This window comes from Ornithorhynchus anatinus, chromosome 5 (genome assembly GCF_004115215.2).
Source record: "Ornithorhynchus anatinus isolate Pmale09 chromosome 5, mOrnAna1.pri.v4, whole genome shotgun sequence".
Lineage (NCBI taxonomy): Eukaryota > Metazoa > Chordata > Mammalia > Monotremata > Ornithorhynchidae > Ornithorhynchus > Ornithorhynchus anatinus.
This window is the reverse complement of record NC_041732.1, coordinates 103,610,724-103,863,641: the sequence shown is the minus strand read 5'-3', so window position 1 is coordinate 103,863,641 and position 252,918 is coordinate 103,610,724. Positions and strand designations below refer to the sequence as shown.

General features: G+C 53.5%; 6 protein-coding genes and 1 non-coding gene across 18 annotated transcripts in view; 5 read left to right on the top strand and 2 right to left on the bottom strand.

Annotated features, from left to right (window-relative positions):
- Positions 1-79,161: 79,161 nt before the first annotated feature.
- Positions 79,162-86,599, top strand: FAM136A (family with sequence similarity 136 member A). 2 transcript variants are annotated; one of them, XM_029064354.2, is made up of 3 exons: positions 79,162-79,312; positions 83,271-83,411; positions 85,547-86,599. In XM_029064354.2, the coding sequence occupies exons 1-3, from the start codon at positions 79,220-79,222 to the stop codon at positions 85,733-85,735; spliced, it is 423 nt and encodes a 140-aa protein (XP_028920187.1). In that variant the 5' UTR covers positions 79,162-79,219; the 3' UTR covers positions 85,736-86,599. The 2 variants fall into 2 exon arrangements, with proteins under 2 accessions (XP_028920187.1, XP_028920188.1); XM_029064355.1 differs by having other exon boundaries at positions 79,231-79,312; positions 83,243-83,411.
- A 7,696-nt stretch (positions 86,600-94,295) lies between these two features.
- SNRPG (small nuclear ribonucleoprotein polypeptide G) lies at positions 94,296-106,044 on the top strand. 2 transcript variants are annotated; one of them, XM_029064576.2, is made up of 4 exons: positions 94,296-94,397; positions 98,124-98,146; positions 102,950-103,074; positions 105,907-106,044. In XM_029064576.2, exons 1-4 carry the CDS (start codon positions 94,366-94,368, stop codon positions 105,955-105,957), a joined length of 231 nt encoding a protein of 76 aa, XP_028920409.1. In that variant the 5' UTR covers positions 94,296-94,365; the 3' UTR covers positions 105,958-106,044. The 2 variants fall into 2 exon arrangements, with proteins under 2 accessions (XP_028920409.1, XP_028920410.1); XM_029064577.2 differs by lacking the exon at positions 94,296-94,397 and adding an exon at positions 94,641-94,716.
- A 4,181-nt stretch (positions 106,045-110,225) lies between these two features.
- PCYOX1 (prenylcysteine oxidase 1) lies at positions 110,226-122,052 on the bottom strand. The gene is made up of 6 exons (XM_029066046.1): positions 121,884-122,052; positions 117,548-117,754; positions 114,854-115,028; positions 113,291-113,502; positions 112,080-112,232; positions 110,226-110,958 (listed from the first exon to the last, which is right to left on the bottom strand). Exons 1-6 carry the CDS (start codon positions 121,993-121,995, stop codon positions 110,294-110,296), a joined length of 1,524 nt encoding a protein of 507 aa, XP_028921879.1. The 5' UTR covers positions 121,996-122,052; the 3' UTR covers positions 110,226-110,293.
- A 10,085-nt stretch (positions 122,053-132,137) lies between these two features.
- TRNAG-CCC lies at positions 132,138-132,208 on the top strand. The gene has a single exon. It is a non-coding gene; the product is annotated as a tRNA-Gly (tRNA).
- A 438-nt stretch (positions 132,209-132,646) lies between these two features.
- TIA1 (TIA1 cytotoxic granule associated RNA binding protein) lies at positions 132,647-183,925 on the top strand. 10 transcript variants are annotated; one of them, XM_039912161.1, is made up of 13 exons: positions 132,647-132,787; positions 159,914-160,016; positions 163,781-163,879; positions 164,599-164,653; positions 164,844-164,876; positions 166,198-166,285; positions 174,900-174,975; positions 176,495-176,603; positions 177,339-177,434; positions 177,858-177,942; positions 180,336-180,459; positions 181,358-181,503; positions 182,813-183,925. In XM_039912161.1, the coding sequence occupies exons 1-13, from the start codon at positions 132,762-132,764 to the stop codon at positions 182,886-182,888; spliced, it is 1,116 nt and encodes a 371-aa protein (XP_039768095.1). In that variant the 5' UTR covers positions 132,647-132,761; the 3' UTR covers positions 182,889-183,925. The 10 variants fall into 10 exon arrangements, 8 of the variants coding, with proteins under 8 accessions (XP_039768095.1, XP_028920989.1, XP_028920985.1 ...); XR_003759760.2 differs by lacking the exon at positions 182,813-183,925 and adding an exon at positions 180,566-180,675 and having other exon boundaries at positions 132,650-132,787; positions 181,361-181,440; XR_003759759.2 differs by lacking the exon at positions 182,813-183,925 and adding an exon at positions 180,566-180,675 and having other exon boundaries at positions 132,650-132,787; positions 181,358-181,408.
- Positions 183,926-202,760: 18,835 nt separating this feature from the next.
- On the top strand, positions 202,761-239,122 carry C5H2orf42 (chromosome 5 C2orf42 homolog). The gene is made up of 11 exons (XM_039912160.1): positions 202,761-202,865; positions 206,009-206,095; positions 211,517-212,197; positions 212,276-212,390; positions 216,349-216,459; positions 219,190-219,324; positions 228,267-228,371; positions 231,986-232,093; positions 235,116-235,216; positions 237,246-237,408; positions 238,679-239,122. The coding sequence occupies exons 3-11, from the start codon at positions 211,529-211,531 to the stop codon at positions 238,879-238,881; spliced, it is 1,710 nt and encodes a 569-aa protein (XP_039768094.1). The 5' UTR covers positions 202,761-202,865; positions 206,009-206,095; positions 211,517-211,528; the 3' UTR covers positions 238,882-239,122.
- Positions 239,123-252,060: 12,938 nt separating this feature from the next.
- Positions 252,061-252,918, bottom strand: part of LOC114812260 (aldo-keto reductase family 1 member A1-B-like) — a 6,109-nt gene continuing 5,251 nt past the window's right edge. The window contains exon 5 of the mRNA XM_029066579.2: positions 252,061-252,263. Coding sequence (XP_028922412.1) covers positions 252,066-252,263 — 198 coding nt within the window. The 3' untranslated portion in view covers positions 252,061-252,065. The remainder of the gene's footprint in view (positions 252,264-252,918) is intronic.

Here is a 252,918-nt window from a genome sequence, read left to right as displayed (position 1 = left end):
CTCCATTTTACAGAGGTAACTGAGGCCCAGAGAAGTAAAGCGACTTGCCCAAAGTCACACATCTGACAAGTGGCGGAGCTGGGATTAGAACCCATGACCTCTGGCTCCCAAGCCCAGGCTCTTTCCACTGAGCCACGCTGCTTCTCAAATAAAGCTTTGAAGAAGGGGAGAGTCACTGTCTGTGGGATGTGTGGAGGGAGGACGTTCCGGGCCAGAGGCGGGACGTGGGCCGGGGGTCGGCGGCGGGCCGGGCGAGGCGGAGGCCCGGGGAGGAGGCGAGCGGCGGCGGAGGAGCGGAGTGTGCGGCCCAGGGTGGAGGAGGAGGAGAGAAGGGAGGGGAGGGAGGAGGGGACCGGGGGATGGACGTCTCTAAAGCCGACGGAGACCAGTTTCTGTTTGACGAGGAGGTGGATGGGCTCTGCTGGGGGAGAGGGTGCGGTTGGGCCTGCAGAAGGCCCCAGCTGGGCCCGGGCCTTGGAGCTGAGGAAGATGTCAGAAAGGACGGACCCCCTCCCCTGACTCACTCAGGAGGCCATCGTCTCCCCTCAACCCTCCGCCAACCCTAGCCACCATTCACCATTCCAGCGTAGTGGCTAGAGCAAAGACCTGGGAGTCAGAAGGTCATGGGTTCTAATCCCGGATCCTCCACGTGTCTTCTGTGCGACCTTGGGCAACTCACTTCACTTCTCTGCGCCTCGGTTCCCTCATCTGTAAAATGGGGATCGAGCCTGTGAACCCCATGGGGGACAGGGACTGGGCCCGACCCGATTTGCTTGGATCCACCCCAGTGCTTAGTGCCTGGCACATAGGAAGCGCTTAACAAATACCAGCATTATTATTTCTGTTATTTAAGGTCTCCCCTTCTCTCCCCTCGGGCTTTCTGCAGTCCATTTTGTTTTTTTCACGGTATTAGTTAAGTGCTAGTTTGTCGTGGGCGGGACTGTGTCTGTTGTTACACTGTATTCTCCCAAATGCTTAGTACTGTGCTTTGCACACAGTAAGTGCTCAATAAATATGATTATTAGTAATTACTATTACTAATAATGATATGTGCCAGCCACTGAACTGAGTGCTAGGGTAGATACAAGATAAATAAGTTGGACATAGTCTCTGTTACACACGGGGCTCACAGTCTTAATCCCCATTTTACAGATGAGGGAACTGAGGCACAGAGAAGTGAAGTGACTTGACCGAGGTCACACAGCAGACGAGTGCCTCAGCCAGGTTGAGAACCCATGACCCTCTGATTCCCGGCCCGGGCTCTAGACACTGCGCCACACTGCTTCTCCGCCGGTGGGGCTTTCCTCCAACAGCGTGGTCAGACCTATCTATCGATGTACGTGTACACAAGTGTGTACGGGGACTGTGTCCATCGTGATTACCTTGAATGATGATGATGGTATTTGTTAAGCGCTTACTATGTGCCAAGCACTGTTCTAAGCCTTGGAGTAGATACAAGGTCATCAGGTTGTCCCCTGTGGGGCTCCCAGTCTTCATCCCCATTTGACAGATGAGGGAACTGAGGCCCAGGGAAGTGAAGTGACTTGTCCAAGGTCACCCAGCAGACAAGTGGCAGAGCCGGGATGAGAACCCTGGTCCTCCTGACTCCCGGGCCCGGGCTCTACCCACTGAGCCATCATAGCCGGGAAGAAGAAGAGCCAGGACGAATGATAGCCGGGAAGAAGAAGAGCCGGGACGGATGATAGCCGGGAAGAAGAGGAGTCGGGCGGGATGATAGCCGGGTTGCATCACGCCCGGCGCCTGGGAAAGGCATTAAGAAGGCACCAGCCGTCCAAACACACACATTACACAAGACCATCGCCTGCAGGGAGGAGGGTTCGCTCACAAAGCGCACAGTGTCTCCCCGGCCCTACCCAGCCCCCTTCCCTCTCCCTCCTCCCCTCCGCCGCCGGCCCGACGGAGGCCAGCAGAGAGACGGACGCCAAGAGCCGGCACAGGCTACCGCTGCCGCGGCGTGGCGGCCCTCAGTACGGAGGGACGGCATCCCTCCCACCCATCAACCCCCTGCCCTTCCAACCTGCCCCACACCCCCTGCCCTCCTGCTCCCCGTCACCCCTTGCCCCCCTCCGACCCCCCATCCCTCTGCCCCTCCGGCCTCAGATCTCCGCCTTCCCAGCGGAAGATAGGGGATGGTCCCGGGGGTTGCCAGGAAAGCAGGCCTGACTTCTGGGGGATGCCGGGAAAGCAGGCCTGACTTCTGGAACCACACGGCCTCTGCTCTCTCCAGTTGGGGCTTTCCAGCCCAGGCGGCTCCCGTCTTGCCTCCATCCCTCTCCCGCTCTTTTCCCCGTCCTTTCCCCTTCGTTGTCCCCATCCTTTCCCCCTCCCGCCCTTATTTCCTCGACCCCAGCGGCTCTCGTCCTTTCCCGCTTGGGGCAGCTCCGATCCTTCCCCCCAGCCCTCCTCGGCCCCTGGGCCCGGAGCGAGGCCTCAGGACTGCGGACCCATCTCAGGCTCTGGCCACCGGCTTCTCCCCGGGGGGCCAACAGGCAGCTACTGGGACCAGACCCCCAGAATAGCTTCCCCGGGCTGGGATGCTTCATTTCAGAAGTCACGGAAAGCACACGGTGAGCGCTCAGTAAATACGTCTGACCGACTGAAGAGTCTCCCAGAAACCTCCGGCCTTGTCCTTCTTCTCGTTCTTCCCCGAAGAGACCCTCGTTTCCTTTTCTCCCACTCATTTCTGTGTCACCTTGATTTGCTCCCTTTATTCAGTTCCCTCATCTGTAAAATGGGGATTGAGACTGTGAGCCCCACGCGGGACAGGGACTGTGTCCAACCCGATTTGCTCGCATCCATCTCAGCGCTTAGTACAGTGCCTGACACACGGTAAGCACTTTAACAAATACCACAATCATTATTATTGTTATTCACCACACTGTCAGCCCCATGGCACTTTCCAATCTGTCGAACATTCGTTATTTATTGAGCACCTACTCTGTGCAGAGCACTGTACTAAGCCCTTGGGAAAGGCCGCTATAACAATATAACAGACACATGCCCTACCCCCAAGGAGCTTACAGTCTTAGGTCTGTAGCCATAGTTCATTTATTTATATTAATGTCTGTCACCCCCTGGAATAATAATAACAATTGTGGTTTTAGTTAAGCACTTACTAGTTCCAGGCGCTTCTAAGCTTCTAAATGCTTCGTCCTCTTTCCCCTCCTTCTCCACTTTCTCTTCTTCCCCTCCTTCCCCTCCTCCTCCCTCTCCCCCATCTCCTCTATGTCCTCCTCTTCTTCATCCTCCTCATCCTTGTCCCCCTCCTCCTCCCCCTCTTCATCCTCCTCCTCCTTCTCCCCTCCTCCTCTATGTCCTCCTCTTCTTCATCCTCCTCATCCTTGTCCTCCTCCTCCCCTCTCTTCCTCCTCCTCTTCATCCTCCTCCTCCCTCTCCCCTCCTCCTCTGTCCTCCTCTTCTTCATCCTTCTCATCCTTGTCCTCTTCCTCCCCCCTCCTCCTCCTTCCCCCCTCCTCCTCCATCTCCCCCTCCTCCTCCTTCCCCCCTCCTCCTCCATCTCCCCCTCCTCCTCCTTCCCCCCCTCCTCCTCCTTCCCCCCCTCCTCCTCCCTCTCCCCATCCTCGTCCTTCCCCCCCTCCTCCTCCTTCCCCCCATCCTCCTCCTTCCCCTCCTCCTCTTCCTCATCCCTCTCCTTGTCTTTGTCCATCCTCCCCCTCCTCCTCATCCCTCCCCTACTCTTCCCCCTTTCCTCCTCTTCCTCCTCCTCCTCCTCCTCCTCCTCCTCCTCCTCCTCCTCCTCCTCGGCTCCGAAACCTCAGGCCGGGGCCCTAGGGCCGACAGGCCTCCTGGCAGCCTCTGAGGTCCAGGCCCCGGGCCCTGCCTCACCCTGGCGGCCGCCTCCGGCCCGGGCCGGCCCAGACAGACCCTGCTTCAACTCTCCCATTTTACAGATGAGGAAACCGAGCCTATTAACAGGAGGTGTGAAGTAACTTCGCCTGGAGCCCAAGGGCGAGGCCATGGCACCATGGGAGCAGGGGGTGGATTAGAGCTGGCAACATGGTGGTCATTCATTCAAGTGTATTTATTGAGCACTTACTGTGTGCAGAGCACTGGACTAAGCGCTCGGGGAATCACAACACAACAATAAGCAATAAAATTCCCCTCCCACAATGGGCTTCAGTCTAGACCGGGATTAGAATCCAGGTCCTTCTGACTCCCAGGCCCGGGCTCTGTCCACTAAGTCATGCTGCTTCTCAAAATAATAATGATGATGGTATTTGTTAAGCGCTTACTATGTGCCAAGCACTGTTCTAAGCACTGGCGTAGATAGAAGGTAATGAGGTTGTCCCACGTGGGACTCACAGTCTTAATCCCCATTTTACAGATGAGGGAACTGAGGCACAGAGAAGTGAAGTGACTTGCCCAAGGGCACACAGCAGACAAGCGGCGGAGCCGGGATTCGGACCCGTGACCTCTGACTCCCAAGTCCGGGCTCTTTCCAATGAGCCACGCTGCTTCTCATGTGCTAGAAGAAGTGCTCACGGTAATAAACTTGTCCCTGACATAGCCGCTCGACCACAAAGCAGAGTCCGTGAAGTGAGAAGCAGCGTGGCTCAGTGGAAAGAGCCCGGGTTTAGGAGTCAGAGGTCATGAGTTCTAATCCCGGTTCCACCTCCTGTCAGCTGTGTGACTCTGGGCAAGTCACTTCACTTCTCCGTGCCCCAGTGACCTCATCTGGAAAATGGAGATTAAGACTGTGAGCCCCACGTGGGACAACCCTATTTCCCTGTATCTCCCCCAGCGCTTAGAACAGTGCTCGGCACATAGTAAGCGCTTAACAAATACCAACATTATTATTATTATTATTTTTCTTCCACAAGACCATTTCTAAAACTTAACTTTAGTCATTATAACATTACACAGAGCCACTCTTCTCCAATTATTTAAAAAGCTTCACACATTCTCTGCTAAAGATTCTATTTTCTCCCCAAGAACAATTTGCAAGGCCAGAAGGGAGCAAATTCAATGATTTAAAGATGCGAAAAATTAGCTTACTCCACAGTCATTCATTCATCCAAACATATTTATTTATTTATTGAGCGCATACTGTGTGCTGAGCACTTGGGAGAGTACAACAGCACAATAAATAGACACACTCCCTGTCCACAAGGAACTCGCAGTAAAGAAGCAGCATGACTTAGTGGCTAGAACCCATCCTGGGAGTCAGAAGTTCATAGGTTCTAATCCCGGCTCCACCACCTATCAGCTGTGTGACTTTGGGCAAGTCACTTCACTTCTCTGGGCCTCAGTTCCCTCATCTATCAAATGGGGATGAAGACTGTGAGCCTCGCACAGGACAGGGACTGGGTCCAACTTGACTTTCTAGTATCCACCCCAGTGCTTAGTACAGTGCATGGCACAGAGTAAGCACTGAACAAATACTATTATTATTATTATTATTGTTATTTTAGCATTGCTTACCCTTCTTGGTTGCAGGATTGGGATCTGGGATTGGGATCCCTGCTCTGCCACTTGTCAGCTGTGTGACTATGGGCAAGTCACTTAACTTCTCTGGGCCTCAATGACCTCATCTGTAAAATGGGGATTAACCGTGAGCCTCACGTGGGACAACCTGATTATCCTGTATCTACCCCAGTGCTTAGAACAGTGCTCTGCACATAGTAAGCGCTTAATTAATACCAACATTACTATTATTCTTATCTGGGGTCTGCTCAGCCTAGAAGGGACGGGTGAGAGTAGCCTCTTTCCCCTTAGAGAAGAGCAGCATGGCCTAATGGAAAGAGCCTGAAGCTGGGAGCCAGAGGACCTGGGTTCTAATCCCGGCTCTGCACTTGCCTGCTCTGTGACCTGGGGCCAGCCACTTCACTTCCCCGGACCCCAGTTCCCTCAACTGCAAAATGGGAATTCAATACCTGTTTCCCCTCCTAGTTAGACGGTGATCCCCATGTAGCCAGCCTCATTATTCCGTGTCTCACCCCATGGCTTAGTACAGTGCTTGGCGCATAGTAAGTGCTTAACGAAGACCACGGTTCTTATCGTTATTGTTTATTGTATCTTATTTAAGAGCAGAAAAAAGCTGCCTTCCTACAAGGCTGATCAGCCCACATCCCTCCTCTCTCCAAAAATCCATCACACATTAAAGCAAACACCAATCAGTGGCTTAAAATGAAAGCTGTAATACTTATGGTATTAAGCGCCTACTGTGCGTCAAACACTGGGGAAGATGATATTTGTTAATAATGATGGTATTTAACAGGCACTTACTATGTGCCAGGCACTGTACTAAGCGCTGGGGTAGATACAAGGTAATTGCTTTGGACACAGTCCCTGTCCCATATGGGGCTCACGGTTTTCATCCCCATTTCCATCCCTTCCCATCCGCTCAGCACTGTACTCGTCTGCTCAACTGTATATATTTTCATTACCCTATTTGTTTTGTTAATGAAATGTACATCGCCTTGATTCTATTTAGTTGCCATCGCTTTTACTAGATGTTCTTCCCCTCGACTCTATTTATCACCATTGTTCTCGTCTGTCCGTCTCCCCCGATTAGACCGTAAGCCCGTCAAACGGCAGGGACCGTCTCTATCTGTTGCCGACTTGTTCATTCCAAGCGCTTAGTACAGAGCTCTGCACATAGTAAGCGCTCAGTAAATACTATTGAATTAATTTGACAGATGAGGGAATTGAGGCCCAGAGAAGTGAAGTGACTTGCCCAAGGTCACACAGCAGACAAGTGGTGGAGCCGGAATTAGAACCCACGACCTTCCCAGTCCTGGGTTCTACCCACTTGGCCACGCTGCTTCCAGATACAGGGTATGTTGAACACGGTCCCTGGCCCACATAGGGCTCAAAGTCTAGAGGAGAATAATAACAACGATAACAATTTGTTAAGCGCTTACCATGTACCAGGCACTCTATTCATTCAATAGTATTTATTGAGCGCTTACTATGTGCAGAGCACTGTACTAAGCGCTTGGGATGAACAAGTCGGCAACAGATAGAGACGGTCCCTGCCAAGCGCTGGGATGGATACAAGCCAATCGGGTTGAACACAGTCCCTGTCCCACGTGGGGCTCACAATCTCCATCCCCATTTTACAGATGAGGGAACTGAGGCACAGAGAAGTGAAGTGACTTGCCTAAGGTCACACAGCAGAGCTGGGGTTGGAACCCAGGTCCTCCGACTCCCTGGCCCCGGCTCTTTCCAATGGGCCATGCTACTTCTCTGTTATTTATTCATCTTAATGTCTGTCTCTCCATCTACACTGTAAGTTCTTCATAGGTAGAGAATATGCCTACCTACCTACCTTGATTCTATTTATCGTGATTAAGTTGTCTTTTGTCCATCTGTCTCCCCCGATTAGACTGTAAGCCCGTCAATGGACAGGGATTGTTTCTATCTGTTGCTGAATTGTACATTCCAAGTGCTTAGTACAGTGCTCTGCACATAGTAAGCGCTCAATAAATACTATCGAATGAATATATCTCTGGGCCTCAGTTCCTTCATCTGCAAAATGGAGATTAAGACTGAGCCCCACAGGGGACAGGGACTGTGTCCAACCTGATTAGCTTGGATCTACCCCAGCGCTTAGTACAGTGCCCGGCACATAGTAAGAGCTTAACAAGTACAATAATGATAATAATAATAATTATCAACTTGTTCACTTTTTGCAATAATTAATCAACGAATGGTATCTATTGAGCGCTTACTCTGGGCAGAGCACCGTATTAAGTTCTGGCGAGAGTTAAATCCAACAGATCTGGCAGATACATACCCTGCCCACAGTCAACTTAAAGTCTAGAAGGGGAGGCAGACATTAATAGAAATCAGTCATTTATAACATACAATTTAAAGGTGTGTGCATAAGTGCGGCGGGGTGGCTCAGTGGAAAGAGCCCGGGCTTGGGAGTCAGAGGTCATGGGTTCCAATCCCAGCTCCACCGCTTGTCTGCTGTGTGACCTTGGGCAAGTCACTTCACTTCTCTGGGCCTCAGTTGCCTCATCTGCAAAATGGGGATGAAGACTGTGAGCCTCACATGGGACAACCTGGTGACCTTGTATCTCCCCCAGCACTTAAAACAGTGCTTTGCACATAATAAGCACTTAACAAATCCCATAATTATTATTATTAAGGTCACAGGATCAAGTGCACAGATGACGCAGAAGGGAGAGCGAGCTGGGGGAAAGAGGGCTTCATCAGGGAAGCCCTCTTGGAGGAGGTGTCAACTTAATAAGGCTTTGAAGGTTGGGAGAGGGGTGGTCTGGCGGATATGGAGGGGGAGGGCGTTCCAGCCCAGAGGCAGGACGTGGGACGACCTGATCACCTTGTATCCCCCCAGCGCTTAGAACAGTGCTTGGCACGTAGTAAGCGCTTAAGAAATGCCATCATTATTATTATTAGATAGATGAGCTGGAGGCCCAGGGACAAGGTTGGCGTAAGAGGAGCGGAGTGTGTGGGCTGGGATGGAGGAGGAGAGAAGGGGGGGGAGGTCGGAGGGGGCCGGGGGACGGACGGGCTTTAAAGCCGATGGCGACGAGTTTCTATTTGAGGTGGAGGTGGATGGGCGACCACCTGAGGGTGTTGAAGAGGGGGGAGACGTACACTGAACGTTTTTGTAGAAAAATGAACCGGGCAGCAGAGGGAAGTATGGACTGGAGTGGGGAGAGACAGGAGGCCGGGAGGTCAGCAAAGAGGCTGACGCAGTCATCCGGGCGGGGGAGGATGAGGGCTTGGATTAACGGGATAGCCGTTTGGGTGGAAGGGAAAGGGCAGATTTTAGCGACGCTGTGAAGATTGAAGCAACGGGATCTGGTGTCGGATTGATTATGTGAGTGGAATAAGAGAGGCGAGTGTTGGAGAACACCAGTGTTTCAAGCTTGTGAGATAGGGAGGATAGTGGTATTGTCTACCACAATAGTGGTATTGTGATGGGAAAGACAAGGGGAGGAAGGGTTTGGGGGGGAAGAGAAGGAGTTGGGTTTTGGACATATGTTGTATTCTCTGTTGTAATGTACTCCCCTAAGAGCTTAGAACAGTGCTTTCCACGCAGTAAATGCTCAATAAATACCATAGATTGATTGAATCAGGTACTAAGCAAATCCTCCTTTCATCAGTTTAGTTACATGCCCGTAGTACTCTACAGACAGTAAATGTTCAATCTTTTATTTATTGGTACTTGGTAGGGGCTTATTATGTGTCAAGCACTGTACTGAGCGCTGGGGCAGTGCTCAGTAAGTGTTCGGTTGGTTTTTTTTGGTACTTGTTAAGTGCTTATTATGTGTCAAAAACTGTACTCAGCGCCGGGGTCGGTACGAGAGAGTCAGGTTGGACGTAGTCTCCGTCTCATATGGGGCTCACAGTCTAAGGAGGAGGGAGTAGGATTTAATCCCCATTTTACAGATGAGGAAACTGAGGCCCAGAGAAACCAGATGACTTGCCCAAGATCACACAGCGGACAAGTGACGCAGCCAGGATTAGAACCCAGGTCCTCTGACTCCCAGGCTAAGGTTCTTTCCACTGGCCCACCCTGCTTCAATCAATACCAATAATTGATTGATTGATAGATTGAGAACAGAGCACTGGGAGGTCCAACCTCCATCAGTCAGTCAATCAGTCAATCTTATTTGTTGAGCGCTTATCGTGTGCAGAGCACTGGACATAGAGTTTGGGAGAGGACAATCCAGCAATAAACACACGTTCCCTGCTTACGACAAGCTCAAAGTCTAGCAGTGGAGATGGACAAAGCAGCATGGCTCAGTGGAAAGAGCCCGGGCTTGGGAGTCAGAGGTCATAGGTTCTAATCTCGGCTCTGCCGCTTGTCAGCTGTGTGACTTTGGGCAAGTCACTTCACTTCTCTGGGCCTTAGTTACTCCGTCTGTAAAATGGAGATGAAGACTGTGAGCCCCATGTGGGACATCCTGATTACGATGTATCTACCCAGTGCTTAGAAAAGTGCTTGACCCTTAGTAAGCACTTAAAAAATACCATTATTATTATTATTATTATTCCCTTCTCTGGGCCTCAGTTCCCTTATCTGTCAAATGGAGATTCATTCATTAATTCACTCATTCATTCAATAGTATTTATTCATTCATTCAATCGTATTTATTGAGCACTTAATGGGTGCAGAGCACTGTACTAAATGCTTGGGAAGTACAATTCGGCAACAGAGAAAGACAATCCCTACCCAACAATGGGGTCAGTCTAGAAAGGGGGAAACAGACATCAAAACAAGTCAACAGACATCAATAGCATCAATATAAATATATTGAATTAGAGATATATGCACAACATTAATAAAAAATAGAATTATAAATACGTACATATATACACACAAGTGCTGTGGAGCGGGAGTGGGGTGAGCACTATGTGGGACAGGGACTGTGTCCAACCTGATTAACTTGTATCTCCCCCAGTGCTTAGAACAGTGCTTGGCACATAATAATAATAATGTTGGTATTTGTTAAGCGCTTACTATGTGCAGAGTACTGTTCTAAGCACTGGGGGAGATACAGGAGAATCAGGTTGTCCCACGTGAGGCTCACAGTTAATCCCCATTTTACAGATGAGGGAACTGAGGCACAGAGAAGTGAAGTGACTTGCCCACAGTCACACAGCTGACAAGTGGCAGAGCGGGGATTCAAACTCATGACCTCTGACTCCCAAGCCCGGGCATTTTCCACTGAACCACGCTGCTTCTCTAATAGTAAACCCTTAACAAACACCACAATTGTTATCATTATTTTTATTATGAATCATAATAAATAAGGGACAGATCCCTCAGGACCATGTCTGTGACTCCTCCCTCAAGAGCTGGTGGTCATTTGAAGGATACGTCGACCTCCTTCAGCCCCCCACCCAATCCCCCAAAATCCCCAATCCCCGGCACGAGGCCACGGATGGTGCGGTGAGGAAATTGTCCCCTTCTCCTGTCTTTCGCAACCCAATAGCTCGTTTGGAAACAAGATGCCGAAAAGCCCGACGACTGTGCAAAATGACCAGGCCCAGGACCACCACCCTCTCCCCCATCCCCTTCCCTGACTATTTTCCACTGGTGGTAATAACAATAATAAAAATAATGGTAATTGCGGTATTTTTTAAGCGCTTACTATGTGCCAGGCACTCTACTAAGTGCAGGGGTGGATCCAAGGAAATTGGGTTGAACACAGTCCCTGTCCCCCGTGGGGCTCACAGTCTTCACTTCCATTTTCCAGAGGAGGTCACTGAGGCCCAGAGAAGTGAAGTGATTTGCCCAAGGTCAAGCAGCAGATAAGTGGCGGAGCTGGGATTAGACCCCAGGTCCTTCTGACTCAGAGTAGAGGAAGAAGCAGCGCGGCTTAGTCGGTAGAGCACAGTCTGGGGAGCGAGAAGGACCTGGGTTCTGATGCCGGCTCTGCCGCGTGTCTGTTTCGTGACCTTGAGCAAGTGACTTCGCGTCACCGGGCCTCGGTTCCCTCATCTATAAAATGGGGATTAAGAGTGTGAGCGACTGTGTCCCACCCGATCAGCACGGCATAGTGGATGGAGCCCGGGCCTGGGAGCCAGAAGGTCGTGGGTTCTAATTCCGGCTCTGCCACTTGTCTGCTGGGTGACCTTGGGAGAGTCGCTTAACCCCTCTGGGCTTCTATATCCTCTTCAGGAAACAGGCTAAGATATCGTTTAGACTGTGAGCCTGTTGTTGGGCGGGGATTGTCTCTATCTGTTGCCAAATTGTCCATTCCAAACTCTTAGTCCATTGCTCTGCACATAGTAAGCACTCAGTAAATATGACTGAATGAAAATCTGTTTCCATCTCCTTTTGCAGAACGAGGGCTAAGACATCTCTTCTTCCCTCCCTCTTAGACGGAGGGGAGCTGCTAAGCAGTGTCTCAGCTGCTGAGCTTGATTCTGTCATCATCAATCATCATCTTTGGTGACATCACTCAATGACTCCAGGCCCCGGCCCCCTCCTGCCTCCCCTCCCTTCTCTCCTCCTCCAGCGCAGCCCGCACACTCCGCTCCTCTAATGCCAACCTCCTCTCACCGTCCCTCCATCTCGTCTATCTCGCCTCTGACCTCTCGCCCACATCCTGCCTCTGGCCTGGAAGGCCCTGCCTCCTCAAAACCCAGACAATTTATCTCCCCCTCTTCAAAGCCTTATTGAAAGCCCACCTCCTCCAAGAGGCCTTCCCTGACTACGCCCTCCTTTCCTCTTCTCCCTCTCCCTTCTGCATCGCCCTGACTGGCTCCTTTTCTTCATCCCCTCTCCCAGCCCCGCACCCCTAAGGTCCAGATCGCTCACTGATTTATTTCTAATGTCCGTCCCTCCCTCTAGACTGTCAGCTCGTTGTGGGCAGGGAATGTGTCTGTTTATTGCTCTACCGTCCCCTCCCGAGTGCTTAGTACAGGGCTCTGCACACAGTAAGCGCTCAATAAATACCATTCATTCATTCGTTCAATGGTATTTATTGAGCGCTTACTGCGTGCAGAGCACTGGACCAAGCACTTGGAAAGTACAATTGGGCAACAGATAGAGACCATCCCTACCCAACAATGGGCTCACAGGCTCGGAGGGGGAGACAGACAACAAAACAAGTAGTAATAATAATAATGTTGGTATTTGTTAAGCGCTCACTATGTGCAGAGCACTGTTCTAAGCGCAGGGGTAGACACAGGGGAATCAGGATGTCCCACGTGAGGCCCACAGTCTTCATCCCCATTTGACAGATGAGGGAATTGAGGCACAGAGAAGTAGTCAGGCATTGAAATAGATAAATAGAATTATAGATATATACGCATCATTAATACCATTGATCGAATAACTGATTGATCTCCCGCAAGAGGGGATGTACTCTGGTGGTCAGGCTGCTTTCCTTGACCTGATGCTTTCCATCATTCAGTGGTATTTATTGAGCATTTACTACTTGGGAGAGTAGAGAAACAGCATGGCCTAATGGAAGGAGCACAGACCTGGGAGTCAGAAGGTCATGGGTTCTAATCCCGGCTCTGCCACCTGTCTGCTGTGTGACCTTGGGCAACTCCACTTCACTTCTCTGTGTCTCAGTCACCTCATCTGTAAAATGAGGATGGAGACTGCGAGGCTCACGTGGAACAGGGACCGTGTCCAACCTGATGATCTTGTATCTCCCCTAGTGCTTAGTACAGTGCCTGGCACATAGTAAGCGCTTAACAAATGCCATAATAATAATATTTATTATTGTTATAACTATTATTATTAATATTACAATAGAGGAGCATTGGTAGACAAGATTACTGCCCACAGGGAGCTTGCAATCTAGAGGAGGAGCTTAAAAGATTTCCCAGCTCTGTCCCTCCCTCCCCACCGTAAAAACCATCTCTTTGGTTCAAGTTCAGAGCTCCTCAGTCATTCAGTCAATCGTATTTATTGAGCACTTACTCTGCGCAGAGCACTGTGATAAGCGCTCGGGAGATTATAATGTAACAAGACTGTGGCCGGGACTGGATGGGAGAGAGGCTGAAGGCAAGGAGGTCAACAGGGAGGCTGATGCAGTAGCAGAGGTGGGATGTGACAGTACTAATAATGACGGTATTTGTTAAGCTCTTACTATGTGCCAAGCACTATTCTAAGCACTGGGGGAGATACAAGGTCATCAGGTTGTCCCACGTGGGGCTCACAGTCTCCATCCCCATTTGACAAATGAGGGAACTGAGGCCCAGAGAAGGGAAGTGACTTGCCCAAAGTCACCCAGCTAAGTGGCAGAGTCGGGATTAGAACCCATGACTTCTGTCCCTCAAGCCTGTGCTCTTGCCACTAAGCCACACCGCTTCTCCAAGTGGGAGGCCCATCGTGATGGCTGTTTGGATAGAGGCCGTGAACTGGACGTGAGCGGGAAATGTGTCTAAACCAACTCAGTTGTACTGGACTCTCCCAAGCTCTCAGTATCCTGCATTCAGTAAGTACTCAGCGTGGCTCAGTGGAAAGAGCCCGGGCTTGGGAGTCAGAGTTCATGAGTTCGAATTCCGGCTCTGCCACTTGTCAGCTGTGTGACTGTGGGCAAGTCACCTCGCTCCTCTGTGCCTCAGTTCCCTCATCTGTAAAATGGGGATTAACTGGGAGCCTCACGTGGGACAACCTGATTACCCTGTATCTCCCCCAGTGCTTAGAACAGTGCTCGGCACGTAGTAAGCGCTTAACAAATACCAACGTTATTATTATTATTACTAGATCAATAGGAAAGCAGAATGGCTTAATGGATAAAGCATGAATCTGGGAGCCAGAGGACCTGAGTTCTTACCTGGCAATTTTGCTACTTCCCTGCTGTGTGACCTTAGGCAAGTCACTTCAGTTCTCTATACCTCAGTTTCATCAACTGTAAAATGGGGATTCAATACCTGTTCTCCTTCCCACTAAGAGTGTAAGCCCCTTGAGAGACAGAAACTATGTGCAGCCTGATTAACTTGTATCTACCCCACTGCTTAGAACAGTGCTTGGCACATATCATCATTATTATTATTATATATGTTAATAATAATAATTGTGGTCTTTGTTGAGCGCTTTCTATGTGCTAGGCACCCTACTAAGCCCTGAGGAGGGTACAAGTGAACGTGGGGCTCACGGTCTCAATCTCCATTTTACAGAGGCGAGAATTAAGGCTCAGAGAAGTGAAGTGACTTGTCCAAGGTCACCCAGCAGACAAGTGGCAGAGCCGGGGTGAGAACCCATACCCTTCTGCCTCCCAGGCCAGGGCTCTATCCACTATGCTTTGCTGCTTCTCTAAGCGCTGTTTACTAAGCGCTGGAGTAGGTACAAGGTAATCAGGTCGGACATGGGGCTTACAGTCTTAAGTAGGAGGGAGAACAGACATTGAATCCCCATTTTGCAGATGAGGAAACTGAGGCACAGGGAAGTGAAGGGCCTTGCCCAAGGTCACACAGCAGACAAGCCGGAAAGCCAGGAGGATTAGAACCCACACGTCCTCCATCTCCCAATTCACCTTCTTTCTACGAGGCCACGCTGCTTCTCCTAACTAGAGAAGCGGCAGCGTGGCTCAGTGGAAAGAGCCCGGGCTTGGGAGTCAGAGGTCATGAGTTCTAATCCCGGCTCTGCCACTAATCAGCTGTGTGATTCCGGGCAAGTTGCTCCACTTCTCTGTGCCTCAGTTACCTCATCTGTAAAATGAGGATGAGGACTGTGAGCCCCACGTGGGTCAACCTGATTACCTTCTATCTACCCTAGTGCTTGGCACATAGGAAGTGCTTAACAAATACCATCATCATTATTGCTATTATTATCCAGTTGAACTGTGATTTTTTTTCCCGTCGATTCACAATCTAAGCCCCCCGTCTCCCCCATTGGATTGCAAATTTCTCAAGGTTGGGACTGGGTCTGTGGCCTTTCTCTGTGGATCCAGAACAAGGCAGAGGCCCCGTAGATATAACCGGTGCCGGGAAAAGTATAGATAACAAAAATCAATGAGGATGAAGGGCAGAGAAATGACCGCCTTGCCAAAGAGGAAGAGAAAGAAAATCTGAAGAAATTGGGGCAGGAAATGTTTACAGGCAATCTGGGTTCAGAGTTTTGGGGGTTTTTTGTTTGTAATAGTAAGCAACTGAATAAAAAAGGGTTCAGAAGGTAATCTCTGAAATTTAGATTGAAATTTTATCAATAAATGATATTTATTGAGCGGTTACTGGGGGCAGAGCATTGTACTAAGGGTGAGGGAGAGCACCGTTGAGTTAGTAGGGACTCTCCCTGCCCTCAAGGAGCTCCTGTCTACTGTGTGCAGAGCACTGTACTGAGCGTTTGGTAGTGTACAACAGAGTACGGTAGACACATTCCCTGCCCTCAAAGAAATTCCAGTCTACTCTGTGCAGAGCACCGTACCGAGGACTCCGGGAGTACCGGAGAGTTAGTAGACATGACCCCTGTCCTCCAGGAGTGTTTTTTGACAGTTCTAAAGAATTTTGCTGCCTGGGAAAAATCCAATCTGAAAATAAGTAAGATAATATCTACCGCCTACTTCTGTGGTCCACAGAAATACCTGAACAGTCACTTTAACAGATTAAATTTAACCAAAAGCGAGCAGAGGACCGAGCAGTCTTGCTTCTGTCTCCTCTTCCCCTGCAGGCACCTCTCACGGGCTTGTGTGGAGTCTGTTTTTCTAGGGTCGGTGACCGTGGCCCTTATTCTTCTTGCAACTTCACCTACGGATCCTCAGACAACAAAGCGAGCCTGTTGATTTCCCCAAAATACTTGCTGCTGTGTTGGCCCATGAGAAAAAGTTAGTAGGGACATAATGTGTTGCTTCTTTCTGCTCCAATAAAAAAAAAAAGTTATGAAATACAAGCCTGGGGCCAAAGCAGGTTCCCTGTCATCTGTTTTTACAAAAGAAAGAGTTTATGGAAGAGCAATTTCAATGTGCTCCAGTGTGTTGATCGCTGTAAGGGAGACTACTGGAGTTTAGAGCGGAGGGAAAGACGAAGCGAGGTTCAAAAGCGGCTGTGCGGGGAGATTCATTCATTCAGTCGTATTTATTGAGCGCTTACTGTGTGCAGAGCACTGGACGAAGCGCTTGGAACGGACAATTGGGCAACAATTGGGGGAAGCAGCGTGGCTCAGTGGAAAGAGCCTGGGCTTCGGAGTCAGAGGTCACGAGTTCGACTCCCGGCTCTGCCCCTTGTCAGCTGTGTGACTGTGGGCAAGTCACTTCACTTCTCTGGGCCTCAGTTACCTCTTCTATAAAATGGGGATTAACTGTGAGCCTCACGTGGGACAACCTGATGACCCTGTATCTATACCAGCGCTTACAACAGTGCTCTGCACATAGTAAGTGCTTAACAAATACCAAAAAAACCCCAAAAACAGATAGAGGCCATCCCTGCCCAGTGACGGGCTCCCAGTCTAAACTGGGGAGACAGACAGCAAAGCAAAGCAAGTAGTCGGGCGTCAACACCATCAAGATAAATAGAATCAGAGATATATACACAGCTTTGATAAAATAGAGTAATAAGAAATATATACAAATATGCACAAGTGCTGTGGGGAGGGGGTGGGGGGGAGAGCAGAGGGAGGGAGTCGGGGGAATGAGGAGGGGACGGGGAGATGAAACGGGAGAACCAGAAGCCGGGAAGTCAAAGGAGGGGGTTGATTCATATTTTTGAGAAGCAGTGCTGCTTAGTGGATAGGGCCCCGGCCCGGGAGTCTGAAGGACGTGAGTTCTAATCCCGCCTCTGCTACTTCTCTGGAGTGTGACTTTAGGTAGTCAGTCAGTGGTATTTCCTGAACACTTTCTATGTGCAGAGCATTCATTCATTTAATTGTATTTATTGAGCGCTTACTGTGGGCAGAGCACTGTACAAAGCGCTCCGGAGAGGACGAAAGAACAATAAACAGACGCATTCCCTGCCCACAATGAGCTGACAGTCTAGAGAAGTAGCATGGCTTAGTGAAAGGGGCACGAGCTTGGAAGTCAGAGGACATGGGTTCTAATTCCAGGTCCGCCATTTGTCTGCTGGGTGACCTTGGGCAAGTCGCTTCACTTCTCTGTGCCTCAGTTCCCTCATCTGTAAAATGGAGATTAAGACTGTGAGCCCCACATGGGATAATCTAATTACCTTGTATCTTCCCCAGTGCTTAGAACAGTGTTTGGCATATAGTAAGCGCTGAACAAATACCATAATTATTATTATTATTAGACGGGGAGACAGACATTAATGACTTCATTTCTCTGTGTCTCAGTTACCTCATCTGGAAAATGGGGAATAAAAGTGTGAGCCCCTCGTGGGACAAGGGACTGGTATCCAACCTGATTAATTTGTATCTACCCCATTGCTTAGAACAGTGCTTGGCACAAAGGAAGTGCTTAAGACATACCATAATTATCATTCTTAGTAGTATTTTAGCATCTGTCTCCCCCTCTAGATTGTAAATTCCTACGAACAGAGAACGTGTCCACTAATTCTGTTGGATCGTACTCTCCCAAGTGCTTAGTAAAGTGGTCTGCACATAGTAAGTGCTCAATAAATAATAATAATAATAATTATTATTATTATTACGGTACTTTTAAGCCCTTACTTGAGCTAACCACTATTTTAAGCACTGGTGTGGATACAAGATAATTGTGTTGACACAGTCCCTGTCCCACCTGGGCCTCACGCTCTTAATCCCCACTTGACAGAAGAGGTAACCGAGGCGCAGAGAAGTGAAGTGGCCTGCCCAAGGTCACCCAGCAGACAAGTGGTGGAGCCAGGACTAGAACCCAGGTCCTTCTGAGTCCCAGGCCTGGGCTCTACCCCCTAGGCCACGGGTAAGACCAAGCCTTGGTTCAGGCCGCGTTTCAGCTGAGAATCAACCGGCAGTGGGTTCATTCATTCATTCAATCGCATTTATTGAGCGCTTACTGTGTGCGGAGCACTGTACTAAGTACTGTACTAAGTTGGTGGCGGCGGCCGGCCCGTCATGGCACCCCGTCAGTGAGAACGGAGACGCTCTTTTGGACCTCAAGCTTCACGAGGAACTAGAGACGAGGAGTCAAAAACAAAGACAGCACCAGGCACTGCAAACATTCAGCAAGACAACCTAAGGGCAACTTTTCTGCGTGTAATAACTGCAGTATTTGTTAATGATGATGTTAATGATGATGATGATGATAGTATTCGTTAAGCTCGTTAAGCGCTTACTCTGTGCCGGGCACTGTACTAAGCTCTGGGGTGGATATGAGCAAATCGAGTTGGACACGGTCCCTGGCCCACGTGGTGCTCACAGCCTCAATCGGCATTTTTCAGATGAGGTAACTGAGACACGGAGAAGTGAACTAAAAATAGTAATAATCGTGGAATTTGTTAAGCGACTTGTCCAAGATCAAACAGCAGACAAGTGGCAGAGCTGGGATTAGAACCCATGACCTTCTGACTCCCCGGCCCGGGCTCCAGCCACTACGCCAGGCTGAGTGTCCATCAAGGGTGGGATGGAGATCTGAGGTGGCCTTTCCCAGCCATGCATGCACTTCACTATGGTGGAAAAAGGGTGATTCTATACGTGGTCTTGCTCTCCATTCTCTTGTCTCTGACCCACTGCAATGATGATGATGATGATGGCATTTGTTAAGCGCTTACTATGTGCCAGGCACTGTTCTAAGCGCTGAGGTAGATCGGGTTAGACACAGTCCCTGTCCCACATTGCACTCGCGGTCTTAATCCCCGTGTCACAGATGAGGTAACCTGGGCCCGGAGAAGTGAAGTGACTTGTCCGAGGTCACCCAGAAGACAAGTGGCAGATCCGGGATTAGAACCCAGGTCCTTCTGATTCCCAGACCCGGGCTCTACCCACTAGACCACCCATGCTTCTCTTTCTCCCCCCTTCAAAGCCTCATAGAACTCATCCCTCTAGGCCATCTTATTTAACTAACCACTGCCTTGTTGGTGGCAGAGAAGCAGCCTGGCCTAGTGGTGAGAGCCCAGGCCTGGGAGTCAGAGGCCCTGGGTTCTAATTTCAGCTCTACCCCTCTCCTGCTCTATGACTTGGGCGAGTCACTTCACTTCTCTGAGCCTCCATTTCCTCATCTGTAAAGTGCGGATTGAATATCTGTTTTTCCTCGCCTTAGCCTGTGAGCTGGTGTGGGATGGGGACTGTGTCTGAGGTACTAATCTTGTGCCTATCCCAGTGCTTAGCGTGCAATAATAATAATAATAATAATGGTATTTGTTAAGCCCTTACTATGTGTCAAGTACTTTTCTAAGCACTGGGGTAGATATAAGGTCATCAGGTTGTCCCATGTGGGGCTCACAGTCTTCATCCCCATTTTACAGATGAGGTCATTGAGGCCCAGAGAAGTGAAGCGACTGAAGTCACACAGCTGACAAGCGGCGGAGCCGGGATTAGAACTCACGACCTCTGACTCCCAAGCCCGGGTTCTTTTAGAGAAGCAGCATGGCTCAGAGGAAAGAGCCCGGGCTTGGGAGTCAGAGGTCATGGGTTCTAATGCCGGTTCTGCCACTTGCCAGCTGGGTGACTTTGTGCAAGTCACTTTACTTCTCTGAGCCTCAGTGACCTCACTGTAAAATGGGGATTAAAACTGTGAGCCCCATGTGGGACAAACTGATCACCTTGTATCCCCCAGCGCTTAGAATAGTGCTTTGCACATAATTGGAGCTTAAAAAAATACCATCATTTATTTATTTTTCCGCTAAGCCTTAGCAAGTACGACAGTGATTAAATTAGCGGTGTCATCCCCTCAGCCATCCCTTTCACGCGTGTGAATTGGTTTATCCATTCCACTGACTGCTTCATTTTTGATTTGTTTGCTATCCCTTCGATCCACTGATCCTTTCATTCACTCATTCATGAATCAATCTTATTTATCGAGTGCTTACTGTGCGCAGAGCACTCTACTAAGCTCTTGGGAGAGTACGATACAACAATAAACGGACACATTCCCTGCGTACAGGGAGCTTAAGGTCTAGAGGGGGAACCAGATGTGAATAGAAATAGATAAATGACAGATATGGATATTAGTGCTGTGGGACTGGGAGAGGGGAATGAATCAAGGCAGCAAGTCCAAAAGAGATGCAGAAATGGCACTTATGCTTATATCTGTAATTTATTTATATGAATATCTGTCATTAATTTATTTATATTAATATCTGTCTTCACCACTAGACTGTAAGTTCATTGTGGGCAGGGAATGTGTCCATTATATTGTCCTATTCCTCTCCACATAGTAAGCGCTTAATAAATACCACAGATAGATTGATCAATCTTGAGGGGGAGACAGACATTAAAATAAACTACCCATAAATATATAGAGAAGCAGCGTGGCTCAGTGGAAAGAGCACGGGCTTGGGAGTCAGAGGTCATGGGTTCGAATCCCGGCTCTGCCACTTGGCAGCTGTGTGACAGTGGGCAAGTCACTCAACTTCTCTGTGCCTCAGTTACCTCCTCTCTAAAATGGGGATTAACTGTGAGCCTCACGTGGGACAACCTGATGACCCTGTATCTCCCCCAGCACTTAGAACGGTGCTCTGCAACCATTCCAAATGCCAACATTATTATTACTGTAGGCAACATAGAAAGGAGAGGGAGAAGAGGAAATGAGGGTTTAGTCGGGGTAAGCCTCGTAGGAGATGGGATTTTAATAAGGTTTTAAAGATGGGAAGAGTAGTGGTCTGACATACATCGAGAAGGAGGGCGTTCCAGGCCAGGGACAGGACGTGGGCCAAGGGTCGGTGGCGAGACGGACAAGATGGAGGCCCAGGGAGGAGGTGAGTGACGGCGGAGGAGCGGAGTGCGCGGCCCAGGATGGAGGAGGAGAGAAGGGAGGGGAGGGAGGAGAGGGCCGGGGGATGGACAGGCTTTAAATCCCACGATGAGGAGTTTCTGTTCGATGAGGAGGTAGATGGACAACCACTGGAGGTTCCCCCCATGCTTCAGAAATTCATTTTAAGCAGTTGCCTTGGGCCAAGCCCTGATGCTGTGACAGAAGATAAGGAGCTTTGGCTCTTAGCTTGTTCCCAGTTACAGCTTCTTCCTCCCCAGTCTTCATTCAATCATGTTTATTCATTCATTCAATAGTATTTATTGAGCGCTTACTATGTGCAGAGGACTGTACTAGGTGCTTGGAATAGACAAGTCGGCAACAGATAGAGACGGTCCCTGCCGTTTGACGGGCTTACGGTCTAATCGGGGGAGACGGACGGACGAGAACAATGGCAATAAATAGTCAAGGGGAAGAACATCTCATAAAAACAATGGCAAATAAATAGAATCAGGGTGATGTACATCTCATTAAACAAAATAAATAGGGTGATGAAGATATATATTGAGAGCTTATTACGTGCAGAGCACTGTACTAAGCGCTTGGAATGGACAATTCGGCAACAGATAGAGACAATCCCTGCCCAGTGATGGGCTCACAGTCTAAATGGGGGAGACAGGTGGCAAAGCAAAAGAGAACAAAACAAAAACAACATCATCAAGATAAATAGCATCAAGGGGATGTACACCTCATTAACAAAATAAATAGGGTAATAAATAATATATACAAATAATATATACAAATGAGCAAAGTGCTGAGGAGAGGGGAAGAGGGAAGAGCTGAGGGTGGGGGGCTGAGGGGGACAGCGTGGCCTGGGAGTCAGAAGGACCTGGATTTTAATTCCGGCTCTGCCACTTCTCTGCTGTGTGACCTTGGGTAAGTCACATCATTCTCTTCCCCCTCTAGTCTGTGAGCTCACTGTGGACAGGAATGTGTCTGTTTGTTGTTATACTGTACTCTCCCATGCGGTTAGTACAGTGCTTTGCCCAGAGTAAGTGAGAAGCACTTATGAGCACGGTATGAGAAGTAGCATGACATAGTGGCTAGGGCCTGGGAGTCAGAAGGTCATGGGTTCTAATCCCAGCCCTGCTACTTGTCTGCTGTGTGATCTTGGGCTAGTCATTTCAATTCTCTGTGCCTCAGTAACCTCATCTGGAAAATGGGGATTAAGACTGTGAGCCCCACGTGGGACAACTTGATGACCCTTTATCTCCCCCAGCGCTTAGAACAGTGCTGTGCACATAGTAAGCACTTAACCAATACCAACATTATTATTATTATTACTATTCTCTGGGCTTCAGTTCCCTCATCTGAAAAATGGGGATTGTGACTGCGAGCCCCACGTGGTTCAGGGACTGTGTCTAACCCGATTTGCTTGTATCTAGCGCAGCACTTAGAACAGTGCCTGGCACACAGTAAGCACTTACCAAATTCCTCCTTTTCCTCTCTCTAATCCCTCAGTGAATAATCATGATAAGGAGAGTTTCGGTTAAGCACTTATATTTGCTAAGCATGCGTTTAGATCTGAGGACATTACAAGCAGTGAAGTCAGACACAGTAATAATAATAATCATCATGGTATTGTTGAGCGCTCACTGTGTGCCAGGAACTGAACTGAGCGCTGGGTCCCCATCCCACAGGGGACTTCACGGGGGGAAGGAGACCCGGTACTTCAGCCCTATTTATAGATGAGGTCACTGAGGCACAGAGAAGTTAAGTGACTGCCCTTGGTCACACAGCAGACAAACGGCAGGGCCGGAATTAGAACCCAGGTCTCGTGATTCCCAGACCCAGGCTCTTTTCATTGAGGGCAAGCCCTCCCTAAAGTATAAATGGAATTGATTTATTGATTGACTAACTGATCTTCCTTTCCTTGTCTAGACTGTAAGCTCATTGTGGGCAGGGAGTGTGTCTGTTATATTGGACCCCACCCAGGCGCTTAGTACAGTGCTCTGCACACAGCAAGCGCTCACTGAATGCGATTGACTGCCTGACTGTCCGACTCTATTACACTCTCTCTCTAAACCGTATGTTCGTGGTGGGCAGGGTATGTGTCTACTGTTGTATTGTACCCTTCTAAGCACTTAGTACAGTGCTCTGCACAGAGAAATCGCTCAATAAATCTGATTGATTGATTATCGGGGGGCCATATGGCCTATTGGAAAGAGCATGGTGCTGGAGATCCAGGTCCTTGGGTTCTATCCTCCACTCTGCAACCCGCCCGCTGGGTGAACTGGGACACATCACTCACCCTCTCCGGGCCTCAGTTTCCCACCTATAAAATGGGGTAACAATGCTTTGGCCTCTCCCTTCCCTACAGCGGTGTTGGAAAGGAACAATGAGATCAGAAATGGGAAAGTTCTTTGGATAAATCAAAGCTCTGGATAAATTAACTCCCTCCTCCCTGCACTTCTCGTTTAGAGCTACCTAGGCATGCTTCATCCACTGAACTCCGGGAGAGTCTGTTCGCTCAGGAAGAAGTCTGGCCCATTTATTCATTCAGTCGTATTTACTGAGCACTTACTACATGCAGAGCACTGTACTAAGTGCTTGGGAGAGTCCAATAGAACAATAATGGGGGACATTCCCCGCCCACAAGGAGCTGACGGTCTAGAGGGGGAGAGAGACATGAATAGAAATAAATAAATGACGGACATGGACAGAATTGGAGTGGGACTGGGAGGGGGGTGATGAAGAAAGGGAGCCAGACAAGGGGATGGAGAAGGGAATGGGAGAAGAGGAAAGGTGAGGCTGAGTCAGGGAAGGCCTCCTGGAGGAGATGGACCTTCAACATGGCCTAGTGGATAGAACATGGCTTTGGGAGTCAGAAGGACCTGGGTTCTAGTTCTGGCTCTGCCACTTATCTGCTGTGTGACCTTGGGCAGGTCGCTTAACTTCTCTGTGACTCAGTTGCCTGGACTGTAAAATGGGAGTTAAGACTGTGAGCCCCATGTGGGACAGAGACTGGGGCCAATCCAATTACCTTCTATCTACCCTAGCGCTTAGTACAGTGCCTGGCACAGAGTAAGTGCTTTACAGATACCATCATCATCAAGGAGGAGAGTCATTGCCTGTCATGTCTCTCCCAAATCCTATTCCAGAATGATTTGGAAGAGGAGGAGGAGGAGGAAGGGGGAGAGGGGGAGAGAGGGGAAGAGGAGGAGGGAAAGAACAAGGTTGGGGGGAGGAAGAAGTGGTGAAATGAAGCTAGAGGACGGAGCGGGGATTGGGACAGAGAGTCCCTTTCCCGAATTACATATCACTAAATTTATTTATTTCTACTAACGCCTGCCTCCCTCACTAGACTGTAAACTCATTGTGGGCAGGGAATATGTCTACCAACTCTGTTCTAATGAAGTCTCCCAAACACTTAGTACAGTGCTCTGCAGGAAGCACTCGATAGATATCATTGAGCGACTGAAAGTTTTCCAGCCCCGCTTCCGTTCGGCATATATCAGAAACGGGGGAGGGAAAAAAATAGGTATAATTTGATCAATCAATCCACTGCTGTTTTTTACTGAGCTTCTATTCTGTGCAAAGCACTGTACTATCAAGAAGTCAATCAATCCTATTTATTGAGTGCTTACTGAGAGCAAGCCACTGTACTAAACTCTTGGGAGAGTCAATCAGTCACTAATCGAATTTATTGAGCCTTTACTGTGTGCAGAGCACTGTACTCAGGGCTTGGGAGAGGACAACAGAATAATAGAACTGACACATTCCCTGTCCACAAGGAGCTTACAGACTAGAGGGGGAGACAGATAATAAATATCTGTACATCGCCTTGATTCTATTTATTTGCTACTGTTTTAATGAGATGTTCTTCCCCTTGTTTCTATTTATTGCTATTGTTCTCGTCTGTCCGTCTCCCCCGATTAGACCGTAAGCCCGTCATAGGGCAGGGACCGTCTCGATCTGTTACCGATTTGTACATTCCAAGCGCTTAGTACAGTGCTCTGCACATAGTAAGCGCTCAATAAATACTATTGAATGAATGAATGAAATAAATAAATTACCACACAACAATGTAACAGACAGTACTCTGCACACAGTAAGCACTCACTAATTACGACTGAATTGAATTCGTTTAACAGCGTTGGTAGATTCGTTCCCACACCTCAAGGAGCTTACAGTCTAGAGAGGGAGGCAGGCATTAATAGAAATAAACTACTGCACAATATAACACACACATTAGGAGTGTCTAGTATGACAGAATTGGTAGACACGTCCCCTGCTCACAACAAGTTTACAGTCTGAGGCGGGGAGACAGACATTAATATAAATAATTTCTAACGTATAGATATGTAGCGCTTAGAGTAGTGCTTCACACAAACGTGGCTCAGTGGAAAGAGCGCGGGCTTGGGAGTCAGAGGTCACGGGTTCTAATCTCGGCTCCGCCGCATGTCAGCTGTGTGACCTTGGGCAAATCACTTCACTTCTCTGTGCCTCGGTGACCTCATCTGTCAAATGGGGATTAAAACTGTGAGCCTCACGTGGGACAACATGATCACCTTGTATCCCCCCGCGCTTGCAACAGTGCTTTGCACGTAGTAATACCACAATTTTATAGTAAGGGCCTACCAAATACCGTCATTATTATTATAAGCGCCGTGGGGCCGAGGGTGGGATGAATACCAAGCGCCCAAAGCCAGCTGGAGAGTGCCAGAATTTGAAAAATCGTTTAAAAAGAAAGCTTTAAGCCCAAGATGGTCCTCTCTGTTGGGAAGTACGTCAATTGCTGCTCCGAACGGGGTCAGGGGAGAGGGAAAGCTGACTGAAGTTTCTTAATGGACACAGGGGTTTCTCTTTGAGGAGAAGAGGCTGCTTGACTCTGAATTCAAACTCCCTCATTCAGGTGGTTGGTGTTTGTTGACTCTTAGCTAATAGCTTCTTTGACTTATTCGGTGGGAAAAGGTCTTCAGAAGTCTCTCAGGCAACAAACCGTCTCCGATGTTTGTTTTTGGAAGCAATTTAGGGAGTTAAGCGGAAAGGAAATCAGAAAAAGAGGTGGAAATAAATATCACCGAAGTGGAAAATTTGAAGGGGGGCACGGAGGAGCAGTGAAGGGGAGTATTTGCCGATCTCTCCTTTTTTGCACCTGGATCTGTGACCTTTAGGCATCTGATATTTGTCCCACCCCCCAACTGTGCAGCACTTTTGTACATCTCTTTAAATTATATGTTGTAAATGACTTATTCATTTAAACGTCTGTCTGTCCCTCTAGACTATAGGTTTGCCGTGGGCAGGGTACTCCTCTGCTAATTCGGCTGTATTGTACTCTCCCAAGTGCTTAGTACAGTGCTCTGCACGGCCTAGCTGAAAAAAGCATGGCCTAGCAGAAAGAGCACAGGTCGGGGAGTCAGAGGACCTGGGTTCTAATCTTGGGCTCTGCCAATTGCCTGCTGTGCGACCTTGGTCAAATCGCTTCACTTCTCAGTGTTTTGGTTCTCTAGAGAAGCAGCGTGGCTCAGTGGAAAGGGCCCGGGCTTGGGAGTCAGAGGTCATGGGTTCGAATCCTGACTCCGCCACTTGTCAGCTGGGTGACTGTGGGCAAGTCACTTCGCTTCTCTGGGCCTCAGTGACCTCATCTGTAAAATGGGGATTAAGACCGTGAGCCTCACGTGGGACAACCTGATTACCCTGTATCTACCCCAGCGCTTAGAACAGTGCTCTGCACATAGTAAGTGCTTAACAAATACCAACATTACTATTATTAGTTGTCCCTCCTATTTAGACTGTAACCCTCAGGAGGGACAGGGACTGTGTCTAACCTAATAAGCGTGTATCGACCCCAGGGCTTAGAACAATATTTGACACATAGTAAGCGTATAACAAATACAAGTAAAAATCATAAAGGTAGCAATATAATAAAAATAAAATAAATGCCATGGATTGATTGATTTTTACTTATGCTGTGGAGTCGTGTCCAACCCATAGCGACACCGCGGACACATCTCTCCCAGAAGGCCCCGCTCTCCATCTGCCATCATTCCGGCCGTGGATCCGCAGAGTTTTCCGGGGAAAAATTGGGCAGCGGGTGACCTTCGCCACCTTCCGCGAGGTCAACTTGAGTCTCCGCCCTCGACTCTGTCCCGGGCCGCCCGGCACGGGGGAGTTTGAGCTCGTAGTCGCCGGGCTGCCCCTCGCTAGCCACTGGCCCAGCTGGGAATGGACCGGCCGGGCCTCCGCTTCACTCTCCCACCCATAGTGGAGAACGGTAGAGACCTGGAAACTCTCCAGGTGCCACCCTGAGAGGGGGATTGATTTTTAAAAAATATTAAAGTGAAGGCTTTTTTCTTTAAAATATTGCACTTCTGCCCTGGATGAACTAATTATTGTCATCATCATCATCCTTATTATTATTGCATTCAACTCTATCCACCTGGCACTGGGTTGAGCACTGAGGTAGATACAGGATAGAGGGTGGAGATCCAGCCCCTTTTAATCAATCATATGGCATTGATTAGGCATTTAGTATGTATGCAGAGCACTGTACTAGGCGCTTAAAAGAGTTCAACTCAACAGAGTTGGTAGACGCATTCTGTCCCCGTAATGATCTCACAGTCTAGAGGGGGAGACAGATCTTAATATGAATAAATAATTTATAATCTATAATTTGTAGGTATCTACTTCTACAATTTTATTGGACTATATTTTGTTCCTCTAATGTCAACCTACTCAGCGTACCTCGATCTCGTCTGTCTCGCTGCCGACCTCTCGCCCACATCCTGCCTCTAGCCGGGAACACCCTCCCTCTTCATATCCAACAGACAATTACTCCCCCCACCTTCGAAGCCTTATCGAATTCAATTCAATCGTATTTACTGAGCGCCTACTGTGTGCAAAGCACTGTACTAAGCGCCTGGGAGAGTACAATGTAACAATTAGCAAATGCATTTCCTACCACAGTGAGCTTGCAGGCCCGTCTCCTCCAAGAGGTCTTCCCTAAATCCTCATTTCCTCTTCTCCCCCACTCTCTTATTTATGCAGTGCTTACTGTGTGCAAAGCACTGTACTAAGCGTTGGGAGATTCCACAGCGAGCTCAGTCTAGAGGACAACATAAAAGAGCAGCTGGGGATTAGAAAAGAAGCGAGGCCTATTGGATAGAGTCCAGGCCTGGGAGTCAGAAGGACCTGAGTTCTAATCCCAGATCCATCTGCTGTGTGACCTTGTAAGTCAGTTCACTTCGCTGTGCTTCAGTTCCCTCATCTGTAAAATGGGGATTAAGACCGTGAGCCTTATGTGGGACAGGGACTGTGTCCAACACAGCGTGGCTCAGTGGAAAGAGCCCGAGCTTGGGAGTCAGAGGTCATGGATTCGAATCCCAGCTCCGCCACTTGTCAGCTATGTGACTGTGGGCAAGTCACTTAACTTCTCTGGGCCTAAATTCCCTCATCTGTAAAATGGGGATTAACTGTGAGCCTCCAGTGGGACAACTTCATTACCCTGTATCTACCTCAATGCTTAAAACAGTGCTCTGCACATAGTAAATGCTTAACAAATACCAGTATTATTATTATTGACCCCAGCACTTATTATTATTGTTCATTTATTCATTCAGTCAATCCCATTTATCAAACGCTTACCATGTGCAGAGCACTGAACTAAGCGCTTGGAAAAGTACAATACAACAATAAGCATTCACATTCCCTGCCCACAGTGAGTGTAAAGCCTAGAGGGGGTAGACAGACATCAATACAAATAAAGGAAATGACAGATCTGGTCATTTTGGGAAGGGGGAAGAACAAAGAGAGCAAGTCAGGGTGACGCAAAAGGGAATGGGAGATGAGGAAAATTGGGGCTTAGTCTGAGAAGGCCTCTTGGAGGAGATGGGCTTTCAGTAAGGCTTTGAAGCCGGGGTGAGTAATTATCTGACGGATGTGAGGAGACAGGGCGTTCCAGGCCAGAGGCAGGACATGGGAAAAATATGGAACGCTTCACGAATTATTATTTTTATTATTATTATTATCACTGGAGAGTGAAGATCCAGGGACTGCTGTTGGAGGGGTTGGGGGGGATGGGGAGGAATGTGTGTAGAAGCTGGGGAGATGGGAAGGACCAAAGAACGGAGCGGGAAAACAGAGAAAAAGTCTGACAGCTGAGGTTGTGCTTGGAGAAGCTTCAGGGTTTATTTTCATTTCTTTTGTTCTGTAGAAACCTTGGGCATTTCTCCAATAAAACTAAGCACTTGGATTGGCACCCTGAATCACCCCACCCTCAGCCCCGCAAGCACTTATCACTCAGTGGTATTTATTGAGCGCTTAGTGAGTGCCGAGCTCCGTATTATGCTTGGGAGAGTACAGTATATCAGAGCTGGCAGACACGTTCTCTGCTCACACTGAGCTCACAGGCTAGGGGGGAGACAGTCATGAATGTAAACAATAACTTAGGATATATCATTTAAAAGATATGTACATCAGTTCGTTCATTCATTCAGTTGTATTTATTGAGCGCTTACCGTGTGCAGAGCACTATACTAAGTGGGAGAGGACAATAGAACAATAAACAGACACAGTCCCTGCCCACAACAAGCTGACAGTCTGGAATAAATGACAGATATGGACATAAGTGTTGTGGGAGCCGGGAATTCCATAGGATGAATAAAGGGAGCGAGTCAGGATGTTGCAGAAGGAAGTGGGAGAGGAGGAAAGGGGAGGCTTAGTCAGGGAAGGCCTCTTGGAGGAGATGGGCCTTCAGTAAGGCTTTGAAATGGGGGAGAGTGCTGTGGGGCTGAGGCGGTGGCATCTATCAAATTTCCAAAGGTCACAGATCCAAGACCATACAGGACTCAAAAAGGAGAGGGAGCGAGGGGAAAGAGAGGCTTAATCCGAGAAGGCCTCTTGGAAGAGGTGTGACCTTACTTACTCTTGTCCCTATCCACAATTTATTCATTTATATTAATGCCCATCACCCCCTCTAGACTGTAAGCTCTTTGTGGACAAGAAACATGCCTACCAACTCTGTGATTTTGTACTCTCCCCAGTGCTTAGTCCAGTGTTGAGCATACAGTAAGTGCTCACTGATTGGTTTTCCTCCTTCCTCCTTAAAATGCGAACCTATTATACCACACTCTCGCAGTGCTTAGTCCAGTGTTCCGCACACAGTAACGACTCACTGATGATTGGTTGCCCTCCCTCCTACTTAGAATGTGAGCGCTATGTGGGACCGGATTATCTCTATCTACCCTGGCATTTAATACAATGCTCGGTACAAAGTAAGTGCTTAACAAATACCATAATTATTATTCTTACTGAGTGATTAAAACCCGTCTGTGACTAAAATCACAGCCCTAATAATAAAAATAACTGTGGTATTTATATGCACTTACTATGTGCCAAGCTCCGTTCTAACCGCCGGGGCAGCTACAAAGCTAATCTGGTTGGATTTAGTCCCTGTCCCACGTGGGACTCCCAGTCTTAATCCCCATTTTACCGAAGAAGGAACTGAGGGGCAAAAAAGTGAAGTGATTTGCCCAAGGTCACACAGCAGATAAGCGGCAGAGCCGGGACTAGAACCCACGACCTTCTGATGCCGGGCCTGTGCTCTAACCATTCGGCTATGCTGCTTCTCCAGGTTTCCCTCAGAATGCTTGTCTCCCACCCCCACTTCGGCTAAAATGCAGGTAATGAACTTCAGCCCATGGGTTCATCTTTTTCTACCATCTGCTGTGGGTATATCAATCAATCAATTGTATTTGTTGAGCGCTTGCTGCGTAAGCAGCACTGGACTAAGCACTTGTACAGTATAAAAGAGCGGGTAGACCCATTCCCTGCCCACGCCAAGCTGAGAGTCTAGAGAGGGTGACGGATATGGATAGAAATAGATAAATGACGGCTACGGACATAAGTGCTGTGGGTCTGAGGGAGGGGGGAATTAAGGGAGCAAATCCAAGGGGGAGACGGGAGGGAGCGGGAGAAGAGGAAATGGGGGGTTTAGTCAGGGAAGGCAAGCAATAAGGCTTTGAAGAGGGGGAGAGTCATTGTCTGTGGGATTTGAGGAGGGAAGGTGTTCCGGGCCAGAGGCGGGACCTGGGCCAGAGGTGAGTGGCGAGATAGGCGAGACCGAGGTACATTGAGTAGGTTGGCATTAGAGGAACAAAGTATAATCCAGTAGGATTGTAATAATAATAATGTTGGTATTTGTTAAGCGCTTACTATGTGCCAATCTATGTTCTAAATGCTGGGGGAGATATGAGGTCATCAGGTGGTCCCACGCAGGGCTCACAGTCTTCATCCCCATTTGACAGATGAGGTGACTGAGGCCCAGAGAATAATAATAATAATGGTGGTATTTGTTAAACGCTTACTATGTGCCAAGCACTGTTCTAAGCACTGGGGGAGATACAAGGTGATCAGGTTGTCCCACGTGGGGCTCAGTTTTTATCCCCATTTTACAGATGAGGTCACTGAGGCCAAGAGAAGTGAAGTGACTTGCCCAAAGTCACCCAGCTGGCCAGCGACAGAGCCGGGATTAGAACCCACGACCTCTGTCTCCCAAGCCCAGGCTCTTTCCACTGAGCCACGTGAAGTGACTTGCCCAAGGTCACCAAGGCTGACAAGGGGCGGGGGCCAGCATTAGAATCCATGAACTCTGACTCCCAAACCCGGGCTCTTTCCACAGAGCAGCTTCTCATATATTTAATCACATATATTATAAATCATCCATCCATATTAAGGTCTGTTTTCTCCTCTAGACTGTAAACTCACTGCGGGCAGGGATCGTGGATCCCGCCTCTGTTGTCCTGGGCTTTCCGAAGCGCTTAGTACAGTGCTCTGCGCACGCAGTTAGTGAACTTCTGTGTGGCTCAGTTTCCTCACCTGTAAAATGGGGGTGAAGAGGGTGAGCCTTATGGGGGACAAGGACCATGTCCAACTTGATGACCTTGAATCTACCTCAGAGCTTAGAAGAGTGCATGGCACGTAGTAAGCACTTAACAAATACCATAATAATAATGAGTATTGTTATTTTATTATTATTATTATTATTAATCAGTGCCACTGAAACAGAAACAGAAGCGAGGGGAAACACGGGGCTTGGGTTTTCAGAACGGCAAGCCTCTCCACACACACCACACAGTCTTAAACCCCATGACCCCCTGATCTCTGCCCTTTAAAGCAGCCCACCACAAAGCCACGTTCAAGGTAAGGCGCGAAGGTCGCGTTTCCACTTGACCGAACCGGGACGATTTTCTCAGAAAAAACCCCCGGGTGTCAGGCCTCGCTAACTCGGGTGGTCGGCGAAGGAACGGCGACCCCGAGAAAGAAATGACACGCACCACGTCACACAGCAGGCAAGTGGCGGAGCTGGGATTAGAACTCACGTCCTCTGAGTCCCCGGCCCGAGCTCTTTCCCCCAAACCACACTACCCCTCGATCGCTCCCCCCGTCCGTTTTTTGTCGTTAGGAATTCACTCCTGCCTTTTTCTTTCTGGTAGTGCCATCTATGTGCCAGAGCGTTGTGCTGAGGGTCAGACGGGATTCAATTCAATTTCAATTCAATAGTATTTATTGAGCGCTTACTATGTGCAGAGCACTGTACTAAGCGCTTGGGATGAACAAGTCGGCAACAGATAGAGACGGTCCCTGCCGTTTGACGGGCTTTCGGTCCGATCGGGGGAGACGGACAGGCAAGAACGATGGCGATAGATAGAGTCGAGGGGAAGAGCGTCTCGTAAAAACCGATGGCGACTAAATAGAATCGAGGCGATGTACAATTCATTAACAAAATAAATAGGGTAACGAAAATATATACAGTCGAGCGGACGAGTACGGTGCCGTGGGGATGAGAAGGGAGAGGTGGAGGAGCGGAGGGAAAAGGGGAAAATGAGGCTTTAGCTGCGGAGAGGTAAAGGGGGGATGGCAGAGGGAGTAGAGGGGGAAGAGGAGCTCAGTCTGGGAAGGCCTCTCGGAGGAGGTGAGTTTGAAGTAGGGTTTCGAAGAGGGAAAGAGAATCAGTTTGGTGGAGGTGAGGAGGGAGGGCGTTCCGGGACCGCGGGAGGACGTGACCCGGGGGTCGACGGCGGGATAGGCGAGACCGAGGGACGGCGAGGAGGTGGGCGGCGGAGGAGCGGAGCGGGCGGGGTGGGCGGTAGAAAGAGAGAAGGGAGGAGAGGTAGGAAGGGGCGAGGTGATGGAGAGCCTCGAAGCCTAGAGTGAGGAGTTTTTGTTTGGAGCGGAGGTCGATGGGCAACCACTGGAGTTGTTTAAGAAGGGGAGTGACATGCCCAGATCGTTTCTGCGGGAAGATGAGCCGGGCGGCGGAGTGAAGGATAGACCGGAGCGGGGCGAGAGAGGAGGGAGGGAGGTCGGAGAGAAGGCCGACACGGTAGTCTAGCCGGGATATGACGAGAGCCAGTAATAGTAAGGTAGCCGTTTGGGTGGAGAGGAAAGGGCGGATCTTGGCGATATTGTAGAGGTGAAACCGGCAGGTCTCGGTAACGGATAGGATGCGTGGGGTGAACGAGAGGGACGAGTCAAGGATGACACCGAGATCGCGGGCCTGAGAGACGGGAAGGATGGTCGTGCCATCGACGGTGATAGAGAAGTCTGGGAGAAGACCGGGTTTGGGAGGGGATGGGACATAAACTCTCTCCAACACAGGGCTACCGGACTCAGGGGGAGGGAGAGAAGGAAATAATAATAATGTTGGTATTTATTTAGCGCTTACTATGTGTCAAACACTGTACTAAGCTCTGGGGTAGATACAAATAGGTTAGACACAGTCCCTGTCCCACGTGGGGCTCACAGTCTTAATCCCCATTTCACAGTTGAGGTAACTGAGGCCCAGAGAAGCAAAGTGACTTGCCCAGGGTCACACAGCAGGCAAGCGGTGGAGTTGGGATTCATAATAATAACGGCCCTTGTTAAGCACTTACTTTGTTCTAAGCTCTGGGGAGGATACAAGCAAATCGGGTTGGACAGAGTCCCTGTCCCATATGGGGCTCACAGTCTCAATCCCCATTTTCCAGATGAGGCCACTGAGGCCCAGAGAAGTGAAGTGACTTGGCCAAGGTCACCCAGAAGGTCAGTGGCAGAGCAGGGTTTGGAGCCTTGGTCTTCTGATCTCATTCCTTTTAATAACAATAATAATGTTGGTATTTGTTAAGTGCTTACTACGTGCAGAGCACTGGTCTAAGCGCTGGGGAAGATAGAGTGTAATCAGATTGTCCCACATGAGGTTCACAGTTTCAATCACCATTTTACAGATGAGGGAACTGAGGCACAGAGAAGTGAAGTGACTCGCCCACAGTCACGCAGCTGCCAAGTGGCAGAGCCAGAATTCGAACCCATGACTTCTGACTCCCAAGCCCGGGCTCTTTCCACTGAGCCACGCTGTTTCTCTCTTTCATGTGTCCCTTCCCCCACCTAAATGGTGAGCTTCTTTTGGGGACATCAGTGATATTTACTGAAAGCTTATTATGTGCAGAGCATCGTATAAAGTGCTTGGGAGAGCACAATCCAGCAGAACTAACAGACACATTCCCTGACTATAAGGAGCTTAGAGTCCAGAAGAGTTTCTAGAGTGTCGGAACTGTTTAGCTTGCAGTGACCTCATCGTTCAGCATAGTGCTTGGCACATAATAATAATAATAATTTCGGTATTCGTTAAGACCTTACTGCGTGTCAGGCATCTTACTAAGCTCTGGGTCGGATACAAGCAAATCGGGTTGGGGCAAGGTTCCTGTCCCACATAGGGCTCATAATCTTCATCCCCATTTTACAGATGAGGTTAATGAGGCCCAGAGAAATGAAATGACTTGCCCAAGGTTGTTGGGCTTAGAGTTGAGATTAGAACCCAGGTCCTTCTGACTCCCAGGCCCGATCTCTAGCCACTAGGCCACACAGCTTCTCAAGGAAGTATTTACGAAAGTGATGATTATAATAAAACATCTGAGCATAGCAGTGACCGTAGGCCCTAGACTCGGGATAGTGTACGGACCTGACAGTCAAAAGGACCTGGGTTCTAATCCCGACCCTACCACTTGCCTGCTGTGGGACCTTGGGCAAATCATTTCACTTCTCTGGACCTCAGTTCCCTCGACTGTAAAATGGGGATTAAGACTGTGAGCCCCATTTGGGACAGGGACTGTGGCCAACCTGATTTGCTTGTATCCTCCCCAGCGCTTAGTACAGTGCCTGCATAGTAAGCGCTAACAGATACCGTTATTATTATTATTACTATTATTATTCCCACCCTCAGCCCCCCCAGCCCAGAGATCCAAAGTTGAGGAGGCGGGGGTGAGAGGAGGCCTCTCTTTTGGCAGCAGTTAGTCCCCCCAAGGTGAAAGTGGACTGAGGAGGGGGAGGAGAATTCATTCATTCATTCATTCAATAGTATTTATTGAGCGCTTACTATGTGCAGAGCACTGGACTAAGCGCTTGGAATGAACAAGTCGGCAACAGATAGAGACAGTCCCTGCCCTTTGACGGGCTTACGGTCTAATCGGGGGAGACGGACAGACAAGAACAATGGCAATAAATAGAGTCAAAAAACGGGGGCCACGGGAGGTGGCCTAGTCAGTAGGTCGATCAGTCCTTCGTATTTATTGAGCGCTTACTGTGTGCAGAGCATTGTTCTAAGCTCTGGGGAGACTACAATACAACAAGACCAAGAAGATGGGGCGTGGGAGTTGCCCGGAAATTCAGAGCACTGTACTAGTCGGTTGGGAGAGTAAAATACTCCGCAGAAGACTTGGCAGAGTACCACGGCATTAGTAGATAAAATCCCTGCCCTCGAGCCTCTTACGGTCTACTGTGCGCAGAGCGCTGTGCCCAGAGAGAGCTCGGGAGAGAACGATAGAGTTAGGACATACGATCCCTGCTGTTTAAGAGGACGCAGTGCCGTAGTGAGAAGCAGTGTAGCCTAGTGAAAAGATCCCGGGCTGAGAGTCAGAGGAGCTGGGTTCTCATCCCGCCTCCTCCCCTTGTGTCCTTGGCCCGATCGCTTCACTTCTCTGTGCCTCAGTTTCCTCATCTGCAAAATGGGACTTAAGACCGGGAGCTCCGGGGACCAGATTAGTTTATACTTACCCCAGCGCTTACTACAGTGCCTGGCACATGGTAAACACTTAACAAACACCATTTAAAAAAAATAAAAAACTAAGTGTGGGTGGGGGAAGCACTGGCATGTGGGTGGAAGGGAATTTCTCATGCCTGAAGACTCCGGAAAAGAAATACTTCAAGGCTGACTTCCGTGCTGCCAAACTCTCCCTCCCTCTCCCGCTCCCACCAGGAGGACCGGTGATGTTCACATCTCTAAACTGGTGCTTCCCCCTCCCTGGCTCATTCATTCATTCGATCATATTTATGGAGCCCTTACTGTGTGCAGAGCACTGGACTAAGCGCTTGGGAGAGCACAGTAGAACAATAAACAGACCCTTTTCCTTGCCCATAGTGACCTTACGGTATAGAGAATAGGACAACTTGGGCTAATTATAATAATAATGATGATGGTGGTATTTGTTAAGCGCTTATTATGTGCCAAGCACTGATCTAAGCTCTGGGGTAGATACAGGGTAATCAGATTGTCCCCCTCGGGGCTCATAGTCTTAATCCCCATTTTACAGATGAAGGAACTGAGGCACAGAGAAGTGAAGAGGTTTGCCCCAAGTCACACAGCTGACAAATGACAGACCGGGGATTAGAACCCACAACCTCTGACTCCCAAGACCGTGCTCTTGCCACTGAGCCACGCTGCTTCTAATCCTAACTCCGCCCCTTGTCTGCTATGTGACCTTGGGTACCGTTTCACTTCTGTGGGCCTCAGTTTCCCCTTCTGTAAAATGGGGAACCAAGACCCTTTATTAATAATAATGGTATTTATTAAGTGCTTACTATGTGCCAAGCACTGTTCTAAATGCTGAGGGGATACAAGGTCATCAGATTGTCCCTCGTGGGGTTCACAGTCTTAATCCCCATTTTACAGATGAGGGAACTGAGGCACAGAGAGGTGAAGTGACTTGCTCCTTAGACTGAGAGCTCCATGCGGGACGGGGTCTGTGGTCTGATCTGATTGTATGGCATCAACCCCAGCGCCTAGCAAAGTGCTTGGCACATAGTAAGTACTTAACTGCCCCCAAACTAATAATAATTATTATTATATTAATAGTAATAATGACCAGCATAGTGTTCTACATACTGTAGCTGCTCAAATCATGCTGATGATATAGATGGTGGATCAGTGATGAGAACTGACTGCCAGTGGCTTGAAGGCAAGGATTGGATCTGCTCACTCTATTGGACTCTCCCAAGCGTTCAGTACAGTGCTCTGCACGTGGTAGGTGCTCAGTCAATATTACTGATCGATTGCGCCGGTGTTGGGGGAGGCGGAGCCCAGGGATTTCAGCCACTGACTGGGGAGAGGACATGGGCTTGGGATTCATTCATTCGATCGTATTTATTGAGCGCTTCCTGTCTGCAGAGCACTGTACTAAATGCTTGGGAAGTACAATTAGAGACGATCCCTGCCCACAACGGGCTCACGGTCTAGAAGGTTCGAGGCCGGGCCGGAGCTGACCTTGTCCGCCTGGTTGGGCCGGGGAAACCCACGGAGCAGGTGGCCATGTGTCGGCCCGACGTCAGGGGGACATCACCTCAATGGTGAGGAGAATATAGATCAAAGGCCCATCTGGTTGGGCTGGGGGAACCCACAAAGGACCCCCGTCTAGACTGTTAGCCCATCACTGGGCAGGGATTGTCTCCATCTGTTGCCGAATTGGACATTCCGAGCGCTTAGTACAGTGCTCTGCACTTAGTAACCGCTCAATAAATACTACTGAATGAATGAAAGGAGGCGGCGTTGTTTCCATCTGAGGTTAGAGGGACGTTCTGGCGGTGAGGAGAATGCAGAGTGGGGGCTGTCTGATTAATCTGGGGGAACCCACGGAGCAGACGGACATGTTTCCGCCTAAACTGGACATCACCTTGACGGGGCGGAGAACGCAGAGCGAGGATTGTACGATTGGTCTGGAAAAACCCACGGAGCGGACGGCCACGTTTCCTCTAAAAGTCAGCGGGTTGCTCCCTCGACCGTGAGGAGAATGTAGAGCCGCTTTTTCCCCCCAAAGATCAGAGGGACGTTGCCTCGAGGGTGAGTAGATCGCAGAGAGGCGACCCGCCCGGTTGGACTGGGGGAGCCCACGAAGCAGTCGTCCATGTTTCCCCCGGAGACGTGAGCTCACCGTAATTCTTTGAGGTGCTTCCCACCTTCCCTCCTCCCTTTCTCCTCCTTCCTTCCGTCTCCCCCAGCTCCCCTGACTCCCCCGACTCCCAGACCCACCCCAGGCCCAGCAGCCACTGGACTCTCGATTAATTAATCAGTCAATTAGTGAGATTTATTGAGCACTCTCCGTGGGTGGAGCACTGTATTAGGTGCTTCAGAGAGTTCAGTATAAGAATTGGTGTCCAGGAAGCGGTATGGTTCGGTGCGTAGAGCACAGGTCTGAGTGTCAGAAGGACCCGGTTTCTAATCCCAGCACCGATACATGTCCACTGTGTGACCTTGGGCAAGTCACTTCACTTTTCTGTGCCTCAGTGACCTCATCTGTAAAATGGGAATTAAGACTGTGAGCCCCTTGTGTGACAGGGCCCGCGTCCAGCCTGATTAATTTGTATCTCCCGCAGCATTTAGTACAGTGTTTGGCACATAATAAGCTTTAACAAGTACCATAATAATTATTATTATTACTATCATTATTATTATTATTATTACTTGTTCCCTGCCCACAACAGGTTTACAAACATTAATAGAAATAATCATCTGGGTTCTAATCCCAGCTCCGCCACACTTCCGCTGTGTGACCTGGGGCGAGTCACTTCACTTCTCTGTGCCTCAGGTTCCCTCATCTGTCAAATGGGGACTAAGACTGTGAGCCTCACGTGGGACATGGACTGTGTCCAACTTAATTAGCTTGTAATAATAATGATAATAATGTTGGTATTTGTTAAGTGCTTGCTATGTGCCGAGCACTGTTCTAAGCGCTGGGGTAGACACAGGGGTATCAGGTTGTCCCATGTGGGGCTCACAGTATTAATCCCCATTTTACAGATGAGGTAACTGAGGCCCCGAGAAGTTAAGTGACTTGCCCAGAGTCACACAGCTGACGAGTGGCCGAGCCAGGATTCGAACCCATGACCTCTGACTCCAAAGCCCGTGCTCTTTCCACCACTGAACCACGCTGCTACGCTGCTTCTCGTATCTACCCCAGTGCTTAGAACAGTGCCTGGCACATAGTAAGTGCTTAACAAATACCATTTTTTAAAAAAGAGGACTGTACTAAGCACTTGCAATCAATCCATGATATTTATGGAGCACTAACTGTGCGCAGAGCATGGCCCAAACTGCTTGGGAAAGTCCAATAAAGTTAGTCCACACAATCCCGACCCTCAAGGACTTTCCATCTATTGTATGCAAAGCACTGTGCTGAGCGCTTGGGTGAGTTCAATAGAGATAGGATCCCTGCCCTCAAGGAGCGGACAGTCTGCTACGTGCAGAGCACTGTGCTGAGTGTTTGGGAGAGTTCAATAGAATTAGTAGACAGGATCCCTACTCTCAAGGAGCTGCCAGGCTACTGTGTGCAGAACACTGGACTGAGCACTGAGCACGATAGAGCTGGTAGACAGAGTCCCTGACCTCAAACAGCTTATACTATAACAGGGGAAACAGACATAAACCTATTTACAAGTAGAGCGGTCAGAATAAACTGTTACAAATACAGCTGAAAAAAATGGGACTATGTAATCAATCAATCAGTGTTACTTGTTGAGCGCTTCCTGGGTGCAGAGCACTGTACTAAGTGCTTGGGAGAGTACAAAGTAACGGTAGAAATGACCATGCCCCAAATGACCTCACAGTATAAAGGGGGGAGATGGACATTAATAGAAATATGTAAATATATAAATACATAAATTACAGCTATGGCGGCCTTCCTCGATGAATCAATCAGTTGTATTTGTTGAGCGCTTACTATGTGCAGAGTACTGTACTAAATGCTTGGGAGAGTACAGTGAACAGAGTTGGTAGACATGTTCCCTGACCACAACGAGTTTAAAGTCTGGGAGCGGGAGACAGACATGAATATGAATAAATAAGTGATTAAGTCCTCTTTTCCCCACCTTGCTTGCCCTTCTTTCCCTTCATGATGATGTTGATGATGGTATTTGTTAAGTGTTTACTATGTGCCGAGCACTGTTCTAAGCGCTGGAGTAGATACAAGTAATCAGGTTGTCCCACGAGGGGTTCACAGTCTTCATCCCCATTTTACAGATGAGGTTATAGAGGCACAGCGAAGTGAAATGACTTGCCCAAAGTCACACAGCTGACGAGTGGCGGAGCCGGGATTAGAACCCACGACCTCTGACTCCCAAATCCGGTCTCTTTCCTCTAAGCCACACGACTTCTCTTCTTCATCTATGCACAGAGATCCATGAACCCACCCTCAACCCACAGCACTTAATAATAATAATAATGTTGGTATTTGTTAAGTGCTTACTATATGCAGAGCACTGTTCTAAGCGCTGGGGTAGGTACAGGGGAATCAGGTTGTCCCACATGGGGCTCACAGTCTTAATCCCCATTTTACAGATGAGGTAACTGAAGCCCAGAGAAGTTAAGTGACTTGCCCACAGTCACACAGCTGACGAGTGGCAGATCTGGGATTCGAACTCGTGACCTCTGACTCCAAAGCCCATGCTCTTTCCACTGAGCCACGCTGCTTCTCTGTACTTACGTACATATCTTTAAATTCTATATTATAAATTACTTACTATTGTTATGTTATGGAGGAGATGTGCTTTCGGTACAGCTTTGAAGATGGGGAGAGTCATCGGATGCGAAGAGGGAGGGAGTTCCAGGTCAGGGACAGGACGTGGACGAGAGGTCGGTGGCGAGATAGAGGAGATGGAGGCCCGGGGAGAAGGTCGGCATTAGAGGAGCGGAGTGTGCAAGCTGGGGTGGAGGAGAAGAGCAGCCAGGCGAGGTAGGAAGAGGCGAGGGGATTGAGGTCTCTAAAGCCGACGGTGAGGAGTTTTTGTTTGATGCGGAGGTGGACGGGGGACCACTAGAGGTTCTTGAGGAATGGGGAGATGTGGACTAAATGGTTTGTAGAAAAATGATCTGGGCACCAGAGTGAAGTTTGGACCGGAGTGGGGAGAGACAGGAGGCCGGGAGGTCAGCGAGGAGGCTGATAGAGTAATCAAGGAGGGATAGGCGAAGTGCTTGGTTTAAGCTAGTAGCAGTATGGATGGAGGGGAAAGCAATAGTGTGAAGGTGGGACCGACAGGATTTGGTGACGGATTGAATACGTCGGCTGAATGACAGAGGAGTGAAGGATAACACCAAGTTTACGGACTTGTGAGACAGGAAGGATGGTGGTGCTGTCTAGAGTGATGGGAAAGTCAGGGGAAGGTCAGGGTTTGGTTGGGAAGATAAGGAGCTCTGTTTTGGACACGTTAAGTTTGAGGGGAAGGAGGACGTCCAAGTAGGGATGTCTTGAAGGCAAGAGGAGATGGGAGACTGCAGAGAGGGAGAGAGATCAGGGAGGAGATGGAGTCTGGGGAATCATCCGCATAGAGATAGTAGTTGAAGCCGAGGGAGCGAATGGGTTCTCCGAGGGAGTGGGTGGAGATGGAGAAGAGAAGGGGACCCAGAACTGCATCTTGAGGCACCCCCACAGTTAGGGGGTGGGAGGCAGGGAGGAGCCCTTGAAAGAGACTGAGAATGAGCGGCCCGAGACAGAAGAAGAGAACCAGGAGAGGACAGTGTAAGTGAAGTCGAGATTGGATAGTGTTACCAGGAGAAGGGGGCGGTCCTCAGTGTCAAAGGCAGTTGAGAGGTGGAGGAGGATGAGATGGAGTAGAGGCCGTTGGATTTGGCAAGAAGGAGATCATCGGTGACCTTCGACAGGGCAGTTTTTGTGAAGTGAAGGAGACACTGGGGTAGATAAAAGCTAATCAGGTTGTGTCCCCCATGGAGCTCACACTCTTAATCCCCATTTTACAGATCAGGTAACTGAGACCCAGAGAAGTGAAGTGACCTGCCCAGATTTGCACATCAGACAGGGGGCGGAGGCAGGATTAGAACCCAGGTCCTCCTGACTCCCAAGCCTGGGCTCTATCCACCAGGCCGCGCTGCTTCCCGGTGGCTAACGTGCCCAGGAAGGACTGGAAGCTTATACGTATTTAACAAAAATGATTAATCCAAGGCTTCTGAGGAAGAGCAGAGCCTATTTTTCCCAGAATCAAGTATTCATCAGCGTCTGATCAATCCTGTTTCCCCCATACATCCGGCCGAAGGTCTGATTCACTAAAGCTGGGCCACCCCACCCAAAACTCGCGTGCTCCATTAGTGTGAGAAGAACAGGCGTGTTTCTGAGGAAAGCGACAGCTGGCCATGAGGATTCTGCAAGAAGCAGGGTGACCTAGTGAATGGAGCCCGAGTTTGGGACTCAGAAGGCCTGGGTTCTAATCCCACCTCCTCTCCTTGTCTGCTGGGTGGCCTTGGGCATATCACCTCGCTTCTCTGTGCCTCAGTTCCCTCGTCTGTAAAATGGGGATTAAGGCTGTGAGTCCCGAGTGGGACAGGGACGGTGTCCATGCTGATTAGCTTGCATCTACCTCAGCGTTTAGTACAGTGGCTGGTGTATGGTAAGTTCTTAACAAATACCATTAAAAAAATCCCTCCAGCCTGTCCCAAGAAGGGTTGGATTGAGTCAAACTCTTCTTTGAAGCTTCTGCTGTGTGATCTTGGCCAAATCATTTCACCTCTCTGAGCCAGATGGGTTCTGACTCGGACAGACGTCTATCTGCTCCACCCCACTCCCTGGCTGTGAGTTGCCTCAGTTTCCCAGGGAGTAGTTTCTTTGGCACAGGGTGTATCTCTCTAACCAGTGTCTCACTGCTCTATCACTTCCTATTTCGCCATAGACCGGATGTCTAAGGGCTGCATCTAAAACAGAACTCCTTCTCTTCCCACCCAAACCCTGTCCTCACCCTGACTTTCCCATCACTGTAGCCGGCACCACCCTCCTTCCTGTCTCACAAGCCCGTAACCGTGGCGTTATCCTTGACTCCTCTCGTCACTCAACCCACATATTCAATCTGTCACCAAATCCTGTGGCTACAAACTTCAAAACATTACTAAAATCCGCTTTTTCCTCTCCATCCAGCCTGCTACTACATTAATACAAGCCCTTATGCTCTCCCACCTTGACTACAGTTTCAGCCTCCTTGCTGACCTCCCTCGGCCTCCTGGGACTCCCCACTCCAGTCATTCATTCGTTCAATCGTATTTACTGAGCGCTTACTGTGTGCAAAGCACTGTACTAAGCACTTCGGAGGGTGACAGACACATTCCCCGCCCACAACGAGCTGACAGTCTAGATTGGGAGTCCATACTTCACTCTGCTGCCCGAATCATTTTTCTATAAAAACGTTCAGGTCACTTCTCCCCAACAAGAGCCTCCAGTGGTCGCCCAGTCACCTCCGCATCAAACGGAAACGCGTCACCGTCGACTTTAAAGCCGTCCATCCCCTGGCCCCCTCCTACCTCCCCTCCCTTCTCTCCTCCTCCGGCCCAGCCCGCACAATTCCCTCTTCTAGTGCCAACCTTCTCACTGTACCTCCATCTCGTCCACCTGGACGCCAACCTCTCGCCAATGCCCTCCCTCCTCGAATCTTTCGGACCATGATTCTTCCTCTCTTCGAAGACCTACTGAAGGCCCATCTCCTCCAAGAGGCCTTCCCTGACTAGGCCCTTCTTTCCTCATCTCCCACTCCCTTCTGCACCACCCTCATTTACTTCATTTATTCATTCCCCCTCCCAGAGCCACACCACTTATGCCCATATCTGTCATTTAGTTATTTCTATTCATGTCTGTCTCCCCCGCTAGGCTGTAAGCTCCCTGTGGGCAGGTAATGTGTCCATTTATTGTTATATTATACCCTCTCAAGCGCTTAGTCCAGTGCTCTGCACACAGTAAGTGCTCAGTAAATAAGATTGACTGGTTACTGGGTGTAGAGCATGATGGTCCTGCGCGCCTGGTAGGCCCCAGTAGAGTTTGTAGATACAATTCCTGCCCTCAAGGAGCTGACAATCTACTGTGTGCAGTGCACTGTGCTGAGCACTTGGGAGAGGGCAAAAGAGTTAGGAAATTCAATTTCTACCCTCAAAGAGCTTACAATCTACCATGTGCAGAGCACTGTCCTGAGCATAGTAAACTTAGTAGGGCATGAACTCTGCCTTCAAGAAGCTTACACTATTAATATTAATTGCTCCAGAACTGAGAGGGAGAAAGAGGGAGAAAGAGGGGAGAGTTGGGGGAGGGGGATGGAAAAAGAGAGGGACAGAGACAGAGAGACAGGGAGTGAGGAGGGGAGATAGAGAGAGACACAGAGAGAGAGGAATGGGGCGGGACAGAGGGATAAAGAGGGTTAGAAAGAGGAGGACAGAGAGGGATATGAGATAGAGAGAGGGATGGCGAAAAGAGAGAAAGGGACAGAAACAGAGAGATGGAGAGAGGGAGAGGAATGGAGACAGAGGAGGGCAAATAGAGAGAGAGAAGGACAGCGAGAGAGGGATGCAGAGATAAAGAGAGGGACAGAGAGAGAGGGATGCAAAGAAGAGAAACAGAGACGGAGAGGGATACCGAGAGAAGGATACCGCGGGGTTGGGGAGGGGAGAGAGAGAGAGATAGAAGGACACAATTAGGGATTCAGAGATAGCGAGAGGGATGTAGAGAGAGATGAAAAGAAGACAGAGATGGAGAGGGACAGAGAGAGGAGGGGATAGAGAGAGAGGGATAAAGAGGGATAGAGAGAGAAAGACAGAGGGGGATACAGAAATAGAGGGATGCAGAGAAGAGAGAACGGGACACAGAGGGACAGAGACAGAGAGGGATACAGAGGGAGAGAGAAGGATAGAATTAGGGATCGAGACATAGGGAGAGGGGCAAAGAGGGTTAGAAAGAGGAGGACAGAGAGGGATACAGAGATAGAGAGAGGGATGCAGAAGAGAGAAAGAGGGACAGAGAGTGGGGGGAGAAGATGGAGGAAGACAGAGGCCAGAGTTCCCCTCATCGCAGAGGTTTCGTAGCTCTCCCTGGCTCTTCCTCCTTTAGGTTTTGGCAAGCGTCGCTAAAGCCACTCTCCCCCCAGGCCCTTTCCCCGTGTGCATTTCAAGGGTTCAAGGGAATCTTAATCCTTATTTCCTGCTTGCCCAGCTTGTAATTCCTCAGACCCCCGGGGGACAGGGGCAGGGAGGAAAGAGGTGGGGGCTTCTAGCCAAGAGGCCTTGGAATCTTTCTCCAAGAAGCTTCTTTTCTTGGAAACAAGCAGTGGCTCCGGGGCCCGGCCCCAAAGGGACTGAAGTTGCAGCAAGAGATCCAAGAGACACAAACCTTGGAGCCCAAAGCCTCCCACCAAATGCGCACACGTTTTCGTTGGTTCATTCGTTCAGTGGTATTTACTGAGCGCTTACTGCGTGCGGAGCACTGTACCCGGAGCTTGGGAGAGGGCAATGGAACAATAAACACACAGTGGCTAGAGCCCGGGCCTGGGAGTCGGGAGGTCCTGGTTTCTAATTAATTCATTCATTCGATCGTATTTATTGAGCGCTTAGTGTGTGCTAAGCTCTTCGAAAGTACAATGCCAATACGAGAAGCAGCATGGCTTAGTGAAAGGAGCGCAGGCTTGGGAGTCAGAGGTCGTGGGTTCTAATCCTGGCTCTGCCACTTGTCTGCTGTGTGACCTTGGGCAAGTCACTCCACTTCTCTATGCCTCAGTTCCCCATCTGTAAATGGGGATTAAAAAACGTGAGCCCCACGTGGGACAATCTGAGTGCCCTGTATCTACCCCAGCACTTAGGAAGTAACAGGAGGAACGGAGATCCATCAGTGGTATTTACTGAGCGCTTACTCTGTACAGAGCACTGTACTAAGCACTAGGGAGAAGCCGATACAACAGAGTCATTAGACACGTGGTCCCTGTCCACCATGAGTTCAGCCTACAGTTTTACACCTCTCCATCCCTTGTGTGTGTGTGAGTGATCATCCGTGGATGTGTGTGGGTGTGAGCAGAGAATGTAATAATTATAATAATAATGTTGGTATTTGTTAAGCGCTTACTATGTGCCAAGCACTGTTCTAAGCCCTGGGGGAGATACAAGGTAATCAGGTTGTCCCACGTGGGGCTCACAGTCTTCATCCCCATTTTACAGATGAGGAAACTGAGGCACAGAGAATAATAATAATGTTGGTATTTGTTAAGCGCTTACTATATGGGAAGCAGCGTGGCTCTGTGGAAAGAGCCTGGGCTTGGGAGTCAGAGGTCATGGCTTCGAATCCCGGCCCTGCCCCTTGTCAGCTGTGTGACTGTGGGCAAGTCACTTCACTTCTCTGGGCCTCAGTCGCCTCATCTGTAAAATGGAGATGAAGACTGGGAGCCTCACGTGGGGCAACCTGATGACCCTGTATCTCCCCCAGCGCTTAGAACAGTGCTCTGCACAGAGTAAGCGCTTAACAAATACCAACATTATTATTATTATATGCTGAACACTGGACTAAGCGCTTGGAATGTACAATTTGGCAACAGATAGAGACAGTCTGTCCAATGATGGGCTCCCATTATTATTATCAGCATGCACAGAGTTCTACACACTGCCAGCACCGGGTACCGTGCTCTGCATTCTGCCGGCACCCAGTACAGTGCTCTGCATACTTCCGACACCAGTACAGTGCTCCACACACTGCCAGTACAGTGCTCTGTATACTGCCAGTACCCAGGACAACACTCTGCACACTGCTGAAATGCAGTACAGTGCTCTGCCCACTGCCTACCCCCGGTACAGTGCTCTGCACACAGCCTGAACCCGATACAGTGCTCTGCACACTGCCAGCAGTCAGCAGACATACTCGGCCCCTAGGTAAGCCACCCCGTGCTAAAGCGAGGCCTCCGATTTTACGCGGGGTCTGGGGGGGTCTGGGGATCGGGGGGAGCTGGAGCAGGGTCGGGGGGCGTCCCCTTCCAGGCCGGGGCCTTGTGTCCCGCCCGACGGACAAGTCAGGATGGCCCGTGGCGGGTTTGACTCATCAATCCGAGCCAACGCTTTTGATCTTCCCAGTTTCTGGATGGGGCCTGGGGTATTTCCCGGGATGAGAAAAGCGAGGAAAGCGTCAAAGGCCGGACTCTGTTCCAGAAAGGGACGGACCAAGGAGCAGACAGGGGCAGAGAGGAGGCTGTGGGGGTGGGCCCCTTCTTGGGGAGCCAGCCGGGGCGTGGAGGGGAGGGAACCCGAGCCCCCCGGGGGGAGATCGTGACTTGAAAGCGGCTAATTGATTCCTGGAGGAAACCCAGGCCGGCCCAGAGCCCGGGAGGCAGTCGAAAGGAAGCGTCGCCAAGGCCCCGGTGCCAGGGCAGCTCGGGCAGGTCGGCCCGTCTCCCCGGGGCTTCTTCCCGGGCGCCGAGAGCAGGAAATCTGGCCCCGGCCCACTTAGGACTCAAAGGCTAGGCCGGAGGGAGGACGGTAAAAAAAAGCAGCGCGGTCTAGAGGGTAGAGCCCGGGCCTGGGAGTCAGAGGACCTGGGTTCTCGTCCCGGCTCTGCCACTTGTCTGCCGCGTGACCTTGGGCAGGTCGCTTCACGTCTCTGGGCCCCAGTTCCCTCATCTGTAAAATGGGGACGTGGATGTCTGTCTCCCCCGCTCTAGACTCTAAGCCCATTGTGGGCAGAGATTATCTCTCTTTATTTGCTATATTGCACCTTCTAAGCACTTAGTACAGTGCTCTGCACACAGTAAGCGCTCAATAAATACGATTGAACTGAAAGGCTGTGAGTTTCATGAGGGCCAGGGACTGGGTCAAAGCTGGCTAACGTATTTAGGGGAGTAGCGTGACCTAGTGACTAGAGCCCGGGCCTGGGAGTCAGGAGGACCTGGGTTCTAATCCTGACTCCACCACATGTCTGCTGTATGACCATGGCATGTCACTTCACTTCTCTGTGCCTCAATCACCTCATCCAAAAAATGGGGGTTAAGATTGTGAGCCCCATGTGGGACAGTGACTGTGTCCGACCCGATTTGCTTGCATCCGCCCCAGCTCTTAGAGCAATGCTCTAGAGTAAGCACTTAATGAATACTAGTTATTCTTCTTGTTACTATTATTATCTATCCCAGCACTTAGTACAGTGCATGGCACATAGTAATCACTTAACAAATACCTCAATTTTTATTATTATTATTATAATACAGTGCCTGGCACAAAATAGACACTTAATAAATACTATAAAATAAATATATGTACATATATATACATGAAATCTGCTACTTCCAGAATTGCTGCTTAAAGATCTCTATAGCAGCTGGATGAAACTTAAATCAGTGGTACACTTTGGGGAGGAGAATCGATCATACTGACAGATTCCTTTCTTCTTCCCCAAGCCCCCAGATTCTGTGAAACGACCCAGCACCTCAGTCAGATGGTCATTCGCTCGATTTATTTTATTAATGATGTGCATTCATCTATGGTTCTATTTATTTTGATGGTAGTGATGCCTGTCTACTTGTATCCGTCTACTTGTGTCGTTTTCCTCTCTGTCTCCCTCCTTTTAGACTGTGAGCCTATTGTGGGGTAGGGATTGTCTCTATCTGTTGTCGAATTGTAATAATAAATAATAATAATGTTGGTATTTGTTAAGCACTTACTATGTGCAGAGCACCATTTTAAGTGCTGGGGGAGATACAGGGTGATCAGGTCGTCCCACGTGGGGCTCACAGTTTTAATCCCCATTTTCCAGATGAGGTAACCGAGGCACAGAGAAGTGAAGTGACTCGCCCACAGTCACACAGCTGACGGGTGGCAGAGCCGGGATTCGAACCCATGTCCTTTGACTCCCACGCCCGTGCTCTTTCCACTGAGCCACGCTGTTTCAATTGTACTCTCCAAGTGCTTAGTACAGTGCTCTGCACACAGTAAGTGCTCAATAAATTCTATTGAATGAATGAATTCGTATTTATTGAGCTGTTGCCGAGTGCAGGGCACTGTAGTAAGCGCTTGGGAGAGAACCCTAGAACAATATAATAGACAAATTCCCTGCCCTCAACGAGCTGACAGTCTAGAGGGGGAGACATGTAGCACACTAAGTGGGAGTGGTGTGTGTAGCTCATTGTGGGCAGGGAACATGTCTGTTTATTGTTGTATTGTAGTCCCCCAAGTGCTTAGCACAGTGCTCTGCACACACTAAGCACTTGGTAAATATGATTTGACTGACTGAGTCTGGGCTGTAAGCTCGCCTCTAGACCGGACGTTTGTAGTGGGCAGGGAATGTGTCTGTTTATTGTTGTGTCAGACTCTCCCAAGCACTTAGCACAGTGCTCTGCACACAGTAAGCACTTGGTAAATATGATTTGACTGACTGAGTCTGGACTCTAAGCTCGGCTCTAGCCCGGAAGCTCGCAGAGGGCAGGGAATGTGCCTGTTTATTGTTGTGTCGGACTCTCCCAAGTGCTCAGTAATAATGGTGGTATTTGTTAAGCGCTTAGTATGTGCCAAGCACTGTTCTAAGCGCTGGGGTAGATACAAAGTAATCAGGTTGTCCCACGTGGGGTTCACAGTCTTAATCCCCATTTTACAGATGAGGTAACTGAGGCCCAGAGAAGTGAAGTGACTTGCTCAAAGTCAAACAGCTGATAAGTGGCAGAGCCGGGATTAGAACCCACGACCTCTGACTTCCAAGCCCGGACTCTTTCCACTAAGCCACTTAGTACAGTGCTCTGTGCATAGTAAGCGCTCGATAAATACGATGGAATGAATGAATGACCCACAAACACCCTCCATGCACCCAATTCTTGATTCTCCAGTTCAACCTCCCGTTCAGCCAATCGAGACGATCAAAAAAACCCCTGAGAAGCAAAAAAAAAACATGGATAATTGAAAATCACGGGGACAGGGACCGGACTGGGCCCCTCCCCGGGGACTACGGGTCTTGACTCCTGGCTGGAGTTTCTGGCTCATTTTCTGTCACAAAACGACCCGCAGGACCGAGCCGCGCTGACGGGGAAATCACTCTTCTCTCCCTCAGCACGGCTCCCGGGATTCTTCCCGTCGGTGGAAAACACGGCTTCTCCACGGAACTGTGAGGCCGGAGGGATGGGTTGTCCGGCTCTTGGAGGAGGAGGAGAGACTGGGTCAGCCTCGGCCCACCGTCAGCTCTTTGTAGGCAGGGAACGTGTCCGTTTATTCTTACACTGGACTCTCCCGAGCGCTTAGGACAGGGCTCTGCACGCACCAAGCGCTCAATAAATACCAGTGAAAGACCAAAACACGCCGATTCAGTCTCCGGGGGCCTTGGAGAATTGCCGGCTGTGACGACAGGCCTTGAATAGAGGATCAGCGTGGCTTAGTGGGTAGAGCCCGGGCCTGGGAGTCAGAAGGGACCTGGGTTCTAATCCAAGCTCTGCCACAAGTCTGCTGGGTGACCTTGGGCAATTCGCTTCGCTTACTGGGCCTCAGTTGCCTCAACTATAAAATGGGGATTAAGAGGGTGGGCCCCGTGGGGGACAGGGACTGTTTCCAACCTGATTAACTTGCATCGACCCCAGTGCTTAGAAAAGTGTTTGGCACATAGTAAGGGCTTAACAAGTACCATCGTTATTACTGCAGCGTGGTTCAGCGGAAAGAGCCCGGGCTTAGGAGTCAGAGGTCGTGGGTTCTAATCCCGGCTCCGCCGCTTGCCAGCTGTGTGACCTTGGGCTAGTCACGTCACTTCTCTGGGCCTCAGCTACCTCATCTGTAAAATGGGGATGAAGACTGTGAGCCCCACAGTGGGACAACCTGATCACCTTGTATCTACCCCAGTGCTTGGCACATAGTAAGCGCTTAACAAATACCAACATTATTATCATTATTATTATCAAGGGCTTAGTCCAGTGCTCTGCACAAAATAAACCCTCAATAAATTCGATCGAATGAAATTATGGGGAGCAGGATGGGGAAACCGGACGTTGAAGGAGGAGGGTCCCCCGCTTCCATCTCCATTCTGAGCAGCGCCAGGGCCTCAGAAAGTGGGGGCGGGGGTCCCCAAAACTGGGCACTCACTGCTGGACGGGGATGAGGGAGACACACCGTCGACTCCACCAACTGTCCGGTGGTATTGATTCAATCAACCGTATTGATTGAGCGCTTACTGTGTGCAGAGCACTCTACTACGCCCTTGGGAGAGTACACCATAGCAATAGACGGACACATTCCCTGCCCACAACGAGCTGACGGTCTAGAAGGGGAGTCGGATATGAATAGAAATAAATCAGTGACGGAGGTGGACATAAGTGGTGCGGGGCTGGAGGGGGGCGATGAATAAAGGGAGCAATTCAGGGGACGCAGAGGGGAGTGGGAGAAGAGGAAATAATAGTAATTTTGATATTTGCTAAGCACCTATTCTGTGCCAAGCACCGTTCCCAGGAAAGGAAGGCTTAGTCAGGGAAGGCCTCTCGGAGGAAATGGGCCTTCCGAAAGCCTTCGAAACAGGGACAGTCGTTGTCTGTCGGATTGAGGCTGTGACCCCCCCACGAGGGACAGGGACTGCGTCCAACTCAATTTGCTCGTATCCTCCCCGGCGTTTAGTACAGTCCCTAACACAAAGCAAACTCTTAACAGATATTATTATTATTGTCATTATCATTAATCCCAGCTCCACCACTTGCTTGCTGTGTGGACTTGGGCAAGTCGCTTCACTTCTCTGGGCCTCAGTTTCCTCATCTGTAAAATGGGGATTGAGACTGTGAGCCCCACATGGGACAGGGACTGCGTCCAACTCACTTTGCTCGTATCCTCCCCGGTGTTTAGTGCAGTCCCCGGCACAAACTCTTAACAAATATTATTATTATTGTCATTATCATTAATCCCAGCTCCACCACTTGCTTGCTGTGTGGGCTTAGGCAAGTCGCTTCACTTCTCTGGGCCTCAGTTTCCTCATCTGTAAAATGGGGAATCGATCAATCTCCCTCCTACTTGGACTGTGACCCCCCAAACAGGACAGGTACTACGTCCCAACCTGATTACCTCCTATCTACCCCAGCGCTTAGTACAGAGCTGGGCTCGTAGCACGCATTTAACCAGTGCCGTCATTATTATTGTTTTTGTTGATGTTGTTGAGAGGGAAGGCGGGGACACTGTGGCTTCCCCGGCCTCCTTTCTCGGCCTCCGGACAAGACGTTGCTTCACGGTCCCCGATTTCAAAACTCGCCCCGCGGCCGGCGGCTGGGTCTGGGGTCTGGGGGTGGGGGATCCTCTGGCTTCTGGCTCTGGGGTGGGACTCTGTAGAGGAAGACGCTGGCAAACTGGGCTGACTCAGGCCTCCGTCTAGAAATAACCCCGGCTGCCTCCGTCTGAGGCGGGGAGAGATAAGTCAGAAAGCGTGGGCCACGGGGAAGGAGCGGGGGAAGCCGTCTGAGCTCCTGTCTTTGTTCCCAGCCATAGACGCCCCCCCCACTCCACCCCGGGGGTGGCGGGGGAAGGGGAGCACCCCATGCCACAATCCTTTTAATAATAATTATGGTAATTGTTCAGCGCTTACTATGTGCCAGTCACTGTACTAAGCCCTGGGGTGGCTACGAGCAAATCGGGTTGGACGCCGTCCCTGCCCCGCGTGGGGGCTCCCGGTCTCCGTTCCCATTTTCCAGATGAGGGAACCGAGGCCCAGAGAGGTGAAGTGACTTGCCTAAAGTCACACAGCAGATGAGTGGAGCCGGGATTAGAACTCAGGTCCTTCTGTCTCCCGGGACCGGGCTCTAGCCACTACCCCATGCCGACGACCCAGCTAGCCAGGGAGAGTGGAGGCCTCCGGATGGCAGGGGATAGGATGATAATAATAATAATAATAATAATAACAATAATGTTAGCATTTGTTAAGCGCTTATTATGTGCAGAGCACTGTTCTAAGCCCTGGGGTAGATACAGGGTCATCAGATTGTCTCACGTGAGGCTCCCAGTCTTCCTCCCCATTTTCCAGATGAGGTCACTGAGGCCCAGGGAAGTGAAGTGACTTGCCCACAGTCACACAGCTGACAAGGGGCAGGGCCGGGATTCGAACCCATGACCTGTGGCTCCCAAGCCCAGGCTCTTTCCCAAAAGCAACGTTTATTGGGTGGAGCAGGCAATCCCTTGGGGCTGGGCAGGGTGGGCACCTCAGGGAGGATGATCCCGGGACTTGTTGCAGGTTGTTTTTCTCGCTGTTGTTGTTGTCGTAACCACTGAGAGGCCCCAGACGGTTTCACCCAACGAAAAGCGAATCCGAACTCGTCGCGGGGCCCTGAAGCAGTGGGAAACCAACTCATCTCTGTGGTCTCCGCTCGGGCCCACAGTCTCTGGGGCCTCTTCTCTTCTGTCTCTGCTTCAGAGAACCAGAGCTTCAAGCGTTCACTCGTTGGATCCTATTTATTGAGCGCTTACTGGGAAGCGGCGTGGCGCAGTGGAAAGAGCCCGGGTTTGGGAGTCAGAGGTTGTGGGTTCTAATCCCGGCTCCGCCGCTTGTGTGCTGTGTGACTTTGGACCAGACATTTCACTTCTCTGGGCCTCAGTGACCTCATCTGGAAAATGGGGATGAAGACTGTGAGCCCCACGGGGGACAACCTCATTACTCTGTATCTCCCCCAGTGCTTAGAACAGTGCTTACAAATACCATCATTATTATTACTACTGAGAAGCAGCATGGCTCAGTGGAAAGAGCCCGGGCTTGGGAGTCAAAGGTCATGGATTCGAATCTCAGCTCTGCCACTTGTCAGCTGTATGACTGTGGGCAAGTCGCTTCACTTCTCTGTGCCTCGGTTACCTCATCTGTAAAATAGGGATTAACTGTGAGCCTCACGTGGGACAACCTGATTTCCCCAGCGCTTAGAACAGTGCTCTGCACATAGTAAGCGCTTAACAAATACCTCCATTATTATTATTACTGTGTCAGAGCACTGCACTACGCACTTGGGCGAGGACAACAGAACAAGAAACAGACACAGTCCCTGCCCACCACGAGTTTACAGTCTTGAGGAAAAATGACTTTACCTCTCCCCTCATTCCAATCCCTCCTGGAATTCTGCCTCCTCCTCCTACAAGCTTTTTCCGTTTAATTTCCCTGCCCGCTGAGCCACGTTATTCCTTTAGTCAATTCTAGCACGAACGAACCTCTTCGCCCCCGCCTTTTTAGCACTTATATATTTTATATGGTGTTTGTGAGGTGTTTACTACGTGCCAGGCACTGTCCTAAGCGCCGGGGAAGATACAAGCAAATCAGGTTGGACCCGGTCGTCGCTGCCCCACACAGGGCTCCTTGTCTGAATCCCCATTTTACAGATGAGGGAGCCGAGGCCCAGAGAAGTGAAGTGACTTGCGCAAGGTCACACAGTACACAAGTGTTGATGATGATGATGATTACAAAAACTGCCCTGCAGCTCCCTAGATCTTCCACTTGTGCTCTCCCCATTAGGCCACACCGTTCTCCAGGTGGAGTCATTGCAAGCAATAAACTCCGTGGCTTTGTTGCTGAATTGTACTTTCCAAGCGCTTAGTACAGTGCTCTGCAAACAGTAAGCGCTCCATAAATACGATTGAATAAATAAATATCATTGAATTGATTTGAACTGAATTCAAGAGGCCTTTCCTGATACAAGCCCTCATTCCCCCCACCTCCCCAACCCCACTCCCTTTCCCTTCTGCGTCGTCTACTCGAATCTATGACCTCTGGACATTTGCTATCCTCCCCTCTGCCAACCCCACAGCCCCTAATCATGTACACATCTTTAAATTATATATTATAAATGACGTGTTCATTCACGTTAACGACTCTATTCCCTTCTAGACACTCTCCCAAAGCGCTTAGTAGAGCGCTCTACACAATGTAAGCTCGTGGTGGGCAGCGAATCTGTCTGCTTATTGTTCTATTGTCCTCTCCCAATAATAATAATAATAATAATTGAGTTTTTTGTTAAGCGCTTACTATGCGCCAGAGTACTTGTTTTGTTCGGTTTTGTTTTGTTGTCTGGCTCCCCCGTTTAGACCGTGAGGCCGTCGTTGGGCAGGGATTGTCTCTGTTGCCCAATTGTACGTTCCAAGCGCTTAGTACAGTGCTCTGCACTTAGTAAGCGCTCAATAAATACCATTGAATGAATGAATAAGCGCATTATGGCCAGAGAATATGTATGGTAATTCTGTTCCATCGTACTCTCCCAAACCCACATAGTAAGCACTCAGTAAATCCCATTAGTTGACTGATTGATTGACCCCCGAAGGAGTTTGTTCGGGCCGGGGAAAAGAGGGCAAGGACATATTTTCTTCACATCCGTATCTGTCATTTATTTATTTATATTAATGTCTCTCTCCCTCCCTAGACCTTGAGCTCATTGTGGGCAGGGAATATGTCTGTTATATTGTTAAACACTCTCCCAAGCGCTTAGTACAGTGCTCTGCACAATGTAAGCTCATGGTAGGCAGGGAATATGTCTGCTTATTGTTCTATTTTCCTCTCCCAATAATAATAACAATAATTAAGGTGTTTTTTAAGCACTTACTGTGTTTCAGTCGCTGTACTAAGCGCTGGGGTGGATACAAGCAAATCGGGTTAGTCCCAGTCCCACGTGGGATCACGGTCTTAATCCCCATTTTACAGATGAGGGAACTGAGGCTCAGAGAAATGAAATGACTTGCCCAAGGTCACCCAGCAGACACGTGGTGGAGCCAGGATTAGAACCCAAGTCCTTCTTGCCTCCATGGACCATGCTCTACCCACTAAGCCTTGCTGCTTCTCCCAAGCTCTGCGCACAGTAGGCGCTCAATAAATACGATTAAATGAATAAATGAAAGTCCAGTGCCCTGCACACAGAAAGCTCTCAATAAATAGGATTGAATGACCGCACGAATGAATGAACAAGCGCTCAGTCGATGCGACTGACTGACTGAAAGCAGGCTGGGGGTGGGGTAGCCATTCTGGCAAGGTTAAAGCTCCCAAGGGCTAAGCCCAGTGCTCTGCACACAGTAAGCGCTCAATAAATAGGATTGAGCGAATGCACGAATGAACCCGGGACCGGGTACAGGGGCAACACAAAAATGCAGGGGCCCCGGGGAACAACTCGACAGACTGGAGGAGCCAGTGTACAAGACGCCCAACCCTGGGCGCTCAGTTGGGGCCTTGTCATCCCCGGACAACCGGACACGTTGTGATGGTGCCCTCTAGGGTTCGTTCATTCATTCAATGATAATATTGATTGATATACTATAATTCTTTTTATTTATATTGATGCCATTGATGATAACAATAATAATGAGAACGTTGGCATTTGTTAAGCGCTTATTATGTGTCAAGCGTGGCTCTAAACGCTGGGGGAGGTACAAGGTCATCAGGTTGTCCCATGTGTTTGTTAACTGACCGCTGAGCCACGTTATTCCTTTAGTCAATTCTAGCCCGAACTAACAGTCTTCATCCCCATGTTATTCATTCAATTGGATTTATTGAGCGCTTACTGTGTGCAGAGCACTGGACTAAGCGCTTGGAATGGACAATGAGCCAACAGAGACCGACAATCCCTGCCCAACGACGGGTTCACGGTCTAAACAGGGGAGACAGACAGCAAAACAAAACAACTAGTCTGGCGTCAGTATCATCAAGATAAATAGAATCGCAAATATAAACACATCATAAACAAAATAAATTGAGTAATACCTCATTTTAATGATGATAATGGTGATATTTGTTAAGTGCTTACTCAGTGCGAAGCAGTGTTGTAAGCACTGGGGGGTGTACAGGGTGATCAGGTTATCCCATTTGGGGGGGGTCACAATTTTAATCCCCATTTTCCAGATGAGGTAACTGAGGCACAGAGAAGTCAAGTGACTTGCCCGAGGTCACACAGCTGACAAGTGGCGGAGCCAGGATTAGAACCCATGACCTCTGACTCCCAAGCCCGAGCTCTTTCCACTAAGCCACGCTGCCACTGATGCCTATTGACTTGTTTTGCTGTCTGCCTCCCCCCTTCTAGATTGTGAGCCCATTGTGGGCAGGGATTGTTTCTCTTTTTTGCTGAGTTGTACTTTCCAAGAGCTTAGCACAGTGCTCTCCACACAGTAAGCACTCAATAAATACGACTGAATGAATGAATTGATTATGGTATTTGTTAAGTGCTTACTATGTGCCAGGCACTGTAATAATAATAATAATAATGTTGGTATTTGTTAAGCGCTTACTATGAGCAGAGCACTGTTCTAAGCGCTGGGGGAGATACAGGGTCATCAGGTTGTCCCACATGAGACTCACAGTCTTCATCCCCATTTTACAGATGAGGTCAGTGAGGCCCAGAGAAGTGAAGTGACTTGCCCACAGTCACAGAGCTGACAAGTGGCAGAGCTGGGATTCGAACCCACGACCTCTGGCTCCCAAACCCAAACTCTTGCCACTGAGTCACGTTTCTTCTCAAGGTAAGTGACTTGCTTAAGGTCCCACAGCAGATAAGTGGCGGAGCGGGGATTAGAATCCATGACCTTCTGACTCCCAAGCCAGGGTTCTTATCCTCTGTGCTCCTACCTCTAAATTCATTCCTCTAAATTCAATTCATTCATTCCTGCAATCCTATTTATTGAGCACTTACGGTGTGCAGAGCAACGGATTAATAATGATAATAATAATAACGGCATTTGTTAAGTGCCTACTATGCGCCAAGCACTGCAACTAAGCACAGAAGGCGTTTGGAAGAGGACAACAGAACAATAAACAGGCACGTTCCCTGCTCACAATGAGCTCGCATATATCCATAATAATAATAATTAATAGTAATAAATATGGTATTTGTTGAGGACTTATGTGCCAGGCAGTGTACTGAGCGCCGGGGTGGATTCAAGCAAGTCCGGTCGGCCACGGTCCCTGTCCCCCGTGGGCTCACAGTCTCAATCCCCATTTTACAGATGAGGAAACTGGAGGCACCGAGAAGCGAAGTGACTTGCCCAAGGTCACGCGGCAGGCAAGGGGCAGAGCAGGGATTAGAAGTCTGAGCTCTGGTCCCCCGCACCTGCTCTACCTCTCCATCATTCAGTAGTATTTATTGAGCGCTTACTATGTGCAGAGCATCACCCTCCCTGAGTTAGCGTGGCTCATTTAAAAGAAGCGATCCAGATGCACACAACGCTCTGCTAAGCCCCCTGCAAATCACAACCAGACCTGATCCCTGCCCCACAAGGTCTCACAGTCCAAGGCTTGGAACAGTACACAGCCCTTAGAGCAGTGTCTGGCACATAGTAAGTGCTTAACAAATACGATTATCCTTATTATTATTATTGTTATCATCATCATTACCGGGGAGGACAGATAAGTGCACAGTAGAGGATGATCCGACCCCAAGAAAAACCAATAAAATTCAGCAATCGAAAACATCAACAATAAAAATAATAATAATTGTGTTCATTTTTGAAGCACTTACTATGGGCTAAACACCATAATAATAATTATGGTATTTGTTAAGCGCTTACTATGTGCAAAGCACTGTGCTAAGCGCTGGATACTAAGTGTCTTACTAAGTTTGGCCTAGTGGAAAGAGACTGGAAGTCAGGGAAACTATGTTCTAATCCTTGCCACATCACTTGTCCGCTGTGTGAAGTCTGGACCGGAGTGGGGGGAGACGGGAGGCTGGGAACTCGGCGAGGAGGTCGATGCAGGAGTCAAGGAGAAATAGGTTAAGTTCATTCATTCAAAAGTATTTACTGAGCGTTTACTATGCGCAGAGCACTGTACTAAGCGCTTGGAATGTACAAATGGGTAACAGATAGAGACAGTCGCTGCCCTTCGACGGGCTTACGGTCTAATCGGAGGAGAAGTGCTTGGATCAGCGCGGTAGCAATTTGGATGGAGAGGAAAGGGTGGATTTTAGCAAGGGTGTGAAGGTCGAACCTCTCCGTTTCAGTGATGGATCGAATACGTGGATTGAAGGAGAGCCGCGAGTCAAAGTTAACGCCAAGGTTATGGGCTCGTGAGACGGGAAAGGCGGTGGTGCCGTCTACGGTGATGGGAAAGTCACGGGGAGGACGGGGTTTGGGAAGGAAGACGAGGAGCTCTCTTTCGGGCAGGTTGAGCCTGAGGTGAAGGGAGGACATCCAAGGAGAGATGTCTTGAAGGCCGGAGGAGATGCGAGACTGCAGAGGGGGAGAGAGATCGGGGCTGGAGATGGAGATTTGGGAATCGTATGCTTAGAAGGGGTTAGTTGAGGCCGTGGGAGCGGATGATTTCTCCGAGAGAGCGGGTGGAGGTGGAGAAGAGAAGGGGACCCAGAACTGAAGCTTGAGGGACCCCCAGGGTTAAAGGTAAAATGTCTTAAAAGTAAAATTCCTTTCCGAGGACCGTTACCGGTAGATAGATTAGAGCTAGGCGGTAGACCTTGGAGAAGCAGCGTTGCGTAGTGGCTACAGCCCGGCCTGGGAGTGAGAAGGTCATGAGTTCTAATTCCACCTCCTTCACTTGTCTGCTATGTGACCTTGGATCAGTCACTTCACTTCTCTGGGCCTCAGTGACCTCATCTGTAAAACGGGGATGGAGACCGTGAGCCCCATCCGGGAGAGGGACGGTGTCCATCCTGATTTGCTTGTAACCACTGTAGAGCCTGGCACATAGTAAGTGCTTAATAAATATCATTTTTATTATTAGACTGTAAACTCTTGAGCGGAGAATGTGTCCGTTCTATTGTACTCTCCCAAGCGCTTAGTATAGTGCTCTGCACACAGTAAATACTCAATAAATAGGATTGACTGAATAGTTCCAAAGGAGTGGAAGGATCAGCACTTAGAAGAGTAACAACGCTTAGCACAGAGTGAGAGCTTAACAAATGCCATCATTATCATTATTTAGCATGTGAACCCGGAAAAAGCAGCTGTGGTCACCCATAAAACAAGTGGAGGGGTGGGATTAGAACCCATGACCTTCTGACTCTCGGGCCCCGGCTCTAGCCACTACACTATCTTGCTTTTCCAAACCAGTGGCCAGATGATATCCTCTATTTAATGATATTTGTTAAGTGCTTACTACGTACGAGACACTGTACTAAGTCTTGCCTAATGCCGTCGAGTCATTCGTTCATTCATTCAATAGTATTTATTGAGGGCTTACAATGTGCAGAGCACTGGACTAAGCGCTTGGAATGGACAAATCGGCAACAGATGGAGACAGTCCCTGCCCAGTGACGGGCTTACAGTCTAATCGGGGGAGTCATCTTCGACCCATAGCGATGTTATGGACGCACGTCTCCCAGAAGGCCCCGCTCTCCATCCGCAATCGCTCCAGTAATGGATCCGTAGAGTTTTCTTTGGAAAAATCCAAGCAGTGGTTGACGATTGCCTCCTTCCGCGCGGTCAACTTGAGTCTTCGCCCTTGAGTCCTTCCCAGGTGGCCGCTGCCCAGCACAGGGCAGTTTCGTCTTGTAGCCGCCGGCCTGCCCCCGCTAGCCAAGCTGGGAACGGACCGGCCGGGCCTCCGCTTCACTCTCCCTCCCGTAGCCGGGACCGCTGGAGGCCTGGAAACTCTCCAGGTGCCACCCCGAGAGGGGACTGTACTAAGTGCTGAGATAGATCCAAGATAATCAGCTTGGACACCTTCCAAATCCAACTTGGGGCTCACAGTCGTCACCCTGGTTTTACAGTTGGGGAAACTGAGGCCCAGAGAAGTGAAGCAACTTGACCGAGGTCACAGAGCAAGCACGTGGCAGAGCCAGGATGAGAACCCAGGTCCTCTGACTCCCGGGCACAGGCTCTTTCCACTAGGCCACGCTGCTTCACATAACAGCTGCTTCTCCTTTGGAAGGAAACCCCAAACCAGCTCCCACCATTTGGCTCAGCGTCACTTCAATTTAGGATTAAAAAAAAATGGTTCAGACCATTCATTCATTCAGTCATGTTTATTGAGCCCTTACTGTGTGCAAAGCACTGTATTAAGCACTTGGGAGAGCACAACGTACACCACCCAGACACATTCTCCCCACAACGAGTTCCCGATCTTAGTTGCAGCAAGACCACGAGCTTTGGAGTCAGAGGATGTGGATTCTAATCCCGGCTTCGCCACCTGTCTGCTGTGTGACTTTGGGCAAGCCACTTCACTTCTTTTTGCCTCAGTTCCTTCATCTCTAAAATCAAGACTGTGAGCCCACCGTGGGACAACCTGATCACCTTGTATCTACCCCACCGCTTAGAACAGTGCTTGGCACGTAGGAAGCACTTAACAAATGTGACTGTGGGCAAGTCACTTCGCTTCTCTGTGCCTCAGTGACCTCATCTGTAAAATGGGGATTAACTGTGAGCCTCACGTGGGATAACCTGACTACCCCCTATCTAACCCAGCGCTTAGAACAGTGCTCTGCACATAGTAAGCGCTTAACAAATACAAAACAAACATCATCATTATTGTTAACATCAATTGTTCTTGCCGTCTTGCTATTCTTGTCTTCTCTGGCCACGACCTCCTCCTCCACCCAGGCAGGAGGAATCCGTGGAAGTGGGAAGACGAGAAGATGCTCTTGGCGTCTCCCTCCTCCATGACGGAAATCAAAACCCCCAAGCCCAGGAGGCCCGGGGGACCCAGGAGGCCCGGGAGACGGTCATTGATCGATTGACTGATTGAGAGTCAACTTGTTGTGGGCAGGAAATGTGTCTCTACCAACTCTGTCTTAAAGTACTCTTCCAGGCGCTTAGTACAGAGATGCAGCGTGGCTCAATAGAAAGAGCCCGAGCTGGGGAGTCAGAGGTCATGGGTTCTAATCCCGGCTCCGCCGCTTGTCAGCTGTGTGTCTTTGGGCAAGTCACTTAACTTCTCTGTGCCTCAGTGACCTCAACTGTAAATTAGGGATTAAGACTGTGAGCCCCACATGGGACAACCTCATTACCCCGTATATACCCCAGTGCTTAAAACAGTGCTCTGCACATAGTAAGCACTTAACAAATACCAATATTATTATTATTATTATTATAGTCCTCTTCCTGCCACTCTTTGGTGCTCACAACCCCACTGGGGTCTATCTCATCCTGGTACTTTGTAAACAAATAATAATAATAATAATGGTATTCGTTAAGTGCTTACTATGTGCCAAGCACTGTTCTAAGCACTGGGGGGGAATACAAGCAAATCGGGCCGGACACAGTCCCTGTCCCATATGGGACTCACAGTCTTAATATATTATGTGCCAAGCACTGTTCTAAGCACGGAGGAAGCAGCGTGGTTTAGCGGAAAGAACCCCAGCTTGGGAATCAGAGGTCGTGGGTTCTAATCCCGGCTTTGCCACCTGTCAGCTGTGTGACCTTGGACAAGTCACTTCACTTCTAGCATGGCTCAGTGGAAAAAGCACAGGCTTTGGAGTCAGAGGTCGTGGGTTCAAACCCGGCTCGGCCATTTGTCAGCTGTGTGACTTTGGGCAAGTCACTTAACTTCTCGGTGCCTCAGTTACCTCATCTGTAAAATGGGGATTAAGACTGTGAGCCCCACGTGGGACAACCTGATTCCCTTGTGTCTATCCCAGCGCTTAGAACAGTTCTCGGCACATAGTAAGCGCTTAACAAATACCAACATTATTATTATTCTCTGGGCCTCAGTTACCTCATCTGTAAAATGGGGATGGAGACGGTGAGCCCCATGTGGGACAACTTGATTACCTTGTATCAACCCCAGTGCTTAGAGCAGTGCTTCACACATAGTATGCGTTTAACAAATACCATCATCATCATCACTGGGGTGGATACAAGCAAATCGGGCCGGACACAGTCCCCGTCCCACATGGGGCTCACAATCTTAATATATTTTGTGCCAAGCACCGTTCTAGGCACTGGGGTAGGTACAAGATCATCAGGTCTCACGCGGGGCTCACAGTCGGAGGAGGAGGGAGAAAAGGAATTGAATCCCCATTTGGCAGATGAGGGAACTGAGGCCCAGAGAAGTGAAGCGACTTGCCCAGGGTCACCCAGCAGACAAGGGCAAAGCCGGGATTAGAACCCGGGCCCTCCGACCCTTTCAACTAGGCTACGCCGCTCCTCCAAGGGGTCTCCTTCTCCGACCCAAACTGCTGATGGGAGAGCGGGGAAAGAGGGCACTGGGGAAAATGGAAACGGATCCTCCGATTCTCCTCCCACAGGTAATGAGTGACTAGTGGAATTCCCCTTTCGCTAATCTTTCTTTTGTGGCTAGAGCGGGATGAATACGTGCATTGATTTCACCCAGTGCACAATCAACCCTTGTACCGAGAGAGAGACGGGAACAGAGACGGACACAGAGACAGAGAGAGCTTCTCTCCTTGAGTAGATTCCTACCTCTTCCTTCCTTTCATCTCTACCATCTATCAAGACAGAAAGGAAGCCGGAGGCCCTTTGATCGTTAATTGAGGAGCCGAGGCTCCCTCATCCCAAAAAGGCAACGGTGGGGTTTGGGATAGGATCCAGGCCCTCCGGTTCTCTTCCCTTCATCTGAGCTTCCCGGGGTGACTCTATTTTTATGGATTTGCAGTATTGGGGAAGGATTTGCTCTGGGCCAAGCAGAGTGTTAAATGCTGGGATAGAGAAGCAGCGAGGCCTAGTGGATAGAGTCAGAAGGACCTGGGTTCTCACCCTGGCTCCGTCACCTTTCATTCATTGATTCATTCAGTCGTGTTTATCGAGCGCTTCCTGTGTACAGAGCACTGTACTAAGCGCTTGGAAAGTACAATTCAGCAAAAAAAAAAGACCATTCATTCATTCAATAGTATTTACTGAGCGCTCACTATGTGCAGAGCACTGTACTAAGCGCTTGGAACGAACAAGTCGGCAACAGATAGAGACGGTCCCTGCCGTTTGACGGGCTTACGGTCTGATCGGGGGAGACGGACAGACGAGAACAATGGCGATAAATAGAGTCAAGGGGAAGAACATCTCGTAAAAACAATGGCAACTAAATAGAATCAAGACAATTCCTGCCTACAATGGGCTCAGAAGAGAGGGGGAGACAGACAGCAAAACAATAATAATAATAATAACAACAATGTTGGTGTTTGTTAAGCGCTTACTATGTGCAGAGCACTGTTCTAAGCGCTGGGGGAGATACAGGGTCATCAGATTGTCCCACATGGGCTCAGAGTCTTAATCCCCATTTTACAGATGAGGTAACAGAGTCACAGAGAAGTTAACAACAACAATGTTGGCATTTGTTAACCGCTTACTATGTGCAAAGCACTGTTATAAGCCCTGGGGAGGATACAAGGTGATCAGGTTGTCCACGTGGGGCTCACAGTCTTTAAGCCGCATTTTACAGATGAGGGAACTGAGGCACAGAGAAGTGACTTGCCCACAGTCACACAGCTGACAAGCAGCGGAGCAGGGATTTGAACCCATGTCCTCTGACTCCCCAGTCCGTGCTCTTTCCACTGAGCCACGCTGCTTCTCTAAATGACTTGCCCACAGTCACCCAGCTGACAAGTGTCAGAGCCGACATTCGAACCCATGACCTCTGACTCCCGAGCCCGGGCTCTTTCCACTGAGCCACGCTGCTTGTCTGTAAGTAAACAGGCATCAGTAGCATCAATATACCTGCCTGCTGTGTGACCCTGGGCAAGTCACTTTGCTTCTCTGGGCCTCAGTAACCTCATCTGGGAAATGGAGGTTGAGAGAGTGAGCTCCGTGTGGAAAAGACTGTGTCCAACCTGATTAATTTGTCTCTACCCCAGCACTTAGAACAGTGCTTGGCACATAAAAGCGCTTAACAAGTATCATAATTATAACATGGGGGGAAGGGAACGTGTCTGTTTATATAGTAGATTCTCCCACGCACTTAGTAGAGTGCTCTGCACTCAAGTAGCGCTCAATAAATATGACTGACTGAATGAATATGACTATTAACTTCTCTTTGCCTCAGTTCCCTCATCTGTAAAATGGGGATTAAGACTTTGAGCCTCATGTGGGACAAATTGTGTGCAGCCCAATTTGCTTGTAACCATCCCAGCGCTTATAACAGTGCCTGGTACATAATAAGTGCTTAACAAAAATACTACAATTGTTGTTTTTATTATTATTATTCCACAGTCTCTGGAATAATAATAATCAGAGCATTTTGTTAAGGACTTACTATGGGTCGAACACTGAACTAAGCCCTGGGATAGATACAGAGAAGCAGCGCGGTCTAGGGGAAAACCCTGAACCTGGGCCTCAGAGGACCTGGGTTCGAATCCCAGCTTGGCCTCCTGCCCGCTTTGGGAGCTTGGGCAAATCACTTAACTTCTCTGTCCCTCCATTCAATTCCTGTTTTCTTCCTCCTTTTGACTAAGAACCCCATGCAGGCCCTGATTATTTTGTAATCATTCAATAGTATTTATTGAGCGCTTACTATGTGCAGAGCACCCAGGGCTTAGTACAATAAAAAACAAAAACAGAGCTCGTTTTTGCAGCTGGGGACTGAGGGGTTTCACTCCAAGATTACTAATAATAATAATGACAGTAATAATAATTGTGGTATTTGTTAAACGCTTACTACGTGCCAGGAGCTGTACTAAATGCCAGGGTGGCTACAAGCAAGTCAGGTTGGACACAGTTCCTGTCCCACCTGGGGCTCCCAGTCTTCATCCCCATTTTCCAAAGGAGGGAACCGAGGCCCAGAGAAGTGAAGCGACTCGCCCAAGGTTTCCCGGTGACAAGTGGCAGAGCCGGGATTAGAACTCAAATCCTTCAGGCCCTAGCCACTAGGCCACGCGGCTTCGGCCGGCCCCTGATGCCAATGTTAGGGCTCTGGGGTAAGCAACTCCTCTTAAATCTCCGCTGCTCGAGATGCCGCCGATCTGCTTCGCTTCCCACAGCCCACCACGGCCCGGATTGCTCGCCGCCCCTGCTGCCACGAAAATAATAATAATGATGGTATTTGTTAAGCGTTTACTATGTACCAGGTGCTGAACTAAGCGCTGGGAGAGACACAAATAAATCAGTTTGGACAAAGTCTCTGTCCCACATGGGGCTCACAGTCTTCATCCCCACTTTGCAGATGAAGGAACTGAGTCAGAGAGAAGGGAAGTGACTGGTATTTGTTAAGCGTTTATTATGTGCCAAGCACTGTTCTAAGCATGGAGGGGGATACAAGGTGATCAGATTGTCCCCCGTGGAGCTCCCAGTCTTCATCCCCATTTTCCAGATGAGGGAACTGCGGCCCAGAGAAGTGAAGTGGCGTGCACAAGGTCACCCAGGAGACAAGTGGCGGAGCTAGGATTAGAACCCAGGTCCTTCTGACACGGAGGCCTGGGCTCTACCCATTAGACCACCCTGCTTCTCTACGTCTCCCAGATTCCCACTGTTTCCCAGAATGTTCGCCGCAATAACCACTGCCCAAAACGTCCAGCTTCCTGCCACCCCGGCCCAGAATGCTGACCCCGAGACTGAGCCCCCCCTCTTTCCCTCTGCTCTTCCTCCTCTCCCCATCCCCCCTTCTCTCTCCCTCTGTTCTTCCCCCTACCCCTCAGCACGGTGCATATTTCTATATATTATTTATTACCCTATTTATTTTGTTAATGAAGTGTACATCTCCTTGATTCTATTTATTTCCACGATGTTGCCTTGTCTTGTTTTGTTCTGTTTTGTTTTCCTGTCTGTCTCCCCTGTTTAGACCGTGAGCCCGTCGTTGGGCAGGGATGGTCTCTATCTGTTGCCCAATTGTACATTCCAAGCGCTTAGTCCAGTGTTTTGCACATAGTAAGCGCTCAATAAATACCACTGAATGAAGCAGCCCTCTTTCTTCTACAGCCGCCCCCCCAGCACCTGCATTTTGACTGGTGCATGGGTTCAGAAGGTGACGGGTACTATTAATTGTCTGCCGGGTGACCTTGGATGAGTCACTTCATTTCTCAAGAAGCAGCGGGGCTCAGTGGAAAGAGCTCAGGCTTGGGAGTCAGAGGTCGTGGGTTCTAATTCCGGCTCTGCCCCTTGTCGGCCGTCCTTGTCCGCTGGGTGACTCTGAGCAAGTCACTTCACTCCTCTGGGCCACAGTGACCTCCTCTGCAAAATGGGGATTAAGGCTGTGAGCCCCACATGGGACAACCTAGGTCTGAGCACTTAGAGTGAGCGCTTAACAAATACCATCGTTATTATTATTGTTGTTATTATTATTATTGTTATTATTACTCCCTGGGCCTTAGTTTTCTTATCTTTAAAAGGGGAATTGAGAACGGGAGCCCCACATACTAATAATGATGGTGTTTCTTAAGCACTTAGTATGTACCAAGCACTGTACTAAGCACTGGGATAAAAACAAGGTAATCAGGTTGTCCCACATGGGGCTCACAGTCTTTATCCCCATTTTTTACAGCTGATGATGATAGAGAAGCAGCATGGCTCAGTGGAAAGAGCCCGGGCTTGGGAGTCAGAGGTCATGAGTTTGAATCCCAGCTCTGCCACTTGTCACCTGTGTGACTGTGGGTGAGTCACTTTACTTCTCTGGGCCTCAGTTCCCTCCTCTGTAAAATGGGGATTAAGACTGTGAGCCCCACGTGGGACAACCTGATTCCCCTGTGTCTCCCCCAGCGCTTAGAACAGTGCTCTGCACATAGTACGCACTTAACAAATACCAACATTATTATTATTATTATCTGTAAAAGGGGGATTGAGAACGGGACCCCCACATACTAATAATGATGGTGTTTGTTAAGTGCTTACTATGTACCAAGCACTGTACTAAGCACTGGGATAGATACAAGGTAATCAGGTTGTCCCACATGGGGCTCACAGTCTTTATCCCCATTTTTTACAGCTGATGATGGTATTTGTTCAGCGCTTACTATGTGCAAAGCACTGTTCTTAGCGCTGGAGAGGATATAAGGTGATCAGGTTGTCCCACGTGGGGCTCCCAGTCTTCATCCCCATTATCCAGATGAGGGAACTGAGGCCCAGAGAAGTGAAATGGCTTGCCCAAGATCACACAGGCAGACAGGTGATGGAGCCGGGACTGTGTCCAACCCGTTTGGCTGGGATCCAGTACAGTGCCTGCTACATAGTAAACGCTTAACAAATACAACACTTGTCATTATAGACTCCTAGCTACCAGCCCGCCTTGGACAGTGCTTTCCTTGGCTTTTCCCCAGAGGTACCTGGAATCCAGGAATTTTATCCACGAATTATCGAATCGTACATTGCAAGCGCTTAGTACGCTGCCCTGCATAGAGTAAGTGCTCAATAAATACTGTTGAGTGAATGAATGAATCCAGGAGGGTTTTGAGTCTGGATAGAGCTGTGACCTGGAGGGTTGAAAGGGAGACTGTATTACCATCCTCCTGGAGAGGTCATAATAATAATGCTAATAATAATAATGATGATGGTATTTGGTAAGTGCCTACTATGTCTCAAGCGAGGTTCTAAGTGCTGAAGTAGATACAAATTAATCCCTGTCTCATATAATAATAATAATAATAATAATAATGCCATTTGTTAAGCGCTTACTATGTGCCAAGCGCTGTTCTAAGCACTAGGGAGAAAATAGGTTGGTATTTGTTAAGCACTTACTATGCGCTGAGCACTGTTCTAAGCGCTGGGATAGCTACGAGGTTATTAGGTCGTCCCACGTGGGGCTCACAGTCTTCATCCCCATTTTACAGAGGAGGTCACTGAGGCACAGAGAAGTGAAGTGACTTGCCCAAAGTCACACAGCTGATAAGTGGGAGAGCCAGGATTAGAACCCACGACCACTAACTTCCAAGCCCGGGCTCTTTCGGCTAAGCCACGCTGCTTCTCAAGTTACAAGATACAAGGTAATGAGGTTGTCCCACGTGGGGCTCACAGTCTTCATCCTCATTTTACAGATGAGGGAACTGAGGCCCAGGGAACTGAAGTGGCTTGCCCCAGGTCACACAGCACACAAGTGGCAGAACGGGTATTACAACTCACAACCTCGTACTCCAAGCCCGGGCTCTTGCCACTAAGTCATGTTGCTTCTAATCCCCATTTTGCAGATGGGGTAACTGAGGCAGAGAGAAGCAAAGTCATTTGCCTAAGGTGACCTAGCAGGTAAGTGGCACAGCCAGGATTAGAACCCAGGACCTTCTGACTCCCGGGGCCTGAACTCTTCCACTAGGCCATGCTGCTTTATTCATTCATTCAATAGTATTTATTGAGCGCTTACTATGGGCAGAGCACTGAACTAAGCACTTGGAATGGACAAATCGGTGACAGAGACGGTCCCTGCCCTCTGACGGGCTCACGGTCTAATCGGGGGAGACGGAAGGACGAGAAAAATGGCAATAAATAGGCAATATTGACTGTATCCCAAGCATTAGCACCGTTCTAAGTGCTGCATAGTAATAACTGTGGTGTTTGTTAAGCACTTACTATGTGCCAGGTACTGTACTAACCACTGAGGTGCTTAGTACTGTACTAAGCAAAGCAGGTTGGACACAGTCCCTGTCCCACATAATAACAGAGAAACTTAGTGGAAAGAGCTCAGGCTTGGGAGTCGGAGGTTGTGGGTTCTAATCCCAGCTCTGCCACTTATCAACTGTGTGACTTTGGGCAGGTCAATTTAACCTCTCCGTGCCTCAGTGACCTCATCTGTCAAATGGGGATGAAGCCTGTGAGCCCCACGTGGGACGACCTCATTACCTGGTATCTATCCTTGTATCTAGAGAAGCAGCGTGGCTCAGTGGCAAGAGCCCGCGGTTGGGAGTCAGAGGTCACGGATTCTAATCCCGGCTTTGCCACTTGTCAGCTGTGTGACTGTGGACAAGTCACTTCACTTCTCTGGGCCTCAGTTCCCTCATCTGTAAAATGGGGATTAAGACTGTGCGCCTCACGTGGGACAACCTGATGACCCTGTATTTACCCCAGCGCTTAGAACAGTGCTCAGTATATAGTAAGTGCTTAACAAATACCAACATTATTTTTACCCCAAGGCTTAGAACAGTGCTTGGCACATAGTAAGCACTTAACAAATTCATTCATTCATTCAATGATATTTATTGGGCACTTACTGTGTGTAGAGCACTGTACTAAGCACTTGGAATGTACAACAGCAGCAGATCGAGACAATCCCTGCCCAACAACGGGCTCACAGTTAACATTATAATGATAAATAATAAGGATGATGGCATTTGTTAAGCACTTACTATTTATTCATTCATTCATTCAATCAATCGTATTTATTGAGTGCTTACTGTGTGCAAAGCACTGTACCAAGCACAGGGGCACTGCATTAATATCTGATTCCCCCTCTAGACAGCAACTCGTTGTGGGCACAGGAATGTGTCTGTTTCTTGTTCGATTGTCCTCTCCCCAGTGCTTAGCACAGGGCTTTGCAGTGCTTTAATATACTGTGGTCAATAAATATGAATGAATGAATGAATGAATGAATGAATAAAAAGCAGCTTGGCCTAGTGGAAAGAGCCCATGCCTGGGAGTGGCAGGATCTGGGTTCTAATCCCTCTCTGCCCCATTTCTGCTAGGTGACCTTGGGCTCTTCACTTCACTTCTCTGGGCCTTTGTTTCATCATCTGTAAAACAGGACTTACCCTAGGAAGCTGTGTGGTTCAGTGGAAAGAGGCCGGGCTTGGGAGTCAGAGGTCATGGGTTCTAATCCCAGCTCTGCCGCTTGTCATCTTGTGTGACTGGGGGTAAGTCACTTCACTTCTCTGTGCCTCAGTTCCCTCATCTGTAAAATGGGGATGAAGACTGTGAGCCCCATGTGGGACAACCTGCTCACATATATCTCTCCCAGCGCTTAGAACAGTGCTTTGCACATAGTAAGGGCTTAACAAATGCCATCATTATTATTAGTAGTAGTAGTAGTAGTATTATTCTCTCTGCTCAGTTCCCTCATCTGTGAATTGGGGATGGAGACTGTGAGCCCCTCGTGAGACAAGGACTGTGTCCAACCCAATTTGCTTGTATCCGCCTCAGCGCTCAGTACAGGGCCTGACACCTAGTAAGCGCTTAACAAATACCGTAATTATTCTAATCGGGAGCCCAGAGCTGGGGAACCCCAGCCCCCTGAGCTGCTTCCCCCCCCTCCACACTGTGAGCCCGTGGTGGGCAGGGATTGTCTCTCTTTATTGCTGTGTTGTACTTTCCAAGCGCTTAGTACACAGGAAGCGTTCAATCAATTGGAAGTTGAGAGCTCCCCTCCTCCAGGAGGCCTTCCCAGACTGAGCCCCCCTTTCCCTCTGCTCCCCCTCCCCCCCAGCCTCTGCTCTTCCCCCTTCCCCTCCCCTCAGCACTGTGCTCCTTTGTATAGATTATTTATTACCCTATTTATTTTGTTAATGAGGTGTATATCTCCATGATTCTATTTATCTGGATGATGTGGTCTGGTTTTTATTGTGTTCTGTTTTGTTTTGCCGTCTGTCTCCCACTATTAGACTGTGAGCCCGTCGTTGGGCAGGAATTGTCTTTCTCTGTGGCCCAACTGTCCATTCCAAGCGGTTAGTCCAGTGCTCTGCACATAGTCAGCGCTCAATAAATACCATTGAATGAATGAATTTGTTAAGTGCTTACATTGTGCCAAGCACTGTTCTAAGCCCTGGAGAAGATACAAGGTCATCAGGTTGTCCCACGTGGGGCTCAGAGGCTTCATCCCCATTTGACAGATGAGGTCACTGAGGCACGGAGAGGTTAAGTTGACCTGCCCAAAGTCACACAGTTGCTAAGGGGCAGAGTAATAAATATAAAATTTATATATTTATAATATATAAATACATAGTAATAAATACTACTGAATGAATGAATCAGTCAGTAGTCACACAGTTGATAAGGGGCAGAGTAATAAATATAAAATTTATATATTTATAATTTATAAATAAATAGTAATAAATACTACTGAATGAATGAATGAATCAATCAATAGGATGGAATGAGTGAATGACTGAAGGGGGCGGGGCCCGGACCGGCCGGGTCCCTGCAGTGCCTCTCTTGGCCAGGCGGGGGCAGCACCCACCCAAGGAGGGGGGAGGGGGAGGTCCGCCGCTCCTGCGGTTCCTCTCTTGGCCACAAGGGGGCAGCACTATCCCGCCGGAGAGGAGCGCGGGGGCGAGAGTGAGGTCTGCGGCTCCTGCAACGCCTCCTTTTGGCCGCCAGGGGCCAGCACCGTCCCCCGGAGGGGAGCAGGGAGCGGCGGGTGGGGGAGGTCCGCGGCTCCTGCAGAGCCTCCTATTGGCCGCCAGGGGGCAGCACCGCCTCCCGGAGGAGAGCGGGGAGGGGTGAGAGAGGTCCGCCTCTCCTGCAGTGCCTTGCTTAGCCGCCAAGGGGCAGCACCATCCCCCAGAGGGGCACGAGGGAGGGGTGAGGTCCGCTGCTCCTGCAGTGCCTCCGTTTGGCCGCCAGGAGGCAGCACTTTCCCCCCGGAGGGGGAGCGGAGGGTGGGTGAATGAGGTCAGCGGCTCCTGCAGTGCCCCTCTTGGCCATCAAGGGGCAGCACCGCCGTCGGAAAAGAAGCCGGGAGCGCGGGGTGAGTGTGGTCCGCGGCTCCTGCACCTCCTGGTCTGGACCGCCAGGGGGCAGCACCGAACCCCGGAGGGGAGCGGGGAGCGGCGGGTGAGGGAGGTCCGCCGCTCCTGCAGCGCCTCCGATTGGCCGCCAGGCGGCAGCAACCGCCCTCGGAAATCATCATTTGTGGTATTTGTTAAGCGCCTACTATGTGCCCAGCACTGTTCTAATCGCTGGGGGAGATTCAAACTAATGATTTTATTGCCATTGTTCTTGTCTGTCCGTCTCCCCCGATTAGACTGTAAGCCCGTCAAACGGCAGGGACTGTCTCTATCTGTTGCCGACTTGTTCATCCCAAGCGCTTAGTACAGTGCTCTGCACATAGTAAGCGCTCAATAAATACTATTGAATGATGGTGATGATGGTGTTTGTTAAGCGCTCACTATGTGCAAAGCACTGTTCTAAGCGCTGGGGAGATCCAAAGTGATCGGGTCGTCCCACGTGGGGCTCCCAGTCTTCACCCCCATTTTCCAGATGAGGTCACTGAGGCCCAGAGAAAAAAAATGTTGGTATTTGTTAAGCGCTTACTATGTGCAGAGCACTGTTCTAAGCTATGGGGGGATCCAAGGTGATCGGGTCGTCCCACGTGGGGCTCCCAGTCTTCACTCCCATTTGGCAGATGAGGTCACTGAGGCCCAGAGAAGTGAAGGGACTTGCCCAAAGTCACACAGCTGACAAATGGAGGAGCCGGGATTAGAACCCACGACCTCTGACTCCCAAGGGGAGGCGAGCTCGTGAGTGAGGCCCGCAGCTCCTGCAGCCCTTCCACTTTCTTTCATTCGTGCATTCATTGTCATATTTATTGAGCACTTCGTGCAGAGCCCTGTACTGGGCGCTTGGAAGAATTGACATTATTTATCATATAATCGTTTCCGATTCCTAGCGACTCCATGGATGTACTTTCTCCAGAACGTCCTGTCCTCTGCCATCACAATGTTGGTATTTGTTAAGCATTTACTATGTGCAGAGCACTGTTCTGAGCACTGGGGGAGATACAGGGTCATCAGGTCATACCACGTGAGGCTCACAGTTAATCCCCATTTTACAGATGAGGTCACTGAGGCACAGAGAAATGAAGTGACTTGCCCACAGTCACACAGCTGACAAGTGGCAGAGCTGGGATTTGAACCCATGACCTCTGACTCCCAAGCCCGGGCTCTTTCCACGGAGCCACGCTGCATCATCCGTCACCTGGCTAACGGTTCTTCTGTTATGGTTGTTATGGTCGCTTTCCATTTAGCTGCCGGGCTGCCTCTTCCTCGTGTTCCCTGGACTTTTCCTAGCATTAGCATCTTCTCTAGAGAATTCATTCATTCATTCAATAGTATTTATTGAGCGCTTACTATGTGCAAAGCACTGTACTAAGCCCTTGGAATGTATAATTGGGCAACAGATAGAGACCATCCCTGCCCAGTAACGGGTTCACAGTCTAAACGGGGGAGACAGGCAGCAAAGCAAAACAGAACAAAACAAAACAAGACATCATCCAGATGAATAGAATCATTGAGATATACACCTCATTAACAAAATTAATGGGGTAATAAATAATATACACAAATATACATAGTCCGGAGGGGAAGGGGAAAGAGCAGAGGGTGGAGAGGAGGGGAGGGGAAGCAGAGGGAAGGGGGGGCTCAGTGTGGGAAGGCCTCCTGGAGGAGGTGAGCCTTCAGTAGGGCTTTGAAGAGGGGAAGAGAGCGAGTTTGGCGGAGGTGAGGAGGGAAGGCGTTCCGGGACCGCGGGAGGACGTGGCTCGGGGGTCGACGGCGGGACGGGCGAGAACGGGGGACGGTGAGGAGGTGGGCGGCGGAGGAGCAGAGCGTGCGGGGTGGGCGGTGGAAAGAGAGAAGGGAGGAGAGGTGGGAAGGGGTGAGGTGATGGAGAGCCTCGAAGCCTAGAGTGAGGAGTTTCTGTTTGGAGCGGAGGTCGACAGGCAGCCACCGGAGTTGTTTAAGAAGGGGAGTGACAGGCCCAGATCATTTCTGCAGGAAGATGAGCCGGGCAGCGGAATGAAGAATAGACTGGAGTGGGGAGAGAGAGGAGGAAGGGAGATCCGAGAGGAGGCTGACACAATAATCCAGCCGGGATATTATGAGAGCTTGTACCAGCACGGTAGCCATTTGGACGGAGAGGAAAGGGCGGATCTTGGCGATAATATAAAGGTGAGACCGGCAGGCGTTGGTGACGGTGGGATGTGTGGGATGATTGAGAGAGACGAGTCAAGGACATCACCGAGGTTGTGGTCCTGCGAGACGGGAAGGATGTTCGTGCCGTCCACATGGCAGGGAAGTCAGGACAGGGCAGGGTTTGGGAGGGAAGATGAGGAGCTCAGTTTTAGACATGTTGAGTTTGAGGTGGTGGGCAGGCATCCAGATGGTGATGTCCTGGAGGCAGGAGGAGATGCCAGCCTGGAGGGAGGGAGAGAGAACAGGAGCGGAGATGTAGATTTGGGTGTCCTCTGCGTAGAGATGAGAGTTGAAGCCGTGGGAGCGAATGAGTTCACCAAGGGAGTAGGTATAGATGGAGAACAGAAGAGGACCAAGAACTGACCCTTGAGAAACCCCCACAGTTAGGAGATGGGAGGGAGAGGAAGATTAGGATGGAGGAGGAGCCGTTGGATTTGGCAAGAAGGAGGTCACGGGTGACCTTTGAGAGAGCAGTTTCAGTGGAGTGGAGGGGACGGAAGCCAGATCGGAGGGGGTCCAGGAGAGAGTTGGAGTTGAGAAATTCGAGGCAGCGAGTGTAGGTGACTCGTTCTAGGAGTTTGGAAAGGAAGGGTAGGAGGAAGAGAGGACAATAACTGGAAAGGACAGTGAGGTCATGAGAGGGTTTTTTTAGGATGGGGGAGACGTGGGCATGTTTGAAGGGAGAGGGGAAGAAGCCGTTAGAGAGTGAGTGCTTAAAGATGGAAGTTAAGGAGAGGAAGAGGGAAGGGCCAAGAGTTTTTAGAAGGTGAGCGGGAATGGGGTCCGAAGGACAGGTGGAGGGGGTGGCACTTGCGAGGAGGGGGGAGATCTCCTCTGTGGATACTGCAGGGAAGGATGGCAAAGTAGGGGAGAGCGTCAAGAGTGGGGTGATGGAGAAGGGGGAAGGGTGACTTTGGGGAGCTCAGACCTGATGGTGTTGATTTTCCTAATGAAGTAAGTGGTCAGATCGTTGGGGTTGAGGGATGGGGAAGGGATTTGTTTGGTTTGGGGGCAGGCCATGGTATTCCCGAAAGCCTTCTCCAGCACCACATCTCATTTGGGAGAGTATAGTGCAGCAATAAATGGACATATCCCCTGCCCACAGTGAGTTTACATTCTAGGTGGTGGGGGAGACAGACATGAATAGAAATAAATATTTGACAGATCTGTACATAAGCCGGTGTGGGGCTGGGAGGGGGGATGAAGAAAGAGAGCAAGTCAGGACGATGCAGGAAAGGAGTGGGAGAAGCAAAAAGGTGGGGTACTTAATCAGGGAAGGCCTCTTGGAGGAGATGGGCCTTCAATAAGGCGCATCTTATTGAAGTGCACTATAATAATGTTAATAATAATGTTGTTATTTGTTAAGCGCTTACTATGTGCCGAGCATTGTTCTAAGCGCTGGGGTAGACACAGGGGAATCAGGTCGTCCCACGTGGGGCTCACAGTCTTAATCCCCATTTTACAGATGAGGTAACTGAGGCACCGAGAAGTTAAGTGACTTGCCCAAAGTCACACAGCTGACAAGTGGTAGAACCGGGGTTCGAACCCATGACCTCTGACTCCAAAGCCCGTGCTCTTTCCAGACTAGATGCACTTAGATACACAAGTGCACTTATGTGTATATGTACATATCTATAATTCCATTTATTTACATTAATGCCCTTGTTTTGTTGTTCTGAATTGGATATATATATATCTCTATTTCTATTTACTTATATTGATGCCTGTTTGTTTTGGATGTCTGCTTCCCCCCCTTCTAGACTGTGAACCTGTCGTTGGGTAGAGATTGTCACTATCTGTTGTTGAATTGTGTTTTCCAAGCGCTTAGTACAATGCTCTACGCACAGTAAGCGGTCAGTAAATGTGATTGAATGAATTTGCCTACTTTATTTCTCCCTTCCTCAGCCCCACAGCCCTATATCCGTAGACATCACGTACTTATTTACGTTAATATCGGTCTCCCCCTCTAGATTGTAACCTCATTGGAGGCGAGAAACGTGTCTACCAATTCTGTTCTAGTGTTCTCTCACAAGCACTTAGCAGAGTACCCCGAATGGGCCTGGGAGTCAGAAGGATCTGGGTTCTAATCCCCTTCTGCCACAGGTAATAATAATAATGATAATGATGGTGTTTGTTAAGCTCTTGCTATGTGCCAAGCACTGTTCTAAGCTCTGGTGTAGATACAAGGTAATCAGGTTGTCCCACATGGGACTTCATCCCCATTTTCCCAGATGAGGGAACTGAGGCCCAGAGAAGTGAAGTGACTTGCCCAGAGTCACACAGCTGGGGTGGATACAAGTTAAACAGGTTGGACACAGTCCCTGTCCCACACGGGGCTCAAACTCTTTAATCCCCATTTTCCAGATGAGGTCACTGAGGCCCAGAGAAGTGAAGTGGTTTGTCCAAGGTCACACAGCAGACAAGCGGCGAAGCCGGGATTAGAACCCATGACCACTGATTCCTAACCCCGGGCTCTTGCCATTAAACTACCCTGCTGTGTGACCTTGGGCAAGTCACTTCACTTCTCTGTGCCTCAGTTTCCTCCTCTGTAAAATGGGGATTAACTGTGAGCCTCACGTGGGACAACCTGATGACCTTGTAGCGTGGCTCAGTGGAAAGAGCCCAGGCTTTGGAGTCAGAGGTCATGGGTTCGAATCCCAGGTCCACCACTTGTCAACTGTATGACTGTGGGCAAGTCACTTAATAACAATAATAATAATAATCATGTTGGTATTTGTTAAGTGCTTACTATGTGCAGAGCACTGTTCTAAGCGCTGGGGTAGACACAGGGGAATCAGGTTGTCCCACTTAACTTCTCTGTGCCTGTTACCTCATCTGTAAAATGGGGATGAAGACTGTGAGCCCCACGTGGGACAACCTGACTCCCGTGTCTACCCCAGCGCTTAGAACAGTGCTCTGCACATAGTAAGCGCTTAACAAATACCAACATGATTATTATTATTGTATCCCTCGCAGCGTTTAGAACAGTGCTTGGCACATAGTAAGCATTTAACAAGTACCAAGTAAGCTCTCAATAAAGATCACTGATTGATTGATTGATTGATTGATTGATTGATTGATTGATTGATTGATTGATTGATTAGAAGGGGGAGCGGTGGGCGAGGTCGGCGGCACTTGCAGCGTCCTCTCTGGCCGCACGGGGGCAGCACCGGCCCCTGGCGAAGGGCGGGAAGGGGGAGGGGGCGGGGCCACGGGCCGCGTGCGCCGAGAAGCGCGGCTGCGCAGTGGCCCGAACGGCTCGGGGAGGGAGCGGGACGGGAGAAACGCGGCTGCGCAGAGGCACGTGCGGGTGGAGGGCGGGGAAAGGGGGCGGGGCCAGGGGGTTCGCGCGGGAAAAAACGCGGCTGCGCAGTGATACCCGCGTTGCGAGAGGGGACGGGGCCGAACGTGGCTGCGCAGTGAAGCGAGGGACGCGAAGTGGCGGGGTTCAGTGGGAAGAACCCGGGCTTGGGAGTCAGAGGTCATGGGTTCGAATCCCAGCTCTGCCCCTTATCAGCTGCGTGACTGTGGGCAAGTCACTTCACTTCCCTGTGCCACAGTTCCCTCATGTGGAAAATGGGGATGAAGACTGGGAGCCTGATGACCCTGTGTCTACCCCAGCCCTTAGAACAGTGTTCTGCACATAGTAAGCGCTTAACAAATACCAACATTAATTAATAGTGCTGTGCACATAGTAAGCGCTTAGCAAATGCCATTACTATGAGGGGGCGGGAGGTCGGGCCAGGGGGCGGGGCTAAGGCTCCGCGCGGGAAGAACTGCGCCTGCGCAGTGACATCGTGAGCAGGGAGAGAAAGGGGCGGGGTGCGGCTGCGCAGTGGAGCCGATGACGTAAGAAGGGGGTGGGGCTAAAGGTCCGCGCAGTGACATCGTGAGCAGGGCGAGAAAGGGGCGGGGCCAAGGGGAGGAGTGCGGCTGCGCAGTGGCGCCGATGACGTAAGAAGGGGGCGGAGGGAGAAGGGGTGGGGCTAAAGGTCCGCGCAGTGACATCGTGAGCAGGGCGAGAAAGGGGCGGGGCCAAGGGGAGGAGTGCGGCTGCGCAGTGGCGCCGATGACGTTAAGGGGCGGGGAGAGAAGGGGGTGGGGCTAAGGGTCCGCGCGGGAAGGCACGCGGCTGCGCAGTGGCGCCGGCGAGGCGGGCGAACGGCGCCTGCGCAGTGCCAAGGGGGCGGGAAAGGGGCGGGACCGGGTGGGGGTGTGCGCGCATGCGCGGGCGGCGGGCGGCGGCTGCGCAGAGCGGCGGGGCGCACGTGTCGCGCAGTGAGGGAGCCTCCCCCGAGGCCGGCATGGCGGAGGCGGAGGCGCAGCAGGTCCGGGTGCAGGAGGCGGTGGACGCCATGGTCAAGGGGCTGGAGCGGGACAACATCCGGAAGATGCAGGTAGCACCTCCCCCTTCATCATCCTCCTCCCCGAGCGCCTGCTCTGTGCCAAGCCCTGCGCTAAGCGTTGGGAGTGACGCAAGGTCACGTGGGGTTCACAGTTGATAAGGATGATCATTCTTAAGCGCTTACTATGTGCCAAGCACTGCTCTAAGCGCTGGGGGAGATGCAAGGTCAGCAAGGGGGGGTCCCACGTGGGGCTCCATCTGTCCATTTGACAGATGGGGGAACGGAGGCCCGGAGGTGATCATGACGGCATGTGTTAAGCGCTTATAATGACGATGCTATTTGTTAAGCGCCTACTATGTGCCAAGCGCTGCTCTAAGCGCTGGGGGAGAGACAAGGTCATCAAGGGGTCCTACCGGGGGGCTCCCTGTCTTCATCCCCATTGTACGGATGAGGTCACTGAGGCCCAGAGATGATAATGATGGTATGCGTTAAGCGCTTATAATGATGAGGATGATATTTGTTAAGCGCTTACTATGTGCCAAGCACTGCTCTAAGCGCTGGGGGACATGCAAGGTCAGCAAGGGGGGTCCCACGTGGGGTTCACCGGCCTCATCCCCATTTGACAGATGGGGGAACTGAGGCCCGGAGATGATCATGACAGTATGGGTTAAGCGCTTATAATGGTGAGAATGATATCTGTTAAGCGCTTACTATGTGCCAAGCACTGTTCTGAGCGCCCGGGGGAGATACAAGGTCACCAGGGGTTACCACGTGGGGCTCCCTGTCTTCATCCCCATTTGACAGATGAGTGAACGGAGGGCCAGAGAAGTGACTTGGCTTGCCCAAGGGCACCCAGCTGACAATTGTACTTTCCAAGCGCTTAGTCCAGTGCTCTGCACGGAGGAAGCGCTCAATAAATACGATTGAATGAATGAAAGTAGAAGCGTGGCTCGGGGGAAAGAGCCCGGGCTTGGGAGACAGAGGTCATGGGTTCTAATCCCGGCCCTGCCACTTGTCTGCTGTGTGACCTTGGGCAAGTCACTTCACTTCTCTGGGCCTCAGTGACCTCATCTGGAAAATGGGGATGAAGACTGGGAGCCCCTCCTGGGACAACCTGATCACCTTGTCTCTCCCCAGCGCTTAGTGCAGTGATTGGCACATAGTAAGCACTTAACAAATACCATCATTATTATTAAGTGGCGGAGTCAGGATTAGAACCCGCGACCTCTGACTCCCAAGTTAGAGAAGCAGCGTGGCTCAGTGGAAAGAGCACGGGCATGGGAGCCACAGATCATGGGTTCGAATTCCGGCTCCGCCACTTGTCAGCTGTGTGACCGTGGGCAAGTCACTTCACTTCTCTGTGCCTCAGTGACCTCATCTGTAAAATGGGAATTAACTGTGAGCCTCACGTGGGACCACCTGATGACCCTGTACCTACCCCAGCACTTAGAACAGTGCTCTGCACATAGTAAGCGCTTAACAAATACACATTATTATTAAGTCCGGGCTCTTTCCCCCTAAGCCATGCTGCCTCCACACAGCCCTGGGGTGGAGACAAGCAAATGGGGTTGGACCCAGTCCCTGCGCGCGCCCCCCCCCCCTCCCCCCCCCGGGCTCACAGTCTCCATCCCCATTTTGCAGATGAGGTCACTGAGGCCCAGAGAGGTGAAATGACTTGCCCAAGGTCACGCAGCAAACAAGTGGCAGAGCTGGGTTTAGAACCCATAACCTTCTAACTTGCAGGCCCGGGTCCTTTCTCAAACAGTCCAGTGCTCTGCACCCAGTAAGCGCTCAGTAAATACGATTGAATGAATGAATGAACGGTGTCTTGCTTCCCTTGCCCCCCGGGCGCGCTGAGCATTTCTCAGAACACACACTGTCGGGTAGAGCCCGGGGGCCTGGGAGTCACAAGGTTGTGGGTTCTAATCCCGGCTCCACCCCTTGTCTGCTGTGTGACCTTGGGGAAGTCACTTCACTTCTGTTGGCCTCCGTTCCCTCATCTGTCAAAAGAGGAATGGAGACTGTGAGCCCCACGGGGGACAAGAACTGGGTCCAACCCAATTTGCTTCTATCCACCCCAGTGCTTAGTACAGTGCCTGGCACATAGTAAGACCTTAACAATTGCCATAATTATTATTTTGCCCCAATGGCTCCCCTACCTCCAGAGCCTCCCGCTGGGACCCTAACTTACTAGGTGACCTTGGCGTGTCCTCTAGTAATATTATTATAGTACTTGTTAAATGCTTACAACGTGCAAAGCACTGGGGTAGTTACAAGTTCTTCATCCCCCGTGACCTTTGCCTCTGAGAAGCAGCAGCGTCGACTGGGTAGAATCTGGCCCTGGAAGTCAGAAGGACCCGGGTTCTAATCCCAGCTTCGCTACATATCTGTCGTGTGGTCTTGGCCAAGTCACTTCACTTCTCTGGGCCTCAGAGACCTCACCTGTTAAATGGGGATGAAGACTGTGATCCCCATGTGGGATAACCTGATGACCTTGTATCTACCCCAGCGCTTAGAACAGTCCCTGGCACATAGCGCGTAATAAATGCCATTATTATTATTCTCTTTGTCTATTGTTGTAGTATACTCTCAAAGGCGTTTAGTACGGTGCTTTTGCACCCATTAAGTCCTCGATAAATACCACTGAATGAATGAATGTATTCTCAAACTTGGCCCCTGACTGACCGAGGGACCTGGGCCGTAACAGCAGTCATGTTCTTTATTGAGCTCCCACTGAGTATAGCACACTGTACTAAGCACTTGGAAGCATCCAAAACAACAGTCAGGTGTCCAATTAGATAAAGGTAGGCCGGAGTGCTGAGAACAGTGCTTGGCACATAGTAAGCGCTTAACAAATACCATCATTATTAAATCAAGCCGGTGCTGCAACCTCTGGAAAGGCCAATCACTAACGTTTCCGCTGGAAGCAGTGGAAAGAGCCCGGACCTGGGTTCTAATCCCGCAGTTGACAGTCCATTCATTCAGTTGTATTTATTGAGCGCTTTCTGTGAATGGAATAGACTGAATGAATGGAGTGTAAACTCACTTATTCACACAATGGCATTTATTTTGTGCTTAACGTGTGCAGAGCGCTGCACTAAGTGCTTGGGAGAGGACAGTAGAACAATAAACAGGCCCATTCCCTGCCCACAACGAGCTTACGGTCTACTGCGTATAGAGCTTTGCATTGTGCATCTGGGAGAGGGCAGTAGAGTTAGTAATAATAACAATAATGTTGGTATTTGTTGAGCGCTTCCTATGTGCAGAGCGCTGTTCTAAGCGCTGTGGGTAGATACAGGGTCATCAGGTTGTCCCACGTGAGGCTCACAGTCTTCATCCCCATTTTACAGATGAGGTCACTGAAGCACAGAGAAGTGAAGTGACATGTCCACAGTCACCCAGCTGACGAGGGGCAGAGCCGGGATTCGAACCCATGACCTCCGACTCCCAAGCCTCTTTCCACTGAGCTACGCTGCTTCTCTATATGCTAGCCCCGTCCCCAAGGATCTTACAGTATAGTACAGTGCCTGGAACATAGCACTTAATAGCCTAATTATTATGACTCCCTGTGTGCAGAGCACCGTACTGAACGCTCAGGAGAGGAAGCTAAACAGAAAGCAGCCCAGAAGCTAGGAGTTCAGAGTATGTCCGTTGTTTGTAGTTTGACCAGCACAGAGCCCACGTACAGTGCTCTTTGGACACGTGGCGACACGCTATCGTTCGTTCATTGACGTGTATTTATAGAGCGCCCGCGGCGTGCAGAGCGCTGTGCTGAGTGCTTGGGAGGGTCCACTCCGAAAGCAGCGGGACACGTCCCCTCCCCACGACGAGCTCGCGATCCCGCCGGGCGCCGGAAGGATGCCAGCTTTCAAGCCGAGCGATTCTCCCGCGGGAAGGAGGGGGTCCGTGAGGGTGGCGGGCTGCGTCGAGGGGCCCGGGGGTTGGGGGACGGAGCCGGTGACGTCCCCTTCCCCGCCTCAGTTTCCCCGGCGCGGGTCCCTCCGGGCAGGGCTCCATGTTCCGCTGCAGCGCCGGCTGCTGTGACGACTCGCAGGCTTCCATGCAGCAGGTGCACCGCTGCATCGAACGCTGCCACGCTCCGCTGGCCCAGGCGCAGGCCCTCGTGACCGGAGAGCTGGAAAAGTTCCAGGTGAGTCGCACCCCGGCCCCGGGGGACGGGAGACCCCCGACCCCTTCTCGTCCTTGCCGTGGCCGGGCTGGGAAGGGGGGACGCTCGGGTTCTGGTCTCAGGTCCGCCCCCCCCAACAGTACTTTGTATTTCAGTCATATTTATTTAGCCCTTTATAACGTGCAAAGCACTGCACTAAGCCCTTGGAGTCCAACAGGACAATAGACACATTCCCTGCCCCACAACGAGCTGACAGTCTAGAAGGGAATAGAAATGAATAAATGACGGAGCTGGGCATAAGCTGTGGGGCTGGGAGGGGGCGTTGAATAAAGGAGGCGAGTCAGGGGGCCGCAGAAGGGAGTGGGAGATGAGGAAAGGGGGGGCTTAATCAGGGAGGGCCTCTTGGAGGAGATGGAACATCAATAAGGCTTTGAAGCGGGGTAGAGTCATTGGGGGGTTTGAGGAGGGAGGGTGTTCCAGGCCAGAGGCGGGAATTGGGCAAGAGGTCAGAGGGAAGATAGACGAGATCGAGGTCCAGGGAGCAGGTTGGCATTAGAGGAGCGGAGTGTGCGGGCCGGGTTGCGGTAGGAAAGGAGCCAGGCGAGGGAGGAGGGGGCGAGGGGACGGACGGGCTTTAAAGCCGACGGCGACGAGTTTCTGTTTGATGCGGAGGTGGGTGGGCGACCACCGGAGCTTCTTGAGGAGTGGGGAGACGTGGCCTGAACGTTACTGTAGAAAGATGATGCGGGCAGCGGAGTGAGGTATGGACCGGAGTGGGGAGAGACAGGAGGCAGGGAGGTCGGCGAGGAGGCCGATGAGGTAATCACCCCGGGATATTCATTCGGTCGCCTTTACTGAGAGCTTACTGTGTGCTGAGCGGTTGGGAGAGCCCAATATGACAACACACAGACACATTCCTGCCCGCGATGAGCTCACGGTCTAGAGGGGGAGATAGACATTCATATAAACAAATAAATAAATGAGAGTTATGTACGTAGGTGCTGCAGATAGGAATAGGAAAAGTGAGCGCATTAATGTGGTACCGATTTGGATGCAGAGAAAAGGGCACACATTTGAGTGACGTCGGGAAGGTTGAACGGACAGGATTTAGTGACGGATTGAATAAGTGGGTTGACGGAGAGATGGGAGTCGAGGGCAGTGCCGAAGTTCCGGCCTTAGGAGATTGGGTAGATGTTGGTGCTCTCTAACGGGGCCAGGAAAATCGGCGGGAAAATGGGATTTGGGTGGGAAGACGAGAAGTTGAGTTTGTAGTGGCAGCGGACTGTGAGCTCGTGGTGGGCGGCGAATGTGTCTTCCAACTCTGTTGTCCTCTCCCAAGCACTTAGTACAGTGCTCTGCTCATGTTAAGTGCTCAATAAACACAAATGATCGATTAGTAGTAACAGTATTATTATTATGGTATTTGTTCAGCGCTTCCTATGTGCCAAGCACTGTTCTAAGCACCGGGGGAGATACAGGGTCATCAGGTGGTCCCACGAGGGGTTCACAGTCTTAAATCCCAGCTTTCCAGATGAGGGAACTGAGGCCCAGAGAAGTGAAGTGACTTGCCCATAGTCACACAGCAGACAAGTGGCAGAGCCGAGATTAGAACCCACGGCCTCTGACTCCCAAGCCCAGGATCTTGCCACTGAGCCACGTCGCTTCTCCGTAGGAGCAGCAGCAGAAATAGTAGTAGTAGGAAAGCACCATAGCCCAGTGGGCAGAGCCCGGGCCTGGGAAACAGAAGGACCTGGGTCCTCACCCCGGCTCTGCCAATGACTTGCCTGCTGTGTGACCTCAGGCCAGTCACTTTGCTCCTCTGGGCCTCAGTTTCCTCATCTGGAAAACGGAGATGGAGACCGTGAGGCCCACACGGGACAGAGACTGCGTCCAACCCCATCTGCTTGGATCCACCCTGGCGCTTAGTCCAGGGCCTGGCACATAGTAAGCACCCAGTAGGCTCACTGTGGGCGGGGAATGCTTAATACAACATCCTGCACACCAGAAGCGCTCGATAAAGATGACTGAATGAACAAATACCCCAACTATTATTATCAGGATTAGCGGCGGTCCCCCGGGCAGTCGGCCGGATCCGTAGGGCCGGGGGTGTGCGTGCCGTAACCCGCGTGTGCCGCGTGCCCTCCGCCCCTGTCTAGGACCGGCTGGCCCGCTGCACCATGCACTGCAACGACAAAGCCAAAGACTCGCTGGACTCCGGAAGCAAGGAGCCGCAGGTGAAACAGCAGCTCAACTCGTGCATCACCAAGTGTGTGGACGACCACATGCACCTCATCCCCACCATGACCAAGAAGATGAAGGAGTCCCTGGCCTCCCTGGCCAAGTGAAACCCCCCACCGGGGTACAGCCGGGGGGAGGGGGGGGCCCCGTCCGAAGAGACACGGGGCGGGCGGGATTCTTTGAATTGGGAGATTTACGAATGAAGAAATCCAGAGCCGTACCCGGCGGGCCTTGCACTTCTGGGCACGGCCGGGACTGACGGCGTCCGTTTTTGTGAGTCCGCCGGAGGAGCGGAGGGGTCAGAGCAGAAGGAGGTCAGAGGAGGGGTCTCTGAGCATCCCCTTCCCGAAGTTCTGTCGCCTCCGTCCCCCTCAGAGGGAGGCCGCCGTTATCCGCTTGGGTCCACGGGGAGGTGGCACGGCCGTCCCTCCCCCCCCCCAGCTCTTCCTCCGCCCCCCGAGGGGGTTGGGGTACTTCCACCTGGGGGACCCCCTTGGCATCTCCCGCTCTCCGGCAGCGGCCCAAAGAGGAGGGGACGGAGGGCGCTGGGGCGGTTTCGAACCTCAGGAACCAGCAAGGCAGCGGGTTGGTTTGCCAGAAGGGCCTGGGGCCGCCCGCTTGACTTTTCCGCGCGGAAGGCCTCGGTCCGGAAGAAACTCGGAAACCTAAGAGGGGAGGAAGAGGCCCGGGAAGGCGCATCGTTCCCTGGATAGGGGGGCCCGCCTGCGCTCATTCCTCTCAGCGTCGGGGCCGAATCCTCCCCCGGGGGCTCCCGGACGGCCAGCCGGGCACACGGACGGCCCCGGACGCTCTCGGGTCGACCGGACGCCGTTCCCTCTGGACCGTGTCTTGCTTGGGGTCGTGGAAACCGTCTGGTCGGTGTTCCTAAAAGACTAATTTCCTAGTGACTTGATTCCAAAATAAATTTTTAGTGCTCTGCGGTTTCCCCTCTCTCCGCAAGCATTGTTACATTTCTCCTCGCGTCTGTTCTGCGGACTAACGAAGTAAAGCATTTGCCTGGATAGAGAGGAGCCACGTGGCCTAGTGGATAATAATAATCAGTGTGGGATTTGTTCGGCGCTTAACTTTGTGCCGGGCACTGTTCTGAGCACTGGGGTGCGTACAAGCAAATCGGGTTGGACAGAGTCCCTGTCCCACGTGGGGCTCACGGACTTAATCTCCATTTTACAGAAGAGGGAACCGAGGCCCAGAGAAGTGACTTGCCCAAGGTCACCCAGCAGACAGCAGAGACGGGATTAGAACCCAGGTCCTTCTGACTCCCAGGCCCGGGCTCTTCCCACTAAGTCACACTGCTTGTCCATCATCATCATCAGTGGTACTTATTGAGTGCAGAGCACTGTGCAAGTGCTGAGGAGTGTACAAGGTGCACATCTGTAATTATATTTGCTTGTATTGATGTCTGTCTTCCCGCTCTAGACTGTCAGCTCATTACGGGCAGGGAATGTGTCTGTTTATTGTTGTATCTCATTCTCCCAAGCGCTTAGTAGAGTGTTCTGCATACAGAAAGCGCTCAATAAATACAGTTGAGTGAGTGAATGAAGGCAGGGGATTTGGGTTCTAATTCCAGCTCCACCGCTTGTCTGCTGTGGAACTTGGGGCAAGTCGTTTTGCTTCTGGGCCTCATTTCCCTCATCGGCAAAATGAGGATTCAGTGTCTTCCCTCTTGCTTGGACTTGAGCCCCGTGTGGGATCTGATGGTCTTATATCTACCTCAGTGCTTGGCACATTCATTCATTCAATCGTATTTATTGAGCGCTTACTGTGTTCAGAGCACTGGACTAAGCGCTTGGAATGTACAATTCGGCAACAGATACAGACCATCCCTACCCAACAACAGGCTCACAGTCTAAAACGAGGAGACAGACAACAAAACAAGTAGACAGGCATCACTACCATCAAAATAGATAAATGCATATCATTAATAAAATAAAGAGAGCAATAAATATGTACAAATATACACAAGTGCTGTGGGGAGGGGAGTAGAGCAGAGGGAGGGAGTCAGGGCGATGGGAAGGGGAGGAGGAGCAGAGGAAAGGGGGGGCTCAGTCTGGGAAGGCCGCCTGGAGGAGGTGTGAGCTCTAGGTAGGGCTTTCCAGGACAGCGGTAGGATGTGGGCCGGGGGTCAACGGCTTTCAACGGGTCAGTGGGTGCGAATGAGGCCCAGGGAAAAGGTTAGCGGAGTGTGTGGGCTGGGAGGGAGGAGGAGAGAAGGGACAGTAGGGAGGAGGAGGCCGGGGGATGGATAGCTTTAAAGCCAAGGGTGAGCAGTTTTTGTTTTGTACGGAGGTTGATAGTCAACCACTGGAAGGTTTCAAGGAGGGGAGTGACAGGCCCAGAGCGTTTCTGCAGAAAGGTGATCTGGGCAGTGGAGTGAAGTATAGACTGAAGTGGGGAGAGACAGGAGGAAGGGAGGTAAGAGAGGAGGCTGACGCAGTAATCTAGTTGGGATATTATGAGAGATTGTACCAGCAAGGTGGCTGTTTGGATGGAGAGGAAAGGGTGGATCTTGGTGATATTGTGAAGGTGAGACTGGCGGGTTTTGGTGATGGATTGGATGTGTGGGGTGAACGAGAGCGGAGTCAAGGACGACACCGAGGTTGCGGGCCTGTGAGACGGGAAGGATGGCGGTGCCATCCACAGTGATGGGAAAGTGAGGGAGAGGACGGGGTTTGGGAAGGAAGATAAGGAGCACAGTCTTGGGCATGTTGCGTTTGAGGTGGCAGGCGGACATCCAGGTGGAGACGTCCTGAAGGAAGGAGGAGATCCAAGGGGGGGGGGAGGGAGAACAGGGAAGGAGATGCAGATTTGTGTGTCATCTGCGTAGAGATGATAGTTGAAGCCGTGGGAGCGAATGAGTTCACCGAGGGAGTGAGTGTAGACGGAGAACAGAAGAGGGCCGAGAACTGACCCTCGAGGAACGAGGAACTCCAACAGTTGAAGGGTGGGAGGGGGAGACGGCGCCCACGAAGGAGACCGAGAATGACCGGCCAGAGAGATGAGAGGAGAACCGGGAGAGGACGGAGTCCGTGAAGCCGAGGTGAGAGAAAGGGTGGGGGAGAAGAGGATGGTCGACAGTGTCAAAGGCAGCTGAGAGGTGGAGGAGGATTAGGAGAGAGTAGGAACTGTTGGATTTGGCAAGAAGGAGGTCGGGGTGACCTTTGAGAGGAAGGTTTCGGTAGAGTGGAGGGGACGGAAACCAGATCGGAGGGGGTCCAGGAGAGTGTTGGTGTTGAGGAATTCGAGGCAGGGAGTGTGGGCGACTCGTTCTAGGAGTTTGGAAAGGAAGGGTAGGAGGGAGAGAGGATGATAACTGAAAGGGGAAGTGGGATTAAGACTGTTTTTTTAGGATGGGGAGACGTGGGCATGTTTGAAGGCAGAAGGGAAGAAGCCGTTGGAGAGTGAGCGGTTGAAGAGGGAAGTTACGGAGGGGAGGAGGGAAGGGGTGAGAGGTTTTATAAAGCGGGAGGGAATGGGGTCCGAAACCCAGGTGGAGGAGGTGGCACTTGAGTGGAGGGAGGAGAACTCCCTCCATAGTAAGCACCTAACAAATACCACAACTCTTACTGTGTAATTACAGCCTTCTCAGTGTTTTAGAAAAAAGGTCTGTTAGCCCACTAATTAATCAATGCTGTTTATTGACGGAGAAGCATTTATTATTGGAGAAACAGAGTGGCTTATTAGCAGAGCCCACGCTTGGGAGTCAGAGGGTCATGGGTTCTAATCCCAGCTCTGCCACGTGTCTGCTGAGTGATCTTGGGCGAGTCACTTCACTTCTCAGTTAACTCATCTGTAAAATGGGGATGGAGACTATGAGCCCTATGTGGGACAGGGACTGTGTCCCACCTGACTTCTCTGTATCTACCCCCAGCGCTTAGAACAGTACTTGGCACATAGTAAGCGCTTAACAACTACTGTAATTATTATATATTGAGTGCTTGCTGCGTTCAGAACACTGTACTAAGCACTTGGAAGAGGATAATAGAACAGGGTCGGCGGAAACTTTCTCTTCCCACAAGGAGCTGACAGTCTAGAAGGGAGACGGTAAATAGAAAATACCCAGACCGGCCTCCTGACTTAAAGACAGTATAAGGTCTGGATTTGGAAAGGTGGTGGGGCACAGGAAAAATATAAATCTATTTTGGCATCAAGCAGAATTATCTGCAGATCTCATCTCTTGCTGCCGACTCCTCGCCCACCTCCTGCTTCTGGCCCACAACACCCTCCCTCTTCATATGCAACGACTCTCCCCCCGTAAAGCCTTATTAAAATCCCATCTCCTCCAAGAGGACTGCCCTGACTTTCCTTTCCTCTTCTCCTTTCCTTTCCTCCTTTCCTCTTCTCCCACTCCCTTCTGCGTCCCCCTGCACTTGGATTTGCTCCCTTCAGAGAGCAGCGTGGCTCAGTGGAAAGAACCTGGGCTTCGGAGTCAGAGGTCATGGGTTCGACTCCCGGCTCTGCCACTTGTCAGCTGTGTGGGAAAGTCACTTAACTTCTCTGTGCCTCAGTTACCTCATCTGTAAAATGGGGATTAACTGTGAGCCTCACGTGGGACAACCTGATGACCCTGTATCTACCCCAGCGCTTAGAACAGTGCTCGGCACATAGTAAGCACTTAACAAATACCAGCATTATTATTATTATTATTTATTCCCCCCTCCCTCAACCCCACGGCATTCACGTCCGTCTCCGTCATTAATTTCTTTTAAGGTCTGTCTCTCCTAGACTGTGAGCTCCTTGTGGGCAGGGAACGTGTCTGCCAACTCTGTTATATTGTACCCTCCCAAGCGCTTACGGTCCTTGGCCTTAGTGCTCAATAAATACGACCGATTGAAAAGTGCTTAGAACAGTGCCTCGACCCAGCACTTAACAAATACCGTATTTTTTAAAAAAAGGTTTTTCCCTGATTCATTCATTCAATAATATTTATTGAGCGCTGACTTTGTGCAGAGCACTGGATGAAGCGCTTGGAATGGACAATTCGGCAACAGATAGAGACCATCCCTGTCCATCGACGGGCTTCTGGTCTAGTCGGGGGACGAAGGGACAGTTTGGGTGGAGCGGAAAGGGTGAATCTAGGAGAAAGTGCAGGAAAAGGCAGGATTTAACTGTAGACGTGAATATAGAGTTGAACAGTGGTGAACAATCGAGGTTCAAGCAGTGGTATATACTGAGTGATTAATGTGGAGAGCAGTGTATTAAACATTTGGGAGAATGCAATAGAGTTGGTAGACATGATTCCTGCTTTGGAAGAGCTTACAAAAGCAACGTGGTCTAGTGGATAACGTACAGGTCTGGGAATCAAAAGACCTGGGTTCATTCATTTATTCAATCGTATTTATTGAGCGCTTACCGTGTACAGAGCACTGTCCTAAGCGCTTGGAATGGACAATTCAGCCCAGATAGAGACAATCCCTGCCCGACAACGGCCTCACAGTTTTAATCCTGGCTCTGCCATTTAGCTCCAGGGTGACCTCGAACAAGTCGCTTCACTTCTCTGGGCTTCAGTTTCCTCATCTGTTAAAGGGAGATTAAATCACTTCTCCGGGCCTCAGTTTCCTCATCTGTTACAGGGAGATTAAATCACTTCTCCGGGCCTCAGTTTCCTCATCTGTTAAAGGGAGATTGAATCCTAGTCCCTGCTACTTAGACTGTAAAGCCCAGGTGAAACAGGGACTGTCCAAATTGATTTTTGCTTGCGTCTAAACTCCCCCGTGCTGGGCATTGGCGCAGGAGAGAGTCGAGGGTGGACACTCAAGTTGACCGCGTGGAAGGTCAACCACTGCCCGATTTTCCCCCAGAAAACTATGGATCCACTACCAGAACAATGGCAGACAGAGGTAGGACCTTCTGAGAGAGACGTGTCCATGGTGTCGCTATGGGTTGGACACGGCAGCATAAAACAAAAAAAGATGGGAAGAAGTGTGTGGCCAATGGCCCAGCTGGGATTAGAACCCAGCCCAAGCTCTTAGTAATAATAATAATGTTGGTATTTGTTAAATGCTTACTATGTGCTGAGCACCGTTCTAAGCGCTGAGGTAGATGCAGGATCATCAGGTTGTCCCACGTGGGGCTCCCAGTCTTCATCCCCATTTTACGGATGAGGTCACTGAGGCACCGAGAAGTTAAGTGACTTGCTCAAAGTCACACAGCTGGCAGGTGGCAGAGCCGGGATTAGAACCCATGACCCTTGACTCCTAAGCCCATGCTCTTTCCACTGAGCCATGCTTAACAATAATAATAATAATAATAATGAGAAGCAGCGAAGGAGCATGGCTTAGTGGAAAGAGCCTGATTATCTTTTATCTCCCCCAGCGCTTAGAACAGTGCTTGGCACATGGTAAGTGCTTAACAAATACCATTATTATTATAATTAATAATCATATTTATTGGGTACTTACTGTGTGCCAAGCACTGTACTAAGCACTTGGGAGAGTACACTAGAACATCAAACACATTCCCTGCCCACAATGAGGTCACAGTCTACCCATTCATTCATTCATTCATGCATTCATTCATTCAATCTTATTTAGTGAGTACTTACGGGTGCAGAGCACTGTACTTAGCACTTGGAAAATACAATTCAAAAACAGACACAATCATTCAGTCGTATTCATTGAGCTCTTAACTGTGTGCAGAGCACTGTACTAAGCGTTTGGAAAGTACAATCGGGCAACAGAAACATTTATTAGTTCATTCAGTGGTATTTACTGAGTGCTTACTGTGAGCAGAGCACTGTTCTGAGCGCTGGAAAAGTATAATTTAGCAACAGAGACATTCATTCATTCATTCAATCATATTTATTGAGCACTAACTGTGTGCAGAGCACTATACTAAGCACTTGAAAAGTACAATTCAGTAACAGACACAATCATTCAATCGTATTTATTGAGCTCTTAACTGTGTGCAGAGCACTGTACTAAGCGCTTGGAAAGTATAATCGGGCAACAGAGAGAAACATTCATTAGTTCATTCAGTGGTATTTACTGAGTGCTTACTGTGTGCAGAGCACTGTTCTGAGCACTTCAAAGTATAATTTAGCAACAGAGACAATCATTCATTCGTTCATTCAATTGTATTTATTGAGACCTTACTGTGTGCAGAGAGTGTACTAAGCGCTTGGAAAATACAATTCAGCAACAGATAGAGACAACCATTCAATCGTATTTATTGAGCTCTTTCTGTGCAGAGTCCTGTACTAAGCGCTTGGAAAGTAAGATCGGGCAACAACTTGGGACATTCATTCGTTCATTCGATTGTATTTATTGAGCGCATACGGTGTGCGGAGCACTGGACTGAGCGCTTGGGAGAGTCTAATTTTTCAACAAAGAGAGACAATCCCTGCCCAACAACGGGCTTGCTCTGCTGCTTCTATGGAAGTGTCCGGCCAGTGGCCATTCTGGGATTAGAACCCCTGTCCGGCGCTTAAGCGCGGCTCAGTGGCAAGAGCCCGGGTTTGGGAGTCAGAGGTCATGGGTTCGAATTCCGGCTCTGCCACTTGTCAGCTGGGTGACTGTGGGCAAGTCACTTCATTTCTCTGGGCCTCAGTGACCTCATCTCTAAAATGGGGATGAAGACTGGGAGGCCCATGTGGGACAACCTGATCACCTTGGATCCTCCCTAGTGCTTAGAACAGGGCTTTGCACATGGTAAGCGCTTAACAAATACCATCATTCCTTTTGCAGAAAAGCAACGTGGCTCGGTGGAAAGAACCCGGGCTTGGGAGTCCGAGGTCATGGGTTCGAATCCCCACTCTGCCGCTTGTCAGCTGGGTGACTGTGGGCGTCACCTCACTTCTCTGGGCCTCAGTTACCTCCTCTGTAAAATGGGAATGAAGACTGGGAGCTTCATGTGGGACAATTTGATGACCCTGTATAATGTTGGTATTTGTTAAGCGCTTACTATGTGCCGAGCACTGTTCTAAGCGCTGGGGTAGATACAGGGTCATCAGGTTGTCCCATGTGAGGCTCACATTCTTCATCCCCCTTTTACAGATGAGGTAACTGAGGCACAGAGAATAATAATAGTAATAATGTCGGTATTTGTTAAGCGCTTACTATGTGCAGAGCACTGTTCTAAGCGCTGGGGGAGAGATACAGGGTCATCAGGTTGTCCCAGGTGAGGCTCACAGTTAATCCCCATTTTACAGATGAGGGAACTGCATCTACCCGAGCGCTTAGAAGGGTGCTCTGCACATAGCGCTTAAGAAATAGCAACATTATTATTATTATTATTAAAATAGGGATGAAGACTGGGAGCCTCACGTGGGACAACCTGATGACCCTGAACCTCCCCCAGCGCTTAGAACAGCGCTCTGCACAGAGTAAGCGCTTAACAAATACCAACATCATTATTATTATTACTAAGACAGTGCTGCGCACACAGTAAGCGCTGACCATTGAAGAACGGAGCGAATGAAAGGTATCCGGGGACAACTACCGCGGGGGAGTGCCCCTTTTGGAGGTTGATTACGGTAACACCCCCACCCCCCCTCCCACGCGCGCGCAGGCGCCGCCCGTCCGGCCTCCGCGCAGGCGCCGCCCGTCCCGCCTCCGCGCAGGCGCCCAAAGCCTCCGGGCCCGGCTCCTGAGGGCGGGCGGCGTCACGTGGGGGCGTCCCCGGCAGGCCATTGGTCGGTTGGGCGGGGCGTTGCCGGGGTGACGCGGGGCGGCCAAGAGGCGCGCGCAGGCTCCAGTCGCGGCGCGTGTCGGGCGGCAGGATGAGCAAGGCGCACCCCCCCGAGCTCAAGAAGTAAGGCGGCGGGGGCGGCGGCGGCCCGGCGCCCGAGGTCGGGCTGGGAGGGGGGGGTGGGTCGGGATCCTTTTATTTATTTTCGCGGGGGTTTTCCCCCCGGGGATGAGGAGGCCGCGGCCTTTCCTTCCCTTTGTCCCCCCGAAGGAGCAGGGCGGCGCAGTGGCTAGACCGGAAGTGGCCAGGACCTGACGGCCCACCCTGCCCCCATCCTTCATTCATTCATTCATTCATTCATTCACCCGCCCACTCATTCATTCATTCATTCCTTCGTGCCGCTGGAGCGCGCCCCTTGGGCACAGCGCTTGGGAGGCGCCTGGTAGGTGTCAGGCCCTGTGCTGAGCGCTAAGGGGGGGAGGCGGACACAGGCCACGTGGGGCGCCCAGTGGCCGTCCCCGTTTTGCGGGGGAAAGGGAGGGACTGGGCCAAGGCCTCGCAGCAGGCGCGTGGAGCGGGATTAATGATGTTGGTGTTTGTTAAGCGCTCACTCTGTGCAGAGCACTGTTCTAATTAACGTTGGTATTCGTTAAGCGCTTACTATGTGCCGAGCCCTGTTCGAAGCGCCGGGGTAGACACAGGGTCATCAGGTGGTCCCACGTGGGGCTCCCAGGCTTCATCCCCATTTTGCAGAGGAGGTCACTGAGGCCCAGTGAAGTGACTCGCCCATAGCCCCACAGCTGCCAAGCTGGGATTCGAACTCATGACCTCTGACTCCCAAGCCCGGGCTCTTGCCACTGAGCCGCGCCGCTTCCCCTAAGCGCTGGGGGAGATCCAGGGTCATCGGGTGGTCCCACGGGAGGCTCCCCGTCTTCATCCCCGTTTGACAGATGAGTTAACTGAGGCACAGAGGATAATAATAATAATAATGTTGGTATTTGTTAAGCGCTCACTCTGTGCAGAGCACTGTGCTAAGCGCTGGGGGAGATCCAGGGTCATCAGGTGGTCCCACGGGAGGCTCCCAGTCTTCATCTCCATTTTACAGATGAGGCGACTGAGGCCCAGAGAAGTGAAGTGACTTGCCCACGGTCACCCAGCTGACAAGGGGCAGGGCCGGGATTCGAACTCGTGACCTCCGACTCCCAAACCCGGGCTCTTTCCACGGAGACAGGGCCCGGTGACTCTCAGGCCCGGGCTCTGATTGTGGGATCGGTTAAGCGCTTCCTACGGGGTCGGCACTGTACTAAGCGCTGGGGTGGAGACAAGCTAATAATGATAAGGGTGGATTTGTTAAGCGCTTATTATGTGCCGAGCACTGTTCTGAGCGCAGGGGGAGATCCAGGGTCATCAGGTGGTCCCACGTGGGGCTCGGTCTTCATCCCCATTTGACAGATGAGGTCACTGAGGCCCGGAGAAGTGAAGTAGTAATACTAATGTTGGTATTTGTCAAGCGCTCACTAGGTGCAGAGCACCGTTTTAAGCGCTGGGAGAGATACGGGGGAATGAGGTGGTCCCACGTGAGGCTCACAGGCTTCATCCCCATTTTACAGAGGAGGTCACTGAGGAGAAGTGAAGTGACTTGCCCAAAGTCACAGCTGGCAAGTGGCCGAGCAGGGATTCGAACCCATGACCTCTGACTCGCAAGCCCGGCCTCTTTCCACTGAGCCACGCTGCTTTTCAGAACCCACCGCCTGCTGACTCTCAGTCCCGGGCTCTGACTGTGGTGTTGGTTAAGAGCTTACTAAGGGGCTGGCACTGTACTAAGCGCTGGGGTGGAGACAAGCTAATAATAATCACTTTGGTATTTGTTAAGCGCTTACTATACGCAGAGCACTGTTCTAAGCGCTGGGGGAGATACAGGGGAATGAGGTTGTCCCACATGGGGTTCACAGTCTTCATCCCCATTTTCCAGATGAGGTCACTGAGGCCCAGAGAAGTGAAGGGACTAGCCCAGAGTCACACAGCTGACGAGTGGCGGAGCCGGGATTAGAACCCACGATCCCAGGCCCGGGTTTTTCCTACTGAGCCATGCTGCTCTGCCAGGCACTGTACTAAGCGCTGGGGCGGATCCAAGCATTCATTTCGAATCAGGTTGGACCCAGTCCCTGTCCCCCGTGGGGCTCACAGACTTTATCCCCATTTTGCAGGTGAGGCAACTGAGGCCCAGAGAAGGGAAGTGACTTGTCCAAAGCCACTTGGATCCCCGGGGGGGGGGGTCCAGTAGATGACTCGGCAAGGACGGGAGATCTCCAGCTGCTCTTTTGGGGTATTTAAATGCTTACGATGTGTTAAGCACTTGGCTCAGTGGAAAGAGAACGGGCTTTGGAGCCGTAGGTCATGGGTTCGAATCCCGGCTCTGCCACTTGTCAGCTGTGTGACTGTGGGCGAGTCGCTTCACTTTTCCGGGCCTCAGTGACCTCATCTGGAAAATGGGGATGAAGACTGGGAGCCCCACGTGGGACAACCTGATTCCCCCGTGTCTCCCCCAGCGCTTAGAACGGTGCTCGGCACATAGTAAGCGCTTAACAAATACCAACATTAAGCACTGGGATAGATGCCAGGTAATGAGAAAGGACTCAGTTCCGTGTAGATCGTGCGGGGAATATGCGAGGTTGACCCCAGCAGACCTTTGACTGTGGCCAGCTGGCGCGGCTTGCATGTGCCCGTCCTCAACTTGCTCCCTTCTAAATAGCGGGACCGAGTGGGTAGCGCCCGGGCCTGGGAGTCAGAAGGACCCGGGTTCGAATCCCGGCTCTGCCGCTTCACTCGATCGTATTTATTGAGCGCTTACTGTGTGCAGAGCACTGTCCTAAGCGCTTGGAATGTTCAGTTGGGCAACAGATCGAGACCATCCCTGCCCAACGACGGGCTCTAGGTCTAAATGGGGGAGACAGCAAAACAAAACAAGTAGTCAGGCATCAATACCCTCAAAATAGATATATACACATCATTAATAAAATAAATGAATGAATATAGTGCTGTGGGGAGGGGAAGGGGATGGAGCAGAGGGAAGGAGTGGGGGGAATGGGGAGAGGAGGAGGGGCAGAGGGAAAGGGAGGGGTCACTTGTCGGCCGGGTGACTTTGGACAAGTCATTTCACTTCTCTGAGCCTCAGTTCCCTCATCTGTAAAATGGGGGTGAAGGCTGTGAGCCCTAAGGGGGACAGGGACTGGGTTCAACTTGAATAGCTCGGATCTACCCCAGTGCTTCGTATAGACCCCGGCACATAGTAAGGGCTTCACAAATGCCATTAAAAAGGAGAATTCCAAGTCTTCCAATGTACCTTCTAGAGGCCTTAGTGCAGGCCTCTGCACACAGTAAATGCTCAATAAATATATATATGATGGACAGCAACTCTTGTACTTCAGTGTTTATTACGAGACAAACACTCTGCTAAGCGGTAGGGCCGACACAATGCCGTCAGATACGGCCCCTGCCCCCCCAGTCTAAAGAGGAGGGAGAACAGGCATTGAATCCCCATTGGGCAGACGGGGAAACTGAGGCCCAGAGCCGCGAAATGACTTGCCCCCGGTCAAACCGCAGGAAAGTGGTGGAGCCGGGATTAGAACCCAGGTCCTCTGACTCCCAGGCCTGGGCTCTTTCCACTAGGTCACACTGCCTGATTAGGTCCTCCGACTCGTAATCCTGAGGTCTTTCCATCAAGCCATGGTGCAGAGGACAGTGTTTGGCACGCCCTAAGTGCTCAGTAAATACGATCGAATGAATAAAGGCATCGACCCGCTTTTGAGCTCGGTTTTAAAAGTGTGTTTTTTGGGTTTATATTTTTAGGTTTATGGACAAGAAGCTGTCACGTGAGTTAACAAATGATTTTCTGGTGCAGGTATTTCGGGGGCGGTATTTCTTCAGGCGGTCACCTGATGAAAATTGAAATAACCCTAATCCCGTTTGAGGGAGCATAAACTGGTCTGTTCCCCCCCCCCCCCCCCGGGTTATAAGGATTTCCGTCGGCCTAAATAAAAGACGTAGTTAATAATAATAATAATGTTGGTATTTGTTAAGCGCTTACTATGTGCCGAGCACTGTTCTAAGCGCTGGGGGGAGACACGGGGGAATCAGGTTGTCCCACATGGGGCTCACAGTCTTAGTCCCCATTTTACAGATGAGGTCACTGAGGCACAGAGAAGTGAAGTGACTCGCCCACAGTCAGCCAGTCGACAAGTGGCAGAGCTGGGATTCGAACTCATGACCTCTGACTCCAAAGCCCGGGCTCTTTCCACTGAGCCACACCGCTTCTCTAAGCTAGAGATAGAGCCCAGGCTTTGGAATTTAGAGCAAAGTTCCTATTGGTTTTTAAAGCACTCGATCAGCCCGAGGTATTTATTGAACGCTTGCCGCGTGTGGAGCACTGAATCCAGCGCGATGGAGTCAGTGTGGACCTGTTCCCTGCCCATAAGGCGTTTTATTTTTTCCGTTGTATTTTCTGAGCGCTTACGGTATGCTAAGCGCTCGGGAGAGTACAATGCAACACTAAGCAGACATATCCCTTGCCCACAACGAGCTTACATTCTAGAAGGCGAGCTTACAGGAGGGGGTGGCGTTTATTAATCCAAATTAATTAGGGCCGTGGACGTACGGGCCGGGGGAGGGATGAAGGTCGGCCAGTCGGTCGTATTTTATCGAGCGCTCACTGCGGGCAGAGCACTGGACTGATGGCTCAGGAGAGCGTAGCACAGCAGAATTAGCAGACGCGTTCCCTTCCCCTTGGGAGCTTTGAGCCTAGATGCGGAGACAGACATCGATAGCAATAAAGAAGTCGTTTCTATAATTGACAATTTTAATAGCATTTGAAGAAGTGCTCTGGGGAGGGAGAACGTCAGGTAGCCTAAGATCACGGCCCGAAGTGGAGGAGGGAGAGGGAGCCGGGGAAAAGAGGGCCTCATCCGGGAAGGCCTCTCGGAGGAGGTGTCACCTTAGTAAGGTTTTGAGGATTGTCTCCCTTTATGGCCGACTTAATGTCGGTATTTGTTAAGCGCTGACTATGTGCCGAGCACTGTTCTAAGCGCGGGGGGAGACACGGGGGAATCAGGTTGTCCCACGTGGGGCTCCCAGTCTTCATCCCCATTTGACAGATGAGGGAACTGAGGCCCAGAGAAGTTAAAGTGACTTGCCCACAGTCACCCAGCTGACAAGTGGCAGAGCTGGGACTTGTACTTTCCAGGCGCTTAGCCCAGTGCTCTGCACACAGTAAGCGCTCAATAAATACGGTTGAACGAATGAAAGGTTGGGAGAGTGGTGGGATGGGGATGGGGAGCGAGTTGCGGGTTAGGGGGAAGGACTACCAAAGTTAGTAATAATAATAATTACAGTATTTAAGTGCTTACTAGGTGCCGAGCACTGTTCTAAGCGCTGGGGAGATACAAGTTAAGGAACGTATAATGATGATGATGTTAGTATTTAAGTGCTTACTAGGTGCCGAGCACTGTTCTAAGCACTGGGGAGATACAAGTTATAGAATAATAATAATGTTAGTATTTGCTAAGCGCTTACTATGTGCCGAGCACTGTTCTAAGTGCTGGGGCGATGATAATGATGGCATTTGTTCCACGCTTACTTTGTGCAAAGCACTGTTCTAAGACCTAGGGAGGACACAAGGTGGGTGTCCCACGTGGGGCTCCCAGTCTTCATCCCCATTTGACAGATGAGGTCACCGAGGCACAGAGAAGTTAAAGTGAGTTGCCCAAAGTCACAGGTAGATACAAGTTACGGAGTGTATAATAATAATAATAATGTTTGCATTTGCGAAGGGCTTATTATATGCCGAGCACTGTTCTAAGCACTGGGGTGGATACAAGTTAGGGAATGTGAAATAAATAATAATAATGGTACTTGTTAAGCACTTACCATGTGCCAAGCACTGTTCTAAGCGCTGGGGGAGATACAGGGTCATCAGGTTGTCCCACGTGAGGCTCACCGTCTTCATCCCCATTTTACAGATGAGGTCACTGAGGCGCCAAGAATAATAATAATGATAATAATGATGGCATTTGTTAAGCGCGTAGTATGTGCAAAGCACTGTTCTAAGCACTGGGGAGGGATACAGGGCGATCAAGTCGTCCCACCTGGGGCTCACCGTCTTCATCCCCGTTTTCCAGATGGGGTCACTGAGGCCCAGAGAAGTGAAGCGACTTGCCCAAGGTCACCCCAGCTGACAGGTGGCGGAGCTGGGATTAGAACTCATGATCCCTGACTCCTAACCCCGGGCTCTTTCCACTGAGCCACGCTGCTTCTCAGAGGCTGAATGTCTCTGTTTGTTGTCCTCTCCCCAGCGCTTAATACAGTGCTCCGCACACAGTAAGCGCTCAGTCGGTGTGACCGATTGCCTTAACCCCATTTCAGAGATGGGGGAACAGCGGCCCAGAGAAGTGAAGTGACGCGCCCGAGGCCACCGAGCAGACAGGCGGCTGAGGCGGGATTAGAACCCAGGTCCTTCTGACTCCCAGGCCCGGGCTCTCCCCACTAGACCCCGCTGCTTCTAAGCCCCTTTTGTACTCTCCCCGGGGCTGCGCAGGGAGTTGTCGGGGGCGGGGATTGTGTCCACCTACCCTCCTGACCTCGCCTAAGTGTTCAGTCCAGTGCTCTGCACCTGATGGACGAAGCTTCCTGAGGGCAGGGATCGCGTCTGCTCGTTTTACGGGACTCCCCCGGGGGCTGAGTGTAGTGCTCTGCGTCCAGTCTACTCTTAGCTCCTAGAACAGTGCTTTGCACATAGTAAACGCTTAACGCAGGCCATTATTAAAATTAGCTCCGTCGGGGGCAGGGATCCCGTCTGCCAACTCTGGTGTGCTCTCCCAAGCGCTCAGTACAGTGCTCCGCGCCCAGGAGACTGTCGCTTCCTGTCGTCCTCTCCCAAGGGCTCAGTACAGAGCTCTGCCCTCCATAGACGGTCAGCTCCTGGAGGGCAGGGATCCGGTCTCGCGGTCCCCATAGTGGACGGAGGCCGGGCCTGGCGGGCGGAAGGACCCGGGTTCTAATCCCGCCTCCGCCGCTTGTCTGCCGTGGGACTTTGGACGAGTCACTTCTCCGGGCCTCTGTTCCCTCATCTCTGAAATGGGCTGAAGTCAATCGGTCACACCGATTGAGCGCTTACTGTGTGCAGAGCACTGCACTGAGCGCTGGGGAGAGGACAACGGGACCGTAGAACAGACCCGTTCCCTGCCCACATCGAGCTGACAGTCGAGAGGGGGAGACGGACGGGAATAGAAATAAAGAAATCAGAGATGTGGTTGTAAGTGGTGTGAGGCTGGGAGAGGGGAGAGTGAATGTTCCTCACACCTTGTTGTACAGATTGCATTCGTTTGTATTTATTGAGCGCTCACTGTGTGCAGAGCACTGTACTAAGCGCTTGGAAAGTGCAATTTGGCAACAGATAGAGACAGTCCTCGCCCGACAACGGGCTCACGGTCTAGAGCGGGGAGACAGACAACAAAACAAGTAATTCAACCTGATTAGCTTGTATCTCCCCCAGTGCTTAGAACAGTGCCTGGCAGGCAGTAGGTGCTTAAGAAATACTTTAAAAAAAACAAAACGGTTTAGTACAGCGTCCTGTCCCGAGTAGGCGCTCGGTAAATATTCGTTCAGTTGTATTTATTGAGCATTTACTGTGTGCGGACAGGACAGTAGTGGAGAGACAAATTCCCTGCCCACGACGAGCTGACCGTCTAGAGAAGCAGCACGACGTAGCGGGTAGAACCCCGGCCGGGGAGTCAGAAGGTCGTGGGTTCTAATCCCGGCCCCGCCCCTCGTCTGCCGCGGGACCACGGCAGAGCCGCTTCACTCCTCCGGGCCTCAGTTTCCTCGTCGGTCAAACGGAGGTTGAGACCGTGAACCCCGTGTGGGACGGGGACTGCGTCCAACCCCGTATGCTTGTCTCCACCCCGGCGCTTAGTACAGTGACCGGCACGTAGTAAACGCTTAACAAATACCATGATTGTTATCATTCTGTGCCTAAGTTATCGTCTCATCTGTAAAATGGGGGTTGAGACCGAGCCCCCCACGGGGCAGGGAGTCGATTTGCTGGTATCCACCCCAGTGCTCAGGACAGGCCCCGGCATATAGTGAGCACTTAATAAATAATGTTGGTATTTGTTAAGCGCTTACTCTGAGCAGAGCACCGTTCTAAGCGCTGGGGTGGATACAGGGTCATCGGGTTGTCCCACGGGAGGCTCACAGTCTTCAGCGCCATTTGCCAGATGAGGTCACTGAGGCCCAGAGAAGCGAAGTGACTTGCCCACAGTCACCCAGCTGACAAGGGGCAGAGCCGGGATTGGAACCCATGACCTCTGGCTCCCCAGCCCGGGCTCTTGCCACGGAGCCACGCTGCTTCTCATGCCGTCATTAGGGCAAATAGTAAGTGCTTTAATAAATGCCGATATTACTGGAGCGTAGCGCTTCCAGCCCACGGCGCGGACTCCACCGACAGCCCGGAGCCGCCGCCCCGCGTGGCATTTCCCGGGCCCGGCTCCCGAGGCCCCGGGGTCCGAGGGCGGCCGGAATCGCGGGCCCCGGTCCGGTGGCCGGAGCCCCCCGCCCCGGCCCGTCTGCCCCCCCCCCCCCCCCCCCCCCCGACCTGACGCCGCAACCTCGGTGGTCCCCAGTGAAGCTGAACGGCGGACGGCACGTGCAGGGGATCCTCCGCGGCTTCGACCCCTTCATGAACCTGGTGATCGACGAGTGCGTGGAGGTGGCCCACGGCGGTCAGCAGAACAACATCGGCATGGTGGTGAGCGCCCCCCGGGACCCCCCCCTCACCCCCCGCCACAGTCTCCGGTGGCATCCCTTAAGCCCTCACTGAGCCTTGGGGGACGTGTCGCCTTAGTAAGCTTTCGAAAGTTGTCTCTGTCGCCCAGTCGTACCTTCCAGGCGCTCCGTACAGTGCTCTCTCCCAGACTTCTCTATCACCGTCGATGGCGCGACCGTCCTTCCCGTCTCTCGGGCCCGCGATCTCGGTGTCATCCTCGACTCGTCCCTCTCGTTCACCCCGCGCGTCCTGTCCGTTACCGAGACCCGCCGGTTTCACCTCTGCGATATCGCCGAGATCCGCCCTCTCCTCCCCACCCAGACGGCTACCTTACCGTTACGGGCTCTCGTCATATCCCGGCTAGACTACCGCGTCGGCCTTCTCTCCGACCTCCCTCCCTCCTCTCTCGCCCCGCTCCGGTCTATTCTTCACTCCGCCGCCCGGCTCATCTTCCCGCAGAAACGATCTGGGCCCGTCACTCCCCTTCTTAAACAACTCCGGTGGTTGCCTATCGACCTCCGCTCCAAACAGAAACTCCTCACTCTAGGCTTCGAGGCTCTCCGTCACCTCGCCCCCTCCTACCTCTCCTCCCTTCTCTCTTTCCACCGCCCGCCCCGCACGCTCCGCTCCTCCGCCGCCCGCCTCCTCGCCGTCCCTCGGTCTCGCCCGTCCCGCCCTCGACCCCCGGGTCGCGTCCTCCCGCGGTCCCGGAACGCCCTCCCTCCTCGCCTCCGCCGAACCGATTCTCTTCCCCTCTTCGAAACCCTACTTCAAACTCACCTCCTCCGAGAGGCCTTCCCAGACCGAGCTCCTCTTCCCCCTCTACTCCCTCTGCCATCCCCCCTTCACCTCTCCGCAGCTAAACCCTCTTTTTCCCCTTTTCCCTCCACTCCTCCACCTCTCCCTTCCCCTCCCCACGGCACCGTACTCGTCCGCTCGACTGTATATATTTTCGTTACCCTATTTATTTTGTCAATGAATTGTACATCGCCTCGATTCTATTTAGTCGCCATCGTTTTTACGAGACGTTCTTCCCCTCAACTCTATCTATCGCCATCGTTCTCGTCCGTCCGTCTCCCCCGATCGGACCGTGAGCCCATCCGACGGCGGGGACCGTCTCTATCTGTTGCCGACTTGTTCGTCCCAAGCGCTTAGTACAGTGCTCTGCACATAGTAAGCGCTCAATAAATACTATTGAATATTGCTGAATTGTACCTTCCAAGCGCTCAGTCCAGTGCTCTGCACACAGTAAGCTCTCAATAGATACCATTGAACTAATGAAGGAGGTGTCACCTTAGTAAGGTTTTGAAGATTGTTCTTATTGCTGAATTGTTCTTTCCAAGCGCTTAGTACAGTGTTCTGCACACAATGAACACTCATTAAATAGGATTGAACGAAGGAGGTGTCACCTTTGTGAGGTTTTGAGGATTGTTTCTCTTTATTGCTGAAATGTACCTTCCAAGCGCTTAGTACAGTGCTCTGCACACAGTAAGCGCTCAGTAAATACCACAACAAACGAAGGAGGTGTCACCTCAGTAAGGTTTTGAAGGTTGTCTCTCTATTGCTGAATTGTACCTTCCAAGCGCCTAGTCCAGTGCTCTGCACACAGTGAGCGCTCAATAAATACGACTGAACGAACGAGGTGTCACCTCGGTAAGGTTTTGAAGGTTGTCTCTATTGCTGAATTGTTCCTTCCAAGCGCACAGTACAGTGCTCTGCACACAGTAAGTGCCCAATAAATACCATTGAACGAAACACTGTTCTAAACACTGAGGTAGATGCAGGGTAATCCGGTTAGACCCGATCCCCGTTTTTAAAAATAACGATTATTCATTCAGTTGTATTTATTGAGTGCTTACTGTGTGCCAAGCAGTGTAATAAGCGCTTGGGAGAGGACAATGTAACAGACACATTCCTGCCCACAACGAGCTCACAGGATTATTGTGCTTATTAATTCAGTGGTATTCACTGAGTGCTTACTGTGTGCAGAGCACTATACTAAGCACTTAGCACTGTACTATTATTAATAATAATGATGATGGTATTTGTTAAGTGCTTGCTACGTGCAAAGCAGTGGTCTAAGTGCTGGGGGATACAAGGTGATCAGGTGGTCCCACGTGGGGCTCACGGTCTTGATCCCCATTTGACAGATGAGGTCACCGAGGCCCAGAGAAGTGAAGTGACTTGCCCAGAGTCACCCAGCTGACAAGTGGCGGAGCTGGGATTTGAACCCACGACCTCTGACTCCCAAGCCCGGGCTCTTGCCACTGGGCCACGCTGCTTCTCTAAGCGCTTACGATGTGCCGAGCGATGTTCTAAGCACAGAGAGCAGCGTTGCCCAGTGGAAGGAGCCCGGGCTTGGGGGTCAGAGGTCGTGGGTTTTAATCCCCCAGCCCCTTGTCCGCTGTGTGACCTTGGACGAGTCACTTCACTTCTCTGGGCCTCAGGTACCTCCTCTGTAAAATGGGGATGAAGACTGTGAGCCCCACGGGGGAACCACCTGATCACCTTGCATCCTCCCCAGCGCTTAGAACGGTGCTCGGCACATAGTAAGCGCTTAACAAATCCCGGCATTACTAGTACTGGACCCCGCTGCTTCCGGTGTTTACTCGGTGTTGTGCCGAGTGCCGGCTCGGTCGATGCGGTCGGTGCTGCAGGCCTCTAGGCTGTCAGCTCGTTGCGGGCAGGGAACGCGTCGGTTTATTGTTCCATTGTCCTCTCCCAAGCGCTTAATACGGTGCTCGGCCCACGGCAAGCGCTCAGTAGACTCGAGGGATTGATTAAAGCCCACCCTTTGTCCTTTTGTTTCTCTAGGTCATAAGAGGCAACAGCATCATCATGTTGGAAGCCTTGGAACGAGTTTGAGAGAACCTTTCCGTCCCTCCGCCCGCCCTCCCGTCCTTCCTTCCTGGCAGATGTTTTCACAATAAACTTTTGTAATGATAAAACAAAGATTTCTCAACAGGTGATATTTATTGAGCGCTGACGGCGGGCAGGGCACAGTACTAGTATTGGAGAAGAAGCGTGGCTCAATGGAAAGAGCCCGGGCTTGGGAGTCAGAGGTCGTAGGTTCTAATCCCGGCTCCGCCGCTTATCGGCTGGGTGACTCTGAGCAAGTCACTTCACTCTTCTGGGCCTCAGTGACCTCGTCTGGAAAATGGGGACGAAGACCGGGAGCCCCACGTGGGACAACCTGCTTACCTTGTATCTCTCCCAGTGCTTAGGACAGCGCTTGGCACGAGTAATCACTTAACAAATGCCATCGTTATTATTATTGTCCCATCAGTAGTGTTTATTGAACAGTGTACAGCTAAGCGTTGGTGTAGACGCAAGGTGATCAGCTTGTCCCACGTGGGGCTCACGGTCTTCATCCCCATTTTCCAGAGGTAACTGAGGCTCAGAGGAAGTGAAGTGACTTGCCCAAGGTCACACAGCCTGTCAAGTGGCGGTGCTGGGATTCGAACCCACGACCTCTGACTCCCAGGCCCGGGCTCTTTCCACTAAGCCACGCCGCTTCACTGCTAGCCCTCAGTGAGTTTAAAATCAAAGTAACTGTGTGTATTGTTGTGTATCTGCTCCCAGGTTCGTAGTATAGTGCTGGGCATAGTTAAGTGTTTGATAAATAACCAACGATTAAGCGCTTACTAGGTGCCAAACACTGTGCCTAGGGCTGCGGTAGATAGAAGATCGAAAGCAGCGGGGCACCGTTCCTGTCCCCCATGGGGCTCACAGTCTAAGAATCCCTAATTTTACCAATAAGGAAACCGAGGCCAAGAGAAGCCAAGTGACTTACCCGAGGTCACACAGCAGGTAAGTGGTGGAGCCAGGATGAGACTAATTCATTCATTAGTATTTATTGTGCGCTTACTACGTGCAGAGCACTGGACTAAACGCTTGGAATGGACAATTGGGCAACAGATAGAGACCATCCCTGCCCAACGACGGGCTCACGGTCTAACCGGGGGAGACGGACGGGCAGAGCAAAACGGAACAACGTGTGGTATTTAAGCGCTTACTAGGTGCCAAGCACTGTTCTAAGCACTGGGGCAGATAGATGCTGATCACTTCGGACACCGTCCCTGTCCCCCTTGGGGCTCACAGTCTTCATCCCCGCTTTCCAGATGAGGGAACTGAGGCGGAGAGACTTGCCCGAGGACGCACAGCAGAGAAGTGGCGGAGCCGGGATTAGAACCCAGACCCTCTCGGCTCCCGGCTCTTTCCCTGGGCCGTGCGGGTTTCCACGGGGCAGCAGCGAGAACGTCCTCTCGCAATTAGTGACAGGATTGTTTTAACACAACACTTGTAAGCAGGAACTGCTAGGCAGAATCACCTGGCTCTAATTACAGTCAAGGAACGGATAAATCAGCGGCGCGGAAGAATAACGCTACTTGCTAAGCGCTTGCTATGTGTCAGGCACTAAGAGCTGTGATGTTTATTTTTATTCTTTATTTTTACTGATGCTCTCGATGCCTGTTTGTTTGGCTGTCTCGCCCCCTTCTAGACTGCGAGCCGGTGCGGGCAGGGATTGTCGGTTGCCGAATTGTGCTTTCCAAGCGCCCAGTCCAGCGCTCGGCACACGGTAAGCGCTCAATAAATACGACTGAGTGAATGAAGTGATCAGGTTGGACACATCCTACAGATGAGGGAGCTGAGGCCCAGTGAAGTGACTCGCTCAAGGTCACACGGCAGGCAAGTGGAGGAGCTGGGATTAGAACCCAGGTCCTTCTGACTCCCAGGCCTCCCCTCTGGACTATAAACCCGCTACGGGCAGGGAAGGTGTCTGAATTCCGGTATATGGTCCTCTCCCAGGCACTCAGTACAGTGCTCTGCATGTATCAGGTGCTCAATAAATAGCACTGATGGACGTGGCATTAGGTAGTCTTAAGGTCTCTAGACTATAAGCTGCTTGTCGGGCAGGGGATGTATCTACCGACTCCGTTGTCCTCTCCCAAGCGCTTAATACACTGCTCTGCACGCAGTAAGCGCTCAATAAATACCACTGAGAATTAGGGAGCGGGACCTAAATACAGCAGACCTTTTCCTTCATATAAAAAGTTTTCCAGGACCCTGTGACTGCACGTGGCTTGGAGGACCATTGGCCAAAAATGCTTACAACTGGGGAGTAATTTTTTTTTATAGTATCGGTTAAGTGCTTACTACGTACCCCGTGCTATACTGTCAGAGAAGCAGCGCGGCTCCGTGGAAAGAGCCCGGGCTTGGGAGACAAGAGGTCGTGAGTTCAAATCCTGGCTCTGCCACTTGTCAGCTGGGTGACTCTAAGTCACTTTGCTGATTCCCCTGTGTCTACCCCAGCGCTTAGAACAGTGCTCGGCCCATAGTAAGCGCTTAACAGATACCAACATTATTATTCTCTGCGCCTCAGTGACCGCATCTGTAAAATGGGGATGAAGACTGGGAGCCTCACGAGGGACAACCTGATGACCCTGTATCTCCCCCAGCGCTTAGAACAGTGCTCTGCACCTAGTAAGCGCTTAACGTATACCAACTTCATTATTATAATCACTGGGGTAGACACCAGGTAGTCAGATTGGATACATTTCCCGTCCCACACAGCGCTCCCGCCTCGATCCCCGCTTTAACCAGCCGACCGACCGATCCGTGGTATTTATTGGGGGGGGGTAGCGTGCGGGGTACTGTACTAAGCGGTCGGGAGAGTAGGATAGACACGCTCCCTGACCGCCACGAGCTTACGGACCAGAGGGGGAGAGGGACGTGGCTGTAAAACGCACGTCACGGAGATGGACGGGAGTGCCGGGGGCGGGACGGATGAAGGGAGCAAATCGAAGAGCGCGAGGGGGACCCAGAAGGGAGGGGGAGAAGAGGCAAGGAGGGCTTCTTGGAGGAGGTGGGCTTTTAATAAGGTCCGGAAGGTCGGGCGAGGGGTCGTCCGTCAGACGCGACGAGGGAGGGGGTTCTAGGTCGGAGGGGGCCGGGGGACGGACGGCTCGCGAGCCGACGGCGACGTGTTTCGGTCTGAGGCGGAGGTGGACGGGCGACCGTCGGGGTTTTCGTCGAAAAACGACGCGGGCAGCGGCGCGAAGTATGGACCGCAGGCGGGGAGAGACGGGAGGCCGACGCGGTCATCGAGGCGGGAGTGAGGTAAGCGCTCGGGTGAACGTGGAAGCCGTTCGGATGGAGAGGAGGGGGCGGGTTTTTACCGACGTTGCCGAGGCAGAACCGACGGGATTCGGTGGCGGACCGAACACGCGGGCCGGACGAGAGGGAGGCGTCGAGGAGGAGGCCGGCGGGACGGGGTTCGGGCGGGAAGACGCGGAGTCGCCTTTCGGCCCCGTGACGTCCCAGGTGCCGGCGGGGCAATTTACGGAAGAGGGAACCGAGGCCCGGGCAGGTCGGGCGTCTCAGCGGACGGGCCGGGAGCGGGACGCGGATCCCCCGGCTCCCGGCTCCGGGTTCTAGGCCCCGCTGCTTCTCCGTTTTCTTTCGCCGACGAGCCTTGGCAAGGAATCGTGGAATTTAGGGGGCGGCGCCTTCCGGCTGCCGGGACCCGAGGTCTCCCGCTCGCTCCGATCCGCCCAACGAGGTGGGTGGGGAGAGGGAGCCCCGTGCCCACGCTGCAGGTGGACAAACCGCGAGTCTGGAAACGGAAAAAAATCCCCGGAGCAGCTGCGGGAAACGCGCGATCCGCGCCTTCCGCTCGGGCGACCGTCTGCCGTCCGTCCCCTATTTCCCTCGGACCCTCTCCCACGCCGGGGCCCCCCCCCCCCCCCGCTCGTTTCGGGACCGCGATGACCCCGCGCGTCCGGGGGCTCGACCCTCGAAGAGCGCGGGAGGCCCCGTGATGAGGAACCGTGGAATTGGAAATTACGGACCCTCGCGAGAGGGCTCCGTCCGTGGTCCCGGGTGGCGGAGGGAAAGCGGAAGGCCTCCCCCGTTTCCGCGATAAGAGTCACGGCATCCGTTAGGCGCTTACTCCGGGCCAAGCGCTCGGACCTCTGGACTTCGAGAGGGGCGACGGTGGCCCCGGGAAGAGGAACGGGGTCCCCGGCAGGCGTGGTCCCGCCGTCCTCTCCCCCGATCGGTCGCTCTCAAAACCCAGACCGGCCTCCGATCCGACACGGACGTCCCCGAGCTGCGCTCGACGGGGGGGGGACCGGGGGGGGGAGGGAGAGGGGGGGGAAGAGGGAGAGAGAGGGAGAAGCGGCGTGAGGGGTCGGGGGCTTCAGAGCTCCGTTCTGAGTTTCTCGTAGAGCCCCTCTTGGTCGATCATCTCCGTGTTGCCGTACCAGCGGTGGTAGGCCAAGAGGGCGGCGTTGTGGGCGGCGATGGCGCTCATCTCCATGGCGCTGGCCGCCCACTCGATGCCGCTGAGATAGTACACGCGGTCGTGGAGGACGACGGGCGGGCACTTCTCCGGGGGCCGGTAGTGAGGGTAGGCCAGCCACCGGCGCTCCCGCACGGCGTCGTACGAGGCGAAGAGCAGGTCCCTCTGCTCCTCGCTCAGGGGCTCTTGCGAGAAGACCTTCCACACCGCCGAGGGCGTCCCGGCCGTCCCGGCCGGGGCCGCCCCCTTCCCGCTCACGGGGGCCACCGCCCCCACGCTGTTGATGAACAGGTCGGGCCCGTCCGTGGTGAGGATCTCCGTGAGGGGGAAGCGGCCGGAGGCCGCGCGGCCGAAGAGGGAGGCGTTGAGGCGGCCGCGCACGAAGGTGGCCACCGTCTGGTGGTAGTGTCGGTGGAACTCCGGGACGGGGGGCGAGAAGTTGACGAAGGAGATGTTGGCCATGCGGCGGTCGAGGGGGGCGGCCACCACGACCAGGCTGTAGAGGGCGGAGGCCGGCCCGCCCGCCGTCTCGTAGGCCACCCGGTAGGAGGGGGGCGCGCCTCCTGGCAGGGGACCGAGGGAGAAGGAAGGCCCGGACGCGCCCGTCAGACCCGGCGACTCGCTTCCCCGCCAGCTCGTTGAGGGATGTCGCCCCCCTCCCCCTCCCGTCTCGGGGCCCGATCCTCCGGCCCGGGGTGGAATGGCGTCGGCTCCCCAGCGCTCGGTACATACGCGCGATCGAAGGAAACGATGCCCATCGCGGTATCGGGTCGAGCACCGGTCCGAGCCCCGGGGTTGACCCGGGTCGGACGCGGTCCCCCGTCCCGCGGTCTCGATCCCCACGGTGCGGTGACTTGCCCGAGGTCACACGGCGGAAGAGGGCCGGAGCCGGGAGTAGAACCCGGGGCCGTCTGACTCTCGGGCCCGGGCTCTACCCCCTGCATCCCCGGCGTCGCGTCCGTCCCCGCCGCCGCGCTGGCCTCCCGGTCGCCCTGCGGGGGGACCTCTGGAAATTCCAGCCGGCTCTCACTTGGAGAATTCAGGAATGTCGTCCCCTCCCCCCCGAGAGCTGCCGGGCCCGGGAGTCGGCGGGTCGTGGGTTCTAATCCCCACTCTGCCCCTCGTCTGCTGCGTGACCCTGGGCTAGCCGCTTCCCTCAGTTCCCTCGACCGTAAAATGGGGATCGGGACCGGGAGCCCCGGGTGGGACCGGGACGCCGTCCGGCCCGATCTGCTTGTATCCAGCCAAGCGCGTGGTAGAGTGCTTGGCACCTAGTAAGCGCTAAAAAGATACCACAGTTATTCCTGTGTCCGTATCTGTAATTCAGTGCTTGCTACTAACGCCCATCTCCCCGACCTCCAGACCGTCAGCTTGTTGTGGGCGGGCGACGGGTCGGCTGAGCGTTCTACTGTCCCCTCCCAAGCGCTTAACACGGTGCTCTGCACGCAGTAAGCGCTCAGTAAATGACCAGATGCTAATAAATAATAACGATGCTCTGGGCCGAGCACCGTGCTAAGCGCCGGGGTAGACACGAGGTCAGCCGGTTGTCCCACGTGGGGCTCTGTCCGTCCTCCCCAGGTCCCTCCCGGCGACCCCCGGACGGCGTGAGCGGGAAAGCGGGCGCCCCCCGCCCCTCCCCGGGAGCCCCCGTTTGCCCGCCCCCCCCCGCCGGGGGGCCGCTCACCGGTGGGGCCGCTCCGCGTCCTCCCTTCGACGGCGGTGACGGCGCCGGGGACGAGGCGCGCTCCGGACGCCGACAGGAGGCCCGAGCACACCAGCTTGTTGCCGCCTTCCACCGACCACAGCCCCGACTCCGCCCCGGCCAGCGACACCGCGCCTGACGGAAAAAAACTCCTTCAGGGCGGGCAGTGGGTCTGTCTGTTCTCCTGGACCCTCCCAAGCGCTTGGTAATAATAATGATAACGATGGCATTTGTTAAGCGCTTACTATGTGCAGAGCACTGTTCTGAGCTGGGGGGATATAAGGTCATCAGGTTGCCCCACGTGGGGCTCACAGGCTTCATCCCCATTTGACAGATGAGGGAACTGTGCCACAGAGAAGTGAAGCGGCTCGCCCTCGGTCGCACAGCCGACAAGCGGCGGAGCCGGGATTAGAACCCATGACCTCGGACTCCCCGGCCCGGGCTCTTTCCACGGAGCCACGGTGCTCTGCACCCACTAAGTGCTCAAAACGACTGACCGACTCTAGAGGGTTGGGATATTTATTAATGCCTGTCTCCCCCTCTCGCTGTGGGCAGAGAATTTGTTTACTGTTGTACTGGACTCTCCCAAGACGTTAGTACAGTGCTCTGCACACGGTAAGCGCTCAATAAATATGCCCGGATGAACTTTTCCCCATCTTCAAAGCTTTATCGAGGCCCACTTCCTCCAAGAGGCCTTCCCCGACTAAGCCCCACTTTTCCTCCCCTCCCACTCCCTTCCGCGTCACCCTGACTCGCTCCCTTCGCTCTTCCCCCCTCCCGGCCCCGCACCCCGTAGGTCCATCTCCGTCATGTTTTTATTTCTAAAAATAATAATGACGGCACTTGTTAAGCGCTTACTATGTGCCAAGCACTATTCTGAGCGCTGGGGAGGATACAAGGCGATCAAGGTGTCCCCCGGGGGGCTCACAGTTTTAATCCCCACTTTACAGATGGGGCCCAGAGAGGTGAAGTGACTGGCCCAAAGTCACCCAGCTGACAAGTGGCGGAGCGGGGATTTGAACCCACGACCTCTGACTCCCAAGCCCGGGCTCTTTCCCCGGAGCCACGCTGCTTCACTGTGGGCAGGGAAGGTGTCTGTCTACGGTTGTAGGGTCCTCTCCCAAGCGCTCGGTACAGCGTTCTGCACGCGGTAAGCGCTCGGTAAATAGGTTAGGGCGTGGGGCGGGCCTTACCCACGAAGCCGTTGACGTTGGCGCTCTGCCCGTAGTTGACCCTCATGGCGGGCGTGACGATGTCGTGGAGGTACTTGTGCGAGAAGCCGGCCTTCTGCAGGGCCTCCAGGACCGTGCCGTTCAACAGCCGCGTGAACTCGTCCCCGCCCAGCGCGTGCAGCAGGCCCTCCACGCTGCTGAACGCGTACTCGTGGGCCTGGTAGCGGTACACCCTGTGTGCGAGAACGGCGGCGGGGGTGAGGGGGAACGAGGGCGCTCAGTACATTGCTTCTTACACCCAGTACTCCGTCAGCTCCTTCAGGGCAGACCCTCCACGCTACTCGACGCGTACCCGGGGGCCTGGTACCGGTCGGTGCACCCTGTGTGCGAGGGTGGGAGGGGGAGACACCAGCACTCAGTACAGAGCTCGTAGGGGAAGCACAGCATCATGGCGCAGTGGATAGAGCCCGGGCCCGGGGCTCAGAAGGGCCCGGGTTCTAATCCCGGCTCCGCCACTTGTCTGCTGGGTGACCTTGGATAAGTCGCTTCACTTCTCTGGGCCTCAGTGACCTCATCTGGAAAATGGGGATGAAGACCGGGAGCCCCAAGTGGGACAGCGACTGGGTCCAAACTGATGAGCTCGTATCTACCGCAGCGTTCATTCACTTATTCAATAGTATGTATTGAGCGCTTACTATGTGCAGAGCACTGGACTAAGCGCCTGGAATGGACCAATCGGTAACGGATAAGAGAGGGTCCCTGCCCTTTGGCGGGCTCACGGTCTAATCGGGGGAGACGGACGAGAACAGTGGCAATACATAGAATCAAGTGTTGAGCACAGCGCCTGGCGCATAGTGAGTGCTTGACAAGTACCATTAAAAAAAAAAAATGGCATTTACTGCGTGCCTCCTGTGCGCAAAGCACTGTACTAAGTGCTTTAGTTATTTAGTCGTATCGTCTGTCTCCCCTTCTAGACTGTCAGCTCGTTGTGAGCAGGGAATGTGTTTATTGTTCTACTGTCCTCTCCCTACCGCTTAGTTCAGTGCTCTTCACACAGTAAGCGCTCAATAAACATGACTGACTGATAGGTCCTTCATGACTCCCGGGCTCTAGCTACTAAGCTTTCCCCTCCCTTCCCCAAATAATAATGATGGCATTTGGTCAAGCGCTTACTATGTGCCAAGCACTGTTTTAAGCGCTGGGGGAGATACGCGGTCCTCAAGTCGACCCACGTGGGGCTCCCGGTCTCCATCCCCGTTTTCCAGACGAGGACAATAAGGCCCCGAGAAGGTAAGCGACTTGCCCGGGGTCAGGCGGCGGAGCCGGGATCAGAACCCACGACCTCTGCCTCCCCGGCCCGGGCTCGCTCTATCCATCGAGCCACGCCGCTGCACCGCAAACCCCACCCGGTCAGCGGGACGTCCCCGGCCCGGCTTAAGATCGCTCCCGTTCTCCGGGAGAAGGAACTGGGGCTCCGCCAAGTCTCCCTCGAATCCCCGCCGGCAGTCCGGGGGCTCCGGCTCGAGACCCCCCGGCTCCCTTCCTCGGAGGAGGTGTCGGGGAGGGCCGAGAGGGAGGCGTTACCTCATGAACTTGTCTAGGATGTCTTCAACCCACATGTGCATGCGGAGAAACTGGAGTCCATACTGCCACAGGATCTTCAACACGTTGACGACGTACCAGCTGCTCTCCTCGAACACGAACGTCTCTCCGTTGTAAATCCCCATGAGGCCGCCGGCTCCCGGGGTGACAGAGAGACCTAGGAGAAAGGTGACATTTTTCCCCCGTCCTCTCGCTGTTCCCGGCTCTAGTTCCCCCCCCGGCTCCACGGCCTGACTTCCCCCCCACCCTTCAAGAGCAGCCGCCCGGCGGAGGGGATGGAGCCGGGCCTGGGAGTCAGAAGGTCGCGGGTTCTAATCCCGGCTCCGCCACTCGTCCGCCGGGTGACCTCGGGCGAATCGCTTCACTTCTCGGGGCCTCGGCGACCCCGTCGGCGAGACGGGGACTGGGAGCCCCACGTGGGACAGGGACCGGGGCCGGCCTGACGTGCTCGGATTCAGCCCGGAGCTTAGTACGGCGCCTGGCGCTTAGTACGGCGCCTGGCGCAGACTTCCATCGTTTTTATTATTAAGGCTTTGTCTGAGACGAGGAGGGAGGGCGTTGCAGGCCAGATGTGGGTGAGGGGCGAGTTCGGGGCACGGTACGAAGGTTGGCATCAGAGGAGCGGAGTGTGCGGGCTGGGTTGGAGGAGGAGAGAAGGGAGGGGAGGTCGGAGGGGGCCGGGGATGGACGGCTTTAAAGCCGACGGGGACCAGTTTCTGTCTGATGTGGAGGTGGGTGGGCGACCCCCGGAGGGTCTCGAGGAGCGGGGAGACGTGGACTGAACGTTTCTGTAGAAAAATGACGCGGGCAGCAGATTGGAGTACGGACTGGAGTGGGGAGAGACGGGAGGCAGGGAGGTCGGCGGAGGAGGCCGATCCAAGGAGTGCCTGCATTCGTGTGGTGACGGTTTGGATGGAGAGGAAGGGGCGGATTTTCGCCCTGTTGTGAAGGTAAAACTGACGGGATTTAGCGATGGCCTGAATATGGGGGTGGAACGAGAGGGAGGAGTCGAGGAAGACGCCAAGGTCGCGGGCTTGTGAGACAGGAGGGGTGGTGTCGCTGCCAGCGGTGATGGAAAAGTGAGCGGGAGGACAGGGGTGGGAAGATTAGACTCTCCCAAGTGCTTAGTGCAGGGCTCTGCACATCCTAAGCGCGCAAGAACTAAATACCCTGCATTGATAACAGAAACGGGGTTCCAATCAAGTGACGGGCAGGTACCGTGTTCGCTGAATTCTGCTGTACTGGATTCTCCCAGACACTCAATACAGTGCACGGCTCATAGTACGTGCTCAATAACTACCACTGACTGATAAGAGAAACGTGGTTTCCGTCAAGCGACGGGGGAGGGAGGCTGACTCCGCTAATTCTGATCTACAGGCTCGGAATTGGGTTATTTCCCGTCTGCGCTCCTAGAAAGCAGAACAGAGCCAAAGAGTTTTACCAGGAACGGCCCAGTTATCTAAAGAATGTCTTCTAATTAAACAGCCCGACCGGACAGCACGTTGGAGATGGGCCGTTTTCGAGAAGGAAGAAGCTGGAGAGAGCTCTCGACGAAAAGCCCATCTTTGAAACTATAACAGATCGGGGTTCCCTAGAAGATAAAAAATAAACACTCCTCTCTGACACAAACCAAAGCTGAGAGGCGGCTTCTCTTCTCCCAGAAAGCAGGGAGTGATTCCTGAGAGGTCGCCAAGACCGAATCTCTTCCCCTAAGGGAGAATCGGGGATATTTTCATTGTGGTTTTCGAGGGAAAGAGGAGATTTTTGAAGAGACTGGAGCTTCACTTTCTTTCAGCAGACCAGAAATGTCAGTCAGTCGGTCAAACTGGCTTCATCGAGCGCTTACTGTGTGCGGAGCACTGTACTAAAGTCCCAGGGAGAGTCCGATAGAACAACAGGACAGACAAGTTCCCTGCCCACGACGAGCTGACGGTCTAGAGGGGGAGAGAGACGTTAAGAGAAATAAATAAATTACAGCTCTGTACACGAGCGCTGTGGGGCTGGCCGGGGGGGGGGATGAATGAAGGGAGCAAATCGCTGAGACCAAGCCCGTTTCCCTAAGGGAGAACGAGAGGTGTTTTGATTGTTGTTCGTTGGAGAAAAAGGAGATTTTGAAGAAGCTGGAGCTTCGCTTTCCTCCGGCAGACCAGAAATGTCAGTCCGTCGCATTCACTGAGTGCAGAGCACTGTGCAGGGACACAGCGCGGCTCAGTGGAAAAGAGCCCGGGCTCGGGAGTCCGAGGTCATGGGTTCGAATCCCAGCTCTGCCCCTTGTCAGCTGGGTGACTGTGGGCAAGTCACTTCACTTCTCTGGGCCTCAGTTCCCTCATCTGGAAAATGGGGATGAAGATTGTGAGCCCCACGTGGACAACCTGATGACCCTGTCTCTACCCCAGCGCTTAGAACAGGGCTCTGCACATAGTAAGCGCTTAACAAGCACCAACATTATTACTAAAGTGCTTGGGAGGAGACAACGTAACAATACGACAGACACATCCCCTGCCCACGACGAGCTGACGGTCTAGAGGGGGAGGCGGATATTAATAGAAATCGATCAGTGAGGGAGCTGGGCCTAAGCGGTGCGGGGCTGGGAGCGGGGGATGAAGAAAGGGAGGGAGTCGGGGCGACGCGGAAGGAGAGGACAGGAAGGCCGCCCCCGTGAACCGACTGACCCACCTAGTTCTTTGACGAAGCGCTTCATGTGCAGGTTGAGGGGGTGGATGACGGAGCCCCCGGCCTCGTACTCCTGCCCCTCCATCTCGAGGGTGGCCAGGCGGCCCCCCACGTCTCCCTTTTCGAACACATCGATCTGCACGTCCTTGCCGAACTTCTGTCGGAGGTAGTACGCCGCCGAGGTGCCGCCGATGCCTGCCCCGATCACCGCTGCAAATCCATCGACCGATCAGTTCGGAGGCTGGAAGACCCTCGACGTCCTCCCTGGGCCCAGGGAGAGTCCCCTCCCTCTCCAGAACCGGCTCTTAATCGACGTTGTTTACGGAGTGCTAACTGTGTGCGGGGGACCGGGCTCCGCGCTTGACGGAGTGCAACAGAGTGGGTAGGGTCATCTAGTCACTGGATTGGATTAAGCGCTCACTGTGTGCAGAGCACTGTACTAAGCGCTTGGGACGGTGCAATTCAATGATAAACGGCAACGATCCCTGCCCACAACGAACTCACAGTCAAAGAAGACGGGAGATGGACATCGATACCAATAAATAATAATGTTGGTATTCGTTAAGCGCTTACTATGTGCAGAGCACTGTTCTTAGCGCTGGGGTAGACACAGGGGAATCAGGTTGTCCCACGTGGGGCTCACCGTCTTCATCCCCATTTTACAGATGAGGGAACGGAGGCACCGAGAAGTTAAGTGACTTGCCCGCAGTCACACAGCCGACAAATGGCAGAGCTGGGATTCGAACTCATGAGCCCTGACTCCAAAGCCCGTGCTCTTTCCACTGCGCCACGCTGCTTCGTGCTAAATAAATATAGGCTCCCTGCCCACAGTGAGTACTACGGCTCGGGATGCCAAATGCTCCCTTTGCCAACCCGAGGGAGGGGATAACTTCTGGTATTTGTTAAGCGCTTCCTGTGTGCTAGGTACTGTACTAAGCGCTGGGGTGGATCCAAGCCAATCGGGTTGGACACAGTCCCTGTCCCACGTGGGGCTCACGGTCTGATGCCAGGGACGGACTACTGCGGAGGCAATCTTAAATATTGTGAGCCCACTTTTGGGCAAGGATTGTCTCAATCTGTTGCCGAATTGTGCATTCCGAGCGCTTAGTACAGTGCTCTGCACACAGTAAGTGCTTAATAAATACGACTGAATGAATGAAATAACACCCTGGGTTCCCGGAAGGCCGAGAAGCAGTGTGGCCCAGTGGCTGGAGCCTGGGCGTAGGAATGCGAAGGTCACGGGCTCTATCCCGGCTCCGCCACTCATCTGCTGCGCGACCTTGCGCGAGTCACTTGGCTTCTCCGGACTTCAGCTTCCTCATTTGTGAAACGGGGATTGAGACTGAACGCTCTGGAGGGCGTGGACTGGGACCGACCTGACTGTCCTGTATCTATCCCGGCACCGACCACAGTGTCTGGCACAAAGTAAGCACGTAAATACCATAAAAAGGGACCCCCCCCCCCCACCATCACTCTTCTTTCCAATTTTCCAATAGGGGGCTTAGGCGTCCGATTTATAAAACCGGGAGCATTTAGGACGCCTTTGCTTTTCTGAGCTTTATCATTTTGAGGGGGGAGAAGCCCCAGAGAAGTAAAGGAGCTTCCCGGGGGAATCGCACAGCAGTGGCAAGAAGCCCATTCCCATGTACTCACCCTGAAGCTCACGGCTTCCATTTTTGAGTATCATTATTATTATTAATAATTGCACTTACTGTGTGCAAAGCACTGTACTCAACAGGTGGGAGAGTACAACAGAACAATTCCTACCCACAACGAGCTCACGGTCTCGAGGGGGACTAGAATGGGAGAAGCAGCGTGGCTCAGTTGGTAGAGCCTGGGCCTGAGACAGAAGGTGCTGGGTTCCAATCCCGGCTCCGCCACATGTCTTCTGGTGACCTTTAGCAAGTCACTTCACTTCTCTGGGCCTCAGTTCCCTCATCCGCCAAATGGGGATGAAGAGCGTGAGCCTCACGTGGGACAGAGATTGGGTCCAAATTGACTACCTTGTATCTCCCCCACACAGTCAGTGTTTAAAAAGTACCTCTATTATTTAACGGGGGAGTCATTTCTGCCTCAGTGTGGGTTCCTACTGTGGGAAGCAGCTTTGCTTAGTGGAAAAAGCCCGGGTTTGGGAGTCAGAGGTTGTGGGTTCTAATCCCGGCTCCGACACCTGTCAGTTGTGACCTTGTGCAAGCCACTTCGCTTCTCTTTGCCTCAGTTACCTCATCTGTCAAATGGGGATTAAGATTCTGAGCCCCACGTAGGACAACCTAGTTACCCTGTATCTGCCCCAGCACTTAGAACAGTGCTTGGCACGTAGCGCTAAACGAATACCGTCATTATTATCAGCAGCATGGCTTAGCATCTCCTCCTGCCTCCGGGACGTCTCCACCTGGATGTCGGCCCGCCACCTCAAACTCAACACGTCCAAGACCAAGCTCCTTATCTTCCCTCCCAAACCCTGTCCTCTCCCTGACTTCCCCATCACCCTGGACGACAACACCGTCCTGCCCGTCTCTCGGGCCCACAACCTTGATGTCATCCTTGACTCGGTTCTCTCTTTCACCCCACACATCCGATCCGTCACCAACACCTGCCGGTCTCACCTTCACAACATCGCCAAGATCCGCCCTTTCGTCTCCATCCAAAAGACTTTCATGCTGGTACAAGTCCTCATAATGTCCCACCTAGATTATTGCATCAGCCTCCTCTCGGATCTCCCTTCCTCCCGTCTCGCCCCGCTCCGGTCTATTCTTCACTCCGCTGCCCGGCTCATCTTCCTGCAGAAAGGCTGCGGGCCTGTCACTCCCCTCCTCAAAAACCTCCAGGGGTTGCCTATCGACCTCTGCATGAAGCAAAAACTCCTCACTCTAGGCTTCGAGGCTGTCCATCCCCTCGCCCCCTCCTACCTCTCCTCCCTTCTCTCTTTCCACCGCCCACCCCGCACGCCCCGCTCCTCCGCCGCCCGCCTCCTCGCCGTCCCCCGTTCTCGCCCGTCCCGCCGTCGACTCCCGGGCCACCTCCTCCCGTGGTCCCGGAACGCCCTCCCTCCTCACCTCCGCCAAACTCACTCTCTTCCCCTCTTCCAAGCCCTACTGAGAGCCCACCTCCTCCTGGAGGCTTCCCAGACTGCGCTTCCCCTTTTCCTTCTGCCTCTCCTCCCCTCCCCCCCCGCCTCTGCTCTTCCTCCTTCCCCTCAGCACTGTGCTCATTTGCATATATTATTTATTACCCTACTTATTTTGTTAATGAGGTGTATATCGCTATGATTCTATTGATCTTGATGATGTCTGCGCCAGACTGCTTATTTTGTTCAGTTCTGTTTTGCTCTCCCGTCCGTCTCCCCCGATTAGACCGTGAGCCCGTCACTGGGCAGGGATGGTCTCTATCTGTTGCCGAATCGTCCATTCCCAACGCTTAGTTCAGTGCTCTGCACACAGTATGCACTCAATAAATACTACTGAAGGAATAAATAAAAGATCCCGGGCTTGGGAGTCAGAGGTCATGGGTTCTAATCCCGGCTGTGCCACTTGTCAGCTGGGTGACCTTGCATAAGTCACTCCTCTGTGCCTCGGTGACCTCAACTGTCAAAAGGGGATGAAATCTGTGAGCCCCACGGGGGACAACCTGATGACCTTGTATCTCCCCCAGCGCTTAGAACACATGGCACATGTCAGTGCTTAATAAATACCATCACTATTATTACTGTTATTTTCTAGTGACCTCATCTGTCAGACGGGGAGGAAGGCGGCGAGTCCCACGTGGGACAACCTGATGACCTCGTATCTACCCCAGCGCTTAGAACAGTGCTTGGCACAAAGTCAAGCAGCGTGGAAGCATCTTGGCTCAGTGGAAAGAGCCCAGGCTTGGGAGTCAGGGGCCATGGGTTCGAATCCCGGCTCTGCCACTTGTCAGCTGGGTGACTGTGGGCGAGTCGCTTCACTTCCCTGGGCCTCAGTGACCTCATCTGTCAAAGGGGGGATGAAGCCTGGGAGCCCCACGTGGGACCACCTGATGACCCTGGATCTCCCCCAGCGCTTAGAACAGTGCTCTGCACAGAGTAAGCGCTTAACAAATACCAACGTTATTAATAACTTTGTTTCCACCCCAGCGCTTAGAACAGTGCTTGGCACAAAGTCAAGCGCTTAACAAATACCATCATTATTCTCTGGGCCTCAGCGACCTCATCTGTCAAATGGGGATGAAGCCTGGGAGCCCCACGTGGGACCACCTGATGACCCTGGATCTTCCCCCAGCGCTTAGCACAGTGCTCGGCACACAGTAAGGGCTGAACGAAAACCAAGATTATTATTACTGCTGCTGTGAGGATCATCATTACCGATCTTATCCGGCGGGGCGGGGGTGTCCCGGGCGGCGCCCCCCTGCAGGAGGAAGAGGAGGAAGAGGAGGAGGAGGAGGAGGCCCAGTCGAGGAGCAGCAGCTGGGCCCATTGCAAAGCCCTGCAGCCACTGCGCCTGCGCCACTCCCTGCCGCGTCCCCCTCCCACCCCCGAGCGGCGACTGCGCCTGCGCGACTCATCCCCTCCGACTCTCTCCCTGGGAGTCTGCCCCGCCCCAGGCGTGACTGCGCCTGCGCCATCCGCCCCGGGCGGGGCGTCGGGCCCCCCTCTGGGCCGCGACTGCGCCTGCGCCATTCGCCCCCCGCTCGAGCCCCTCCCTTCCTGGGAGCTGCGATTTGGGCCCGCCCCCCACAGCCGTGACGGCGCCTGCGCATTCCGCCGCGGGAGCCTAGTCCCGCCTCCCTCTTGTGCCGCGGCTGCGCCTGCGCGATTCATCCCCGCCCGACTCGCTCCCCAGGCGTGACTGCGCCTGCGCCACCCGCCCCTCGAGCGGCCACTGCGCCTGCGCCATCTCCTCCGGTGGGTGCATCAGGCTCCCATCTGGGTCGTGACTGCGCCTGCGCAATTCACCCCTATTCGAACCCCTCCCTTCCTGGGAGCTGAGATCTTCCCCCCGGCTCCAGCTGTGACTGCGCCTGCGCAATCCTCCCCGAGCGCCTAGTCCTGCTTCCCTCTTGATCCGCGACTGCGCCTGCGCGATTCACCCCCGCTCGGGCCCCTCCCGCCCTGGAAACCGGGTTCTGTCCCTCCCCCACCCCGAGCCGCATTTGCGCTTGCGCAATTCACCCCCGCCCGAACCTCCTCCTTGGGAGCCGGGTTCTGCCCCCCCCAACCAAGCCATAACTGCGCCTGCGTCATCCGCTCCCTCCCTCCGCCGCTAGGTAGCGCCCCGGAGCCGCGCCTGAGTGACCCACCCCCGCTCGGGCTCCTCCCTTTCCCCCCCTCTCCCCGAGACTGCGGCTGCGCGATCCAATCCCGCGGGAGCCTCGTGACTCGCCTTTGGCGCGACTGCGCCTGCGCGATCTCCCCTATTTCCGGGAGGCGGGGCCCGCCTCCCGAAACGCCACCGCGCATGCGCCATTGGGGCTCTCTCCGTCTTTCCCCTACATCCGGGTCCCGCCCCCCGAGACATCAGTGCGCCTGCGCGATGCAACCCTCGTGGCCTCCCAGACACCTGCTGGGGTGGGGGGAGATAGAAACGGAAGGCAACTTGGCCAATTAGTAATAATCATCACAATAATGTTGGTATTTGTTCAGCGCTCACTCTGTGCCAAGCACTAGTCTAAGCGCTGGGGTCATTTCAAGGTAAACAGATTAGACACAATCCCTGACCCACGTGGGGCTCACAGTCTCCATCCCCATTTTCCAGATGAGGGAACTGAGGCCCAGGGAAGGGAGTAAGACTAAATAAAGTGAATGATGACATTTGTTAAGTGCTAACTATGTGCAAAGCACTGTTCTAAGCGCTGGGGGAGATACAAGGTGATCAGGTTAATAATAATAATAATAATGTTGGTATTGGTTAAGCGCTTACTATGTGCCAAGCACTGTTCTAAGCGCTGGGGTAGACACGGGAATCAGGTTGTCCCACGTGGGGCTCACACTCTTAATCCCCATTTTACAGATGAGGTAACTGAGGCACAGAGAAGTTAAGTGACTTGCCTACAGTCACACAGTTGACAAGTGGCATAGCTGGGATTCGAACCCATGACCTCTGACTCCAAAGCCCGGGCTCTTTCCACTGAGCCATGCTGCTCCTCTATTGTCCCCCTTGGGACTCCCAGTCTTCATCCCCCTTTTATAGATGAGATCACAGAGGCACAGAGAAGTTAAGTAATAATAATAATAATAATGTTGGTATTTGTTAAGCGCTTACTATGTGCCGAGCACTGTTCTAAGCGCTGGGGTAGACACAGGGGAATCAGGTTGTCCCACGTGGGGCTCACAGTCTTAATCCCCATTTTACAGATGAGGGAACTGAGGCCCAGAGAAGTGAAGTGACTTGCCCACAGTCACACAGCCGACAAGTGGCAGAGCTGGGATTCGAACTCATGAGCCCTGACTCCAAAGCCCGTGCTCTTTCCACTGAGCCACGTTAAGTGACTTGCCCAAAGTTGGGAAGCAGCGTGGCTCAGTGGAAAGAGCCTGGGCTTCGGAGTCAGAGGTCATGAGTTCGACTCCTGGCCCTACCACTTGTCAACTGCGTGACTGTGGGCAAGTCACTTGACTTCTCTGTGCCTCGGTTATCTCATCTGTCAAATGGGGATTAACTGTGAGCCTCACCTGGGACAACCTGATGACCCTGTACCTACCCCAGCGCTTAGAACAGTGCTCTGCACATAGTAAGCGCTTAACAAATACCAACAAGTGGCTGAGTTGGGATTCGAACCCATGACCTCTGACTCTCAAGCCCGGGCTCTTTCCACTGAGCCGCGCTGCCCCTCTAAGGGAAGTGACGTACTCAGGGCCCCACAGCAGACACATGGCAGAGGCGGGATTAGAACCCAGGTCCTTCTGACTCCCAGGTCCGGGGCTCAAGGCCATGCTGCTTAGAGTAAGCGCTAAACCAATGTCATAAAGTATCTAAGTGCATACTTTATGCCAGGCACTGTACTAAGCGCTGGAATAAATATAAACCCTGGAAGTGGATTTGATTATGGAAATTTTCTCTCTCCCTCTCTCTCTCCCTTCCAGGCTCACATTTCCTCCCGCCTTCAGGACGTCTCCACCCGGATGTCTGCCCGCCACCTCAAACTCAACACGTCCAAGACAGAGCTCCTCATCTTCCCCCCCAAACCCCATCCTCTCCGACCCTCCCTTCACCGTGGACGGCACCACCATCCTTCCCGTCTCACAAGCCCGCAACCTTGGTGTCATCCTTTCATTCTGCACCCCTCCTCAAAAACCTCCAGTGGTTGCCTATCAACCTAAGTTTGAAGCAAAAACTTCTCACTCTTGGCTTCAGAGCCGTCCATCCCCCGGCCCCCTCCTCCCTCCCCTCCCTTCTCTCCTCCTCCATCCCGAGCCTCACACTCCGCTCCTCTGACGCCTCTCACCTCCTCCCCGGGCCTTGTTCTCTCCTGTCCCGCCGTCGACCCCGGCCCACGTCCTGCCTTTGGCCTGGAATGCTCTCCCTCCGCACACCTGCCAAACAATCGCACTTTCCCCCTTCAGAGCCCTACTGAGAACTCACCTCCTCCAGGAGGCCTTCCCAGGCTGAGCCCCCCCTTTTCCTCTGCTCCTCCTCCCCTCTCCATCACCCCGATTCCTTTCCTCTGCTCTACCCCCTTTCCCGCCCCACAGCACTTGTGTATATATGTCCATATTATTCCGTTTGTTTAATTAATGATGTGTATCTATCTATAGACTGGGAGCCCGTCGTTGGGTAGGGATTGTCTCTCTCTGCTGCCGAACTGTACATTCCAAGTGCTTAGTACAGTGATCTGCACATAGTAAGTGCTCAATAAATACTGTTGAATGAATGAATGAAACTATAATTCTATTTATATTGATGCTATTGATGCCTGTCTGCTTGTATTGATGTCTGTCTCCGCCTTTCTAGACTGTGAGCCCGTTGTTGGACAGGGTTTGTCTCTATCTGTTGCCGAATTGTACTTTCCAAGCCCTTAGTACAGTGCTCTGCACATAGTAAGCGCTCAATAAATACTATTGAATGAATGAATGAAGGCTCTGCACACAGTAAGCCCTCAATAAATACTGTTGAATGAATGAATAAATGCGACGGGACGCTGATTCCTCTGGAATGATCTCAGATTGGGTCATTTTCTCTTGAGATTGAGGGGAGTTCTTTTTGTTTTGGAGGTGCTGGGAAAGGAAGGCTAAGGCATTTTGGGGTCTACCCTTAGAAGTAATCTCACGGACATCAAGGGAGAGAACTAGTCCAAGGAAGCCATTTACTCTCTCCCCCTTCAAAGGTGTATTGAAGGCCCATCTCCTCCAAGAGGCCCTCCCTGACTAAATCTTCCTTTCCTCTTCTCCCACTCTATTCTGACTTGCTCCCTTTATTCATCCCCTTCCCAGCCCCATACCACTTATGTCCATACCTCTAATTTTATTTCTTTACACTAATGAATAAGTATTTCTTATTCTTACTTCTTTATGCTAATGAAAAAGTCTCCCCCTCTACACTGTAAACTCATTACGGGCAGGGAATGCGTCCATTTATTGTTCTATTGTACTCTCCCAAGCCCTTAGTATAGTGCTCTGCACATAGTAAGCGCTCGATACTATTGAACGAATGAATGAATTTAGTGCCATGGGGTAAGCAGCACTGTTTAGAAATCTGTCCATCAGTGGTATTTACTGAGTACTTTCACTCAGGTGTCTTTATTGAGCGCTTACTGTTCAATAGTATTTACTGAGCGCTTACTATGTGCAGAGCACTGTACTAAGCGCTTGGGATGAACAAGTCGGCAACAGATAGAGACGGTCCCTGCCGTTTGACGGGCTTACAGTCTAATCGGGGGAGACGGACAGACAAGAACAATGGCAATGTACAGAGCACTCTACTAAGCGCTTGGGAAAGTACAATACAACATTTTCTGCAGGCAGAGCACTCTTCTCAGTCAGTCGTGTTTATTCATGCTCTGATTACTCTCCCTCTCTCCAGCCTCGCATCTCCTCCTGCCTTCAAGGCATCTCTACTTGGCTGTCCTCCCATTTCCTCCAGCTTAACATGTCCGAAACTGAGCTCCTCATCTTCCCATCCAAACCCTGTCCGCCCCCTGACTCTCCCATCACTGTAGACGGCACCACCATCCTTCCCGTCTCACAAGCCTGTAACCTCGGCATTATCCCTAACTCCTCTCTCATTCAACCCACATATTCAACCCTTTCACTAAATCCCGTCGGTTTCACCTTCACCACAACGCTAAAATCGGCCTTTTCCTCTCCATCCAAACGGCTACCACGTTAGTACAATCCCTCATCCTCTCCCGCCAGGATTCCTGCATCAGCCTCCTCACTGACCTCCCTGCCTCCTGTCTCTCCCCACTCCAGTCCGTACTTCACTCTGCTGCCCGCATCATTTTTCTACAAAAATGTTCAGGCCCTGTTTCCCAACTCCTCAAGAACCTCCAGTGGTTGCCCATCCATCCCTGCATCAAAAAATAACTTCTCCCCATCCGCTTTAAAGCCCCCAGGCTGCACCCTTCATTCCTTTATCACCAACCTTCTCACTGTACTCCCTTCTCCTTCATATCCAGTTGACCATCCATTCATGCCATCCTATTTATTGAACACTCACTGTGTGCAGAGCACTTTACTCAGTGCTTGGAAAGTACAATTCAGCAATAAAGAGACAATCCCTGTCCACATCGGGCTCACAGTCTAGAAGGGGGCAGACAGACATCAAAACGAGTAAACAGGCATCAATAGAAATAAATAGAAGTAGAGATATATACACATCAAAACAAGTAAACAGGGATCAATATAAATAGAATTATATATATACACATAAATTCATAGTGCTGGGGGTGGGGGGGACGGGCAGAGGGAGGGAGTCGGGGCGATGGGGAAGGGAGGAGGGGCAGAGGAAAAGGGGGGCTCAGTGTGGGAAGGCCTCTCGGAGGAGATGAGCTCTCGGTAGGGCTTTGAAGAGGGGAAGAGAGTGAGTTTGGCGGAGATGAGGAGGGAGGGCGTTCCGGGTCCGCGGGAGGACGTGGGCCGGGGGTCGACGGCGGGATAGGCGAGAACGTGGGACGGTGAGGAGGTGGGCGGCGGAGGAGCGCAGCGTGCGGGGTGGGCAGGAGAAAGGAGGGAGGTGAGGTAGGAGGGGGCAAAGGGATGGAGACCCTTGAAGCCCAGAGTGAGGAATTTTTGTTTCGTGCAGAGGTCGATAGGCAACGACTGGAGATTTTTGAGGAGGGGAGTGACAGGCCCACAGCGTTTGTGTAGAAAGATGATGCGGGCAGCAGAGTGAAGTATGGACTGAAGTGGGGAGAGGCAGGAGCTTGGGAGATCAGAAAGGAGGCTGATGTAGTCATCCAGTTGGGATAGGATGAGCGATTGTACTAATGTGCTATCATGTTCCCTACCGTCAAATCTTCACTAAAATCACCCCTCAATTAATCAGTGGTATTTATCGAGTGCTTACTATGTGCACAGCACTGTACTAAGTGCTTGGACAAGTACAACACAAGAGAATTAGCAGATGTGTCCTAGGCCTGTCGCACGTTTACAGTCTAGAGGATAATCTGATAATTTTGCATCTGAGCCAGCGGTTAAAACCATAATTATTAGATGGAGTAATAACCTGCTCAGGTTCTTTCCCCCCAAGCTAAACCCGTCTACTTTGGCTCTGTACTAGGCTCCTGGATGGAGATTCGGTCGGTCTCAGGAGAACCGAGGACAAAAATCTCTAGGCCGAAGGGACACTTCCAGGGGGACGATTGCAAACCCGACCGCAGAGTTCCTCCTCACGGCCGATCTCCGGAGGCGGGAGCCTGACCATGGATTACAGCAGGTCGGAGTTTCCCGGGAGCTGCCAGGTCCACTCTAATGGAGAAGGAACCCAATGAAGAGCGGAGAGAAAAACGAAAATGGTGGGCAGGGAGTTCCAGATAGCTCTGTGGAACGCTTCTACCCGGGGAGCCGGATGGAGAAGGGGAAAAACGGGTAGGGAGCGATGGGGGAGGTCGGTTACCTTTTCCAGCCGTTGACTTTTTTCCCCACTTTATACTGGTTTCTGTCTGCGGACTCCCATCGTCTTTCCACCATGGCGTACAGCCTCGCTGCGGCTCCACCGTCCCGAACCGAACTGTGCTCGGCCTTCTGCACCTTCACGCTGAGGAGTTTCTCGCCCAGCAGTTTCGGGGAAGGCCTCCCGCTGTTGACCTCTTTCCTCAAAGTTTTATATTCCTGGGAGGTCCGGATCTTCTTTTTTGTATGATCGAGATGACTTCTCCTCCACGCGGCCTTCCCAGGCTAAGCCCTCATTTTTCCCCTACTCGCTCTCCTCTCTGTGTCCCCTGTATACTTGGATCAGTACCCTTTAAGCTCTTGATGTTCACTCATCCTTCAGGCCCACAGAACTTACGCAATAATAATAATCATAATGTTGGTATTTGTTAAGCACTTACTATGTGCGGAGCACTGTTCTAAGCGCAGGGTCATCAGGTTGTCCCACGTGAGGCTCACAGTCTTCACCCCCATTTGACAGATGAGGGAACTGAGTCGGGATTAGAACCCAGGTTCTCCGACTCCCTGGCCCTTTCCACCGGGCAGCACCGCTTCTCTTAGTTCACTTGGTCGTGGCGCGATGTGGTGGGGGAAGGAAGGAAGGAAAGGTGGGGGGTCGTGGGCTGCATCCGACCCCGGGACTTCTCCCCCTTCACGGGTCTTGCGAGAAGGCAGCCCCTCCGTTAAAGGAAAACCGGGGGTGTCCCACGGGGAAAATGTGTGCCGAGTGGAGGAATTACGAATGAATGAAAGTGCTCAATATACTATGAGCCCCATATGGGACAGGGACTGTGTCCAACCTAATAATAATAATAAGGTTGGTATTTGTTAAGCGCTTACTATGTGCCGAGCACCGTTCTAAGCGCCGGGGTAGACACAGGGGAATCAGGTTGTCCCACGTGGGGCTCACAGTCTTAATCCCCATTTTACAGATGAGGTCACTGAGGCACCGAGAAGTTGAGTGACTTGCCCAAAGTCACACAGCTGACAAGTGGCCGAGCAGGGATTTGAACCCATGACCTCTGACTCCCAAGCCCGTGCTCTTTCCACTGAGCCACGCTACCCCAGTGCTTAGAACAGAGTTTGGCACCTGGCAAGCACTTAACAAATACCATAAGAAATAAATGAATAAATGCCAGTGACTGATTGATTGATTAGTGGTATTAACAGTTGTAGTTGTCTGCTGTGTGGCCTTGGGCAGGTCACTTCACTTCTCTGGGCCTCAGTTCCTTCATCTGTAAAATGGGGATTGAGACTGTGAGCCCTTCGTGGGACAGGGACCGTGTCCAAACCAATTTGCTTGTGTTCACCCCAGTGCTTAGAACAGTGCCTGGCTCAGAGTAAGCAATTAACAAATGCCATAATAATTATTATTATTAGCATCAGTAGTATAAATTGCATTGTACTTTCCAAGCACTGTACTAAGTACACAGTAAGCGCTCAAGAAATACGATTGAATGATGAATGAAAGTTGAAGTAGACACAGTGTTGCCCGATAGAGCTGGGACCTGGGAGTCAGAGGACCTAGGTTTTGATCCCGCTTCTGTCCCTTGCCTGCTGTGTGACCTTGGGTGAGTCTCTTACCTTCTCTGTGCCTCAGATTCCTCCTCTATAAAATGGGGATTTAATTCCTGCTCTCACCCCCACCCCCGGCCCCCTTAGACTGTGAGCCCCACGTGGAACAGGGGCTGTGTCCAAACTGACTTATCTTGCATCTAGTACAGAGCTTGGCACCTGGTAAGCATATAGCAAATATCACCATGATTAATCAATAATAATGATGTTGGTATTTGTTAAGCACTTATTATGTGCAGAGCACTGTTCTAAGCACTGGGGTATTCATTCATTCATTCATTCAATAGTATTTATTGAGCACTTACTATGTGCAGAGCACTGTACTAAGCGCTTGGGATGAACAAGTCGGCAACAGATAGAGACGGTCCCTGCCGTTTGACGGGCTTACAGTCTAATCGGGGGAGACGGACAGACAAGAACAATGGCAATAAACAGAGTCGAGGGGAAGAACATCTCGTAAAAACCGATGGCAACTAAATAGAATCGAGGCGATGTACAATTCATTAACAAAATAAATAGGGTAACGAAAATATATACAGTTGAGCGGACGAGTACAGATACAGGGTCATCAGGTTGTCCCATATGAGGCTCCCAGTCTTCATCCCCATTGGACAGATGAGGGAAGTGAGGCCCAGAGAAGTGACTTGCCCACAGTCACACAGCGGACAAGTGGCAGAGGCAGTATTCGAACCCATGACCTCTGATTCCCAAGCCTGGGCTCTCTTCCACTGAGCCACGATCTCATCATTGATATTCATCCCACTCCCCCCCCCCCCCCCCCAGCACTTATGTACATGTCTTTAATTATATATGATGAATTATTTATTCATATTAATTCATATTGTCTGTCTCCCTCTCTAAACTGTAAACTCATTATGGGCAGGGACTGTGCCTGCGAATTCTGTTGTAGGGTACTCTCCTAAACGCTTAGTACAGAGCACTGCACATAGTAGGTGCTTAATAAGTACCATTAATATTATAAGTATTAATATACACCATTAACATCTACCTGCTTTGTTATCTGTCTCCCCTTTCTAGATGGCGAGCCCGTTGTTGGGTAGGGACTGTCTCTATCTGTTGCCCATTTATACTTTCCAAGCGCTTAGTATGGAGCTCTGCACAGAGTAAGCGCTCAATCAATACGATTAGTTAATTAATTAAGTGACTACTTTGTGCAGAGCACTGGGGAAAAAAAAGCCCACTACACAGGTAAGAATCAGACAAGTTCCCTCAAGCGTCAAAAATATGGTGGACTGATGGTTTTGTCCCTGTCTTCTTGGGCCAAACCTGTTTTCCTCTTTACAGATTCAGACCCCAAGCAGGTACTCTCCCAAGCGCTTAGTACAGCCCTCTGCCACCCCATAAATGTGTCTGTTTGTTGTTGTTGTTGTGTCCTCTCCCAAGCGCTCAGTACAGTGCTCTGCAGACAGTGAGTGCTCAATAGATACAATCGAATGGATGAAGAAATAAATCTGATTGATCAATGAATGAAGAAACGAATGATTGATCGATTAACTGTGGGCAAGTCACTTCACTTCTCTGGGCCTCAGTGACCTCATCTGTAAAATGGGGATTACGACTGTGCGCCTCATGTGGGACAACCTGATGACCTTGTATCCTCCCCAGCGCTTAGAACAGTGCTCTGCACATAATAAGCGCTTAACAACTACAAATGCATTCTTATTAACGAATAAATAAATGATGGGATGAGTGAAGGCTTCTTCCAAAATAGAATTTTAAAGCCCATTCACCCTTTTGACCAGGATCATCTTGCTAGGCGAGAGGGGTTGAGGAGTGGTGGGTGGTTAAGGGGAGGCCTCGGTGATTTAGCGGGTGTTGTGGTGTGGTTTATCTGCAGAGAGATAAAATATAAAGATCAAATAGAGAAATACGTTGCATCACCTAAGCCCCACCCCCGGTAGTTGCATGAGGGTTCGGTCCAAGCTGAGTTTCCCGTGAGCGCCGCTGGTGTAGTGGTATCATGCAAGATTCCCATTCTTGCGACCCGGGTTCGATTCCCGGGCGGCGCACGTGCTTTTTTGCACCTCCCTCCAGCGACCCGATAATAGAGAGAAGAGAGGGAGATCGAAGCTCGGGGTCCGGGGGAGTCTTTGGAGAGGGAGAAGCTGAGCCCTGGGGGGTTTGGGGGGCCTTAAAGAGGGCGAAAAGACTCCCTTCCCGGGGGGCCGCGCAGGCGCCGTGAGAGCCGGCCGAGGCGGGGGGGGGGGGGAGCGGAGGGAGGCCGGCGGCGGCGCGCATGCGCCGTGAGAGCCGGCCGGGAGGGAGGGGGGGAGCGGAGCGAGGCCGGCGGGGCGCAGGCGCGGGGGGCCGGGCGCGCAGGCGCGGAGCGCGCGGCCGGGCCGTCTGGTCCCGGCCGTGGCGGCGCCGCCCCTCCCCCCGCGCCGCGTCCGCCATCTTGTGTCCGGGCTTCATTGTTCGGGGCCGGGCCGGGCCGGGACGGGCCGGGAAGGGAAGGGGAGGGACGGGAAGGGAAGGGAAGAGAAGAGAAGGGCGGCTTGGTGGGTGGGTGCAGCGGCCGCCGACGGAGCCGGGCGGGGCCCCCGCCGCGCCGCCAGCGCCGCCATGGAGGACGACATGCCCAAGACCCTGTGAGTGGCCGCGGGGGCCGGGCGGGACCGCCAGGGGAGGGACGGGACCGGACCGGACCGGACCGGACAAGAGACCAGACGAGACGAGGCGAGACGAGAGGAGGCCGGCGGGGGCGCGCGCCCGACCCCCTCAGGACCCCCTCAGGACCCCCTCAGGACCCCATCCAGCCGGCAGTGACCCCCTCGCACCGCCCCAACCCACACTCAGCCCCCCACTCCACTCACCCTCCTCCACTCACCCCCCACTCCTCATCCCCCTTCACTCATCCCCCTCCACTCACTCTCCTACTCATCCCCCACTCACCCCCTTCCCTCCACTCACCCCCCTTCACTCACCCTTCCCTCACCCCCCCCCCCACTCGCCTCCTCCACTCACCCTCCCACTTATCCCCCTCCACTCATCCTCTGCTCCCCCCCCCTCCACTCCCCCCCCTCCACTCGCCCCCCTCCACTCGCCCCCCTCCACTCGCCCCCCTCCACTCACCCTCCTCCACTCACCCTCCCACTTATCCCCCTCCACTCACCCCCTCCACTCATCCTCCACTCCCTCACCCCCCTTCCCTCACCCTTCCCTCCACTCATCCCCCTCCACTCACTCACACCCCCCCGTCCCCATCCCTCCCTCCCTCCCTCATCAGGAAAATCCACAGAAATCCACCGGTGCCCAGATCCACCCCAGACAGAAACGGAGCCCCGGGATGCCTCCGCTCGCCGGGGCTGGGGGCGGCGCCGGGTTGGACCCCTCCATTCGAGGCCTCGGGGCGCTTAGGGATTTTCCTGGCTCCCTAACCAAACAGTCTTTTTTTTGGCGAAGCAGCAGCAGCAGCACCACCACCACCACCTCCTTCTCCTTCGTCCTCCTCCCCCCACCCAGTCCCCCGTCCGAGGTGAGAAGCGGCGCGGCCCAGGAGACGACGGACGCGGGGTTTCAACTTCTAACCTAGGATGCTCGAAGGGTGGGGACCGGTCGCCTTCGGCTTGGTCCGGGCCGGCGGCCTGGGAAAGAGGGGGCTTGACCGGCCTTCGCCCTCCCCGACTTTTTGTGGAAAAGCCCCTTTGGGAGAAGGACCTCCCCGCTATTGCCTTTCAATCTCCCTCCGCTTCTCCTTTAAGTCTCCAGAAGAAAAATCCCAAAAAGAGCCCCGCTGGGCAGCAGGTAGCCCACTCTCGACCTCCAGATTGGGGATGTCCCCCCTCCTCGGACCCACGTGGGAACCCGACGATCGCGGCTCCGTCCCCGCGCTCAGCTCAGGGCTTGGCACCGAGAAAGCGCCCCGTAAATACCACGGCTGCCTGGCGCGGTGGCGAGAGCCCGGGCTTGGGAGTCCGAGGTCATGGGTTCCAATCCCGGCTCTGCCCCTTGTCAGCTGGGCGACTGTGAGCCAGTCACTTCCCTTCTCTGGGCCTCAGTTCCCTCCTCTGTCGAATGGGGATTAACTGGGAGCCTCAAGCGGGACAACCTGATGACCCTGTGTCTCCCCCAGCGCTTAGAACGGAGCTCTGCACATAATAAGCGCTTAAAATATGCCAACGTTATTATTATTAGGTGCACCGTGGCCCTCTGCTGGGTTGCAACGTTCGCATGGACGTGCTGCCGAGCTGCGGTGATGAATCCCCGATAAAGCCAGTAACTTGTCCGTGGTAGTGTTTTATTCCCCCGATCCAGTTGGAGTGAGAAGACAGACGGTGAGCTCCGGGAAGGACAGGGACCGTGTCCTCCCTGATGATCTAGAATCAACCCCGGGCGTCTAGTACAGTGCCGGGCGCGCTTCGCAAATACCACCCCCCAAAAAATCGGTAGTTGGCATTTCCTCGTTTGCCGTGTGACCACGGGCGAGTGGCTCGATCTCTCTCTCTCCCCCCGCCTGCGTGTCCTCACCCGGAAAATGGGGATTCGATGCCTGTTCTCACTCCCGTTGAGGTCGTGAGCCCCGTGAGGGTCAGGGCACTGATCGCTGGGGGGGGGTGTCTTGTTTGCACCCCCGACATTTAGCACATAGTAGGGGCTTTAATAAGCGCCACTGTGGCACGGGTTCTGATCCCAGACCGGCCGGGTGCTTGCAAGTCACTTCTCTGTGCCTCGGTTGCCCCGTTCTCCCTCCTGCTCAGACCGGGAGCCCCACGTGGGACCGGGACTGGATCCCGATTTTAATTCACTTGTACCCGCCCCAGTGGTTAGAGTAGCGTGCGACACGGAGTAAAGGCTTATCAAGTACCATATAAAAAAAAAAAACACGTAAAAAAAACCAACCATGAGATGCTGATTTGAGCGTTCTTAATACCAGGGCCTGGGAGTCGGAGGACCTGGGTTCCAATCCCGGCTGCACCGCTCGGCTGTCGTGCGACGCTTGGGCGAATCGCCTCACTTTATGCTTCGGTCCCGTCTTCGGTAAAACGGGGACTGGGTTCGATCAGTGAGCTCTGTCTGCCCCCGTCGGTCGTATTTGTTGGGTGCTTACTGTGTGTGCGGAGCACCGTACCGAGCACCTGGGAGAGTACACCGTAGCACGGCCTCTCTGCCCGCAACGAGCTTCCGCTCTAGAGGACTGCTGAGGGTTTAGAAGAGTGCTTAGAACGGCGCTCGGCATGTTGTAAGCCCTTAACAGGTACCGTAGTGATGGAGAAGCCGCCTGGCCTAGTGGATGGAGCCCGGGCCTGGGAATCAGAAGGACCTGGGTTCTAATCCTGGCTCCGCCATCTCTGCAGCCTGGCTCAGTCAGAGGTCGTGGATTCGAATCCCGGCTCCCTTGCTTGTCAGCCGTGGAACGTGGGGCAAGTCATTTCGCTTCTCTGGGCCTCAGTGACCTCATCTGAAAAAGGGGGATGAAGACTGCGGGCCCCACGTGGGACAACCTGATCACCGTGTATCCTCCCCAGCGCTTAGAAAAGGGCTTCGCACACAGTAAGTGCTTAAGAAATGCCATCATTATTACTGTTATTATTTCGGACATGTCACTTCTCTCTGCCTCAGCGACCTCATCTGTAAAACGAGGATTCAGACTGTGAGCCCCACGTGGGGCAGGGACGGTGTCCGACCTAATAATAACAATAATTATGGTATTTAAGCGCTCACTGTGTGCCAGGCACTGTACTGAGCGCTGGGATGGATACAAGCAGAGCAGGTTGAACCAAGCCTCTGTCCCACGTGGGGCTCTCCCGGTCTTCATCCCCATTTTACAGATGGGGGTCACTGAGGCCCAGAGGAAGTGAAGTGGCTTGCAGGAGGCCCCGCAGCGGACAAGTGGCAGAGCCGGGATTAGAACCCGTGACCTTCTGACTGCCAGGTCCGTGCTCTAGCCACCAGGCCACGCTGCTTGTCCACCCCAGCGCTGAGTAGAGCGCTTGGCATACGGTAAGCACTTAAAAAACATGAGAAAAAGAATCATCTCCGTTTTCTAATCTGTTTTAAATTATATCCCGAGGTAATCTGCTTTATAAAAACAGATCTTATTGGACTTGTAATTTGACTGCTCTGGTGACAGCAACACCTCACGTCTCCTCCCGGAGGCCTTCCCGGATTAATCCCCCCTTTCCTCTTCTCCCCCTCCCTTCCGCGTCGCCCCGACTCGCTCCCTTTCTTGGTCCCCGCGCCCAGCCCCGCACACCCGCTTATGTCCACGTCCCTCATTTCCTGATTTCTTTTCACGTCCGTCTCCCCCTCTAGACCGTCAGCTCCTTGTGGGCCGGAAACCTGTCCGTCTGTCGTTCTCCGCCGCCCGCTCCCAAGCGCTCAGTACGGTGCTCTGCGCGCAGTCAGCACTCCCGAAATCTGACGGGCTGGTGAATGATAGGACTTAGTATTTGGAATTACACACCCTGTGAAAGTTTGGGGGAAATGGGCCTGCATTCTCTAAGATGAACTTCCTAAAGCCCGCCCCGGCTTTACCTCCAGGATGACTTGCTCGGTCCCTCAGATTGTAGACGCCCCAGTTCTCGGCTCCGTTGTAGACTCCTTGAGGGCCGTGGATCCGGTCGACTCAGTGGAAAGAGCCCGGGCTTGGGAGTCAGAGGTCGTGAGTTCGAATCCCGGCCCCGCCACTTGCCGGCTGTGGGCAAGTCACTTCTCTGTGCCTCAGTGACCTCATCTGTAAAATGGGGATGAAGACCGTGAGCCTCACGTGGGACAACCCGATGACCCCGGATCTCCCCCAGCGCTTAGAACGGTGCTCTGCACAGAGTAAGCGGTTAACAAATACCAACATTATTATCCTCCCCCCGAGGTGTGAGTTCAGTGCTCTGCTCGCAGGTGCCCGGTAAAATCTTGCAGTCAGCCGCCGCTATTCATTCACTCATTCAGTCGTATTTATTGAGCGCTTACTGTGTGCAGAGCACTGGACTGAGCGCTTGGAATGGACAATTGGGCAACAGATAGAGACCGTCCCTGCCCAACGACGGGCTCGCGGTCTAAACGGGGGAGACGGACGGCGGAGCAAATCAGACGAAACAACAAGACGACATTATCACGATTTAGTGAATGCTTCCTACGCGCGGAACACTGTGCCAAGCACCTGGGAGAGTACAGTGCACAGTTATATGGGAAACAGCGAGCCCGGACCCGGGTGCTGATCCCGGCTCCTCCTGTCGCTTCCCTTTCCTGCGCCTCATTCCCAAAGTGGGAATTCGATCCATCCCCGACTCCCTCCTGCTTAGGCCGTGAGCCCCACGGGGGACCCGATGGGCTTCTGTCCGCCGTAGCCCTTAGCGCATAGTAAGTGTAGTGAGGAGTAGCGTGGCTCAGTGGAAAGAGCACGGGCTTGGGAATCAGAGGTTGTGGGTTCGAATCCCGGCTCTGCCCCTTGATAACTGTGTGACTGTGGGCAAGTCGCTTCACTTCTCTGTGCCTCAGTGACCTCATCTGTAAAATGGGGATGAAGACTGTGAGCCTCAGGTGGGACAACCTGATTCCCCTGTATCTCCCCCAGCGCTTAGAACAGTGCTCGGCACCTAGTAAGCGCTTAACAAATACAACGTTATTACTATTTAGTTCATTCGTCGTCGTATTTATTGAGCGCTTACTGTGTGCAGAGCGCTGTACTAAGAAGCAGCATGGCCTGTTGCCGAACTGTCCGTTCCAAGCACCTAGTCCAGTGCTCTGCACATAGTAAGCGCTCAATAAATACTGTTGAATGAATGAAGAGCCTGGGCTTGGGAGTCAGAGGTCGTGGGTTCCAATTCCGACTCCGCCACTTGTCTGCTGGGTGACCTTGGGCAAGTCACTTCACTTCTCTGCGTCCCAGTTCCCTCACCTGTAAAATGGGGGTTGAGATTGTGAAGCCCCACGTGGGACCGGGACCCTGTCCGACTTGATTCCCTTGTATCTCTCCCAGCGCTTAGAACAGTGCCTGGCGCATAGTTAAGCGCTAAACAAATACCATAATTATTATTGTTATTACTGAGCGCTTGGAAAGTGCAATTCGGCAACAGATCGAGACAGTCCTTGGCCACAGCGGGCTCCCAGGGTAGAAGGGGGAAGGAGGAGCCCGCGACCTAGAGTTTGCAGCCTAGAGGAGGAGAAGGGTGTTAAATTACCAAAGTGTCCGTGGGTGCCGTGGGGTGGAGGGTGGGGCGGCTATCAAGCGTCTAAAGGGGACTGGCCGGCGCAGAAGCGAGAGGGACGAAGGGGAGGCCTCCTGGGGGACGTGAAGAGTGAGATCCTTCTTCTACAGAGATCATACAGAAAACTTGCCGAAAGCAAAGGAAATGTTTCTTCCGTACATTTTGGTCCGCCTCTAGACTGGAAGCTCCTGTTGGGCAGGCAGCGTGTCTCCCAGTTCTTTTTCAAGCAGCGTGGCTCTGTGGAAAGAGCCCGGGCTTGGGAGTCAGGGGTCGTGGGTTCTAATCCCGGCCCCGCCACTTGTCTGCTGGGTGACCTTGGGCAAGTCACTTCACTTCTCTGGCCTCAGTTACCTCATCTGCAGAAATGGGGATTGAAAAATGTGAGCCCCGCGCGGGACACCCTGATGACCCTGTATCTCCCCGAGCGCTTAGAACAGCGCTCTGCACACAGTAAGCGCTTAGCAAATACCAGTATTATTATTATTATGGGCCGAACCTTTTCCGGCGCTCAGTACACAGTGAGCTCTGAGTAAATACCGTTGATCGAGCGATTGATCTCAAAGTGCCCAATGTTCGTAGTGTTCATACTTGCCGCCCTGGCTGCTCTCTCCTTTTTAGAAGAATGGAGGGAGGAAGGTTACATCCTTTCTTTTACTATTTAATGGCATTGGTTAAGCGCTTATTAGGTGCCAGGCACTGTACTAAGCACTGGAGTACCTGATGATGGTATTTAAGTGCTTACTCTGTCCCAAGCACTGTTCTGAGCGCTGGGGGAGATACCAGGTGATCAGACCATCCGCCGTGGGGCTCCCAGTCGTGACTGGGCAAGTCACTTCACTTCTCTGGGCCTCAGTTCCCTCATCTGTAAAATGGGATTAGGACTGTGAGCCTCACGTGGGACAACCCGATTACCCTGTATCTACCTCAGCGCTTAGAGCAGTGCTGTGCACTTAGTAAGTGCTTAACAAATACATTATTATTATTATTACATCCCCATTTTACAGTTGAGGGAACTGAGACCCAGTGAAGCGATTTGCCCCAAGTCACACAGACAGTGGAGTCGGGATTAGAACCCACCACCTCTGACTCTCACTTGCCACTGAGCCACGGGGCTTCTCATGAAGGATACCAGCTAGACACAGTCCGTGTCCCAACGTGGGGCTCACAGTCTTTATCCCCCCTTTTCCAGATGAGGGAACTGAGGCACAGAGAAGTGAAGCGACTTGCCCAAAGTCACCCGGCAGACAAGTGCGTAGCGTGGAAGATGTAGAAGGTGGAGCCCGGGCCTGGGAGTCAGAAGGTTAAGGGTTCTAATCCCGGCTCCGCCACTTGCCTCCTGTGTGACCTTGGGCAGGTCGCTTCACTTCCCTGGGCCTCAGTGGCCCCATCTGTAAAACGGGGATGGAGACCGCGAGCCCCACGGGAGACGGGGACCGCGTCCGACCCGGCTGGCTTGGACGCACCCCAGCGCCGTTTAGTACCCGGCACATAGTAGGCGCTTAAGAAATACCGTAGCGAGCGCTGGGAGAGGACGGTCCAGCAGAGTGGGTTGGACCCGTTCCCCGCCCCTCAGCGAGCTTAGGGTTTCGAGGGGAAATCCAGCGAGCTTACGGCCTAGGGGGGCAAATCCAGTTTCCTCCTGGACCATCGCATATTCATTCATTCAGTAGTATTTATCGAGCGCTCACTATGTGCAGAGCACTGGACTAAGCGCTTGGATGTACAAATCGGTAACGGATAGAGACGGTCCCTGCCCTTCCATCGGATGTGCGTTTCAGCGGGATTCTAGATGGAAAATAAATGTCCAAGACCCCGTCAGGGGTGAGGGCCGCTGTTGGACAATAGGAGATGGTATCGCTATCTGCATGGGATGCTGTCCATTTCCCCCTTTTAATAATAATAATAAAATGGTATTTGTTAAGCGCTTACTGTGTGCCAACCACTGTTCTAAGCGCTGGGGAGGATACAGGTAATCAGATTGTCCTACGTGGTGCTCACAGTCTTCATTCCCATTTTCCAGATGAGGTCACTGAGGCCCAGGGAAGTGAAGTGACTCGCCCAAAGTCACCCAGCTGGCGAGTGGCAGAGCCGGGATTAATAATAATGTTGGTATTTGTTAAGCGCTTACGATGTGCAGAGCACCGTTCTAAGCGCTGGGGGAGATACAGGTGATCAGGTTGTCCCACGGGAGGCTCCCGGTCTTCATCCCCATTTTCCAGATGAGGGAACTGAGGCACAGAGGGGTTAAGAGACTTGCCCGGAGTCACACAGCTGACGGGTGGCGGAGCCGGGATTCGAACCCACTACCGCCGACTCCCAAGCCCGAGCTCTGTCCGCTGAGCCACACTGCGTCACTTTAGACTGTGAGCACGTTATCGGGTAGGGGTGGTCTCTTCTGTCTGTTGCCCAATTGTCCATTCCCAGCGCTTAGTCCAGTGCTCTGCACACAGTGAGCGCTCAATAAATGCGATCGAACGAATGAATGAAATCCACCGGTGGGCCGTTAACAAGACCCCCAGACCTTTGAGGGCTCTTGGAGAATTGGAGCCCGGGCCCGGGAGTCGGAGGTCGGGGGTTCTGATCCCGGCTCCGCCGCTTGTCCGCCGGGTGACTTTGGGCGAGTCACTTCACCTCTGCGCCTCAGTTCCCTCATCTGGAAAATGGGGATGAAGCCGATGAGCCCCACGGGGGACAATCTGATCACTTTGTATCTCCCCTAACGCCTAGAACGGTGCCCGGCGCTTAACAAACACCATCGTTATTATAAGTATTAATATTCTTCCTATTATTATTGTTACCAAAATAGATCCGATCCGATTGAAAGGATTCTTTGAAAAAAGGGAATTATTCAGCCGGTGAAAGCCCCTAATTATGTCGTCTTCGTTTTGAGGGTGCACAGTGACCTTTTCTGGGACCAAGGATTGTACCGAGGTCTATGCAGGACCTGATGTAAAATTGATTTTGCCCCGATTGATTTTTGTATGTTTTTTTTAGCTGAGAAGGTAGCTCTTCAGGGCGCTCGCCCTTCTGTTTTTCTGTGTGTTTGGCCCCTTTCGCGCTTGAAATGAAAATCGAGCCGATGTCTACGGATGTTAGAAACGAAAAAGAAGCGGCTCTCCCTGGTCCCCTCAACAGAATTGGGGGGGTCTCTTTGCGATTGCGTCCCCAGAAGGGCTCAAAAGCAGCTCATCCCGAGCGAAGATTGGAACTTCTCTTAATTTGGTGCCCCGGGGACATAATATTTGATGCATTGTTTGCGTCGGCTTGCCCTCGTTAAAAATGAGGGTGAGGTGCTAGCCCGTAAACGGTCTTTGGCTAAGAGTCCCCCGTGGGAAGAGCGGCTGGTTTTTGGTCCGCGGTTTTTATTCATTCATTCAGTCGTATTTATTGAGCGCTTACTGTGTGCGGAGCTCGGTACTAAGCGCTTGGAGAGGGCAGTTCGGCAACAGAGAGAGACAATCCCGGCCCAGACCGGGCTTCCGGTCTAGAAGAGGGGGGACAGACGTCAAAACAAGTAAACGGATGTCGCTGTAAATCAATAGAATTAGAAATCTGTATGCACATCAAAAGAAGTAAACGGACATCAGTATAGATCACTAGAATTAGAGATGTATATACACATCAAAACAAGTAACCGGACATCAGTATAAATCGGTAAAATTAGAGATATGTGCATATATGCACATCAAAACTAAACGGACATCAATAGGAATCAATAGAATTAGAAATATATATATATACATCAAAACAAGTAAACGGGCATCATTATAAATCAAAAGAATTAGAGATATATAGATATATATATATACACACATCAAAAGAAGTAAACGAACATCAATATAAATCAGTAGAATTAGAGATGTATATACACATCAAAACATGTAAATGGGCATCAATATAAATCAATGGCATTAGAGATATATATGTACACATCAAAACAAGGAAACGGGCATCAATATAAATCAGAATTAGAGATGTATATGCACATCAAAACAAGTGAATGGGCATCAATATAAATCAATAGAATTAGAGATAGATATATACACATCAAAACAAGTAAACGGACATCAGTATAAATCAATAGAATTAGAGATATCTATATATATAATTATGGCGCTTACTATGTGCAGAGCATTGTTCTAAACTCTGGGGTAGACACAGAGTAATCAGATTGTCCCACTTGGGACTCACAGTTTTTAATCCCATATTTACAGATGAGGTAACTGAGGCACAGAGAAGTTAAGTGACTTGCCCAAGGCCACACAGACAAGTGGCAGAGCTGGGATTCGAACCCATGACTTCCCAAGCCCGGGCTCTTTCCACTGAGCCACGCTGCTTCTCTGTATATATATGTGTGTGTGTGTGTATATATATACACACACACACACACACATCAAAACAAGTAAATGGACATCAATATAAATCAATAGATTTATATATATATAAATGTATATATATGTATACATTATATAAATATAAATATAAATACATATAAATACATACATATAATACATATACATATAAATACATAAATACATATACATACAAATACAAAACATAAATGCATATAAATACATACATATAAATATACATATAAATGTATATATATATATATATACATCAAAACAGGTAAACGGACATCAGTATAAATCAACAGAATTAGAGATATATATATATACACACATCAAAACAGGTAAACGGACATCAGTATAAATCAATAGAATTATATGTGTATATATATATACACACATCAAAACAAGTAAACGGACATCAATATAGATCAATAGAATTAGATATATATATATATACACATCAAAAGTAAATGGACAGCAATATAAATCAATAGAATTAGAGATATATATATATATGTATACACATATATCAAAACAAGTAAACGGACATCAATATAAATAGAATTAGAGATACATATATATATATACACACATCAAAACAAGTAAACGGGCATCAGTATAAATCAGTAGAATTAGAGATTATTTATTGAGCGCTTACCGTGTGCAGAGCTCTTGGGAGAGTCCAGTACGGCAGAGGCCGAAGACCCTTGCCTTGCCCACAAGGAGCTGACGGTCTACGGCAGCCTGGCGGGCTGGCCGGAGCCCGGGCCCGGGAGGCAGGAGGTCGTGGGTTCTAATCCCGGCTCCCCCCCTTGTCTGCCGTGGGACCTCGGGCAAGTCACTTTGCTTCTGGGCCTCAGTTGCCTCATCTGGAAAATGGGGATGAAGACTGGGAGCCCCGTGTGAGACAGGGACTGCATCCAACCCGATTTGCTTGTATCCACCCCAGTGCTAGGTACAGTGCCTGGCACAAAGTAAGCGCCTAACACAATAATAATAATAAATAACGATTGAAATTATTAGGGAAATATAATGTAGCGGATAGACCATGGGTCTGGGAGTCAGATAGTCCTGGTTTCTAAACCCAATTCCGCCACTTGTCTTCTCCGTGACCTTAGGCGAGTCCCTTCGCTTCTCTGTGACTCAGTTCCCTCATCTGTAAAATGGGGATGAAGACTGGGAGCCCCCTGTGAGACAGGGACTGCATCCAACCCGATTTGCTTGTATCCACCCCAGTGCTCAGTACAGTGTCCGGCACACAGTAAGCGCTTAACAAATGCCGTAACTATTATTCTTGAAAGTACATCACCTGAGCGTTCACTAGAGGAACGGACTGGTGCAGGCCCACTCACGTCTCCAGAAACGCCGCTGCTGCGTCCACCACGACCGAGGCTTCGGGGAAAAGAGCCCGGGCCTGGGAGCCAGGGGTCGTGGGTTCTAATCCTGGCTCCGTTTGTCAGCGGTGTGACTTGGGGCAGGTCGCTTCACTTCTCTGGGCCGCAGTTCTCTCATCTGTCAAATGGAGGTGAAGACTGTGAGCCCCGCGGGGGACCGCCTGATCAGCTTCTGTCTGCCCCCGCGTTTAGAGCAGTGGGTGGCACATAGTAAGCGCTTAACCAATACCATCATTATTAAGCTGTGGGTAGGGGACGGAATAAGAGAGTTGGTAGAGCCGTCCGCTGCCCTCACCCGGCCGCCCGTCAGGAGGGCCGGTGGAGGTGGGCACCGTGGCGAGGGGGCCCCGCTGCCCCGCCCGAACGTCCCCCCCCCGTCCCCCCCCGGGCCCACCCCCAGCCCCCGTCCGGATCCGTGTCCTCGGTTTGAAAAATCTCCTCCTGGGCCGGCCTCCCCCTCCGGTGGTGGCCCAGCTGTCAGGCCCTCATCCGCCCTCTCCCTCCTGCCTCGGGCTCCCGTCTCGTCCCTCTCTCCTCCTCTCCTCCCCCGCGCTCCCTCCGGTCTGGGATTCCCGCCCTCTTCCCAGACCCGCCGCTCTAAAATTCCCTCCCGGGGAGCCTTCCCGGACGATCCCCTCATCTTTCCACGCTCTCTTCTTCCCTCCTCTGTGCCCCCCGAGTCCATTCTCCTTCCCTCCGGCGTTTGGGCACGCGTGTCCTTGTACTCAGAGAAGCGGCGTGGCTCGGGGGAAAGAGCACGGGCTTGGGAGTCAGAGGTCGTGGGTTCGAATCCCGGCCCCCGCCTGTCAGCTGTCTGACTTTGGGCGAGTCACTTCTCGGTGCCTCAGTGACCTCATCTGTAAAATGAGGATGAAGACCGGGAGCCTCACGTGGGACAACCCGATGACCCTGGATCTCCCCCAGCGCTTAGAACAGTGCTCGGCACATAGGCGCTTAACAAATACCAACATTATTGTTATAATTATTACTTAGTCACCTCCCCTACCTGAACTCTATCTGAATGTCCGTCTCCCCCCTCTCCTTTGTAAGCTGTAAACTCTAGGAGGGTGGAGATCATGTTGCTACTTTTCCAGACGCTTAGAAGGGTGCTCTTCATATAGTATATGCTCAATAAATCCCATTGATTAAAGCGCACTTAGGTTTATTTTGCTTTTGTGGTATTTAAGCGCTTACTGTGCGCCAGGCAGTATACCAGGTGCTGGGGTAGCTACAAGCTTAATGACGTGGGGCTCACAGTCTTCATCCCCATGGTACAGGTGAGGGAACTGAGGTCCAGGGAAGTGAAGCGACCTATCCAAGGTCACTCGGCAGACAGCGGAGCCGGGATGAGATGGTGATGATGCCCGTCTACTTGTTTTGCTGTCCGTCTCCCCCCTTCTAGACTGTGAACCCGTTGTTGGGCGGGGATTGTCTCTAGTTGCGTGGCTCAGTGGAAAAGAGCCCGGGCTTCGGAGTCAGAGGTCATGAGTTCGACTCCCGGCTCTGCCGCTCGTCAGCTGTGTGACTGTGGGCGAGTCACTTCACTTCTCTGTGCCTCTGTTCCCTCATCTGTCAAATGGGGATTAACCGTGAGCCTCCCGTGGGACCACCTGATTCCCCTGTATCTCCCCCAGCGCTTAGAACGGTGGTCTGCACATAGTAAGCGCTTAACAAATGCCAACATCATCATTATTATTAGTTGTTGCCAAATTGTGCTTCCCAAGCGCTCAGTATAGTGCTCTACACACAGTAAGCGCTCAATAAATACAATTGAACGAATGAACGAACGCAGGTCCTCCTGACTCCCAGGCCCGTGCTCAGGCAAGAAATCATGTTGCGGCTATTCCAGGCACTTGATACACCGAACTTCATATAGTTTATGCTCAATAAATACCAGTGATTTGTTAAAGTACACTCAGTGGGTTTGGGTTTTTTTTTTTTTAATGGCATTTAAGTGCTTACTGTGTGCCAGGCACTGTACTAAGCACTGGGGTAGATAGAAGCTAAGCAGGTTGGACACAGTCCCTGCTCCCACATAGTAAGTGCTTAACAAATACCGTAATTATTACTATTTTTATCCCCGTTGTACAGATGAGGGAAATGAGGCCCGGAGATCCGAAACGACTCGTCCGGGGTCACAGAATAGACAAGTGGCGGAGTCGGGATTAGAACCCAGGTTCCCCGACTCCCTGGCCCTTTCCACCGGGCAGCACCGCTTCTCTTAGTTGACTTGGTCGTGGCGCGATGTGGTGGAGGAAGGAAGGAAGGAGAGGTGGGGGGTCGTGGGCTGCGTCCGACCCCGGGACTTCTCCCCCTTCACGGGTCTTGCGAGAAGGCAGCCCCTCCGTTAAAGGAAAACCGGGGGTGTCCCACTGGGAGAATGTGTGCCGAGCGGAGGAATTACGAAATCCCAAACTTAGGACGGTGCCTGGCATTTAGTAAGCGCTCAACAAATACCTTTTACCGTTTTGTTTTGCCGTCTGTCTCCCCCGTTTAGACGGTGAGCCCGTCGTGGGGCAGGGATGGTCTCTATCTAATGTTGGTATTTGTTAAGCGCTTACTATGTGCAGAGCACTGTTCTAAGCGCTGGGGTGGATACAGGATAATGAAGTTGTCCCATGGGAGGCTCACAGTCTTAATCCCTGTTTTGCAGATGAGGGAACTGAGGCACAGAGAAGTGAAGTGACCTGCCCAAGGTCACGCAGCTGAGAAGTGGCAGAGCCGGGATTAGATCCCACGACCTCTGACTCCGAAGCCCATGTTCTTTCCACTGAGCCACGCTGCTTCCCCTTATCTATCTGTTGCCCAGTCGTACATTCCAAGCGATTAATAATAATGGTGGGATTTGTTAGGCGCTTACTATGTGCAGAGCACTGTTCTGAGCGCTGGGGTAGATACAAGGTAATGAGGTTGTCCCACATGAGGCTCACAGTCTTCATCCCCATTTTACAGATGAGGTCACTGAGGAGAAGTGAAGTGACTCGCCCACGGTCACACAGCGGACAAGCGGCAGAGCCGGGATTCGAACCCATGCCCTCCGACTCCCAAGCCCGTGCTCTTTCCACTGAGCCACGCTGCTTAGTACACATAGTAAGCGCTCAATAAATACGATTGAATGAATGGGTGAAAGTTAAAAAAAAAAACAACCCATAAACCCTCTGGTTTTTATGGAGCACTTACTAAATGCAGAGCATTGAATTTTTTAAGCTTCGGAGAGGTCGCCAGAATCAGAAGACGTAGGGCTGACCCTCAGAGGAAGCGTACGGTCCGAAAGGGATGAGGGGGAGGGCGGGTAGACTCCGGCCGGGCAGGGAGGAGGTAGAGGGAAGAACGACAGGCCAGTTCCGCCCCTTGTCTGCCGGGCGACCTTGGGCAAGTCCCTTCGGGGCCTCGGTCGCCTCCTCCGTAAAATGGGGACTGAGACCGTGAGCCCCGCGGAATGATAATGGTATTTATTAAGCCGTGGCGACGAGTCCCGTAGAATAATAACGGTTATTAAGCCATCGCGATGTTAGAAGCAATGTCCCGAGCGAGGGCGCGTTCCTTGTTTCCAGCCTGCTTAGCTGGTGACTGCCCAGTGCTTAGTACAGTGCCTGGCACGTGGGAAACGCCTAACAAGTACCATTAAAAGAAAGGAGGGGGCGGTGGAGACGGTGGGCGGGCAGGAAGTAAGTAGGAAGAAGACCAGCTCTCTTCCTCTCCTACGTCTGCCTCCTCCAACTTCACCGTTGTCCCGACCGCCCTGCGTTCAAATCCCGCCTCCTGCCGCCAACCTTCGCCAGTGAACTCCCGGGGGTTCAGTCATTCGGTGGCATTTGAGCGCTCACTGCGTGCTCTGCGCTAAGCACTGTGTACTAAGCCCCTGGGGGAATATGATATAAGAGAGTCAGAGACGTTCTCCGCCCACAAAGAGCTGACGGTCTCGAGGGATCCGTGCCTTCCGGAGATTTACGTTTTGCTAACGCCTTAGTTGTCGGAACTTCAGATGCTTATCAATTTAAAAAAAAAAAATCACATAAGGTCACTGGAGAAGGAGCGTAGCCTAGTGGGTGGAGCCCCGGCGTGGGAGATCGGGGACCTGAGTTCCAGTCCTGTGTGCTGTGTGACCTTGGGGAAATCACGTCACTTCTCCGACCTCGGCGACCTCGTTCATAAAACGGGGATTAATAGTAATGGTGTTGGTGTTTGTTAAGCGCTTACTATGTGCCGAGCACCGTTCTAAGCGCTGGGGTAGACACAGGGTCATCAGGTTGTCCCGCTCACGGTCTTATTCCCTATTTTGCAGATGAGGTCCCTGGGGCCCAGAGAAGTGAAGTGACTTGCCCACAGTCACACAGCTGCCAAGTGGCAGAGGCGGGATTCGAACCCAAGCCCGGGCTCTTTCCCCTGAGCCACCCTGCTTCTACAGCCATTAAGATTAAGAATGTGAGGCGGGGACTGTGTGCAACCTGATTAGCCCCTACCTCCTGCAGTGCTTATTCCAGGGCCCGGCACATAGTAAGCACTTAATAAATACCACCAGAAAACCAAACGAACCTCCCAGGATCTCAGGTCTTAGAAACGCACCCGTCGTCGTTAGACATCTCACACCCATCGTCAGAACTTTGGTACGTGTGTTTAAGCGTTCAGTTAATTGTCCCAGCCCAAATTATTTGCATTTTTCTGGCCGTCTTCTCCACTGGAGTGATTTCTTCCGCTCGGGGGAGTCGTCATTCCGGGGTGGGTATTTTTCCGCGTGCCTTATTGAGCTTAACACGTCGTATCCGGCGAGCACTTACCCATAAGACCGTCCCGGGAGGCGGGACAGTGGGAGAGGGATTATACTGGATCGTATTGTATTTTCTCAATCAATCCCTCCTATTTATTGAGCGCTTACTGTGTGTCCCCCCCCCCCCCCCAGACTCGAAACTCCGCCTGGGCAGGGACTGTTTCTGCTACTCTGTTGTCTTGTACTTGCCCAAGCGTTAGCAGCGTGGCTTAGCGGAAAAACCCCTGGCTTAGGAGTCAGAGGTCGTGGGTTCTAATCCCGGCTCCGCCGCTTGTCAGCTGGGTGACCTTGGGGCCAGTCACTTCACTTCTCAGGGCCTCAGTGACCTCATCTGTCAAATGGGGCTGAAGACCGGGAGCCCCACGGGGGACCACCTGATGACCCTGTATCTCCCCCAGCGCTTAGAAAAGTGCTCGGCGCATAGTAAGCGCTTAACAGATGCCAAAGTTATTATTATTACAGTGCTCCGCACACAGTAAGTGCTCAATAAATAATAATGGTATTTGTTAAGCGCTTACTATGTGTCGAGCACTCTTCTAAGCGCTGGGGGAGATCCAAGGTCTTCAGGTTGTTGGACACAGTCCCCGTCCCACATGGGGCTCAACGGTCTGAATCCCCATTTTCCAGATGAGGGAACTGAGGCCCAGAGAAGTGAAGGGACTTGCCCCAGGTCACCCAGGAGACAAGGGGCAGAGGCGGGATTAGAACCCAGGTCCTTCCGACTCCCAGGCCCGGACTCTGCCCACTGAGTCGTGCTGCTTCTTCCCATTGATCGACTGGAAGACGGACCTTTTCTACCCCCTCAGCCTATGTGTCCCTTGGCTGAGGGACTCTCTTCCCCACTAGACTGAACTCCTCGATCGTGGCTCAGTGGCAAGAGCCCGGGCTTGGGAGTCCCAGGTCGTGGGTTCTAATCCTGGCTCCGCCCCTTGTCCGCTGGGTGACCCTGGGCAAGGCGCTTCACTTCTCCGGGCCTCGGTGCCCTCATCTCTAAAAACGGAGATGAAAAAACTGTGAGCTCCACGTGGGACAACCTGATTGCCTCGTATTCCCCCCCAGTGCTTAGAACGGTGCTTGGCACATAGTAAGTGCTTAACAGATGCCACCATTATTATTATTCTCTGAACCTCAGCGATGTCATCTCTAAAAGTGGGGATGAAAAAAATGTGAGCCCCACGTGGGACAGTCTGATAACATGGGACAGTCTGAAAGCAGCGTGGCTCAGTGGAAATTGCCCGGGCTTCGGAGTCGTAGGTCATGGGTTCGACTCCCGGCTCTGCCACTCGTCGGCTGTGTGACTGTGGGCGAGTCACTTCACTTCTCTGGGCCTCAGTTCCCTCATCTGTAAAATGGGGATTAACTGGGAGCCTCCCGTGGGACAACCTGATGACCCTGTATCTCCCCCAGCGCTTAGAACGGTGCTCGGCACATAGTAAGCGCTTAACAAATACCAACATTATCATTATTATAACCCTGTATCTACCCCAGTGCTCAGCACATAGTAAGCGCCTAACAAATACCATCGTCGTCGTTACCGAGGGTGGGGATCGTGCTTTCCAACTCTTTTAATAATAAGAGTGGTATTCTAGCATTCACTATGTGCCAAGCACTATTAATAATAATGTAATAATAATGGTGGTATTTGTTAAGCGCCTACTATGTGCAGAGCACTGTTCTAAGCGCTGGGGGAGATACAGGATCATCAGGTGGTCCCACGTGAGGCTCCCAGGCTTCATCCCCATTTGACAGATGAGGTAATAATGTTGGTATTTGTTAAGCGCTTACTATGTGCCGAGCACTGTTCTAAGCGCCGGGGTAGACACGGGAATCAGGATGTCCCACGTGGGGCTCACAGTCTTAATCCCCATTTTACAGATGAGGGAACTGAGGCACAGAGAAGTTAAGTGACTTGCCCACAGTCACACACTGAGGCCCAGAGAAGTGAAATGACTGACCCCAAGGTCCCACAGCAGGTCAGTGTCGGATATGGGACTAGAACCCAGGTCCTCCTCCTCCTCCCAGGCCGGTGTTGTTTCCACGAGAAAGTGCTGCTCTCCCAAGTGCTCAATACAGAGCCCTGCACACAGGCACTCAATAAATAATATTAATGGTACTTGTTAATAATAGTAATAATAATGTTGGTATTTGTTAAGCACTTACTATGTGGAGTGCGCTGTTCTAAGCGCTGGGGGAGATACAGGGTCATCGGGTTGTCCCATGTGCCATGTCCCAAGTGAAGTGACTCGCCCAAAGTCACGCGGCTGACAAGCGGCAGAGCCGGGATTCAAACCCACGACCTCTGACTCCCCAGCCCGGGCTCTTTCCACTGAGCCACGTTGCTTCTCTGTGAAGCGCGTACTATGTGCCAGCCACCGTTCTAAGCATTCATTCATTTAGTCAGTCGTGTTTATTGAGCGCTTAACTGTGTGTGGAGCACTGTACTAAGCGCTTGGAAAGTACAGTTTGGCAACAGCACTAGGGTAGATCCCGGCTAGACTACCGTGTCAGCCTTCTCTCTGACCTCCCTCCCTCCTCTCTCGCCCCGCTCCGGTCTATCCTTCACTCCGCCGCCCGGCTCATCTTCCCGCAGAAACGATCTGGGCCCGTCACTCCCCTTCTTAACCAACTCCGGTGGTCGCCCGTCGACCTCCGCTCCAAACAGAAACTCCTCACTCTGGGCTTCGAGGCTCTCCGTCACCTCGCCCCCTCCTACCTCTCCTCCCTTCTCTCTTTCCACCGCCCACCCCGCACGCTCCGCTCCTCCGCCGCCCGCCTCCTCGCCGTCCCCCGGTCTCGCCCGTCCCGCCGTCGACCCCCGGGTCGCGTCCTCCCGCGGTCCCGGAACGCCCTCCCTCCTCGCCTCCGCCAAACCGATTCTCTTCCCCTCTTCGAAACCCTACTTCAAACTCACCTCCTCCGAGAGGCCTTCCCGGACTGAGCTCCTCTTCCCCCTCTACTCCCTCTGCCATCCCCCCTTTACCTCTCCGCAGCTAAAGCCTCATTTTCCCCTTTTCCCTCCGCTCCTCCACCTCTCCCTTCCCATCCCCACAGCACCGTACTCGTCCGCTCGACTGTATATATTTTCGTTACCCTATTTATTTTGTCAATGAATTGTACATCGCCTCGATTCTATTTAGTCGCCATCGGTTTTTACGAGATGTTCTTCCCCTCGACGCTGTTTAGTGCCATCGTTCTCGTCCGTCCGTCTCCCCCGATCGGACCGAAAGCCCGTCAGACGGCAGGGACCGTCTCTATCTGTTGCCGACTTGTTCATCCCAAGCGCTTAGTCCAGTGCTCTGCACATAGTAAGCGCTCAATAAATACTGTTGAATGAATGAATAGATGCAAATTAATCAGGTTGGACACAGTCCCTGTCCCACATGGGGCACAGACTCTTAAACCTCATTTTCCAGATGAGGTAACAGAGGCCCAGAGAAGTGAGGTGACTTGCCCGAGGTCACCCAGCAGACAAGTGGCGGAGCAGGGATTAGAACCCGGGACCTTCTGACTCGCAGGCCCGGGCTCTACCCACTAGGCCACGTGGCAGTTGGTCGAACGCTTACGGATATTGGAGCGCTGTCCGAGAAGTTTGCACTTTACTTTCATCTTTCGAAGGGAGAGAAGCAGAGGAAGCTCGGACACACACACTCAGTGGAAAGAGCCCGGGCTTGGGAGTCAGAGGCCATGGGTTCGAATCCCGGCTCTGCCGCTTGTCAGCTGGATGACTGCGGGCAAGTCACTTCACTCCTCTGTGCCTCGGTTCCCTCATCTGTAAAATGTAAGCTGTGAGCCTCACGTGGGGCAACCTGATGACCCTGTACCTTCCCCAGCGCTTAGAACAGTGCTCCGCATGTAGTAAGCGCTTAACAGATATCAACATTATTATTATTACAGGTTTTTATTAGTGAGCGGAAAGGAAGACCCAGCTCCTACAAGGTTCTCCTAAAGATCGTGGCCAAAACTATGGGGGTAATGCCTGAGTTTAGAAACTGGCAGCCTCTTAATCGTAATGAGGATAAGGGTATTTGTTAAATGTGTTTATGTTCATTCCAAGCGCTTAGTACGGCGCTCTGCACGTAGTAAGCGCTCAATAAATACGATCGAATGACCGAATGAATGTTCCAGGCACCGTACTAAGCACCGGGGCGGATCCAAGCTAATGAGGTCGGACACAGTCCCCGTCCCACGCGGGGCTCCCGCTCTCCATCCCACTTTCACGGATGAGGTACCGGAGGCCCAGAAGAAGTGAAGTGACTCGCCCGAGACCCCGCGGCCGACAAGCGGCGGAGCCGGGATTAGAACCCGGCTCCTTCGGGCTCCCGGGCCCGGCCTTCATCCACCAGACCGGGCTCGGGTTCAGGAACGGAGCGGAGAAAGGAAAATAATGCAGATAGATTTCCAGGCCGTCTATCGGATGCACTGTTGGTTTCATTCATTTGATGGTATTTATAGGGAAGCAGCGGGGCTCGGTGGAAAGAGCCCGGGCTTGGGAGTCAGAGGTCACGGGTTCTAATCCCGCCCCCGCCGCTCGTCCGCTGTGTGACTGTGGGCAAGTCCCTTCACTTCTCTGGGCCTCAGTTCCCTCATCTGTAAAATGGGGGTGAAGACTGTGAGCCTCACGTGGGACCATCCGATGACCCTGTATCTACCCCAGTGCTTAGAATAGTGCTCTGCATTCATTCAATAGTATTTATTGAGCGCTTACTATGTGCAGAGCACTGTACTAAGCGCTGGAACAGACAAGTCGGCAACAGATACGTGCGGCTTCCTCTGCACGTAGTAAGCGCTTAGCAAACACCAACATTATTATTATCGAGTATTGATTTTTAAGCACCGATAGTTTCATCGGCCAAAGAAGAGACCCTGGGCAAGTCACTTCACTTCTCTGGGCCTCAGTTACCTCATCTGTAAAATGGGGACTAAGACTGTGAGCCCCACGTGGGACAACCTGATTCCCCTGTGCCTACCCCAGCGCTTACAACGGTGCTCGGCACATAGTAAGCGCTTAACAAATGCCAACTTTATTATTATTAGAGTGCTCTGCGCACAGTCGGCGCTCAGTACCTACCACTGATCGAAAGGTGCGTTTCCCCTCTCTGCCCCCGCCTCAGGTTCGACTGTGCCCTTGGCCGTGGACGCGGTAACAGTAATAGTGATGGGATTAAGTGCTTACTATGTGCCGGGCACTGTCCTACACGCTGGGGTGGATATGAGCCAATAGGTTGCTCGTCGTTGATTCATTCATTTAATTTATTACCCTATTTATTTTGTTAATGAGGTGTCCATCCCCTCGATCCTATTTATCGTGATTATGTCGCCTTGTTTTCTGTCCGTCCGTCACCCCCGATTAGACCGGGAGCCCGTCGTCGGGCAGGGATGGTCTCTATCTGTTGCCCCATTGTATTCATTCGATAGTATTCATTGAGCGGAGCACTGTACTAAGCGCTCGGGATGGACAAATCGGTCACAGATCGAGACGGTCCCCGCCCTCCGACGGGCTCACGGTCCGATCGGGGGAGACGGACGGACGAGAACGGTGGCGATAGATAGAATCGCGGGGAAGAACGTCTCATTGAAACAACAGCAAATAGAATCGAGGCGATGTACATCCCATTAACAAAATAAATAGGGTGATGAAGATAGAGACGGTCGAGCGGACGAGTACGGTGCCGAGGGGACGGGAAGGGAGAGGGGGCGGAGCGGAGGGAGATGGGGGGAAGAGAGGGTTAAGCTGCGGAGAGGTAAAGGGGGGGTGGTAGAGGGAGAAGAGGAGCTCAGTGTGGGAAGGCCTCTCGGAGGAGGTGAGTTTGAAGTAGGGTTTCGAAGAGGGAAAGAGAATCGGTTCGGCGGAGGCGAGGAGGGAGGGCGTTCCGGGACCGCGGGAGGACGCGGCCCGGGGGTCGACGGCGGGACGGGCGAGACCGGGGGACGGCGACGAGGCGGGCGGCGGAGGAGCGGAGCGGGCGGGGCGGGCGGTGGAAAGAGAGAAGGGAGGAGAGGTGGGAGGGGGCGAGGGGATGGACGGCCTTGAAGCCTAGAACTTCTCTGGGCCTCAGTGACCTCATCTGTAAAATGGCGCTGGAAACCGAGCCCCACGTGAGACAACCTCATCACCCTGTATCCACCCCAGCGCTTAGAGCGGTGCTCGGCACATAGTAAGCGCTTAACAAATACCGTCATTATCGAAGCAGCGCAGCTCGGTGGAAAGAGCCCGGGCTTGGGAGTCAGAGGTCGTGGGTTCTAATCTCGGCCCTGCCGCTTGTCGGCCGGGTGGCTTCGGGCAGGTCACTCCTCTGGGCCTCAGTTCCCTCATCTGGAAAACGGGGATGAATAATAATAATAATGTTGGGATTTGTTAAGCGCTCACTATGTGCCGAGCACCGTTCTAAACGCTGGGTGGATACGAGGTCATCGGGTGGTCCCACGTGGGGCTCACGGTCTTCATCCCCTGCGTGGTGAAGACCGTGAGCCCCACGGGGGACAACCGGATTAACTCGTATCCCCCCCAGCGCTTAAAACGGTGCTCGGCACATAGTGAGCGCTTAATAAATACCATTATCATTGTTATTACTAAGCGCCGGAGAGAGGACAATCCGACGTGTGACCCCGCACCCTCCCAACAAGGCCAGCAGCAGTTTTTCCTAATTCGCTGCCGTCCCAGACCCCCCCCCCCCCCAAAACCCCTCCCACGCCCCCACCCCTAGCCGGGAGCACCGCTCAGAGTCCTGCCGGCCAGTGGAAAGAGCCCGGGCTTGGGAGTCAGAGGTCATGAGTTCGAATCCCGGCTCTGCCGCTTGTCAGCTCTGTGACTGTGGGCGAGTCACTTCACTTCTCTGGGCCTCAGTTCCCTCATCTGTCAAATGGGGATGAAGACTGGGAGCCTCACGTGGGACAACCCGATGACCCTGTATCTCCCCCAGCGCTTAGAACGGTGCTCTGCACATAGTAAGCGCTTAACAAATGCCAACATTATTATTATTATTACCTTTGACCTCCCCTCCCCCCCGCCCCCCCGAGCCTGGTTTGGGTGAGGTTTAGGGCACTGTGCTAAGCGCTTCGGAAAGTACGATACGGCAGCGTTGGTAGATGCGAGATGAGTTTGCATCCTCTCACTGTGGAAGCAGCGGGGCCCAGCAGCAGCGTAGCTCAGTGGAAAGAGCCCAGGCTTGGGAGTCAGAGGTCATGGGTTCGAATCCCGGCTCTGCCGCTTGTCCGCCGTGTGACTGTGGGCGAGTCACTTCACTTCCCTCTGCCTCAGTCCCCTCATCTGTAAAATGGGGATGAAGACTGGGAGCCCCACGTGGGACAACCTGATGACCCTGGATCTCCCCCAGCGCTTAGAACAGTGCCCTGCCCCTAGTAAGCGCTTAACAGATACCCACGTTATCATTATCATTAGCAGGACGAACCTGGCCCTGAGTTCTAATCCTGGCTCCACCACCCGCCTGCCGCGTGGGCCAGCTGCTTGGCTTCTCTGGGCCTCGGTTGGTTACCTGTTCTGTAAAATGGGGATTCAGTCCTCCTCCCTCCAGTTTAGACGGTGAGCCCCACGTGGGACGGGGACCTTGTCCAAGCTGATGATTTTTAGTCTCCCCGCGGCATTTAGTACGGCGCCCGCTACTTTAGCCGGTTCTGTAATTGTGCATTATTGAATACCTTCACCCTCAATCTCTGCTTAAGCCTTTAGACCCCCACCCCCGAAACGTGGAAATGGAAGATATTGAAATTCCGCGGAGCCCGTGTGCTGCCCTAGGCATTTCAGCATCACTTCCCTTTTTCATGTCCTCACGGAAGGAAATATGTGGAGGGTTCAACTTAAGAGCTGAGTATTGCTTGGCCCAAAAAACCCAAAGAACCTTGGAGATGGGGCAGAGGCATATTTGAAATAAGTTGTCGGATCTCGGAAGCCCCTTTTAAGTCGGCAAAAATTTGCGCCCCGATAACCAGCCGTGAAACGAGTGAGCTCTTAAAACCAGTTTTCATTTGTTTTCATTGGCTTAGTGGCAAGAGCCCGGGCTCGGGAGTCAGAGGACGCGGGTTCTAATCCCGGCTCCGCCACGTATCCACTGTATGACCTGAGGCAAGCCACGTCACGTCTCTGTGCCTCAGTTCCCTCATCTGTAAAATGGGAATTTAGGACTGCGAGCCCCACGCGGGGCAACCTGCTTACCTTGTATCCACCCAGCGTTTAGAAGAGTGCTTGGCACCTGGTAAGCGCTTAACAGATACCGTCATTATTATTATGAGAGAGTTGTGGCTCGGTCAGCCTTGGTGGGTCCACAGGGACAATTCAGGTCATTGTATCTGCAGAGATAGTGAAGCAGTAGGGCACTTGGCCTTCTTTTTTTTTCTTAAATGTTTTTCGTTAAGCATTTATTATGTGCCGCACATTGTTCTAAGCGCTGGGGTAGATACGAAGTGATCAGGTTGAACCCAGGCCCCGTCCCACACAGTATTAATCCCCATTTTACAGATGAGGGAACCGAGGCCCAGAGAAGTGACTGGCCCAAGCTGACACAACAAATAAGCGGCGGAGCCGGGATTAGCAACTTCTGTGCGTTAGGTAGGGAATGTCTGCTTCTTGTATTGTACTCTCCCAAGGGCTTAGTTCAGTGCTTTGCACATTAGGCACTCAATAAATAAGATTAAATGAATGAGTGAGTGAAGAACCCAGGTCCTTCCGACTCCCAGGCCCGGGCTCTGTCCACTATGCCACGCTGCTGCTCACGATCCCTTAAACTCGCGCTCACCTGCAACTTCGCCTCGGGGCAGAACTTTTTTTTTTTCCGTTGCTGGTGGTGGTATTTGTTAAGCACCTCCTATGTACTGGCCACTGTTCTAAGCGGTGGGGTAGATACAAGATAATGGGGTTGGACGCAGTCTACGTCCCCTATGGGGCTCCCAGTCTCCATCCCCATTTTCCAGATGAGGGGACTGAGGCCCAGAGAAGTGAAGTGACTGGCCCAAGGTCACCCAGGAGACGAGTGGCGGAGCCGGGATTAGTAATCTCTGTGCATCGAGTAGGGAATGTCTGTTTATTGTCGTATTGTTGTAGAGAAGCAGCGTGGCTGTGGATAGAGCCCGGGTTTAGGAGTCAGAGGTCATGGTTTCTAATAATAATAATAATAATGTTGGTATTTGTTAAGCGCTTACTAGGTGCAGAGCACTGTTCTAAGCGCTGGGGGAGATACAGGGTCATCAGGTTGTCCCACGTGAGGCTCACAGTCTTCATCCCCATTTTGCAGATGAGGGAACTGAGGCCCAGAGAAGTGAAGTGACTTGCCCACAGTCACCCGGCTGACAAGTGGCCGAGCCGGGATTCGAACCCACGACCTCCGACTCCCAAGCCCGCGCTCTTTCCACTGAGCTACGCCGCTTCTAATCCCGGCTCGGCCGCCTGTCAGCTGTGTGACTTTGGGCAAGTCACTTCTCGGGGCCTCAGTGACCTCATCTGGAAAATGGAGATGAAGACTGGGAGCCTCACGTGGGACAACCTGATGACCCCGAATCTACCCCAGCGCTTAGAACAGTGCTCTGCACATGGTAAGCGCTTAACAGATACCAACATTATCATTATTAGTATTATTGTGCTGTCCCAAGCACTGATCAATCAGTGAGCACTTATTGAGGGCGTGGGGAGCGCAGACAGCGTCCGTGGTGTCTGAGCACTGACCGTGTAGAGCGCTCGGAAAAGTGTGGGCGCGTGAGCAGACGAGGCCCCAGCCCCCGAGGACCTTTGCGGTCTGGCAGGAAAAGACGGTCCCAGAAGTATTTTCAGAAAGAAGAGGGGAGAGGAAGAATTGGATATAGTGCACCAGAAACAGCACGGCCTAGTGGGTAGAACCCGGGCCCGGGAGTCAGGAGGAACTGGGTTCTGATCGCGCGGAATCGCCACTTGCCTGCCGTCGGTCCCTTTGCAAGTCACTTCACTCCTTCCCTCATCTGTAAAATGGGAATTAAGCCCCTTGTGGGACTAGGATTGGGTCCAACCCGAGGAGCTTAATAATAATAATAATAATGTTGGTATTTGTTAAGCGCTTACTATGTGCCAAGCACCGTTCTAAACGCTGGGGTAGACACAGGGGAATCAGGTTGCCCCACTTGGGGCTCACAATCTTCATCCCCATTTTACAGATGAGGTCACTGAGGCACCGAGAAGTTAAGTGAACTTGCCCAAGGTCACCCAGCTGACAAGTGGCCGAGCCGGGATTCGAACCCATGACCTCCGACTCCAAAGCCCGGGCTCTTCCAACTGAGCCATGCTGCTTCTCTGTATCTTGTATCTGCCCCGGTGCTTAGAACAGTGCTTGACACGTAGTAAGCGCTTCTCAAATGCCATTAAAAAATAAAAATCGTGATCTGTGATGTCCTCTAATGAAACGGACGGCCACCTCTGGAATTAGGCTGTGTAACAAGCCTCTGGCCAAAACGTGCGGTGAAGGCTCACGTCGTTTTCAGAACGGAGTGTGCTTCCCAGCCAGCCTCCCTTTTCCTTTTTTGAAAAATAGTATTTGTTAAAGCGCTTCCTGTGTGTGCCGGGCACTAAGCGCTGGGATCGATAGAAGAACTGCAAGATGGCTATGGATGTAAGGGCGTTTTACTTCATTCTATTCTTCCTTCCCCTTGAAAAATAATCGCTCCTTATCTTCCCAAGTCCCTGTCCCACCTGGGGCTCACGGCCTTAATCCTCATTTTCCAGAGAAGTGAAGCGACGTGCCCGGCGTCGCACAGCGGGCAGGTGGCGGAGCCGGGATTAGAACCCGGGTCCTCTGACTCCCAGCCCCGGCTCTCTCCACGGGGCCGCTTCCCCATCCTAATCGCTCATCCTTTCGGGAACGCGTGCCTCCGAAACGAGACTCCGCTTCCTCGTAGCGTCCCGTCTTCCACCGACCCGTCCTATTTGTCGTGCGCTTCCTGCGGGCAGAGCACCCGGCCTGAGCGCGGTCTTGCCGTTTCTGCAGCCGGAAACCGACTCCTCTTTTTTTTTCCGGTTGGCAAACCGTCACTGGAGAAAGCATCCGTCCCCAGGTGAAGAACGCGTTCTTTTGTTTTGCAGGTATGTGGGAAACCTGTCCAGAGACGTGACAGAGGCACTCATTCTCCAGCTGTTCAGCCAGATCGGCCCATGCAAGAACTGCAAGATGATTATGGATGTAAGGGTATTTTACTTCATTTTATTTTTCCCCCCACCCTCGAAAAAGACTAGCTCAATACCTCCCCAAGTGTCTCATTAAAAAGAATTTTAGTGGGGTCAGGCAGTTAACGTGGCTTTGTGTAAAGAGTGGTTTAAAAGAGGGAATTCCTTTAAACTCAAGCTGAATCCAGTGGTGGTAAAGGCCGTCAGTTCCTGATTTTGTTCTCCCCCCGCCCCCCCGAAAACAAAATAATTGATTATCGCCCAGTTCGATCCTTTTTCTGCAGCAGATTGTCCAAAAATCTATGGACAAATCATCTTCCAAAACTAATAAATTCTTCACAGAAGTCGGGGATGAGCCCATCCGGTCCAAAACACTTTCTCTTGTCAGTAACGTTGAGTTTTCTCTCTCTTGGGTAGAGTCCTTTGGTCTTCTCAGGCCTCTATTTTCCTTTCGTGTCATTAGTGACTTTGCAGGACCGTCGTGAAACTCTTTCCCCAGTTTTTTGCTCATTTCCCTTTTACTCAGAGTTCTGCAAGACTTCTGGAAAAAGTCATCCGTGGCTTTGTCCTTCTCCTCCGCCCCAAGTCATCATTCCATTTTGTCAACAGGGTGAATGGAGTGATTTGTATCTCTTATTATTATAATTTATTAATATATCAGTTTTTTGGGGCTCTTTCCTCCCGTTACCCAAACCCTCCTAATATGTAGGGAAGCGGCATGGTCTGGTGGCTAGAGCCCGGGCCTGGGAGTCGGAGGACCTGGGTTCTAATCCTGGCTCCGCCACTTGTCTGCTGTGGGACCTTGAGCAAGTCACTTCACCTCTCTGTGCCTCAGTTCCCTCCTCTGTAAAATGGGGATGGAGACTGTGGGCCTCATATGGGACTGCGTCCGACCCGATCAGTTTGTATTCATTCAGTCGTATTTATTGAGCGCTTACTATGTGCAGAGCACTCTACTAAGCGCTTGGAATGTCCAGTTGGGCAAGAGATAGAGACCATCCCTGCCCAGTGACGGGCTCACGGGCTAATCGGGGGAGACGGACGGACAAAAACAAGACAACGTAATCACGATAGATAGAATCAAGGGGATGGACACCTCGTTAACGAAATAAGTAGGGTAATAAATCTACCCCGGCGTTCAGAACAGAGCTTGAAACGTAGTAAGCGCTTCACAGACACCATCATTATCACTACGACTTCTCACGGGTTCTCCGATGGATGTGAGGAAAAACTTCTTTGGTTGTAACGTGCCGGGCGGAGGCCAGATCGTGTTCCCCCCGCAGTTGCAGATAATGTTTTCGAACTCAGAACAGTAGGACCCGTCGAAGCACGTTGCCGCTCCTCGGCCTCTCCGTTTTCCAAACGGATTGACACCAACACGTCATCATTCAATCGGTCCTGTTTATTGAGCGTCTCCCGTGCGCGGAGCACCGAGCCCTTGGAAAGTACAATCGGGCAACGGATAGAGACAATCCCTACCCAGCGACGCGCTCACAGTTTAGAAGGGGGGAGACAGACAACAAAAACAAGTAAACAGGCATCAGTAACATCAATATAAAGAAATAGAATTAGAGAGACATATACACATCGGGAGTAAAATAAATAGAATAATAAGTCTGTACAGATATACACAAGTGCTGCGGGGCAGGAAGTGGGTAGAGCAGAGGGAGGGATTCGGGGCGATGGGGAAGGGAGGAGGAGCAGGGGAAAAGGGGGGCTCAGTCTGGGAAGAAACGTCATTTATCAACACGCTGGAGAAGCAACGTGGCCTTGTGGATAGAGTCCGGGGCCTGGGAGTCAGAAGGACGTGGGTTCTACTCCCGGCTCTGCCACGTGCCTGCTGTGTGACCGTGGGTAAGTCACTTCACTTCCCTATGCCTCAGTTCCCTCATCTGGAAAATGGGGGTGAAGACGTGAGCCCCACGGGGGCCAGGGACTGGGTCCGGCTGGATTAGCTTGTAACTGCCCCAGCGTTTAGAACGTTGCCAGGCACGTGGTAAGGGCTTAACAAATGCCGTGAAAAATAATGATAATCACCAAGGCCCAGAAACACCCGTCGCTTCGCAGCTCTGCATTCTTCTGGAGCTGGAGGGCAACCGCTTCCACTCCAGTCGGTCAGAGAAGTCGCAGGGCCTAGTGGGTAGAGCACAGGCCCGGCAGGCACAAGGCTCTGGGTTCTAATCCCGGCTCTGCCACCCGTCTGCCTCACGTCTTCTGGGCCTCAGTTCCCTCATCTGCAAAATGGGGATTAACGAGACCGTGAGCCCCAAATAAAACGGGGACTGTGTCCAACCTGATTAGCTCGTATCTACCCCAGCGATCAGTACAGTGCCTGGCACGTAAGAAGCACTTAGCAGAGACCATTTTTAAAAGAGAAAGCCAACATGAAATCTGTAGAAAAATGGAGAGGTGCTTTTCGTCTTTCGTAGACCTAGTAAAAATGGTAACGATCAGTCCAACCCCAAACCCTGTCCCCCCTCGGCCTTTACCATCTCCATCGGTCTCGTAACCTTGGTGTCGTCCTTGACTCCTCCCTCTCATTCAACCCATATATTCCCCCTGAACCACCGCATCATCTTCCTCGCTGACCTCCCAGCCTCCCGTCTCTCCCCACTCCAGTCCATACGCCGCTCCGCTGTCTGCTTCGTTTTTCCACAGAAACGTTCAAATCATGTCTCTCCACTTCTCAAAAGTCTCCAGTGGTCACCCGTCCACCTCCGCATCCAACAGAAACGCGTCCCCATCGGCTTTCAAGCCGTCCGTCCCCCGGTCCCCTCCTCCCTGCCCTCCCTTCTCTCCTCCTCCACCATCCTGGGCCGCACACTCCGCTCCTCTGCCGCCGCTCACCTCCTCCGTGGGCCCCCGGCTCGCCCGCCCACCCCTGGCCCACGTTCTTCCTCCTCTAATCCCCCAGACGGTGACTCTCCCCCCGCTTCAAAAACTTATTGAAGGCCCACCTCCTCCAAGAGGCCTTCCCTGCCTGCTCCTTCCTTTCCTCTTCTCCCACTCCCTTCCGCGTCGCCCCGACTCGCACTATTCATCCCCCCCCCCAGCTCCGCACCCACTTATGTCCACATTCCTCATTTATCGATTTCTCTTCATGTCCGTCTCCCCCTCTAGACCGTGAGCTCGCCGTGGGCAGGGAATGTGTCTGTTTATTGCTCTGTTGTACTTTCCAAGGCCCGTAGCACAGTGCTTTGCACGCAGTAAGCCCTCAACAAATCCGCTTGAGTTATTGAATTATGGAATAAATGCGGTACTGAGCGCTCGCATTGTGCAGAGCACTGTACGAAGCGCTCGGGAGAGGGCGGTGCAACAGGCAGGAGACACGTTTCCCGCCCACAGCGAGGTCAGAGCGAAGACGGAGCGAATCTGTATTATCGCCTGAGGGAAGCGCGACGGCGGGGAACCTCTCTTCTGTGTTGTACTGCTTTATGGGACTCCCCCCAGCTCAGTACGCAGCAAGCGCTCAGTAAATAGGATCGCCCGACAGGCCCGGGGCGGAGCCGGCAGCCTTAGAAGTAGGGAGAGCGGGTGGTCTCCTCCCCGTTCTACACGCGAGGAAGCGCCGCTCAGAGAGGTGAAGCGACTGGCCCAAGGCCACTCGGCGGGCCGACGGAGGGGCTGGGCCGAGGACCTTGGGCGCCCCGACCACCGGACCCGGCCTCTCCTCTCCCCCACCCCCGACTAGGGTAGCTAGTGATCGGTCCGACAGGGTGGGGGGAGGGAGTGGCGAGTAGAAGGTCCTACTAAATCGCCGCCCTGTCCCCTCTCCTCGCCCGACAGACGGCCGGCAACGACCCGTACTGTTTCGTGGAGTTCTACGAGCATCGCCACGCGGCCGCGGCCCTGGCCGCCATGAACGGTCGGAAGATCATGGGGAAGGTAAGCCGGCGGCTCTGAAGGGGGACTTGGAGAGGAAATGCCTTAAAGTTGGTTGATAACGGTTATGTGGAGGAGTCACCTTCCCCTCCCTCACCCCAAAACACAAAAGGCAGAACTCACCCGTGAAAGGTAAATGCTGCGTTCCTCTTCTCTCCCATTCAGATTTTCACGCGAGAGGAAGGGGGTCGGGGAGGCCGGGGTGGGGAGGTCAGAGGCGTAGCCTAGAGGAAGGGGGAATTTAAGGGAATCGAGGGAAGAAAGAAGAGTGGACTTCTCAAATACGTGTTTTTTCTTTCTCATTCTGTAAAGGTAAGGTAGAGTAGAGTGAACCCGGAGAAACCTCTAGAACTCGGGCCTCTCGCCTTAATCTGCAGAGAATTAGGGGCCCAGAGAAGTTTAGTACAGTGCTCTGTACCTAGCGAGCGCTCAATAAATACTTTTGAATGGATTTTGCCCCAAATCTAGTTTCTTGGCCTCTAACTTTCCGTCACAGAGTTGTTTCATTTGTTTCCGGTTTTTTTTTGTTTTTTTTTAAAAACGGTGCGAATGCGATCGTCACGTCGGGGTTTAAGCTCGTCACGGGCGGGGGCTGCGTCCGTCTATTGTATTATACCTTCTCGAGCGCTTAGCGGAGTGCTCCGCGCACAGTAAGCACTCGATAAATACGACCGAATGGAGTCGAGTTCCTCCTATATAACTTGAGCCACTGTCATTTGTAGGAAGTCAAAGTGAACTGGGCCACGACCCCCAGCAGTCAGAAGAAAGATACAAGCAGTAAGTGCGATTTATGCTCTTTGGGGAAAAGACAAGCAAAAGAATGTTTTTTATTACGGCTCGGCTAGTCATGTCATAAAGCGTCTAAGCTTCGTACGTGTTTGCAGTAATGTTTTTGAACGTTATCCTAAGTATGATTGAATGTGTTTGTGTTAATAAATTTAAGAACAAATCTAATCTTTGTCATCAGGTAGTACCGTTGTCAGCACACTGCGTTCACAAGGTAATTGTATCTTCTTAAACATACAACGAAATCTCTCGAGGGTCCGTTCACTGCCGGTCTCAAACGTTCAGTGGGGGTTTTTGAGGGGGGTGGGAGGGAGGGAGAAGCGGGCGGGCGGGGTGGTCCTCTCCCTTGGTTTTTCAGTGGCCGTCTCCCCCCGCCACGACCCCCAGCCCCCGCCCGGCTTGCCGTGAGAACGCGGCTCCTGCCCCGGTTGGCCCCGGGCGTCGGCCGGGCCCGCTCGGAAGGCGGCGGCCCGACGTGTGGCCGGCGTCCGGCCGAGCGGGGCCACGTCCCGGGCCCGCCTTCCTTCCCCCCGCCTTCTCACTAGTTTAACGGAGCCAGTCGTCGGGCGTTCCTCTCCCTTGCAAGCGTCACGCCAGTTCCTCGGGCTCCCAACGGATCTCGATCTCGGAGGGCGGCCGGGAGAATTTCCCCGTCTTCAGCGCGGGCGGCTCCCTCCTCTCCGGGGCCCGCTTTAGCGGCTCTGGCCTAGTCGGCCCGTCGTATTCTCGGACGCCGCCCGGGTGCAGAGCACTGGACCGAGGGCTTGGGAGAGGCCGGCAGAGCGATCGACAGACCCGGCGTCCCCTTGCCCGCCGCCGGGTCTGGACGCGGGGAGACCGCCGTGAACCCAGAGGGAAGGGAATTGGCCGTTTCCCTTCTGCGCCCTTAGTTCACCCGCACACGGCTTCACGGGAAGCGGAAGGGCTCGGCGACCCCGTCTGATGCTTTTCCCGGCACACCGGTGCCGCGCCGAGGATTTCTTTATCCTTTCCCACCCTCCGACCGCGTGGCGGTCGGGGGTCTCGTCCCGGTCGAGGCGACGGGCGTCCTCCCCTCTGCCTTTTTCTCCCCTCCGCCTCCTCGGCTACTCCAGCCCCACCGGCCCGTTGCCATTTATAAAGCACCGCATCGCGCTGAACTAATCGAACGCACCTAGCCGGGCACAACCAGGGGACGATTCAGCCCGTCGGTGGCTTTTTTGCAAACCTTAAAGCGACCGTTGAGCAGCCGTGGGCCAGCCCCGGGACTGGCTGGGGAAGTAACTCGGGGGAGACTCTCAGAAGCGGGTGGATTACGTCTGGGGAGCGTTCTTAAAAGTACCCCGGCTCCACCCACCCCGGGGTGATGATCTTCTTAGTGATCGGACCGAGTTATAGCTAAGTCCAGCACTGTGTTTTGACGCGTTCTGTCTATACGGAAGTGGTCTCGTGCCCTCTGAATGCTCGATCGAGAATGTTTTCCCCAGCGGTTTTGGCAGACTTTTAAAGTTTTAATTTTTCTCTTCGTCCCCCTCCCCGCCCTCTCCTCCCCTAAGACCATTTCCACGTCTTCGTCGGCGATCTCAGTCCGGAAATCACAACCGAAGACATAAAAGCTGCCTTCGCACCGTTCGGAAGGATATCGTAAGTACCGGACGGCGGTTTCAACGCCCGAACCCGAAAAGGGCAGCGTACGAGCCGTCTGCCTGAATGGCACGCCTCGATCGGGTCCCAGAAGTGAGGGGGTGTAGGCGGTTTAAACATTGGAGCTCGGGAAGGAAAGGTCGCCGAGGAAGAGTCGTGCTTCATTAGTCAGGGTTTGTCAGTCGGCGAACGATCGGGGGAGTGTTTTTCAGGCGGCTGAGGCCTCTATGCTACGCTTGGGTGTGTCAGGGACCGGGCCCCCGGTCGGTCACTTGTATTTTAAAATGTTGATGGTGTGCGGAACAGTGTACCGAGCTCTGGGGAGAGTACAGTGTAACAATATAACAGACACACGCCCTGCCTGAAATGGGCTTGTGGTCCAGAGGGGAAGACAGACATTAATATAAGTAAATCAGTTACAGAAATGGACATGAGTGCTGTAGGCCTGGGGCGGCGGGGTTCAATAAAGGGAGTAAGGGTGGCGCAGAGGGAGTGGGAAAATTAGAAAGGAGGGCTAAGTCTGGGAAACCCTCTTGGAGGAGATGGGCCTTTCAGAAAGGCTTCAAAGGTGGGGAGAGTCATCGTCTGTTGGATATTCATTCAGTCGTATTTATTGAACGCCTACTGTGTGCAAAGCATTTTACTAAGTGCTTGGGAGAGTGCGATATAACAACAGACTCATTCCCTGCCCAGTGAGCTCACAGTCCAGAGGGGGAGACAGACGTTAAGGCACATAAATAAATAGCAGATATAGACATATGAGCTGTGGGAGGGGGGAGGGAGGATGAATGAAGGGAGCAAATCAGGGCGACGCAGAAGGGAGCGGGCGGAGAGGAGGGTGTGGTCAGGGAAGGCTTCTCGGAGGAGATGGGCCTTCACTGAGGTTTTGAAGTGGGGGGAGAGCGATCATCTGATATGAGGAGGGAGGGCGTTCCGGGCCAGGGGTAGGATATGGGCGAGAGGTCGGTGGCGAGATAGACGAGAGGGAGGTAAAGTGAAAAAGTTAGCATTAGGGGAACAAATTCTGTGGCCAGGGTTGTAGTAGGAGTGAGGTGAGGGAGGAGGGGGCAAGATGATGGAGGACCTTAAAGCCAATGGTGAGGAGTTTCTGTTCGATGCGGAGGTGGATGGGCAACCACTGCGGGCTGTTGAGGAGGGGGGGAAACGTGTCCTGAACGTTTTTAAGGGAAGATGATCCGGGCGGCAGAATGGAGTATGAACCGGGCAGGGGAGAGACAGGAGGCAGGGAGGTCAGCGAGGAGGCCGACGCAATAATCGAGGCCGGCTGGGACGAGTGCTCGCATTCATGTGGTAGCAATTTGGACGGAGGGGAAGGGGTGGATTTTGGCAATGCTGTGAAGGTAGGAGTGATAGGGTTTAGCGCTGGCTTGAATAGGTGGGTTGAGCGAGAGAGAGGAGTCAAGGAGAAGGCCATGTCTGCGGGCTCGTGATACAGGAAGGATGGTGGGGCTGTCACCAGTGATGGGAAAGTAAGCGAGAGGATGGGGTTGGGGGGGAAGAGAAGAGGCTCGGTTTTAGCCTTATTAAGTTTGAGATGACAGGAGGACATCCAAGGAGAGATGTCTCGAAGGCGGGAAGAGTTGCGAGACTGCAGAGAGGGGGAGAGATCGGGGCTGGAGATGGAGATTTGGGTGTCGTCAGCGTAGAGGTGATAATTGACGCCGTGGGAGCGAATGAGTTCTCCAAGCGAGTGGGTGTAGGTGGAGAGAGAAGGTGACTCAGAACTGAATCTTGAGGGAACCCCACAGTTAGGCGGTGGGAGGCAGAGGAGAAGACCGCGAAGGTGACTGGGAACGAAGGGCCGGAGAGGAGAACCGGAGAGGAAAGTGTCAGTGAAGACCAGGTCGGATAATGTTTGCAGGAGAAGGGGGTGGGCCGCAGTGTCGGGAGCAGCTGAGAGGTGGAGGAGGATGAGGATGGAGTAGAGCCCGTTGGATTTGGCAAGAAAGATCGTCGGTGACCTTTGAGAGAGCCGTTACCGGGGAGCGAAGGGGGAGGAAGCCAGATTGGAGGGAATCGAGGAGAGGAACTTGAGACGGCGGGTGTAGACGACTCACTCGAGGATTTTGGAAAGGAATGGGAGGAGGGAGATGGGGCGATAACCGGCCGGAGCCGTGGGGTCAAGGGAGGGTTTTTTTAGGATGGGGGAGACGCGGGCGTGTTCGAAAGCAGTGGGGAAGAAGCCACTGGCGAGTGACCGGTTGAAGAAGGCAGTTAGGGAGGGAAGAGGGAAGAGGACAAGCGTTTTGATGCGGTGCAGAGGAACAGAGTCAGGTGCCCAGGTGGAGGGCGTGGACTTTGAGAGAAGGCGGGAGATTTCCTCTGAGGATCCTGCTGGGGAAGATGGAAGAGTTGAAGAAGGGGCAGGAGAGATTTACCGGAGATCACGACTGATCGTGGCAATTTTGTTGATGAAGTAGGGGGCCACGTCCCCGGGGGGTAAGGGTGGCGGGGGGAGGGGGCCCCGAGGAAGGAGTTAAATGTCTAGAAAAACTGGCGAGGGTGTCAATAAAGGTGGGGAAATAGTTTGGCCGGGCAGGGGGGAGGGAGAGAGCACGCAAGGAGAAAATTGAAGCGGACGTAGTCGGCCTGATATTTAGATTTCCGCCAGCGGCGCTCTGTGACTCGAGCGAAGGAGCCGGACCGTGGAGGAGATAATAATAATAATAATAATGTTGGTATTTGTTAAGCGCTTACTATGTGCAGAGCACTGTTGTAAGCGCTGGGGGAGATACAGGGGAATGAGGTGGTCTCACATGAGGCCCACAGGCTTCATCCCCATTTTACAGACGAGGTAACTGAGGCACAGAGAAGTTAAGTGACTTGCCCACAGTCACACAGCTGGGTTGGCGGTACGAGATCGACGAAAGGATGGGGGAGCGAGCGAGTTGAGTTCGGAAGAGAGGGTGGCGTTGAGAGCGTCACTTTGGTCATCGAGGGAACGGAGGCTTTAACGGGGCATGATGAGTTGAGAAGATCGGGTGGGATCCAGAGATCGGAGGTGTCTGTGGGGGAACAGGCCAGGTTTAGGGGGAGGAGGTGGCGGTCAGAGGGATCTCGGAGCCGGCGAGAGATCCCGCAGTGGCTAGAGATGGTGAGATCTAGCCCGTGCCCAGGTCGGTGAGTGGGTGAGGCGGGGGGGAGCAGGAGGTCAGCGGAGTTGAGGAGTGGTTGAAGGCGGGCGGCGGAAGGGTCGTCGGGATCCTCCGTGTGGATATCGAGGTCCCCGAGGATCCGCGAAGGCAAGGAGAAGGAAAGGATGTGAGAAAGGGATCAGAATGGCGAAAGAAGTCGGAGGTGGGACCCGGGCGGGGCCGCAGGTGACCGTGACTAGAATCCGGAACGGGTGGTAGAGGCGGATGATACGGGCTTCGAAGGAAGGGAAAGAAAGGGATGGGGGAGGCGGGACGGTGAGAAAACAGAAGCGGGGCGCGAGGAGGAAGCCGACGCCTCCTCCTTTCCCAGTGAGTCTGGGGGAGCGGGAGAACGTAATAAGTGCTCAATAAATACTGTCGAGCGAACGTAAGACGAGGCCCTCTCTGGAGAGAGCGGCAGGGGAGACCGTGGCGTCGGGAGAGAGCCGGGTTTCAGGGGTGGCGAGGAGGAGTGACTGGGACAGAGGTAGGTCAGTAAGCTTACTATGTGCCAGGCGCCGTTCTAAGCCCAGGGCGGATACAAGATAATCGGGTTGGACACGGATCGGGCTCCCAGTCTCCATCCCCATTTTAGAGATGAGGGAACCGAGGCCCAGAGCTGTGAGGTGAGTTGCCCAAGGTCCCCCAGCAGACAAGCGGCAGAGCCGGGGATTAGAATCCGTGACCTTCCGACTGCCAGGCCCGGGCCTCACCCACTAGGCCGTGTTGCTTCACCCTTAGCCTGTCGGTTTAGCGCTTCCTCCGGGCAGATTTCCAGCACGGTCACGTGAGACGGTCCTTAGGGGCCTCGGGGCCAACGCCTCCCACCCCGGAAGCCGGGTCCCCCACCGGCTCTCGGCCCGGGGGCTCGAAACCACGAAAACCACCGGGCCGGCCGCGGTTTTTAGACTTCGGGCACCCCGAGGAGGGTCGGTTTAAGAGGTAGCGACCGCGGCAGTCACCGAGGCGGACGTCCGGGGGTCGGACCGTTCGGGGACACTCCGTGAACGAGAAGCAGGGTGGATGGCGTGGCACGGTGGCCAGAACCCGGGCCTGGGAGTGAGAAGATCACGGGTTCTAATCCCGGCTCCGTCACTCGCCCGCTCTGTGACCTTGGCCGAGTCGCTTCACTTCTCTGGGCCTCAGTTACCTTGTCTGTCAAATGGGGATTAATAATAATAATAATATTGGTATTTAAGCGCTTACTATATGCCAAGCACTGTTCTAAGCACTGGGGGAGATACAGGCTCATCAGATTGTCCCAGGTGGGGCTCACCGTCTTCATCCCCATTTGACAGATGAGGTCAATGAGGCCCAGTGAAGTGACTTGCCCAAGGTCACACAGCCGACGAGTGGCGGAGCCGGGATCAGAACCCAGGACCTCTGACTCCCAGGCCGGGCTCTTTACCGTGAGCCTCACCTGGGACAGGGATGGTGTCCAGCTTGATTTGCTCATGGCGCTTGGAACAGTGCCCGGCACATAGTAAGCGCTTAACAAATGTCATTATTATTATTATTATTATTATTCCCCCTTCGGTTCTACTGGGAGGGAAGTAGTGGGCAGAATCGAGGTGGCTCCGTTTTTGGAGTTGTGGCGCTAAGGGAGGGACAGGAAGTGAAGGGCAGGGGGAATGATTGCGGTGGGAGAAATAGATAGTAATAACGATAACCATTGTATCTGTTAAGCGCTTTGTGCCAGGGACCGTACTAAGCGCCGGGGTGGATGCAGTCAAGAAAGGGGCCGGCGGGCGGGCAATTCCCCAGCACCGCGGGTCGGGGAGGTCGGTGGGTCTTTCCGGTGTCGGGCCCGAGGAGAGCGGGGCGGGCGCCGAAGGAGCGCGAGGGCCGGAGGGAGGACCGGCCGGCCGGGGGAATTCCGATCCCGCCCGGCCCTGGCGGCGGCCCGGGGTGCCAAGGTAGCGCAGTGCCCTGCGCACAGCGAGCTCTCAATAAATACGATCGAATGAACGAGCGAATGGCAGGCTCGAGACGAGAAGCAGCACGGCGTCGTGGCCAGAGGCCGGGCCCGGGAGTCGGAAGGTCATGGGTTCTGATCGCAGCTCCGCCACCTGTCTGCCGTGTGACCCCGGGCCAGTCCGTCCTCTGGGCCTCGGTGACCTCATCTGGAAAATGGGGGTTGAGACTGGGGGGGTCCACGGGGGGCAGGGACCGGGTCCAACCCAATTTGCTTGTGTTCACCCCGGCGCTTAGTACAGGGTGAACGCTTACCAGATACCGCAATTCTCATGATATGGGCCCGCGCCCGCCGACCCCTCCACCACCCTGGCGGAGAGAAGAAGGGCCACCAGCCCCCCGGGGGTCAGGGAAGGAGGCAGATGTCCAGAGCTCCGCTCGGCGGCGTTCTCGAGCGTCGGCGGTCCCTTGGGACCTGGTTCCGGCCGGCTCCGGGCGGTCGGAGGTGGTCACGAGCCCTCTCCCCTTCTCCTCGCACCGGGGCCCGGCCCTGGGCCCTTTCGGCGTCATTCCCACCGGGGCGGGCGGGATGGCTGAAAGGAGTCCGCCCCTTCCCAGATTTTCGGGTAGAGAGGGCGTCGAGCGGAAAGGAACGGCACCTCTTACTGTTCTGTCGTCCTCTCCCAGGCGCTTAGTACAGGGCTCGGGACTCAACACCGTTGACCGACTGACTTGCTAGCAAAGGAGCTAATTTAGGGAGTCCTTTGTCACGGGGCCGACGGGGCTGAAAGAGGAGCCACGGCGCGGGCCGGAACTCGGCCCCGTCTTCCCGGACAAGGGGCCGATCGCAATCCCTCGATATATATCGAGCTCTTACTGGGCGCAGAGCGCTGTACTAAACGCTGCAGAGACGCGTTCCCTGCCCACGATGCGCTGACATCTTAATAGGTTCCTGAGAGAAGCAGCGTGGCTCAGCAGAAAGAGCCCGAGTTTGGGACTCCGAGATCATGGGTTCTAATCCTGGTTCCGCCACTCGTCAGCTGTGTGACTTTGGGCAAGTCACTTCACTTCTCTGGGCCTCAGTTCCCTCATCTGGAAAATGGGGATGAAGACTGCGAGCCTCACGTGGGACCACCCGATGACCTCGTATGTCCCCCAGCGCTTAGAACAGTGTTTGGCACATAGTAAGCATTTAACAAATACCAACATTAATGGGCCGGCGGTGACCTCGGTTAAAAGCCGTCGCTCCCGTCGAGTCAAGGTACGCATTTTGGCGTCTCGATATGGTATTCTCTAGTTCAAACCCCATGCAGAAATTTGCATTTCACCGAGGTCTCTCCGCTCCTTAACGTGTGAGCCTTTCAACTTTTTCGAGCGCTCTGCTTTCCAGGTTTTCGGTCAAGGTCAGCATAGGCCAGTTTCTCTTCCTTTCCGAGGCCGAACAAAGAAAGGGCAAGCTTCCCCATAGTTAAAAACTCTCCCCGGGCACCTTTTTACGGCTTTGCTCGCTTTTGCCGCCGATAAGAAAGGCGGCGACCTTCTCCTCTTTCCGAGAGTCAGCTCACACTCTGAAAATAGGCATTTATAGCAAACGTCGGCTCCCAAATATAATATTGAACGCTACGAGTGCAGGAGAGACGCCGAGAAGCGATGGGCCTTAGGGTTTTCCTGGTCGTGGTTCCTGAGTTCTGCCCAGATCGCGGAGTTGACCCAAGTCCCAGGACTTGTCGGGGCGTTTCATTTAAAGCTCCATTGCCCGGGTTTCCGATGGGAGTGCTTGGGTGCGAAAGCAAATCCGGCGAGAGTCTTGTTGGCAAAGCTGGCTTAAGCTTATAAGCTTATAAGTAAGTTTCCCGAGAAGCCCAATTTAATAATAGTAATAATAATGTTGGCATTTGTTAATCACTAACTATATACAAAGCGCTGTTCTAAGATCTGGGGAGGAAGGGCCATCGGGTTGTCCCACATGGGGCTCGCAGTCTTCATCCCCATTTTACAGATGAGGGAACTGAGGCCCAGAGAAGCGAAGTGACCGGCCCACAGTCACCCAGCCGACAAGCGGCGGGGCAGGGATTTGAACCCGTGATCTCTGACTCCCCAGCCCGTCGGAGTGTGGCTGTCATAACCCGGGTTTTGTTGGTTTGTTGTGTGTGAACTCTCCCTCCAATAATAGAATAGATAATAATGACGGTGTTTGTTAAGCGCATACTATGTGCCGAGCGCTGTCCTAAGCACTGGGGGAGATACAAGGTCATCAGGTTGTCCCACGTGGGGCTCACGCTTTTAATCCCCATTTTGCAGATGAGGTCACTGAGGTGCAGAGAAGTGAAGTGCCTTGCCCACGGTCACCCAGCAGAGAAGGGGCGGAGCCGGGATTAGAACCCAGGACCTCTGACTCCCAAGCCCGGGCTCTTGCCACTGAGCCGCGCTGCTTCTCAGAGGCAGCCCAGAGAGTTTGGATTATTTCAGAGTGTCACCGAAGAACAATCAGGATTGCCCTGGCTAATGACGTTCGATCCCCCCCATGTCTGCCGGGTGACCTTGGGCAAGTCACTTAGCTTCTCTGGGCCTGTTACCTCATCTGTAAAGTGGAGATTAAAGATCTGTGAGCCCCATGTGGGACAGGGCCTGTGCGCAACCCCAGCGCTTAGTACAATGCCTGACACATAATACGCGCTTAACAAATACCCCGATTATTATTAGTATTATCCATGAGGCTGTTTTCTTTATGACTTTCTTACTCTGTCTCTATTATCTGTCTCTCGTTTTTCCAACTCAGTCCTCGTTTTATGTCTCGTAGCTTCCAATCCATCTTGTAAGAACTCCTGTTTAAAATCACTCTGTGTCTAAAGCGAGTGTCTCGAGTGGTTTTTTTTTAATCCTTCAGTAGTGCAACCCTGTCTGAAAATGTCACTTTCTCAAAATTTGCAGCTGCCCACAAGTCCCAAAAGGGGATAACGAATTGACCCGAGAAAATTAAAGAAATCAGTTAACTGGCGACGTATGCCTTTTTAATTCCTATTTTTTGGGGGGCGGGGGAGTGGTTTGTTTCGATTTGTTTGGCTTTTTTGTTTTTCCTATTTTAACTTTTGAATTAGTATAGGTAGAGTTTGTTGGCTAGAGCGAGTTGTCCGTCGCACGGTTAAGGAAAGCCATTCATCTCATGTGCTAGTGAGCTGAAAGGGGCCCAAGTAATTGATGGGAATCGCCACCTTGACCTTGCATGACATTTAAAGCATTTTGAACCGGGAACTAAGCGCCGTAAAAGAGCGTCCCTTTCCCAGAGAAGCTAGAGATTCGCACGTTTACGAGATTAAGTTTAATTTGCTACGACAAGGCGTCGTGAACGAGTTTCGAGTAGAAGAGGTGACGTTTGCTTGGAGTGTTTTGCTGGGGGATGAAATGGTTCTGTCTAATTGAAGGTGAAATCCGTTAAAGGCTGTGTGTGAAACTCTTTGTGGGGTGGTTCTTTTTGGTGTGGGTTTGTGTTTTTTTTTAAAGTGGTGAATTTGGAATTCTAACGTGGTGACGGTTTCCGATTTTAGGGACGCACGTGTGGTGAAAGATATGGCAACGGGGAAATCTAAAGGATATGGTTTTGTCTCCTTCTTCAACAAATGGGTGAGCCATCCGAAAATCTCTCTGTTTGCACTCTGTCGGCCACCTGGTCGTGGGGTTTTCCATTTGAGACTGGCCATCTCCTCTACCGTTTGGGTTTTTTGTTTGGTTTGTATTCTTTCATGGGATTTGTTAAAGCGCTTACTGGGTGCCAGGCACCGTACTAAGCTCTGGGGTAGATATCAGCCAGACAGGTTGGACACAGTCCCCCTCCCGCACGGGGCTCAAGGTCTTCATCTCCATTTTACGGATGAGTCAACTGAGGCCCAGAGAAGCGAAGCGCCTTGCAGAAGGTCACGCAGCAGACCGGCGACGGAATCGGGATGACAACCCAGATCCTTCTGACTCCCAGGCCCGAGCCCTTTCCATTAGGCTGCGCTGCTTCTAATAATACTAATAATAATAATGTTGGTATTTGTTAAGCACTTACTGTGTACCAAGCAGTGTTAGGAGCTCTGGGGGAGATACAAGGTCATCAGGTTGTCCCATGTAGGGCTCACATTCTTCATCCCCGTTTTACAGATGAGGTCACCGGGGCCCAGAGAAGTGAAGTGACTTGCCCAAGGTCACCCAGTTGACAAACGGCAGAACCGGGATTAGAACCCACGACCTCTGACTCCCAAGCCCGGGCTCTTGCCGCTGAACCACGTCGCTTCTCGCCCGATGTCCGCTTCCGCCGGCCGTCGGGCCGAGATCCTCTGTCCCTCGCTAGCCCAGCGTCACTGGGAAAATCGCTTTACTTCTCTGGCCTCAGTTCCCTCCTCTGTAAAATGGAGGTGAGGACTGTGAGCCCCAAGTGGGACAGGGACTGTATCTTGTATCTCCCCCAGCGCTTAGAACAGTGCTTGACACGTAGTAAGCGCTTAAGAAATGCCAGTTTTATGATTGTGATGAGGAGGAGGATTATTAGAGGAGGAGCAGTAGTCCTTTCCTCGGGATAAAAACAAAAAAAAACTCATTTTCCCCAGTGAGTTCCCTTCTCCCCTTCGATGATTTGCCAGTTTCCGGTAGGTCGAGGCCCGAACAGTTTGGAAAGAGTCAGTCTCCCCGTCTCCAGGCCCCTCCCTCGGGCCCGCCGGCTCCCCTGGGATGGAGAGGGGATTCGGGAGCTCGGAGCGGAAGGAAGCGGGCCCGAGGCAGCGGAGGGAAGGGTTTTGGGGTCGGAGCTTCCGGCGGGGAGATGATGGTATTTGTTGAGCGCTTTTCTGTGTGCCGGGCAGCCTACCGAGGAGACGATAGAGTAATCAGGTCAGACACGGGCCCTGCCCCACGTGGGGCTCCCAGACTCAAACCCCATTTTGCAGATGAGGTAACTGAGGCCCAGAGGTAGAGGGGTGACTTGCCCGAGGCCACACAGCAGACAGGTGACAGAGCTGGAATTAGAACCCGGGTCCTTCCGACTGCCCGGCCCAAACCCTATCCACCGAGCCACTCTGCTTCCCTGTGACGGTGCCAGGTGATGCTCCGTGATTAAAAGTGGATTTTCTCTCCCGGTCCGTTGCGTGTGTCTCGTGGAGGACAGGATGCCGAAAACGCCATTCAGCAGATGGGCGGGCAGTGGCTCGGCGGACGGCAAATCAGAACCAACTGGGCGACGCGAAAACCTCCGGCTCCCAAGAGTAACTTCGAAGGTAAGTCCGTCGCCGGCGGGGAGAGGGGACGGGAGGCCCGGGTTCGCAAAGGGGAGCCGCGGTCGGGCGGCCCCCGACCGCGGAAGCGAATGCCGAAGCGGGGCCGGGCCGAAAAGTCGGGCCCCTGCCCGGCTAGATGCCGAGGGCCGGGGGGGTGACGGCGCCAAGGCGAGAGGCGGGGACCGGCAGAAGGACGGCCTGGCTCCCCGGTTCCCTTCAGGGCACGGGGAGGTGAAATGGTTCAAACGTCTTCCTGCCGTCGGGGAAGACGGAGAAATCGGTAGCGCCGCGGGAGGGCGGCTTAACGGTGCTTGGCTCGTTGCATTCACTCATTCGATAGTATTTACTGGGTGCTGACTATGTGCAGAGCACTGTACTAAGCGCTTGGAACGGACAGTTCGGCAACAGAGAGAGACAATCCCCGCCCGGTGACGGGCCCACGGTCTAATCGGGGGAGACGGACGGACAAAAACGAGACAACATCATCACGATAAATAGAATCAAGGGGATGGACATCTCATGAACAAAATAAATAGGGTAATAAGTAATATATACAGATGAGCACAGTGCTGAGGGGAGAGGAAGGGGGAAAGAGCAGAGGGTGGGGGGGACGGGGGACGTAGTAAGCGCTTTAGAAATACCAACATTATTATTCACCATGGTCTGTCCCGGAGCGGAAAGTGCCGTGCCCCGGCGCCGCCCCCCCAGACGTCCCCCTTTCTTCTCTTCCCCCAGCAAACACCAAACAGCTGTCCTACGACGACGTCGTCAATCAGTCCAGTCCGAGCAACTGCACTGTATACTGCGGTGGGGTCACTTCGGGGTTGACAGGTAAGCGCGTCATCTGCGGACTCTTGGGGTGTGAACCCCCCCCCCCTTTCCCCTCCCCACTGCGGTATTGATAATAATAATGCTGATAATAAGAATGGCACTCGTTAAGGCGCTTACTACGTGCCACGCACCGTTTTAAGCACCGGAGTAGTTACAAGTTAATCAGGTTGGACCCAGTCCCCGTCCCCCGTGGGGCTCCCGGTCTTCACCCCCGTTTTCCAGAGGAGGGAACCGAGGCCCGGAGAAGTGAAGCGGCCTGCCCGAGGTCACCCGGCAGACGCGGGGCGGAGCCGGGATTAGAACCCAGGACCCTCTGACGCCCGGGCCCTAGCCACTCCGCCACGACGTCGTCACGCCCCGCAAGCTCTGGGAGTGGAACGGAGGTGCGGAGGACCTGAAGGGGGATTTCTCCTTTCGTTTCAGAACAACTGATGCGCCAGACTTTCTCCCCGTTTGGTCAGATCCTGGAGATCCGAGTGTTTCCAGATAAAGGATACTCATTTGTACGGTAGGGGCTCGTCTTTGGGTCTGTTCACGTTTTATTTTTTCCTCCGCGGCGGTTCGTCGGGGAGAGTCCGTTGGGCCAGCTGCCGCCGGGCGATGCCCCCCTGACCCGAGGGAGCCCTCCGCGGCCGCCGGCTTCGAGGGGGAGGTCGGCGAGGTCCGTCGGCCCGAGGGGGCGGCGGGAGGCGGGGGCGGCGTCCGTATCCCGACTCCGCCCGAGCGGTGGCTCCGGGCCGGGCGCCGGAACGTCCGAGTGGCGAGGACTTCCCCGGGCGAGTGCCCGCCCCGACGGGAGGGGGATGGCCGACTGGGAGGGGGCGTGCGGGGGCTCGGATCGGGGCGGTTTTCCAGGGGTCTCCTTAACCGGCCTCCGCGTTCCGGACCGGTCACCCCCACCACGGGTGTACTGGGCATCTGTTATAATAATAATTACGGCCTTTGTTAAGCATTTACTAGGATCCAGACACTGTACTAAGCGCTGGGGTGGATACCAGCCAACCGGCTTGGACACGGTCCCTGTCCCACGGGGGGCACGCAGTCTCCATCCCCTTTTTCCAGTCGAGGGAAGTGAGGCCCAGAGAAGTGACTTGCCCGAGGTCACGCGGCAGACAAGTGGCGGAGCCGGGATTAGAACCCGTTTCCTTCTGATGTCCAGGCCCGGGCTCCACCCACTCTGCCACGCTGCACCTTTACCCGGTCCTTTCCACCCCCCCGGCCGTTTCAGGAGAGAGGTTCCAGTCTTCCTCACTTGTCGCCTTTCCCAAAGAGTCGTTCCCCCCTCCTTCCCTCTTGCTATAATCAACGGTGTAACGTAAACCCAATCGTTTTGTCATCGTTTTTCCATTCTGCCTGTCTGCTCTACTCCTGTGCTGCTGATCTATTTTGACCGATTTGGAAGATTGGTTTTATCCAAGCGATTCATTCGTCCAATAGTATTTTCTGAGCACTTACTCTGTGCAGAGCACTGTACTAAGCACTTGGAATGGACAATTCGGCAACAGATAGAGACGATCCTTGCCCATCGACGGGCTCACGGTCTAATCGGGGGAGGCGGACGGACAAAAACGAAACAACTTAATCACGATAAATAGAATCGAGGGGATGGTCGCCTCATTAACTGTGTGACTGTGGGCAAGTCACTTCACTTCTCTGGGCCTCAGTGACCTCATCTGTAAAACGGGGATTAACCGTGAGCCTCACGTGGGACGACCCGATGACCCTGTATCTCCCCCAGCGCTTAGAACAGTGCTCTGCACCTAGTAAGCGCTTAACAAATACCAACATTATTATTATTAACAAAATAAATGGGGTGATAAAAATATGTGGCGACTTACCCCTCTGGGGAATCGTAGAAGATTTTTGTAGGTGTTCTGATTAATTTTGCCCGTCCCCACTAGTCCTTTTACCGTCGGTTCCCCCGCTTTCTTGTGGCGGGGAGCGGTCGTTGGCCCCCGTGGGTGCCCCGAGACTGCTCGACCACAGCGGGGGTGGGGGGCGTCTGCCAAGCAGGCCGGCTCCGGGCACCCCGGCGGGCCCTCCTGGAGGTTGGACGGGCGCGGAGGGGCTGCTCTCGGCCTCACCCCGTCCCCTCGCCCCCCACAAAACTCGGGGACCCGGGGCGGAAATGCCAGGGATGGGAGGCCGGGGGTCTCTCCGCCGCACCGGGGCCTCTGGCCTTAGCGGCTACTGAAAAGAGAACCGGGGACCCGCCAGCCGGAGGAGTCCAGTCCCTCGGACCTCTCCCCTCCTCTTCTTCCCTGCCCACGAGGCGCTTCCCGTCTCTCGAGCAGCCTGGCGTCATGGAGAGAGAGCTCGGGTTCTCATGCCGGCTCCGCCGCCTGTCCGCCGCGTGACCTCGGGCAAGTCGCTTCACTTCTCTGGGCCTCAGTTCCCTCATCTGGAAAATGGGGATTGAGGCGGCGAGCCCCCCCCGGGGGACGGGGACTCTGTCCAACCCCATTTCTTTGTAATAGTAAGGATGGTAGCGCTTGCCGGGTGCCGGGCGCTCTGTTAAGCGCTGGGGGTAGATACAGGCAAACGAGGTTGGGCACAAGCCCTGTCGCACGCGGGGCTCACGGCCTCCGCTGCTTAATACAGTGCCTGGCGCATAGTAAGCGCTGAACAAGAAGCGCAGTTGGTATTATTCGCCGTCGCATTTATTAAGCGCCTAAACCGCGTGCAGGGCACCGTACTAAGCGCAGCAATAAAGAGCGACCATCCCTGCCCTCAACGAGCTCGCGGTGTAGAGGACGAGCTCACGGCCCACGTACCGGAACGTCTAGTCCAGTGCCCCGCCCGCCGTGAGCGCCCGACAGACCCCCGCCGCCGGCCGGATCGGGGGGGGCCGGGGGCGGCCTCGGAGGCCCCCCCTGAAACGCGGCCGTCTGTCGGGGACAGGTTCAATTCCCACGAGAGCGCCGCCCACGCCATCGTCTCGGTGAACGCCACCACCGTCGAGGGCCACGTCGTCAAGTGCTACTGGGGTAAAGAGACTCCGGATCTGTCCAGTCCGGTCCCCCAGGTGAGTCCCGGCGCCCGGCCCGCCCTCGCCGCCCGCCCGGTCCTCGCCGCCGGGCGTCTTCGGGTCCGGCGCTAGTGTGTAAGGGCTGTTCCTAAATGTATTATAGTTCCAGAGTGGTGTTTCATGGATTGCAGTGGTGACATGGTGAATGTGACCTCCTCAATTGCCTCAGGCTTCCCCCAGTGGATTTAAAAATGCTCCGCCAAACATAACAGGGTATTCGATCTTCTTTTTTTTTTTTTTTTTCTTTTTTAATACTCGATAGATTCTTATTTTTTGGTTTGGTTTTTGGTTTGGTTTTTTTCCCCGCCCCGTTCACCTCCCGCCCTCCCCGCCAAAACTCACAAGCATGCTCCGGTCGACTAAAAACCTCGGAGAGCCGAGCCGTCCGCCCGCGGGGCGGGGGTCCCGGAAAGGGCCTCGATCGTCTCGCCCGGGCAGGTCGCGGCCTCCTCCTCGCCTCCCCGAGCTTCCCCTCGGGGGGGGGGGGGGGTCGGAATCGGAGGAAGAGCCGGAGACGGACGCGGCCTCCGCTCCCCCACGGACTCGTTTTCGTCCCGCCCCGTCCGGCCCCCACGTCCGAGCCGAGGCCGAGGGTCGAGCGGACCGATGTCGGCGAAGGCCTCGGGAGGCTTAGGGATGACTTTAGAAAGCACGCGCGAGCCACCCCCGAGGACCGGGTTGGATTTGCAGGGCAGCGGGGGTCCGCCCGGGATGACCCGCCGAGGGCCGTGGAGGTCGAGAGGCGGCCGTCGGCGGCCGGGGGGGCCCCCTCGGCGTCTCTGTGCCTCCCCGACCCCCCGGATGCGACGCGGCCCAGGCGGCGGCGTTCCCGAGGCGGGGCCGGGGGCCGGGCCGGGCCGCGCTGACCCCTGCCGTCGCCGTCTCCTTTTCGAAGCAGAGTCAGATCGGCTACCCGCAGGCGTACGGGCAGTGGGGCCAGTGGTATGGCAACGCCCAGCAGATCGGCCAGTACGTGCCCAACGGCTGGCAGGTCCCCGCCTACGGGATGTACGGACAGGCTTGGAACCAGCAGGGATTCAAGTAAGCGCTTGGGGGCCCGGGGGGCGGACGGGAGGGGGAGCGGGGCGACCGCCCGACGGAGGACCCCCCCCGAGTCCGAGTGCCCTCGGGTTCCTCGCGGACCGGGATGGGCCCGGACCGGCCGCGGGGGCGGGGGAGGAGGCCGAGGCCGTTCGGGAGCGGGAAGGGCCCCGGTGTCCCGGGCCCGCCTCTCATCTCTGCCCGGGGAGGGCCTCCGAGCTCCCGAGGGCTGTCGCCCGGCAGGGAACCCGGCCCGGCTAGCCGGCCCCCGTGGGCGGGTTGACCTTCTCGCAGATGCTGCGGAGGTGGAGGGCCGGGCGGCGGCCGGGGGCCGGTGGGGTGGTCCTCCGGTTCTGGTGTCGGGACCTCGCGGGAGAGCCCTCCCGAACCCTGCCCCTCTCTCCACTCCCTGTCTCCTCCGAGGGCTGGGTTTTCTGGGGCACGGCTTTTAAAACGAACTCTCTCTCTCCCTCTCTTTCTCTCTCTCTCTTCCTCCCTCCCCTTCTCTCTCTCCCTCTCCCTCCCTCTCTTGCTCTCTTCCTCCTTCCCCTTCCCCTCTCCCTGTCTCTCTCCCTCTCTTCCTCCCTCTCCCTCTCTCTCTCCATCTTCCTCCTTATCTCTCTCCCTACCTCTCTGTCCTCTTTTTTTCCTCTCACTCTCTTCCTCCGCCCCTTCTCTCTCTCTCCCTCTCCCTCTCTTGCTCTCTTCCTCCTTCCCCTTCCCCTCTCCCTGTCTCTCTCCCTCTCTTCCTCTCCCTTTTTCTCTCTCCGTATCTCTCTCCCTACCTCTCTCTCCTTCTCTTTTTTCCTCTTACCTTCTCTTTATCTCGCTCTCTTCCTCCCTTCCCTTCTCTCTCCCTCTCCCTATCTCTCCCTCTCTTTTTTCCTCTCACCCTCTCTTTATCTCACTCTCATCCTCCCTCCCCTTCTCTCTCCCTATCTCTCTCCCTCTTTTCCTTTCCCTGCCTCTCCCTCCCTCCCTCCCTCCCCTTCTCTCTTCCCCTCTCTTTTTTTTCTATCTCATCCTCTCTTTATCTCATTCTCTTCCTCCTTCCCCCTTCTGTCTCTCTCTCCCTTTCCCTATCTCTCTGTCCTGCTCTTTATCTCACTGTCTTCCTTCCTCCCCCTTCTCTCTCTCCCTCTTGCTCTCATGCGCTTTCTCCTTCCCCTTCTCTCTCTCCCTCGTCTTCTTTCTCCCTTCCCATTTTTTCTCTTTCTCCCTCTCTCTCTCTGCCCCTTCCCTCTCCCTCTTCTCCCTTCCTATTTCCCTCCTGCCTGCCTCTCTCCTCTCCCTCCCCGCGACCAGTCAGACGCCGTCTTCAGCGCCGTGGATGGGTACAAATTACGGAGTCCAACCACCTCAAGGGCAGAACGGGAGCATGTTAACCAACCAGACTGGATATCGCATGGCCGGTTACGAAACCCAGTGAGAGAAAAGGACTCTGCGATCTTTGAACACCAGTAGCTCGAGGCTGCGGGAGGAGTGTTGGAAAGCCTTTTGTTTACTTAAAAGAAAAAAAAAGATTTATCAAATCAAGTCAGTGCAAATGTCAGATACAATGTATTTATTTAAAAGAAAGTTCATTTTTTTAATCATGAAATTTCGCGCACCCACGGTGTTTTTTTTTCCACAGAACGAGAAGCCGGGTGCCTGCCAATTTTTGCCTTCTTTTCCTCTTTTGATATGTAATGTTTCTCAGATCCTTGTTCAAAACACAACAAATGCAGGGATGGTTGTGCCCCCTTTTTTAAAAAAAATTAGGAGGCAGAAAATTGCACAACGTCGAACTTTTTTTTTTTCCACTGAAGTAGCGTGCAGTTCTAGTTCGCATTCCTGATATGATTTAAGGCGTGTAATATAAAAGTTGTACAAAAAAGCCAAAACTGCCCAGCCCGGGGGCCACTGGGAGCCTCCAGATTGTGCGTGATTCCGTGGTTTTTTGTTTTTTTTTTTAAAAAAAAGGCATTGTCTGAGCTGTCCATCTTCACTCTTGTCCCATCGGGGTTTTTTTTTTTTACTCTAAATTATTAGTTTACATCGTTTTGTATCTCTCCATTTTTCAAAAATTTGTCTTGCCTTACTTAAATTATTGTTCAATGGGGAAAAAAAACAGAAACGCGCTCGACACTGAAGTCGCAAAACTTTCTCAGATGGATTTAACCGTTGCATCCGTTTGGCGTTTTATATGAGAAGGTGCCTAGAGAAATCCCTGTTGGATTTGTTTTAGAGGATTTTTATCTTCTGTGATGAACTTTGCTGTGTATCAGGAAGTATAAACACCCTGTTACAAAAAAAAAAGACTGAAATGTGATCAATTCCTAGGAACCAGCCTGTTTGTTTCATCTTGTCTACTTCTACATCGACATGTATTTCGTTATCATGTAAAAAAAAAAAATCTTAGCAAAGTAATATTTTGCACAGTGAGCAAACTTTGTATGTCCTATCCTTACTTCGAGGTTCGACGCAGAGCCGACGGGAGATTTTTATACGCGAGATTTTCGGTCGTCCGCACGGGATGATCAAATACACGCTTTTGGTAGTCTTTGAATACGAAAGGCATCCGGGCTGATTTTTCAGAAACCGAGTCGCCGGGTGGCGTGTACAAAGGCGATCCTCCGCCGTACTCTCCTCTCGAGTCGTTTTCACTCCAGGCGAGTGAGCGGACTTGATCTTTTGGCCGCGTCCGGCCGCAGCCGGGAAACCTCCGTGGGTCTGGCGTGGAATAGCAGAGTGCTCCCAGGTCAGCCTGGAGAACCAAGTCAGGCAAAGCGGGTTGTTTTTCGGGGTTTTTTTTTTTTTTTTTTTTTTGTTTTTTAAATGTTCAAAGGCCAAAAAAAAGTGTAGCCTACCTCCTTAAGCAGCCTTGGAATGTCACCGCGGTCTTCTCCCCCCATCCGAAGTTTTCGCCACCTGCCCGTCCAGAATCCCCTCCTTAAGCTCACGTCAGTGTCCCGGCGCGGCAGCCCCCGCCTTCAGCGGGTGGATTTCTTTCCGCTGCCATTCCAGAGTCCCACGCCAGAGGTTTTTGGGTTGGGTATTTTTTCTTGTCCTCCTTTCCGAAGCGAAGGTGGACCGGTCGTCCGCCGGGCCCCTCCGCTCCTCGCCTCCGATGCGGGGAGACTCTGGGAGGACCCAGGCGAGGCCGCCGGAGCGTCGCTTTCAAACCCGGAACGCCCCGAGTAGGGTCAGGACGCGGCTCCGGGTGGTTTTCCGGAAGGGAGGCCCTGAGGCTCCGAGACCGGGCCGGCGAATCTAAAACCGCCCCCGCCCCGGATCGCGGCCCGGGACAAGAACCCGCGTTAGGAGTTGGTCTGTCCCGAGGCCCCCGAGGTCCCCTCGTCTTCGGGGGCGCGCGGTCTCGGAGGGACGGCCGACGTGGATCGGGATCCTCGCGAAAGGCGCCTTCCCCCGGGAAGGGAGCTTGAGGAGGGAACAGCCCCTCTTCAGAAGTAGACCGCCGGGCCGCTGACTTTAGATTCTTTTGTAACTTCAGATTATCTGGTCTCGTCTCTTTTGTAGCTTAGGGCGCTTCCGATGTTTTGGACTCAGGCAAAGCGTTATTTCCCCATGGCCTCCTGAGCCTCACTCCTGCCCCGGGGAGCGACGGAGAGGGACCGGCAGCAGCCTGGAGGGGCTCCTCGGGTCAGCGAGATGAATAGTCGCGGGGACAGACTTCCTCTCCCCCCTCCCCTCGGTCCTCCCTCCGCGCCTCCTGGGGACGGAGCGGACGCCGATCCCGCGACGTCGGGCGTCTGCTCGGGCGGTTGGTCCAGAGAGGGTTGCCCGGCTCCTACTCACCGGGAAGAGAGCGGGAGCGACCTCCCGTCGGGTGACGGGCCCGTCCGTCGCCCTACGCGTTTTCACCGGTACGGTCGGGATCCCTCGCGACATTCAAACCGACGGAAGGGATCTTCCTCTTCCCATCATCTCCGGCCACGGGATCAGGTAAGGAGAATCCGGTTCCCCAGGCGGTCGAAGACATCGCCGGCTTGCGATTCGAGAGGACCCGGCGAAAGCGAAGGACCGATTCGGGGAACGACGGCCGCGGCGGTCAGACGCGGGCGGTCGTCGTCGCGGACGGCGTTTCTCGAGCGCTCGCTGGGTGCGGAGCTACGGCGGCGGCGGCAGACGGACGTCCCCGCGCCGCGGCCTTCCTCGTCGGGACCCGGCCGGTTACGGAAGTCGGCGGGCGGGGGCGGTCTGCGGCGGGGAGGGAGGTGGTTTTCCAGAAATTTTCGATTTCCTCGTGATCCTCGTTGCCGACGCGCCCGTGGACGGAGCGGAGGCGGAAGGGAGAAGCAGAAAGGACGGTCAGACCCGGAACGGCGTCCAACGGGTCGACGGGCGCTCCCGGCCGAAGAGCGCGGCGGCGTTTGTTGGCCGCCGAGAGAGCCGACGGTCTGCAGGCGTTCCTTCCCCGCCAGGACCCTTAATCCTCCCGTCCGCCGGTGCTGTGATGGAAGCGTTGGGTTTCCGCTCTCCTTGGCGCGCTCTCTCCGACCCACCGGATCTTCTCTCCCTTCTTTTATTTGGGATTTGGCCACTCGGAGAAAACTGCGAAAACGAGTTCCATCGCGTTCGAAACCTCAGCCTCCGCGGTTGCGAGCGTGGAGCGGGGCCGGCTCTGAGTAGTCAGGAAAGGAAAAGATCGTCCAAAGTGAGAAGGAAGGAAGCGGGGTGGCGGGGTGGGGCGGGGGGGGGGTTGTGTGTGTGTGCGGTGGGAGGTGGGGGGGTGCGAATCGGCGTTCAACGTATAGCCCGTTTCTTGGCCCTAGGTTTTTGCCTTTTACTTGAATTTTCATGTATTTTGATCTTTGTGTTCTAGAATTTCAAGGATTTTTATTCCAGAACAATCAAGAGTGTGTTTAAAGCCATTAAGGGCCTTAATAAAAATGTATGTGGATTCGTGCCTCGATCTACTAGTTTATTTTAGTGTTTCTCTGAAGGAGTCGGGTCATTCGGTGGTGTTAACTGAGCACTTACTCCGCGCAGAGCGCCGGACTAAGCACTGGGGAGGTGTTAGTTGACGGGGATTTTCTGGGAAGAGTGAGTTCGAATCAGTCGAGTAACGGTATTTATCGAGCACTTCCCGTGTACCTGTCGCCCTTGGGGGAATCGAACAGGGGAAGTGGTTACACCATCCCCGTCCCCGAGGAACTCCGTCTACTTCTTTCCTTCCTTCGGTAGTATTTAATGAGCGCCTCCTTTGTGCAGAGCACTGGACTAAGCGCTTGGCATGGACAGTTGGGCAACAGATAGAGACGGACCCCGCCCAGTGACGGGCTCACGGTCTAATCGGGGGGGACGGAACGACAAAAAGAAGACAACGTAATCACGATCGATAGAATCGAGGGGATGGACCCCTGGCCCACGTCCCGCCTCTGGCCCGGAACGCCTCCCCTCCTCAAATCCCGCAGACGACGACTCTCCCCACCTTTCATTCAGTCGTGATGATGGTATTTCAGTCGTATCGAGCGAGCGCTTACTGTGCGCAGAGCACTGTTCTAATCGCCGGGGAGAGTACAGTACCATACAGAGCCTTCCCAAACATGCGTCTCCTCCCAGAGGCCTTCCGTGACTGCACCCTCCTTTCCTCTTCCCCCATTCCCTTCTGGGTCGCCCTGACGTGCTCCCTTTAATAATGATGGTATTTGTTAGGCGCTTACTATGTGCGAGAGCAATGTACTAAGCGCTCGGAAGGGACAGTCTGGCAAGCCCGAGCTTGGGAGCCAGAGGTCCTGGGTTCTAATCCCAGCTCCACCCCGATCAGCTGTGTGACCGGGCAAGTCACTTGACTTCTCCGTGCCTCGGTTACCCCATCTGTAAAAACGGGGACCAAGACAGTGAGCCCCTCATGGGACGACGTGCTTGACACATAATAAGCACTTAAATACCATCGTCATTATCATCATCTCTATCATTTATTTCCATTACTTTCCGTCTCCCCCTCTAGACTGTCGGCTCGTTGTGGGCAGGGAATGTGTCAAGCAGTGGTTATATTGTACTCTCCCCAATGCTTAATTACACTGCTTGGTAAGCGCTCAATAAATAAGATGGATTGAGTTGGTAGACACGTTCCCTGCCCACAACGAGCTGAGAGTCTAGAGAAGCAGCGTGGCTCAGTGGAAAGAGCCGGGCCTGGGAGTCAGAGGTCGTGGGTTCTAATCCCGGCTCCGCCACTTGTCTGCCGTGTGACCTTGGGCAAGTCACTTCACTTCTCTGGGCCTCAGTGACCTCATCTGTAAAAATGGGGATTAAAAAATGTGAGCCCCACGTGGGACAGTGTGACCACCCTGTATCTCCCCCAGCGCTTGGAACGGTGCTCTGCACCTACTAAGCGCTTAACAAATACCATTTTTATTATTATTATTATTAAAGAAAAAGTTTACCTGCCACCTCATTTAAGAACTAACAGAGAAGCTAGGTGTCAAGGTCGGACCCGTGACTTTCTGACTCCCAGGCCCGGGGCTCTATCATTCATTCGTTCATTCAAACGTATTTATTAAGCCCTTACCGTGTGCAGGGCACTGTAGTAAGCGCTTGGGAAAGAACAATACAACAATAAACTGTGACGATCCCTGCCCTCAAGGAGCCTTCTATCCACTACGCCACGCTGCTTCTCAACGTATTTTTAGACATACTCCCTGCCCGCAACGAGCTTTGATCTTATCCCCATTGCACAGATGAAGAAACTGAGGCCCAGAGAGGTTAAGTGGCCTGTAATTTATGTATATTGATGTCTAATGATAATAATTACAATAATACTTATGGTATTGGTTCAGTGCTTACTATATGCCAAGCATCGTACTAAACCCCCCTTTAGGCCGTCAGCTCATTGAGGGCAGGGAATGTGTCGGTTTGTTGCGCTACTGTACTCTCCCAAGGGTTTAGTACAGTGCTCTGCCCACAGTAAGCACTCAGTAAATAGCTTCTCGACATGATTGAGAAGCAGCGTGGCTCAGTGGAAAGGGCCCGGGCTTGGGAGTCAGCGGTTGTGGGTTCTCATCTCCGTTCCACCGCTTGTCAGCTGTGTGTCTTTGGGCAAGCCTCAGTGACCTCATCTGTAAAATGGGGATGGAGACTGTGAGCCCCACGTGGGACGACCTGATGACCTTGTATCTACCCCAGCGCTTGGAACGGCGCCTGGCACAAAGTAAGCACTTAAATATTATTAATAAACAGGACTGACAGGGGCGGCTTAGAGGATAGAGCGCCGGCCTGGGAGTCGGAAGGTCCGGCCTGGGAGTCGGAAGGTCCGTCCCGGCTCTGCTCCTTGTCTGCTGTGTGACCTTGGGCAAGTCGCTTCATTTCTCTGGGCCTCAGTGACCTCATCTGGAAAACGGGGAATAAGAGTATGAGCCCCATGTGGGACAGGGACTATGACCGACCTAACTTGTATCTATCCCAGCGCTTAGAATAGGGCTTGGCACATAGTAAGCGCTTAAATACCATAATTATTATCATTCTTATGAGTTCCGTGTCAGAGCTGGGTTTAAAACCGAACCCGTGCTCCTTCCCCTCGGCCACGCTGGCTCCCTACGATTATCTCATTATCACCTGGGCACTCACAGACTTGCTGCCGCTGTACACAGGTTTACATTATTCGAGGACTATTTCCTCCTTCCGCTACGTTATTTTGTGTCTGTCTCCTTGGCTGTGATCGTCAGCAAGGGGAAAAAAATAAAAAATACACAGGACCAGGAGCCAGGAATCCTGGGTTCTAATTCCAGACCCGACATCTGCAAGCTGCTGCACCTGGGGGGAGTCACTTATCCTCTCTGGGCCTCGGTTTCCTCATCTGTAAAATGGGAATAAAATACCTGTTCCAATAATAATAATAACTCTGGTATTTGTTAAGCACTCCCTATATGCAAGGCACGGTACCAAGCGCTGAGGTGAATACAAGAAAATCTCCTGGGTACAGAGCACTGTACTGAGCGTGTGGGAGGGAGCGATAAAGTTCGTAGATACGATCCCTTCCCTCGAGGAGCTTGTAATTCATTCAATTGTACTTATTGAGCGCTTACTGTGTACAGCGCACTGTACTGTGCGCTTGGAAAATAATAATAATTATGGTATTTGTTAAGTGCTTACTATGCGCCAAGCCCTTTTCTAAGCACTGGGGGAGATACAGGATAACCAGGTTGTCCCACGAGGGGCTCACACTTTTAATCCCCATTTTCCAGATGAGGTCACTGAGGCCCAGAGAAGTGACGTGATTCGCCCAAGGTCACACGGCAGACAAGTGGCGGCACCGGGATTAGAACCCATGACCTCCGACTCCCGAGCCCCGCTGCTTGTCTAGTACAATCTCGTGTGCAGACCACTATCCCGCGTGCTCAGAATAGAGGAAGTAAAAATGATTTCTCTCCGCCGGCAACTTACAGTCTACCGTGTGCAGAGCACTGTACTGAACACTTGGGAGAAGAAGTAGAGTTAGTAGACAAGATCCCTGCCCTCAAGGAGTTCCAGTCTACCCCCTGCGGAGCTCTGTACTGAGCGCATCTGTAAAATGGGGGTGAAGACTGTGAGCCCTATGTGGGACAACCTGATTACCTTGTATCTACCCCAAGGCTTAGAACAGTGCTTTGCACATAGGAAGCGCTTAACAAATACCAACATTATACAAGATTGACGGGTTGGACACAGTCCCTGTCCCACAGTGGGGCTCACGGTCTGAGTCGGAGCAAGAACAGGATTCTAAGCCCCATTTAATAGATGATTGAACCGAGGCCCTGAAAGGTAAAAAGACCCAAGGTCATACAGCGTGATGAGAAGCAGCGTGGCTCAGTGGAAGGAGCCCGGGCTTGGGAGTCAGAGGTCAAGGGTTCGAATCCCGGACCTGCCACTCGGCAGCTGGGGTGACTGTGGGCGAGTCGCTTCACTTCTTTGGGCCTCAGTGACCTCATCTGGAAAATAGAGATTAACTGTGAGCCTCACGTGGGACAGCCTCTTTACCCTGTAACTACCCCAGCACTTAAAACAGTGCTCTGCACCTAGGAAGCGCTTAACAAATACCTACATTATCATTATTATTATTAGACAGCGGGCCCAGTGGCAGAGCCGGTATGAGAATCCAGGCCCTAGAGGCCGGGAAGTCTTCCGGTCTGCAGTCGTGACTTTGTGGGCCCAAATTTAAGGAGCCGGGAGGAAAATGTATTTTTATAAGACACTGAAACAAAAGCCGGTGGAATGTGTTCCTTTAGGGGGGAAAAAATGTGTATTCGAGTGTTTTCTTTCCCAAAAGAATGGCTGTGTCCTCCTCCACGCTGATCCAAAAAGATGACTGGCGAAAGCCCATTTTGATGAAAGGACTTTGGAGAAATTAGACCTCGGATTGCCTCCGCCGTGGCGGAGAAATAAATAGATGGAAAACCTGCCCCAGACTTCTACCGTTCCTATAAAATTGTTCTCTCCTCACCCCCTGGACAATAAAGGGAGAATAGCAGACCTACCCCTTCCCCCTCCCCCCCATTTTTTTCTTTTAACGGTCTGCGTTAAGCGCTTACTACGCGCCGGGTAATGTGCTGAGCACTGGGGTGGATACAGGCTCATCAAGTTGGATACGGTCCACCTCCCACGTGGGGCTCACCGTCTTAAAGCAGCGTGGCCGAGGAGCAGCGCGGCTGAGTGGGAAGAGCGCGGGCTTCGGAGCCGGAGGTCGTGGGTTCTAATCCCGCCACTGCCACCTATCAGCTTTGCGACTTGGGGCCGGTCGCTTCGCTTCTCTCTGCCGCAGTGACCTCCTCTGGAAAATGGGGATGAAGACCGTGAGCCCCACGTGGGACAACCTCATGACCTGGTATCTACCCCAGCACTTAGAACAGTAAGTGCTTAACAAATTCCGTCGTTATTAATTATGATTAGTAATATATGATTATGATCATCAGAATCTACGATTCTATTTTGATAGTATTGATGCCTGTCTACTTTTGGTTTGCTTTTGCTGTCCGTCTCCCCCGTTTAGACCGTGAGCCCGTCGTTGGGCAGGGATCGTCTCTATCTGTTGCCCGATTGTCCATTCCAAGTGCTTAGTACAGTGCTCTGAACACAGTAAGCGCTCGATAGGCACGATTGAATGAATAATCCTGATTATTAAATCCCATTTTGCGGGTGAGGGAACTGAGGTAGCTTGCCCAAGATCACACAGCAGGCAAATGGCAACAGTTTAATCTTTCCAACGGGCAGATGCTAAGTGACGGCTGAAAATGATCACCGTGTTTAATCGGATTTATCGAGCACTCACTCTGTGCGAAGCATTGGACCAAGTGCTTACTCTGTGCCAAGCGCTGTCCCGAAGGCCGAGGTAGATGAAAGAGCACTGTGGGAATCAGAGTCCAACAGGGAGGGAGAACAGGTATTCCATCCCCATTTGACAGAGGGGGGAAAAGGAAAAGCAAGTGACTCGTCCAAGGTCACACAACAGGTCAGCGACAGAGTGCGGATCGGAACCCAGTTTCTCCGACTCCCCTCCCTGCTCTGGGCTCCTTCGTTCAGTCGTACTCAGAGAAGCAGCGTGGCTCAGTGAAAAGAGCCCGGGCTTGGGAGTCAGAGGTCATGGGTTCGAATCCAGGCTCTGTCACTTGTCGGCTGTGGGACTGTGGGCGAGTCACTTCACTTCTCTGAGCCTCAGTTACCTCAACTGGAAAATGGGAATCAAGACTGTGAGCCTCGCGTGGGGCAACCTGATTCCCCGGTATCTCCCCCAGCGCTTAGAGCAGTGCTCTGCACGTAGTAAGTGCTTAACAAATACCAACATTATTGAGCTCTTACTGTGCGCAGAGCACTATACTAAGCGCTTGGAATGTGTAAGTCGGCAACAGACCATCCCTGCTCAACAACGGGCTCACAGTGCTCTTTCCACTAAGCCCCAAATTTTGAAAAACCCTAAATCATGCCGATTATGGAGACACAAGTTACTTTGTGATCACTGGTATTTATTAAGTGCTTACTGTGTGCAGAGCACTCTACTAAGCCCTTGGGAGAGGACAATAGAAGAATTGGAGCCTCCAAGTTATGGAAACCATTTTCTTTCTCATTTCTCCCAAGTCCTCTCGTAAAAATGGACTTTTGTTCGTCATCTTCCAGGAAAGAAAATACTTGGGCACATTTTTTTCTTTCCCCCCTAAAGAAATAAATTCCACTGGTTTTCCTTTCAGTCTTGTAAAAAAAAGATTTCCCTCCCCACTCTCTGTTTGCCAGACCACAGTCCCCCAGGGACTCTGTAAGCCTGTAGTGGACAGGGAACCTTTCTACCAACTCTATTATATTGTGCTCTCCCAAGCAGTTAGTACAGTGCCCTGCATTCATTCAGTGGTATTTATTGAGCGCTTGCTTTGTGCAAGTCACTGTACTAAGGGCTTGGGAGAGGACGACAGAACAATAAACAGTCACATTCCCTAAGGATAAAATAAATAAAATAAAATAAAAATAAATAAAATAAAAATGATGGTATTTGTTAAGTGCTGATTATGTGCCAAGCACTGTTCTAAGCACTGGAGTAGATACAAGCTAATCAGGTTGTCCCACATGGGGCTCCCAGTCTTCATCCCCGTTTTGCAGATGATGTAACTGAGGCCCAGAGAAGTGAAGTGGCTTGCCCAAGGTCACACAGCTGACAAGGGTGGAGCCGGGACTTGAACCCATGACCTCTGACTCCCAAGCCCGGCCCCTTTCCACTGAGCCACGCAGCTTCTATGATGATGGTATTTGTGAAGCGCTTCCTATGTGCCCAGCACTGTTCTAAGCGCTGGGGTGGATACAAGGTCATCCGGTTGTCCCGTGTGGGGCTCACAGGCTTCATCCCCATTCTCCAGATGAGGGAACTGAGGCCTGGAGAAGTGAAGTGACCCAGCCGACAAGTGGCGGGGCCGGGATTAGAACCCAAGCCCAGGCTCTTGCCACTGAGCCACGCTGCTGATCCAGGTGCCCCCTCTCGATTCATACCTGGTTTGGGGGGGTCGGGGGGGGGCAGATGAGGAAACTGGGTGTCAGTCACTGATTGGTGGAGGCCCGTTACCGGGCAGAACAGGGAGAGGAAGGCCCACCTCCCGCCATGCTCCCCCCCCCCCCCCCCCCGCGCCGGCCCCCCAGGCCCCGCAGTCACCTGGCCCAGGTAGAGCCCAGCACTGCCTGGAGAAGCAGCGTGGCCTAGTGGGTAGAGCAGCGTGGCTCAGTGGCAAGAGCCCGGGCTGGGGAGTCAGAGGTCATGGGTTCGAATTCCCGCTCTGCCACTTGTCAGCTGTGTGACCGTGGGCAAGTCACTTAACTTCTCTGTGCCTCAATTACCTCATCTGTAAAAAATGGGGATGAAGACTGTGAGCCCCACGTGGGACAAGCTGATTCCCCTGTGTCTACCCCAGCGCTTAGAACAGTGCTCTGCACATAGTAAGCGCTTAACAAATACCAACATTATCATTATTATTAGAGCCCGGGCCTGGGAGTCAGAGGCCCTGGCTTCTCATCCCGGCTCCGCCACTTGTCTGCCGGGTGACCTTGGGCCAGTCCCTTCACTTCTCTGGGCCTCAGTTCCCTCCTCTGGAAAATGAGGATTGATAATAGTAATGATAATGATGGTACTTGTTAAGCGTTTACTGTGTGCCAAGCACTGTTTTAAGCGCTGGGGGAGATAGAAGGTCATCAGGTTGTCCCACGTGGGGCTCACGGTCCTAATCCTAATGGGAAGCAGCGTGGCTCGGTGGGAAGAGCCCGGGCTTGGGAGTCAGAGGTCATGGGTTCGAATCTCAGCTCTGCCACTTGTCAGCTGTGTGACTGTGGCAAGTCACTTCACTTCTCTGGGCCTCAGATCCCTCATCTGTCAAATGGGGATGAAGACTGGGAGCCTCACGTGGGACAATCTGACGATCTTGTAGATGCTGTGTGATCACTCATCTGCTGGGTGACCTTGGGTAAGTCATTTCACTTCCTCTGGGCCTCAGATCCCCCATCTGGAAAATAGGGATTAAGACCGTGAACACTATGTGGGACAGGGACTGTGTCTAACCTGATTAAATTAAATCTACCCAAGTCCTTAGTACAGTGCCCGGCACATAGTAAGTGCTAAACAGATACTATTTAAAATTTTTAAAAAGCCAGCCCTTTACCACTTCTCCAGAAACAGTTCAAGCACATACCCTGCTAGCAAAGCGCTCTAGTCCCCTCTCCCTCTGCCCTAATTTACAGTCCTGTGGAAGTTTTGACGGCATCAGGGGGATTCACTGGATATTTACCGGCGTGCAGAGCACTGTGCTGAACGCTTGGGAGACTCTGCAGTAGTCGGAGCTCACAGTCTAGAGGGAAGATAGACATTAAATTATGGAGATGGACAAAATAATAATAATGTTGGTATTTGTTAAGCGCTTACTATGTGCTGAGCACTGTTCTAAGCGCTGGGGGAGGGTCATCAGGTTGTCCCACGTGAGGCTCACAGTAAATCCCCATTTTACAGATGAGGGAACTGAGGCACAGAGAAGTTAAGTGACTTGCCCATAGTCACACAGCAGACAAGTGGCGGAGCCGGGATTCGAACCCATGACCTCTGACTCCCTAGCCCGGGCTCTTTCCACTGAGCCACGCTGCAAAGTGAGGTGGGGCTGAGAGCAGGGTGAAAAGTCAAGGGGGTCCACCTACTTTATTGAAAAAATGGAAGCTATCAGGTGAGATCTCCCTAAAATAATAATAATAATAATAACGTTGGTATTTATTAAGCGCTTACTACGTGCAGAGCACTGCTCTAAGCACTGGGGGAGATACAGGATAATCAGATTGTCCCACATGAGGCTCCCAGTCTTCATCCCCATTTTTCAGATGAGGTCACTGAGGCACAGAGACGTGAAGTGACTTTCCCACAGTCACACAGCTGACAAGTGGCAGAGCCGGGATTCGAACCCACGATCTCTGACTCCCAAGCCCGGGCTCTTTCCACCGAGCCACGCGGCTTCGCCCTTCTCCAGTCCCTCCCTCCCTCCTCCTGCCCCTTGGTCAACTCTCCCATCTTTCCCAGCAGGATCACAAGAGGACATGGACTGTCTCTTCTGTTCCCGATCTGTCCATTCCAAGCGCTTAGTCCAGTGCTCTGCACATAGTAAGCGCTCAATAAATACTTTTGAATGAATGAATGAATGAATGAGATCTCCTGTCTCCCCTCCACCTGCGCGTCCAACCCCATCCCTTCACGCCTTATCAAAACACTCGCCCCCTCCCTTCTTCCCAACTGCCATCATCGACTGTTGATTCTCCAATGACTTCTTCCCCACTGCTTTTAAACATGCCCATGTTTCCCCCATCCTAAAAACCCCTCCCTTGTCTGTCCCCATGGCTCCTTCCAGTTATGGCCCCATCTCCCTCTTACCCTTCCTCTCCAAACTCCTCGAGCGAGTCGTCTCCACCCGCCGCCTCAAATCCCTCTCCTCCAATTCTCTCCTTAACCCTCTCCGACGTGGCCTCCGTCCCCTCCGCGCCACAGAAACGGCCCTCTCGGAGGTCACCGACGAGCTCCTTCTCGCCGAATCCAACGGGCTCTATTCCATCCTCATCCTTCTCTCCGCTATCTTGGACACTATGGACGGCCCCCTTCTCCCGGAAACGTAATCCAACCTCGGCTTCACCGACTCCATCCTCTCCCGGTTCTCCTCCTCCGTCTCCGGCCGCTCGTTCTCCGTCTCCTCGGGGGGCTCCTCCTCCACCTCCCACCCCCTCACTGTGGGGGTCCCTCAAGGCTCAGTTCCGGGCCCCCTTCTTTTCTCCATCTCCACCCCCTCCCTTGGAGAAATCATTCGCTCCCAGGGCTTCAACGACCACCTCTAAGCGGATGATTCCCCAATCTCCAACTCCAGCCCTGATCTCTCTCCCTCTCTGCAGCCTCGCATCTCCTCCTGCCTTCAAGACACCTCTCCCTGGCTGTCCTCCCGTCACCTCAAGCTTAACGTGTCCAAAAGAGAGCTCCTCATCTTTCCATCCAAACCCTGCCCTCCCCCTGCCTTTCCCATCACTGTAGCTGGCACCACTGTCCTTCCCGTCTCACAAACCCGGAACCTCGGTGTCATCCTCGACTCCTCCCTCTCATTCAACCCACATATTTAATCCATCACTGAATCCTGTCCGTTTCACCCTCACAACAACGCTAAAATCCGCCCTCTCCTCTCCGTCCAAACGGCTGTGACGTTAGTACAATCCCTCATCCTCTCCCGCCCGGATGACTGCATCGGCCTCCTCGCCGACCTCCCTGCCTCCTGTCTCTCCCCACTCCGGTCCGTAGATTCACTCTGCTGCCTGCGTCATTTTTCTACAAAAACGTTCAGAACATGTCACCCCCCCCCCTCAAGAAGGTCCAGGGGTTGCCAATCCACCTCCGTATCAAACACAAACTCGTCACCGTCGGCTTTAAAGCCGTCCATCGCCTCGCCTCCTCCTACCTCACCTCGCTGCTGTCCCCCTCCAACCCGGCCCGCACGCTCCGCTCCTCTAACGCCAACCTTCTCACCGTGTCTCCGTCTCCCGTCTCCCCCGCTTCAAAGCCTTATTGCAGGCCCAGCTCCTCCAAGAGGCCTTCCCTGACTAAGCCCCCCTCTCCTCTTCTCCCACTCCCTTCTGCGTCGCTCTGCCTTGTTCACTCTGTTCTCCCCCTCCCAGCCCCACACCGCTTATGTCCATCTCCATCATTTGTTTATTTATATTAATGTCTGTCTCCCCGGCTCTAGCCGGTCACCTCGTTGTAAGCAGGGAATGTATCCTTTTATTGTTTTATTGTCCTCTCCCAACCCAACACTCAATAAATACAATCGAATGAATGAAGGAGAGAGGTCAGGGCTGGAGATGGAGATTTGGGAATCATCCCTATAGAGGTGATAGCTGTCGCCATGCAATGGTTTCGGTCTTTTCACCAAGAGAACAGTTTGGATCCACTACCAGAATGATTGCAGATGGAGGTAGGGCATCTGGGAGAGATGTAGCGTGGCTTAGCGGAAAGAGCCCGGGCTTGGGACTTAGAGGTTGTGGGTTCTAACCCTGCTCCGCCGCTTGTCAGCTTTGTGACCTTGGATTAGTCACTTCGCTTCTCCGTGCCTCGGTGACCTCATCTGGATAAGGGGGATGAAGACCGGGAGCCCCGCGTGGGACAACCTGATGACCTTGTATCTCCCCCAGCGCTTAGAACAGGGCTCGGCACATAGTAAGCGCGTAACAAATACCATCATTATTGTTATTATTGTGTAAGTGTGGCGTCACTTTGGGTTGGACATGATTCGACAGCATAGGACCACAACAAGAAGTTGTAGGCAGGAGAGCAGATCCGTTCTCCAAGGGAACGGACTCTCCCAGTTCAGGGTGGGAGGCAGAGGAAGAATCACCCGCTAGCCCGCTTTAAAATAGACTTTGTTTTTCTGGCTGGTAAAAATCGCACACCTTGCTGAAAGCCTGCGGGCCCAGAAAACGACAAATATTTCGCCGAGAACACACTGCCATCGTGTTCGGTTTTTCTGGGTGGCCCTAGTGACGTTTTCAGTCTCCTACGGTCGGAGCCAATCTGAAACAAAGTGGGGCTGTTGTCGAAGCTTAGGACATACCCGTGACACAGTTTCCCATATCTGGTCATTCACTCATTCGTTCAGTCGTATTTATTGAGCGCTTACGGTGTGCAGAGCACCGTACTAAGCGATTGGAAAATACAATTCGGCAATAAAGAGAGACAATCCCTGCCCACAGCAGGCTTACAGTCAAGAAGGGGGAAGACAGACATCAAAACAAGTAAACAGGCCTCAGTAGAAATAAATAGAATTATAGATATATATATATATATATACATCCGAACTCTCCTAATACTAATGATGGTATTTAAGTGCTTACTATGTGCCAAGCACTGTTCTAATAATAATAATAATGATAATGTTGGTATTTGTTAAGCGCTTACTCTGTGCAGAGCACTGTTCTAAGCGCTGGGGTAGACACAGGGGAATCAGGTTGTCCCACGTGGGGCTCACAGTCTTAATCCCCATTTTACAGATGAGGTAACTGAGGCACGGAGAAGTTAAGCGACTCGCCCACAGTCACACAGCTGACGAGTGGCAGAGCCGGGATTCGAACCCATGATCTCTGACTCCAAAACCCGTGCTCTTTCCACTCAGCCAGGCTGCCTCTCTGGGGTAGATACAAGGAAATCAGGTTGTCCCACATGAGGTTCACAGTCTTCATCCCCATTTACAGAGGAGGTAACTGAGGCCCAGAGAAGTGAAGTGGCTTGCCTAAAGTCACACAGCTGACAAGTGGCGGGTCCGAGATTAGAACCCACAACCTCGGATTCCTCCAGGAGATAAAAAGGCAGCGAAATCCTCACTCACTGCTCATCTTCTCAACTAATAGATCAGCAATCACTCGTCTTCTCCGTCCTGCTTAGCCTGTGAGCCCCATAGGCGACAAAGATTGTGTCCGATCCCATTATCTTGCCTATACCTCATTGCTTAGTAATAATGATGGCATTTGTTAAGCGCTTACTATGTGCCGAGCACTGTTCTAAGCGCTGGGGTAGACACAGGGGAATCAGCTTGTCCCACGTGGGGCCCACAGTCTTCATTCCCATTTTCCAGATGAGGTCACTGAGGCCCAGAGAAGTGAAGTGACTTGCCCACGGTCACACAGCAGACAAGTGGAGGAGCGGGATTAGAACCCGTGACCTCTGACTTTCAAGCCCGTGCTCTTGCCACTTGGCCATGCTGCTTCTCACAGGGCTTTGCACACAGTAAGGGCTTAAGGAATATCATAAGTAGTATTATCAGTCGATCAAGGGTATTTATTGAGTGCTTACTGTGAGCAGGGACGTGTATTTAGTGTTCGGGAGATTCCATACAATCAAGTTGGTATCAACAAGTCCTGCCCACAAGGAATTTAAAGTCGAGAGGCGGGCGCAGACATTAAAATAGTGATTATAAAAAGAATGATATCTGTTAAGTACTTACTTGGCACCAGGACTGTTCTAAGCCCCGAGGTAGATAAATTTAATCATCAGGTTGGAGAAGGAGCGTAGCTTACTGGTAAAAGCCCGGACTTGGGAGTCCGAGGTCGCGGGTTCTAATCCCGGCTCCGCCGCTTGTCAGCTGTGTGACTTGGGCCAGTCACTTCGCTTCTCTGAGCCTCAGTTCCCTCATCTGGAAAATAGGGATGAAGACTGTGAGCCCCACGTGGGACAACCTGATGACCTTTTATCTACCCCAGCGCTTAGAACAGTGCTTGGCACATAGTAAGTGCTTAATAAAGACCATCATTATTATTATATGGTCCATGCCCCACCTGGGGCTTGTAGTCTTAAACCCCATTTTGCAGATGAGGGAACTGAGGCCCAGTGAAGTGATTTGCCCAAAGTCACACAGCCTATAGGTGGTAGAGGCAGGATTAGAACCCAGGATCTCTGACTCTTAGATCCGGGTTCTTTCCACTAGGCCCCGTTGCTTTTCAGTTAGGAAAAATGGCAGAGTATAAGGCTACATATGTACATAAGAGAAGCAGCGTGGCTCAGTGGCAAGAGCCCGGGCTTTGGAGTCAGAGATCATGGGTTCGAATCCCGGCTCTGCCACTTGTCAGCTGGGTGACTTTGGGCAAGTCACTTCACTTCTCTGGGCCTCAGTGACCTCATCTGTAAAATGGGGATTAAGACTGTGAGCCCCACGTGGGACAACCTGATTCCCTTGTGTCTCCCCCAGCGCTTAGAACAGTGCTCTGCACATAGTAAGCGCTTAACAAATAGCAACATTATTATTATTATTACGTAAGTGCTGAGGGACTTTGAGTATCAAAGTGTTTAAAGGGTATGGACCCAAGTGAATCTGTGATGCAAAAGGGAAGGAGAATTGGGGGGGGGGATGGAAAAAGGAGGGCCAAGTCAGGAATGTCAGTCATTCAGTCGTATTTATTGAGTGCTTACTGTGTGCAGAGCACTGGACTAAGCGCTTGGGAGAGGACAGTAGAACAATAAACAGACACAGTCCCTGTCTACAATGAGCTGACAGTCTAGAAGGAGAGACAGAAGTTAATATAAAGAAATCACAGATATGTACATAAGAGCTTTAGGGCTGGGAAGGGAGGCATGAATGAAGGGAGCAAGTCAGGGGGATGCAGAAGGGAGTGGGAGATGAGGAAAGGAGGGCGCAGTCAGGGAAGCCTTCTTGGAGGAGAGGTCGACAGGGAGATGGAAGAGATGGAGGTAGAGTGAGAAGGTTGGCATTAGGGGAGCCAAGTGGGTGGGCTGGGTTGAAGTAGGAGAGTAGCGAGGTGAGGGTGAGGGGCAAGGGGACTGAGAGCGTTTCAGACAGTGGGGAGGAGTTTTCGACGCGGAGGTGGATGGGCAACGACCGGAGCTCCTTGAGGAGCGGGGAAATATTTTTGTAGAAAAATGATGCAGGCAGCAGAGTGAAGTAATGACTGGAGCGGGGAGAGACGGGAGGCAGGGAGGTCAGCAAGAGGTCTTATTTAGCTGCCACTGTTTTTACGAGATATTCTTCCCCTCCACTCTATCGCCATCGTTCTCGTCCGCCCGTCTCTCCCGATTAGACCGTGAGCCCGTCAAAGGGCAGGGACCGTCTCTATCTGTTGCCGACTTGTTCATTCCAAGCGCTTAGTCCAGTGCTCTGCACATAGTAAGCGCTCAATAAATACTATTGAATGAATGAATCAATGAGGCTTGATAGGATAAGTGCTTTGTTATCTACATGATAGCCCTTTGGATGGAGAGGAGAGGACGGATTTCAACGATACTGCGAAGGTGCAACCGATAAGATGTAGTGATGGATTGAATATGTGGGTTGAGAGAGAAGTGAAGAATAAGGCCAAGGTTATGGGGTTTGTGAGACAGGAAGGATGGTGGTGTCGTCTGCGGGATGGGAAAGTCGGGGAGAGCAGAGTTTTTGACTTTAGTAGTGAAGTTGGGGTGTCGTGGTGGACTTTAGGGGAATCCTACGCCAAGGGAGGGCATAGGCGAGGGGTCAGCGATCAGCAGGGAATGTGACCGCTCATTGTTGTATTGGACTTTCCTAAGCGCTTAGCACACAGTAAGGGCTCAATAAACACGACTGAATGAATGATAAGACGAGATGGAGGTACAGTGGATTGAGGGCTTCAAAGCCAATGGTGACGAGAGAAGCAGCGTGGCTTAGTGGAAAAAGGCCGGGCTTGGGAGTCAGAGGTTGTAGGTTCAAATCCCGGCTCCGCCGCTTGTCAGCTGGGTGACTTTGGGCAAGTCATTTCACTTCTCTGGGCCTCAGTGACCTCATCTGTCAAATGGGGATGACGACTGGGAGCCCCACGTGGGACAGCCTGATCACCTTGTAACCTCCCCAGCGCTTAGAAAAGTGCTTGGCCCATAGTAAGCGCTTAACAAATACCATCATTAAATACCTTGACTCTATTTATCTTGATTCTATTTATTGCTATTGTTCTTGTCTGTCCGTCTCCCCCGATTAGACTGTAAGCCCATCAAAGGGCAGGGGCTGTCTCGATCTGTTACAGATTTGTATATTCCAAGCGCTTAGTATAGTGCTCTGCACATAGTAAGCGCTCAAATACTATTGAGTGAAACATTATTATTATTAAAATGGGGATGAAGACTGGGAGCCCCACGTGGGACAACCTGATGACCTTGTATCTCCCCCAGTGTTTAGAACAGTGCTTGGCCCATGGTAAGCGCTTAATAAATGCCATCATTATTATTATTAAAATGGGGATGAAGACTGAGCCCCACGTGGGACAACCTGATGACCTTGTATCTCCCCCAGCGTTTAGAACAGTGCTTGGCCCATAGTAAGCGCTTAACAAATACCATCATTATTATTATTAAGATGGGGATTAAGCCTGGGAGCCCCACGTGAGACAATCTGATTCCCCTGTATCTCCCCCAGCGCTTACAACAGTGCTCTGCACATAGTAAGCGCTCAACAAATACCAACATTATTAACAGTGCTCTGCACATAGTAAGCGCTTAACAAATACCAACATTATTAACAGTGCTTGGCACAAAGTAAGCGCTTACAAATGCCATCATTATTATTATTAAAATGGGGATTAAGCCTGGGAGCCCCACGTGGGACAACCTGATGACCCTGTATCTCCCCCAGCGTTTAGAACAGTGCTTGGCCCCTAGTAAGCGCTTAACAAATAGCAGCATCCTTAGGATTATTGTTGTTGCCTGCCCTAAAGAGAGGATGGGCGGGGAAACTACAACTCCCGGCGGCCCTCGCGCGGCCCCCCCACGTGACCCGCCCGGCCCAATCGCGGCGGGCGGCGGCTCGGGCGGCGTCTGGACGGCGCCATGGCGTTGGGTCGGCGATGAGGGAGGCGGCGGGGGCCGCCGGACCCGGCGGGGAGGGCAGCAGGCGGGGCAGGTAAGGGGGCGGCCGAGGGCGCCGCGCCGCCGGGGAACCGCCCGGGTGGGGCGGCGCCGCCTCACCAGGCCGGACTGGACAAGGACAGGAAGTGACGGAGGCCTCCGAAGCGGAGCATGCCGGGAAGGCCAAGGGCAGCCGTGACGTGGGGGGGGGGAAAAGGCCTGACGGCGCATGCGCACTGCGCTCCCCCGCCCACGTGACGCCGCTCAGGGGGCGGGGCCAAGGCGAGGAGGCGAGGCCCAACCTGAAGAGAACCTTCATTCATTCATTTCATTCATTCAGTCCATTCTGTCGTAGTTAATAATAATAATAATAATGTTGGCATTTGTTAAGCGCTTACTATGTGCAGAGCACTGTTCTAAGCGCTGGGGGAGATCCAGGGTCATCAGGTGGTCCCACGTGAGGCTCCCAGTCTTCATCCCTATTTTAATAATAATAATAATAATAATAATGTTGGTGTTTGTTAAGCACTTACTATGTGCAGAGCACTGTTCTAAGCGCTGGGGGAGATCCAGGGTCATCAGGTGGTCCCACGTGAGGCTCACAGTCTTCACCCCCATTTTGCAGATGAGGTCACTGAGGCCCAGAGAAGGGAAGTGACTCGCCCACAGTCACACAGCTGACAAGCAGCTGAGTTGGGATTCGAACCCATGACCTCTGACTCCAAAGCCTGTGCTCTTTCCACAGAGCCACGCTGCTTCAGCCACGAATAATGTTGGTATTTGTTAAGCGCTTACTATGTGCCAAGCACTGTCCTAAGCGCTGGGGGAGATACAGGGTCATCAGGTTGTCCCACGTGGGGCTCCCAGTCTTCATCCCTATTTTAATAATAATAATAATAATGTGGGTATTTAAGTGCTTCTATGTGCAGAGCACTGTTCTAAGCGCTGGGGGGGATACAAGTTCATCAGGTTGTCCCACATGGGGTTCACAGTCTTCATCCCCATTTTAATAATAATGATGATGATATTTGTTAAGCACTGACTATGTGCCAAGCACTGTCCTATGCGCTGGGGTGGATATAAGGTCATCAGGTTGTCATTGATTCAGTGGTATTTATTGAGCACTAACTATGTGCAGAGCACTGTACTAAGCGCTTGGAGTGTCCAGTTGGGCAACAGATAGAGATAAACCCTGCCCAGTGACGGGCTCACAGTCTGGAAGTTGGGAGACCGCAAAGCAAAACAAAGAGGTATCAATAACATCAAAATAGATCAATAATGATAATAATAATGTTGGTATTTGTTAAGCGCTTACTATGTGCCGAGCACTGTTCTAAGTGCTGGGGGAGATACAGGGTCATCAGGTTGTCCCACGTGAGGCTCCCAGTTAATCCCCATTTTCCTGATGAGGTCACTGAGGCCCAGAGAAGTGAAGTGACTTGCCCACAGTCACCCAGCTGACAAGTGGCAGAGCTGGGATTCGAACCCATGACCTCTGACTCCCAAGCCCAGGCTCTTTCCACTGAGCCACGCTGCTTCCCTTATCAATGGAATCATGGAGCTATACACCTCATTAACAAAATAAATAGGGTAATAAATAATATATACAAATGAGCACAGTGTGGGGGGGGGGAGGGGAAGGGGGAAGAGCAGAGGCTTGGGGGGAGGGGAGGAGGAGCAGAGGGAAAAGGGGAAGCGCAGTCTGGGAAGGCCTCCGGGAGGAGGTGAGCTCTCAGTAGGACTTCGAAGGGGGGAAGAGAGTGAGGTTGGCGGAGGTGAGGAGGGAGGGTGTTCCGGGACCGCGGGAGGACGTGGGCCGGGGGTCGACGGCGGGACGGGCGAGAACGGGGGATGGCGAGGGGGTGGGCGGCGGAGGAGCGGAGCGTGCGGGGTGGGCGGGAGAAAGAGAGAAGGGAGGAGAGGTAGGAGGGGGCGAAGGGATGGACAGCCTCAAAGCCCAGAGTGAGAAGTTTTTGTTACGTACTGAGGTCGATAGGCAACCACTGGAGGTTTTTGAGGAGGAGAGTGACAGGTCCACAGCGTTTCTGTAGGAAGATAATAATAATAATAATAATAATGTTGGTATTTGTTAAGTGTTAAGTGCAGAGCACTGTTCTAAGCGCTGGAGTAAATACAGGGTCATCAGGTTGTCCCACGTGAGGCTCACAGTCTTCATCCCCATTTTCCAGATGAGGTCACTGAGGCCCCGAGAAGTGACTTGCCCAAAGTCACACAGCTGACAGGCGGCAGAGCCGGGATGATCCGGGCAGCGGAATGAAGAATAGACCGGAGCGGGGAGAGAGAGGAGGAAGGGAGATCAGAGAGAAGGCTGACACGGTAGTCTAGCCGGGATATGACGAGAGCCCGTAATAGTAAGGTAGCCGTTTGGGTGGAGAGGAAAGGGCGGATCTTGGCGATATTGTAGAGGTGAAACCGGCAGGTCTTGGTGACGGATTGGATGTGGGGGGTGAATGAGAGAGCAGAGTCGAAGACGACACCGAGGTGGCGGGCCTGAGAGAGGGGAAGGACGGTGGTGCCGTCCACAGTGACGGGGAAGTCAGGGAGAGGACGGGGCTCGGGAGGGAAGATAAGGAGCTCGGTCTTGGACATGTTGAGTTTGAGGTGGCGGGCGGACATCCGGAGGAGACGTCCCGGAGGCAGGAGGAGGTGCGAGCTTGGAGGGAGAGAGAACGGGGAGAAGATGTGTTCAGTACAGTGCTCTGCATACAATAAACCGGAAGCTCCTTGAGGGAAGGAACTGTGTCTAGTAACTGTACTGTACTCTCCCAAGCGCTTACCCCCGTGTTCTGCACATAGTAGGTGCTCAGTGAATCCTATTCATTGTATTATGAGAAGCAACATGGCTTAATAATAATAATAATAATAATGTTGGGAATTTAGTGGAAAGAGCCTGGGCTTGGGAGTCAGAGGTCATGGGTTCTAATCCCAGCTCCACCGTTTGTCTGCTGTGTCAGCTTGGGCGAGCCACTTCACTTCTCTGTGCCCCAGGTAACCTCCTCTGTGAAATGGGAATTTAAGATTGTGAGCCCCACGTGGGACAACCTGATGACCCTGTATCTCCCCCAGCGCTTAGAACAGTGTTTGGCACATAGTAAGCGCTTAACAAATGCCATCGTTATTATTATTATTAGCGGCATCCGTTGTTGAGCACCGATTTGATGCTCTTCCCCGTTCTAGGTACTTGGCCAGTGGAGGATCCTGAGGTGATGCATTCCTTGCCTGCAAGAAGCTTCCGCTCCAGAGGAGGAAGACAGCCCTAACGAGGTGACGACGATGGTGTTGAGGGTATTTGTTAAGCGTTTACTCTGTGCCAGGCACTGTACTAAGCGCTGGGGTAGATTCATTCATCCAGTCGTATTTATTGAGCGCTTACTGTGTGCAGACCACTGCACTAAGTGTTTGGTACTGTACTAAGCACTTGCTAATCGGGTTGGGCACAGTCCCTGTCCCACGTGGGGCTCACGGTCTCCATCCCCATTTTCCAGATGAGGGAACCGAGGCTCAGAGAAGCGAAGTGACTTGCCCAAGATCACCCAGCAGATAAGGGGCAAAACCGGGATTAGAACCCAGATCCTTTTCGCTCCCAGGCCCGGGCTGTAGCCTGCAGGCCATGTGGACCCCACTGTCAGTCGGTCAGTTCATCAGTTATATCTGTTAATAATAATAATAATAATGTTGGTATTTGTTAAGCGCTTACTATGTGCCGAGCACTGTTCTAAGCGCTGGGGTAGACACAAGGTAATCAGGTTGTCCCACGTGGGGCTCACAGTCTTAATCCCCATTTTACAGATGAGGGAACTGAGGCACCGAGAAGTTAAGTGACTTGCCCAAAGTCACACAGCTGGCAAGTGGCAGAGCCGGGGTTCGAACCCATGACCTCTCACTCCAAAGCCCATGCTCTTTCCAGTGAGCCACGCTGCTTATCTGTTGAACGGCTCCCGTGTGCAGAGCACGGTCCGAAGCGCTTGGGAGAGGACTGTCGACTTTGTATTCATTCAGTCATTCGATTGTATTTATTGAGCGCTTACCGGGTGCAGAGCACTGGACTAAGCGCTTGGGAGAGTAGGATAGGAGAAAAAACAGGCACATTCCCTGTCCACAGCGAGCTTACAGTGTGGTAGACCTGATCCCTGCCCCCAAGGAGCTTTAAAACCCCCTCAGGTTACTCTTACCACCCCTCTCCCCACCTTCAAAGCCTTATTAAGGTGACACCTCCTCCAAGAGGCCTTCCCTGATGAAGCCGTCTTTTCCCCGGCTCTGGAATCGCCGCGGAGCCGGCCAGACTGGAAGCTCGTCGAGGGCAGGGAGCGTGTCTGCCGTCTCCGTTACATTGTTCTGGCGTCCTCTCCCAAGTGCTTAATCCAATGCTCTGCACACAGTAAGCGCTCGATAAAAGAGAAGCAGCATGGCTTAGTGGAAAGAGCCTGGGCCCGGGAGTCAGAATACCAGCTCTGGATTGTCTCTATTTGTTCCTGAATTGTAATAATAATAATGACGGTATTTGTTAAGCGCTTCCAATGTGCCAAGCACTATTCTAAGCGCTGGGGGAGATACAGGGTAATCAGGTTGTCCCACATGGGGCTCACCCTTTGAATCCCCATTTTCCAGATGAGGTCACTGAGGCCCAGAGAAGTGAAGTGGCTTGCCCCAGGTCTCATAGCGGACAAGTGGCGGGGTCAGGATTAGAACCCACGTCCCCCGACTCCCAAGACCGGGCTCTTTCCGCTAAGCCACGCTGCTTCTGTACTTTCCAAGCGCTTAGTACAGTATTCTGCACACAGTAAGCGCTCAATAAATACGAATGAATGAATGAATGAATGCTGTGCGGCCTTGGGCAAGTCACTTTACTTCTCCATGCCTCAGTTCTCCTGTTCTACATCTTACGAAGACCGTGACCCCTACGCGGGACAGGGACAGCGTACATCCTAATTGACTTGTACTCAGGTCTTTCATTTATTTATTTCTATTAATGTCGGTCTCCCCCTCCAGACTGTCAGCTCGTTGTGGGCAGGGAATGTGTCCTATTCTTCTATTGCCCTCTCCCCAAGGCTTAGTCCAGTGCTCTGCACACAGCAAGTGTTCAATAATAACAATAACAATAATAATGGTATTTGTTAATAATAATAATAATGGGTGGTATTTGTTAAGCCCTTTCTATGTGCAAAGCACCATTCTAAGCACTGGGGGGATTCAAAGTGATCAGGTTGTCCCACTTGGGGCTCACAGTTTTCATTCCCATTTTCCAGATGAGGTCACTGAGGCACAGAGAGGTTAAGTGACTTGCCCAAAGTCACACGGCTGGCAAGCAGCGGAGCCGGGATTAGAACCCACGACCTCTGACAACCAAGCCCGGACTCTTTCCACTGAGCCACGCTGCTTCTCTTAAGCAGCTTCTGTTCTGCCTCTGTTAAGCACTTACTATGTGCTAAGCGCTGGGGTAGATAGAAGGTAATCAGGTTGTCCATGTGGGCTCACAGCTTTAATCCCCATTTTACAGATCAGGTAACTGAGGCCCAGAGAAATCAAGCGTCTTGCCCAAGGCCACACAGCAGACGATAAATACAACTGACTGACTGACCGATTGACCGACTATTCTAGAGCTTAGGACAGCGTATGTTTGACACATCAGAGGTACCTAAGGTATACCATGAAAATAAATACAACTGATCAGTTGATTAAGAGTAATCATAATAATAATTTTGATTGTGGTATCTGGATTAATGGTAATAATAGCAGTAATAATTTTGCTATTTGCGGATCGACTGGGGATAAAGATAATAGTAATCGTATTTGCGGATTGATCGGAGACAGTAGTGATAATCACATGTGTAATAATAGGTGCGGTATTTTTAGATGGATGATGAGGAAAATAGTGGTACCTGTGGATTGATCGATGAAGGTAATAATAATCGTGGTGCCTGTGGCTTGATTGATGAAGATAATAGTAAGAATAATTGTGGTACCTGTGGATTGATTGAAGGCAATAATAATAATCATCGTAATTTTGGTGTTTGTGGATCGATTGACGAAGATCAGAATGATGATAATGATAATTGTGGCGTTTGTGATTGACAAAGATGAAAATAATGATAACTGTGGCATTCGTGGATTGACTGAAGACAATAATAATGATCGTGGTATCTGCGGATTGATCGAAGGTAATAATGCTAACTGTGGTATGCGCGGCTTGAATGGTGACGAAGACGAGGATCACTGTGGTATCTGTGGCTTGATTGATGATGAAGAAAATGGTAATTGTGGTATATGTGGCTTGAATGAAGGTGAAGATAATAATCATTGTGGTATCTGTGAGTTGATTGGAGAAGATAATAGTAACTGTGTTATGTGGGGCTTGATCGATGAAGATAATAATAATCTAGTGGTATCTGTGGCTTGAATGAAGAAGAAAATAATTGTAACCGTGCTATCTGTGGCTTGATCGATGAGGAAGAAAATAATAGTAATTGTAGCATGTGTGGCCTTAATGATGGAGATGATAATCGTAGTGGTATCTGTGGCCTGATTGATCATGAAGACAGTTGTAATTGTGCCCTGAATGATGAAGATAATAATCACTGTGGTATCTGTGACTTGATAGATGAAATAATAATAGTAATCCTGGTATCTGTGGCTTGAATGATGATGAAGAAAATAATAGTAATTCTGATATCGTGGTATCTGTGGCTAAATTGGTGATGAAGATAATAATCATTCTGGTATTTGATTGATGAAGATAATAATAGTAATCGTGGTATCTGTGGCTTGATCGACGATGAAGAAAAGAATAGTAATTGTGGTATGTGTGGCCCAAATGTTGAAGATAATAATCATTGTGGTATCTGTGGCTTGATTGATGATGAAGAAAAGAATAGTATCGTGGTATGTGTGGCCTGAATGATGAAGATAATAATCATTGCGGTATCTGTGGCTTGATTGGTGAAGATAATAATCACTGTGGCATCTGTGACTTGCGTAATGAAGATAGTAATAGTAATCACAGTATCTGTGACCTGATCGATGATGAAGAAAAAAATAGTAATCGTAGTATGTGTGGCTTGAATGATGATGAAGATAGCAATAATCATTGTGGTATCTGTGGCTTGGTTGAAGATGATAGTAATAATAATAATAATGTTGGTATTTGTTAAGCGCTTACTATGTGCCAAGCACTGTTCTAAGCGCTGGGATAGACATAGGGGAATCAGGTTGTCCCACGTGGGGCTCACAGTCTTAATCCCCATTTTACAGATGAGGGAACTGAGGCACCGAGAAGTTAAGTGACTTGCCCACGGTCACACAGCCGACAAGTGGCAGAGCTGGGATTCGAACTCATGAGCCCTGACTCCAAAGCCCGTGCTCTTTCCACTGAGCCACGCTGCTCCTCGTGTATCTAATCGTGTATCTGTGGCTTGATGGATGATGAAGAAAATAACAGTAATTCTGATATATGTGGCCTGAATGATGAAGATAATAACCATTGTGGTATCTGTGGCTTGATTGATGAAGATAATAGTCATCGTGGTATCTGTGGCTCGATGGATGATGAAGAAAAGAATAGTCATTGTGGTATGTGTGGCCTGATGATGAAGATAATGATCACTGTAGTATCTGTGGCTTGATCGACGATGAAGAAAATAATAGTCTTTGTGGTATCTGTGGCTTGAATGATGATGAAGAAAAGAATAGTAATTCTGATATGTGTGGCCCGAATGATGAAGATGATAACCACTGTTGTATCTGTGACTTGATTGATGAAGATAATAATAGTAAACGTGGTATCTGCGGCTTGATGGATGATGAAGAAAAGAATAGTAATTGTGGTATGTGTGGCCTGATGATGAAGGTAATGATCACTGTAGTATCTGTGGCTTGATTGATCACGAAGATAATAGTCATTGTGGTATGTGTGGCTTGAATGATGATGAATGTAATAAACATTGTGGTATCTGCGACTTGATCGATGATGAAGAAAAGAATAGTAATTGTGGAATGTTTGACCCGAATGATGAAGGTAACAATCATTGTGGTATCTGTGACTTGATTGAAGATGATAATAGTAATCTTGGTATCTATGGCTTGATCGACGATGAAGAAAAGAATAGTAATCGTGGTATGTGTGGCTTGAATGATGATGAAGATAACAGTAATCATTGTGGTATCTGTGGCTTCATTGAAGATGATAGTAACCGTGGTATCTGGGGCTTGATGGATGATGAAGAAAATAATGGTAATTCCGATATGTGTGGCCTGGATGATGAAGATCATAACCATCGTGGTATCTGTGACTGGACTGACGATGATGAAGAAAAGAATAGTAATCGTGGTATGTGTGGCCTGAATGATGACGAAGACAGCAATAATCATTAGGGTATCTGTGGCTCGATTGAAGACGATAGTGACGGTGGTGTCTGTGGCTCGATTGACGATGAAGAAAAGAATAGTAATCGTGGCGCGTGTGGCTTGAATGTCGGTGAAGATGATACTCAATCGCCGCGGTATCCGTGGCTCGATGGACGAAGATAATCCCAGCCGTGGTATTCGCGGTCGGCTCGCCGAAGATGATCGTAACCGCGGCGTCCGCGGCTCGATCGAGGCCGAAGAAGACGGAGGGGACGGGGACGGGGACGGCGGCGGGGTGGTCCGGGGGGTGGGCGGACGGCTCCAGCCGGGCCTTGTGTGTTCCAGGCGCGGGGCAGGATGGAGAGCCGGCCGGCGGGGCGGAGCAAGGTGCCCGCCTTCCTGTCGGATCTGGGCAAGGCCACCCGGCGGGGCATCCGCAAGTGCCCGCGCTGCGGGACCTACAACGGGACGCGGGGGCTGAGCTGCAAGAACCAGGCCTGCGCCGCCGTCTTCCGCTTCGGCGCCCGCCGGCAGCCCGGCCCTCTGGCCGTCCAGGTGCTGACGGGCTGCGACCCCCCGGTCTTCTCCGTGCGGCTGCGCCAGCGCGGGCCGGACCGCCGGGGCTTCGTGGAGCTGGCCGCCCCCGGGGGCCCCGCCCGGCCCGCCCCCGGCCGCTGCCACGTGCCCGGCTGCCGGAAGGCGGCCGAGGAGCCGTGCCACCACCTGAAGCTGGCCCGGGACTGCCGGGCCCGGGCCTTCCCGCTGACCCTGAAGAGCTCGGTGCTGAGCGCCATGCCGGTGGCCCCGGAGGTCAAGCAGACCATCTGGCAGCTGGCCACCCAGCTGCCCGGGCCCCTGGTGCAGAGGGTCACCAAGACCACGCTGGTGGTCAAGTGCCAGCCCGCCCAGAGGCCCGGCCCGGGCTACGTCCACGCCTCCTTCGCCCGCAAGGCCGGGGCCGAGGGCGCGGCCGAGAGGCGCTTCCTCTGCTCCTGTCGGGGGGCCGGGCCCGGGCCGGCCCCGGCCGCCAAGGGGGACCGGGAGGGCGGGGAGGACGAGGAGGACGACGACGAGGAGGGCGAGGAGGAGGAGGGCGAGGAGGAGGAGGAAGAGCCCGCCGCCCCCAGGTGCATCCACTTCTTCGCCTGCCTCTGCGCCTTCGCCAGCGACGAGACGTTGGCTCAGGAGTTCGCCGACCTCCTCGGCTGCCACTCGGCCGGTAGGTGCCCGGGGCGCGGACCGCGGGGCGGAGAACCGGTTGGCCGGAGGACTGGGCCCGGAGGAACGGCGGCAGTCGGTCCGGAGGACCCACGGGGCGCTCGACCGCGTGCGGACCATCGGACTGAGCGCCCGGGAGAGGACGGTGGTACGGTGGAACGGGCACGTCTCTATCCGTTGCCAAATTGTACTTTCCAAGCGCCTTGTCCAGTGCTCTGCACGCAGGAAGCGCTCAATAAATACGATTGAAAAACATCCCCCGCCCACAACGAGCTGACGGTCCGGAGGGGGAGACAGACGTTAACAGAAAGAAAATAAACTAGGGAAGCCGCATCTTCATTCACTTGTATTATTGAGTGCGCACAGCACGGGACTGAGTGCTTAGAAAGTACAATTCAGCAATAAAGAGAGACAATCCCTGCCCACAACGGGCTCACGATCTAGAAGGGGGGAGACCGACACCAAAACAAGCAGGCAGGCATCAATAGCATCAATATAAATAAATAGATTTGTAGATATATATATATATATATATACATTAAAACAAGTAAACAGGACTTAAATAAATAGGATAATAAATATGTACAGGTGCTGTGGGGCGGGGAGGGAGGTAGAGCAGAGGGAGAGAGTCGGGGCGATGGGGAGGGGAGGAGGGGCAGAGGAAAAGGGGGTTCAAGAGGGAAGGCCTCCCGGAGGAGGTGAGCCTTCGGTAGGGCTTTGAAGCGGGGAAGAGGGATTGTTTGGCGGATGTGAGGAGGGAGGGCGGGATGTGGGCCGGGGTCGACGGCGGGACGGGCGAGCCGGAGGCCCAGGGAGAAGGAGAGCACCACTGTACTAAGCACTGGGGTAGGTCCAAGATCACGAGGTCCAACACGGAGCTCACAGTCTGAGGAAGAGGAAAAACAGGGATTGAATCTCCATTTCCACCGAGGCCCAGGGAGGTGAAGGGACTTTCCCAAAGTCACACAGCGGAGTGACGGAGCCGGGATTAGAACCCAGGCCCTCCGACGGGCAGGCCGGGGCTCCGTCCCCTAGGCCGTGCCGCTTCTCGGTGATGGGACCGGCATTAGTAGCACGAGGCTCGTCTTATACCGTCCGGTCGCCTCCGACCCGTAGCGACGCCACGGACGCATCTGGGCGCAGAAGGCCCCGCTCTCCGTCCGCCATCCTTCCGGGTGTGGATCCGCAGAGTTTTCCGGGGAAAAATCCGGAAGCGGTTGACCATCGCCGCCTCTCGGATCTCCGCCCTGGACCCTCTCCCGGGCCGCCCCTCGCCGGCCACCGGCCCGGCCGGGAACGGACCGGCCGGGCCTCCGCTTCGCTCTCCCTCCCGTAGCCGGGACCGGTAGAGGACCGGAAACTCTCCAGGTGCCGCCCTGAGAGGGGCCAGCGTTAGCCCAAGAATAATAATGATTGTGGTATTTGGTAGGCGCTTACTATGTGTCGAGTACTGTTCTAAGCGCAGGGGGAGATAGAGGAGGATCAGGTCAGACACAGCCCCTGTCCCACACGGGGCTGGCAAACTAAGTGAAGTAATAGTATGATTGTACCTCGCAAGCGCTTAGTACGGTGCTCCGTACCCAGTAGGCGTTCAGTAAATACGATTGAATGAATAATACCGCCAGTGGTAGTAAGTACCAGGAATACTAGCAGATGTGACACTTGTGATACCTGTCCTACTGCTAGTAGAAATTGGGGAAGCAGCACGGCCTAGTGGGTAGAGCCCGGGCCTGGGAGTCAGGAGGTCCCGGGTTCTAATCCCGACGCGGCCACTCGTCTGCCGGGGGACCCTGGTCAAGTCACTTCACTTCTCTGGGCCTCACTTGCCTCATCTGGAAAATGGGGATGGAGACCGGGAGCCCCACGTGGAGCCGGGACTGCGTCCGAACCCATTTGCCTTGTCTCCACCCCAGCGCCTAGTACGGTGCCTGGCACGTAGTAAGCGCTTAACAAATACCATCATCCATTCAATAGTATTTATTGAGCGCTTACTATGTGCAGAGCACTGCACTAAGCGCTTGGAATGGACAGTTTGGCAACAGAGACAATCCCTGCCCAGTCAGCGTTATTATTATTATTACTAGTAGTAGTAGCACTAATGGAATTATTCTTGGAAGTATTCATTCATTCAGTAGTATTGATTGAGCGCTTACTATGAAGTAATAATAATCATCATGATGGTACTGGGTAAGCGCTTACTATGGGCCAAACACTGTTCTAAGCGCTGGGGGTGAGGGGGATACGAGGGGATCAGGTCGTCCTAAGCGGGACTCAGAGTCTCCATCCCCATTTTCCAGAGGAGGTCACTGAGGCCCAGAGAAGTGAAGTGACTTGCCCAAGGTCACACGGCGGACAAGCGGCGGAGGCGGGATTAGAACCCACGACCCTCTGACTCCCAAAGCCGGGGTCTTGCCGTGGAGCCACGCGATTCTCTAACCCCCCCCCCCGATGGCCTCTTGGAGTCAGGATCCTCCGATGGAAGCGTCACTGGGGCTTCGGTCCTCCCCTCGGTCTCCACCGCCCAGGCCCCGGCCACCCTCTGCCCTTCCCGTTGTTTGGTCCCTTGTCTGCTGTGTGACCTTGGGCAAGTCACTTCACTTCCCTGGGCTTCTTGTCTGCGAGCCCGTTGTTGGACCAGGGATCGTCTCTTGCGGAATTGTACTTTCCAAGCGCTTAGTACAGTGCTCCGCACACAGGAAGCGCTCAATAAATACCGTTGAATGAATGAATGACACAGCGGCGAGGTCTTGGCCAGACCGTTGCTTTAAACGATGATAATCAGAACCATAATCGTGGTATGCCTTAAGCGCTTACTCTGTGCCGGGCACCGTACTAAGCGCCGGTCGCGGGCAGGTCGTGGGTTCTCATCCCGGCTCCGCCACTTGTCTGCTGTGTGATCTGGGGCAAGTCGCTTCACTTCATAATAATAATAATAAGGATGGTATTTGTTAAGCGCTTACTATGTGCCCAAGCACTGTTCTAAGCGCTGGGCGAGATACAAGGTCATCAGGGTGTCCCACGTGGGGCTGACAGTCTTCATCCCCATTTTACGGATGAGGTCACTGAGGCCCAGAGAAGTTAAGGGACCCGCCCAAAGCCACACGACGGACAGGTGGCGGAGCCGGGATTGGAACCCACGACCTCTGTCTCCCGAGCCCGGTCTCTTTCCACTAAGCCACGCTGCTTCTCTACGAAGCCCCGGTCACGGTCAGGTCATGGGTTCCAATCCCGGCTCCGCCACTTGTCTGCGGTGTGATCTGGGGCAAGTCACTTCACTTCTCCGGGCCTCAGTTCCCTCCTCTGGAAAATAGGGATGGAGACCGTGAGCCCCATGGAGGACAGGGACTGGGACCAGCTCGTTTTGCTCGTGTCCAACTCAGTCTCCTCGTACAAATTTGCTTGCGATTTGCTCGCTTCGTACAGTGCCCGGCACTGAGTAAACGCTTCACAAATGCCATCATTATTAGCGTCGCGATCGCGCGCTGGCGTCGAAAGAAGGCAGTGAGGTTGGACCCGGTCCCCGGCCCTCGAGGGGCTCGCCGTCTTCGCCCCCATTTTCGCAGATGAGGAGATGCGAAGCGACTCGCCCGAGGCCACGCAGCAGACGGGCGGCGGAGCGGGGATTAGAACCCGGGTCCTTCGGACTCGCAGCTTCTCCGTGCTGCTTTTAGCGCGCTCCACAGCCCGACGGCCTCGCCGCGGGCAGGGAGCGGGTCTGTTCCGTCGGACTCTCCCAAGCGCTCGGTCCAGCGCCCCGCACGCGTTCGGCGCTCAATAAATCCCATCGACTGATGGACCGAAGGGGCCTCGGCCAACCCGCCTTCGGCGAGGCTCCCGAAGCAGAAGACGCGTTTGGGGGTCCTGTCCCCTCGAGCCTCTCGGGTTCCCCTCCGCCGTCTCCGGGCGTCAGAAGGCCGCCGCTCCCGGCCGTTGGGAACAATTCGGGATCTGTTTTCCAGGCCTTAAAGGGGTCCCCGGGCCCCAGGGAGGCGACCCCCCGGAATCAACCACCCCCGCCGGCCAGCCTCCGGCCTCCAAGCCTAAGAAGAGGAAAAAGGACGAAGCTTCTGGTAAGAATCCAGGTCGCGGAGCTTTTAGCCGCTTGGCAGCTGGGTGACCGTGGGCAAGTCCCTTCACTCCTCTGGGCCTCGGTTCCCTCATCCGGAAAATGGGGGGTGAAGACCGGGAGCCTCACGTGGGACAAGCCGATGACCCCGTATCTCCCCCAGCGCTTAGAACGGTGCTCTGCACGGAGTAAGCGCTTAAATACCAACGTTATTATCACAGTCTCATTCGACGATTCCTCCTCTTTCCATTCATTCACTCATTCGGTCGTATTTATTGAGCGCTCCCTATGTGCAGAGCACTGGACTAAGCGCTTGGAATGGACAATTCGGCAGCAGATAGAGACGGTCCCGGCCCAACGACGGGCTCACGGTCTAAGCGGGGGAGGCTTACTGTGTGCCAAGCACTGTTCTAAGCGCCGGGTAGATACAAAGTGAGCGGGTTGGCCCACATGGGGCTCCCAGTCTTCATCCCCATTTTCCTGATGAGGTCACTGAGGCCCAGAGAAGTGAAGTGACTTGCCCCAAGTCACCCAGCTGATAAGTGGCGGAGCCGGGATTAGAACCCACGACCTCTGACTCCCAACCCCGGGCTCTTTAATGATAATAATAATAATAATGATGTTGGTATTTGTTAAGCGCTTACTATGTGCCGAGCACCGTTCTAAGCGCTGGGGGAGACACAGGGGAATCAGGTCGTCCCACGTGGGGCTCACGGTCTTCATCCCCATTTTACAGATGAGGTAACCGAGGCACCGAGAAGTTAAGTGACTCGCCCAAAGTCACCCAGCTGACAAATGGCCGAGCCGGGATCCGAACCCATGACCTCTGACTCCAGAGCCCGTGCTCTTTCCACTGAGCCACGCTGCTGCTCTAAAGCTGCTGCTTTCCAGTCTGCTCCGATGTCTCCCCGCTGGACTGGAAGCTCCTTCAATCAATCCGTCCTATTTATTGAGCGCTGACTGTGTGCGGAGCACTGGACTAAGCACTCGGGAGAGTACAACAGCCCGGGCTTAGGTGTCCAGAGGTCGTGGGTTCTAATCCCGGCTCCGCCACCTGTCGGCTGTGTGACTTTGGGCAAGTCACTTCACTTCTCGGTGCCTCAGTGACCCCGTCTGGAAAATGGGGATGAAGACTGGGAGAGCCCCACGTCGGAACGACCTGATTCCCCCGTGCCTACCCCGGCGCTCAGAACGGCGTTCGGCACACAGTGAGCGCTTAACAGATACCAACGTTATTACAATAAAACAGAGCTGGTAGAAACGTTCCCTGCCTACGGCGAGCTTACGTCTAGAGGGGGGAGACAGACATTAATAGAAATAAGGAAATTACGGATATAAATAATAATGATGATGGTATCTGTTAAGCGCTTACTATGTGCACCGTTCTGAGTGCTGGGGCAAATGCAGGGTAATCAGGCTGTACCACGTGGGGCTCACCGTCTTCATCCCCATTTGACAGACGAGGTCATTAAGGCGCAGAGAAGTGAAGCGACCCGTCCCAGGTCACCCAGCTGACAAGCGGCGGAGGTGGGGTTAGAACCCACGACACGGTGCAACGATATAACAGACGTTCCCCGCTCACGACGGAGCCGACGGTCTCGAGGGAGAGACGGACATGACAGCGAATAAGGAAATGAGAGATGCGGACATGAGCGGCGTGGGGCTGAGGAAGGGAGCGAATCAGGGCGAAGCAGAAGGGAGCGGGAGAAGAGGAAATGGGGGGATTAGTCAGGGAAGGCCTCTGGGAGGAGGTGGGCCCGCAGTAAGGCTTTGAAACGGGGGGAGACTCATCGTCCGACGGATTTGCGGAGGGAGGGCGTTCCGGGCCAGAGGCGGGACGTGGGCGAAAGGTCGGCAACCGGACGGGAGAGACCGAGGCCCGGGGAGAAGGTTGGCCGCGAGGGAGGAGGAGAGAAGGGAGGGGAGGCCGGAGGGGGCCGGGGGACGGACGGGCTCGAAAGCCGACGGGGACCGGTCTCCGTCGGATGCGGAGGCGGACGGGCGACCGCCGGAGGGTCCTGAGGAGCGGGGAGACAGAGCCTGAATAGAAGCCGGGGACTCCGCTCCTCTAATGCCAACCTTCTCACTGCCCCTCCATCTCGCCCGTCTCGCCGCCGACCCCCCGGCCCGCGGCCCGTCTCTGGCCCGGAAGGCCCTCGTCCGTCCGTCCATCCGTCCGTCCATCCATCCATCCATCCATCCATCCATCCATCCATCCATCCATCCATCCATCCATCCATCCATCCATCCATCCATCCATCCATCCTTTCATCCAATAGTACGTATTTAGCGCTTACTATGTGCAGAGGACTGTACTAAACACTTGGAACGGACAATCCGGCAACAGATAGAGACCGTCGCTGCCCATTGACGGGCTCACGGTCTGCTGGGGGGAGACGGACGGACAGAGAGGAGACAACGTAATCACGCTAAGTAGAGTCGAGGGGACGGACTCCTCGTTGACAAAATAAATAGGGGAATCGAATCTGTCCAAATGAGCACAGCGCTGAGGGGAAGGGAGGGGGGAGGAGCGGAGGGAAAGGGGGGGAAGGGGGCTCGGCCGAGGGGAGGTGAAGGAGGGGCAGAGGGAAAAGGGGACGCTCCGTCTGGGAAGGCCTCTCGGAGGAGGCGACCCTCCCTCCTCCAATCCTACGGACGATGACTCTCCCCTCACCCCGTGGGCGTAAATGCTTGGGAAACGTGGCGCTGACGCCCGCCATCTTTTGCGCCACAGCCAACAGCCTCCTGCCGCCTCAGGATGGAGGCGGGGGCGGCAGCGGGAGCGGCAGCGGGAGCGGGAGCGGGAGCGGTCACGTCAAGAAAAGCGGATCGAAAAAGACGCCCGTCGCCTCGTTCCTCAAGAGACAAGGTGAGTGGCGTTCCCCTGCGCACCCCGGTTCCCCCGGAGCCTTCGCCCGGACCCTGGGAGGAGCCCCCCGGAGAGAGGGAGAGCCCCCTCGGCTCAAGCCCGGGCCTGGTAGTCAGAAGGGCGTGGGTCCTGATCCCGCTCCGCCGCTTTGCTGCCGCGTGACCTGGGGCCGGTCACTCGGGGAGCGGCGCGGCTCGCTGGCGAGAGCCCGGCCTGGGGAGACGGAGGTCGTGAGAAGCGGCGTGGCTCGGTGGAAAGAGCACGGGCTTTGGAGTCCGAGGTCATGGGTTCGAATGCCGGCTCGGCCGCTTAATAATAATAACGATAATAATGTTGGTATTCGTTAAGCGCTTACTATGTGCAGAGCTGGGATTCGAACTCACGACCCCCGACTCCAAAGCCCGTGCTCTTTCCACTGAGCCGCTGTGTGACTTTGGGCGAGTCACTTCACTTCTCGGTGCCTCAGTTCCCTCATCTGGAAAATGGGGATGAAGACCGGGAGCCCCACGTGGGACGACCTGATTCCCCCGCGTCTACCCCGGCGCTTAGAACGGTGCCCGGCACATAGTGAGCGCTTAACGAATGCCGACGTTATCATCGTTATTATTATTATTCTAATCCCGGCTCCGCCGCAGGTCAGCTGGGTGACTTGGGGCGGGCCACTTCACTTCTCTGGGCCTCAGTGACCTCATCTGGAAAACGGGGGTGAAGACCGTGAGCCCCACGTGGGACAACCCCAGTGCTTAGGACGGTGCTCGGCACATAGTAACAAATCCCTTAACAAATCCCATTATGATTATTACTTAACCTCTCCGGCCCTCAGTTCCCTCATCCGTCAAAGGGGGCTGGAGACCGCGAGCCCCACGGGGGGACGGGGGCCGCGTCCAGCTCAATTTGCACGTCTCCGCCCCGGCACTCGGTACGGTGCCCGGCACGTGGGAAGCGCTCAAGAAATCCCATTACGACGACGGCGACGTAGCGAGCCCGGGCCCGGGAAGCGAGCGGGGAACCGAGGGCCGGGAGTTGTCCGACCGGCTCTCCGGGCACGAGCCCCGAGGGGAGGGAGCGTTGCGAGAGGCCGAGGCAACGGTCTGGATCTCGCGAGCGTTTCTCGCTTCTCCGAGGCCCTCGGGAAGGAGAACCCGAGGCAGAATCCGCGAGCGGATGGTTTGCGCTCAGCCGGTGGCAGATATTTGTCGAGAAAGGGAAGGTTGGACCGTCTCTCCCGTGGACACCCGTCAGTTTGTCCACAGTGTTTATCGAGTGCCTACGGGGCGAATAGTGATAATAACGATAATAATGTTGGTATTGGTTAAGCGCTTACTAGGTGCAGAGCGCTGTTCTGAGCGCCGGGGTGCATCCAAGGTGATCAGGTTGTCCCACGTGGGGCTCCCAGTCTTCATCCCCGTTTCCCAGATGAGGTCACTGAGGCACAGAGACGTGAAGCGACTCGCCCACGGTCACACAACTGACAAGGGGCAGAGCCGGGATTCGAACCCGTGACCTCTGACTCCCAAGCCCGGGCTCTTTCCACCGAGCCCCGCTGCCTCTCTGAGGAGAAGAGGTGGGGGCGGGTGTCTGTCGAGGAGGGATCGGCCCTCTTCCGACAAAAGCTTCGGGAAGGAACGACGGACAAGGCGGGGAAAGAGAAGATAATAATGTTGGGATTTGTTGCGCGCTTACTATGTGCCAAGCACTGTGCTAAGCGCTGGGGGGGATACAAGGTGATCAGGTTGTCCCTCGGGGGGCTCGCGGTTTTAATCCCCATTTTTACAGATGAGGTCACTGAGGCCCAGAGAAGTGACGTGACTTGCCCAAAGTCACCCAGCTGGCAAGCGGCGGAGCCGGGATTAGAACCCGTGACCTCCGACTCCCAATCCCGGGCTCTTTCCACCGAGCCACGCTGAAGGTCTTAGTGGGTGGAGCCCAGGCCTGGGAGTCAGAAGGCCCTGGGTTCTAATCCCGGCTCCGCCACTCGTCCGCTGCGAGACGTCGGGCCAGTCGCTTCACTTCTCCGGGCCTCAGTTCCCTCACCTGTCAGATGGGGGTTAAGAGTGTGAGCCCCGTGTGGGACGGGGACTGCGTCCAACCTGATTAGCTCGTATCCACCCCAGTGCTTAGAACAGTGTTGGACACATAGTAAGCGCCGAGCAAGTACCGTAATTATTATTTATTATTATTATTATCATCACTCCGCTTCGCTGGGCCTCAGTTTTCTCGCCTGGAAGATGGGGGTTAAAACCGTGAGCCCCGTGCGGGACGGGGACTGTGTCCAACCTGTTTAGCTTGTATCTACCCCAGCGCTTAGAGCAGTGTTCGGCACATAGTAAGCAGTGAACGAGTACCGTAATTATTATTCATTATTATCACTCCGCTTCTCTGGGCCTCGGTTTTCTCGCCTGGAAGATGGGGGTTAAGACCGTGAGCCCCATGTGGGACGGGGACTGTGTCCAACCTGTTTAGCTTGTATCTACCCCAGCGCTTAGAACAGTGCTTGGCACGTAGTAAGCGCCGAACAAGTACCGTAATTGTTATTTATTATTATTATAATCCCTCAGCTTCTCTAGGCCTCGGTTTTCTCGCCTGGAAGATGGGGGTTAAGACCGCGAGCCCCGTGTGGGACACGGACTGTGTCCAACCTGACGATCTTGTCTCTACCCCAGTGCTCAGAACAGTGTTCGGCACGTAGTAAGCGCCGAACAAGTACCGTAATTATTATTTATTATTATTGTAATCCCTCAGCTTCTCTAGGCCTCAGTTTTCTCGCCTGGAAGATGGGGGTTAAGACCGCGAGCCCCGTGTGGGACGGGGACTGTGTCCAACCTGTTTAGCTTGTATCCACCCCAGTGCTCAGAACAGTGTTCGGCACGTAGTAAGCGCCGAACGAGTACCGTAATTATTATTCATTATTATTATTATCATTATTGTTATCACTCGGCTTCTCAGGGCTTCAGTTCCCTCTTCCGGAAAAGGGAGGTTAAGAGCGTGAGCCCCATGTGGGACACGGACTGGGTCCAACCTGACGATCTTGTCTCTACCCCAGTGCTTAGTACAGTGCTTGGCACGGAGTAAGCATTTAACAAATATCACAATTACTGCTATTATTAATATTACAATCATTACAGTGTTTGGCACACGGGAAACAATTAATCGTGGTACCCGTTAGGCGCTTTCTAGGTGCCACGCGCTGCTCTAAGTGCTGGGGTAGATACAAGGAAGCAGTGTGGCTCAGAGGAAAGAGCGCGGGCTTTGGAGTCAGAGGTCATGGGTTCGAATCCCAGCTCGGCCACCTGTCGGCTGTGTGACTGTGGGCGAGTCGCTTCACTTCGCCGGGCCTCAGTGACCTCCTCTGGAAAATGGGGATGAAGACCGGGAGCCTCCTGTGGGACAACCTCATTACCCTGTGTCTCTATCCCAGCGCTTAGAACAGCGCTTGGCACATAGTAAGCGCTGAACAAGTACCATAATAATAATAATAATAATAAGTAGCAGAGCCGGGGTGAGAACCCATGACCTTCTGACTCCCGGACCCGGCCTCTACCCGCGCCACCAGGCTTCCTCTCTGGTCCTTAGACCAATTATTTATTTCTAATAACGTCCGTCTCCCCCTCTAGATTGTTCTGCGGGCAGGGAGCGTATCTGACGACTCGATTTTACCCTCCTCTCCCGAGCGCGGAGCCCAGCGCCCCGCCCACAGTCCGGGCTCAATAAATACCGCGGATCGATCGATGGATCGACGTGTATCGCCGCTTCAATCTGAAGGTCGATTTAGCTTCCCGGGGATTCTGGCGTTTTGTCAACGGCCCCCGGGATATTGATCCGTAGGCTCCCGTGGCGGGCAGAACCAACTCTCACGCCTTCAGGACGCAGCCTCCTGGGCCAGTCGCAGCCAGCGCGTACCGGCGGGTAGCACGTTCGAGGGGAAGGAGCGACGATCCGGACTCGATCGACCCAAGGCATTTATTGTTACCCCAGCGCTTAGAATGATAATAGTGTTGATGTTTGTTAAGCGCTTACTATGTGCAGAGCACTGTTCTGAGCGCTGGGGTAGACACGGGGGAATCAGGTGGTCCCACGTGGGGCTCACGGTCTTCATCCCCATTTTACGGATGAGGTCACCGGGGCCCAGAGAAGTGAAGTGACTTGCCCGAGGTCACACAGCAGACAAGTGGCCGAGCTGGGATTCGAACTCATGACCTCGGACTCCAAAGCCCCTGCTCTTTCCACTGAGCCACGAGCTCAGCACAGAGTAAACACCTAACTTCGAACGGGGCTCGGCGCGGAGTGAGTGCTTGGGGAAGCAGCGTGGCTCAGTGGAGAGAGCCCGGGCTTCGGAGTCAGAGGTCATGGGTCCGGCTCCCGGCTCCGTCACTCGGCAGCTGTGTGACCGTGGGCGAGTCGCTTCACTTCCCTGGGCCTCTGTTACCTCATCTGTGAAGTGGGGTTTAACCGTAAGCCTCACGTGGGACGGACCCGATGACCCCGTATCTCCCCCAGCGCTTAGAACGGTGCTCTGCACAGAGTAAGCGCTTAGCAGATACCAACATTATTATTATTATTATTATTATTAAGCGCTTAACAAATACCAACATTATTACATTATTAAATGCCGTTAGTATTACTATTACCCCAGTGCTTTAAACAGGGCTTGGCACAGAGTAAGCGCCTAACAAATGCCATCATTATTATTACTATTATGGGAAGCAGCGCGGCTCAGTAGAAAGAGCCCGGGCTTGGGAGCCAGGCGTCATGGGTTCGACTCCCAGCTCTGCCACTCGTCAGCTGGGTGACTGTGGGCGAGTCACTTAACTTCTCTATGCCTCAGTTACCTCGTCTGTAAAATGGGGATTAACCGTGAGCCCCAAGTGGGACAACCCGATTAGCCTGTATCTCCCCCAGCGCCTAGAACGGTGCTCGGCACATAGTAAGCGCTTAACAAATACTAACATCATTCTTACCTCCCGCGCTTCGAACAGGGCTCGGCACAGAGTGACCGCCTAACGAATCGTGATTCTGTTGTTTTTGTCCCACTGTCTCCCCCGATTAGACTGTAAACCCATCATTGAGCGGGGATGGTCTCTCTCTGTTGCCGAATTGTCCATTCCAAGCGCTTAGTCCAGTGCTCTGCACATAGTAAGCGCTCAATAAATACTATTGAATGAATGAATGAATTTATTGAGCGCCCGCTTTCCTGCAGAGCACTGGACTAAGGATAATAATAATAATGATGATGACGATGACGATGATGGCGTTTGCTAAGCGCTTACTAGGGGCCGAGCACTGTTCTGAGCAGTGGGGTAAATACGAGGTCATCGGGTTGTCCCGTGTGGGGCTCACGGTCTTCCTCCCCATTTGGCAGATGAGGGAACTGAGGGCCCGAGAAGCCCCACTGCCGATCGGTTGGCGGAGCCGGGATCAGAACCCACGACCTCGGACTCCCGAGCCGGGGCCCTTGCCACTGGGCCCCGCTGCTTCTTGGGAACGCTGGGGAGAGGACAGTGGAACGATAAACAGACACATTCCCTGCCCGCATCACGCTTACACTCTAGAGGGGGAGACGGGCATTCATAAATAAATCATTTACAATATGTAATCGATAGGTATAGGTAAATCAATCATATTTATCGAGCGCGTACCGTGTGCACAGCTCTGTACTTCGCCACTTGGGAGAGGACGATAGAACAATATCAGACACGTTCCCTGCCCGCGACGAGCTTACACTCTAGAAGGGGAGACAGACATTCGTAAGTAAATCGTTTATAATATGTAATCGATAGGTATCGGTAAATCGATGGTCTCTATTGAGCGTGTACCGTGCGCAGAGCACTGGACCACGCCACTTGGGAGAGGACGACAGAACAATAAACGGACACTTTCCCTGCCCACAACGAGCTGACGGTCTAGAGAGGCAGACGTTGAGAGAAATAAATAAGTCACAGTATATCGCTCACAGATATCGGTCGAGCGTATTTATTGAGCACGTGTGCAGAGCACTGTACCGAGCGCTTGGGAGACAATCCGTAGCGCGCCGCCTTGCTCCCTTTGTCCTCCCCCACCCCCGCGCCGCTTACGCGTGAGAAGCGGCGTGGGTCAGTGGAAAGAGCCCGGGCTTGGGAGTCCGAGGTCAGGAGTTCGAATCCCAGCTCTGCTACTTGTCAGCTGTGTGACTGTGGGAGAGTCGCTTCACTTCTCTGTGCCTCAGTTCCCTCGTCTGTCAAATGGGGATTAAACCTGTGAGCCCCACGTGGGACAACCTGATCACCCTGTACCTGCCCTGTACCGACCCAATGAACACGTAATAATAATGATGATGATAATATTGCTGGTATTTGTCAAGCGCCCACTGTGTGCCGAGCACCGTTCTAAGCGCCGGGGGAGATACGGGGTCGTCGGGTTGTCCCACGTGAGGCTCACGGTCTTAATCTCCATTTTACAGATGAGGTCACTGAGGCACAGAGAAGTTAAGTGACTGGCCCAGAGTCACACAGCGGACAAGAGGCGGAGTCGGGATTAGAACCCACGGCCTGTGAGTCCTGAGCCCGGGCTCTTTCCGCTGAGCCACGCTGTGTAGCTACCCCCGGGTTTATGTCGTGACACACAGAACGTGCTTAACAAGTACCAAGCTCGTTGTGGGCAGGGAGCGTGACCGTTTGTTGTCATATCGACCTCTCCCGGTGGCTTAGTAGAGTGCTTTGCACAAATTTAGCCATCGATTCGCTTATTAGTCGGTCATTTATTGAGCGCTCACCGTGTGCAAAGCAGTGTACTGAGCGCTTGAGAGAGTCCGGCAGAGCAACAGACGGAGACATCCCCTGCCCATAGCAAGCTCACGGTCTAGAGGGGGAGACGGACATTACTGTACGTAAATAAAGGAATACAATTGGATGAATGAATAATAACTGTTAATATCGCATGGCCTAGTGGATAGGGCGTGGACCTGGGAGGTTCGAGGTCATTCATTCAGTCGAATTTACTGAGCGCTTGCTGTGTGCAAAGCACCGGACTAGGCGCTTGGGAGAGGGCGATATAACAGCAAGCGGATTCCTGCCCACAACGAGCGCACAATTGATTCTATTTATTTATAATCCTGCCCACAGTTGATTCGGTTTCTTTGCTCTCGTTTTAAGGAGACGGTCATCCCCCTCGGTTCTGTTTATCGCCATCGTTCCCGTCCGTCCGTCTCCCCCGATTAGACCGCGAGCCCGTCAGAGGGCGGGGACCGTCTCGCTCTGTTACCGATCTGTCCGTTCCGAGCGCTTAGTCCGGCGCTCTGCGCGTAGCGAGCGCTCGATAAATACTGTTGAATGAATGAATGAGCTCACGGTCTAGGGAGAGACAGACGAGAATATAAATAAAAGAAACAGATAAATAAATGACAGGTAGGGACATATGCGCCGGGGGCGCTGGGAGGGAGGATGAACGGAGGAGCGAGTCGGAGCGGCTCAGGAGGGAGCGGGAGGTGAGGCGGGTGAAGTCAGGGAAGGCTTCTTGGAGGAGGTGGGCTTTCAGTAAGGCTTTGAAGGGGGTGAGAGGGATTGGTACGGTGCTCTGCACGTAGTAAGCGCTCAATAAATACTATCGCGTGAACGAACGAATGAATTTGAGCAGGGAGGGCGTCCCGGGCCAGAGGCGGGCCGCGGGCCGGGGGTCGGCGGCGGGCCGGGCGAGCCGGAGGCCCGGGGAGGAGGCGAGCGGCGGCGGAGGAGGAGGAGGAGGGAACCGAGGGGGCCGGGGGACGGACGGGCTCTAAAGCCGACGGGAACCCGTTCCTGTTCGATGCCGAGGTGGACGGGCCACCCCCGGAGGGTCTTGGGGAGCGGGGAGACGGGGACTGACGAACGTCTCCGTAGAAAGATGATCCGGGCAGCAGAGCCAAGTACGGACCGGAGCGGGGAGAGACGGGAGGCGGGGAGGTCGGCGAGGAGGCCGATGCCGTCGTCCGGACGGGAGAGGAGACGAGGGATTGGATTAACGTGGGAGCCGTTGGGATGGAGAGGAAAGGGCGGATCTTGGCCATGTCGTGAGGGTGGGACTGCCGGGATTTAGCGATGGCTTGAACGTGTGGGTTGAATGAGAGAGACGAGTGAAGGAGAAGGCCAAGGTTAGGGGCTTGTGAGACTGGAGGGACGGTGGGGCCGTCGACAGTGATGGGAAATTGAGCGGGAGGACAGGTCGGAATAATAATGTTGGTATCTGTCAAGCACTTACTATGTGCCGGGCACTGTCCTAAGCACTGGGGCAGATACAAGGCGATCGGGTCGTCCCACGTGAGGCTCACAGTCTTAATCCCCATTTTCCAGATGAGGTCACCGAGGCCCAGAGAAGTGAAGCGACTTGCCCGAAGTCACACAGCTGGCAAGCGGGGGGGCCGGGATGAGAACCCGTGACCTCTGACTCCCAAGCCCGGGTCACGGGTTCTCATCCCGGCCCCGCCGCTTACCTGCCGTGCGACCCCGGGCAAGTGGCGCCACTCCTCTGGGCCTCGGTTCCCTCCTCTGTCAGATGGGGATCGAGTCTGGGAACCCCACGTGGGACGGGGGCCGTGTCCAGCCCGATTTGCTTGTATCCACCCCGGCGCTCAGTACGGTGCCCGGCACCTAGTAAGCGCTTCGCAGATACCTTCGGCATTATAGGTGTCGGTTTCATCGTTACGTGCCGAAAAGGGCCTCGTCTTCCAAGGGGAAGCGGCGCGGCTCAGTGGAGAAGAGCCCGGGCTTCGGAGTCAGGGGTCACGGGCCCGACTCCCGGCCCTGCCGCCCGTCAGCTGCGGGACTGTGGGCGAGTCGCTTCCCTTCCCTGGGCCTCGGTTCCCTCATCTGGAAAACGGGGATGAACCGTGAGCCTCCCGGGGGACGGCCCGATTCCCCCGTACCTCCCCCGGCGCTCAGAACGGTGCCGTGCACACAGCAGGCGCGTCACGAACGCCGACATTATCATTCCAGCCTGCGGACCAGCGCCGGACGAGTCTCAGGTGTCCCTGTCCTTCCAGGAGTGGCTGGCTAGCGTCACCGAGCGCATCCACCAGACCATGCACTACCAGTTCGACGGTGAGAGCGCCCGGCTCCCCTTCCCGCTCCCGGCTCCCCTTCCCGCTCCCCGCCCCCTCCCCCGTTCCCGGAACCCGCCGGGAACCATCCGTTAGGACCGCCCGTGGGGTCCCCCGAAGTAGGAACAATCCATCCGTCGGCGATAACGGATCCGCAGTTTAATCATTTGTATTTCCGTTCCTGTCTGCCTCCCCGACCCCGGCCCGTCGGCTCGTCGTGGACGGGGGACGTGTCCGTTTACTGTGGGACCACCCGACGACCCTGGATCTCCCCCAGCGCTTAGGACGGTGCTCTGCGCGTAGTAGGCGCTTAACAAATACCAACATTATTATTAGTGTTATTCTTATGTCTCTCATTTATTGATTTCTATTCACGTCTACCCTCCCGAGCCTCCAGACCGTCGGCTCGTCGCGGGCGGGGAGTGTGTCCGTTTATTGTTCTCGCGTACTCTCCCGAGCGCTCAGCCCAGTGCTCTGCGCACAGTAAGAGCTCAGTAAAAACAAACGATCGGATGAATGAACGGAGAAGCAGCGTGGCGTAGCGGATGGAGCGCGGGCCCTGGAGTCAGAAGGACCTGCGTTCTAATCCCGGCTGCAGTGTGACCTCGGGCAAGTCACTTCACGTCTCTGGGCCTCAGTTACCCAAACTGTAAAATGGGAATTATTTATAATAACAATGGTAATTGTGGTATCTAAGTGCTCCCTATGTGCTAGGCACTGTGCTGAGTGCTGGGGTGGATACAAGCAATTCAGATTGGACGCGGTCCCTCTCCCACGTAGGGCTCACACTCCGAATCCCCATTTTACGGTGTGCAAAGCACTGTACCCCGCACTTAGGAGAGGACAGGATGACAACAAACAGACACGTTCCTGCTCACGGTGAGCTCACAGCCTAGAGGGGGAGACAGACGTTAACATAAATAAAGAAATGGATACATCGATGACAGATCTATCCAGATACAATAATAATGTCGGTATCTGTTAAGCGCTTACTATGTGCCGAGCACCGTTCTAAGCGCTGGGGGAGATGCGGGGTCGTCGGGTCGTCCCACGTGAGGCTCACGGTCTTCATCCCCATTTTATTCATTCATTCATTCATTCATTCAACAGTTTTTATCGAGCGCTTACTACGCGCAGAGCACCGTACCAAGCGCTCGGAACGAACAAGTCGGCGACGGATAGAGACGGTCCCCGCCGTCGGACCGGCTCACGGTCCGATCGGGGGAGACGGACGGACGAGAACAATTTTACGGATGAGGTCACTGAGGCCCAGAGGAGTGAAGCGACTCGCCCACCGTCGCACAGCTGACGCGTGGCGGAGCCGGGATTCGGACTCACGACCTCTGACTCCCCAGCCCGGGCTCTTTCCACCGAGCCACGCTGCTTCCCTCTATATAGATATGTGCCGGGGGGCCGGGAGGGAGGACGAAGGAAGGAGCAAGGCGGAGCGGCACGGAAGGGAGTGGGAGGAGAGGAGGGTGCGGTCAGGGAAGGCTTCTTGGAGGAGGTGGGCCTCCGTCGAGGCTCTGAAGGTAAGGAGAGGGGCGGTCTGTCGGATAATAATGATGATGACGATGTTGGTATTTGTCAGGCGCTTGCTATGTGCAGAGCGCTGTTCTAAGCGCTGGGGGAGACACAGGGTCATCGGGTCGTCCCACGTGGGGCTCCCGGTCTTCATCCCCGTTTTCCAGATGAGGTCACTGGGGCCCAGAGGAGTGAAGCGACTCGCCCACCGTCGCACAGCTGACGCGTGGCGGAGCCGGGATTCGAACCCGTGACCTCCGACTCCCAAGCCCGGGCCCCCTCCACCGAGCCGCGCTGCGGATAGGAGGAGGGAGGGCGTCCGGGCCGGAGGGGGGACGTGGGCGAGAGGTCGGTGGCGAGCCGGAGGAGCCGGAGGCCCGGGGAGAAGGTCGGCGCTAGAGGAGCCGAGCGTGCGGGCCGGGGCGGAGCGGGAGGGAAGGGAGGGGAGGCGGGAGGGGGCCGGGGGATGGACGACGGCCTTTAAAGCCCACGGCGACGGGTTTCCGTTTGACGCCGAGGTGGCCGGGCAGCCACTGGAGGGTCTCGACGAGTAGGGAAACGCGTCCTGAACGTTTTGGAAGGAGAACGCCGCGGGCGGCAGAGTGGAATATGAACCGGAGTGGGGAGAGGCAGGAGGCAGGGAGGTCAGCCGGGAGGCCCAGGCAATAAGGCGGGAGAGGGCGAGCGGTCGCGTTATGGGATTGAGGGCCTGAGCCCCTCGTGGGACGGGGACCGCCTCCGAGCCCCGTTTGCTTGCGTCCACCCCAGCGCTTAGTCCGGTTTCCGGCACGGGGTAGGCGCTTGACAGGTAGAGCCCGGGCTTGGGAGTCGGGGGCCGTGGGTTCTAACCCCCGCTCCGCCGCTTGTCGGCTGTGTGACTTGGGGCGAGTCAGGTAACCTCTCTGTGCCTCAGTGACCTCATCTGGAAAATGAGGGGTGAAGACTGCGAGCCCCACGTGGGACGGCCTGATCACCTTGTATCCCCCTCCCAGCGCTTAGAACAGCGCTTTGTACGTAGTAAGCACTGAACAAATGGCATCGTTATTATTATTATTTCAATTCTCGGTGCCTCAGTGACCTCCTCTGTAAAAGGGGGATGAAGACTGTGAGCCCCACGCGGGACGACCTGATCACCTTGTATCTACTCCAGCGCTTAGAACAGTGCTCTGCACCTAGTAAGCGCATAAATAAATACCATGATGATAAGTAAATACCATAATAATGACCTCACTCTAGGCTTCGGGGCTGTCCGTCGCCTCGCCCCCTTCCCACCTCTCCTCCCTTGTCCCTTTCCGCCGCCCACCCCGCCCGCCCCGCTCCTCCGCCGCCCGCCTCCTCGCCGTCCCCCGTCCTCGCCCGTCCCGCCGTCGACCCCCGGGCCGCGTCCTCCCGCCGTCCCGGGACGCCCTCCCTCCTCGCCTCCGCCGAACTCGTTCTCTTCCCCTCTTCGGAACCCTACCTCCTCCGAGAGGCCTTCCCACGCTCAGCTCCCCCCTTTTCCCCCTCTGCTCCCTCTCCTTCCCCTTCACCTCTCCGCAGCCAAACCCTCTTCTCCCCGCTTCCCTCTCCTCCTCCCCCTCTCCCGTCCCCTCCCCTCGGCACTGTACTCGTCCGCTCGACTGTATGTATCTTTATCACCCTGTTTATTTTGTTTAATGAGATGTACATCGCCCTGATTCTATTCAGTCGCCACCGTTCTTACGAGACGTCCTTCCCCCCGACGCCGTTCATCGCCGTCGTTCTCGTCCGCCCGTCTCCCCCGATCGGACCGTGAGCCCGTCCGACGGCGGGGACCGTCTCTGTCCGTCGCCGACTCGTTCGCCCCGAGCGCTTAGTGCGGTGCTCTGCGTGTAGTAAGCCCTCGATAAATACTATTGAATGAATGAATGAATGATTATTATAATGAACAATGACAATAAAAACCACAATTGTCCCTCTAGAATGGGAGCTCACTGTGGGCGGGAAATGCATCCCTTCTCATATCGTCCTCTCCCAAGTGCTCAGTACAGTGCTTTGCACGTAGTAAAGCGCTCAGTAGATGTCAATGAAGGCACGGATGAATGAATGAACTTCCTTTTTCATTCCCGCCAGGCAAACCGGAGCCCCTGGTGTTCCACATCCCCCAAGCCTTCTTCGACGCCCTGCAGCAGAGGATAGCCTTGGGAAGCACAAAGAAGAGGGTCCCTAACGCCACCACAGGTACCCTTCTTAAGCGCTTACCGTGTGCCGGGCGCTGTACCGAGCGCTGGGGAGGATCCGAGCCGACCGGGTCGGACACGGTCCCCGTCCCACACGGGCCTCGCGGCCTCCGTCCCCGTTTTACCGACGAGGGGGCCGGGGCCCAGGGAAGCCCAGGGGCCCTTGATTCCATTTATCTCGACGACGTCGTCTTGCTGCGTTTCGCCTGTTGCCGAACCGTCCGTTCCAAGCGCTCAGTAGAGTGCTGCGCACGTAGTAAGCGCCCAATAGATAGGATGGAATGAATGAAAGCGAGGACTGGCCCGAGGTCACCCGGCGGATAAGCGGCGGAGCCGGGATGAGAACCCGGTCCCGGGTCCGGGCCAACAGGCCCCGCTGCTTCTCTGGTCCTTCCCCCGGGGACGCCGCGCCCTGAGTTGAGACGACGGAAAAATGGCGGGGTGACCGGGGCCGGCGCCTCTCCTTCGGAGAGACTCGTCGGCCAGAAAGAGGGCACGCTTGGTTTTGGCTTGGGCGGGCTCAGACGCGCGCTAGGGCGTCTTCCGCGACCCTTTAGGGTCTCGCCCCCGAAAGGGCATTAAGAGCCGACTGACGTTTCCCTCCGCCCAATTAATCGGCTGGGCGACTCGATCGGTCGACAGCGTTCGGGGATCGGTCACCGTGCGCAGAGCGCTGGACTGGACGCTCGGGAGGGGACGGTGCGTCGGAGTCGGTTGACGTGATAGAGGAGCGGCGTGGCTCGCTGGAAAGTGCCCGGGCTGGGGAGTCGGAGATCGTGGGTTCAGATCCCGGCTCCGCCACTTGTCAGCTGGGTGACTTCGGGCGAGTCGCTTCGCTTCTCTGGGCCTCATCTGTAAAACGGGCATGAAGACTGCGAACCCCACGTGGGACAACCCGATTACTTTGTATCCTCCCCGGCGCTTAGAACAGTGCTTTGCACATAGTAAGCGCTCAACTGATGCCGTCGTCATTATTATTATTCTGTTCCTTGCCCACAGTGAGGTTCATCAGTCAATCGATCGGTCGTATTTATGGAGCGCTTACCATGTGCAGAGCAGTGCGCTGATGGCTTGGGAGAGGACAGTAGAACGATGATGATGTTAGTATTTGTTAAGCGCTTACTATGTGCAGAGCGCTGTTCTAAGCGCTGGGGGAGACCCGGGGTCATCGGGTCGTCCCACGTGAGGCTCGCGGGTCTTCGTCCCCATTTTCCAGATGAGGTCGCTGAGGCCCAGAGAGGTGAAGTGACTCACCCACGGTCACGCCGCTGACGAGCGGCGGAGCCGGCATTCGAACCCGCGACCTCGGACTCCCAAGCCCGGGCCCTTTCCCCCGAGCAGCGCTGCTTCTCTGCCACTTGTCAGCTGTGTGACTGTGGGCAAGTCACTTCACCGCTCTGGGCCTCAGTTCCCTCATCTGTAAAATGGGGATTAAGACCGGGAGCCCCACGGGGGACGACCCGATTCCCCCGTGTCTCCCCCAGCGCTTAGAACAGTGCCCTGCACATAGTGAGCGCTTAACAGATACCAACATTCTTCTTCTTCTTCTTCTCAGCGGCGCAGAAGGGAGGGGGAGGAGAAGGGTATGATATAGCGGGGTCAGTTAAGAATGATATCTCCTGAGTGCTTACTGTGTGCCGAGCACTGCACCAAGGGGTTGGGAGAGGCCACTGTAAGAATAAGCAGGAAAAATAACAATAATAGTAATAATAATGTTGGTATTTGTTAAGCGCCTACTAACCATGAAGAGACGCGCTCCTTGCCCACAAGGAGCTGACAGTCCCGAGGGAGCGGGATGGATGGCATGGGCCACCCTTCTCCTCTTAGTTCTCCTCCTCCTCCATCGTTTTCACTTTTTCAATAGTATTTATTGAGCGCTTCCTATGTGCAGAGCACTGGTCTAAGCGCTTGGAACGGACAGATCGGCAACAGATCGAGACGGTCCCCGCCCTCTGACGGGCTCCCGGTCTAATCGGGGGAGACGGACGGACGAGAACGACGGCGACAGATAGAACCGAGGGGAAGAGCGTCTCACTGAAACAGTAGCAAGTAAATGGAATCGAGGCGAGGTACATTCGGTTAACAAAACAAATAGGGTGATGAAGATATATACGGTCGAGCGGACGGGTAAGGTGCCGAGGGGATGGGAAGGGAGAGGGGGAGGAGCATCGTGCTTCAAGTGTGCAGAGGGAGCACCGTACTAAGCATTTGGGAGCGCTCCGCTCCTAGTAGGCGCTCAAGACCACTGACCGACGGGGCAGTCCGGCACCAGGGAGCCGCTGCCTGCCGACGAGGAGCTTCCCCGAGCGCCTCGGTGGTGATGATGGTGTTTGTTAAGCGCTTACTGTGTGCCGGGCACTGTGGTGAGTGCTGGGGTGGATACGAGGAAATCGAGTCATTGTCCCACCCGGCGCTCACGGTCTGAATCCCCGTTTTCCAGATGAGGGAACCGAGGCCCGGGGAAGCGAAGCGACTTGCGCGGGGTCCCCCCGGCAGACAAGCGGCAGAGCCGGGATTAGAACCCGTGACCTGCCGACTCCCGGGCCCGGGCTCTCGCCTTTACGCCGGGCTGCCTCTCGACGGGATAGCACCTCTCTGGGGCCCAGTCGAGGGGAGACGAGAGATGGGGTCCGGAGGGCACGGTGAACTTTTCCTTTCCCTCCGGCCCCCCTCCCCCCGACAGCATTTGGGTTTCTACGTACATATTTATGATTCCGGTTACACGAATGATGTGTATAGATCTCTAATTCTATTTCCACCGATGCCCGTTTACCCGTTTCGATGCCCCTCTCCCCCCCTTCTAGACCGTGAGCCCGCCGCGGGCGGGGATCGTCTCTCTTCGGGGCCGGACCGAGCTCTCCGAGCGCTTCGTCCGGTGCCCTCCGCACGCAGTAAGCGCCCGATAGAGACGATCGAACGAGCGAACGGAACGAACTCCGTCCGGTCCGGGTCGGGGACGGCCCCGAACGGACAGTCGGCGTCCGGGAGACGTGACCGAGCGCGGCCCCCTCTCTCCCCTCCAGCTTTCGTCCGCAGAGATGCCCCGCCTCTGGGTACCTTCTCCAAGTATACGTGGCACATCACGAACATCCTGCAGGTTAAGCAGATATTGGACACCCCTGAGGTAACGCCGCCTTCGTTTTGCCCGCCCCCCCCCCCCCCCCCCCCGGTCTCCGGGAGGGAGCCGGCCGGTGGGGACCGTGAGGGCGGGGGGCGGTCCTGAGCCCGGGGGGCGGAGGAGGGGGTTCTGGGTTCAGGTCCGCTCCGGTCGCCCCGGGTCAGACGTCGCCCCTCCGCCCCCCCCCCGGCCGGAGTCGAGAACGGCGGCTCTCTGGTAGTTGTGGTACTCGTTGAGCGCTTGCTATAGTAATAATAACGTTGGTATCTGTTAAGCGCTTACCCTGTGCAGAGCACTGTTCTGAGCGCTGGGGGAGATACGGGGTCATCAGGTGTCCCACGTGGGGCTCCCGGTCTTCACCCCCATTTTCCAGATGAGGTCACTGAGGCCCAGAGAAGTGAAGTGACTCGCCCACAGTCGCACAGCTGACGAGTGGCAGAGCCGGGATTCGAACCCACGACCTGCGGCTCCCAAGCCCGGGCTCTTGCCACTGAGCCACGTAACGTTGGCGTCTGTTAAGCGCTTACTATGTGCCGAGCACCGTTCTCAGTGCTGGGATAGATACGGGGTCATCAGGTTGTCCCACGTGGGGCTCACGGTTTCCATCCCCATTTTCCAGATGAGGGAACTGAGGCCCAGAGAAGAGAAGTGACTCGCCCACAGTCACACAGCCGACAAGGGGCAGAGCGGGGATTCGAACCCACGACCTCTGACCCGCGAGCCCGGGCTCTTACTGTGTGCCGAGCCCTGTTCTAAACGGCGGAGTAGAGAGGAGAGGCAGCATGGCGTAGTGGTTAGAACCCGGGCCTGGGAGTCAGAAGGTCACGGGTTCTCGTCCCGGCTCCGCCGCTCGTCTGCCGGGTGGCCTCGGGCAAGTCGCTTCACTTCTCCGGGCCTCGGGTACCTCATCTGGAAAATGGGGGTGGAGCCCGTGAGCCCCTCGTGGGACAGGGACGGCGTCCAACCGATTGTTAGCGTGGCTTAGTAGGAAAGAGCCCGGGCTTGGGGGTCAGAGGACGTGAGTTCTAATCCCGGCTCTGCCGCTGGTCAGCTGGGTGACCTTGGGCAGGTCACTTCACTTCTCTTGGCCTCGGTGACCTCATCTGTAAAATGGGGATGAAGACCGTGAGCCCCACGTGGGACAACCTGATCACCTTGTGTCTCCCCCAGCGCTTAGAACGGCTCTTGGCACGTAGTAAGCGCTCAACAAATACCGCAATTATAGAGAAGCAGCGTGGCTCAGTGGAAAGAGCCCGGGCTTGGGAGTCAGAGGTCGTGGGTCCGAATCCCGACTCTGCCACGCGTCCGCTGGGCGACCGTGGGCGAGTCGCTCCACTTCTCTGGGCCTCGGTGACCTCATCTGTGAAATGGGCACTAAAACTGTGAGCCCCACGTGGGACCACCCGATGACCCTGTATCTCCCCCAGCGCTTAGAACGGTGCTCGGCACACAGTAAGCGCTTAACGGATACCGACATTACTGTCAAGTCGTATCTAGAGCGTAGAAGAGTGCTCGGCTCGTAGTGAGCGCTTACCAAATACCGCAGTTGGTATTATTAAAGGGAGCGAGCCAGGGCGACGCAGAAGGGAGTGGGAGAAAAGGATGTAGAGGTCGAAGGGGCGGGGGTCGGGTCAGGGCCTCCCGGCCTCGCCTCCGGCTTCCTCCCCGTCCCCCGGGGTCGTCGGGCCACCCGACGACGCCCCCGGCACGGTCCCTAGGCCGGGGAGGCTGGGGGGGGGGGGGGGGGCCGGAGGAGGCCGGGCGGGTGACGGGGACCGGGCGGCCGGGCCGGGTCTCGGGGCCCCGCGGCCGGGGGAGGGCCGGCGACGGGGCCGGCGACGGGGCCGGCGGGGCCGGGCGGGGGACCCGGCGGGGCTCCGGCATCGCCGGGCGGGAGGGGACCCGGAGAGGGCGGCCGAAGGAGGAGGTCGGGGCCCGGGCCTCGCTCCTCCCGCCAAGCGTCGGTCGGCCCCGCGCCCGCCTCTCTCTGCCCCTTCTCCCCCCGCGCCCCGGGCGGTCGTGTCCGCTGGCCCAGATGCCCCTGGAGATCACCCGCAGCTTCATCCAGAACCGGGACGGGTCGTACGAGCCGTTCCGCTGCCCCAAGGTGGAGGTGGAGAGCGTGGCGGACGCCTACGGGCACCAGGAGAGGCAGCCCGCCCTGCGCCCGCTGCAGATGAAGACTTTCCTCAAAGTCGGTGAGCACCGGCCTCCCGCGCCCGGGAGCGCCCGCCGGGCCCCCGCGTTCCGGCCGGGGCGGAGGGAGGTCGGGGCGGTGGCGGGGGGGGGGTGGGGGGGTCGGGGTCCCTCCAGTCGGCCGTTTTCCCTCGGGGCCCGGACACTGAGGCCCAGCGCGACTCGCCCGAGGTCACGGAGCAGCCAGGTGGCGGAGCCGGGATCGGAACCCACGTCCTCTGACTCCCGAGCCCGGGCTCTTGCCACTAAACCACGCCGCGTTCCCGGCCGGCGACGAGCTTGCGGTCCGGAGGGGGAGACGGACGTGAATAGAAATGAATTAACCCCACTTCCTAGAGTCAGTCAGTAGGTCAGTCGGATTTATTGAGCGCTCACCCCGTGCAGAGCACTGTACTGAGCACCTGGGAGAGGACGGCAGAGCAGTATAACAGACGCATCCCCTGCCCACAGCGAGCTGACAGTCTGGAGGGGGAGACAGACTATTATAAGCTTAGTTTAATTATATAGATATATAATTATATATTTAATTATAATTATATACATTTTCATTATAAACTCGTCGTGGGCGGGGAATGTCACTGCTCGTTGTCGTGTCGTACTTTCCCACGCACTGGGCGCACACGGTGAGCGCTAAGAAATACGATCGAATGAATCAACGGATTGAAATAGATAACCCAACCCCCCCAGAGTTAGTCAGTCGGTCATTCTTATCTATTGAGCGCTTACCGTGCGCAGAGCGCTGGACTGAGCGCCGGGGAGAGGACAGGAGAACAGTATAAGAAACATGTGCCCTGTCCACCACGAGCTGACAGCCTGGAGAGGGAGACAGACATGAATAGAATAATGATGATGATGATGATGGTAAGGGCTTAGAACAGTGGGCGCTTTACAGATACCATTATTATTATTATTAAGCACTTACTATGTGCCAAGCACTGGGGGAGATACAAGGTGATCAGGTGGTCCCAGGTGGGGCTCACGGTCTTCATCCCCGTTATAGAGATGAGGGGACTGAGGCCCAGGGAAGTGACGTGACCCACCCCAAGTCACCCGGCCGCCGGGCGGCGGAGGCGGGATTAGAACCCACGACCTCCGACTCCCGAGGCCGGGCTCTGGCCGCCGAGCCCCGCGGCTTCTCTGTTATTTAGAGAAATGAATCGCCCCCCCCCCCCGCCCCCCGGGGGCCGCAGGCCCCGTCCCCCGTCCCCGAGGGGCGTCCGGCCTAGGCTCTGTGGTCTTCCCCTCGTGTCCGTCCCCCCTCCGGCCCCGCAGGCCACACGGCCCCGGATCAGAAGGAGCCGACGCCGTTCACTTTCGAGTGGACCCCGGCCATCCTGCCCCAGTCCAAGATGGGCGAACTGCGGATCAAGTTCGAGTACGGCCACCACCGCAACGGGCCCGGCCCCCCGGCCCCGCGCCCGCCGCCGGACCGGACCCCGGAGCTCACCCCTCTGACCCCCGTCGCCTTCCCCTGAGGCCGCTCGCTCGACGCGCCCCGGCGGGAGCGGACGGGGGGAAGCCGGGGAGGCCGGCGTCGGCCTCCCCGCCGGCCCGCTCGCCACGGCCCCGCCTGGGGGTCCCGGGGGGGGGCGAGGCGCCGTGTTCCCGATTCCGTTTCCTAGTCACGATTAAGCGAAGCACGTCGCCCCCCTTCTCCAGGTTCCGCCGGGCGTGGGACTGTTCAAAACTCATTAAAAACGACAACGGTAGTAATGACGTTGGCAGTAATTGTGGTATTTGTCGGTAATCACAATGTCGGTGTTTGTTAAGCGCTCACTATGTGCGGAGCGCCGTTCTAAGCGCTGGGGGAGACGCGGGGTCATCAGGTTGTCGCGCGTGAGACTCACAGTCTTCATCCCCATTTTCCAGGTGAGGGAACTGAGAAGTGAAGTGACTTGCCCAAGGTCACCCAGCAGACGGGTGGCGGAGCTGGGATTAGAACCCAAGACCTTCCGACTCCCAGGCCCGGGCTCCATTTCCTAGGTCGGGCTGCTCCCCCAAGCGCTGGGGTAATAATGATAACGATGTTGTTATTCGTTAAGCGCTTACTATGTGCGGAGCGCTGTTCTAAGCGCTGGGGAAGATACAAGGTCATCAGGTTGTCCCCCGCGAGGCTCCCGGTCTTCATCCCCCGTTTTCCGGATGAGGTCACGGAGGCACCGAGAAGTGAAGTGACTTGCTCACGGTCACGCGGCTGACGGGTGGCGCGGCCGGGATTCGAACCCACGACTCCGACTCCCAAGCGCGGCCACCGAGTCCCGTAGACATCCCGGCTCTACGTCTTGTCTGCCGTGGGACCTTGGGTAAGATCATTTCGTTTCTCTTGGACCCCCAATTTCCTCCTCTGCGAAGGGGGGGGGGGTGAGGACCGGGATCCCCGGGGGGGACGAGGACTGTGTCCATCCTGATTAAGTTGCGTCTACCCCAGTGCTTACGACAGAGCTTGAAACTTAGGAAGTGCATTACGAGAACTGTTATTATTATTATTATTATTATTATTATTACTGGTCCTGTTGTGGCCTCTAGTCCCACCCCCAAATCTCGTCGACCCCCCAGTTAAGGACTCGAAAAAGCCTCTCAGCTTCAGAGCCGCTGGTCTCCGGGACGACCTGGATGCGAAGTCAGAACGACGTTGGAGTCTGGCCTTCATTCGGTCACTCAGAGTACTTAAGGAGCCTCGGTTCCCTCATCTGTAAAATGGGGATGAAGACCGTGATGAGCCTCACGCGGGACAACCCGACGCCCCCGTATCTCCCCCGGCGCTTCGAACGGTGCTCCGCACAGAGTAAGCGCTTAACAAATACCGACATTGTTATTATTAAGGGGTACGGACCCAAAAGGGAAGGAGAATTGGGGGGTGGAGAAATGAGGGCTAAGTCAGGGAAGCCTTCCTGGCATTCAGTCGTATTTATTGAGCGCTTACTGTGCTGCACGGCGCTGGACTAAGCCGTGGGGAGAGGACGGTGCGACGGCAGGCGGACGTGTTCCCTACTCACGAGGAGCTGACGGTCTAGAAGGGGAGACACACGTGAATAGAAATAAAGAAATGAGGGAGGCGGACGGAAGCGGCGCGGGGCCGGGAGGGGGGATGAAGAAAGGGAGCGAGGCGGGGCGACGCGGAAGGGAGGGGGAGGAGAGGAGAGGAGGGCGCGGTCAGGGGAGGCTTCTCGGAGGAGGTGGGCCTGCGATAAGGCTTTGAAGCGAGGGAGAGGAGGGATCGTGTGTGGGACTGGAGGAGGGGGGGGCGTCCGGGACGGAGGCGGGACGCGGGCCGGGGGCGGACGGCGGGCCGGGCGAGCCGGGGGCCCGGGGAGGAGGCGAGCGGCGGCGGAGGAGCGCGGTGCGCGGCCCGGGGTGGAGGAGGAGGAGGAGAGGAGCCAGGTGAGGAAGGAGGGTCAAGGCGACAGAGCGCCGATGGTGACGAGTTTCTCTTTGATGTGGAGGTGGATGGGCCACCACCGCACTTTCTTGAGAAACACCTTCTGGAGAGTTTTGTAGAAAAATGATGCGGGCAGCAGAGCCAAGTACGGACTGCAGTGGGGAGAGACAGGAGGCAGGGAGGTCGGCGAGGAGGCCGATACGGTCATCCGGGCGGGAGAGGGAAAAGGGATGGGAATAACGTGGTTTGGATGGAGAGGAGAGGCCGGACTGTAGCGGCGCGGCGAGGGTGAGACCGACGGGATTTAGCCATGGCTTGAATACGTGGGTTGAAAGAGAGGAGTGAAGGAGAAGGCCAAGGTCAGGGGCTTGGGGGACAGGAAGGACGGTGGGGCCGTCTACAGTGACGGGAAAGTCAGGGCCTCTTCCTTCCCGTGTCCCGCTGCCGCTGCCTCGATCTCAGATCTTATCGGAGCCGCGGGAGGCCGACGGAGAGGTCTTCCCCGGTTGCCCCGGGGAGAAGCTTGGAGGAAGAACTGCCCCGGTTTCGTCGGGAGGGACCGTCTACTCTTCCCCGGACGCCTCGGTTCTTTGGAGAGAAGCCCCTCGCTCAGTCGGTGGTATTTATTGAGCGCTTTCCATGTGCAGAGCACTGTGCCGAGTGCTTGGGAGAGGACGTTCCCTGCCCGTCACGAGCTTACAGTCTAGAAGGATCTCATCGGATCTTGGGAAGCAGTGGGGCCTAGTGGGAAGAACCCGGACCTGGGAGTCAGGGGACCTGGGTTCTAATCCCGGCTCTGCCGCTTGTCTGCCGTGTGAACCTGGGCGAGTCGCTTGACTTCTCTGGGCCTCCGTTCCCTCGTCTGAAAAGTGGGGATTAAGACTGCGAGCCCCACGGGGGACGGGGATTGGGTCCGATCCGATTAGCTCGTACCCGCCCCGGCGCTTAGTACGGTGCCCGGCACGTAGTAAGCGCTCAACGGACGTCCCGAGAAAAGAATCGTGCCCGCGGCCTGAAGGAGAATATCTTGACGAAAAGGGAGACTGCTTTGAGACCACAGTTGTGGGTGGAGCCGGGGTGGTCGAGGTCAGACGGTGGGCGCCGTTCTGGGAGGAGAGGGCGTTTCTCGTCATCCGAATCTTCACGGACTCCCACTGGGCGGGTAGGGCGCCGTACCGGACGCCTCCCGGCTGGACAGCCCTTGGGAGAGGAGGGTGGCGGGGGTGAGGGGGTTCTTGTCGTCGCTACTTCACCGTGGGGCGCTGTACTGGACACCTCTTATGTGGACAGTCTTTGGAAAGGGAGGGCGTAGGGGGGCTCTCGCGATTAGTACTTGGCTGACTCCAATTGGGCGAGTAGGGCACCGTACCGGACGCCTCCCGGGTGGACGGCCCTCGGAAGGGGAAGGCGTGGAGGGGGCCGTTCTCGTCATCCGACCTTCACCGGCTCCGATCGGGTAGGGCGCCGTACTGAACGCCTCCTGGGTGGACGGCCCTTGGAAGAGGAGAGCGTGGGAGGGTTCTCGTCACCGGTACCTCAGAAACTCCAACTGGGCGGGTAGGGCGCCGTACTGGACGCCTCCTGGGCGGACACCCCCTGGAAGGGGAGGGCCTGGAGGGGGGGGGGGGGCCTCGTCATCGGTCCTCCGCGGTCCCCGACGGGGTGGGGAGGGCCCTGTACCGGCCGTCTCCCGTGCGGGCGGCCCTCGGGGACCGGGCGGGGCCGGGGCGCCCGCCCTCGGGGAGCCCGGCGGCCTGCGACGACGTCGCCGCCCGAGCCCGGCCGACTGCGGTCGGGACACCCAGCCGGGCGATCGTCTGAGGCCAAAGGCTGGGCGGCGGCCCAGAAGGAAGACGCGGTCCTTTCCCTTCACGTCGTCTCCCGGGGTCCGTCTCGACCCCCGAAATCTGCCCTGTCGATCTGTCTCCGGCTCCTCGACCGGGAAACTGGGTCGGAGGGGCCCGGGAGAGGCCCGCGATGTTATCGCCGTGTCCTCCGCGGACGACATTTGCCGTCGGGGAGAGACAGAGCTCAAGCGAGTCCCAGCCCCAACGCTTCGGGGGGCTTGGCCTGGTCTCCGTCCTGACCTGAACCCAGGCCCCAGACTCAGGGCAACTCCTGTCTAGTCAGTCAGTGGGTCAGTCCGGTTGCTTTCATTCGTTCATTCGGTCAGTCGTATTTATTAAGCGCTTGGGAAAGTACAGTACAACGGTACATGGACGGTCCCTGCCCAAAATGAGCTCCCGGTCCAATAATAATAATACTTAATAATGATGGTATGTGTTAAGGGCTTTTACTACGTGTCAGGCGCAGTACGAAGCGCTGGGATGGATAGAAGCCGACCGGGTTGGACACAGTCCCTGTCCCACTTTGGGCTCCCAGTCTCAATCCCCAGGTCACAGGTGAGGTAACTTGGGCCCAGAGAAGTGAAGTGACTTGCCCAAGGTCACACAGCAGACAAGTGGCAGAGCTGGGATTAGAACCCATGACCTTCTGCCTCCCGGGCCTGGACTCTACCCGCTATGCCATGCTGCTTCCCTGGGCGGGGGCCGGGGAGGCGCACATCAATATAAATAAATAACATATACATATATATGTATGTGTGTATATACATGTACATGATAATAATAGTAATGATGTCGGTATTTGTTAAGCGCTCGCTATGTGCAGAGCACTGTTCTAAGCGCTGGGGGAGATACAGGGTCATCGGGTTGTCCCACGTGAGGCTCGCGTTTAATCTCCATTTTACAGATGAGGTAACCGAGGCACAGAGAAGTTGAGTGACTCGCCCACAGTCACACAGCTGGCAAGGGGCAGAGCCGGGAGTCGAACTCATGACCTCTGACTCCCAAGCCCGGGCCCTTTCCACTGAGCTGCGCTGCTTCCCCAATACATGTATATTATAGTCAATCAGTCACTCAGTTGTATTTATTGAGCGCTTACTGTGTGCAGAGCACTGTACTAAGCACTTGGGAGAGGACAATAGAACATCATAACAGACCCTTTCCCTGACCACCACGAGTTCACAGTCTACAGTCAGTCGATCCTGTTTATTGAGCCCTTACTGTGTGCAGAACACTGTATTAAGCGCTTGGGAGAGTACAATAGAGCGGTAGAACAGACACAACGAGCCGACAACCTAGAGTGGGGAGACCGCACGAGTAGAAATAAATAAATGACAGATATAGACATAAGTGCCGTTGGGCAAGCCGCTTCACTTCTCTGGGCTCGGTGACCTCATCTGTAAAATGGGGGTGAAGACTGTGAGCCCCACGTGCGACAACCTCATTACCCTGCATCTCCCCCAGTGCTTAGAACAGTACTCAGCACGTAGTAAGCGCTTAACAAATACCATAATTATTATTACTATTATTGTTACGGGAACGAGTCAAGGTGACGCAGAAGGGAGAAGAGCGAAGGAGGGAATCAGTCGGGGAAGGCCTCCCGGAGGAGGTGGGCCTTCAATCAGGCTCCGAAGGGGGGAAGAGGGATCGTGTGGCGGATTGGAGGAGGGAGGGCGTCCCGGGCCAGAGGCGGGACGCGGGCCGGGGAGGACGGCGGGCCGGGCGAGCCGGAGGCCCGGGGAGGAGGCGCGCGGCGGCGGAGGAGCGCGGTGGGCGGCCCGGGGTGCAGGAGGAGGAGAGGAGGGAGGGGAGGGGACGGAGGAGGGGGCCGGGGAATCGGACACCTGGACCCCGCACTAGCCTGGATGGAGAAAAGAGAGGCCCCCGGAGCGGACCAGGATGGGATGGGCCCTCCCGGTTCCCGGGGAAGACTCCTCCTCGGAGAAAGGACGGCCAAGTGACTCCAGCTCGGGTTAATAATCACGGTGCTATTTGTTAAGCGCTTCCTCTGCCCCAGGCACCTTCTACAGGTAGACAGACGCTCATCGGGTCGGACACGGCCCCTTTCCCCCACGGGGCTCGCCGTCTTCCTCCCCGCTTTACAGATACGGTCACCGAGGCCCGAGAAGCGAGGTGACTCGCTCGAGGTCACACAGCCAACAAGCGGTGGAGCGGGGATTGGAACCCAGAGTCCCTTTGACTCCTGGGCCCGGGCTGTAACCGCTGGCTTTCCGGTGGCGTCCCGAACACCCGCTCGGCCAGAAATGTCGTTGGGCCGTCGGGAGAGGCCCCGGGATCGGGGCCGGCGGCCGGCGGGCCTCTGGCTTCCCGACCGCGGCTCAGCCGGCTCATCATCGGCGAAGGGGTAGCGTCTGTGCCTGTCTCTCCTGCTGGGAAGAATCGGGCAGCTGACGGGGTCCCCTCACCCCCCGCCGCCCCCCGCCCACCGGAGGGGCCCGCCCGGCCCGGTGCCGCCGCTTGGAATTGGGTCGAGCGCTCCGGAGTTGGAATTGCGGACGGGGATCGTCCCTCTTTCTCGTATTGTTCTTTCCCGCGCGCTCAGTCCGGTGCTCCGCACGCGGGAAGCGCTTACTAAATACGATTGAATGAATGAACGGTCCTGGGTGTGGGGTCGTTCCCGGGTCCTTTTAATAATGATAATGGCATCTGTGAAGCGCTTACTATACGCAAAGCGCCGTTCTAAACGCTGGGGAGGATACGGGGTCATCGGGTTGTCCCACGTGGGGCTCCCGGTCTTCATCGCCATTTTACAGATGAGGAAACTGAGGCACAGAGAAGCGAAGTGACTTGCCCAGAGTCCCACAGCTTTTAAGGCCTCTTCTCGTCGGACTGACGCAGGCAGTTGAGAAGCAGCCGTGGCCCAGTGGGCAATAATAATAACGATGATAACTGTGGGATTTGTTAAGCACTTACTACGTGCCAGGCGCTGTGATAATAATGTGGGTATTTGTTAAGCGCTTACTCTGTGCAGAGCACTGTTCTAAGCGCTGGGGGAGATACAGGGTCGTCAGGTTGTCCCGCTTGAGGCTCACAGTTAATCCCCATCTTACAGATGAGGTTACTGAGGCCCAGAGAAGTGAAGCGACTCGCCCACAGTCACACAGCTGACAAGCGGCAGAGTGGGATTCGAACCCATGACCTCTGCCTCCCAAGCCCGGGCTCTTTCCACTGAGCCACGCTGCTGTACTAAGCGCTGAGGTGGATACAAGCGAAGTCCCTGTCCCACATGCAGCTCGCAGTCTTCATCCCCATTTTACAGATGAGGGAACTGAGGCACGGAGAAGTCGAAGGACTTGCCCAAGTCGACACAGCGGACACGGGGCAGAGCTGGGATTAGAACCCACGACCTTCCGACTCCCAGGCCCGGGGTCTACCCACTACGTCATGCTATAGCACGGGCTCGGGAGTCAGAGGACTTGGGTTCTCATCCTGGCTCTTGTCTGTTTATTGCTGTATTGGACTCTCCCAAGTGCCTAGTACAGTGCTCTGCGCGGAGTAAGCGCTCAATAAAAACCATTTTCTAGATTATAAACTCATCTTTAGACTGTAAACTCACTGTGGGCGGGGAATGTGTCTGTTCACCGCTATACCGTCCTCCCCCAGGCGCTTAGTCCAGCGCTCTGCACACAGTAAGTGCTCAGAAAATCCGAGTGACTGACGATTGACCGGAGTCGCCTGCCGGGTGGCCTCGGGCAGGTCACCTCACTTCTCTGGGCCTCAGTCACCTCGGCCGGGAAATGGGGATTTAACCCCCTTCCCTCCCAGAGAAGCAGCGCGGCTCAGTGGAAAGAGCACGGCTTGGGAGTCATGCGTTCGAATGCCGGCTCTGCCGGTTGTCACTTGTCAGCTGTGTGACTGCGGGCAAGTCACTTCTCTGCGCCTCAGTGACCTCATCTGGAAGATGGGGATGAAGACTGGGAGCCTCATGTGGGGGCAACCTGATGACCCTGCATCTGCCCCAGCGCTTAGAACAGTGCTCTGCACAGAGTAAGCGCTTAACAAATGCCAACATTATTGTTATTTAAATGGCGAGCCCCGAGTGGGCCGGGGACTGTGTCCAAACCGATGAGCCTGGTACCTTCCCCAGCGCTTAGTCCGGTGCTCGGCCCATAGTAAGCGCTGAACAACTGCGTATATCTCTATGATTCTATTTATCCCCATGACGTCCGTCTCCCCCATTTAGACCGTGAGCCCGTCATTGGGCGGGGACCGTCTCTATCTGTTGCCCATTTGTCCATTCCAAGCGCTTAGTCCAGTGCTCTGCACAGAGTAAGCGCTCAATCAATACGATCGAATGAATGAACAAATGCTGCAACAACAGCAGCCGCTTGGAAAATTCAGCCCCGCTCGGGGCAAGCTCCCATCCTGGCTCGGCAGCCGCAGAAGACGGAAGGGTCGGGGGTAGAGAAGCAGCGTCGTTCAGTGGCAAGAGCCCGGGCTTGGGAGTCAGAGGTCGTGGGTTCGAATCCCGGCTCTGCCGCTTGCCAGCTGTGGGACTGTGGGCAAGTCACTTCACTTCTCTGGGCCTCAGTGACCTCATCTGTCAAATGGGGATGAAGACTGGGAGCCCCACGTGGGACAACCTCATCACCTCGTATCTCCCCAGCGCTCAGAACAATGCTGGCACATAGCGCTTAACAAGTACCGTGATTATTATTATTATTATTAGGGGGGCGTTGGTTGAGGGGGGCTGGGGAGGGACGGGGGGGCAGGGGGATGGGGGAGGGACCGTCCTCGCTGACAGCGGGGACCCCTCGCTCGCCCAAACGAGTCCCAGCGCACGGTTCTCTGGTTCCGATTCAGCCCGTCCAGGGCCTCCGTCTCCTCGGGGCTCAGGGAGAAGTCGGTGACCTGTCGGGGGTAGGGCCGGGGGGGCAGCGGTCAGCCGTAACCGGGCGTCCCCCCGCTTCGGGAGAGGGGTCCCCGCCCTCGGCGAGGGCCGCGGGCTTGGCCCAGGCCCTTGTAATAATAATAATAATGTTATAAAATTATAAAAAAATTATATTAATGATTATGATTATATAATAATGATTATATCATGGTATTTGTTAAGCGCTTACTATGTGCCAACCACTGTTCTAAGCCCTGGGGTAGATCCAGGGTCATCAGGCTGTCCCACGCGGGGCTCACCCTTTTAATCCCCATTTGACAGATGAGGTCACCGAGGCCCTGGGAAGTGAAGTGACTTGCCCAAAGTCTCACAGCGACAAGTGGCGGAGCCGGGATTAGAACCCGTGTCCTTTGACTCCCAAGCCCGGGCTCTTCCCACTAAGCCACGCTGCCTCTTGTAGGCCTTTTGACGGGGCCGGGGTGGGGCGGCCCGTGGGCGTGGCTCAGTGGAAAGAGCCCGGGCTCGGGAGTCAGACCTGGGTTCTAATCCTGGCTCCGCCACTTGTCAGCTGGGTGACTTTGGGCGAGTCACTTCACTTCTCTGGTCCTCGGTTCCCGCATCTGTCAAATGGGGATTAAGGCTGTGAGCCCCATGAGAGACAGCCTGATCACCTTGTATCTCCCCCCAGCGCTTAGAACGCTGCTTTGCACGTAGTAAGCGCTTAACAAATGCCATCATTATTATTGTCTCCCCCTGTAGCGCTCAGAACAGTGATTGGCACATAGTAAGCGCTTAATAAATACCATTATTATTATTATTATTATTATTATTATTATTCAGCCCCCCGCCCCTCCAGGAGAGGAATCAATCAGTGGTATGTAGTCAGCCTAGTGGGGAGCGCACAGGCCTAGGAGTCAGAAGATAACTTCATTCGGTCGTCAGTCAGTCAGTCGTATTCATTGAGTGCTTCCTTTGTGCAGAGCACTGGACTGAGCGTTGGGAGGGTACTAGCGGGGCCTAGAGGCAAGAGCCCGGCCTTGGGAGTCAGAGGTCGTGGGTTCTAATCCCGGCTCCGCCACTTGTCTGCTGCGTGACCTTGGGCAAGTTGTGTGACCTTCAGCAAGTCACGTAAGTTCTCTGTGCCTCACTTACCTCCTCTGTAAAATAGAGATAAAGACCGTGGGCCCCAAGTGGGACAATCCGATCAGCTTGTATCTATCTTAGCGTTTAGAACAGTGCTTGGCACGTAGTAATTGCTTAACGAATACCATGATAATTATTATTATAAACAGATCCATTTCCCGCCCACCGTGGAGTCCTGGAGAATCCTATTTATTGAGTGCTTAGTGTGTAGAGCACTGTACTAAGCGCTTGGAAGAGGGCGATGCAACAATAAACAGACAAGAGCCAAGATGAGAACCCGAGTCCCCCGACTCCCGGCCCCCTGCTCTAAAACGACGTAGTGGATAGCGCACGGGCTTGGGAGTCAGAAGATCGCGAGTTCTAATCCCGCCTCTGCTTCTCGTCTGCTGTGTGGCCTTGGGCATTTCACTTCACCTCAGTTCCCTCCTCCGTCAAAAGGGGAAGGAGACGGTGGGCCCCACGTGGGACAAGGGATTGGGTCCAACCTGATTGGGTTGTATCCACCCCAGCGCTCAGTACGGCACGTAGTAAGTGCTTAACAAATCCCGCCATCACCGAGTGCTCTCTGTTTCCCGCCACGGACCCGTCGGTTCGTTGTGAGGGATTCTTGTGAGGGTGAAGGGGTGGGGACAGCCAGGATCCTCCGGGAGGAGGAACAAGGAAGGAGAGAGGCCGGGGGAGGGTGGGATGGGGACGGGGGAGGCTCACGGGGCCGGGGCCGGTCCCCCGAGCGGGCTGCAGGCCGTGAGGACGATCTTCTGGGCTCGGCAGAACTCCACCAGCTTCGGCTGGGTCAGGTAAGGGTGCAGTTCCGCCTGGCGGAAGACGGCAGGCCGGGACCGGGCGGGTTGGACCGCGCGCGAATCCCGCCCCCACCCCGCCGAACCCCGCGGCTCCGTCTCCGGCCCCTCCCCGGGCCTCGGTCTTCCCATCTGGGGCCCCGAGGCCGCCTCCCGGGGCCTGCCCCGTTTTCCACAGACGTGGCACATTGAATGGAACCGTCCCCGTCGGCGATACCAAAATCCACCCCCTCCCACCTGCGCGCCCGACCCAGTTCTCTCGCATCTCATCAAAACACTCGCCCCCTCCCTTCTTCCCTCCCTAACTGCCATCTTCAACAGTTCGCTCTCCAATGGCTTCTTCCCCGCTGCTTTCGAACACGCCCGCGTCTCCCCTAGCCTAGAATAACCCTCCCTTGACCCACCTGTTCCCTCCAGTTTTCGCCCCGTTTCCCTCCTCCCATTCCTCTCCAAACTCCTTGAGAGAGTTGTCTACACCCGCTGTCTCAAATTCCCCTCCTCCGACTCCTCCGATCTGGCTTCCGTTCCTTTCACTCCACGGAATCCACCCTCTCGAAGGTCATGGACGATCTTCTTCTCGCCAGATCCGACGGGCTCTACTCCATCCTCGTCCTCCTCCGCCTCTCGGCTGCCTTCGACGGTGTGGACGACCCCCTTCTCCCGGAGACGTTTTCCAACCTCAGCTTCACCGACCCTTTCCTCTCCCGGTTCTCCTCCTCTGTCTCCGGCCGCTCGTTCTCGGCCTCTTTCGCAGGCTCCTCTTCTGCCTCCCACCCCCTAACTGTGGGAGTCCCTCAAGGTGCAGATTCGAGTCCCCTTCTATTCTCCGCCTACACCCACTCCCTTGGAGAACTCATTTGCTCCCATGGCTTCAACTACCACCTCTCTGGATAATTTCCAAATCTCCATCTCCGGACCTAATCCCTCTCCCTTTCTGCAGTCTCGCATTTCCTCCTCCTGCCTTCAAGACATCTCTACTTGGATGTCCTCCCGTCACCTCAGATTTAACGGTCTAAAACCGAAATTCTTATCTTTCCTCCCAAACCCTGTCCTCCCCCGACTTTCCCACCACCGTAGACGGCACCACCATCCTGCCCATCTCACAAGCCGGTGACCTTGGCGTCATCCTCGACTCCTCTCTCTCGTTCAACCCACACGTTCGATCCGTCGGTAAATCCTGTCAGTTCCACCTTCCCGACATCTCTAAATTCCGCCCATTCCTCTCCATCCAAACTGTTACCACATTAATGCGAGCCTTTATCCCCTCCCTCCTTGATTACTCTATCAGCCTCCTCGCTGACCTCCCTGCCTCCTGTCTCTCCCCACTCCAGTCCATATTTCACTCCGCTGCCCGGATCGTTTTCTGACAAAAACAGTCAGGACGCGTCTCCCCGCTCTTCAATAAGCTCCAGGGGTTGCCCACTCACCTCCGCATCAAACAAAACCTCGTCACCTTCGGCTTCAAAGCCGTTCTTCCTACCTCACCTGGCTGCTCTCCTGCTACAACCCACCCGCACACTTTCCTCCTCTCATGCCAACCATCTCCCTGGGCCTCCATCTCGTCTATCTCACCGCCAATCTCTCGCCCACGTCCTGCCTTTTGGCCCGGAAGGCCCTCCCTCCTCTTATCTGACAGACAGTGACTCTCCCCACCTCGAAACCTTATCGAAGGCACATCTCCTCCGGGAAGCCTTCCCCGACTAAGCCGTCCTTTCATAACAATAATAACCGTGGTATCTGTTGAGCACTTACTACGTGCCAAACGCCGTACTAAGTGCTGGGGTGGATATAAACAAATCAGTTTGGGCACAGCCCCTGTCCCATGTGGGGCTCACGGTCTCAATCCCCATTTTACAGATGAGGGAACTGAGGCACAAAGGAGGGAAGTGACTTACCCGAGGTCCGCTCCTCTCCTCCCACTCCCTTCCGCGTCTCCCTGACCTGCTCCCTTTATTCAGCCCAACGTCCCAGCCCCCACCACTTAGGTCCAGATCTGTCATTTATTGATTTCCTGTCTCCCCTTCTAGACTGTCAGCTCGTTGTGGGCAGGGAACGGGTATAGTTTATTATTCTATTGCACTGGTACCCCAGCACAGTGACTGGGATGTTCAGCGGCCCCGGGAACGATGACGAGCAGCATGACCTAGTGGAAAGAGCCCAGCCTGGGAGCCAGAAGGCCTGGGTTCTCATCCCGACTTTGCCACTTGTCTGCTGTGTGACCTCGGGCAAGTCACTTTGCTTCTCTGGGCCTCAGTTCCCTCATCTGGAAAATGGGGATGAAGACTGGGAGCCCTACAAGGGACAGAAACTGAGTCCAACCTGACGACCTTGTATCTCCCCCGGCGCTTAGTACAGTGCCTGGCACATAGTCGGTGCTTAATATGGTGTAAAGCGAAGCATCATAGCATATCGGATAGAGCACGGCCCCGGGAGTCAGACGAACCGGGGTTCTCCACCCGGCTCCGCCGTTTGTCTGCTGTGGGACCTTGGCCAAGTCACTTCACTTCTCTGGGCCTCAGTTCCCTCATCTGTATAAGGGGGATGAGGACCGGGAGCCCCACGTGGGACAGGGACTGCAACCGACCTGATTAGCTTGTATCTCCCTCAGCGCTTAGTACAGTGCCTGGAACATGGTAAGTGCTTAACAGTTGCCATTATTATTAATAAAACCCAGTGGCATCCGGGGGAGTGGAGGGTGGACCGTTGGGGGGCCGTGTCTTGCCTGGTTGACTTCTGGCCGGATGGAGCAGGCCCCCAGAAGCCTCTGCAGCTGGGCCACGTTGAATTCGGACACGCCGATGGCCCTCACCAGACCTTCCTCCACCAGCCTCTCCATGGCCTGCAAAACAAATCCGGGGGGTGGGGGACAGAGCACCCACCCACCGGAGCGTGTCGCGATCGAGGAGGGCACGGGGGCGCGGCTGTCCAGAGGAAGGGGACCCGGGACCACCCTGTCCCCAGCTGCCCAGTCAGTCCATTAGTCATATTTATTAATAATAATAATGTTGGTATTTGTTAAGCGCTTACTATGTGCAGAGCACTGTTCTAAGCGCTGGGGGAGATACGAGGTCATCAGGTCGTGCCACATGAGGCTCACAGTTAATCCCCATTTTCCAGATGAGGGAACTGAGGCCCAGAGAAGTGAAGTGACTTGCCCGCAGTCACCCAGCTGACAAGGGGCAGATCTGGCATTCGAACCCATGACCTCTGACTCCCAAGCCCGGGCTCTTGCCACTGAGCCACGCTGCTTCTCAAATAATGTTGGTATTTGTTAAGCGCTTACTATGTGCAGAGCACTGTTCTAAGCACTGGGGGGAGATACAGGGTCGATCAGGTTATCCCACATGAGGTTCACAGTCCTCATCCCCATTTTCCAGATGAGGGAACTGAGGCCCAGAGAAGTGAAGTGACTTGCCCACAGTCACCCAGCTGACAAGTGGCAGATCCGGAATTCGAACCCATGACCTCTGGCTCCCAAACCCGGACTCTTGCCA

What these genes read in the sequence shown, in the direction of transcription:
- FAM136A (XM_029064354.2), top strand. Translation starts at nt 79,220, where the DNA reads ATGGCGGAGGCGGAGGCGCAGCAGGTCCGGGTGCAGGAGGCGGTGGAC. An exon ending in ACAACATCCGGAAGATGCAG is followed by an intron (nt 79,313 to 83,270) that starts GTAGCACCTCCC and finishes CCCTCCGGGCAG; the next exon opens with GGCTCCATGTTCCGCTGCAG. An exon ending in GAGAGCTGGAAAAGTTCCAG is followed by an intron (nt 83,412 to 85,546) that starts GTGAGTCGCACC and finishes GCCCCTGTCTAG; the next exon opens with GACCGGCTGGCCCGCTGCAC.
- C5H2orf42 (XM_039912160.1), top strand. Translation starts at nt 211,529, where the DNA reads ATGGAGAGCCGGCCGGCGGGGCGGAGCAAGGTGCCCGCCTTCCTGTCG. An exon ending in CATGCACTACCAGTTCGACG is followed by an intron (nt 228,372 to 231,985) that starts GTGAGAGCGCCC and finishes CATTCCCGCCAG; the next exon opens with GCAAACCGGAGCCCCTGGTG. An exon ending in AGATATTGGACACCCCTGAG is followed by an intron (nt 235,217 to 237,245) that starts GTAACGCCGCCT and finishes CCGCTGGCCCAG; the next exon opens with ATGCCCCTGGAGATCACCCG.
- SNRPG (XM_029064576.2), top strand. Translation starts at nt 94,366, where the DNA reads ATGAGCAAGGCGCACCCCCCCGAGCTCAAGAA. An exon ending in TATGGACAAGAAGCTGTCAC is followed by an intron (nt 98,147 to 102,949) that starts GTGAGTTAACAA and finishes GGTGGTCCCCAG; the next exon opens with TGAAGCTGAACGGCGGACGG. An exon ending in AGAACAACATCGGCATGGTG is followed by an intron (nt 103,075 to 105,906) that starts GTGAGCGCCCCC and finishes TTGTTTCTCTAG; the next exon opens with GTCATAAGAGGCAACAGCAT.
- PCYOX1 (XM_029066046.1), bottom strand. Translation starts at nt 121,995, where the DNA reads ATGGGCCCAGCTGCTGCTCCTCGACTGGGCCTCCTCCTCCTCCTCCTC. An exon ending in CAACGTCAACGGCTTCGTGG is followed by an intron (nt 112,233 to 113,290) that starts GTAAGGCCCGCC and finishes TTTTTCCGTCAG; the next exon opens with GCGCGGTGTCGCTGGCCGGG. An exon ending in GACGCGGAGCGGCCCCACCG is followed by an intron (nt 110,959 to 112,079) that starts GTGAGCGGCCCC and finishes GTCCCCTGCCAG; the next exon opens with GAGGCGCGCCCCCCTCCTAC.
- TIA1 (XM_029065152.2), top strand. Translation starts at nt 132,762, where the DNA reads ATGGAGGACGACATGCCCAAGACCCT. An exon ending in GCACCGTTCGGAAGGATATC is followed by an intron (nt 166,286 to 174,899) that starts GTAAGTACCGGA and finishes TTCCGATTTTAG; the next exon opens with GGACGCACGTGTGGTGAAAG. An exon ending in TCTCCTTCTTCAACAAATGG is followed by an intron (nt 174,976 to 176,494) that starts GTGAGCCATCCG and finishes CGTGGAGGACAG; the next exon opens with GATGCCGAAAACGCCATTCA.